We start from the raw sequence: 288358 nt of genomic DNA on the forward strand, positions 1-288358 counted from the left end.
ATGTTGATAATAACAATCCCAAACCCACAAATCCTCCAATTCATGTCCTGCCAGTTTCCAGGGACAGACAGCAAGCTCTCGTGTCTCTGTTCACACCAGAGCTCTCGGGCTGTGGAGCAGCAGCAGAGAGGAAAGCTCAGCTGTGTTGTACACATCTCTGTGAATCCTCCCTTCTCTCTCTCAGAAAACTGGGCCAAGGTTTCACTTGCTCTCGTCACATTACCAACACTTTGCCATCATGCAGCCGAGCTGCCTAATTATCATCCCTTGTGCTTTCTCATCTGCTAATTCTCTTCTCCTATCTACAGGCTTCTGTGTTTCTCAGGCATTCCTCTTCCAGACTAACTTGCTCTCCCTTCCTCCCCCCACCTTTTGCTCACCCTAATTTTGCAGATTTCAGAGAAGTGAGAAAAGCTGTCACTGTTAAAGGGAGCTCTAATAGAGCAAGAGAACAGTATGAGCCAGGTTGTTTCTCCATGAGATGTCAAAAGGAGAAAGATTAGTGAGAAGCATTTTCTCTTTGGCTCCCAGGTGGCTGCTTTCTCCTGCAGGTATCAACCTCCTCCCCATTCCCTGTTATCCAGTGATAGCCCCTGGACCACACCTGTGGGGATGTCCCAAACCAGCTCCATCACCCAACCCTGGGAGCAGAGGAGAGGTATTCAGGTATCATGCTCAGTGCTCCCACCTCTCACCCCCGTGAAACCTTGGAGTGATGAGTTGTGCAAGGGATCAATCTCCAAAACAGCTGCTGGATCATCCTCTGCTACAAATATTCTCCCCAAAGAAAAAGTAGTCTGTGATATATGGGCTGAGAAGGGTTGTTTGGTTCATAGAATCATAGAATGGGCTGGGTTGGAAGGGACCTCAGAGATCATCAAGTCCAACCCTTGATCCACTCCCCCCGTGGTTCCCAGCCCATGGCACTCAGTGCCACATCCAGGCTCTTTGGAAAGATCTCCAGACACGGAGAATCCACTCCTTCCCTGGGCAGCCCATTCCAATGCCTGATCACCCTCTCCAGAAAGAAATTCTTTCTCATCTCCAACCTAAACCTCCCCTGGCACAACTTGAGACCCTGCCCTCTTGTCTTGCTGAGAGTTGCCTGGGAGCAGAGCCCGACCCCCCCCTGGCTCCAACCTCCTTTCAGGGAGTTGCAGAGAGTGATGAGGTCTCCCCTGAGCCTCCTCTTCTCCAGCCTCAACACCCCCAGCTCCCTCAGCCCTTCCTCACAGCAATTCTGCTGGATCCCTTCACAGCCTCCTTGCTCTTCTCTGGACCTGCTCCAGCACCTCAAGCTCCTTCCTGAGCTGAGGGGCCCAGAACTGGACACAGGACTCAAGCTGTGGCCTCCCCAGAGCTGAGCACAGGGGCAGAATCCCTTCCCTGGACCTGCTGGTTCAAGAGTCTCTCCCTGCTCTTTGTCACCACTACAATTTTCCTGGAACAGAGGGACCAACCTGGTTGGGTCATTGGGCTCATTTCCACCCACAGCTGTCTTCTTTTCAATTACTGCCTACCCCAGGTCAAAAAAACCTTAACCCCTTTCACCCAGCAAGAACATATTTGGCTTTGGTCTGTGGCAGATCAACAAATCCTTCAGCACAGATTAACAGCACAGGGAGAGCTTTCACTGCAAAGTCCCGTGAAAGTCTTGCAAGAGGTTAAGCAAAGCCAAGGAGGTTTTAAGCCATAAACCCCCCAGGTCTCTAGGGGCAGATGGCAGTGATGGCAACCCCAATGCATTGAAGTAGATTTTAAAGAAAAGGTGTGATGCCACCTTTTGGTTGCTGAAACTGCACCATAAGCAGCTAATGAGGGTACTGAGGCAGGTTTGAGTGCAATGACAACGTACTGACAGCTGACTTTTGGCCCCAGTAAGTCAACTAAACTCATGGTGCTGGCAAAGAGAAGCAAATCTAGGGACGGAAAAGAGTTTACAACATTGGTCCTATGAATTTTAGGAGATGAGCAAATTGCACATCTCTCTTTGCAGGGGAATAAATCAACGATATTAATAGAAGAAAACACAAGTGATTGAAAATGGAAAGTCTGTGCCAGTATGATGATCATCTCCAGTGACACCTCCAGGACAGTGTCCACACAGATGAGGACACTGCCTGATCTGTGTCCTGAGCACAGGCAGGACAGCTCAGCACCCACCCAGCCAGGATGCTCCCTGCTGCAGCAGCACCTCAGGACTTGCTGAGTGCTGAGCACCAAGAGTCAGGCTGCAAACCCCGGCTGGGCTCCAGCTTCTCCTGCCTGTTGCTGTAGCTCTGTGCAGTGGGACACACTTGTCCTCTGCTCCCCAGCTGCCCTCCAAGGTTTGTGCAGCTGATTTTTTTTGCCCAGTTCACGGGGAGGGGGACTTTTCACGAGCACTTGTGTTCGTCTCTGTCTTTCAGGATGAATCATTGGTGGTGTAAGCACACAGCAAAGATTTATGCAGTAATAGATGTGGGGAATAGCTGTGGCTCCGAGGTCTCAGAACAATAATACATAATTCAGAAATTAATACAGGGGAGCAAAGACAATGGGATTTGAAACGAGCATTATCGGCCAAAGCAAGGAAAACTCCACAGGCTCATCATGTGCAGATGCTTCCACTATCCACACACCCAATTATAACTTTAGCTCTTACAAAGGGAACTGACTTAAACCATTAAATCTTTATTATTTTTTTCCCCGTGGTGGGAGGGGGAGTGGGAGTGCAGATTCCTTAAAGATAGAGAGTTTAAATTAAGCTTTAAAACTGTGACTGAGCAAGATTTAATACTGACAATTAGCCTGGACAAACAGTTAATCGTCCTGCAGGCATAATTTATATATTCTCTGTGCAACAGGGAGAGAATGTCAGCACATCGCACTGCAAATTAGTGCAATAAAAGAATCTCATAACCTCTAACAGCTCAGCTGTCTGACAAAGAGAGATCATTCCTCTGCTCCCCATGTTGTTGCCTAGCCACAGTCCCAGCACCCTGGGCTGCTGCTCTCCCCTCTTAGACTTCATTTCCCAGCCGTGCCCTGCTGCCAGGACCCCTCTGCCAGCCACCCCACTGGGGGGAGTTTTGCCACACTCCCTGGAATGAGACAGGTTGGAGGTTTAGTGAGGAAAAGCTAAAAAAATCCACAAGCATCCCTCCAGGAGCTGGTGATGGTTCAGGTCCTAAAGCAGCAGAGCAACAGAACACAAACCTAAGGGTGAGACTGATGGGGCTGAGTGGCAGCTTGGGACTTGGCTGAGCAAGGGCAGGGGAAGCTGTGCTCAGGAGCTGGGTGCAGACAAGCTCAGGGGAGAGGTGGGTGCTGGTAAGGGGGATTGTGTTCTTCCTAGTCAGTTGCTGCAGGGAAAACATGCAGTCAAGGCCAATGAAGAACTACAAGTTTTCTGGGATTTATCTGAAGAACTCGCCACTGCTCACTTGTCTAGGCCAAAATCTGGGATAAGAAACAAGAACTATTTACATGGGTGGTTTTAATTGGACACATGGACTGGAGCACTTTTTAGCAGACCACTGCTATATCTTAAATATTTTCTTATATTAAATCCCCTCTACAGAAAGATGCACACTCATTTTTCCACATAGGTCCAGTGGCTATTGCTTCAAACCAGGTGTCGTAATGCAGCATAAAGAAAGCAGGAAATCCTAATGAAGAAGAAAAGCAAAAAAACCCCAAACCTTTAGCAATGTAGCCCATACCCAATATTATTATTCCAGAAGTATTATTTCATTGGAAGCTCTCATAATGACTTATTGACCTCAACTATTAAACACCAGCACTGTGTCTACAGTGGAACAGATGAAGTACTCCAAAAATAGCTGCAATTCAGTGATACACATATGAGACACTCTGCAAATGTGTTGAGGAACTTTTGTAAGATGGCTGTAGAAAATTTAATTAATTATTAATAAAAATCAGCAATATCTTTTCCCTTCATCCCCTACTAATACCACACAGGTGGCTTGTGCTGCTCTTTTCTTCTATACAATATTCTTTTCCCTGCTAAAACGCTTTGCCTTTCTGTGCTAAAGAAGGCTGTGGGAGGCTGCTGTATGCAAAGAATTTGTTTTAAGGCTGGCAAAATGTCAGATCCCTCAAAATTAGTTACTAACCAGTGGGAGACACTGAGATATTGGCAAAAAAAAAATTCTGTCTTATTCAAGTATATCCTTATTCCCTGTGAAATTAAATTTGCATTTCTTTTGGGGTAGGAGAAAAAGGAAGTGGGGAATTAAAGTCCAGAGAAAGCGAGTGCAGGGATAAAATATAAAACTCTACTGGGACTTCCAGCTCTTAGGCACAGCAGGAAACTCAATACAGATTTACTTAAAATAGGTTAACAAGGCAGTTTGCCATCATCTTCTTTTAGCACTAGAGGACTCTGCTTTCGAAGGACACAATTAAAGGGAAGAAGGAAGAATCAGAACTCAGCGGCGCATTTCCAGTGCCAGCATTCCCTTCCGTAGCACTGGGAGCAAACAGCATCTTTCTGCCTCATTTCAGCTATCAAAAAAAATTGAGATAAAGGGCTAAGTGGAGCCACCAGGCACGGGCTTGTGCTCCACACTCACTGAAGATCTGGTCCAGTCTCTACCTGCCTCCTAAACGTTCTTATGTGGGAACCACCCGATCCTCTCCCAGAAAACTGCAATCCAAACCTCAACAGCCTTCCAGCCCAGGCTGATTTCACAGCCCTCTACTCCCTTTGAGTATACTCACACCAACACTGAGCAGCTATAGAAACACAACACCACCAGTTAAACTCCAGTGTGCTCCTGGAGAAAGCTTTCAGAGATGGAAATGGCTCAGACTAATTGCCTGGTATCAGGATGCACTAGAAGAAGCCACAAACACACTGGTTTCCTGAGGTTTTGTGCTCTCTGACATGCTGCTGCCTGCAGGACAGTGTGTTTGCATCAAGTGCTGGAAAAACAACAGGTTTCCAATGCCACTTCTTTGAAGACAGCAACAGCTCACCCCAAACATGCACACACAAAACTAAATGCAGGGACTTCCATGCTGTGTTCAGCTGTGTTACAGAATAAAGCCTCCTGCAGCAGACATCTGCCAGCCTGCCATGGCATGGAGTAAACCAGGGAGGTGTGGGAGATCTATAATAACAGCATGAGGCAATCGAGATGAATATCCAGAATTCCAAAATTTCATTTTGAAATTGAAACAGATTTCTCAGAATAGAAGTTTTTTTTTGTGGACTTCTGGGAAAAAAAGAAAAAAAAAAAGTTTTCCGTGAATACATAAGTGAGCAAACAGAGGTACATTTGGAAGTAATTCCATTTCTAGTGAGACAGTCATAGCTTGAAAGTTAGCTGAATTTTATCTTCTCATCATAAAGACAATCTTCTCTCACAGTAGTTTTGAAATGGTGACTGTCACTTCTCCTGGCAAAGACCAGGGCCAGCATCACACAGTTAAAAGTACTTGATTATCACCTGCCAACCAGCAAATTGAAGGCCTGGCAAGGACCAGCTCCTACCAGGATGGATGTGATGTTGCTAATTAAGTCCAGAAGCACAGCCTGGATGTGCAAAGTGGCTTGTGCAGAGGAAGTGTCTTTCACACCTAGTCACTGTGCATTACAAATTTGTTCCAACAAAATTATCCCTTAATCATCCATTTTGTTGAACAAGGTTTCACATTAGTAATCCCCAAAACAGAAGTCAGCGAATTGGTCTTTATCCAATTAACAAGGGTGGTAATCACTTTACTCCAACTGGTCCAATCCCCATACACACTTCATAGCACTAAAAGGATCCTTCTAACTTCCTGTGTTGAGTTAACAAGCTCCAGAAAAAGCAAATCACTTTTTAGTGTTGGATAGACTGGGCTGTTCTCACCATCTTTGTTTTTCTCATGGCTTATTCCTGCTTTTCACAATTTCAAATTAAAACCTGTGGAACAAACCCACTTTGTGTCCTCAGTGCCTGCTGCTGGTTTGCTGCTCAGTGTTTCACACAACTGGAGATGATGCTCTTCAATTGTCTCAAACCCCAACACCACAGAGTATGCAGACCTTGGGAAGCAGCTGCCCTCACCTTCATGTTCCTCTACAGCCAGTTTTTTTGTTAGTAAATCAAATACATTATGAAAGGTTTCTATATGGCTGTGACACAGCATTTGGACATGGTTTAGGGCAGGTGCTTTAATTTGCTCACAAAACTATTGATCTTTCAGAGGGGATGGAGAGATGAGAGTATACACAGATTAATGACAGAATGTGAAAGGAGATGCAACAGAGGAGGGGGGTACAGGTCACGTTTTTTGGTTTACTCACATTAAAGGTGCCCCTCTAAGGAGGCAGTGTTAATGAGCCAGCAAATTATTGCAATGGAGACAAAACTGGGCTTCTGGTTCTGCAGATCCAGAGAACCAATCTGAAAGTGCCCAAGTGGAAAATGATGTGGTTGGTGGAGGTCAGCATTTCAGGGCAGTGTCTGGGAGGGCTGCCTGTGACTGCCAGGACTGCCCACAAATACATCACAGCTGAAATCACTCACAGAAAGCCTGGATGACCTTTGGAAAGATCCTGGAGCAGCTGTAATTGCTTGGAAATGGGCTGGGAAAGGCAGTGGATTTTGTCCAGGGCTCTGTCAGCATGGCAGGGTCTTTCCACCAAATATTAACCTGGATAATAGGCTCAAAGGGGAGTGGACATGGTCCATCCTGAACAGTTGTTACCCCCACAGGTAAGCCAGAAAATAAAAAGGGAAAGGGGAAAAAATCAGATCTTGTGTGAAGGGGCTTTTTCTCAATGAGCATTTCCAAGGGGGGAGTTGCTCAAATAAAGGCTCTGGAGGCAGCATTGCTTTGCAAGGTCCAGTCTGGTTTGCTTCTCATTAGAGCACGTACGTCTCGGTGTTTTTACTCATTAGTGTTTTACACCCCTCTGAATATCCATATTTTGTGCTGGCTGTTTCACTATTTAGTCTCTTATGTTTCCCAGCTTGAGTTTTCTGCCCGTTTCCCATCTTGTTAATTCTCTTCTCTATTCTCCCATCTGCCCTGGCTTATGAATCACCTCCGAATTTAGCAAAACCTGCCAGGAGAGTGGCTGGAAGAAGCAGGACAGCAGTTAACAGAAAGGCAACCCAAGGAATGGCATGGGAAAAGCAATGATTTCCTTCATCTCAGCTGCAGGATCAATGCCTGTGAATTGAGACCTTCTGCAATAGGGACAGGAGCAGCTCTCCAGGATCTGCCCAACACACACTTCCTAATTCCCTCCAAAAAAGAAGAGCAAGGAGGAACTCCTCCTTTCCCAGGCACAGGAGGCCACTAAACATTTGCATTATTTCTCATAACAAGCGAGGGGGGGAAGTTACAGTGGAATCTGAGATACAATTAATTACCTGTTAACTGAAAATGAAAGACCTTCTGCTCCCAGTATCTAACCTAGTTTAATTATAGGTGTCTGGAGCCAGGGAGACTGCACGTTCACGTGTGAGGTAGGAGGTGGTAATAGGCAGCTTGCTCCCCCCGCTCCAATCTTGCCTCCAACCTCTCCCGGTACCTGTTCCTGATATGTGCAATAAGCATGAAGAAGGGCTTTGGATTACAAAGAGAGACCTCCCCCCCACCTTGTAATTACCAAATTAACACATTCTAATGGGTGAAGTACTCCAGCAGCAGACTATGATTAATGCACAAGTCCAATTAGCTGCAGATTCTTTCCCTCTAATTTTAGCCCACTTAAATAGCATGAGACAATCTGTAATGTCTCTGGGGTGAACCTCCCCTCTACACAAGCTCCCTCCTCTGCCATTTAATGAAATCTCTGGTGCTTAATGTGAGAGGCAGCTCAACTCTGCCACTCTGCTGGAAACCTCAGCCTGGCACAGCAACAGCATTGCTGAGGCACAGGCAGGGGAAGCTGCCTCCATTAGAGACAAAAAGAATACCCAGCTCCAAAAACATCAGCTGGGAGCAGCTTCTCTGCTGTCACACCAGATGGAGAGGTGTGGGTAGCTCTAGAAAGACCGTATTTAGGTCCCTAAGAACGCTGCTGGTGTCCCCAAACCTTACACCCATGTGCAGCCTCCCTGGCAGCAACCTGGATATTTCTGAAAATGACTCCTCAGTCACAAGGATTCCCAATCTGACCACTATTTAAACACAAGTCCCTTACTCTAACAGCACCATAGATACACCAACTGTTAAAGGACTCATTTCTTTGACAGAAATAAACCAAAACAACTTGGTTTATCTCAAAAGAAAAGCAAGAAAAATTCCTCAAAAACATCCTCTGTTGAGCCCCGTTTTCAGTGTAAAAGGAGCTGCCAGTCAGCCCCATGGTGAATTCAGGGGTTTAATACTGGATGAACCCCAGGGACCAAGGAAGATACAGCAAATCAACAAGAAGCTCAAAATCCTGAGAGTGGCCTGACAGCCTGAGAGCCTGACAGCTCCTCCTTCCCTTTGGTGTCCCCTTGGACAGCCTAGCACTGAAGTGATACCTCATCCCACAGAAGTACTGGGGCTTCCTTTGTCCTCCTGTGGGTTTTACAGGTCCTGCCCAGGCCTGGTTCAGTTCTACTGACCAGCAAAGCTACTGCAGCAATTCTTCATGCAGACTGAGCTGGCTCTGACTCCCACAAGCACACTGCCTGCTCGCCTGCCTCTCATCACTCATGTTAATGAGACAGAAATCAGTAGTGTTCAGGCTGGGATAGCTGGCTCACAGCTAGGGACCCCTTTCTCTTGATGTTCAGCCTACCTGGGATCCCACTGCTCTGGACAAAACAGGAGATGCCTCTCACAAGCAGATTCCCAGCACAACCCAGTGTCCCCCAGCAAAAAGCTGCTACAAGCTACAGGCACATCATCAGCCCATGTGGGCACTCAACACCACACAGGGCTTAGGGATGAACTGGGTACTCCTCCCAAGCCCTTCTCTGACAAAGCAGATGCCCAAAGCCCAGGAGCTGTGCACTGAGCAGTGGCACAAAGTTTCAGAGCCCTCAGCAGATCTCTCACATTCTCATATTCACTCTCCCGACACATCCACCTTGCAAGGTTATTAATTGGCAAATGAACAGGCTGTTAAAAGGGTGACTGGCTGCCATACAGCTCAGCTTCACATTGCTTGTGTTGGGGCTTGGTTGGGGCTTTTGCACAGTTCTCCAACAACAAAACTTCAGTGGGGAAACAGCAAGAAGTTCCCACCAGCTCTGATGGGCACTTAGACACGTGCAGGGCCTCTGACCTGGGGGATCCATAACATCTGAAGGTGGTTTGTGAGCTTTCTCCCACTGTCAAGGAAAGGAGGAGAGTGTTTCTGCAGAAGGAAAACATGAGCTCAGGCTGGGGATGTGTGACAAGGTCACCCAGCAAAGTCTGGGGCAGGGAGAAGAGTTCTCACAACTGCACTGCTGATGCCCTCTGCACCCAGCCGTGGGCAACACTATCTTACCCCCATGAACAGACACATCAGTATCTCCTGCATCAGCCTCATCTTTTTTAAAAATAGCATAACTTTACATTTTTATTAATAAAATATGCTAAAGTAGCAGCAGCAGCTTCTTTACCAAGCCACTCCCAGAACTGTTCTTTTTTGCTGTCGCTTGCTTTTCTTAAGATGGAAAGAAATCTAGTGAAGCTTTCTAAGCAGATGATGTTGTGTACAAAATATTAATGCTGCTTATCCCTAAATTGATATTTCTTTGAAGACTTCTAATAAAGCCCAGTTCCTCCAGAGCCTTAACCATGACAAATGTCAATAAATATTATGAGTCCCTGAGGCTGAATTTTAAAGGAGCATTAAAGATTAAAGAATGCACAGGTCAATTACTGAAACAAGCAAATGACTTTAGGAGTAATTACATATAATTTTGCCTTGTTTATTTTGCATTAGTTATAAGTGTCCATAATCCCATGTCCCCCCCCAGGGTCTCTTACGATTTGGGTTGAAAAATTCCTTCATCTCTCATTTGATTTTAAGTGCAGTTGCTGGGGCCAAAAAGTGGTTTTAAAGGCAGTTTTCTGGTGCCTTTACACAGCCCCCCCCCCTCTATCTCCTCTCTCCAGTGGGCACGTGCCTGTCTGCCCAGTGTCCTCTGGAGCTGTGTCCCTACACCCCCACTGGCACAGCCCATTGGCAGCACAGCAAATAGGGTTTAATTTCAGTACATGTATGAAGCACTGGTACCTCCAGGTGAAATGAGAATGCTGAACCAGAACAAAGAGCCTGAGCTGCTCTTCCATCCCTGAGCATTTCGTATCCTCCACCACCATTCCTGGGCATTTCATATCCTCCATCAGCTCCTGGCTCTATGTTCACACACATCACTCTGGTTTAACATTAGCTTAAGTTTTAGTGCACTGTATCCCATGGCTCAGAAGGAAAACATTGACCTGTCCATGCTAGAGGTGGCCATTATGTCCATCAATACTTTTTCAAGTATCAACAGTTGGCCAAACTACAGCTACTTCAATCTCAGGTCTGGCAGGAATGGTCCCCTGAAGACAGAGTGATGCCAGAAGGGGCAGGTGCTGTGGGAAGGAGAGAAGTGCTTGCACAGGGCTTTCACCCACTTTTCTTTTCTTTTGTGCTCTCAGATCACACTAGATTAGCAGACTATTTACATAGCCCTTATGAAGTACATTTGATGTTCAGGGCAGACTCAGCATCTCTCATGTGGCTGTTCTGCCTCTAATGTCATTTTATAGTGTGCCTGCTTATAACAAGGGTAATAAAATAAATTTGTGGGGGGAGACTGACAAACACATTATGCAAGAGTCTGGACCTCTCTGCAGCCAGCAGGAAGAAGCAGCTCAGTAATGGACATGTCATAATCTTTCTGTGCCAGTTAATTTAAGTCCAGTGTTACACTGATGTTTTATTGCACTCCACACGTTCAGCAGAAGCCCATTTCTTTTAAGTGGTTTTGATAAGCTGATTGATGCAGTCCCTGTTTTTCTCATATGTGTGTGTTTGTAAGAACCTGTCTGCCTGATGCCATGGGCTTCTATCTAATAAAGGACCCATAACGTACTTATTTTCCTCGACCATGACTTTCCTCCACTTTCCCCTCCAATTTACTACTTTAGAGAAATTTAATCTGCTGCTGAAATGCACTGTGTTATTAATGGAGTCAGTGCACAGGCTGTAATTAAACCACGTACCAAGAAAAAAAACTCTCAACCACCCCATGTTCAAACAGCATCAAGGGTTTCACTGGAACTATTTGGAGCCAAGAAATGTGAAGCCAGGCAGAAGAGCTTTCTCCATTACTGAGCTGTTTGCTGGGTATTGCAGAGCTGAGATGCTATGCAGATTTCTTACCTTCACAGCTTCCAGGGGACTAAATAAAACTCCCTCCCTGCAAGTGTCACACGAGCAAATTCTGGGCTGAGAGGGAGACAGGCTCCCTTGTTCTCATTAACAAAACACCTCAGCCCTTGGTACAGAATAAGTTTTGGAAAACACTTCCACGGGAGGCTGCGTAGAGCAGAGGAGCATCAATGGACAAATTCACATTGTAGAAATTTACTGGGGGCTTGGATGATCCTGATGCAACCAGGAGGATGTCTTAAGCTTCTGGCAGAGCAGCCAAGGACTGCTTGGAGAGAAGCACTGTGCCATGGTGGGAAGAGCACCTCCAGACACAGGACATGTACAGGTGGCTGCAGTGACTCCCAGAATTACTTCCCCAGGTTTTCTCTTAGCCCGAGACCAGGAATAATATTCATTGCCTCTGTGCAGAGATGCTGAGGCTCAGGAGTTCAACCCACCATAACAGCCAGGCACAAACCATCCCTTTGGTAAGCAGAGACAGACTGTCCCTTGGACTCCAACCTGACCCATGGCAGCACTTCACCTCTATCTCAGCTTTCTGTGCAGCACAGGGCAACACTGAGTCAAAATGATGCCAAACTGCACCAGACCAGAGAAGCTGAGGGTAGCTCAGATCTCAGCAAATTAAAGTCTTGCAATAAAGCTCTCCAGCTGGCTGGTCTGGTGCCTGGGGGTGTAACATGGGGGCAGCTCATCTGTGTGACAGGCAGGTTTGCTGTCAGGTGCAGGGTGTCAGGTCACAAACTGCAGCCACAGAGAGCAGAAGAAGCTTCACTTCTGATCTTGACACATGAGCTGCTGCTAGGATAAAACAATTCAGATTATGGCACATTGTCACCAGGACTGTGGTGGGATTCAGCAGCCACAGAAAGTCACCAGACCAAGTGATGACCCAGAAGATGACCAGACATTTGAAGCAGTCAAGAAAACAGCCCACGTATTTTACATATACATATATATACATATTATTTTGAGTGAGCTTCTTTTCATTTGTCAAACCTCCATATCAGGATTAAGCTATAAAGACAGCAGTTGGCATGAGACAGGCAGAAGCAAGAGAGGTAGGGACTGCAGTTCTTGGGAAGAATGGCAATGGTGTGGAATGCAGAAGGAAAACAGTGCAGTGTTATCTCTGCTCCTTTGATTGGGCCTAGGCTGGCTTTTTCTCTTTGGACTCCTGCTTAACCCACCTGTGAAAACACCAGCAGGGCAGCCAAGAGTTTGTGTTTGCAATGAATGTGCTGCTGGGAAGGGCTGACCAAGAGCAAACAAAAGAAAGGAGGGAAAGAAATGGTAGTTTTTAAATGCCTTGCTAAGCAGTTTACGTGCAACATAAGTCTAAAATTAGAAGGGTAAAAATACAAGGACTCACGTAACACCAGACTCAGCTTATCACTGATACATGCTCCTGAATACTCAGAGCATCCCAAAACTGTTTAAGATATGACACAAAGCTCCAGACTGTTTGATAAGGACAAAATCTTCACTGATTCCACCTGTTCAGTGGTAAGTGTGCAAAATCCATTAATTTTAAGCTATAAAATCTTCCATTACAAGTAGGTTTCTTAAGGGGGAGGAAGAGACACATCCTTAGCAGAAGGGTCACCCCTCCCTTGGCAAGGCTTGGGGCTCCACTGCATGATGTGGAGAAACAGGAGTTTTTCAGGGACACTGAACACAACAATATTCTGTCATTTTTAATGGGCAGAAAAAAGATGTCCCCTTCCCAGCTCTCCTGAAAGGTAGTTTAGTTGAACCATTTTGCCCCAAACTAAGCCAAGCCTATACATCAGATAAGAACCTTTACATTGCAGCCCAAGATGCTGCACTCAAAACAGGGAACTGTTAGACAGCCTCAACAATAGATTGCTCTTACCAGGCTTGCCCATAGCAGCCCCGTGCATGCAGAGGCTAAACACTAAGGACAAAGTATTTTGCAGATACTATTTCCAGCAGAAACCTCACCAATGCAGTCACCTTGAAAATGTGGATCTAGGCAATGGCAGTGGACACGCACCCCAGGAAATACCTGAAGAGTCTGTCCTTACTGAAAGATTTTCTATTCCTTATCTGGAAGAAGGTAAAAGCTGAAAGCAGAAATATATATATATATACATAATATATAAAAATTTTAAAAAGCCTCATTTGTCTAACCTAGGGTTGAAAAGAGAAGGAAATCTCGTGACTGACTGCAGGTGTTTGACTTTGCAGTGCAGCTCCCTGTTGATATTTATTTGCCAGGCACCAGTCCCTACTCTTCCTTCACTCATTGGGAAGATTTTGTAGAGTGTATTTGTGAAGGATGATTGACTACAGGGAGTCTTTGTTGTACTATCTGCTGTAATTATTTTAATTCAAACACATTCCCTTATAGGACTGACATCATAAACGCTGTTTTCTATAACAAATAGCTGTCAGGGCTGTCAAGCAGATCTGCTTACTGTTTTATATCATTACAATATTTAATTTCAACTCTGCTTTCTTTGTCAAATGTTCTCAAGATTTCCTTTCCCTGGTAGCAGAGCAGACAGATGCCTTCAGTTTCAAACAGATCATTCTTTAGGGTGAGGTCAGAAAAAACAGACAGAGGGAATTTGCAGGGAGATGCTCGGGGCCCAGTGGGAACTCGTGGCCAGTTTTAACTTTCCTACAGCACATTACTCTACAGATGGGTGTTATTAACTGCCAAGCTGGTTGGGGTTTCTGACATGCTCAGACTCAAACCTTCTTAGTAATAAGATCACAGAGAAGCCTTTTTATTATCAGGCTTTAAACAGGACCAGGAGCTGATAGAAACAGTCAGAACTTAATTCCCAGCTTCTTTCTGCATTTCTCATTTATCTAACTCTCAGCCTTCCTTGTTAATGAAAACCTCTGGTTCAAAACCCAGCACTTCATAGTCCTCAAATGAGACAGACTGTGGCGTGGTCCAGAGCCACTGTCACTCAACAGAATTTGGAGGCTGTGTGTTAGGACACAGCATTTTTTTGCTCTGAAAAAAGCAAGTTTCTGTGTTGGTTGCTCTCCTGAGCTGGGCTGCCCTGACCTACAAACTGATCAGCCCAACACCTGCGTTATTTGAGCCACCTTTGAGCTTGTTCCTGCAATTCAAAGAATTCTCCTCTGTTTGTTGCTGACTTCTCAAACAACTTGATGAGAAGTCCCAAGGGCCCCGAACAGTCTGGTTTTACCATGGTCACCGAAATGCAAATCATTTGTCAAAACACAAAGGAGGGAGCTGCTGTTTCAGGAGAGTTTTGGAGCCCTGTGCCCTCTCCCACACGTGTCTTTTGACAATGGCAAATGTTGCTGATACCTCTGTTCATTTGCCAGGGAAAGCACTCAGTGTTTTACCCTGCTCACCCACGGCTGGATAGGAGATGCTCCACGGAAATGTAGTGAGTGCAAAGCTAATCCAACCTCCCTGGAGCTGCAGACAGACACATTAAACTCAATTTCTGTGGGCTGCAATGTGACATCTGAAACTGGCATTAGATCTTGCACATTCTGCCAAGTCATTTTCATGGCTTCTGGAGATGATGCCCAGTAGGAAGTTTCCAAAAGTCACCTTGGTATCTCACTGGCCTTTACATGGGGGGGTCCATCCAGAGGGTGTCACAAATGTTCATCCATCTGCTCCTACCTTTTCAGACCAAGGGAAGAATAAAGCAGAAGAGTCCCTGGTGTGCAGACCTAGCCCAGAGGGAAGAAATATGCCTGCAGAGAGGACTGAGCAGAGCCCACCCTACCCACAGCAGGCTGCAGGGACACCAGAGACCTCAAGACTCTCCCAGCTGCTCTCAGCCCCACTGGGAAAAGTCCCTACATGTCCAGAGTGCTCCCAGTTCCCCAGGGCAGGAGTCATCTTCATGCTAAATATTCCTACCACACCTGGTACAATGCAACCTTTATTCTGGGCTACTGACAGACAGCTAATGAGAAGCAAGAGGCAGGCATGGAGTGGCTGCTCTTTGCACAGCAGAATCTGATTTCCCTGCACAAACAGCAGTGCACACACTCATAAGCACAGCACAGCCCCCCAGCTCCCTCTGAAGGAAAAAGCATCAGCACAGCAAACCTTTGGTTCACTCAACTGCTAAGCCAGGGGCTGCAGCTTGTCTTGCCCATGCCCTGCACCTGCTCTGCTATTTGGAGTTTACAATCTAATTAAAAATAACACACAGGTTTGGGGGATGAAGCCAGCAATGCACACCAAGCTACTGCCCTTTCCTGTCCCTCTCTAGTCCTTCCTGCCTGCCACGTGTAGGTCTGTGATACCCTCACCTCGCTTCCTGACACCAAAGTGCTATAAACCATCCATAAATTTTACTGACTTTCCAGTGACCTTCACAAGGACTGGAAGAGCCACATCTCATACCAAAGATGGAGCTGTAAATATTTTATCTGTGCAGTAAACTCCATGCCTGCAGCAGCAACTCACTCATATCCCCCAGTACTGCTCTGTGAGCATCGCTGCTGCCCTGAGATGGAGATTCATCTGCTGCTTCAAGAAGAATTTGGGCACAAAGGGATAGAGAAAGCAATCTCATCCCCAGCAGTTTTGTGTCCCCATGGCTGTTGCCTCATTACAGAGCAATTCCCTGGCTCCACAAGGAAGGCATGGAACAGGAGCCAGGCTGGCAGGAAAGCAGAGGTGCTAACTGCTCCTTCAGCAAGGTCTTGAGCCAGCAAAGCACTGAAATGTGTTTGAGCTTGACAATAAGAGAGGTCCTCTGGCTGCTACAGGGTTTATGGCACCTGGGGCTTGTTCTTTTTGCAGACTCCAGGGTTAAGGCTTGGCAGGAGGGCTCCAAGACCACTAATTCCCATTTCCCTCAGCCATACAGCTCTCTCACAAATTCAAGATGATCCATGCCCAACCAGATCTCTCCTTATTATAAGTAAGCACAAGCTGCCCCATTACAGACAGGCAAACAGACTGTCCTTACCCTCCTTTGGATGCATCCTGGATGTACAATACCTGCAGCCTGCACCACTGACATCCATAACCCAAATCAGCTGCTCCCAGGCTCGTTCAGCCAGGACTGATGATGCTGCCATGTGGCACAGTCACTGTCCCAGCACTGTGTCCCCCCAGACCCCCCCCCAGCCACTCTGCCATGTTGTTTGGTATAGATCAACCTCTTCAGTGCCTACAGTGGAGAAATGGAGCCCCAGGGTCCCCGGAGCTCTTGCTGCTGGTGGTTGCTCTCTGGAAGAAGGTGGCCAAGATTCATTCAGCTCTGAGGATGACAGCAGCTATAGCCACTCACTTGCAATGAGGGCTGCCCCATAGAGACCAGTTTGTCTTACCAGGGATTTCCAGTAAGGAAACAAAAAGAAATCTCTTTTCTGCTAAGCCCAAAGGCTGTGGAAAGCAAGGAAGAGAAGGGCAGTGAGCCTTTTACCAAAGAATCTCCCTGGCAAGGTTGAAGAGCACTTCACACTGGATATAAAATTGTTCTTCCTCCACACTCTAATTCTGTTGCATGAAATGGTCTGTTGTGCCCAATATTAAATACTTTATGCCCCAAAGGACATACTCCTTGAAGGCCTTACCACTTCTCGTGATTCCCAGAGGACAAGTGATTTGGCAACACTCAGGGCTCCCCTTCAAAAAGTCCAAAGCCCCTCAGTATCTTTGTTTTTCCTCCTCACCATGTGCCTTTGGAGCCTTTGCACACACATCCATCCATCCTCTTGCATGCAATCTGGAGTGGACACTCACACTAACCTGGATGTGCTGCTGCTCAGCTGGACTTCTTAAGGCAAAACCACATCTCCAAGACAATCCCCAAGGATTTCTCTCTTTGTTTTCCAGCATGTGCAGCCAGGAGACACAGCTGTGAGATGCCTGCTGCTATCATTGCACCAAGAACAAGCAAGCCTCCCAGGGTTTAGGTGACAGTCCCCATGCTTGCTTCCCCACCTCCAGCACTCCTGCTGATGGCAAGGGCTGGGACTACTGGGAAACCTGCCAGAGGGATATGGGGGTAAAATGGGCCACTGGCTTGGCTCTCATCTCTTGCGTATGCACTCAGATGTCCTTCCTTATCCTGCTGGCAGCATCTGGTCCTAAATCTTCAGCTTTCTCCACAAGTTAAATAGCCCAGCTTGCCCTGGCATGGCCTGCTGCTTTAGATCCTCCTCCCTTCCTCCCTGTGGAAGCATCCCAAATCTCCCTCCCGCTAAGTACAGTCTCACTCCAGCTCCTCCAGTAGCTTCAGAGGACAGGGACAGCCCAAGCAGCCATGCCTTGGCAAGAGGGAGCATCCTCCTTGGGGACACTGACCCACCCTGAGATCCCCAGGAATGCCTGCACAGGGACAGGGTGTTCCCAGGCTGCTGTTCCTACAGGGTTAGCTCCTGAGAGTAAAGGGTTAGTTTTGTCTGGCAAAGGCTCCCAAGCACCCCCCTGCCCCCCCTCCCCTCCCGATTTATTTCTGCAATTGTAATTAAGGCCCTGACAAAGTGGTTTAGCTGCCTGAGTCTTTTGTTCAATTTATTGATTAGCTATTTCTCAGAAGTTCATTACCATCCAGAGGCTGGGAATTGGGAATTGGGTCTATGTGGTTTTTCAAGGCTTCATCTCTGCTTCAGATGATTAAATGCAGCCACAACACATCCATCCTGCATTGAACAGCTCTGCCCAAGGTCAAACATTCATGCAAAACAGGAGTGCATATCTGCATGTCTAAATATCATCTGCATGAATTTCCAAGAGGATGTTTTTAAAGCTTCCCCAGCAAGTAGGAAAAAAAAGAATATTTATGGAGGTAAGGCAGGTCATATCTTAATGCTCTCAATACAATATCCTTTAATTATAAACTAATATATATATATAAAAATCTATCACAAGACCAACTCTCTCAAAGTAGGAATGCGGGAGGTGTGAAATTGCAATTGCCACAAATTGGCAACTTCTGCTCAGGAGCAGAGAGCTGAACGACAGGGTGGCCAATTCTGCAAGACAGAAACATGGAGGAAATCCTGGCTACCCCCATCCATCTTTTACTGGGGGAAACAAAGGACTCCAGTACACAATGCTGTCCATCAGCAATCTTCATTAAGTTCAATATTTAATCACAAGGACAACGTACCACACCCCCACCTCTTTTTAAGAAGCACAACCTGCTTGTCTTTCCTTGAAAGATTTTCGAGGCAAATGAGATGCAGCAGGTTTCAGCCAGATTTCCATAGAGCATTTGTCATTAGCTACGCTTGGGAAGACAGGATTTAGTAGAAGCTGTGACATGGGTGAGCATCTCAACAGAAAGCTGAAGGGCATAGCAATGGAAGGAAAGAAATTCTTGATAGAGACACCCAGTAACTCATCTTATTTCAGTGCTTCTTTGAGGGTATTTACCACAGCATAAGAAAAAGACACACCAAGGAAACATGCAAAGAAGCACCAGGGCAGGTGCCAGGGCAGCAGAGGGCTGGAAGCAGCACAGAGCAAGCAAGGAGAGCCAAGGGCTACAGTCAGAGCTGGCCATGTGCCCAGGTGACCCAGTAGAATCCTGGTTTATATCAGAAATAATGTGGGCAGCAGGACCAGGGCAGTGCCCATCACCCTGCACTGGGCAGGCTGCACCCTGAGCAGTGTGTTCAGTTCTGGGCTCCTTGCTCTGAGAAGGACATTGAGGGGCTGGAGTGTGTCCAGAGAAGGGCAAGAAAGCTGGTGGAGTGTCTGGAGCACAGGTCTTATGAGGAGCAGCTGAGGGAACTGGAGGCATCCAGGATGGAAAAAGGAAGATCCAGGAAAACCCTATTGGTCTGTATAATCACCTGTAAGGAGGCTGAAGTAATATGGGGCTGGTCTCTACTCCCAAGTATGCAATGATAGAAATTACCTCAAGTTGTTTCAAAACCTAAAGAAATCTATGATTCCAAGGCTTCTCAGCAGATGAGCCCCAGTTCTGCTGCCCAGGGGATCTTAGGAAGGATTTGATGGGCTGTGGCTGCAAGCAACACTCTCTTTGATCTCACCTCACACTTTGGTGAAGGTCTCTTCCCTCACTCCCTGCACCCTTCCCAGTTCAAGACTGTGCTACCCTTTCCTGACCTTATCTCCAAGGGATACAACCTCCCTCTCCCCCCTGCCACTTGTCCTCACCATTTCTATTCAGAGCAGACCATTTCCTGCTCCTATCAGCACCTCTGTCTGTAGTACCACAGTTATTTCCACAGTAACACACTTGTGATCTTGGTTGCAGCCTGTGCTGGCTCGGATGCCAGCTGGACCACTGAGAAGCTCAGCAGACATTAATGTAAGGCCAGAGTTCTGCTTATTGGTAACAAGTAAGAAGAAAAAGGGGAGGGGAGGGGAGGGGAGGGGATGCTTTTCCCCCTTTTTGAAGATTTTGTCTCCGATTTTCTCCCTTTGTCTTGGGGTCCCTTTCTAGGGATGTAATTGATAGAGTCTCTGAAAAGAATGGAATTTATAGCCCGGTCTCAGCACTATAAATCCAGCTATTACATTCCTGATGGGAAAATGAAGACCAAAATTAATTGAGACAGAATATTTGTCTTAATAATTGTCTCTTTTCTATGCTACATGTGCTTAATACATCTACGTGTAGCTATGCATGAATATACACACAACATACCATAACTATATTGAACAAGGGGGCTTGGCTTGGCTTTTTTTTCCCTTTTGGTTTGTATTTTGGTCAGGTTTGTGGGTTTATTTGTTTGGGTTTTTTTCTTTTTCCTGAAAGGACCACATCAGCACAAACCCATGGCCAGGCAAGCACATGTTTAGAATCCATCTGTAACAGAGCAACAAGGTGAATTTGCCCTACTAGAGCTCTTTGGTGGGGAAAGAGCCAAACTTTGCTCCCTGGTGCACAAAGCACACGCAGCTTCTCCTGCAGACATTTGGCTCTTTTTCAGATTTAGTTCATTTTTAACCAGAAAAGGAAGAGCTGAGCCAGCACTTCTCTGGCTCAGTCATTGCTCCAAGACTCTGATAAAGTTTCCTACTTCCCTCTTCCAAACACTGCTCTGACTTCTGCCCTTTCAGCCTGGGCCAGCCCAACACCATCTCCATCCCACTGCAAACACAGCACCAAAAAAAAAGAAAAAAAAAAGTGCATGTCCAGGCTGTGATCATTTGTCATTTAGATAGAGTCTATGATATGAACCATGGCAAACACTGTAATGACTAATTTCAAACATTTATTACAACACTTGAGAGACTTGAAAGCTCTCCCTGCTCTTGATTTTAATAAATGCAGTCTTGAAGCAGCCGCTTATCAAAGTGACACAAATTGTGTGGTAAATAGATTATGGCACAGCTGAAATACTGGAAAATGAGATCAGAAATGCTACTATCTTCCATTTAGGGCTTTGTAAGATGCTCTGATCAAGCGGATTCCAGAAAAGTGGCCCAGGAAGAACTGGTGGAAGTGGGAAGATGCCAAAATGCCAGGGGATCAATGCAGGGCCAGCCAGCTGCTGATCATCCACCTATTTGCATATGGACAATTCCTTGCACATTAAGGAGTTTGTACAGCAAGGGGTTGGGGAAGAGATACCAACAGTCCTTGAAGTCATCATTTCAGTGCCAAACTGAGAGCCAAGACTGGCTTCATCTAGAAAGGAATTATCACACCAGCAGCAAGACTTCCTCATGCTGTTCTCTGCAAAGAGAACAGTTTGCAAAGAGACTTAAACACAAGAGACAGCAAAATTAGCTTGGAAATAAGAGAACCATTTCACCAAAACGGGATTGGTCTTTAGAGTCATCTAAATCTGATTGTTTTTAAGGTACAAAGAGGAAAAAAGTCTCAGGTATTTAGTATTCCAGATGAATACTAGTTGGAATCAGCATTCCTACTGAATACATCATGGTTCAGATTATGCCCATATTTCTAGGTTTCTTTTCCTACTAAAGCAATCAGGAGAAATTCACATGGGAAGGAAATGCACCCAGTTTCACTTAAATGGGAACTACTGGGATTTGGGGGTTTGGCTCAGCTGAAGGGCAAGTTATCTCTGAGGTCACCCAAACCAGCCTAACACTGTACTAACACTCATGTCCACAGCAGTGCCTGGGCTCCAGATTTAGGTATCTAATTTGGATGATTTAGATTTGATGGCAAGAATGCCCCCCACTGTGCTAATTTTGGAGGATCTCTGCCTAAATCCCCCGGGCAAGGCTTCTTTGCCTCTCTGTGGTCCATTCCTTTAAAAAGATGCTGCCTAAGAATAAGGCTGCAAGTTTTGAATATGCAAAGCAGGAATATTCCCCATCAAATAGTCTTTGCTTTATTCATATGACTGAAACTCTTGCTATGGTTCTTGCAAATCCAAGGAAATGTGTTTACAGTCTCATCAACTGAAAAGAATTGGATTCCCACGTTGCAGCTCAGGGGATTTTCTGGGGTTTCTATTAAACATGGCAGCTCTAGCAGTAGAAGGATACGTCAATAAGTGCCTATATTGCAGTTTAATATTAGAATACACAATTAAAACCAGAAGAGCAAAAAATACACATGCTTTCAGTCCCCCTTCAGGAGAAACTCCAGAAATCTGGGGAGTAGGGGAAAACAGATTCCTCCCCACTGCCCTGTTCTCTCCTGTATTTTTTTTGCCCTCGATGCTGGAGAACTTTCATCCCCAACCCTGAGAAAACCTCTCTGGTTACACCAAGGCATGGGAGAGGCTGGCAGATGAGATGGGAGCTCTGCAGCACTGCCTCTTCACTGCAACCTCAATCACTGCTTATACTGAGAGAGAAGCAGAAAGGGGAGAGGAGGAACCTCTTGCTCTGCAGGCCCTTTGACCAGTGTTACAGACACCTTCCTGGGGATATTCTGAATGTACAGAGCAGCTGCTTGGAGCACACAGGTTCCTCACCCAAAGCATTTCCCCTCCTGCTGCAGAACGAGGTAGGAAAAACCACAGAGGACTGGGAGGTGCCAGTCATAGAATAGAATCCTAGAATGGGCTGGGTTGGAAGGGACCTCAGAGATCATCAAGTCCAACCCTTGATCCACTCCCCCCGTGGTTCCCAGCCCATGGCACTCAGTGCCACATCCAGGCTCTTTGGAAAGATCTCCAGACACGGAGAATCCACTACTTCCCTGGGCAGCCCATTCCAATGCCTGATCACCCTCTCCAGAAAGAAATTCTTTCTCATCTCCAACCTAAACCTCCCCTGGCACAACTTGAGACCCTGCCCTCTTGTCTTGCTGAGAGTTGCCTGGGAAAAGAGCCCAACCCCCCCCTGGCTCCAACCTCCTTTCAGGGAGTTGCAGAGAGTGATGAGGTCTCCCCTGAGCCTCCTCTTCTCCAGGTCTGTGCAGGGCACAAGCCAGCAGCTTCCTCCATAATTGTGAGCAGTTGTCTTACAAACCACAGCCAGCTGATGGCATCCAACAGGGATGCACTACATGTGGCACAGGACTGGGCAGCAGCTGAGCCCATTTAACACATTCAACCTGCTGGCAAAGCCTCCCCTTCCCCAGTGACCAGGAACAATGAGCCCTGGACTCAGTGCACTGAAGCTATGCCAGAAAGATCCAGGCATTGTTTGCCTGGGCATGCACTACAGATCACACACAACTTACTTACATGACACAGTTCAAAACGTGGCTAGTGGAATCTGGCTTGGGACTACCCAATTTTGCCTCTGTGCACAATTCCTTTGGCCTACAAATCTCCTTACCTCATTCCCCAGGCAAAATAATACTTGTTCAGTGGGGATGGCTGGGAGAAAATAAGAGCCCTGGAACTAAATAGGGACCAACTTGGCACTATAAATATCCTGCAAGGATGCAGAGTTTTGCTTCCAGTTGCCTTACAGCAGAGTACTGTGAGCCCCACACCCTCATCCCAGCCCAGCACTGGGAACTCTCATTATTCCCAGCCAAAAACCTACTTGGGCTTTTCAGCTCCCACATCTGTGATGTGGTTCCCATGGCTTTATTCAAGATTTTCATGCTCAGTCAGGAAATGTAGATACCCCAACCCCATTACACATCACTGCTCTGGGAGCTTTCCTCTCTTTCAGAGGAATCAGATCAGGCTTTTTGTGTGCGACACAAAGCCACAGCTATTGTGGAGCTGCTCTCAGAACAAGTGTAACTCGGCCTCAAATGCAGTTTCAGTGGCTTTCATCTAGAAATCATGAGCTATGAGCTAGGTGGCAGGTGACTGTCACCCCCTGGATGCAGGGGACTGCAGCACAGGTTGATGCTTGAATCCCCTGTCAGAAGGGAAGAGCTGGAGCTCAGGTTTCTCAGCACTCTGGGCAAGCAGCTCCTATTTGCTCTTCACTTTCTCCCTTCCCAAATCAGAAACAGAGGGAGGGAGCATTTCTGACAAGTGCTTCAAGCTCTTGTAGAGTCTGCTTTTTCCATTTAAAGAATCAGTGGCAACAATTCACCCACCTCTAATTCCACTGAGAAGCTTATTTGCTACCCACTGCCTCCCCCAGCCCAACACTGCCCAGGACAGGGTGGGCTTCTGAGCACAGGCAGTGACCCTGGCAGAAGAAACAGGGTTGGGATAAGGAGATGCTCACAGTGAGATGTAGCCATGGCAACGTGCTTTTGCAGCACATGAGGCATATCTGCCAAGACTCAGAGATTTGCCATTTGATCGCATGGATTTCCATGCTCTGGATGCGATCACATCACACAAAATCCGGGTCAGGCTTGCTGCCTTGAATAATTCTTTACCCTCAGGGGCAGAGAACTGATGTAGGAAGCTGTCTCTCGTGGAAGATATGGTAGGATTAAACAGATTTTTTTTTTTTTTTTTTTTTTTTTTTTTTGGCCAAAAATAAAGGTGAGCTGTGCTAATGAAGTGACACCCAGTTCTGGTTTTATTGCACAGGAGGCAGGGGGGAAGCAGCAGAACCTCAGAACTGTGCATGGAGATCTGCATTTCCCAGGGATGAGATAAAGCAAAAGTCTCCGGAGCCTTGGTATGACCCTCCTAACTAAAAATCCCATCCCATCTTCCTCTTCACCTTGTTACTGTTAACCAAAGATAACCACACGGTCACACTCAAAACACAGCATCAATTTCTAGTTTTTCACCCAGGACCTCCTCGGAATCACCCATCTGGGCTGGACAGGCTCCCAGGAGGCATTTGTCAAACCACTGCTGGAAGCCTTTCCCTGGCCCCATCATCACCAGCAGCAATGCTCCTGCTCTGGGGAGCAGCCAACATCCTCACCCTGCACAGAGCTCCTCCTGCAGCCCTCCACAAACCCAGGGACCAGCAAAAGAGCAGAGTTATGATGTGCCAGAGGAACAGCCTGCACCAGCACGTGGTGGGATGGCAAGGAAAAAAAAAGAAGCCCTAAAAGGCAAAAGCGAGACAGAAGAGAGAGAGATCACAAACTCTCCAGGGCTTCAGGAGATCTGTGGCAAAGCTTGTAATGAAAATATTCTCTTGTGAGAACCAGATCAGCAGATTGGCAAGGGCTGGATTTGCTCTGGTATGTGCCTGTGCAAGCCATGAAATCCAGGTCAGAAGCTCAGAAGCAACAGGCAGCTGGAGTCCAAAGAGCACAGACCAAGCAAAAGATGTGCCAAGGATTTTGATTCCAGCAAGTTTGTCAGAACTGCTGTGACATCCACACCCCTCTTTGGGCTGGGGGAGAGAGAGGCGGCTCCTAGAGCCAGAACTCAGCATGGCATTGCTCAGCCTTCTTTGCTCTGATGTAGTCTCCATCACCTGAGCCCAGGACAGGACACTGACAGCAGAAACCAGAGCTTTGCATAGTGGTTTTCTGCTGGCTGTGACTGTGTGTGCCCTCAGCCCCATGTAGTGAGGAAGCAGGGTCCTCAGAAAAATGCCAAACTCTGGAGACAAGAGGAGTCTCATCTGAGTCAGAACCACAAAAACCTACCACCCAACAAAACCCCAAAGGCTTATTTCATATTTAGGATGTGTTTCTCTTTTATGCTAGCAAACCTGAAAGCTAGAAATCTAGCAAAGAGCGTGCCCTTCCCTCAGTAGCTCTAGGCTTTAACCTTTTGAAAACAACAGGTATCAAGACCTTGAAAGGAAAAGCCAGCAAGCCAGAGATCATCCTCTATTAGAGCAGGAGCAGGCAGAGAGGGGAGATCTATCCCAATGATCTGAGTCTTTTGGAGGTGTTTAATTCACTCAAGTCCTTTCCTTCCTGCCCTCCCCACCCCCAGCTCCCTCTGAACCAGTCTTCCCATCCCTTGCTTTTCACCTCTGAAGGTTTGAGCAGGAGATAAACATGCCCTAATTATTTTCCTCTTGCACAGCTGAGCCCTGCAGCCCTTCATTTCCTTACCTGAATGCTCTCACTTGGAGTGGGTTATGTCTGACAAAGCCTTTCCAGTGTATTTTTTGTCTGGCAGAACCCAGGTGCCACACCAGAATCTCCAACCCCTCTTTTTCCCAGCACAGACCAATAAGGGCCATGAATTACTCAGACTTCTTAAAGCCCAGAGGACCAAAATGGAAGAAATAGGGGCACAGAGCCTCTTGCCTTCAGCCAACCAGCACGGGTACCTCTCTGGTGGATGAGGGATTAAAACTTGCCTTCGGTTTTGTGCTCAGTTTTGCAGAAGGAGATTAAGAGCTCGGTTGCATCGCAACTGCCTTAACAGAACCATAACATCCCCCAGCTCAGCAGGCACCTTGTTGGCAGCTTTGCAAAGAGCAGGGAGCAGTGGGAACAGTCCCTGCACCAGCTGCTCCACAGGGTGACCCTGGAAGAGACTGAGTGCTCTGAGCCAAGGCACAGCTCTATAGCAGGCAGCGCAAGGGAAGCTGCTGCTTTTGCTGCATTTCTACACCATCCTCAGCACACTCTTACAAGTGAGGAGATGCAAAGTCTCTCATCCTGACTCTAGCAAGACCAGTCCAGCAGCACCAAGCTCCACCAGGCAGACACCGTCCCTGCTTTCACACACAACTACACCAAGAGTGGTAAAGGGATCGAGGCACTGAAGGTCAGCAGAGTTCCAAACCTTTGCTTTATGGAAGCAAAGAGGGAAAAAAACATCACCTAGAGTATCCATGTGAATATAGGTCTCTGAACTGCTTCTATATCAGTATTAGGAACAGAGCACAAAAACACAGGATGCATTGGTTAGCAGAACATAACCTCTTCCCAAATTTTCAGACCCTCAGGAGCCCTCAATACCAGGGAACTGTCTCACCTGCTTCCATCACATAAAACCACACAAACCTTTCCCAGTGCTCCCCCAAGTCCTTCCTTTCATTGCAGAGTCATATTTCAAGCTGATTTCTTCATGAGGTTAAGAAAGAAAACCCCAAAAAGCACACAGGCTGCAGAAGTCCTGAGTGAGTGATGCTAATATCAAATAATAGAGATATCACACCAGGGATTAACAGGTTCATTCTTTGACACAGACTGAATGACAGAGGCCACCACTACTTCTGGCCACCAGGTAGCTCAGCCACAACTGAGGGATGGGGCCACATTTTGCTGGCATGAGGGCTGTGGGACAATGTAAGTCCCCTCTGGAGGAGGGAGACAGTGAACAGAGACAGCACAAACCTGCTGGCAGCTGTGTCCTACAGCCCAGCCAGACTTTCAGCTGCTCCCACTCCAGTAATCCAGCAGCATGCAATTGTGGCTCCATCCATCCATCCATCCATCCATCCATCCATCCATCTTCCAGAGCTCCTTTCCCTGTTTCTCCCAAGTCCGTACAGGTTTTGCAGTGTGGCTTGTAAGATCAAAAAGGTTGGCTGGACTTCAACCCAGCCCCTCATTCTGCTTTGAACTTCTAATTATTTTGCTAATTCTAAGCCTAGCATTAAGATGCTCTGAGCACACCTAAAGCATTCCCCAGAAAAATCAAGCTGCAAAATGTCTCCCTGGATCTAATCCCCAGTGAGAAAGACTCTAACCTTTCCCAGTGATCAAGAGCAGAGCTTGTCCAGTCATTTGCAATTACGTTCCTGAGCTAATGAAGCTGCTTAAAAAAAAAAAAAAAAAAAAAAAAAAAAAGAGAAAGAAAAGAAAAAAGAAAAGACAATTAAAAAAACCAACAACCTCAGGTCAGTCTAATTAAGAAATGTTTTACCTTGCAGTCCCAGTATATCTTGTGGCAAACAGCTGTGCATGCTTTCAGCTTTGACAGCAGAAAAGGTGTGATTATTTATTTATTACATGAATGTGGAGAAGCTTCAGGAGTACAAGATGCCTATGCTGCAAGGGAGCTTCAAGGATAGAGAAAAGAAATGACATTCAGCTGGAACCTGTAATTATAAGAGGGGATGATGACCATATAAAATGCAATTTTGTAATGAACACTTAAGCATTAGCTTTCCTTCGAGATTAAAGGTATAAAACAGAAGCAGGGCCAAAAGGGGAGCTTGCCCTCAAGGAAAGACAGTTTGGAAGACAAATGTGATTATGCCATTTGCAATTTGCAGTGTTACTGAGAGCATCTGATCAAACTTCATGAAAAAAAGTTTGAGAAAAAAAAAACTATCAGAAAAAAATGTTTGCTCTTGGTTTGAGTCTCTCTTCCCTCATCTCGGGCAGGGAGCTTTGCTGCTGGCTACAGGCTCACATAAACAGGACCTTGCCAGAAAGCATCTGCTCTAGATGTGCTTTACCTGTCTTAGATCAGCAAGCAACCATCTTCATCCTGCTTTTTCTTTTGATTGAACAATGTTCATCATGCAAGAACTAGAGCTGGTCTGCAAGAGGAAAAAATTAATCAAGTGCCTCCCCAGAAGAAAACCCTCATTTTAGGAACTGGTCCACTGTGCTCTTTTATCTCCTCGCTTTGCCCCATCCCTCTGCCTGTGTCTCTGCACTGCATTAGCCTGCAGCCCTTCAGGGCTCTGCCTTCTTGTACAGAGCTCTGGGCATCAGGATCCCAAACTTCCCAAGCATCCATCAAGCCATTGGTATGTGTCACCAGTGCCTGAAACACTCTTTCCCTGAGCTTGCTGCTCCGTACTCAACAAGCAAGGAATGACAAGGTGTTAAGCAACAGAAGTTGTATTTAAGCCTTTCTTTTTTAGCCAATTAGATCAATTTTACAACCTGCAGAAGACACCAGGGTTAGAGGGGAGCTGCCAGCACTGCTTGGGCACAGCTCATCTTGATCGGTTATTAAAATTCTGCTTGTTAGCTGGTGAGAAGAGATGCATCCAAAATGACCTTGTGCTGTCAAGAAACTCACTGATTCATCCCCACAGCTGAACGGAGCATTTGTACAGACTGTCCTCACCAAAAAAACTGCCCACAGAACTACCAAAAGCCCCCCCAAAATCCAAACAGCCCAGCAAAACCCCCAAATCTTTTCTGGATTATGCTACAAATGATCTATGGCACCGTTGGCTTCACAGCCACAGCTTTCCAGGAGCAAATGGCTCAGTTTGCAGCAATTCATCACTGCCTGGTTGAGCAAGGGCTTCCCTGCAGCACGTGCAGTGCCTGGCTCAAATAAGCCTCCACAGAACAGCCTGAACACAACAACCTGCCAACAACACCACCACAAGTGCAGGGTACATACACTGGATACAACCCACACCAATGGCAACCCCCCAATGCTGCACTCAGATGGGAAAATGCCCCATAGCACCCCTCTGGTCATTATAACAATCCTAGAATGGTTTGGGTTGGAAGGGACCTTAAAGATCATCGACTCTGAGCTGTTCTGCAGCCCAAGAGCTCAGCAGAAGCCCCCAAATTACCAATCAGCCAGGATGCACAAAGGGACTTGAGGGGGAGGGAAGGGAAGAATTGCAGGAAGAAGACGTCTACCCAAACCAGCACAGGAGGGTTGAGGGATGAAGGAGAAAAATAGAATTGTGAGAGAAGAGAAGCAACTAAATGTGGGAAAAAGGAAGAGGGGGGGAGGAAGATCTCAAGAGCATCCACTTAAAGCTTTGAATTGCCTGGCTTTGTCTCTGCTCCACACAATGGAAACTTACAGTGGCAACAGACAGATGCTGAGAGCTGGTTTGCTTCTCATCTGCAATTCCAAACACCCTGTCAGGAACAAATATTTGAAAAGACATCTATCCAACCATTAATGTATCTAGTGGAGAAAATTTTTTTTTTTTAAATAAAAATTCTGCATTCATCACAAAGATGATCATGCACTGAGATGCCAACAGAAGCACCAGAGGGATAAGCAAAGTTTCAGGTCTTTAGGGCTGCAGACAGCTCACTGTCGAGCTGAGAAGGTGCAGCTGGTTAAGTATTTGCTGTACAGGGGGAAAAAAATATCAGACAGCTGTATTTTTAACTGATCATGTGCTTGCTTCTGTTTCATAAGATTTATTCCCTCATTAATCACTGCCCTCCCTTCATTCATGTTAAATATAAAAATGATTAGGAAAGATCCTCATCATGGTTAAAAAAATAATTAGCTGCTACATCATGTTGCACACATTCAGACAGAAAGGGGTGATTAAATTAGGAATATTAAAACCCCATTAATCTGTGCTCAACTTAAGCTCTGCTTGTTCATCTCACTGTGGCACTTATTATTTCTGACACTGAAAGATATTTGAATTACTAGCTGAAACAAGGTCACTATCAGAAAGATGTCAGGTCAGCAATTAGTCAAAGGTGGGAGAAGCTACCAGAACTGAGCTGTGCTTGACATGCCACGAATGTCTCAAGAAGTCTTCCCTGCCCAGCATCACATGGAGGAGCAGCTTTGTGCTGGGACCCCACTGGCACATTAGGTTTGGGTCAGCCCTGCTACTGCCTCCCTGCTCATGCCAGGGCTGCCAAACAGCTGAACTCCTAAGGTTGCCCCACATCCCTGTGCTGGGACAAGGGTACAACTGGAATCTCACAGCTGGAGATGTGTGCATTGTTCCCTGGGCTCCAGGCAGGCCAACACCAGCCCCCAGCACTCCGGGTGCCTCTGGGGCAGCCCAGCAGCAGCTGCTGGCAGCAGGAGCTGGGGTGGGAAGGGCAGGGTCAATGCAAGGAGAATGGAGCTTTAAATCTAAGCCAATAGCATTGATTTCAATATAATTAACTAGCTTGTTCACCACTTGCACTAATGCCTGTAGGCAGGAGCACTTATGCTCACTTAACAAAGCACTTGGAGATGTTTTCTCTCTTTCAAGAAGCTAATAGCCTCACTTCTGGTTTGGCTCACAAGGCAGAAGCAGCAAGCCTGGCATGAGAGAGCTGGGGACAGATGCAACAGAAAGACCCAGAAAAAATTTCCTCTGGGGGAATGCACAAAAGCACCCAGGCATTTGATGGCAACAAGATAGGCACACATCTGTGTGCTTCATGGGCTTGTATTTAAAGAGTGTTTTGGAGGGAAGGTGACTGCACAGACTTGGTCACTCACCACGTCATGTTCACCATTTGCCCATTGGTGCTGCTGAGTCTGGATGGTGACACGAGCAAGGCCTCAGCTGGGCAGCTGGCACTGGCCCCATGGTGAAGGTCTCCAGTGCTTCCAGTTCCTTATTCAAAGAGCAAAGAGCAGTGTTTGCTCAGGGCCCAGGACACAGCAATCCAGATCTGTCACAGAGCTGTAATGGTAAATTTTACCTCCAAACTCAAGAACGAAAAAAAGTCTCTATTTTTTTTAATGGAACTACTGGCTAAACTCTCCAGAGATCCCCAGCAATGTTGTGTGGGAACCTTCAGACACCAACAGGAGGTCTTTGTCATTGCTGCAGGTCCTGCTCACTATTTCCACCATGCTGAGCAAACCCCTTGGAGATTTGTTGTTACTGTGAGCCAGGTGTTGCCTGCCCCACACACAGATAAAGGAAGATGGAAGCACAGGAAGACAAAAAGAAAGATGACAAGTCAGTCACATCTTACAGATGAGTTTCTAGGCTGCTTTTCCAGCCACAGGTGGACTCAGGTACTTGGTAGGTGATACCTTTGGTTTATTTGCTATTCTTGCTCTCACTGGGAGGGGGAAGCACACAAACAGAAACTTTCATTCCCAAGTCTTCCTGAGCACAATATTCCCATATACAAATTATTTACTGTATAGCTTCATCCAGCACTGACAAAACCAACTCTGAGCCTTTATAAAAAGGCAACAGATAATAAACCAGCTAACAAGCCTGCACTCTAATTGACAATGCAGAAAAGGAGGAAAGATGCTGTATCTATTTGCAACTGGAGGAAGAACTTTAGGGAAGCAGTATATAATTAATCGAGTTGGGATTTCACTAAGATCCCCTGGTTTTATGAAAAATGCCATAAAGCATTTAATGACCACAGGTAAGGACAATCTTGGATTTACATCTCATTTGGAACTGAGCACACAGAATATAAAGCTCTGGAACACCAGCCCCAAACCCCACACAAATTACTCTTTCCACTTTTCAGTTTGCCTTTGGACAACCCCCAGAGCTCCCTCCACAAGCTGGGGGACTTTTCTGAATGGGAGGAACTAAACTGCACCCTGTGACCAGTCCAGTAACTACTCAAGGGAAAAACGAGCTGAATGTGAATCTCTACCATTTTTCTTCTACTTCCTTTTCGAAGAATGCAGCTGGGCTTGGGAGGGGTGGAAGAGGCTGTAAAACCATCTTTGCTAAAATATTTCTTTACTATTACTTCAGGATGTGTTTTTATTTAGGCAACAGCCACAACACCAGCAAGAGGCCCAGACTTTCCCCACAAGGGGTGGGATTTTCAGCTTGAACACAATAGCAGCTTATTGTTAGCCTGAAGGCAAGCAGAGGTTTGCCATTGACTTCACCAAGAAAAGAACTGAAGGAGCAAAGCTCTTTAAAAAAAATCCTCCCTTCTAATAGCACAGGCACCACAGGGCAGCAGAGGTTTTAACAAGCAGGATCTGCTGTATCTTTTACTTCAATTGACTTGACTTTGAGGCTCACCTACATGAAAAAAAAATAATGTGGCTACTATAGACCCATAGCAATCCCTAATCACGAGCATCAGGGAGCTTTATTGAAGAACTAAGGAAAATCAGGAGCAAACCCTGGCAACTCCCACTGAAATCCAGTGGCTGGGAAGCTGGGTGGCCAGCAGGAGCAGGGAATGGCTTTGCAGCTGAACTTACTGTGCCAGGGTGTCCTACAGCCAGTGCAGGCTTGGTGACAGCCCCAGCTAAAAAAAGTGTAAATAAAAGTGTAATAAAAGTGTATTTTCATCCTCGCCACTGTTTGGAGGTGAAGGAGCAGAACAGAGTGAATCTGTGGCTTTAGGTGCCCCTTCATATGGGAACCTGCATTTGTAATTTTGGCACTGTGTTTGGTGCACATCACTGCTCCTGTCACATGATTGTTCTGGGCTTTTTAGGGGGTTTGGTTTTAAATTCAAATATAATGTCCTAAACACTAGTAACTGTCAAGACTAAGAACATGTCCAAATAATGGGAGTTATTTCAGCCACCAAGAAGTGAGCAAGCACTCCCCTGCCCCAAGTACTGTGAGATTAAGACACTCATAAATCCTTGCCCAGCAAGCTCTGGAGAAATCAAAGAGGCTTTAAACATAATCCAGCCAACCACTTCATCTAGCAAGGGGAGCAGCAGATCTGAAGGGAAGCAGAGATCAGCAGAGGAAAGGACAAACATAATTGCAGCAGTCTAACAGAAAATTGCAGGCAAACACAAGCTAGGTATTGGACTCCAAGAACCTCCCCAAAGCCTTAGGTGGCCCCCTGGTTGCCACCCAGCTTGCTGCAGAGGGAAGGGGGGGGATTTTTGCCATGGAGGTCAAGCAGAGCTGTAAAAGGCATCACTAACTGGACACTAGGTTGTTAATCAGAGCCATGCCACTGAGACTCCAGGCTGGATCAGCTTTTATACAGCTTTGACACTTCCAAATGGTGTTAGGAATGCAGAGTTTGCCAGCTCTTTAGGCATTCATTATGCCAGCACAATGAATGGCATTTGTGGTACCCCTTCCAGCTTGCTGGCACAACATTTGGCCACACGTTCACACGTGCATCCTGGGGCAGAATAGGCTCAAAAATCACAGACCTGGCAGGGAGGAAACTGGACAGACCTGGACTCAAAAGAAAAAATATTGCAAAAATAAATACATCGATAGCTGAACCACCACAACTCATCCTTTTGCTCCACAGTCCAGGTCTGTACCCACAGTGGTTGTTCCTTTTGCTTTTGAGCAGTATTTGCTGTCTCAGCAGCTCAGAGCAGGTGTTCCAGGGTAGGGAAGGGCAAGTCAAGAGCAGTTGCCCCCCAAGAACCTTGGGTTGCCAGGGAAATAGCTCCCTTTGTGATGGAAGCATCATTCTGCTTTATTGTTTTGGTTTTGGTTTGTTTTTTTTTTCACCTCATTGGTTTTGTATCCCCATAGTATCAGGTAACTTCATCAAGCCCCAGTGAGCAGAGCACCAGCCACAGGATACAGAGCAACAGGCAGCAAACCAGCAGAGCCCAGCACAGAGCAAGCAAAAAGGCAAGAGGTGAGCAAGGTTTCCTCCCTGCTACATGAAGAGCTGCCCTAATATTGCAATGAAATGAATCCTCGTTAAGCAACAGATAAAACCAGGCTGTGTCTGCAATGACCAAGACACCAACTTCCAAATCCAGCTCCCTACAACCAAGTAATGCCCACAGCCTCTTCTTCTGCCAAGCCACCACTCCTGAAAGAAGACCCTTCAGGACACTTCCCAGTATCTCTTGGTTCCTCTTGCCCCACACTAACAGTGTGCATGTGATCAAGCAGTGACCCTCAAATAAAAGAATTAAAAATGTCTTAGAGGACAAAAGACCAGCTAAAATTCACCAATGCTTTCTAACACCTTCCTTGGGGGAGAACATTTCCCAGTTAATATGATGGACACCAAAAGGAAAGCTGATCCCATCAAGGATCCCTCCAAAAGGCAACTCCAGACACAATGAGATGTGCTGCCAGCCCCCAGTCCCAGTGCAGGGACCAACAGGGGAGGCTGATGCAATCAGAAACTTCCAATATTAATGATTCTGAAAGTGTCAGTCTGGGGCTTGTTTCATCTGCAGTTATTTTTCATGGCTGTCAAAACTGGGGGGATTTCCAGAGGGTTTCAGTTGAGGCTCCTCTAATCAAGCAGAAGATGGAAAGTTTCACATGTTTCTCTTGTCACTCCTACACACAGAGACAGAAAATCCTTGGCCACAGTGGTACTTGGCCCAGTTTAGGCCCAAGGTCCCCTGTCTCCATTCCCTTCAGTGAGGGACCTGGTTGTGACTCGAAGCAGCCAAAGGGTGGCAGAGCTGGGTGTCTGCATGGTGACACCAAGGCTGGATTAGCCCCCAGCTGTTTTCTGGTCACCAAATGGCTCTAGTTTGCTTGAAGAGAGAAGGAGACAGACAGGGATGGAAGAGAAGGTTTTGAGCTTTCTTGCTGCCTTCAGGTTATGTACAATAATTTCTCCTGGCTGATCTCAATGCAGTCAGCTCCTGGTGAAGTGGTTCAAACCACGAGGAGCCCCACTACAGTCCTTCCTCTGCTTTTGGGGCCGCTCAGGAGCTTGAGATTACAGCAGTAACAAAGCTTTGGTGTTTCTACCCCCCCCCAGGGCACACCACAAAAAGCTCACTGCAGGGGCCCCCCGGGAAGGAGCTGCTTTTCAGGGTGACCACATCCTGGGGTGCAGAGCCCAGGTGCCAGCAGCATTGCTCAGAGCTGAACAACACGAAGGGAACGGGGTCAAGCACCCAAGTAACCCCCAGCACCACGGGGTGGGGCAAGGGGAGGATGGAGAACAAGAGTTCTTTAGCCTTTCTGGGTCCTTTCAACCCCAACACAGGGCAAATTTCACCAGCAGGCACCAACTCCATTCCTTCATGCAATCAAACATGCAAAACTGCACAGCTGATGGGGCTCAAGTCCTCTCCCCAGACTCCCAAACTGCAAATCTCCCCTGCCACAACAGGAAAGTAATTTCTCCTCTCCAATGTGTTTTATTACCCAACAGAAGGAAACCCATGTTTTTGGAAATTGAATTACACTTTCTTGAATATTAAGAGAAAAAAAACCTCCCCTGGCCGAGCTGCATCAATAACATCCTTGGTTTACAGCTCACAGGGAAGGAACAAACTACATTTTCTTGTGGTGTTTTCTTTGTGGTGTCTTGTTATATTTTCTTTTCTTTCAGTTCTCAAGCTGAGGCCCAGAGTGTTGACCTGCTGCTCCCAGAGCCTGCCAGATGCTCAAGGGGGAGATAGATGTAAAACACCCAGAGAGGAGGCACTTGGAAAATGCCAGATAAAATGCCAGATATTTAGAGGAAAAACAGAAACTGGAGAACATCTTTTCAGCAAGTGACATCAGGAAGCTTGTACCCAATGACTGGTGAAGTATTCAACTTTTTTTTTTTAAAAAAAAAGGGAAACAGAAAGAAATCCACCTCATCTTCAGTTTTGAGTTTTAACCAAGAGAAAAGGACCTTGGTCTTTACTTGTTACAAGAACTTTTGCCAGGCAAACAGGTAGTGTAAAAAGGACATTTCTTTCAACAAGGACCAACCACCCCCCAACATTTATATTTGACTGAAGCATCCAAAACTAAATCATCTTTCAGAACTTCAGCTTGATTTCAAAGCTGAAACATCTTGCCATCTGCCAGAGGAGGCAACTTATCACCTCTAATCAAGTAAATTGGACCTTAAGACAGAGGTCTTTATTTTCTTTTTTCTTTTTTTCTTTTTCTCAAGGCCTGAATTCCTTAAATCATGACTTTTATTAAACCCCAGCATGGTGCAGATCACAGCCATAATTCTTTTTCCCCCACCTTCCCACCACAAATCCATTCAAAGTGAGTGACATTTGCAAAGTGTATTTTCACGGCCCTCCGTAATCCCTTCAGAATATTAAGACTGCATTACTTTGTCTTTGGTTACATTAACTTCAATTTTCCTTATGAGTAAGTATTTGGCTAAAAATTAATATAGTGAAGTTGAAAAGAATCTTATGATAGGAAAAAGACTAATTTCATCTCTGGCTGCTCAGATACCAGAGTACACTGGGGTTAATGTAATTAACTTACAATTTTAGCCTAGGTTGTGTACATACACTGAATCTCCCTGCTGGAAACAAGATTAGATTTTATTACACTATATATCCTGGTTATCTTCACCATGCCTCCAATATTACTTCCCTCAATGACTTCAAGGCTCTCTGCTGCAATGAAAATGCAGAACCATCTGGTATTGAGCCCATGCAGTTTATTTAAGGATTTAATTAAATGCTCTAAATGGAGAGCTTCTTTGAATTAACATTTTAAATGTGACTTATTGCAGGTTTAATATTGTCTTAATGCCAACCTGGGAAACTCCATAGCCAAGTTGTTGACGTTTAAATTGAATTCATTTGGGTGGCTCCAGGGGGACTCATTAATTAATCTAAACAACTAATGGGGATTGGTTCTGACTTTTGATGAAGATTATTTACAGAGACAATTTGCAGTGAATAAAGAGTCACAGTAGGCAAATGTTTAATTGAATTTAAAAAAAAAAAAAAAAAAAAAGGACATCTCATTGTGTTCAATATCAAGGATGCATCTTGCGAGTAAGCTTTGAAATACCAAGAAAGGGACAAGAGGATTGCTTGAAGCTTCCTGGCTGCACACTAATAACAAAGAGAATGGGTAATTACATTTGCTTGTGTAATTTGCCATTTGTAAGAGGACAACAGGTCTGTCTGGCTTACAGTACACATAAAAAGACTCCAGCAGGAAGAAGATCGAGTTGCCCTACTCACTTCCACTCACACACCAGAAAACAGCATTTTCCAACCAATCATCTGGAAAACCAGAGCCAATTCCTCTCACATTTGCAAAAACCCCACAACTGCACTGAGCTCAGCAGAGCTGCTTTAATTTACAACAACTTAACCTATGTCATCCAATTTTCTTTTATACTTTGATTACATCAACTTTGGAATCAGTTGTTTTCACCTCCAAGCACACCACGAGCCCTGCAAGCATCCACATCCCGTTACCTGCTTAGCTTCCAGCAAGCCACAGCAACAAAACAGAACCTGCTTCTCTGGGCATCTGCTCTCATTAAAGCAAATCATCCCTCAGAATTTTTCCACTGTTTTCTATCATTATCCCATCTCATCTTGAAGCTTCCAGTAACACCAGAGGCTGCCACTAAAGCAAGAAAATGCGTAGCTGATGCTGTGCCAACTTGCATTCCCAGGGAAACACAGCTCCTGCCTTGCAACCCAGGCTCTTCAGGGCACAAACACCTTTAAATACCTGTGAATTCAAGCATGAAGACTTGAAGAGCAGTTGTGTGTTTAACACAAAGCAGGAGTGTTCCTGAGGAGCATCCTAAGACATGGGGTAAAGGTGTCAGCAGCAGGATGGGGCTCTGGTGCCTGGGGCACCCTCTCTCTCCTGTAGGATTTCTGCTTTTGCTTGCTGTGCACTGCCCTTAATCTAGAGCCAAAGCAATTTTAAATTTAAAAGCACAGCATTGAAGGGCAGGAGAGGTGAAAGACAGAAGAAAAAAGGACATTGAACAGAAAAAAAAAAACATATGCCCCAAATGCTACACTTCTGTAGTGTGCCCATAAACCATGCAGAGAATTTTGATGGAGAAATCATCCAGCATCTTCAATACTCCCATAACTGGGAAACACATCAGCTATCAAGGATGGGGACTGTTGCTGGGGGATGCAAAACCATTGTGCTTCACCTCATGCTTAAGGCAAGGCTGAGCCCAAGCTGGGCTCATGGTTCTGAGCAGGTCTGGATGAGGCAGAGCCATCCTCTGCCCTGGTCTACATCATCCGAGCTTGGCCAGAGCCCAAAGCTGAGCCCACACTCTCCTCTGTTCTCTTGCTGGCAGATTTGCATTTTATTTCCAATGAAACAGCAACCTGTCTTGTCTGAATCAATGAGGTTCCAAACTTCTCTGCTTTCCAAAGCTGGACACAACCTGCATGCTAATTTAGGAGGCAATCGAGGGGGAGGGTACATTAAGGAATTGCACACAGCCATTAAGCCAGGGAGACCAAAGCATCCTGCCTGGCTCAGCACTGCTGGATACTGTCTAGAGCCTCGCCAGCTGCTCTCAGATACCTATAGTGGAGCTCTTTTATGCAAACACCTCCAGTAACAGCTTTTGTGGATCTGACAGACAGAGTGGTTAAAAATTAGGCATTCAGTGGGCATCCAGTGGAGAGACATTGTACAGCACATTTGAAGAGGGGAGTCACACTCGGAGAGGAAATTCTGAATTGTCTGCAGGGGAAAGGCTGCTCAGGCAGGCGGGACGGATCCCAGTGGCAGATCAAGCTGAGCTGGGAGCATGGCCCATACCCTCCCCCCATCTTCCCAGGGATTCCAGCCCCCAGGGAGGCAGATTCACAGAGAGTCACATCCTAGAAGAAGAAGGAATCCAGGCAGATATTCACTGCAAATGGAAAGATGGGGGATGACAGTGTTTTCCCCATCAACTCTAAAAATGTACTACAGAAACCCTATTTTTTTTTTTTTTTAATCACCAACTCATTCAGGGCTCCCTCAAGGTAGTGTAGCTGTTGAATGTATTTTATTTTCCCCCTTATTGCTCACTCTCAGTGTGAGAAGTGTCAGTTATTTTGGGAAACCTGAAATGAAGTGGGCGAGTGAAAGAATAATTCATGAGGACACCTCAGGAGAGAGGTTACCTCCTTCACCCTGACAGGAGGCTGAGAGCTCAGCCAGCGTTTCAGCCTCCAAATGAAGAGGCAGAAGTTTCTGCCCCCTTGAACCTGGAAAAGGCACAGGGGAGGAAATTAGAAGGAAAGCCACAGCTGGTCCATCAGCAGAGCAGTGAGGGGAGCTCTGGCAACTCTTGAGGCTCTTTTGAGCCTTGTGCATCAAAGTTTAGTAAAGCTTAAGCTGATGTTGTAATATCCATTAGGTTTGAGTACCCACAAAGCAAGCTGGGGCTTGCTTAGTCTGCAGGGCTGTGTCCTGCTCTCCCTTCCCTGACCAAGCCCCCTCCAATTTCACCCCTGGGAACTGAGGTTATCTTCATACTGATGAGATGTAGAAATGTGGTTTAAAATAATTGTCATCTAAAGCTTCTCTTATATGTAAAACCATTTTTTTTATACCTGAAGCAACCAACTTATCTGTGCCTGCCCATGAAAATGGAACACATTGCAGAAAACCTTCTCAAGAAATAATGCTCAGTTTGACAGGCACAGGGCAGGCACAAGAGCCTCTCCTTCCAAGGCCTTTCAGAAAAGAGTCCTTTAGCAGCACCAGCTCATCTCAGCTCTTTTCATACACAAAGCCTACACTAATAACCATCAAACCATCATTTCTGCCTTGAAGCACTGACAGACCAGAGGGTTTGGCTCTGTGTATGAAGGGTCAGTGAATGGCAGAGAAGACATCAACCCAGTGGGGACTGCTGGCTGCAGAAGGGTCACTGAAGTGAGCAAAACATCATCTGAGAAAAAAAGGTTTAGCCTTTCTTTTCCTGTTTTTTTTTGGGTTTTTTATTTTAAAAAACCAACCAAATCCTGGAGCTTCAAGGGCAGCCCTTACCTCAGCAATTATTTCTCAGATTCCCCAAGTTTTCTTTTGAAACAGCTTGTTGTTGTTGAGAAGAGCACAGTACTTATCCTGCCATTGCCTAATGACAGCCTTCAGATATTTTGATTTTTCTACTTCTTTTATCATCAACCCAAAATATCCTATCCAAACTTCCATGGACTCCTATGGGCTTTGGTACTAAAGTATCTCTGAAAGCATCTGCTGAGGGGTGGCCACACTGTTCCTGCCCTGGGCAGGAACCATCTCACCAGGAGGGAGAGCTGACAGATTTAAGAATGCCACTGAGGTTAAATCACAAGATGTATCTGTCCTGGTTTGGGCCAGGATAAAGGGGATTTTCTGTCTTGTATTTTTGCTTTCAGCTCAGTCTCTTGTAAGTAGCTGCACTTGCTGAAATCAACAGCAAGTTTCTCAGTCAGTGTCTGCTGCTGGGACTGATAACTCCATGGTTATAGTTCCAGCCAGAGCCTGGTGTGCAGAGCCAAGGACACTGCTCAGCTCTGAGGAACATTTTACCCTCCAGAAGGAATAAAGAGGTCCCACCTGCAGCCTCCTTTGGGGAGGAAGGGACAAGAGAGATGCCAGAACTGACCAAACAGAGGATTCCATCCCATACACCTCAGACTCAGGAGAAATTTGAGGCATCACAAGGGCCAAGCCAGATTTCCTGCTTCCAGCTTCCAGCTCCTGCCCTTCCTGCTTCCTTCACCCAGCATCCTGGGAGGATTCCATCCCTTCCTCTGCCTGTGCTCCTGATCCATCCCAGCCTGAATCTCTGTGTTCTGCCTCCAGCTCCCAACTGCTGCTGACCCCAGGATTCCAGCCTGGGCTTTCCCAGGGCTGCCCTGCAGCCTCGGTGGGGATGGGAGAGTTATTGGGGGAAAAGAGGGGAAGGAACATGGGATCCATTTTCCTGGATATTTGTACATATTTGGTAATCTTTCCTATTTATCATTCCTGTTTCATTAAAGCTATGTAGTTTAGTTCCCAACCCATCAGTCTCTCTCCCTTATTCTCTCTCCTTTATCAAGGAGGAGAGAGAGATTAATAGAGAGCATCAGGTACTCGGTTTAATTGCCAGGCCAGTGCTAAACCATGACAGTATCTAACATATATTTTATATAAAAGATGTATCTACATGTATTTCATTTACTATATCAGGTATGTATACATACACACATGCACATAAACTTCTTAAAAAACCTAAAATCACCCCCTGATGCTGTGCAAACTCTCATATGCAGCCTGTTTTAATTGCAGGCTGGTCAGACCCAAATGCATGTGTAGAAACAAACTTTGGCAGAACAGCTAAAGGGCCTTCTAGGGTAGCAGAGCTGATTAAAACCAGCAAGGTAAGTTTGGACATGAGGTGATAGAAAATGCATTTTCATGTCCCTGTTTCTTTCTTATTCTTATTTACATTCCTCTGTTATAAATAAGGCTGTTCTGAGGAGAAAAAAAATAAAAATAAAAAAAAAAGTTGTGTTGAAATGTTGGATAGCAAAGCCATCACCTTTGTCACTGCTTGGGTTAAGATGCATCTTTCCATATCCCACATGTAAATTGAATATAAACAGTAAAACCAAAACATTTAAACAACTGCAAGGGGAGTTTGTTCATTTTTAAATATTTGTCCTGCTCCAGACAAAATCCACAGACCACAGAGTGTCACAAAACACCATTTCTTTGCTCCCCTACAGAACAGGAGCCAGAACATGCAGATCACTAAACCCAGAGCCTGATCCTGAGTTTCAAGTAAAGTTGAACCTGGGTTTCACATCTGGGATCCATGTCACAAACATCACCTCAGCCTGGCTACCTCTGTCAGAGTTCATCTCAGCAATGATAAAGATGAATTTTTGACAACCAGGGTGCATATCTTTCTTTTGTAAAACATCAGAAGTCAACACAACAGTATTAAGACATATGATTTAGTTTTGAATTAAACAAAGCTAAAAGACTGACCTGTCACCGAGATCTTGATAGTCTTTGGTATTAAATTCACAGGCTGAAGCTTCCATGTCCTGGAGAGAAAAAAAAAAAGAAGAAAACTGACTTTTAATTGACTTTTTGGACTTTTTGTAACTCCCAAATTGTATACCCATGTTTGTTTCAACAGTATTCATACACTGCACACCACACACAAAGATAACTTCAACTTTGTGTTCAGTGTTTCTGGTAGCTCAAGTACAGGAGAGACCAGGAAGGCAGATATAAAATGTTCCAGTTTCTCAGCACTGATGTGGATGTGTAGCCAAGGGCAGCCAACCCATTCCTGGGACACACACAGAAAATCCTTAGAGAAGAAAACCTTTTCCTGTCTAAACCTTCTCATCAAAGAACAAACTGGAAAAAATCAGATATCTGCCACCTTCTGTTGCAAGAAGTGGGACATTTTTTTTCTAAAAACTTTTAAAATCTGACATTGGATCAAAACCTAAGCCAGTAACAGCTAAGGATGCTTTGCAGTCCTGCAGTCTATATTACTCCTAATGCTTCCTCCTCACCCTACCCACTGCCCTTTTGGTGTCAACATCTCTCTTTTAGAGAAATCCAAACACAAACAGAGACCTTTTGTCCAGACACCCTCAGTAGGTAACAGCAGATTTGAGAGCAGAGCTTGGAGCTGCAGAAAAGCTGCCCCATCTCTGCTGCAAAACCCTGGAAAGCTCTGAGGAAAAACCAGAGGTGACAAAAGGAAGGCTCCAGAAAAGGCAGGGGAACCAAGCCTGCTGTACCAACAATATCTCTGTGAATTGTCCTCCCACTGAAAAGCCAGGATGGTGATAAAAACCAGAGAGTTTTCCACTGTTACCTAGAGCATGAAATAACGTCCCCGTTGAGGGCTGGAGGCTCATAAAGCAGAACAGAAAGTCATGAAGGGGATTTCCAAAGGTACCTGAATGCTTTTCAATAGGGCTGAACTTCTAAATTATTGAGGCACTGGAGAAAAATCCCACTTCACAGAAGTAAATCCACAAGTTAGCAGTATCCCCATCAGTCCTCATGGACTTTGTGGTTAGGGAATAAACACCTTAACAAAACACCAGCTGGTAAATTATTGTGTGATTGCTGAGGCCTGGGGATAATGTCAGGGTGGTGGCCAGGCTCTCCTCACCTCATTCTTCATTTTGCCTTTGAAATACCAGCAAGCTGCTCTGGTGTCAGCTTTGCTTCCCCAGAATTTGTGTAATGTTGGTATTTGTTGGACATACTCCTTGGGCAGAAGAAAGAAAACTCCCAGGAGAACACAAGGCAGGCTTGCTAAAGTAAATCTGGTAAAAACAGTGTTTCTCCAGCATGCAGGTATTTTCCTTCACTGGGCATGTGGCTGGATGTGTTTGGTAGGCACAGAGCACAGCAGGAGGCACTCACACACATTCAGGGCTTGTGCAGAGGATTTCCCCTTGATCCCCTGACAAATAAAGTTTAATATGATAGAAGATAGCCATTGACTGTTTGAATCTAGAGCATCTAACAGAGAGAATGTTTGGCATCTAGGAAGATACCAAGGAAAATACTTTAAATACCAAATTGACACACAGGCATCAAAACCTTGTTGTAAAAGTCAGGGCTGGCTCAGCTCTGCCTTGGCCAAAAGGCAGAAAATCCAATCCAGGCCAGAAAGTCCTGTTTCACACACACAGGAACTGGTAAAATCAGCTCTGTGCTTATGTTGTCTCATAACTGAATTATCACCCACTGCCCCTTTCAGCCTCCTGTGCTGAACTACCCGGGAGAGCAGATGAAAAGAAAAGGAACACACCAAGTGGAAAGGCATCAGCATTTGTTTCTGGAGAAGTGAAAGATGGAAAGGCAGCACTAGAAAGATGCAGTTCCAAGAAACAAAGCATACCAAGACAAATGCCCATTACCCAGCACAGTGTTCTACTACTTTCTTAGCAACACACGTCACTTGGATTAATTTTCTGAAAGAAAACAGTCTGTCTCAACAGCAGCCTGATGGGCTCAGCAATTCACTTTACAATTACTCACTAAACTACCTTGATTTAATTATTCAAGAATCTCACTGCCACTGATAACTACTTAATTAAAAACACAACTTTAGAGCAGTAAGAGAGTCACATTATATTGCATTTGAAATAGATTTCTTGCTGAAAACATGTGCAGTTCATTTTAACCAGCTTAATGTGCCAATATATTTAGAGTCCTAAGGATTTTAAGAAGGGCTCAAGCAACAGTGATCATCCAGAGGCTGCAAACAACACTCATAAGCTTCTTCTCTTTCCCAGCAATTCCAGTAAAATCAAATTAGGAAAAGCATTACTACAACAGAGCTAATCTAGAGAATAAGCAAACTTTACATTCAGGGAAGTCAGAAGCCAAGTGATCGGAAGCTCTTACCCTGCTCACCATCCTCCTCTCCTGAGCTCTGCCTGCCTCCTGCCCTTCCTGCTGCTGTCAGACACCCACAGCTGAAGGTAAGAAACCCAAATTGGGGCTGTTCTTTCCATGCCCATCACCTGCCAGCAGAGCAGGATACACCCTGGCCCCAGCTGGGGCAGATAAAGGTGATTTCACCCTCTTGCCTCCTGCTGTCACCTGCCTTTCTCTCTGCTATTTCTCTCTTCAGGTCAAAAATGGGAAACTGGTGCTCCCTTGGCCCTGAAATTCTTCATTATTACCTTCAGTAATAGTGAAGGTGGCATTGCAAAGCCACAAACATCCAATGCCCAGAGTGGCTCCCACACCTGCACCTCAGTCTTGAAAGTCCCCAGCATCTCCCCCAGCAGGATTTTCTGCCTGTCCCAGTCTGTGCTGGGGGGATAACCACCCCTTTTCTCCCTGCCCCCCATGTCAGGCTGGTGGGAGCAGCTCCAATCCTGCAGGCTGAAGATCTTTCACTGAGGGCAACGTCCTTAAAGCAAGTCCCATTTTTTTTATGACTCTCAGCATTTTGTGGGTACCAAGTCTGGGCAGCGTTTGATCCTCGCAAGACTCAAGAGCAGCCTTTGATAATTTGGGGTTTTTTAACCTGTGACAGAAGAGGTGGTGAATTGATTGATTTGATGGCTGCTGTGTTGGGGATGGAGACAGCCTGTGGGGGAAAAACCTGCTGGATGCTTCTGGGGAAAAAAAGCAAGTATGGGGAACTGCAGCCACCAGCACAGCTCATGCAGAGCTTCCTGAGAGCACTGGTGAGATTGCAGCCTGTGCCAAGGGAAGTAGGAAAGCCTCCCAAATTACTACCATGCCATTTCCTATTTAGTTATTTAAAACATCTTCCCCTTAACTAGCAGATATTGACTCCTCTGGTTTTAGATACGTTTCCAGTACAGCTGAAACTATATATGTATTTATATGGGAAAAAATTAAATTACTGACTTTTTGAATATTATCTTCCCAGTTTATTGTGTGCCCTCTCTCCCCCTTCTCTTCCCGGAGAGACCAACCATCACATGAAAATGCTTTTCATCATCTGCAAAATTTGATGCCCAAAATAGCCCCACGGTTGCCCTGGCAACTAGCATTTATTCCCCCTTCCCCCAGCATCCCCCCCTTTGCATATTGCTGCATATTTCTATCATCTCTTTCCAGGCACAGTTCATAAACACGGCTGCATAATAAAGAATGTTATCACCAATGACTTACAGCCCAGCTGCTGCAAATAAGATATGAAGTGGCAGGGAAATACAATTTCATGCAGCTAGAACAACAGATTGATTGGGTGCCCTTCAAATTTGATGCCACTTCTTTAAGTCTGTCCAAAAAAAAAAAAAAAAAAAAAAAAAAAAAGTTAGTTTCCCCACCTCCCCATCTTTCTATGGTAGCAACAGACAATAAAAGTGGTAGATAATTCACAAGGACTAGACATTATGTCTGCAGCAACCTTGCCCTGAGAGACTGACAGCTGAAAGGGATGTGCTGCTTTTCCCTCCCAGCTTCTCTACTTTTTCCCCAGCTGCCCTTCATCAGAAGTCTCACTCTTACAGTTTAGTTGCCTGTTTAATTTGAAAGAGAAGATAATTAAATTATTATTTCTGTTCAGACTACTAGCCAGAAGGTTGTTGGAGATAGAGCCAAGCAAACCTCTTAATTTCATTACCACCATCACAAAATTTTCATCCATATTTTTATTTAGCTTTGGTAGAACAATGCCTCCTGCCATAGCACTTCTGTCAAAGAACAGCCCAGCAAGAAGAAGGGGTTTGCTTTCCAGTTCTTCTTCTCCCATATTTCCTGATGGATTGACTTTCAAGGGTATGGAGCTCTGCTTTGGAGGCTGATCTAAACGTGTGTACCCTGTGGTCCCCAGGTGCAATACAGGAGGGTAAGGCCCAGCTGGGCTGTGCTGATGCACAAAGGCTGCTCCTGCTCCCAGAACATTTTTAGGTGCAGGCAGAGACAAACCCTGCACACAGCTGCACTCTAAGGTTTGCCTTCCATCTCCTCCTCTCCTTTTGGGTCCCTTCCTCCTCTTTCCCTTCAGTGGTTTACTGAATTCTTCTTCTGCAGCCTTGTGTGTTGCCCAAGGCAAACTCCTGGTGCTGTCTTGTTGAGACACTGTTCCTTCCTCCCTCTTGGGTGCAAACTGCCTTACCCAGGGCATCCCAAGTGGGATCCTTTGTACAGAAAGGATGCTTGGAGCAGTGCTGGCAGGGATGGGAGTCATTCTGTGATGGGGATCTTGGCACTGACTTTAGACACAGCAACTCTCAGGGAAGGAGCAAGATGCAGGACATGTAAGGGGTGAAGAGAGACCCCACTGCTTGGAAATTTGCAGCAAAGAAAAACTTGATTTATTCTCATTTAACAAAGCAGAGGGAGAGCCCTCATACTTGGCGTGCAGCCTCTGGCTCCAAATCCTTTCTGGAATTACTTGACACTGATCAATCAAAATCAGCCCAACCAACCACAGAGGGAGGAAACTGCTCCTTGCAGAAGCTCTTCTCTCAGTGCTCCATGGCAGCAACACCATCAAAATTCTCTCAATTCTCCAAACCACCAAAATTCTGCCAAGGAGAGCTCCAGTTTTTCACTGCCAGACTGACCTGCAGCCAGAGCCTGCCCAAGAGCCTGAAGCCACGGGGATGGGCTGCTCCTTCATCTCACCAGATCCCCTTGCACCTCAGTTCCTCCTTTCCCATCAGCACATTGAAATAGGAATCTAAAAAGGTTTCAAAGACAAACAGCTTTGATTTGTGCCACCAATTGGACTGGAATTCTGGCAGTTTGCACTCACTGGTCCTGAAGTGTTGAGCTACTGAAACACAGAAGACATATGCCAGCTTTTCAGATGGAAAACATGGAAGCAGTTCAGAATAGCAGTTCAGAATAATAATAATAATAATATTATGAGTATTAAAATGAGATAAGATTTTAAACCCAAAACTGCAGATTAGGAAAGTTAAAAGTGTTTTCTATCTTGAAATATGTTCAGTGATAGAAAACTGAAGTCAATATTAAAGCAGCATTCAGAGGTCACGTAGTCTCTGTTTAGAAGCAGTAGTAGAACCACAGCAAACTTGGTGGGTTTTTTGGTTTTGTGGGTTTTTGGTTGGTTTTTCAGTTGGGCTTGGGGTTTTTTTCCTTTTTTTGTTTTTGAGGGTTTTTTTGGTGGCACTTTTAGCAGGAAAAATAAGCAGAGATGAGAAGGAGCAGAAAACATGTATCACAAGAAAGATTTTTACAAACTAATTTCTACCATCCCCCTGGAGGCATGAGCAGCTCTTTAATCTAAGGGTCACATCTGTGCCATTTTTCTGCCCTATGTGGAGACAAAGTTCAGGAGGGCTGTGTTTCTTTTCGTTTCCTTTAGATAGACTTGGATACAGAATCCCATTTATCTTTCTTGACTCAAGTAAATAAATGAAAAAAAAAAATCCCCCAACTTTGTATACCTCATAATATACAGGATCCAACATAACTTTTTTTTTTTTTTTTGTACCTAAAACCTTAAACCCTGCTGACACCATAAAACACCAGCATTCCCCATCCCATGATTGTTTCCCTTAATCTAGGAGAACATTAAGGAGAAAAATTGGGCTGAAAAATGACATCTATTTCCTTCTTCCCTACCACCACTCCGTGGTTTTGTCATCACAGGTCAGGCAGTTGCTCCTCACATTATAATCTGTGGGAGAAAGAAATGCTGGGAGGTGGCTGTGGTCACTTGGTGTCAAACTGGGAACCAGCACATTTGCCATTCTTTGTCCTGCCAACAAGGCCAGAAAAGGAGAGGAAAAGAGAAAAAAGAAAGGGAAAAAAAAAAAAAAAAGAAGAAGAAGAAGAGACATTTTTTTTTCTTTTTTTCTCTCCCCTCTTCTTTGTCCATGGAGGGAAGAGCTACCCCAGATTCTATGCAAACCCCCATGAGAGAGAGGGGATGCTGCAACTGGGAGCACTCTTACAATCCCTTATAAGACTGGGGCATAAGGAGGATAATTTCCATCATCTGGGATCTCCTGGATTCGCCCATGACCTCCACGGGGCTGTGGTTATATTTAACATGGCAAGACAGATGGGCAGTGAGCTAAATTACAACATAACCTGGCAAAGCCCAATTTAATCATTGTTGCACCAGCAACAGGCAGCCCCTGATTGATTGACTTCTGCTGCTGCCAGGCTCTATCATGTCCTCATTTAGCAGACCTTGGGCCACCCTGGGAGAGTTGAACAGGTCAAAGAAGCAGAGTTCTGTTTGGCTTTTCCCTGCTCTGTCACTGCAGCCTGTGACAGTATCCTGCTTCCAAAGGAGCAACCCTTGTGAACGCATGGAGTGTTCCCTCCAGAACACACACAGCTTTGGTATTCTGCATTTTCTGCTCTTCCCACAGACCTTCAGCTCTTCTTTTGCTTTCTCTTGGTGACCACTGAAACCTGGGCTGCTCCACACGGGCCCCATCCTGCACATCCCTAGTCCTTATATCCTGCCTCCACACAAGGAGTGTTTCACAGGCACATCTGCAGGTCCTTGGGGAGGGAATACCTGCAGGCACTGTCCAGAAACCAGGTGGCTTTTTTCCCTGCTCTCCAACACACTCCATACACCTACTCTTCAAACATCAAAGCCTTCATACCTTCTCTATTCAACCACATCAGGACAATGGGAGGGCCACAGAAAGGCTCAAAGCACAGAAACCAGATTCCCATGTGCAGCTGAAGCCCCTGCATGATGCTGTTCTTTTTAATCTATGCTGTGTCCACCCCAGCCCCTGGGGCAGAGCCTGCTGCAACCCACTTCCAGAAGCCCTCATCCCAGTGTCTGCAGTTCCAAGAGTCACTCCAGCACTCCCTGAGATGGGAGAACACAACCCAGGAACCAGTTTTCAAGTCATCAATTCTGCTGTGGCTCCACAGTGTAAGTATTCATAAATATTTATATACACATCCCCCCCCTTTGTTCTGCTTTTGTGCAACACAGAGGGGAATTTTGGCTCTGTTCTTTCTCCCTCACCTGGATTTGCTCTGCCCTTTCTGCTGGATACAAGGGATTTGATTGAATTAACTTAATTGGCAAATGTATTGTTCAGACAGCTGTGACAGAAATGACTCCGTGTATTAGTCAGGAGGTTAAGTAGCTCACGGCAGCTCCCAACACCTTTTTTGCTGCCAGACACCTCCACGCTGAATCTGAATTGTTTTGAAGCAGGTTTTAGGGGGCAGATCTGCTGTGTTGTACATCACGTTTGGGTGCAGAGAGGCAGCATGGTCAGAAACACTCAGTCCCTGGCTCCTTGCCACATCAGATGCAATGGAAAGTTTACACCAGCATGGCAGCTTTCTGAAGAGGGCAACTGTGCATCTGGAAACCCTTCATGCAAGCCAAAGTTTCTGCCTTCTCTTTATTTCCCATGTTATGGGTGAACCTTAGCCTGTCTTGCAGAGCTCTCAGCCTTGCAGGGAGGCTGTGCATGCCCGGGCAGCTCGAGTTCCTCCCATGTGCTTTGTTTTTAGGGTAGCCACAGCTGCTCAGGGCTCCCTGCACACAAAACAGAGCAAGAAACATCTCCAGGCAGGATGCCTTGTCCTTGGGCAGACCTTCCTCTCTCCCCTCTGACTCTCCAGGAGCTCAGCTGATGAGGCTCATAACTTCCTTGCCACAGCTAAGTGCCTAAAATGGGCCGGTTGTCAGCAGTCCTTCCCCTTCTCCCTTGAACTATTGTCTGTTATTCATTGCATTTTGCACAAACCACATAATTTTACAGCTTGGAAACCCATTATATGCATGTCATCTTCTACGACAGTGTCAATATTTTGGCCTCCTTTGGATTACCATAACTAGAAAAAAGCCAAGAGGAGGGACGTCAGCTGCACAGGGAAGCAGAAGGGGAACCCGGTGGCCATCGATGCTGTGGGACAGGCTGGGACATAAAAGAAGAGAGATCCTTTTCCCTTCCCACTGCTAGCACTCAGACAAGACCAAAGTGTCCCCTCATGCATGGAGGAGGTCACCTCTAGATGAGCAGCAAGGCAAGGCTTGGCAGAAGGTCAGATTTACCCCTGCTTTGCACCCTGAGCATCCTCTGGACACAGAGCAGTCCATCACTCACTGCTCCACTCCACTGTCCTGCCAGCCCTTCCCCACCCAGCCCTTCCCCACCAACTTGAAACACACATCTAAATCTTATTTTCTGCATCTACAGGCATAGAGAGAATGGCAAATTTTCATAACCATTTTGATTTCCACTAACTGAAGCCTGTATAAATCTTTTTTTTTTTATGAATCTCACATTTTGTGCCTGACTCGTGGATAAAACTTCCCCAGATTTCCACAAGCTAACTCCATAAGTCATCCCCTTCCCAATCAGGCCCTATATCTTGATGACCTTTTAAGAAACCAATGACTTCATTCGTGTTGTTATCCATAATTGGAAAAGCACTGGAGACAAGAAGATTTATAGCAACAAGTGATCTACCTGCAAGAGACAATGAAGAACTCTGGGGGGTGAAGGTCCAGGAGGAAGAATCCCACAGAGGGAGATGAGCAGGGGCACACACAGACCTCAATCTGAACTTTCCATGTTTTTATGAAATCTCTCAACTCCTCTCCTTGAACCCCTGACCATGCAGCCTCCCCTCTGCAGGACAGCTACAGACCTGGCAAAGATTTGCTGGGATTTCAGTAGTTTTGGAATTTACTTGCAAATCTTTTGGTTAGCAGTGAAAGAAGAACACCACACAGGAACCCCACAAAGCAAATATTCCCAACATAGCCCTCTAGGAAAGCAAACCAAGGCTGCAATGTTTATTCTGCTCTAGGAGAAGGGAAGGGGCAGGAGAGAGCTCAGTGCTCAGCACACATGCAGAGCAGGTTGGTGTTAATCACCTCTCCAGCCCTCCCAGGGATCCCTGCCAGCAGGAATCATTCCACATGATTCCCAGAACTGCTCCTGGACACCAAAAGATCCATTCCCAGGCTGAATATTGTTTAGTTTTGAAACAAAAGCAGAAGGTCATGTGCTGCCACATCCCTTCTCTGGGACTGACCCAACAGACTGGGATGCCACCTCTGTCTTTGGATATGGCAGGACTCAAGAAGGGAAAGAGTTCCAGTCACATTTACTTTCAAATCAGAAAAACTCATGGCATTCTTGTCTGTAGGAACCATGAAGGTGTTAAAAGGAAAAGAAAAGGAGTATTTCCTAATCCAGGGGTAAGAAAACACACCCCAGCTGTATTAATAAGGTTGAGTGTGGAGGGGATGCTTGAGGTTCACAGAGCAGAGGGATGAAAAGCCACATGGAAATAATTCTTCCAGCCTTCCAGTAAAAGTTGATTTCAACCTTTCTGCAAGAGCTGGAGGCTTCCAGGAGAGCCAGGCAGGATTCAGGAGCACTGCAGGGGACAAAAGCAGGGACACAGGCAAGTAACCTTCAGGGAATTTTACCCAGCCCTTTCTAGTCTGGATGTCTTCTGCTGAAAAGTGGCAATAAAGGGACAACACTCAGGTCCCACTGTGTGAACATTCCCAGATAGCTGGGAAAGAGCTGCTAATGTAGTAAAAAAACAAACAAACAAACAAAAAACAAAACAAGAAAAGGAAAAAAGGAAAAAAAAAGGGAAAAGGAAAAAGGAAAAAGAGAAAAAAGAAAAAAAAAAAGAAGAAAAAAAAAGGAAAAAAGAAAAAAAAAAAAAAAGAAAAAAAAAAAAAGAAGTGGCTTTCAGAACAGCTCCTCTAGCTTGAGACAGAGCTGTAAGCAATCTGCACCCACTCCAGCCACTGTACAAATGTTTTTACACCTTTCTGTGCCTGCCCTGGCTGGAAGTGGATCCCAGCCATGGGTCCATACCTTAGCTCAGCTTTCTAACTTGCAGGCAGAAAGATTATGCAGAACTATCTGTAATAATTAACTCCCAAGAGAGAAGTTAAAGTAGAAGCAGTAAGAGCTGCCCAGAGCCAGCAAAAAAAAAACCCCAGCTGACAAATTCCTGGCAGGGGCTGGGATGAAGAAAAGCCCAGAGGAAGGAGAGGTTGTCATTGAGGAAACCCTGGCAGCCCTCTGCTACCTGCACTCAGCCCTTGCAAATAAACATCTCTGCTGCTTCAGCAAAGCTTGCTGGGTTTTGTGAACAGGGAAAGGCTGCTCCAGATGAACCCAATTCACAGCTTTAACTGGCTGCTCTGCTAAGCCAAGGCTATTTTATTGGGAAATGAGGTGGTGGCACATCAGCTCAGGGCTGAAGTCTTTTCCAGCCACCCTCCTATGGGTTTGCTGAATTCAGGTCTGTGCTGGGGACCTCTCTCTCTCAGACATCTGTATTTTCAGATTATTCATTAGGAATTGATTAGTTCATCCCACAGCCACCCTGATCATATTCTTCCTATGTACTAACATCTCAGTGAATGAGCAGTCAAGTAGAAAATGAATGCATTAGTGCCTGATTGTATTACTGAGCTCTTGTACATGCTCACAAATGCAGCAGTGTTTAATTCAGCCAAGTAACAAACAGGTAGTTAGAGAGTTAAACAGCATAAGTGCCCAAACAAGAGGAAAACATCAAAAAACCCTCAATATCTTTGGGGTCTAGCATTCAAATTACCTTTGATCACGAGTGTTTGTTTGAAAATACTGTTGTCTGGGTACAGAGACATCTTCCTCCCAGTATTTCCATAGCATTTCATGATGACACTACAGCCACTTTCGCCTCAGCCACCATGGTATTGATTACAAACCAACCAGTTAATTAAAACACCACCTTACATCCAGACCTGCTTTTTGGCAGGAACTAAGCTCAGCAAATTATTTTTTGTAACTCCATTGGAACTGCTGTTTGCAATTCAATAGGTAAGATCAAGTTCTCTGCTGGGAACAGAGGAATACAACTTTTTTCTTTTCCTTTTTAAAAAAATAACAAAGCTCCATACATTATGTGAGGTAATCTCCTATTTCTACTCACAAGCAACTACAATACTATAATTCTACGTATTGAAGGAAATTTGGGGTTAAAAGAGAGCTTGCAGTCTATGGAAAAAGGGCTGGCTACTCAGGAAGAGTTTAGGAATATAGTTTGGTCATGTAGAGAGAAAATTAGAGAGACAAAGGCATGATCTGAACTCAGTCTTGCCACTGCCATTAAGGATAACAAAAAGTCTTTCTACAGATACATCAAAGCAAAAGGAGGGGCAGGGAAAACCTCCCTTCTTTGTTGGACATGGGGGGGGGGAAACAGAGTTACCAAAGGTGAGGAAAAGGCTGAGGTATTTAGCAGTTTCTTTACCTCAGTTTTCAACAGTAAGACAGGGTGTCCTGAGGACAGCTGCTTCTGCAGAGAGAAATAGGAAGCTGAGTAGTTCCCCTGTAATCCTGGAGGGAACAGTTTGTGACCTGCTGAGCCACTTGGACCCTCACAAGTCTATGGGAATGGATGGGATCCACCCCAGGGTGATGAGGGAGCTGGGGAAGAGCTCCCCAAGCCTCTCGCCATCATTTACCAACAGTCCTGGCTCACTGGGGACATCCCAGATGATTGGAAGTTGGGGGATGTCACAGGAATCCACAAAAAGGGACGAAAGGAGGACCCAGGGAACTCCAGACCTGTCAGCCTGACCTCAGTGCCTGGCAGGGTTCTGGAGCATCCTGGGGGCAATCACACAGCTCCTCCAGGAGGGACAGGGGATCAGACCCAGCCAGCACGGGGTTAGGAAGGGCAGGTCCTGTCTGACCAACCTGAGCTCCTTTTATCAGCAGGTGACTGCCTGGGGGATGAGGGGAAGGCTGGGGATGGAGTCTGCCTGGACTTCAGCAAGGCCTTTCCCACAATCTCCCATAGGATTCTCCTGGCAAAGCTGTCAGCCCAGGGCTCAGCCAGGAGCACTCCGTGCTGGGTTAGGAACTGCTGGAGGCCAACAGAGAGTGCATGATACAGCATGATACAGAGAACAGCACAATTTCCTCATCAAAGCTTTATGAACAACGGATAAAAAAATTCCAGAAAATTTCCACCCAGCCCAAGGCTCAGGTTTGATTCCCTTGTTTAAACCACACCAGGACACTTGTGCAGACACCTGAAGCTCTGTAGCCTGAGCACAGCCACTGCTGCTGCCTCCAGTGAGCACAGAGACCTCCCCACACTGCTCACACTTCTAAAGGGATTTTTCCAGAGAGCTTTCCATAAGGATTGCCACACAGGCTCAGATTGGGCAGGCAACCAACAACCTAACAGCTCCACATTATACCTCAGGTCAGCCAGCTGCCATGAAAGCAAAATAGGAGCAGTATTTAAAAATACAACATCCTTCCTTCTTCCCAAGGAAAGGATCAGCTACAGCACCAGGGCCCTGTGGCAGCTCTCAGTGCAAGGCCTGGGGAGTGTTTCCCACCACCACAATTTGGGCACTGACCCTCTAGAGCCCATAAAAGTGGCAACTAAAGATAGCAATGGATACAGCAATGTCACTCAGCTGGGAGGCTGCATTTCTCAGCCAGCCTTGCTGGCTCATTGGCTTGCACAAAGAAATCCCTCCTGGATTTTACCCCTCTTGACATTTTTCCTAAAAAAGGGAAAGCAGAGGCAGGAAGGTTGCAAGCAGGGCCCTGGGCAGCACCAGCTGTCCTGCTACGTGGGTTTGGGTCACTGCAAAAAACCCCATCTGCAAACCCAAAGCTGGCAGTGATGCTGGATGGCTGAGCCATGGTACCATGGACTGAAGCTGGGCCAGCAACCAGCCCTGCAGAACCAGCCCTCCTGGACACCCCCCCTGCTCCTTGCACAAGCAGCCAAGCATGGCACAAGCCACACGAGCATGATGTTTGTTACTGACCCAATGCCAAATCCCTTTGGCATCTAACAAGGGATTTGGCTGCTCCTTGGGCAGCCCTCCCAGAGGTTGTCTGAGGGAGAGTTCAATTTCCAGTCTCTGCTAAGCCTCTCCTGGGCTGGGTTTGCCTTGACTGTGTAAAGACACCAAGACCTTAGGGCCAATGACCTGCTCTTGCATGAACAGTAGGATGTTGTGGAACCAAGAGCTCAAACCTGCTAGGAAGAGACTAAATTAGGGCCTGGAAGAGGTACCCATAACAACCTGAGAGGAGAAGACTGACTCATCCCCTTGTTTTTCCTGAGCACAGACTGGATCTGTTTGGCAATAGACAGAGGAAAATGACAGTATAAACTGCCACATCCCAGCAAATCTCTTCTTTTGCTGTCTCTCTTTTTCATTTCCAAGAGACAGAATTGGTTTTGTTGCTATTCCATACAGCAAGCCTCATTCTCAGCTCTAAATTTGGCTCCCCCATCATCTTAATAGGCAAAGTGAAAACCTGGTCTTGTACAGCATTGTAAGAGCTCTCGGAGGGTCAGACAGTCCTGTCTGAAGTCTCCTCAAGGAAGGCAAACAGGCTTTGCATCACTCTGCTGGTGAGTGCAGCTGGGGTCAGTGTGGTTCTGGGGTAAGGTTACCCTCACACCACACAGGAGCCTCTCTGCCTGCACTTGGCTTTTGGGGAAGGTTTCCCACTTGAAGGACTTTGCAGGTGAGAGCCCTGACAGAGGCCCCAGAGGCAAAAGACTGTCAGAAACACTGGATTCAGCAGCCTTTCCATATTCATGGAAGAGATGTGCAGGTTTTATTTAAAAAATAAATGGTAACATCCTGACTTAGGTGCAGATGAAAGCTGATGGAGCAGCTGCAGTGCAGACCCCACACCCCATGGATTTCCAGAACTAAAACTGGAAGGATCCCCCCAGGAAAGGGCTGCAGAGCTGCTGTCTGTGCCAGGGGCAGAACTAGTCCTAAAAGCAGGTCAGCAGAAGAGTCAGAAACCCCCCCTTGTTCTCTGCAGCACATTAGTCCTGACTTGAGGCCAGCAAAAATCTTGGCTTTGCAATTTGGGCATTTTTCCACTAAGAACCACAGTGAGACCATTCACTCTATTTGTACAGTTCACCAAAGAGCCATTTAGTGATAATAACCAAACTTGGTTTCATTTTGAAAACCTTTAGTGGACTCCTGTATATTATTGAGGTTTTAATAGAGAAAACAGCAATAGAAAAACAGGAACAGTTACACACACAATATGAAATAGCTGGGGTTTGGTTTCTATATTCAGAACAAAACCACAATTTTGAACTTTTCCCAGATATTTTCTACACTTCTCATACTCACCCACTCAAAGAAATTTGTATTTATTATTTCAGATTTTCCATCATGCCTTCTCTTTTCCTTTTTTTGCCCTCTTCTTGCTATAGCCATAGAAAAAAAAAAAAAAGAAAAAGAAAAAAAGGAAAAAAAAAAGAGTGGTGATGACCCCATCATGACTGACTATTCCCCACAAGTTTATCCTCATCCTCTTTCACTGGCATGGGCAAAGAGGCAGCTGTGTGATAAGTAAGTGGCAGCTTTGATGGGACACTGATGGAAAGGGTCATCTGGTCTTTCCAAAGTGACAATTAGAAGCTGGAAACAAAACTGCTCTCCAGGACTCTCTGAGCACCACCAGAGCAAAGCAAAGGAAAGGATGGGGCCCTCCAAGTGCCCCTCAGCACCAGGAGGTTTGGGCAGCACCAGCAGTTCAGCCACCTTAGAAATATTTTGCTTGCACAGAGACAAACAACTGCTCCTACCTGGTAACTCTATAGTCCCAAGCCTTGACCTGTACAAACAGGATAAGCCTCTCCATAGAAATTATCTTCTTGACATTAGATCGGTGTTTCTGAGCCAGAAGAACTCCCTCAAGAATCATGATAAGACTGCTCCAAATGCCAGGAACAGCAACGTTATCAATGTTTCTGGCAATCCAAAGAGAAGGTGATTATATTCAGCCCCAATGGGGCTAACATGAATAGCAGGCAAAATGGGCACAAGTACTCCTGACTAGGAGCTGCTGGATTACTAAAACCAGTTGGTTATAAACAGAGGCAAATGAAACTTGGACCTCTGTTCCCAAACACAACTCCAGTGGCTGAATTTGATCTAAGCACTGGACTAAGCAGGTATCAAAGCAAAACTGCTTCAGACAGAGGCACAGTTTGGACAAACATGTCTGACAAACACATGGTTTACTCAACACCTGCAGTCAAGTAGATCTCCAGTTTTGCCCCATGCCTCCCATGGAAAGGAGAAGCAATAAGTTCTTACTTCTTGCAAGTGTAACTCGAAGTTTCAGAGGCAAACTGCCTGGGAGGAAAGCCTTACAGTGATTAGAAGCAAGGTTTTATCTGACATGAGGCAGCAGTGAGCTAGGACTGTTTAGAACATAAGGAAATATTCCTTCACTAGGGAGCTAGGGATGTGGGCAAGATAAATTGCAAAATCTGCAGGAATTGTCCAAACAGTTTAAAAAAGGATCACAGGGCTGGTCAAAGTCAGATTAGCAGGCCTGCAGAGAGATGCTTTGTATTACTGGATTAAAAAACAAGCAAACATAAACCCACCCCCCAAAATAAACCAAAACAAAAACCAACCCACAAACAAACCCCAACCTTTTCTAGTGAAAAGGTCTCAAGTCCTGCAAAGGCAGCACAAAGATCCCATAAGAATGGCCATGACAACAGAGAAGCCCAAAAAGAATCATCACAAGGTAGAATAAAATCATTTATTTTGAGAAAGAGCCTTAAGATTGAGTCCAACCATTAACCCAACACTGCCAAGTTCACCACTAAACCATGTCCCTAAGTGCCCCATCCACACATCCCCTAAGTACCTCCAGGGACAGTGACTCAACCACTTCATCCTGTTCCAGTGCTTGACAACTCTTTTGCTGATGACATTTTTCCTAATACCAAATCTATACTTCTGGCAGGAAAAAAAAAAAAAGTGCCAGATGCTTATGCCATATCTGTGGCAGTGGGGGACACAACAGGGTGATCTTGCTACTGGCTTTATCTGCACCAAAATAAAGACCTGAGGCAGTTCAGGTGCCATCAAACTCCCTGCACCATGGTGCTTTTAACACACAGCCAAGCCACCTGGCTGGCCAGAGAAGAAACAGAGGAACCAGCCCAACATTCAGCCAGGACCACGTCCCCAGCTCCTGCAGGAGCCATTTTCCAGCTTGTCCTCCAGCTTGAACCAAGTGTGACAGCAGGCAGCCTTCAAGGTACAGTGCTTTCTGCTCCTCCCTCTGCAAGGACATGTCCAGACAGCCTGCAAAAACACAGCCTGGGAGCCTGGGGCCATCACTTTAGGGTGGGAGGAAGGAGGAAGAGGCAGCTTGTTGGGGTTCTTTTTCGGGTTTGGGTTGGGTTGCTTTTGAGGAGCTGTGATGTCATCTGATTTCCTGGCACTGCAGGCTGCTGGCAGGATGACTTGGTTGCCAGGGAAACTGCTGGGAAGGTGCACAGGGCTGCTGCCCGCATCCAGGCACCAGAAAAGCTGCCAGCACAGGGCAGAAACCCATCCCCAGGGCCAGGCTGTCCCCCAGCCTCTCCAAGCACCTACTGCCACCATGCCAGGCCATGGGGGACAGGAACAGAACCAGCAGTGAGCCAAGCCTCTGATCCCACACTGCCTGGATTAGGGGTTAGTCCAGGGCTCTGGAGCAGTGCAGAACCCCCCACAGGGGCTGTGCTGCACCCCCAGCCCTCACCCTGCACCAGGGAGGTGTTAGCTCGGTGCCTAATAGAGGCTCTGTTTTAGTTCTTTTTTTTTATTATTATTTTTAAATCACTGCCATTAGGAGAATTGTTATAGTTGGCAATTTGCAATAATCAATTTGAAATCACAGTTTGATTAGTTAATGCACTTTCTGCTGCTCTCTTCTACTAATTTGATTGGGAGGAGAGAGAGGGGGATTTTCTGGTTTGTGACCACGTTACAGCTCTCATGGTTTATGCACACAGCAAACACATCCCTGCTCTTCCCCCATCCCCATGCATGGATGTTGTGTGCCCCGTTATGTCCCAGGCAGGTACAGCCAGGTTGTCCCCTGCCCTCTCCAGGCACCCAGAAGGTCACTGTCCCTCCCTGCAGACCCCAAGGGGTAAGGCAGTGCTCTCCAGCTTGACACAAAGGGTTGTGGGCAGGTGAGTGATCAAGTGGGCTTTGGAGCACAAACTGAAACCCAGCATCAGCTTTGGAAATACCTGTAATATACAATAGCATCCAAAAAAACCCCCAAACCTCTGGGCAGGCACTGATCTTCACACTTGTGTGTGATCTATGACTATCCTGAAGGTTCTCACTTCAGTGCCTACACCTTATTCCCAACAGCCACCAACAGCAGACAGAGCAACAAAGCTGGAGGAGCACTTACAGGAAGCAAAAGAAGGAAATGCCTTTTTCTCTCTCCTTCAGGCTCTAAATATCACTTTATCATCCATATTTTCCCATGAAACATGCCTGAGCTGCTAAAGCAATGCAGGAATCAGCCCTGTTAGAGGATTGATGGCTCAGTTCCAGCAGACTGAGAGTGATGACACAGCTGTGTCCATGCTAACATCCAATTCCTTTTCTGGGTACCCCAAGGCCTTCCTGGTTTTCCACATCAAGTTGTACCTTAGGTTGGCTCCACAGCTCAGGTCTCAGCACAAACCCTAAGTACCAGCAGGATGCTGCTTATGCTGAATATCTTCCAGCCACCACCCAACCTCAGGAAAGGGCAAATCTGGAGCTGTAAAGTGCTCAAGAGCTGTGACTCAAAGAGAGAAGAGAGATCCCAGAGGAAATCTGAAAGAGCTCCTAGGACCAGGGCAGTTTTAATCCTCCCAGCCTCAGGAAGAATTGCAATAGCCTCTTTGAAAAGGACTTCCACCTTAAATATGACACCAGCCTGGCACTTGGTATCTTCCCACCCCCTCCAAAACAAGTCATCTCTGCTTCCAGTTTTAGAAGAAAGGGTGCAAACCAACCTCTTCCAGACTGTCATGCCCAGAACTGGAGAGAGGGACCCTAGAATGGGAATGCATGGGAAGCTGCCAGTGCTACCAACATGTAAGAGATGCTGAACTGTTCCTGTGGTTGGCAGCATGATAAACCCAAAATCAGAGTGGAAAACAGAGCACTTAACAGAGAACCAGAGGGGAATATTTCAATCCATTACCCTTGACTACCCCACCAAAGTGACTGAGGCACTGCCAGAGCCCAGAGGATCCCAAATTCTTCCTCTTCATAGCAAATGCTGTAACTTCTAAGAAGTCAGCTGAGGCCACCCTGCTCAGTGCTATTTTTCTCTCCCTGTCACTCACACTCTCACTTTTAGCTCTTTTTTCCTGCTCCTTCCTTTCCCTTCTTGCTCACACTATTCCCATACCAGACAGCCTCCTCCACCCACCTCTCCCCATCCCCAAATCTCTGCATTTAATGCTCTGTTCCCATCTCCTTAGTTATTCTAAGCACCATGTACCAAAGATAAACCAGGCAGAAAGGCTGTGACATTCTTCTCAACTGCCCTAAGTGAGCAAGCTCAGATACGTTGCATTAAAGGGAAAAGCAAAAACCAACAAATCCATCTTTTAAATGCCTTTATACATCCCACCTGCTTGCAGAGCATCCTTGGGAGAACTCTGGCTTGATGAGATTGACATTACCTGGTGCAGTAATTAGAAGCTGTATTTACAGCCTTGCTACCATTTCAATGCTGTTTTGCATCTGTTGTACTTTCACTTAGAGAGTAAATGTAGTGGGGAACATCTGTTTGCCAGTGCCAGCTCAGGTGCCATTCCCTGGCCAGTGATTTCCCCCCTATTACAGTGGGCTGTAATTATTTCAATTACCATTGCAGGGACATCTCCCTGGCAGCAACAAGTACCAGTCCTGGCCCAGCTTTTTGATCAGACTGGAGGTCTGAGGTGACCTCCAGAGGAGCTTAAAGCACCCTCACAACCCCTCTCACATCAGGGCTTGCTTGCTCTCCATACCCAACCATCAGTCCATTGCTTGATGCATTGGTCATGGAACAAACAGGGATAAAGATAAAACACAAATATTCAAGTTGTTCTGCAGCTGTGTCTTTAACACCAGTGATGTACCTTGGGGTGCCTGAAGCCCCACATTAGAGGGGAACAGCTGGGGAGTGATGAGATCCCATCCAACTCTGAATTTGTTCAGGGTTTGCTACAGCACCTGAATGAATGGAAGCCTCTGGAGGTTGATGGGATTCATCCCAGGATCCTGGAGGAGTTGGGGGGTGTTCCCATGTGAGACCTCTCACAGTTCTCTGTCAATGGTCCCAGGAACCTGGAGGTTTCCCACTCAATTGGAAGCCAGCAAATGCTATTCCACTTTTCAAGAAGGGCAAGAAAGAAAACCCTGGTAATTATAGACCTGTCAGTCTCACACCAGTGCCTGGCAAAATTATGGAGACGATTATCCTAGGAGTTATTGAAAATCACTTGAAAGAGAACACAGACATTGGACAAAGCCAACATCTGCTCATGAGGAGACAGTCATGCCTTACACTACCTTGATATCCTTTTAGAAATAAAACCTGCCTGCCTAGCAGACAAAGGGAAGGCAGTGGCTGGAGGTTTTTTAGGATTTTAGCAAAGCTTTGGATACCATGCCTCACAGTAACCTCTGGATAAAAACTGCATACAGCTAGACAGGGACTCAGTACAACTGGCTGGAGGGTTTGGCTCAGAGTTGCAGCATGTGGGGTAACATCCAGCTCGTGACCAGGCAAGAGTCTGAGCATTCTACAAAGCTCAATTTTAGAGTCCCTGCTCTTCAGGCTTTTTATCAATGACCTCGGCACAGGGGTTGCAAAGGACCCACAAGGATCATCATGATTCCCTTCTCCCACCCAGCATTGGCAATTCCTCACCAGTATGTGACTTCCCTCAAAGAAGAAATGCCATTTGCTGTTATTGCACTGCACTAAAAAGAGCACTTCTGAAAGAGCAAATCACTGTAGAATGGCTGATTTCTGGACACACAGCTGTACCTCTTCAGATTAAAAAAAAATAAAAATAATTATTTCTTCTGACCCAAACCAAGATGCTGCCGAGATGCCGGGCACCTTCAGGAGTTGCCACATGAGGGCTCCCACCAGCAGAGCTCCCGGCAGCAGCCCCCTGATCTTCTAAATGTCTAAAATTAGAAGTTTTGCTATAAAAACCCAAGCAACCCCCCAGCCATGCTTCTTAAACGTCATACCCAAATATGTCTGTGTTCTGAATCTAAATCTGACCTCATTTTATTGTCTCATTCTGGGTACCTTCCCTCTCCCCCCCCTGGAATACATCTCACAAACCCCATGTAAAACAGGGCAATTCCATGCACAGATCTAGCACAAAGCGAGCAGCCTATCACCAGAACTTTTTCACAAGAGGAAAACTGCAGCAAAGTGAAAGGAAGTGGCTAACCCCTGTCTGACCAAGCTGATATAATGGGATTCCAGCAGATTGAGAGCTGAAACCAACATCTCCCATCCCTGTCTGGTGCCCAAAGCCCAGCACTGCAGCCAGTGCTTTCCAAGGAGCTGAGCTGGAGGCTAACCCTGTGTCCTTCATCTTCTCATCTCCCCTCTTGACAGAAAAGCATCACACAGCCTAGCCCAGGGACTTGCCTGGATTAGAAAAATAGCATGGAAGCAGCCAGCAAGCATTTTAAATCACTGCCCTGATACAGGTAGGGACACAGCCCTCCTCATTCTGGATTGCATTATTTTAACCAGCACTGGATCTGAACGGGCAGGAGGGTAAGTGCTTGCCCAGGATAACTGGAGTTGTGTAGCAGCACCAGGAGTGATTTTCTGGGAAGCAGAGCTCAGAGAGCACACCCAGGAGAGACCTGGGGAGAGCTGGGCAGCAGCTGGGGCCGAGAAGAGCAGTAGAGGTGGCAGTCTGAGCTTGCAGTCCCAGCAGGGAGATGGTATCCCTGCCAGGAGGTTAGCATGGATCTTAAGGGTCAAGCTTCAGCTGTATTTGCAAAACCAGCTGCTTTTCCAGCTCCTGCCCCAGCCAGCAATGGGTCTTTCCCATCCAAGGCATCCCTCACTCCTGTGACAGCTCAGCCTGAAGCTGCCTTTGTCAGTTCTGCAACCAAACTGGAGTGAAGAAAACTGGCTGAGAAGGGCTCAGCTCTGTGAGCACCTCAAGCATCAAAGCAGACACGAAGAAACCTTCCTGCAGCCCTAGGGCTTAGCTCTCTACCCAGCCCTGTGGGTTTGTAGCCAGACCCTTTCCTGATTTCCATTCACTTTCTTTCCCAGTCAGACTGAGCTGCTCCAGGTTGGTGCTGCCTTCCCAGCTCTGCACATCAGTGCTGATCACAGGGCTCTTTAGACAACACCATGCCAAAAATAACTGCTGGTAAACAGCAGCAGCCTGAGAATGCCCCATGAAACCCATGGTGCTCTGTGGTGTGTTTAAGGAGGAGAGCTGGGGTTATGCAGGGGTTTTTTACCATAAAGCCAATAGAATGCTCTTAGTTTATTTAGGTCAATTAACTTCTGCTTTCACATTAACTTCTCGTTTCATTTTATAGGCAAGCTGGAAGCAAAGCATAAAAAGAAAAGGGTCAGCTGAGGAGAGAACAGCCCAGGATTTCTAGACTGTTAAGTAATTTAAACCCAAAGGGTAGAAACAAAATTGAGATGAGGAGAGCACACAGCCCATCTAACAACATCTGCTGCTTTGCACGCTGCTGTCTCCTTTTTCTCTGCACCAAACTTCCAGGCTAGAAAAAAAAGGAAAAAAAAAAAAAAGCCAATATAAAAATCTGTGCAAAGGAAGCCATTTGTGGCACACACCACCACATTTAGTGGTCTCACACACCCAGGAAGGACGCTCCATATTCTTGAGTGCCATCTACTGGCACTTTTCTCTCTCTATATATATTAAAGCCAAGCCCAGTGTTAGCAGAGCAGTCAGGTTGCAGTCAGGCACTTAAAAAATGCCTGAATTTGAAGTGCACACAACCCAAGCCCAGTCTCCTGACACACACAGATGCATTGCGACACATGTTGTAATAATACGATTGTGGACCACTTTTTCTGCAGGAAAAAAAAAAAAAAAAAAAAGCCCTTTCTTGCACAGCAGATGGATAGTGCTCTCTTAATGAGCATCTATTCAATATTTTTCTTGATCATCATCATTCAATATGTAGCCCTGTGTCCTGTGTATGGCATGCTATTGAAGCCCTAGTCTAAATAATGAGCTATTAATTTTCTCCTGGGCTTTCACAGCCTTTATTATCATAGTATCTGAGTGGTTTGCAAACATTAATTTGCCTTACAGCAGCCCTGCGAGGAAGGGTGGAATTATTCTTGTACAGATGGGGAACTGAGTCCCACCCAAATTAAAATCAGAAGGGTGCCATGCGTTTGGGTGCTCGATTTGAGATGCAAAAAAGGACTCGTTCCTCAGAGCTTTGCAAGTCAAAGATTTCAGTGGTTAGAGCACTACTCCAACAGTTCCCACATCCAGCTAATAATCCATCATCTCTCCCAGTGGTGCCCAGTCCTGTCTGCCACAGCACCCAGGACCTGGCCTAAATTCAAAATGAAATTTCTCTGCATTTAGCATCTTAACCAAAAACTGCTGCAGGCACCCAGGCTGCCTCCCTGGCTTCCAAGACACAGCCCTCCAGGATTCTATGACATCTCCAGCCTACATGGATAGATATCTGCTTTATTGGCACAAGTTTGGGGCAGCTAAAAATCACATTTACTGTGGGATATCATAAAGATAATTTCTCTCATAACACAGCCAGCCACAAAACACTTCCTCACACACCTGTGGTGAGCTAAAGACTTAGATTAGAAGACCATAAAACACGGTCAAAACTTCCAAAGGAAGAGAGAGCAAGAGCATCATATAAAATCTCTATTGATTCAAAGAATCCCACAGATACAACAAAATTCCTATCCATATTCCCTACCCAAATGGTACAGGAAAAAAAAACCCAAACAACAAACAACTCTCCTATCCCCAAATCCCACAGGCAGCAAGGCCTGACCTGCATGACAGTGACATCAATGTCACACCAGGACACACAAATGAGTGTCACAACAGCTCTGAGACTTCAGAAAGGAAGCAGAGCCAGGACACAATCAGAAAGCCTTGGATGAGGACAGGGGAAAGGGTAAAATGCTTCTGACACCTCCTGCTCTCTGTGCAGCCCTGACACCAGGCTGGAGTGTCCCCAGCCACGCAGGACAACAAGAGCTCAGAGTCAGCAGCTGCCCAGGAGTGAAGCTCGGAATGAGCTGCTCCACATCCCCAGGGCCCTTTGGGCTGAGCCAGGGCTTCAGTTTCCCCCCTCCAGGGATGGTGCAGAGTCAGCCCTGTGCTCTGCAAAACTGGCCATTCATCCTCTCCCGACAGAAAATCTCTGAAAGGAGACTTCCCAGACCCTGATCCCTATTTTCCTTCTGCTCTGTGCACCCAGCAGAATTGCAAGACCATTTTGGAGGGCAGAAATCACTATGTTGCATTGTATTCAGAGAAGGAAGCTCTACTCACTCGTTTCATGACAAGATTGTATTTCCTTATTACTTCCCATCCTTCCCCATACCCCACACCTCTTAAGATCTTATTTGCATTTTTTATCAGACACATACATCGAGGAGATGCCCTCAGGGAGCTGGCTGTAACAGTGCCCAGGTCTTTTCCTGGGCTCAATCGATTAATTTACACCTCTGGGAATAAAATGAATTTTTTCCTCCAATGTGTACAATTACTCCCTGCCTCCACTGGTAAGGGAGAGGGAAAATGAGACTTTGAAATGCAAAGTCATACGTGCAAATCATCATCCCCAGCAGCAAAAGCTTTACCCACGTGGTATGATCTCAGGTAAGGCAGCACCTTACCTGGGGCAGGAGATCATAGAATCATAGAATGGGCTGGGTTGGAAGGGAGCTCAGAGCTCATCAAGTCCAACCCTTGATCCACTCCCCCCGTGGTTCCCAGCCCATGGCACTCAGTGCCACATCCAGGCTCTTTGGAAATATCTCCAGACACGGAGAATCCACTACTTCCCTGGGCAGCCCATTCCAATGCCTGATCACCCTCTCCAGAAAGAAATTCTTTCTCATCTCCAACCTAAACCTCCCCTGGCACAACTTGAGACCCTGCCCTCTTGTCTTGCTGAGAGTTGCCTGGGAAAAGAGCCCAACCCCCCCCTGGCTCCAACCTCCTTTCAGGGAGTTGTAGAGAGTGATGAGGTCTCCCCTGAGCCTCCTCTTCTCCAGCCTCAACACCCCCAGCTCCCTCAGCCCTTCCTCACAGGAATTCTGCTGGATCCCTTCACAGCCTCCTTGCTCTTCTCTGGACCTGCTCCAGCACCTCAATCTCCTTCCTGAGCTGAGGGGCCCAGAACTGGACACAGGACTCAAGCTGTGGCCTCACCAGAGCTGAGTACATCTGCCTCTTCTGCAACCCCCTGCCTGCACCAAGCCACCCGGGTTCCTCCTCAGCCCAGGTCCCTGGTGCTCAGCAATGGCCCTACCAAGGAGATGCATGGGATGGTTTAATAAGAACCCAAATTACCCTCTGTTCTCCCAAAGCACAGCAGCATCCCCTGACCCCCTGCAAGGCTCTCTCCAATCAGCCCCACAGCTCTGCCTATCTCTGGTTTTAAACCTCCCCCTCAGAGCTCAAGCCTGCAAGGTTCCTCACCACATCCCCAGCACAGAGCAGAGCACCAGGAAAGCCTCACCTGGGGACTGGCTGTGGGGCTTTTCAATCTAGTTTGCTGATTTGAGGTTTCTCAGCCCAACTTCCTCCTGTTTTTTGACTTCTTTCTTGCTATTTCAATAGGTATCATTTCTACCTCTACACCACTTTCCCTGTTTTCCTGACTCTTACAGCAGAGTCACAGAAGGTTCTGAAGGCTTCTTCGTGTTTCCTGCCCATGCTTCTCATCCCTCCCTGGGCTCATTTCCCAACGTTATCCCTTCACAGACACCCCACCACCTTCCTGCTCTTTCCTGGGCACCATGCACACCCAGCTGGAGCCAGCAGGGAAGAGCTGCCCAAGGCAAGGGCCACTGAGAAGCATTAACAAAAAGGTCACCAAATTGGCTAGAGAGAATCCTATCAGCTTTGTCAACTTCATTTCTCAACTGCTGCCACTCACTAGGGTTTGGCCAGTAGCAAAGAGATCTCAGAAAAAGCACATCCTGCAAAAATATTGAGCAGAGCTCAGACAACTCTGGCTGACAAACTTTGGGGTTCTCTGATGTAGCCAAAGCTGAGCAAACCCCCAGGAGCTTCCCTTCCACTCCTGCTTCAAGAAGTTTTTCATGATTGCTGCAATTCACAGCAGAGGATTTTTCCTGTGCCAAGGAAGCCACTGGCACTGTCCTGCCCAGGGGCTGTAGAAGAGCTGGGAGGTGAGGGCTGCAGCACTGCATGCCTCAGTTTCCCTCTCTCAAGATGTATGAATGATCACAGCCATCCCCTTCTGTGGACTACCACATCTCAGGGTCCAGAGCATCTTTCTCCACACTCCAGGCTCCAACCTCGAGTGGGACAAGTTACAAATCAACTTCTCCTTGGACAAACTCCCTGGGCAATGCCTAGGACGAACTCTGTAGAAAATAGTTAATTAATCTCTCTTGCTGCTGCCTAATTCTCTTTTCAACATGTGGCTGTCACTTCCCTGTCATCACAGCTGATTTACAATGGGGTTTAATTAAATCCTCTGTACATTATTCAGCATTCTCTGAAGACAACACCAAAGCAGCCAAGGGTATTTAAAATGTCACCTGCTGAGACGTATCATCTCCTCCTAAATAAATATGACAGTGATCAAACTTTGGCTAATTACAGTGACTTCATTATTTGTTTGTATGTTTTAATATTTAATTGCTTTCGTGTTCATCCAATTACAAAGCAACAGCAAATAGAAATTAACTTTTTATCAGCATGTTCCCAGCCCAGCTAATCAGCACTTCAAAGGCCAGACACAATAGGAGGCCATCCAACCTGAGAGAGCTTTACAATATATTCTCTGCTGAATGGACTGTTCTATTAAATTAAGGGAGAATTGTGTTTGTCATTGTATTCCCAGCTCCCACCCAGATTCCCTTTATGTGGCCATTTATGGGCCTTGGAGCATCCTTGCAGCAGCACTGTAAATTGTTGCTGTTGCTTTGCCCTGCTGCTGCCTCTGCTCTGCAGCTGCCCCAGGCCACAGTGGGTTGCTTCACCTCAGAAAAACAAACCAAAAACTAAAAAATCCTGGAAAACCCCTGCCTTGTGGTTGCTCACACTTTGCTGCTGAGCAGTGGGAACCCACCCATGTCCTGCTCCTTGCACGTGGGGAGCAAAGGCAGCATGACAAAGTGTCCTGGAGGATGCCTTCCCTAAGCTTAAACGAGTCCTGAGGTTCAACCTGACATTTTTCCCCTCAAATCTGATGCTGCCAATGCTGTCAGCACCACTGCAGCTGCAGCAGAACTGCAATAACCTTGTTTTACACCCTGGATCACCAGTGCCTGCTGAGCTTTGCAATGGGAGCAGTTGCAGACTCCCACCCTTGCTGACTGTCAGGGAGATCTGCACCCATTTTAGTAACTACCAGGGGGAAACAGCAAGAAAAAGCTTGAGGATAAACAGGGTGATCTTTGCCAATGCAACAATCTTACCGGTGACCAGAAAACTATTTCTATTGTCAGAAATACGATGGAGAAAAGGAAAGGTTAAGTGTAGATGCTTTCCCTCCACAAATCTCCCAGCAGAAGTGGAAGCTGGGCCCAAACAAAGTGATTTAGGGGCATAGAAAACAGATAAATAGTGCATATGCCAAAGAGAGGAGAAATACCACCAGACTATCACATGCATAAATGACCCACATCAGAGGGTCATCACACTGATCTTGTGCTTGTCTTTGATTGCATTGCCCCATTATTATGGCTCCAAAAAGCCAAGTATTTTCTTGCCACAGCAGAAGTCCAGACAAGAGACCATGTATCGTGCTGCAAACAAATGGGATTTGGGGAAACACAGCTACAGAATAATGAGAATCAAGCCCAACCACCCCATTTTAATATTCAAGCAAACCTATGCATATGTCAAGCCAGGCAGGGGGGCTTTCCCAGGGAAGCACACACAGATTCTGATGGTACATCCCAACCTTGTTGCCTGCCAGGGTTCCTAAGGAGTCTCCCTATGGATGCACAGAGAACAAAGGGAAACACCTGTACAGCTGAAGCCTGGAGAAACTCTTCTGTAAAGGAGTTCTAGTCAGCCCTCCAAAGAGGAGGTGAAAAACCTCAGAGAGCCAAGTGCCCCCACAGCTCCTCCAGAGGTGCTGGGGGTGCCAAAGTTTCTTTCACACCTCGGTTTTACCTGTGTCCCAAGATCTATTACAGCAAAATCATCCAATAAGGAAAAGATGATAATGTAGAAGAGCTATTTCTCCACACCACTGCAGCAGCCAGAGCTCATCTCTGTCCCTGGGGCATCAGGAGATCCAGTTCCCAGAGAGGCAACATCTCTCTGAAAAGGCTGCAACACTCAACATTATCCAGATATTCTCAGAGAGTGAGGAAAATTTTATTCTGAGAAAAAAAAAGTACTTTTATCAGATTGATTTCTTGCTTTAGAAAATACAAAATAATCTCTGCTTTTTCCCCCACTGAGAAAAAACTTGTTTCACTTCAGGCTTATGCCATAAAATATTAAATTAACAAAGAAATAAATTTGAAATGCTTTGATTTTATTGAAATTAAATATTTAATTTGACCCAAAACACTTTCAGATTTTTTTTTTAAATCTTTGAGGCTAGTTTCATTTGAGAAATCGAGTTAGGGATTTTTCACTGCAAACAGGAGATGCAATTTCTGTTAACTTCAGTAAGGACTCATTCACCATTCTGATTTACTATAGCTTTGGTTGTCTTAATATTTCTCTGCCAATATTACATGGTTCATTAAAAAGATACAAGAAATTCTGGGCTGACACCAAGAATAAAGCTGAAGTAACTTTGGTGGGATCCTTTGAAACAGCTGAGCTATCGATGCAGCAGTTGTATGGGAGAGGCTTGGGGTTGGGAGGAAGAGAAGTGAGGAAAAAATTATGAAATATGCATATTAAGAAAACCAGACACTTTCCTTTTATGAAAAATCTGGGCATTTTTGCAAACAAAAAACCAAAAAAACAAAAAACCCAAAAACAAACCCAAAAAAAAACCCCTGGAGAAAGTCCTGAAGTCATTATTATATCACCTTCCAACATGAAATTTATTTTCCTCTTCCGTAGTGAATTTGTATCCTCATGCTCAAGCTAAATGCTTTTGTACAGCTCCAACCCAAACACAAAACCCCAAGCTCAGCTACCCAAACCAGCTTGGACCAAACCAGAGGTCTCAGCTGGCACAGCCTCTTTGCTTTGCAACTCTCTGGAATTTGGATTTAGGATTTACCATCCTCATCCAAACCAAGAATGGTCCTGATATTATTATTGTTACTCTACCTAACTCTTGAATGCTTTCAAAGGTGGAAATGATGTATCTCACTCAGTTTTACTGCTCAGTTTCTATGTTTTTCAGCTCTGTGATATATGGGGTGACTGAGGCCAGGACATATATTCAGATTTCTAAAGTTGTCTTGTCATCAAAACTCCAGAAATGACTCCATGCTGGGGACAGCATGAGAAAACCAGACCTCCTCCTCCTCCTCAGCTTCCCATTTCTCCAGGCCTGAATTCTTCACAGGGAGCTGTTAAGTTTTATATGGAGTATTTCATATAAAAAAATCCCAGAGTTTGAAAGTTACTGGAGATTCTGAACTTTCATTAGCTAAGAATCAGCCTTTACAGCTGCAGGGGAATATTTTAAAAGGCAACACTGAAGGCTGCAAAATGGGGGAGGGAGAAAAAAACCAAAACAAAGCAAGAAAACAAAAACATGGTGAAAAAATAAATTGATGGAAACTCTATAAATAAAATGCCAGAAGCTGCTTTGGTTCAGCATTGAAGTGTTCAGTATGGGTGTTCCTGGGAGATGACACCAGGACACTTGGGATGAGCACTGGGGGGGATCACTCAGCCACCAGCAGGGAGGAGCAGCCTAATGCAGGATGGCTGGGGCAGGGTAAGATGGGCTGTGGGGCAAACCTGCCCAGTGGTGGCCTCCTCTCTCACACAGTGGTGTCAACATAGCAACTAAACTCAGACTTGCTACTTCCATCCTTTTAATCCCACTGAAATAACACAGCAAGGTGTAGAAACCTGCTGTGTCCAGCTGCCTAGGGAAATTTCTCAGGTCCTTTCAGCCTTACAGGTTTGTGTCTTTCTGCTATACACATTCAGCTGCCCAGAACTTGCTGCCCTGGCCTCATCCTTGACTTATCCTCTGCTTCCCTCCACCTCTCAGCAGGGTCAAAGCTGTTCCAGCATCCAGATCCATCACATCTCCCAGGACACACCAAGTTAGGGGATGAAGACAACAGGTGTGTGCTGGATCACTGTAAAAAAAAAATAAACTATTGAGAGGCCCATGACCTGGGAGACATGGCACAAAGATCCTGGGAGATGGTAAGGAACCTCAACAGCAACCACACACAAGCTCAGGTTCAAAGGAGATCAGAAAGCCCTGGGCAGCTCCAGGCAGCCAGCAGCACCCTCCAGCATCAGGCTCTGATCCTGTCCTGTGCCCCACCAAGGCTTTTCCAGAAGCAAATTGTCCCAGAACACCAAAGACCAAGACACAGAAAGGAACAGTTCAGCTTCCAACACACACAAAATATATCTTTTAAAAAAATTTCAAGGCAAGCATCTTGCATTGCATTTGCAATTCTGATTCTCTAATAGGAAATGGCTCCCAGCTGGGGGAGGGGCAGACAGGAAATATTACAGCAATGTTATTTTGTTACACTAATTACCAGTAATGGCACATACTAGGCTACCAACCACAGTCAATTCATTTTGAAAGCTATATAATAATGTTTAGGATAAGGAATTAATTTTTATAGCCACTGAAGCAGATTTACTTGTACTGTAATGCAGATTTATTACAAATTAAATTTTCTAACTCCAGAGGTTGACTTGGAGAGGTTTGGCAGGACTCAAGGACAGACACAGCCTGGTGTAAGGCAGGCATTTCAGCAGTGTCAAGGCTCATGCCTTCAGGACAGAGAATGCCCAGACCAATATTGTCCCTCTAGCACTCACGTTTGGGTATAATCACCCTCATGGGCAAATCCAAGCTCAGAGGGTGAGCACGGGACCCAGCAGGTCACTTTCATGGAGTCAACTGATTTTGAAAGGTTGGATTTTTTTGGTCCTTACTGTATGGGTTTGAAAGGTAAAATTTTGGTGCTAGTGGTTTGGGTTTTTTCCCAGCGCAAAGACAACTCCATAAAAGATTCATGAAGTGAAAACTTTGAAGTGTAGTTGAGAAGATGCACTCGTTAATTTACAGAAACATCTCTGCTGTCAATCATCAACTACAAAACAATGAAGAATGTCTCTTCCACTCCTAAGCAAGAGCATTGGAAGCCAAAAGCAGCACTGAACCCCGACAGGAGAACCCACCCTCTGCAGGACTTCAGACACTTCAGGGCCTGAACTTCTTCATTTCTAATTCAAGCAAATACTCAAGCTTGAGTCGAACTGCATTGCTGGTTATTAAATGATGGGGTTATTTGCACACTCCTCATCCTCTCTTGCTCATCAGCATCCATAACTAGTGCCATCCCCACCAGGATGGGAGACCAAGACCTCCTCCTGTCTGTGCACAAGCTGGGCTGAGCTTGAAAGTCTCCCCCCAAAAGTCTGAGAACCCAGAGGTCTGGCTGGCTGCAGGTTGGGGACAAGGACATGAAGTGAGGGGACAGCCAGACTGAGCCCAGCCTGCTCTGAAGGGAAGGAACCCCCACTGTGTACCCGAGGGCTGGGGGACCCTCAGAGCAAGCACAAAATGGGTACAGAGACTTTTGGGATCTTTTGGCTGCACAGGAAATTTTTTTTTGATCTTTCAAGTTTCAGCAGAAAGCTTCAGAGCTGGGACAGAGCTCACTTATGCAGCCAGATAAGGAGACACAGACATCAACATACACCAAGGGACTTCTGATGGGAACCTGGGATGAGACCTTCATCCCAATGGGAAATGTTTCTGATCTCTAACCATCTCTTAGAAATTTTTAAACAACCAGCCACCGATGAGCACTCACCAAGATGGCTTTCCATGGACTGGAAAAGGACTCGGCTAGTCCTAATCTTCAGGTTGGAAAAGGGGTCCCAGACTGCCAATCCAAACCCTGGCATTGCTTGTCCCTTAAAAAAAAACAAAACCAAAAAACCAAAAAAAACCACCCAACCTAACCCACTTTCTCAGCTTAAGTTTTTCAGTAGTTTCAGTGACAACTGGCAGTCCAGCACAACAGCCAAGGCAGGCAGGAGTGGCCTGCTGTGGTTTAAAACATGGTCTTTGCAGCATCTGATCAATGTAGGCACCAAACAAAAGCCTACTCAGATTCCTTGGAAGAAAGAACAACTGAGCTGGAGCTGCTCCAAATCCTCTCCTGGCTCAAAATGCCTCTTGGCCCCATCTCCATGGGCCTCACATGCAGACATGCACATGCAACTCTGCAAAGAGAAATTGACTGATTCTGTTTTCATGTTGGTTTTTAATGACACTGCTACAGATCCCACGGCATTAAGTTTCATCTTGGGAGGGATATGAAGAGGGAGGAGAGTCATTAGTTTATCCCTAGCCTGGTGAGGAGGAGGAGGAGGAGGAGGAGGGAGGTGTTTCCTATGCTAATTTTCTACAGGCTGATCTCCCACCGATGCTTTCCAATGCTCCAGGATAAATGAGACTTGCCTAATTCTTTCCCCACTGCAAATAAACAGACAGGGAGCCTGCACCATGCGGCTTGCACTGCCCTATTCATCACAGCATCCCAACTGTGGGTAGCAGTGATTACATCTAATTACTGGCAATTACCACTGCTGAGCTGGTAGGTGTATTTCCCCAATAATTTTCAGCAGCTCCAAAGATTTTTGAGAGCTTCTCCATGCAGAAAGGCTGAAGAATATCACTCGCTCTCTGCCCAGCAGTCAGATCCTCCTTTGAAAAGCCATAGCCATAAGGCACTGAAATTCACCAAAAGAACCAAACCCATCCCCAACCCCACGAGCCTGCAGCATCAGTGGCGCACCAGCTCTGCCCCTTGGCACGGCTGGTTGAAGGGGAACATCTCTGCTTGGAACGACTCCTGTTTCTCCTTTTTGCTTCTCACAAAGCTTATTCCTGTGATCAAGCCTGCATCTCCCTGCCCCTCCTCCAAACACATAATTCAATTCATACAAAAAAAAAAAATCCCCGACGCACCCGAGAAGCGGCTGTACCGTGGGTGCTGTTCCCGCATATAAAGTACCACAGCAGAGGGCTGAGGGATGGACCCTTGGAGAAATTTGTATGCCAGCCTTCCCACTATAGTAATTTCATTCTGTCTTTGTAATTGTCTGATATTACATTGTTCCCTGCCGGAAGATTAATTAGCTAGTCTTACCCTCCAACATACCATCCCTCTGCAACCCTTAAGGAAGCTGGAGTGGTGCCAAGTCACAGGGATTTGCTATTCTGGCTGGCAGCTGCTACTGGTGCTGGAGAGAGAAGAAAAAAAAAAAAAAAGAAAAAAAAAAGCCTCCTTTTGTCCCCAAACAGCAGTTGCTGTGCCAACTGACCCCGTGTCCCCAGTCCTCCCGAAGTCTCCATCATGGAGGTGGCCAAGTTTTAATGCCACGGGCTGGGCAAGGGGGGGGAAAGGGAAGAGAAATGAAAATTATAAACAAACAAAAAAATGAAAGGGACAAAAAAAAAATAAATTAAAAATAAAAATAATCAAATCCCACACACCCAACCCCAAGCAGTCCCCATAGACCCCAACCCTCTGCCTGGTTTCATTACTCACACTCACTGAGCATGGCTGCAGCGTGTGCGTGGCAGGCGGGACCGCGCACGGCGGGGCTGCCGGGGTCTCGTGTGGCGGTGGGGATGGGGGAGATGGCATCCAGCACCCCAGCCCAGGACTACTTGCACACCCCGGCCCACCAGAACCTGCACTGGGGAGGAGAGGGCAAAGGCAGGAGGGAGCATCACCAGCCATGTCTGCCAGGGGGGAACCACCACCCCAACCAGGGCTGCCTGCTGCAGCTGCGCTTGGCAAGGAGCCCAGCCCAGCACTGCAGTGGATCTGCTGCTTCTGTTCCCCCTTCATCTTCCCCCTCTCCCTTTCCCTCCTTATAAACATGCTCTGGATGTCTCCATCTTATCTTAAAGGCAGTGCTGGGGTAGGTGGGATTTGCAGGGGCAAAAGTACCCACCACCACCCCATGAGAAATGAACACATGGGGTTTCCTTCTCCTTGGGGTTTTTGTCACAAAGAGTTCAAAGATGGGGAGAGAAACTTAAAAAACAAAGGCACCCAGTGAAACCCCAACACATGCCAGAAGATTGATGCTGATAAGTGAATCAGCTTTCCCCCCAGACAGCTCTCAAGAATACATATTCTCCTAAAAGCACCACAACAGTTAATATTTGTTGGTTGTTTGGTTGTTTTGCCCCAGCATTGCTGCCCTGACTCTCCAGCCCCGGTCCCCATCAGGGCCGGGGCAGTGGGTAGTACAGAGGATTTCAGAGGGGACACCACAAGGGTCAACAGGTTGTGTCTAAGGTAAACAAAAGGAAAGGAGACAGGATCACTGCAACACTGACAGCAACAGCTACAAGCAGAGAAAGGTGTGCCAGACCCTTTACAGCTCAACATGGAACAGTCCCAGCATCCAACCTGGCTGTTCTCAGCATCAAGACCTCCAGGACAGACCAAACCCAGCAGCTCTGTCTCCTGGCCCTCACAGAGCTAAAAACCAAAACAAAACAAACCCCACCATCAATTCCTGATTTTTTAAATGTTTTTGAAATTCCAGCAGCTGCTGCAGCAGATCACCTTTCCCCTCCAGCACACACAACCCAGCTGGCACCGGCACCAGCACAGGGACATGGGGGCTGCTTGTGCTGGGCAGAAGATGCCAGTTTGGAGCCACCCATCACAGGTCTGCAGGAAATGATCCCATATTATGATCCCATATTGTCACAGGGGCTAATTAAGCTCCTCCACTAAGCCAGCAGATCTGGACTGCACCAGCACCCGCCTTTGCCAGCAGCCCCCCCTCCTCGGGTGCTACGGAAACAGGAATTAAGCAGTGATGAATGCAGTATTAATTAAGAGAAGACACATACGAAAGGGGTGGGAGGCAGGAGGTCTTTGCACCGTGGAAAAACTACCCAAGGAGAGGCTCCTGTAAATTTGTTTCTTATTGTTTTTGCTCGCCAGAAGGCACCGGGAGGGATCTGGGTTCCCAGGAGGTGAGCCTGGCACCTGCTGGCACCTGGTGTTCCATCACAACACAAGGTAAGACAACCTCTCTCTTAAGAAAAAAAAAAAAAAAAGGATGATGGAAAGGACGAGGTGCCCGTGGCTCCGTGCCGCCATTTTCTTCCACTGTGGTGGTCGAATAGGAAATCAATTTTGCACACTCTGAAATGGCTGTTCAGGAAGGTTCTTGGCTCTGGAGAGGTTAATGGGGAAACTGAAAGCAGCTGACACCAGGGGGGATGCTACTTTTTGGCTTGCATATCAAGGTTGTTTACCCACATGATTAGCTAATATATTAATCTCCTTAAACAAACACAAACAAAAAAAGGTGCAAAGCACATTGTTCAGCTTTGGTTTATATCCCATCCCTGCAGCCTCCTTCACTGTACACCCCTCAGAGGAAGGACTTGGACACCCTGATAGGCAGCTGGGTCTTGAAGAAGTGAAACAGCTTGTTAAAAACACATCCATGACTGTGTCACCCAGTACAAGTTGGCACACTGAGCCTCCCCATGGGGCTGGTATGTCAGAGAAAAGCTACAACCCCCATCATCCAAACCCCTGGGGTAGCTCAGCCTGTTCCAAGATGAATTTTTTGGGGGGTACAGGTCCTGATCATGGCACCTCCATGGGAAAACCCTTTTGCCAAGCCTGGCTTGACCAGCAGCAGCAGGGCATGGGGTGAGCTGCAGGCAGCAGAGCCCATGTGCAATGAGAAGTGCTCAGCAATTCCTTCACTCAGCTTCCTCTCTCTCACCCTGGGTGTGTTATTTAAATAACATCTTTTAACATTGACTTTTTCAACACATTTTTTGCTTTAATTACTCATGTTTAAAATAAAAATGCCAACCTATGCGAGTTAGTGTCCTTATTACAGCTCCAGTCCTCCAACTAATTAGTATCTGTTAGCTTTGGCTTATACACCAGGATACCTAAATCCAAAATACACAAGACTGCCACGTTACTTTGCAAGCAGAAATGCTTGCCTTGATGAACAAACAACATTATCCAACTTGCTTCTATGCAATCTTACCATCAGCCTTTCTTTGAGGGTCTTTGACTGCAGAGAACAAAAGCTTGTCCAGCTCAAAAGAGATTACTGGAAAAAAAAAAAACAACCAAACAAAAAAAGGAAACCCAGAAGCAAGGACAGAAAATAAGGAGAGCGTTTTCAAAAAAAACCAAAAAAAAAACCTTAACCCAAACAAAAAAAGCAAACCATAAAAATACAACAGAAAACCACTATCAAGTACAAGGAATGCTTTCTAACACTCAGACTCAGTATTTCCTATGTGGCCTTTAAGAAAAAGACCTCCCAGCAGCTCCAAGCAGGTTTTCCTCCAGAAAAGAGAAGGAAAGTGAGCTGACTGCACCTCAAACACACCAGTAAACTCCTTCCATCCTGGTGTTACATCACCCTAATGCACATCTGAGAAGCCCATACAGGAAAAAAAATAAAGCAGGAATGCTCAGAATTTCTTATTTAGCAAGATGACAAATAAAGGAGACATAGCAAGGTGTACAAGAGAACTGGAGGGGTAGGAAGGTGGTACAGTACTCCTGTAACCCCCCTGACAGCACTCGATGTGCAGTCAGCACATCTGAAAGCAGCAGGGTTAGCACTGATTAAAAAGTGACAAGCCTTATGTAAACTTAATGCATAATTAACCTGAGAAATGCACTTGCAAAAGACATTATTGAGGTCATGAGAGCATTAGAGCCAACAACCCAACTCCATCAGTATATGAAGGATGAGAACACACACTGTTAAATTATTTGAAAACTCATCTAATACAAAAGGATAAAACCTGCTGTATCATAACTGGGACAAGACTCCCTTCCAGGTAGATTAGAGGAGGTTTCTTACATCTTCCTCCAAAACATTTGATTCCAATGGCCAGAGAAGGGACCCCAGGCTGGGCAAGCCCTTCTCTCAGATCAGATCTCTAGCAGGAATTAGAGGAAAGACTTTACTGCTCTGTTGTGGGCATCTCAGTGGGACACTGAGGTCTGCAGGAGTTACTCTCATGCTGACTCTGCACTTAGAAGAGAAAAGAGCCTTCACAGGGTTTATTATCTCACCCCCAGTGCAACTGGGTGAATTGCTCTCATAGTCTCAGTGTTATTCAGCATCATGAGTTGCCCCACGCAGTATGTGTGAATGGGAAAGGTCACTCCAACCTCACACCAAGCTGTTTTGCTAAGTGCCCCCTTAAAGCCAGTGTGCTGTAGGGCTCTAGGGGTTTTTAAGCCTTTACAAGCCTGAGATAGGATGTGTAGAAGTCTCCTTCTCCTTTTTCACCATTTCCTCCCACATCCCTCTCAAAGTACCACAGTTTTCTTCGTCCCTTCCCAGACTTAAAGCTAATATCTCAGCACAGAGGCACCTTTCAGACCCACCCATGGTATTTGGGATTCAAAGGTCTCAAAGACATTCCTAGAAGGAAAAGACAGACAGACAAGCAGGAAAAGACAGACAAGCAGGAAAAGACAGACAAGCAGGAAAAGACAGACAAGCAGGAAAAGACAGACAAGCAGGAAAAGAAAGCCTCCTGGCTGCCAAGGTCTGTAAGAAAAACGCCCACAGGCCTTGCCCTCTTCTCCATCCCTGGCCTGCTTACAACCACAACAGCTGTTTCACATTTCCCACTTCTAGAAAGCTCATGTTAAATAAAGGTCTCTTGCCAAAATCCAGCAAGTCCATGCAACATATCAGAAAGACCAAGAGCAGCCTTGCCCCAGGCTGCCCCTCTCTCAGCAGACCATGATTTAAGTACTTGAAGCTCCCTTTGGAGAAAGCAACCACCAGCAGCAGCTCATGGCCAGCTGGCTGAGCATGGCTTTGCACAGCCAGTTTTGCTGTCCTTGCACCAAAATGTCCCTCCCCACACACACAGCTCTTCTTGGGGTCCTTATTACAGCATCCTGGAGGGTTTTGTTGCAATGGACTCATCCAGGACAAGCCTTGTGTCCTTGCCTTCTTCCACCACCTCTCTGGGCAACCTGTTCCACTGTCTCAATGACCTCACGGTGAAAAACTTCCTAATATCTCACCTAAATCTCCCCTCCTCTTGTTTGAATCCATTCCCCCATGTCCTATCACTACGTGACATCCTAAGAAGCCCTTTCCCAGATTTCCTGTAGCCCCTTTCAGATACTGGAAGGCCACAATAAGGTCTCCTCAGAGCCTTCTCCTCTCCAGACTGAATAACCCCAACTCTCTCACTCTGTCCTTATACCCCTGTGGTTTTTTACCCCTCTGGGTGTCCTGGTTTAGGCCCAGACAGCAACAAAGAACCATGAGGCAGCTCACTCATCCTCCTCCTGTTGACAGGATGAGGAGGAGAAGACAAAAAAATATCAGGAGCAAGGATAAGAGAGGGATCACTCAGCAATTGTGCTCCTGAACAAAACACTTGAGTTAATTTCTCACCAAATCTGGTGAGCTGGAAAAATGAGAAACAAAACAAACATCTTAAAGCCACCATCCCTCACCTCCAAGCCCCTTTGCTCCCCATTTCCCTGCCTTCCCTCACCTCAGTGCAGGATGTGGGAACATGGTCAGTGCCTCACACCTTGTCTCTGCCACTCCTTCCTCCTCTCCTCATCTTGGTGAAGTTTCCTTTTCCCCTTCCTTACCATGGCAGTTGCAGGGGGGTTCCCACTTCACTGATAGGCTGGGCCAGAAGTGGGCCCAGTTTTGGTCTCCATTTTGGGTCCTGGGGAGCTCCCACAGCTCCTGACAGGAGCCACCCCTGAGAGCCCTCCTGGCCACCAAAGCCCTCATACACAGACCCAGTGCCAGGCTCTGTCTGCCTGTTCAGAGCCATCCAAAACAAATAAATAGAATTTCCAATGAGTTAATTCTACAACTAATTCCGTATTATTTTGATATCATGAGCTTAAGTCTCCTTGTACTCACAGAAAGCATCTGAGGGCTGTAGTGGAACAAAGCAATCAGACGCCTCTGATTACCGAGAAGTGGGTGTGAGCCGGTATCAAATCCACCTGTGCCCAATTAGGGCAGGCCCCCTATTGAGCATGTGCAAGACCAGGGGGCCAATAAAAGGTGAAACTCACAGCCACAGACTAGCTCACTCTCAAGCACTGTATTACCTTTTTAGTGCTCATCACCTCCAAGGTGAGGCTCTCTGTGGAGTCTCGAACCTGGGGCTTTTGGCATTGCAGTACTGGGTCTTAACCAGCTGCACCACGAGAGCCTCACCTTGGAGGCGATGAGCGCTAGTGGCGCAATAAAGGTGATACAGTGCTCGGGAGTGAGCTAGTCTGTGGCTGTGAGTTTCACCTTTCATTGGCCCCCTGGTCTTGCACATGCTCAATAGGGGGCCTGCCCTAATTGGGCACAGGTGGATTTGATACCGGCTCACACCCACTTCTCGGTAATCAGAGGCGTCTGATTGCTTTGTTCCACTACAGAGGGCACTCCCTGCCTCTCGAGGGGCTGGAGAGGCTGACTGGGGAAGAAGAGAGGCTACCAGACCACCAAACACCAGGAGGAATTAAATTCCTGCTGGCACAGGGCTCCTGGGCAGTACAGCAGTGATGCAGAACATGCTCAGAGCCATGAAAACTGAGATGAAAACTAAAGCCTGATCCCAGGTCAGGTTTGCACTGAGGTGACACCACAGCAAGTCACAGCCCTGTCTGCTGCAGCAGGACGAGTTAAGGGACTCCCCTGCTATCCCCAAGGGCCTCAAGAAGGGGATTATTCCATCTATGAAGTGCATTTAACACCCATCCCCATGAGCAGGGTCAGTGTACAGACAGGGTGCCAGCCACCCTACAGCTGTGGGACCTGGCAGGAAGGGTCACTTGGTCAGTGAAAGCCCAGGGACCCCCTGGATCTGGAGTGGTTATGGCAGTCAGGGAATATCCTTAAAAGCCTCCAGGGATGCTGGGTTTCCCCCTGTTGCTATTAACAGCTGGGAGTCTGCACTTTCAGGGCAGGAAAAACTGGAACAATCTGGCCCTACAGCATGGCAAGTGTGCCAAGTGCTGCAGAAGCAGGACACTCAATATCCATTTCAGCAGGGTTTTCTTCACCTTCTCCTACACACCAACTCCTGTTACTTTTAAAGAGGGGTTCTGGGGTAGCTGTCACCCAAATATTCATTGCAGAACCCCAAGCACAACACCTGATGTCCTCTCTATTTTATTAAAGGGGAAAACTGCTGCTGGCAGCCCACAAGCTCTCCAAGGTGCAGTTCTACCACCTATCAAAGAACAAGAAAAAACCAAGCCTTCCCCAGCTGTAACTCACACATGACACAGCACATTCCTTGGCAACCCCTGGACAACCATTAGCACTGGAGGGGATGCAAGGCCACACTCTGCACTCAGAGTTACTGCCACCACATCACTCCACATGCAAGACAGAAAAAAATTAACTTTCACTTGCAGTATGTTGCTTTTGCAAAAACTTCTTATGACAGGGGCCACATTGTCATCAGGTCACCGTGAAGATCTGACTCCCTAGAGGGACATTTTTTTCAAAAAAAAAAAAGAAAAAAAAAAAAAAGGTAAAATCAAAAACACCTGGAGAAGTTTTCTTCATTCACATGGAGAAAAAACCTGCAGTCTCAGGTTTGTTGCATGACACAGAAGTGTCATTCCTCTTTAGAACTTGGATATAAGACAGGGAAAAAGAAAAATTTCACATTTCTAGCTCAATCTGGTCTTGTACAGAAGGACTGATTTTCCAGACACAGGCATTTCAAGTGTTTTACCTTATCTGCTCATGGGTAAACCTGAGCCCTAATAAGACCCCACGAGAGGATGTTACCCAGTCCTTGCCAAGCCCTCACCTTACTGCTTCAGGGTGGTTTCAGCATTTGAAGCCTCTTTGGGCCTTCAGTCCTTTCTCTGGTTTCAGCCCTGCTGGTGTATTCCCTTAGTGGAGATCTACACCCTCCTCTCACAGATCTTTTAATCTGCACAACATTCCTGATGAGACTGCTGATGCCCCTAAGCACCTCCTTGGGAAAAGCTTATCCCTCCCCGGGACTCAGGTCCTGCAAGCACCCTGGATGGCAAGCTTGTTTCCACAGGGATGTGCAATTGCCAAAGCAAAGCAACATCCCAGCTTTGGAGAGTTTCCAGAAAACAGCAGCTCCTGACTTGAGCAAATGCAAGAAGCACAGAAATCTCACCCAAATAACAAATCCCCATTTTTCTGGCTCAGTGTAAGCACCCCAGCCTGCTCCCCAGGTTTAGATCACCTACCTTTAAACATCTCTGCCATTCTCCCATCTCCCCCCCCCCCCCCCCCTTTTTCCTTTCTTTTTTTTTTTTTTTTTTGGCATATGGAGTTTACCCCTCTTTTGGGGATAGTTTCCATTGGACCTATTGGTTCCTCAGCCATCACACGTACATTTAACTCATCCAGGTTGCAGCCAAGACCTAGTGCCAGTGACTGTGATGATGGCAGATAACTTCTGTTCCAGTAACCCCGTGCTGTTGGCCCTAAACTAAATTTTCTCCCAGTGTCAGTTCAGCACAGAAGACAGAACTGAACATCCCAAACAGCTGCTGGGTGACAGGTGCAGGCGAGAAGTCCTGCAAGATGACAGGGAATCAATAAACACAGCACTTATTCTCCAGAGCATAAGGCTTTTACAAACTAAGGGTCAGGTTGTCCTAGCTCAGGGCCATGCTGCTGCTCTTCTTTCAGAAGCATTTTACACCTCCAGCTTTGGTAAAACCCCTGCTTGCTGCATCATCTTGGTGCTGTGCCTGTCAGCTGCCCGCACAGCAGAGCATCCAGCTATCAAATTGGACCCTGACGATCCACAGGGTCCTTGGTCCTTCATCAGAGGGTCTGAAACTCAGAGGGCCCTCTCATTGCTTCTTCCTGAAAGGCAGGAGGAAGCTCCACATACACTATGAGCACTTTGGAGAAAAAACAATACAGCACTAAAGTCACTTTAAATGATTTAGATACAAACTTCCCTGTAATAAGACATCTATTTTGGTTAATCTCTTAGTTGCAAATCTTGAAACTCTTGAACCTGCCTCAGGCTACTGTCAGCAGCACTTCATTTAGCACTGCTTATTGGGAATATCTGCCATTTCCCACTGTAACCTCCAAACCTCTTAAAGTCTCTCTTATTGCTTTGCCCAAATATACTTGCCTTGAGGACACAGAAGGGTTTTTTCCTGCTAAGAACTGTGAAGATGATTTGAACAAGCTGAATCAGAAGAGACTGCTTCCCAGGCAAAGCAGCCAAGGCTGAAAATACTTTCCCTGTGATATTTAGGGAGTGATTCTCTTCTGAGCTTTTACTTGGGTTATGAAATTGAGTGGCTGCACTTTGATCACTGCTGAGGAGCAAAGGAGTTGACGGGTGTGTGTGTGTGTGTGTGTGTGTTTGTTCCTCATCCCAGAGCATCACTTGGGGACAACCTCCCCTGTCTGCACCTGGGGAAAGGTTCCACCTCCCCTGCCATCCCTGGGGATGCAGAGACCATCCCAGCTCTGCTATGTCTACATTCTAAGCCCTCTGCAGAGCTTGGTGTGGGGTTTAGCACCACCAAAGCAACACTCATGTTCTAAGCTCAAGTTTTAAGGGGACACTGCTCTGCACAGTGCCCAGGCACTGCACCAGCCCAGCAGCCCTAGTGCCCACCCCCTCACCCCAGCTGTTCCACTTAACAGGAGTAATTTAAACACAACTATTTTCACATTGCAGACAGTTGGACCTCAGACACACAAAGCAATGACTGAACTGATGGACTGTTACACCTCCAACCCCAATAACTGAGGGGAAACAGTTACCCTGAAGCAAGGGTGGTGACCACCCCTCCCAGATGACAAAGGGATGGAGCCTTAAGCTCCAGCACATGTTCCAAATCAGCTGCCAAGTGTCACAGGTCAGAGGAGCCACAACAACACAAACAGAGGTACAGGAGCTCTCCAAGCACATCTTTTCAATATGGCACTTTTAATTTTAAAATGTTTTTTTTTCCTGTCCCTACACCTGGGACAACCAGGCATCTCTGCAGGTCTGCAGTACAACTTCAGTTATCTTTCAGCTCAGTGGAAAAGATCTGGCCACTGGGTAGTTTGGATCCATGTGGTGCAGGACACAGAGAAATGGGGGACCATGACCCCAAAGGAAGGGGAACAACCTCACAGTGCCTCAGAAAATGCACAGACCTGACTTGGGATCAGCTTCTGTTCCCACCAGCATGCCTGAGAAAGTGCTCCACTAAGGGACCACAGCTTGCAGGGGTTTAGAGAAAACTCTCCCAGCCATCTCTACCAGGTTTTACAAAAAAGCTTTAACATAGTTTTTGAATATGAAATGTGTATATATAAGGGGTGCTGAAATAAAAGGGTGGTTGTGGGAGCTCTGCTTGCTACACATACATCCTAGGGCAGTAGGAATGAAACCCACTAATAAATCCAGTGTCTGCCAAACTATAACCAGCAAAGCAAGATTCAGTGTGCTGCCTGCAAAGCTAAGTTGGTATCAAACTCTGAGCACTCAGCTTTAGCCCCTGTTTTGTCCTTAGAAAGCAGCAGAGGACTAAACTGTGCCACTCCAACCAGTGCTCAAAGCCTCTTTATTGCTCTGTCTGCCCACTTCCCATACCAGCTCTGGAACTAACCTTTAGTTCAAGCTCAGGTTGCAGGGAAGAAATATTACCATAGATATAAAACAAACACCTCCTTTCCCTTTCCTCCTAAATATTCCTCTTTGCATAATCAAAACCAAACACTCAAAACCTGCTTCATCCTGCTCAAGGCAATGCACATGCAGCAAAGTGCCTGCAGAGCCCTGGGCTTTTGGAAAAAGCTGCCCCACAGTGCAAAAAAAAGACATTTACACTTAAAACAGAATTAAACAAACAAACAAAAAAACCACTGAACCTACTTCTTCAGGCAGGGTGTCACTTGACCACAGCTCCAGCTTTCGAAGAAGTTGCCAGCAAGGCAGAACCCCCCACAAGTCCTGGCTCAGAGCAAAGCTTCTCAGACCCAACACTGCTGATACCAAAGAGCTGCTGCTTTTAATGCCCCCAAGATTTTAGGCAGGGAGCACCTGGAGCAGCAGCTGACAGCAAATTCTGCTCTTCAATTAAGCTAATTTGGCATAAGGAGGGGAGACAACTGTGCAACCCCTCACTCAGTGCCCAGCCAACCCTCCCCATGCCTGGGGTGGGAGCAGGGATGCACAAGAGACCCTACAAGCCCAGGAAGCTGATGGGAGGAGTGCCTGGGCACCTGTACCATAGCACAATTATTATTTTTGAGCTTTCTCTCCAGCAAACCTTGCAGGGCCCAGGGTGCACCGTGGCAGTGCAGCAGCATTTCCTTTCTTGTCCTACAAAAGCTGATGTTTTATGGACTCCAAAGCTGACATTTATGACCTAGCACACCAGCCTGGCTGACAATAGCAAGAACCCCCACCTGTTTAAAACAGCTTTCCCCTGTAGCAAGGAGCACTAAGAGTGTGGTGTGCTCTGCTAAAAATAAAGCTGTCAGGTTGAGGTAGGGCTAGAGGGCAAGACCAGAGCTTACAGACCAGTGGGAAGTGTCCCAGCTATGTCTGCCAGCATGGCCTCAAACACGGCCATTCCTCCTCCATACCAGACTGCAGACTCAGAAAAGGATCACACCAAATATCTGCTCTGTGTGTCTCCTTCCATGAGGCTGAAAATGCTCTGAGTGTCTCTGTCTGGATGTGCTGGTGGAGCAAAGCATTGCAGTCATTCCCAGGGGAGGAACAGAGGGACACAGCAGGTGCCAGGGGGAGGGAAGCTTTAGTTTGGGTGCAAAAGGCACCTCCAAGGTGCCACCCCCAGTCTTATCTTCACCCATGGATGGGTCCTTCAGAGGCAGCTCCTCAGCATCCATAAATCTTCATAGCAGGACAGATGGTTATTAGAGATGCTCGTTCAGCCTCTTTCTAAATGCTTTGTATCTTCATCCATCAGCTGGTGTTCTCCTCTGCTGGAAAAGCTTCCTTCCATTTTGGAGCATTTCAGAAGTCATTTGCAGATGTCTCAGCTTGCTCCTTATGATTTTGTTCCTTGTTAAATATTGCTAATGATAGGGTTTTAGACTCTCAGCCATACATCCACTTTCTGTTCTAGTATAAATTTTCATCTATCTTTCCTCTTCCTTCTATTCAAGTCCTTAAAAAAAAAAAAATCACTTGGATAAAAAGGAAAGCACCAAATAATTGAAAGGAGCAGCTAAAAACAGAGAGGAAGGAAAGCTGAAAAAACGTTATGATTGAAAAGTTCAATAAAACTGAAGAAGGAACAATTCCCACTTTTAAGAAAACCAATGATGAAAAAGGGTTTTTTTCAGCTATTTTTAATATGAAAAATGTCAAGAGGCTGCAATTGTGATTCAGGCCTATTGCACTATCATGGGCTGTTTCCCATTTGTACAGATGAATCAGGCTGGCAGCTCTGCCTAGCTAAGTGCTTTGCAATAAAAATCCCAGTCAAAATTCCCCCTGTGTGCCAGGGCTGTGCCATCACACCACACTGATGCCTTTATAGGTTGTTCAGATCCCATTGGTGAGAGCTGGTTCCCCACCCCAGATCAGGCTCCCAGTTATGTGGGCTGTCCCAAAACCATCACCCCTTCTACTTTCCTTGGTTTCACTGGCTGGGGTAGCATCTTCTCCTGTCCCTTCATCAGCTAAATCTTTTCAGCTGATGTATTTGAAGCCTAATAATGCCAAAACCAATAAAATGGTGGTAAAAAGTTTTCTAAAAAAAAAAGAGCATAAAAGATGATGGTTTACAGAGAGCTACAGGCAGAAAACGGGAGGGTAGCACTGAAATGTTGAAGCAAAGCTCTAACAGTCTGTTCTCCCCACAAGAATGAGCACATCCATGATTAATGAAAATCGTTATCCTCATAACCCACTGCAGCAAGTTAATAAATCCACATGAAAGCCCTGATTCCTCACCTACCTCCTGAACTCTGCCAACTGACCTGGGATTTTGCTCTTTGGGGCAGATCTAAGAACCATGCTGGGTTTTTTCTGGCTTTCTGCGTAAGTACCACACCTTTTGATCCCATAACTGCTGCCACTTGGGACCTACAAGGTTTCTTAGATAATCCCAGAGAGCCCATGTTTTGTAGCTCCCCTCACTTTGATATTCAAGGCAAAGCTGGACAGCCCACACATGAAAAGCCAGCCTTGTCTTTCTTCCCAGGCTTAATTTCATCTGCAAATTAAACATATCGAGACATATATTTACAGAGGAATGCCCTGATCCTCCTGGGAGGGCTGTGGAGTCCTCAATGTGTAATTTTGCTTTAGGAATATGATTTTAATCTTGCCTTTCTGAGGAGGTTGGTGGCAAAGGGGAGAAGAACAGGGAAGGGGATTGCTGCTGGCAATGCTCACCAAGGGCTCCTCAGCTCCCTCACCAGTTCAAGCTGAGAGCAAACATGCTATAATGCAGTTTGGCTGCACAGAAAGGGGATCAGTTTCTTTCTGCTTCACAGTCATTGTCTTCTGCAAAGCTATTTCAGGCCCCACTGGACCTCTGCAGCCGCTGTAAATCCTTGGGAGCCTCATCTCCTGGCAGGAGGCAGAGCACAGCACATCCTCACAGGACCACCTGCAGCTCACCAAGAGATGGGCAGAGCCCCAGGAAGCACTGAGGGCAAAAGCCACAAACTCCTTTACACCACAGCTGCTTTCCTCTTCTCCAACTAAATATTTTCTCCTGTTTACCTCTTGATAAAGGGGGATTTAAGGCTGCTCTTCTTTTGCACAATATCACTTGCTTAAGGAGTGCATTTCACACACACGTAACAATAAACACGTTTTACACACACATACAATAAATTTGGTTGCTGGGAACCCCACTAAGAGGCTCTGGGTTGAAGTATCAGTTTGTTAGTGCAGGGTTGGTTGCAATAACCAAACTCTTGTCTACTGCTGCTGTTTTTAAGGGCTTGGTTGGGGTGCCCAGGCCCATCACTGCCAACCCCTGGGCAGGGCTGGGCAAGCAGTGCTGTCCTTGCAGGGTTATTCATGATGGGGGTAGTTCAGGGGAGGGAAGCTTACAGGAAAAATGGTTTCAGTAGTAAAAAGAAGAGAGACTTTGGTACATTACCACATGCTATGAGGTATGTCTTTAAGCTTCAGTAAACTTTTGGAGTTCCTAGGAAGCTGGTAACCAAGCATGACTTATGAATGGCAGGTTTTAGCTGGGTAATGCTAATGAGAAAATATCCTGGGCTGAGGGTGGAAGTCTCCTGAATCCCATAAATTAGAAATAAATAATTCTGGTTTTGTAAATGAAGCAATGCAGTGCAATATTGCTCCTAAATCAGCCTGATGGTGAGAATTACTTACTCATTTCTATATGACCAGACAGCAGCTCCACCAGATAAATACAAACTAAACTGTAGCAAAGAATTACAAACCTCAGCTTCCCGTGGATGTGTAAAAGTTTTTGCTGTGGTTTTGAGAAGGAGCAGGCAGGCAGCACCCATGAAGGTGGCACAGGGGAGGAGATGGAGGGACAGTGCTGCTGGAGCTACAGAAAAATGATGAAAAAAAAAACAACCAACAACCAAAGCTCAGGCTTTCAACTGCAGTGCAGCAGCTTCAGAGTAATTAAAGGCTGAGCTCCCCAGCTCTGCCTGCTGCAGCCCAGCTTGTTTCAGTGAAACAGTGATGTTTCCCCTGAGGACAGGACCCACGTCACCAGCTGCAGGTTTTGACGCACACGACGGGCTGGGTGTGCAAGTGATGAGCCAGAAACATCCTTAAGAGCAGCTCATCCTAAGCAGGTGGTGAAACCTCCCCGTCGGGTACCCCAGGCTCCCGGGGCCTCAGTGTTACCCTGCTCTTTGGGGAGCAGAGGCACCCAAAGGGACCATCCCAGGAGAAGCTCCATCCCAGCAAGCCCCCAGCTCTGAGGGCTCAGGCTCTGCAGGCACCAGGCAGCCCCAGCATCCCCTCCTGCTGGCACCTGGCCTCCTACCCGGGGAGGATTTATTCCTCCCTGAACAGGTCTCCTGTGACGTTATTAATCAGGGAGATGGACGAGCACAACACAGTTTATTATGCAGTGTGGATGAGTGATAAGTCTGGGTGCTGATGCCTGGGACAGAAATCAGGAGAGGGTGAGGGAAAGGAAGAGCAGAGCAGCATTGTGGGTAAATACGTGCACTTCTGGTGGTGATTATCCTCCAAGTAATTAGTTTTTAAATCAGGCAGACGTTTCAGGATCTACTCACTATGAGCTGCTTTAATTATTTATACTCTCTTTTATTCTTATTATTTATAGTCGTTCTCTTTGGACAGTGATGCTCGCTGGGTCAGGCTGATCAGGCAGAACCAGAACCCACCTCCAGCCCAGCCTGACCAAGCAGCTGCCTCCTCCACCTCACCAGGCACCTCAACAGCCTGTGCTGGGGGGTCCTTTCCTTCCAACAGCCAGGAGAAGGGGAGGGAGCACTGATGCTGCTGTGGAAAGCCCTGCTCGGATCAGTAATTAAACTCTCACTCATCTTCATTTCCCTCATTTGTTAAAAGTGAGGCCACTCAATAAGCCATTAGTGCAAAGCCCTTTCTGTCAGCTCCAGCACTGTTGAGAAAATTTCTCTTCCAGACAGCTTGGGAGGGCACTGGTAGGAGGTGAGGAGGTGCAAGCACTCACCTGCCTCTTCCTCTGCCCAAACCTTCTCCTTCCATCCCCCTCTGGGGATGTCTCTGCCCTTCAGCCAAGGGGGGTATTTTGCAATCCCAAGCCCTTCTCCACGCTGGGGTTTTCCTGCAGCACCACACAAACTCCTGCTCCACCGGCCCATCTGGCGTTGCTGCTCCCCCTTCCCCAGCCCCACCTCTCTGGAGCTTGGGAACATCTGGAAGCCATTCCCCACACCATTCCCAGGAATGGACCTCCAACCCGCTGAGCTCCTCCTCTGGGCTAAACAAAAGCTTCCCTTATTGCTGAGCTCAGGAATTTCGCCTGCTTTCCCCTAAGCCCAGCCACAAACTGTTTCTCAATCTGTCACCAGGAGAGCATCTGCTAGGAGAGCACAGGTCCATGGGATGGTCAGACACTGACATTGAGGAAAGCTGTAAAAGAACCACCCAGACACCACCACCAGATGAATCATAGAATCACAGAATGGGCTGGGTTGGAAGGGACCTCAGAGCTCATCAAGTCCAACCCTTGATCCACTCCCCCCGTGGTTCCCAGCCCATGGCACTCAGTGCCACATCCAGGCTCTTTGGAAAGATCTCCAGACACGGAGAATCCACTACTTCCCTGGGCAGCCCATTCCAATGCCTGATCACCCTCTCTGCAAAGAATCCTTTCCTAATATCCAACCTAAACCTCCCCTGGCAGAGCTTCAGCTCTGCCAGGGGAGGTTTAGGTTGGATATTAGGAAAAAATTCTTTAGTCCGTGCCCTCTTATCCCACTGATACCTCCCTGACCCCCCCTGGCTCCAACCTCCTTTCAGGGAGTTGGAGAGAGTGATGAGGTCTCCCCTGAGCCTCCTCTTCTCCAGCCTCAACACCCCCAGCTCCCTCAGCCTCTCCTCATAGGGTCTGTGCTCCAGTCCCACACCAAAGCTGAAAGCACCACAAGGGCAAAAGCCACAGTCCCACAGAAACCCAACTCAACCCCAGTTCTGCCCTACTGGTTTGCTTCTCATACAGTACCAGAACAGAATCCCAGAGGGGCTGAGGTTGGAAAGGAAATCTGAAGGTCATTGGGTCCAACCCCCTGCTCAGGCAAGGTCAGCTAGAGCTGGTTGCTCAGGTCCATGTCCAGATGGCTTTTGAGTTCAACTGACTTGGGGGGAAAACTACAATAAATTTGTAAGATGCAGATTAAAACACAGCCTGGATAATGTCTCCTTTAGTAAGGAGAAATGTCGTTTTGGGGGAGCTCAGTCCTTAAGGTGAAGCCAACTTCAAGGGCATCCCAAAGCCAACCCTGCAGACACAAAAGGTTTTGAGGACCATCTGTGTGACAGGAAAGCTCCTGTCTGGCCTTCAACTTGTGCAACCCACTTCTTAAGGAAAACAGGAGCAACTGCAGTGGAAACAACTTCACCATGAAAGTAGAGGAGGGGACCCACCTGCCTCCCTCAGGACTTAGAAGGCCAGAGGTTGGGCTGGCTCAGCATTTTATAGAGTGCCTGAGGTAGGAAGAGCTAAGAATAAATAATAAATAAATAAAGAATAAATAAAATATTCACCTAAATCTGAGCAGAAAACCACACTGCTGGAGCTGGACTGTCCCCATCACCTGCAACTCCACAGGGCCCATGCAGCACCAGTCACACCATGGCTGGGAACAGACATTTCCAAACAAGCCTCCTTCTATTTGCATTTGAAACATTTATTTTGGGAAATACATATTAAACACTATTATTTATACAAAAATGGACTAAATTTGTCATAATGCTTATAACCCCCAAAAGGCCATTTTAATAGATCTGGATGAAGGGCTTTTTAAAAATTGTATTATTTTCTTTATTTTTTTTCTTCTGAGGAAAAAAATCAGGTTACAAAGGAGAAAGCAACACGTCTTGCTTAGCCCAGCTTGAGATATCCACAAGAGGAAAAGAAAAAGTTTAAGATGACATTTGCAGAAGTGCCTCACACAAGAGCTTTTCTCCCCTTTCATAGTATTTGTTTTTTTACACGTGAAATATATATTTTTTTCAGTTAATACACTTGTTTTTTGCTAAAATATAGCAAGTCAGCAAGTAGATAATTGTTCTTCCCCAACAGTCGTGCTGTTGCAGGGGGGGGTAAACATGAGCTAAGGGGGAGAATGGGTTTTCCTTGTGATACACTCCCCACACACACCCTTAGGGCTGCTGGGGTGAGGGGGGGGACATGTGGGGAGCCCCTGCAAACCCCCCACAGAGCAACATTACCTGGGCATCCCCACCAGGATGAGAGCAACCCCCTTCCTCCCAGTCACCTGTGCTGAAGAAGGTGGCTCTGCCTCTGTGGAGACCACTGGATGGGCTCTGGATGTGCCTCCCAGGATGTGACATGCTGCCCTTTTGGGATGTAACCCCCCCCCCAAAAAAAAAAAGGTTGATTTGCAGAAAGTTTTATCCCTTAGGATATGGAGACTGATGAAAAAGACAAGGGAGGCAAGCGGGGTGAGGGCAGGACTGCAGAGCTCTGCTCCAGGACCTCCTGTGCCATGGCATTATTTCACCAACCTTGCAGGATCCTTTTCAACCTCCTTGCAGGATCTGACTCAAGGAAGGAGGAGGTGTGGGGGCACCCACTGGGTGGGTGCAGCACCCACAGCCACCACCCCAGCCCTCCTGACAGCTGCAGGGCTGGGTCTGCACAGGCACAATCCCTTTGCACAAGGACAAGCAAAGCAGAGGAGAATGTTACATATACACGTCACACAGGGGATTAAAAAAAAATAATTAAAAAAAAAAATTAAAAAATACCTAACAGCCTCCTCTGACGTAGGGAAAAGCCCAAGAATCACAAGGATCAGATGGGACAACCCTCTTCCTCCCATCACTGCTTGCAGAGACCTTCCACCCCCAGCCCCCTTTGGACAAACACACTCTGAGCCTTCAGTGGAAGGAAGAACCCACCCGGCTGAATGAAAAATAAATACACAAATCTTCCCAGGACATCAGCCACATCTGTGCTCCAAGGGAGAGGGAAAAGGAGTTTCTACAAAGTGTCACGGGCCTTTCACAGGCTGCAAAGACAGACAAGGGGAGCCCTCCCTCCCCTCTCCCCCTCTATTGCAAGGTAACAGTCTGAAAAGGCACTTCTCCCACAGCCTGGCCGGGGGTTGGTGACAGGCGAGGTGACACCCAAACACTCCCAGTTTATTGCATGTAGGCAGGGTAGAGAGATGGGGTTAAGGGGGCTGGCAGGTCCCAGAGGGCTGCAGAGGGCTTGAAGGAGGTGGTAGGAGACAAGGATGGCACCATCTTGCACTCTTCATACCAGTACCTTGCTTCTGAAGGCTACATTCACCTGGAGAAACCCCTGCCTGCCTGCGACGGACGGAGAAGAGCCTTGGCACGGGGGGCAGGCAGGGCTCCTGGGGACACCCCAACCCCACCAGCCTCATGGATCTGCTCCCCTGAGCTCAGCTGTCAGACCAGCACTGGGAACCACTGGAATGGTCCCCAGCCCCGGGGTGCTGGGCTGGGGGGTGAGAGGGAAACCCGTGCCAGAAAGCGGGGGGAACGGGCGGCCACCCCGCTCGGCACGACAGAGACAGCGTCTGGTTATTTGGTCAGTTTACATTGACAGGGGGTTGGGGGTGGGAAGAGGGACAGTGGCAGAGGATTTATATAAAAATAAAGGGAGAAGAGGGAAGAAATAGCGAGCGTGAGCGAGCAAGGTCCTGGCTACAGAGCGAGACGGGTTACATTTCGTTAGCCACCAGCTCTTTGTCAGCCACGCCGTTGGAGAGAGAGCTCTGGCCCTCATTCAGCCTCTTGACCCTGTAGGCTTCAAAGTGGATGTTGCTGGTAATATCCTTGATGTTCTGCATGTGTGTCCTGCAGGAAAGGGAGACAGGGGTGATGGCACCTTGCTGGGTGCAGGTTCACCCAGCCCAGCCTCTGCCATCCCAACCCTCGCACCCCCAAACTCTGTTTTCAACCCCTCTCCCCCTCCCTGTCCAGCTTTGCTGTTTAACAACATCTTAAGGGCACAGGAGGGAAGCAAAGGCAGTTATGGGCAGGCAAGATGAGAACCCTTCACTGGGACCAACACTCTGTGCTTGCGTACGTGGATCCCTGGCTGTGCAACACCCATCAGGGAAGCCCTTGGTTCTGCAGCTCCGTGGGTTTTGTGCCAGCAACAGTTCCTGTCTGCAATTTATCTTGCAGCCACAATTAGAAAGAGCCCAATGCCCCCTCCAGCAAGCCCAGGGGGCTCAGCCTCCCATTCCCCTCCAGCAAGGACCCCTCTTCCAAGAGCAACTGGGAGTTCCCAGATGCCCAGTGGCACAACTCAGGGGTGCAGAAGGGTGATGTCTCTGGACTGGAGGTAGAACCTGAGGCTGGTGAGGGAACACTAAGGGAAAAAGGCTTCTCAGCTGCTTCCTGGCAATCTGGAGCCACACTGCACACTGCCAGCTATCCTGATCTATCCACTGCCCCTCTCCTCCGTTAACTCAGCACTGTAACTGAGAAAAGCTCCCCCAGGGCCAGCACCATTCCCACTTGCAGAAAGCTGGGAAGGGAGGGAGGGATGGATGGAGGGATGGATGGATGGATGAGCAGAGTAAAGAGACTGCTGCTTCAAGCTGGGCTGGGCATCTCCCCTTTCTCTAGATTTCACCTGGTGACCAAAGACCACAGGGACAAGGCACAGCTCTACTGACCTGATGAGGAGGTCCCTCAGGTAGGCGAACTCACAGTGTGTTGTATTCTCCACTGGTAGGAAGAGGAAGAGAAAGAAAACCATCAGTGTGCACCCACAGCATGACTATGGCAACCACTGAGGGTAAGGAGGACCCTTCAGGGCTTCACTAGCATGTGGAGGGCTGAGAAAGGGACTTACCTTCAGGGCTACAGGGTGCAGCACTCAGTCCTTTCTGCTGCTGGGACGCCAGTGATTTCCCCAGGTACCAGTCCCTTCCCACCATCTCCCACCAAATGAGGGAGCTCACAGCAGCATCTCCCACCCTGAACCCCATCAGGATCAGCACAAGCTTAAGGGGCTCCCAAACAAGGGATGGAAAGGGATGGGGTGAGCTCTGCAGTGAGTACCAGACACAGCTCCATGCAGGTGTTTCATCTATAGCTTCACAACAAGCCTCCTGCAACATCCCAGGCACACAGTGACAAGGGGTGTTGCTCTAGCACAATTAGTCTGATAGTTTGCAGTTTATCAGGTATTTCAATTTAAAGGACTGACTCCCTTTTTAAAATTTTTTCCACCCTAACAGGCTTGACTATAATGCAGAAATGGCAAAACAGCAACTAAGACTCTTCTGCAAAAGCTGCCTGTGGCCACAGCCCTGTCCTGGGTCCGTGCTGAAGGCAGATGCCACATGCAGAAGGGGAGTGTTTAGAGCCCCACTGAACTCAGAGCTTCCAGGGACAGAGCACAAGAGGGCAGCAGAGCTTTAAAATGTGCTGATTTTCCTGGCATCTTTGTTAAGCCAACCCTCAACACAGGATCCCAATTAGGAAGACTCATAAATGAAAGAAACTTATTAAATGAAGGGGAGGAAGATAACTTGGGTGGCACTGGAGACGTGGCAGTCGGCTGTCAGGGACAGGGATATGTGTAGATCCACTGAAGCCAGAAGCCTTCACCTAACCTTTAAATCTTGACTTTAAATGGGGAATAAAAGAGGACAAAGTCGATGGGATGAAGATGGAATAAGGAAGAGATCCCACAAGGGTACAATCCACATGCAGGGTGGAGGGTGCAGAGACCTACAGGTGCCAAGGAAAAGGCTCTAATCTGACACAGAGATGTCAGAACTGCCTCAAGTCAGGCATTTAACTGTGCAACCAGCAGAAGCCAGGCCACGGGAAACCCAGAAGTGTCCCCTCCAACACTCAGCAGCCCCTTGAGCCACCCAAAGGCCCAGGAACTTGGTGCAGAAGCACTGGCCAAGGTGTTCTCAGTGCCCAAACACAAGGCAAGTGGGGTTTTTTGGAGGGGTGGGGAAGCACTTTATACACCTCGACTTCTACTGCTGATTATGGACCTCATGACCTTCTGTCAGAGCAGGGAGATGGGCTCAGGAGGTAGGGAAACAAGGCCAATGTACCTTCAATGGTGCCCCACTTGGTCTTCCTTCCAAGGATTCTTCTTCCATTAACCTGGTACTCCTGGTCACTACCCACCACTGCAAACGGGATCATTTCCTGAGGAAAGAGAAAAAAAAGGTTACATTTTCCTCCAGAAAACAGGTCAGGAAACCAAGCTGGTGAGCGAAGACCTACATAAAGATGTTTTCAGGAGAGAGTTTTGTGGGATCTGTCCCTAATGCTCCAAGGACTGCAGGCAGCCCGTGACCAGGGCGACAACACCTCTTGCACACATGCCCAGTGCAAAACCAGTCTAAAACCAGTCCCAAACCAGACCCCCAGGACAGCAGCACAGCAGCTTTGGAACAGAAATTGAGACCCCCCCCCAGGACACCATCAGCCCCCAGAGCTGCAGGGCCCATCCAGACTCATCCAACCCACACCACCACACACTAACCCTGAATTTCTCATTCACGAGCCGATCTTCTGAGTCTTCATCAAACTCCTTCTGAGGATACACATCAATCCCATTGGCAAGAAGATCTGCCATTATCTGGGAGAGAAGAACAGAGGAACACGTGAAGGAGACAGGGGCAGACAAGCTGCAGTCCCACCATGGTGGCAGCTCCCAGCCAACCCAACCCATGAACAATTCCCAGCAGCAACATTTTCCCTCTCCATCCTGAACACTGCCCTCCCTGGAGAGAGAGACCTCAGTTTAACTGCTACACACCTCCAGGCACTTGCCCTGGAATCTCTGCAAGAACCTGGTGCCAAGACATGGTTCAGGCTGAGGGTGAGATGGAAGTTATATGAGCTGGGTGTTGCTTTGGGATTAAGTAAGACAATGAGACAATTCAAGCTGCACCAAGCAATGGGGAATGTAGCTGCCAGGCACGTAGCCCAGTGCTGAGAAGCTGCTTTCTGGTGTCTGCTTACACAGCAGCTCCTGATCTTGGGACAGGGACACTGACAGCCTGGAAGAGTGGCCTCTAAGGACATTGCCTCTCTGCAAGGGGCAGAGATGCTGCAATCTAAATCCTGGGTGGAGGCTCAGCTCACAGGGAGCACAGAGGATCAGCGTGCTCCAGCAAGGCTGTAAACCCAAATCCAGTCTGCCTGCCTGCTCCCATCACTTCCTATGGACCCCTCCCTCTCATTCCTACATTGCAGGCTGGCAAATGAAGCAGATCCAGCCCAGAGAAACCCCCTTGCTGGCATTCCAGCCCCCAGCCAAATGCCCGGGCTATCTTTAGGGGATCAACTCAACAAACCCAACTATCAACCTCCATAGTCTGCATCCAGGCCGATGCTTCACCACCACCTACTCAGCCCAATCCACACCCAAAAACCTCTCTCCTCTCCAAACCATCTGCCCAAAATGTCTTTTGGAAGTATGCACACAGGCATGATGCTAGGGCAAAGGGAAAAGGTCCCAGCCTGGGTTCAAGTCCTGCCTCTCATTTGCAACAGTGAGCCTGGAGCAGCGAGCATAAGGAGGGCAAAGCCCTTGCAGAAGTGGCACTTCTGTACACACTGTGTGGTTATGTGTTCTCCCTCCACCTGGAACAATTTGGGGAGGTCTGGTAACAATCAGGAAGGTAATTAAGAGATAGTGTGGGAGCTCATCCTGCACTGAGGCAGTGCAGAGCTGGTGAGCCAGGTGCTGTCCCCATGGTCTTTCATTACATATTTATCAGCAGCAGAGATTGCACAGGTGACATTTTAGGGCTGACTTTGTAGTCCCAGAGTCACCTGCAGACACCCGGAGAAGTGAACTCCTAACCTCTGAACTGAGTCAGATGCCTTCACAAGCCACTGCAGAGAGCAGATGTGGCAGCATGGACTCACATGCCCATCCTCCTGCACCAGCTCCTCACAGATGTCCATGCAAGCAGCCTGGCACATCAGTCAAGCCCAGCCTGGATGATCTCTTGGCTCCATTTCCAGCCACCCTTTAGTCTGCTGCAAAGGGAACTGCTCCCAGAGTTTGGATGTGGCCCCAAAACCAGAGTGGATATTTCAGTGCCTGATCCCGCACAAGTACTGGGAAGACATTGGTGTGGGAAGGGGTGGCTCATCCTCTTCTGCACGGAGGCATCAAAAAAGCCCTGCCTAATGTGCCATCCTTTTCATAACCAGTGGAGTGGCCCCTAAAACTGCCCTTTTGGCAAAACCCCCTTCACTTCCCTGCAGTTCAGAATGTGATTTCCAGCCTCTATGCGCAGCACCCTCTACCTCCTAAAACACCTGAAACCAGCCAGAAAATACCAACAACAATAACAACGGAGGTAGGAAAACAGACCCCAAGACTTCGAGCTCAAAATTTATCCTGCCCTGACAAAGATCCAAAAGAAACACAAGGAACACGAGGAGCTCAGACCTTGCCCCAGGAATGCGCTGGGCTTCTGGCCAGGCACTCGCCTTTCCAGCCCTGCCAGGGAGGGGAAAGGGGCAGGAAGGGATGGGGAACAAGAGATGGGAGCCAGGAGAAGAGCCAGCAGCCCCTTACCCTCTGTTTGAAGTAGTCCCTCTCCTCCAGCGTCAGCGTGTCCGCTTTGGCGATCACCGGGACGATGTTCACCACTTTGCTCAAGCGCTTCATGAACTCGATGTCCAGCGGTCGGAGCCTGAAAAACACAGCAGAGAAATCGAGAGGATTTGTGCCCTGATAGCAAAGTGGGGGCTGATGCAATTACCCAGCAGAAAGAGTAGACACAAGCCTTTTTTTCAGGCAGGAAAAATGAGGTGTTCTCCTACAAGCACCACATCAGGGGCCATCTCGGAGGCACTTGGTAGACACAACGTTTCCCTTTCCAAGTGCCCTGATATCCCCAAACCCTCACAGACCCCACCAAGTGGGAGAGGGCTTTGATCTCTGCCAGATCCTGCGTGGATGCTCAGCCACCAAGGACTGAAGAACTTGCCCAAAGCTACACCCAGCCTTGGTGAAGCTGGGATGAGAGCACAGGGATTCATATGTGCTTGGCTTGAAGAAATTAAGCTGGGAGTAGACCACGGTGTGAAACCTCCTCCAGCCATATCCAAGCTGTCACCTGCTGTCACCAATCACTCAGGGACAGCACGACATGGAACTGGCCACAGGTCACTCTTCCTGCTCACACTGCCTCCTGTACCGAGGACCAGCCTGTTGCTGTGCACAAGTGAAGATTGCATCTTGCATCCATTGGTTGGGATTAAAAAAGGCTCCACTGAGTGGAAAATCTCCTAAGAAATTCCTCTGTGGTCTCACACAGCATAGAAGAGAAATGGCTTGTTCCAGAGAGCAAAAATGTCTGAAAATCTCTACAATGAAAGCCTCAGCAGAGGAAAGCAGCTGAGATTTTGTAACTCCAGTGATCAGCCCCTCGGGAAATCCCTCCCTGCTAAATGCTTCTGCTGACAGCACGGATGTGACCTCCAGTGCCACCTTGGTCTGTGTTCAAGGGCTCTGGTCCAGCTGCAGATGGTGATGAAGGCCCCTGGTCATGACCCTCCCTCTCTCTGAAGTCCTCTCTCAAGGAGTTTTTACTGCTGGGGGTGTTCCCAAGCCAGCCAGGGCAAAGCCCTCCTTGGGACACCTCCACCTGCTGAAGGTCTCCCTTGGTGGCTCTGGAGGTGATGGGGACACAGGCCTAGGCAGGACACTTGAGTAGATGTTGCCCTGGGAAAGGAAACATGGAGGTCCCAGAGGAGACCAAAGAACACTTTTGGGGTGCTCAGACTCAGGACCCTGTTTGGAAAGGAGCCCACACTGAAAGCATGCAGGGAAGGGGCAGAAAGGTCAGCACCAGAGCCCCAGAAGCAAAGGGACATGTCTGCCACTTGTACATCCCTAGTGTCCTCATCCTGTGAAGCCACCCCTGCCAGGTTCCAGCCCCAAGGGAGGGACATCCAGCCCCAGAGAAACCCAAACAGCTCCAGCTGATCCATAAACAGAGGCTTGAGGCTGTTCCAGCACAGCCAGCACCAGTGACCCAGCCAAGCCCTTCCTTGGTCAAACCCTCTCTTGTCCCAGGGATTGGGCTGGACTGTGCCAGGTGGACCTTCTCCCCACACACTGACATCCCACACAGCCCTGAGCACATTGTTAGGATGTGGACAAACGAGTGCCTAACACAAACTGAGGAGTCACAGATCACCCTGGGCCCCAGGAAAGAAAGAGCTTGGATATTAAAATAAGAAAAGAAAAGAATAGAATAGAAAAAAACAAGGCAACCCCCATGGACACATCTAAGCAGATTTGCTGCTGGCAAACATTGTTTGGAGCTCTGCATAATGCATTTCCCAGACCTCCAAGGAAGTAATGCAGTTATGCTCCTCTCCCAGCAGATTTCTTTCCCCTCCTCTCTCTTTGCTATTTTTCCCCTCTACAAGCCTCTTCCCTACTGAGATTACGTTCCTGCCTCTTTCATCATTTTTTTTTTTTTTTTTGTTTAAAGAGTGAAGACCAGGATGCAGATGTAGCTGATGAAGACGAGTTCACAATCAGCCAGACATGAGTTTCAGCCCTCAGCCACACCTGGAGGATGTCAGCAGCAATCCAGAGAGCAGGAGGCAGAGAACCAGCCCGTACCCACCAGCACCCACCCAGGCACAGTGACCATGTCCCACACAGGTCTGCACCCAAATCCAGAAGACACCAAGGCACCTTCAACACAACTTTCTGCTCCCATCACCTTCTGCAAGTGCCTCATCCATGGGTACCTCCCTGCAGCATCCTGGAGAACAGGAAGGGAATCAAGGGACTCCCTAGAAGACTGTTTTAGGGTACCTTTGCAAGTTTCTAGATATTCTACCAATTCCTGCTGGCTACATCCCCCCTGAAATTTAAGTATTTAAAAGAAAGAGTTCTTTTCCCTAAGAACGAGACATGTTGGTAGACACCACATTCATGTGAATACTTCAAAGAAGAACAACTGGCTTAAGGCAATCATGAGCGCAAAGAGCCTAATCTGCACTAATAGCCCTGTGCAGACCCAGGCAGACCCAGTAAAGGTCATGATGGAGCAAGATCAGACCTAATTTCTCTTAAATCCTGCTGTGAGGGCACAGCCCAGGACAGCAGGGACTTCTGCTGGGATCTGCAGGGACCAGTTTAGGTGTTTAACCACCACCATCCCCTGGCAGGCTGCAGGCACAGCAGTGCTGTTCCCTGCTGGGTAGCTGAACTTGGCTCATCTGCACAGAACATTGGTGCCTGGACCTTGCGAGGATCAGCAGTGAAACCCTGAATTATACAAATACACAGAAGGGCAAGAGAAAATCAGTTATTTCATTTCAGCTCCACACAAACTGCTCCAGGTAGATCAGAAAGAAGATGGAGCTCACAAAGAAAAACCAACTGTTCTCTTCCAAATGGTTCTCAGTATTGTAAACTTTCAGACAGGCACAAGCACACTTTGGGCTTTGCTGGGAGGGGTTGGAAGGGCTCTAAGAGGAGTGGATGGGCTGGAGGAAAAGGTCCAGCCCACCCCAGCCAGTGCTGCTTGCCCCTCCATTCCCTCTTACTCTGGGGCTGGAGAAACCAGAGCCACTGGTTATCACGGCTGGACGTGTTATCATGGATGGGCACATGTTCTTTCTGCATTGCCCACAGCCACCATGCCTGGACAGGATCTGTTCCCTTGAAATACCATTACAGGAACCCAAATTCACAGCGAGCTGCAGTTATTTCCTTTTGGTTGTGTCCCAGATCAAACTGGCAGCAAGAATTTGAGGTGTGCATTAGGCAAATGCCGGAGAGCACCCAGCAGCCACCCCAGCCCCATCCACCAGGACCCAGCAGCCACCCCAGCCCCATCCACCAGGACCCAGCAGCCTGCTCAAGGGACCCAGTGGGTACCCAGAGGGGCAGCTAGTGGGGAAAGCAGCAGTGGGTGGCAGCCCATCAGCCAACAGCTCTGGCAGAGGCCGAAGAGGGGCTGCTGAGGCTGGGCAGTGTTTCAGAGCTTCGCAGGGGTCAGAGCTGAGATATTTATTGAGTGGCAGAGCAGTGCTCATGCAGCTGCAGCCAAAGCCCTGCCAGCACGTTACTTAGCCCTCACAAACATGGTTTTACTGGAGTGTTACAAGAAGGACAGGGTGAGTGTGAACTAGACGGGTTACAAAGCCTGTTCTGAAATCCCTGCAAAGGGACAGAGCAGCGGAAACCTCCCTTCCCATTAACCCTTGAGCTGCCCAGGCAGGAAGGGCAGACTGAAAGGGAGCTGAGCAGCCCTTCACTCCCACCTCTGAAGCTGTGCACTTAGTTAACTTTGCTTTTTCCCCATCTCTCCTTCCCTTTTTATTTATGAAGGAAGCAAGCCCTCACCCAATGACCCATCAGGCTTAGCCCCAGCTGCCTGCAGCAGCCACATGGCAGGGAAAGGACGCAAGTCCTGTGCTGTGCCTGACTCATGGGGGGGGGACAGAGGGACAGGAGTCACCCCTGCTTTGGGTGTATCCCACAGTGAAGGCAGCAGCTCCCCAAAGACAATGAAAACCAGCCCAGTGCAATCCCTGTCCAAGGACAGATGGCATCAAGTATCCTGGGACAGCAAGTGGCATGGGAAGCACACGGATGGTGCCACGTGGGCATGGCAGGGTCCTCCCCAGCTGGCTGTGGCTGTCCCTAGGGCAGGTCCCCACATGGATATGAGCCACTGCCCTTGCCAGCCATGCTCCCCACTGCCTCCTGGTGAAGCCAGAAATACCAAAGCAAGGACCCTGATGCCTTTTCCCATACCTTTCCACATTGGACCACAGGCCACCTGCCTCAGAGAAGGCACAAACCTGCTGATTCAACATGGTGTGACCGCCTCCCAAACCCTTCTCTTCCAAAATGAGCACAAACCTCTGCTACCAGCAGCTCCACCCCACAGGAGAAGTGGCTGCACCATCCATTTGTGTCCATGGACCATGGGGAAAGCCTATCCATGGGGATCAGAAATCTGACTCGGGCTTCCTAAGGGGGCAGAAAGGAAACTCAGTACCTGTGCAAAACCTCCCACTGACTTCTCCTTCCTCGTGGGGTTTGTCTTGTCCCCCTTCACTCATTCCTCAGCTCACCTCCATCCCATGGCAGGAGGGGACATTAGTGCCAGTGGCAAGCTGTGACCTGGGGGCAGGGAAGTACAGACCCCCCCCCATCCCCCCCAGCCAGGGCTGGGAGCAAGCGCTGGCCCCAGCCGGGCTGTCAGGGAAGGAGGAATCAGCACAGAGCTCGGCACCAATGGCCTCCAGCTGCTGGGCTCACTGAGCTATTGGAAACACATGTTGGTTGGAGAGAAATAAAAAAAGCAGCTGAACTTCCAGGCAACGGCTGTTAGCTGGGGGGTGAGAGAAACCAGAGCCAGGGCTGGAGGGGCTCTGGTGGGGGATGAGGCTCCACAGCACTGCCTGCACAGCCCTGGGGACAGCAGCCTCTGTGCAGGTCAAGCATCTGCAGGATGTAACACTGGACACACTTGTAAGGGTTAAAAACCCAAAGCAATTAAAGTTGGAGCACAGCTAATGCTGCAACACCCTGACCTGCCAAGGCAGGGGCTGCAGATTGGGGTGGAGATAAGCAGGACCAACACGCTCCACTGGCCTGAAAACGTCACCTCCTTTTGAACTGTTTTCTGCTTTATCATATTAAACCATAAACGTTTCGTTGGGCCTCTCTGCTCCAAATCAGGGGCTGGTTACACAAGAGGAGCATAACTGGCCCATGCAGTCATTTGATTCCAGTGAAGGAGGCATTTTTGGTCTACCCACTGACAGAAGCAAAACAAAGGCTTTTCTATTGGAATAAATCTCTACATGGGGAAGAGGGAAAGGATGATCCCAAACAACAACAAAAAAAGCCCCTAAGCAGACAGAGCCAGAAGTGGAAGGAATCAACACAAATCAAAAGGAAACTAAGGTCGTCTTTTATGTTGTGATACTTTAAAGTCTCAGGATGCTTTAAGTGCCCCAGATTCTCACTGCAGGCTGCATGCCTAGGAAAAAAGAATAATAAAAATAAATAAAAAATAGGGCGAGATCTGGGCCTTTGATGCTGTTGCTTGAGAAGTGCCAGATCCAGGAGAGCTCTGCTCTGAATAAACTGCATGCCACTTGCAGACTAGTCAAACAACTTACAGAATAGTCTTAAAGGGTGAAAAGGAAAACCAGCTTCTCCCCTTACAAAGGCAGGGGCATAGCAAAGAAAATTAATGTTTTGTTTGCAAAGGCTGCCTTTCAGTCCAATCTCAGTGACTGGTATCCACCCTAACCCAAGCAAGCAAGGTGACCAAAACAAAGCAAGCAGCTAACCAGAGCTCAGGAAGGCTCTGATGGCCCCTTGGAAGGGGAAACTCAATATTTTTCTGGAGCACTGAAGTTCTGCTCTGGCCCTACGAGGGCTCCAGATGCTCCAGCCCTGGGAAGGACAGCTTCACACTGTCCTCATGTTCCTCAGAAACACCAGGGAAATCCCCAAGGAAGATCCCAATGGCTGAGCTGCCCGAGCCCAGAGGTAGGAGAGGGAAGGCCCAAGGGTCTGAGTGAGGGTGGAGGGTACATACGAGTGGCCCGTGGCTGGGATGAAGTAAATGCAGCAGTGCACCCGCGTGTCGGGGATCCGCTTCTTCCGGTTGATGTTGATTTCCTCCTGCAGGTACTTCTCGTACTGGTCATTGATGAACTTCATGATGGGCTGCCAACTGCAAGGAGAAAAGAACATGACCACCTTGAGCCTCCCACCTGGTCTGGCTGCACAAAGCAGAGCCCATCAAGGTGGGGATGCTCTGTGTCATACAGAATCCCCTAAGACACACAGACAACCCCAAAACACTCACACAGGGAACGTGTGAGTTCCTGTCAGCTCCCTCTGGGCAGCAGGGAAATCCCAAACCTCGAGCATTCCCCACTTGGCAACTCCCCACAACATGGTGGGAGGGGATTTCACTGGGTGCTGCATATAAGTACCTGGTACATCCTCCCTTCTCTCCCCCAGGACCTGGCTGCTGAGCAGGGCAGGACCAGGAGCATCCCTTTGCTCCTTGTCCCATGTTGTGGCACAGGAGCAAGATTAGCATTAAACCCCCCAAAGCCCAGCCCAGCTTGTGGTGAAGAGAAAGCACCTGCCACCAGCTGGGCAGAGCAGCCCTGCCTTATCCCAGGGGGCCCATCCTGCACAGCCAGCCACTGTCCCAGGGCCTCTGGCAGAATTCAGCCTTCAGAGCCACGAGTGATGTCTGGGGACCGACCACGCTGGCACAGCTGCTCCTGGCTGCAAACAAAGGTTGTCTCATGCTGGGAACAGCAGGATGTTTGTGGGCTCTCACAGGGTCCAGGATCAGCCCCAGGGAGCATGACACCATGCTGCCACCCAAACAACCTTCTCCCCTGATCCCCGGAGAGCAGGGATGACACAGGACCAGGCTACAGCCTCCAGCACCAGGTCAGGATGTCCTGGGGCTCAGCTGCCTTCCCTCTGTTCTAGTCCCCAGCTCACCAGTTCTCATTGTTGATGTGGTCTCCAAAGCCTGGGGTGTCAATGACTGTCAGCTTCATGCGAACCCCCTTCTCTTCAATCTCTGAAACGGAGAAGAAAGCTGGGGATGAGGCAAGAGAGATGGGTGCTCTGGCCAAGCCTGCCTCCCCAATTCAGCTGGAGAGCTGCCCCTAAGGGAGAAACACACCTACACAGCTAATAACAGGCACAAATCAGCACTCCAAAAGGATGCAGCCACATCTGCCCTGAAGTGTTATCCCCCATGGCCACCTCACTTGTTCCTTTCCACCACAGTTAAGTCACTGCTGGTGGATAAAGAGAAAATAGATTTTTTTTTCTCAGCCCTGCAAGCACCTCTGGGTGGTCAAAGCCCCTTCATGCAGCAGGGAATGAAGGTTTAGTGGAGGTCCACAACTCTGGCAAGCCTCTGGAAACACAAGAGCAGGACCAAAAGCCAAAGCACCAGGTGGGATAGACAGAGCCTCACCATGAGTGATGGATTTGATTTCAATGGTCTTGGGGATCCGCTCTTCAGAAGTCGGCTGTACAGATTTCCGGCTGATTTTGGATTTGAAGAGGGTGTTGATTAACGTGGATTTCCCCAAGCCACTCTGACCTGGAAAAAAACAGGACAAACCACACTCAGCACTCCCTTGTTTCCGGGTTATTTTTTCAGGGACCAGGGGATGGGGATGCTGATGGACTCAGCCTGCACTGGGTCTGCAGGAGGGAGGGAAGAGGAGCAGCTGCTCTCTTGCAGCCTCCCCAGCTCAAGGAGCTTGAGTTCATCCTGGACAGGAGGATGCTGTGGGCAGCAAGTCCCTCTCCTGCCTCAGAAACAGCTGGCTTGCTGGGAGCCAGCAGGGAAGAGCCAACTCTTTGCATCCAGCCAAAATCCCCCAGGACAGGCAGACACCATCAGCATTGTTTTGAGGTCTATGGTGACACCCTGAAGTCCTGAAGAAGGACACACAGACCAGGGAATGAGGGCTTTTACCCTCCTGCAGCCTCACCCCTCCAGCTCTACACAGAAGACTGAGGAGCAGCTTGGCAAGTCCTTAGGCTGGAGAGGATTAACAGAAGCCACTGCCTGTGAAACCTCAGCCCTGCAGCATCCACGGCTGCTTCCCAGCCCGACCCACTTTTGCAACTGGACCAGCTGGCTGCAAGGACCCTTTCAGGCAGGTCCAAGCCAGGAGCTTCTCTGAATCCCATAAACAACTACCAGGAAGCACATCAGATTCCACAACAAAAAACCAGCTTTTACAGAGAAGTGTTCCTGTGTTTTATATCCTGAAGCTGAGGTCAGTCCATGCAGAAAGGAGACCAGTAGCTCTCAAGACTCCAGACCAGTTGTCCCACAAGCTCAAAGAATAATTTTTCCAGAGCAAAGTAACCAGAGCAACCCCTTAAGCCCCAGGGAGCAGACACTTAGCTCCTGTGCCCCCCACACATCTCCTGTGCACACCATGCCCAGTCCTGCTCCCTGATCAACTGAACAGCAACTGGGAGCTGAGCTGGCAACACTTCCCATGGCACGTTGCAATCCAGAGCTGGAAAACCCTGCTCACCAGCCACTGTCACAGCTGGGCTGCAGAAGAAATACATGGAGCAGGCTGGAGGCTAGTGTTCCTAAACCCTCTGCTTCCTGAAAACCCATGAGACCAATGCAAACAGGTCTGGAGTGGTGAATGCAGAGAGCCAAAGCCAAGCTCTCCTTGCACTGTGCTGATCATTAAATGGAGCCCCTGGGGAGAGGGGGTAGGGTGGAGAAATGCTGCTCCTGGCAGTCCATCCCTGCCTTCCTGCCTGTCCAAGCTGCTGGAACAGGACTGCCTGGAAAAGGACCAGGGCAAGAACAGCAAGCAGGGACAGATATGACTGTCCCTACTGAATTGTGGCCACATGCTGACCCTGCCAAGTGATGGATGTGGCTGCACCCTGGGGACCCGCTGGCTGAGCACAGGGCAGTCCTGCTCCCACCTCCTCTGGTTTGTAGCCCAGCACGTTTGCAGGAGCTGAAATCAGGCAGAGAAAGAGCAGCTGAGCCTCACTCTGCTGGGGCAGCTCTGCTCTCCTCTCCTTCCAGCTGTTCTGCAATAACTGAACACAGAGAAGATGGTCTATGCTTAAAAAAAAAACCAAAACTCAAAGCACTTTTTTTCTTCCTCATCTCCACAGCCTTGAACAACACAAGGCTAATCTGACCTCAGCCTGATGCCTCCAGAGCTTTGGTTAGGCTGGTAAATCCTTTTGAACAGGGACCCTGGTACACAGGATATTCAAAACACCTCATCTCAAGGCTGAGGTGCAGGCAGTGATGCTCAATTCCCATCACCAGCAATGTTCCATTCCCACCTCCCTCCTCGCACCTCTCTGTGAAAAAGCAACTGCAACAACTTCAATGTAAGAACTTGCAGCGTAGACTGGAGAGGAGTAAAGGAGATAAACTAATCCCTAGAAGCTCAACTGTCCCCTGGAGAACTGCAGTGGGGTGAGGGGTGGCTGCTGCCTCCCAGTCCCAGCAGAGCATCCCCGAGGTGCTGTTCCTCCCGCATCCCCCCCTGCATCTTCTGGGAGGGCCAGAGCTTGACTTGTTTATGCTGCCACAAATTTCCCAGCCTGTAAACAGTCAGCCCAGAGCCTGCCAAGGCAAGAACAATGTTTTCCAGCCTTACTGAAGCACAGGCTTTCATACCACACACAGTGCTGCCAAGGCAAAGCTGGGCCCTTTCCTGAACATCCCTCCACATCTGCAAAGCAGAAAGCTGAGTGCGTGGCTGTGGCACAACCTTCTCACAGAAGGACGAGTGCCTCTTCTGGCAGACAAATGGGGGCTCAGCTCCTGCAATCTCACAGACTCTCAGGATCAGTGATGCACAATCCCTCCACCCCTGGAGTGCTGCTCCACTGGTAACAAAAAGCTGGCTTTGTTAAAATACCTTGCAAAAACTGGCTCTGCAGTGACCAGGCTGGAAGCGATCTCCCAGCCTGAGGAGCCCTCCCCATACATCAATTGGTACAGGAAAATATCGAAATAGGAAAGGCAGAGCATCAGCACAGCTCACTGAGAAGCCACAGCACACTAATGCCTTGTACAGAATTAGCAAACTATGGAGCAGACCCTCTTGTGACTCCAGGAAGCCCCCTGAGGGCTCTTACCCCACAGGCATCCCCACGCAAACCCACAACCCTACAGACCTCCTTGCAGCAGGAAGAAGGCTGGTGAGACCCCACCATCACAATATCTCCCCTGGGGAGAGACCCTGGCACTGGGACCCCAGGGGCTGCAGGAGCACTGAACCCCACAGCAGGAGCTGCAGCCAGAGCAGCAGTGATGTAGCCAAGTGGCCTCAAGCTGAAATAAAGCTCCTTCATCCCATCCACCCCACAGCCTTGGAAAGGTAATGAACAGGGTTTAAGATTTGGATGCACAAGCTTCCAGTCCTCCCCACATGTGGACACCCTTTGGGACACTCTCATCTCCCCCGATGTCACACTGCAGGTCTGCAAAGGAGACACAAGTAGCAGAAGCAGTTCAAGCCAAAAAATCCAACTATGCAAAACTCTCTTCCTGGCCTTTATTCCCACCAGCAAACCACATATGGCATTTCTCCCCTGGCAGCATGGCTGCCTCTGCTCTCTAAGCTGCTCAGCACAGTCTCCTAAATACAAGAATGCCAAAACTCACATTCCAAATTTTAGCTAACTTGCTGGAAATACTAGCAAAGACCAAGGCTCTACTACCCCAACAGTGCAGCCCCTTGAGCCCCAAGGAACCAACAGCTTCAACCAGCAAAGGGCTCCCAGGAGAGCAGGCAAGGAGATGCTGCAGCTCTCTGCAAGGTGATGGTGATCTCTGACAATGCCCTCCAGGACATGCCTATGGGTAACGTGCCCCAGGATGCTGGGAGGAGCAGGGGACCATTGGCTGCATTCCATCAGTTTTAACAACAGCTGAATCCAAGCCATCTCCCTGGGAACAGGAACTGCAGACTCCTAAGGCAAAGACCCCAGTGCTGAGCCCGAGGCTGCTGCTCCCATGGAGGCTCCAGACAGGACAAACATTTTCCCAGAAGAACAAAACAACTGGCTGAGCATCTGGCATGGGGATAGAACTCACCCACAACCATGATGTTGAACTCGAACCCCTGCTTCATGGCTTTCCTTCTCATCTGCTCCAGGATGGCATCAATCCCCACGTAGCCAAAGTCTGCACTTGGCCTCTCCGGTCGCGTCGGCGCCGCCTGCTTGGGGCCGGCATCCCGGGGAGCGTCCGTCATTCCGGGTGCCTGGCTGGGAACTGCCTCTGGACCTGTGGAGGCAACAAGAGGGTGGTGAGGGGTGGCAGGCAGTGCTGAGCACGCTGGAATGCTGCCCCTGGCAGGGAATGAAAGGAGCTGCCTGTTGCATCTGAAGCAGGAATAAAGCATGGGTAGGAACTCCGGAAGGCACGTGGGATTTTCCTTCACCCGTCATGACGTTAAATTTGAGATTTCCCTCTGAACTTACTGGATTCCCCTTGATCTCTGCCCTCATCACCAAGTCTGCTGCAGCAAAGAGATGCTGCTACATGGGGAGCAGCTACACCAGGTCCATAAGCAACAGATCAGAGGAGAGAGACCTGGTACCAAGCAAGAACTCGGCACAAGTCCAGGAGTTTATGTAGTGAGTGACAAAGGCTCCGAGCCCAGGCACTGCTGGTAAAGTCCTGCAGACCTGCCTGCCTGCTGCTCCCAACCACTGTCATTACAGCACTGTGCAGAAGGCTGGGGAATGCCTTGTGGCCACATTTCAGGATGAACTTTGCAAAGAAAAATCCTTAATGTCTACCAACATTGCCTGCCCTCCTCCAGCTCCAGCTGACATGGCACAGAGGCTGCTGGCCTTGATTTGCTTCTTAAAAAACCAGAAACCAGTGCTTCTGCATTGATTAAGGTTTGGACTTGATGACCTCAGAGGTCCTTTCCAACCTGGCTGATTCTGTGTATGAAAAGGATTGCTCCAGATAACACCAAGAAAGCCACGAAGCTTCCACAATGCTCCCTTGTTCTGCCAATATCCAACCAAGGAGCCCAAACTCTTCGGTTTGCTGCTGTGTCACAGCACTCATCTCCCCTGTGTGACAGCTCCAGATGAGAAGAACCAAACGTGCACTTACTGCCTTATTTAACACCTTCACAACACAAACTGGGGAACCATCCACTCCTCCAGGCACCAGGCTGGGGCATCTGCCACCAGGAAGCCCTGCCCCACATTGCCTGCAGTGGATATAGCAGATAACCTGAAGGCAAAGCATGCACAAGGTCAGCCTGGTTCTTGCAAGAGCTCCTGGAAGTCTCAACTGTGCAGGACAAACCCCTCAAATGCAGGCAGGGAGAGGCAGATTTTAGGAAACTTCTGAGAGCCCTCCCTCTCCCAGGCTGTTGCTGATTGATGCTGAAGCCCCTACAACCACCAGCCTAAGCAAGCATTTTATTTTCCATAAGCTTTTTGCAGTGCTTCTAAAAAACATTGTTTACTATATTATTACTATTAAAACCATTATTATTTGCCAAGCCAAGTCCTGATCCTCATTCCTTCAGACAAGGATATGGTGCTCAGCTCACCTCCTCACCCCACTGTCATTTCTGGCCTTTGAGGAGGTGCTGCCTGTTTTTTATTCCCTCCCACCAAAGGGATTTGTCCATAGGAATGTGGCTGGTCCAAATGGACTCCTCTGAGCACAAGCTCACCATCATTTTTCCTCCAGTGAGGGGCAGGTACAGTATCAGACAGAACCTGCTGGGATCTGCAAGGCAGAAGTGCTCCTTTCCTGCGAGCACAGCACACTTCCACATGCTCAAATACTGACCAAGCAGGAAAAAAAATACATAGAAATAATAAAAAGCAAAGCCAAAAGACTATTGGGCCATTTTGAACACTTTTTTCCAACTCTCAGTCCAGGCTGTGCATAGCAGCATTACTCACAGAGCTGCCAGAGAGCAAACCCACTGCAGCAGTCACACAGGGCAGCAGCTGCCTCCTCTCCAGTGGATTTGGGCTCTTGCACAGCTGGTAACACCCTGCCATGCTGCTCCTTACAGAGCTGACCAGCCCAGCACGCCTGCAGATCCTGAATGAGCCCCATTCCAAAACAGCAAAGCCAAGAAATGGAAAAAAAAATCCCTACATACTACTCAAAAACCACCTAAGTCATGTGGAAAATACACTGCCAGCAGCAGGGCTGGGTTGTGCAAGGGTTTTAACTCCTGCAGGGCGAAGTGGCACAGGTAAGGTCCAGTAGCATGCACAGAAAAATTAAAAATTAAACAAATGGACTAGAAAGCCCCCCCTCTGCTTGTGATAAAGGCCAGGAGCATCTCCAGCACCTCCTCACTGTTGCTCATCTCTTTATCTCCCATAACCAGCAGCGTGCAGAAGGAGCTGATCCCTCCCTGGGCAGGGGGATGTGAAGGAAAACCTGGCAGATGCTCCGTGCTGCTCTGACACGTGGCCTTCAGTGCAAGAAGGGTTCAAGACTCCCCAGCCCCCAAGACAAAAGCCACAGGAAGCACAGAAGGATGTCAGGTGGCAGTTTGTCACAGTGTGTCACCGCAGTTTGTCACCCGGGATGTGCTCAGCCAGCAGAGCCCGTGCTGCTTCCCACCAAGGAAAAAGTGATTCTAAGGACAGTTTCTTCTAGAACCTGGCTCCTTTTTGGGAAAACATAAAATAAAAATTAATCTATTTGAGCTAGGAGAGGCAAGCAGGGATGCAAGGACACGAATGCCTTGGTGGCACCAGCAGACTCCCAGAGGAAATGCTGCAACCCAGATCACCACTTTTCCTTTGAGCTTCCCAGCACCAAACTGGTATTTTCCTACAAGGACTCCAGCATCCCACTTGACTCCAAGAGGTTTTAGCCAGCAGAGGCAAGATGTGGCTGAGCTGAAGGACCACAGTGTGGCACAGGGGGAAGCTGTGCCAGGTGCCATGGATCACTCCTGGCAGACACTTGTTTGAAAGAGAAAGATCCTAAAAGTAAATTGGAACAGAAGCAGTGGCTGCCCAGGACACGGTACAGGCAGGTCCTGTTCTTGTTTGACCCACACTCTCTGCAGGGACACTGTCAGTGCCAGCACCACCAAGGTGACCCCTCCAGAACACTGCCAAGAAGGTTAATAAACACCCAATACTGTAATTCCTTGGCAAGAACAGGATGGAATCTCACACACCATTGCTCCACCAGTGCCACTGTAACATGACCTCATGTCCCTCCTATGGGCAGGGAGGCTGGGGAAGAGCCCAGGCTGATGGGGACAGAGAGCCCAGGGCCTGCAGCTCCCTCTGGCTCACCAGTTCCTGGATAAACAGGGAGCACATGGGAACACAGGCTTGGGCCATATTTAGACCTCTGCCAAGGAAACCCTCTCCACGTGAGCATCAGAGATGGTGAGACTATCAGGGTAGCCAGCAGCCTGGGTGCCAGGCTGACTCAGGACAGCTGCTCCAAAGTTGGTTTTGCCAAAGTCTCTGGGTTGTTGTGCTGTAACTGATGCATGTCAGGCATGAGCCAAACCCAACATCTGTGAATCAGGAGATGAAAGGCACCCTGAGGGGAGGGGAGCCCTGAGGAGCCCCTGGGGACCCCCCCACTCCTCCAGGCAGCTGGAGGCTGTGCATGGGCAGCTGTGGGATGGACTTGAAGAGCTAGAAGCACCCAGAGGAGAAGGATGCTGCAGTGGGGATAACCCCCCTTCCCTCCATACAGCAGAGACTAGAAACACCAAAGGCTTCCAGATTTGTTGGATGGGTTCACAGAAACACAAAGAGAAGATTCACGGCAGCAAAGAGCAGTGCAGGGTGTGAAAACACAACAGCTTCCCAGGCAGCTGAACATCAGCAGATGCTTTTGGGGAAGCAGTGCAGACCACCTAACCTTTCACTTTTGAAGGACAGTTGTCTTAAAAAATTGCATCTGCAGAGTGTAATAAAGATGTATTCAGAACCAAAGATTAAATTCGTAGTTCCTGGTTAACTCCAGCTGGCCAGCAGGACTGCAACATGCACAGCCTTGGGGGCCTCTCCCCTTTGCACACCAAGCTGGTAACCACAAGCCATGGAAACGGATCCAACAGGCAGAGGAGGTGGCAAAGCCACAGCTTTCCCTTCCAAGGGGACAGAAGGAGTTGGGAGGGAGCAAACCCAGTGTGGCTCAGACACTGCTGCTTTCTTCAGCTGCCCAGTCAGAGCGCCTGTGGGATGCCCGATGCTGAATGGGGCAGATCCCTGATGCTGGTCCCAAGGGAGGGCCCAGCCTGGCACACAGAGCCACCACCGCACCCCTGCAGCACTGGGGTGCAACTAAGGGACATTTGTTATTCAGTTGCAATCATCTGTCCCTGGCTGGCAGAGCCGGGCCAGAGCTGGAACCTGTCCCTCACATCCCTGGGCACCAGACGATGGCTTCAGGCTGGCAGCCAGCCCAGGTCTGCCTACCAACCAGTTACATTTCCTTCTCAGCTTTTATTTCCAACCAGGTGCTAGTAGGCACGACCCAGAAATAGCAGAGGATGCTTAACTACACTTTGTCAGACCAAATCCACCCACGAGCTTTCAGAGGGGTGGCCAGATGCCTCCTGAGCATCCAAGATGCTCCAGGCTTGAAGCCTTTCACTCACGCTGGGGGATAAACCCATTTTCAGAGATCAAAACAGGAGTCAGTGACTCCTGCTCTGGAGAGAGTGCTTCAGTAAAGTGACCAGGCAGGGCCACAACACTGAGCCATGAGCATGCACGACACACAGCTGCAGAGGTTGAGCAGTCCCTGTTCCTGCTGTCCCCACTCACCATGTCTGCTTCTGTCCCCACTGCACACTTCTCCCTCCCCATGCTGGAAGCCATCCTCTACAGCTCACCCCTCTGAAGACACAGATTCTCCAGATCTCCCCATCTCTGCTTCCCTTCCCAGCTTAACCCTCTGCCTTCCTCAGGCCCTACTTGAGGGTGTTGCTGGGCTGGGATGCAGCAAGCTCACCCCAGAGGTCAAACCATGGTGCCAGCTCCACCTGGACACAACCTGGAAGGCTCACAAACTGCTGCCTGCAAGCTCATGCACAAGCCCCCGACCTCTCCTGCCTTGATGCACCCCAGGTAGGGCATGAAGATGACCACCACCCTGTCTGGCCCAGACATGTGCCAGCCCTGGCAGCCCAGCCAGCAGCCCCACATCCTCCTTACTCCAACCACGTGAGGCAGCAGCTCTGAGCACTTAGCAGACCTGCAGGAGCTATCGGGCAGTTCTCCTGTTTGCCCAGAGATCACAAACAACACAAAGTCCTGCTTGCTCTCCAGTCTTGCAAACCGAGCCTCGGGGGTCTCCGGCCACGCAGCCCCAGGAGCTCCCTCCAGTCAGCAGCTTCCCAGGGAGGTGCAGTGAGAGCTGGGGACAATCCCATGGCAGGGCAACTCTCTTGCCAGCAGAAGTTGCTCCACCAACCAGCCTCACACAGCAAAACGCCAGCAGCCAGCCCAGCTCCCGCTCCCCACAGAGGCTCTGCGTGCCCGTGGGTCCAAATTCCACAAAGCCAATTCCCCGGTGGACCCCCTCCCAATCCCCTATCCACCTTGGGAAACGTGTTCAGCACAGGAGAGACCTGGAGACTCTTCCCAGCCCCTGGGCAAGAGGAAGCACCTCTCACCCCTGTCACGGCTTCTCAGAGCTCTGTGCTTTGAAAACAAAGAGGCCGGCAGCGCTCCCAGAGCTCAGCCTGCCCAAAAAAGCGCTGCAGGGGGAGCGGGTCCCAGGGCAGACCCAGCAAGGGCACCTGGGCACAGCCCCTGGCACTGCTGCATGTGCCCAGGGCCACCCAGCTTCCCACCCGGGTCACCTCCCACGCCTGGAGAGGCGCTGGTTGCTGCAGCTACAAAAAACAGACCCAACAAGCAAACCAGAGCTGCCAGCACCCCCAGGTACCGGAGCACCCAGTGCTCAAGGAGGGATTTACATCCTGGGGTTCCAGTTAAGCTTATTATTATTATTATTGTTTTTTACTTATAATTTGGGGGGGCGAGGGGTTGTTTTGTTTTCTTTAGGGGGGTAAGGTTTTCGGTGGGTGGGTTGGTTTCTTTGTTTTTGTTTTTTGTTTTTTTATAACGCAGGGCAACTGCACCCCAGACTCACCGAAACCCCGTTGCTGGCAGGAGGGGCGGTGAGGACCCCGCAGGAGATGCCCCCCCGCACCCCCTGCGCACAGCCGCTATTCATCCCCGGACAATGCCGGCATCGCGGCCCGGCTGCCGCCAAACAACAGCCCCACTTGTGGGGTGAGAGGGGCCGCGGGGGACTGCGGGTCGAGTCCCCTCACCAGCGCCCAGGTCCCCCCGCCCCGGCACCCCCCCCACCGGGCTCGGGTGCCCATGCCCGGGGCTCTCCATGGGAACCGGCGGGACCCCTCGCGCTCTCACACCCCTCTCGCCCCCGAATTATTCAACCCCCCCCCCCCAAAAAAAAAAAAGCACTTCGCCCCCATCAGCCCCCCACTTTCGCTGCCCCCCGCCTCCGCGGAGCCCCCGCCCCCGGGCACCGGCGACTCACCCGCGGCGGCGGCGGCTCCGGCAGCCGGCGGCTCCCCGCCTCCTCCCGCGCTGCCCTCCGCCTCCTCCCCCAGCGCCCTTCCTCCTCCTCCTCCTCCTCCCCCATCACTCTGCCTTCTCCTCCCCCACTGCCCTCCTCCCCCTCCAGCCCGGCCCGGGGGGATGGAACCTCTTCCCGGGAAGTTTGTTTCGCCCCAGGGCTCTTTCCATCCCCCAGCCGCTACGAGCCCGGGGGAGGTGTCGGGGGGGAAGGGTCGGGGCTCGGGGGCTTCCACGGGAAAAGCGTGACTGGGACAAACCGGCAGCCCCAACCAGAGCAGGCTCTGGGTCCATCCCATTGCTCCAGGGACAAAGGGACTGGGGCACATACTGAGCACAGCCCTTTGGCACTCCGCGATAAGATTTGCCTTTTGCTTTCAAACATCCCAAAATTCTCCCAGCAGAGATCGAATCCAGCCCCCAGTGGGTGTTCAGGCCACTGACCAGGGGCTCACTTTGCTCTTGGGCTGCTTCTCGCATCCACCCGGGATGAGACAGCAGCCTACACCCACCAGCCTGGCTGCTTCTAAAAATCACATCAATTAAGCTGAATAAAGATATTATCTGTCTCAAAAAGCCCTTCCTGCCTTACATCTTGATTACCAGAGCTTCACCACCTCCTCTCTACCAGCAGTGGAAAGAAGGGTCCCGGCCACAGGAGGGGCAACCACCGTGCAAAGCCAACTCGCCTCTTTTGGCCTCTGGGTTCTGACATGGGGCCGTGACCTATCCCAGGATGTCAGGGGAGTTTTTCCCCCGGCTCCCTGCAGTTCTTAGATCTGCGTCCCCAGAGAAAGTCCCGCAGGGGACAAAAGGGTTAAGAGGGATTTGCACATTTGCAGCCCTCGATACCCGAAGGACTCCATTTCCCATGCACAGCCCACAAGCCAGGGGTTGGTACTTGCCCATCCCCTTTGAGCAGTTATCAGCCTCACCAGCTGCTCTCAGACTCCGGATTCAGAGACAACTCTGACACCGCAGCCTCACCACTCATGACTCTCCCGTGGCTGTCACCTTTCTTCTCCCCTTCCGGACCGCCGGCAGCAGTGACTCTTCCTCCAGCCAGCACAGGCACCGTGCCCCAGGCTGGCAGCATCCCCTCCCCAGATACCCGGTGGAGAAGATGGGTTCTCAAAGGGCTGAGGCTCACATCCCCCTGCCACCAACAGCAATTTCTGAGAAACCACCACGCCAGCACCCAGGCAGGAAACCCAGCCTCAATCTGCTTACTCTGCAGCTATGCATAATTTTCTGCTGGATTACACCACTTTTTATGACTTAATAAAGCTTTAACCCCTATCAATAGGCATTAGTGTTCTAATCTTCCTAATCTCCACAAAAATCCAACCCTAAATACCAAAGTGGGCTGTTTGCAAGTCACTCCAGCCTCTTGTTAGCTGGGAAAAGGCAGGAGGAGTTGGAATGTGGCTCAGCCTGGCTCTCCAAAGCTCCACCGTGCTCACTCTGGTGCTTTCATTGGATGAGGAATACGTGTGGGACATCAGGTGCAGGTGAGCTGCATGAAGATCCACTCCTCATGTCCCTGCCCATAAATTAACCACATCTGTAACACTGTGCAGGTGTTAGGCATCCAGCACAGGGCTCACTTGCCCAAACCAAGACCAGCAGCAGAGGGTTGACCACGACCAGTGCCTCCCTTATTGGTGCTATTTTTCTCCATTGAAACCATAGACATACACTAGTCTTGCCTGTGAAGGAAATAAAAAAACCCAAAGCCTATAGGAAAGCTTCCCCTTTGGTTACTGAAGATCTACAAAGTCATCTGTAGTATGCTGGGAATTCACACTGTCTGCAAGTTGTTTCTCAGATTAATTTATAGAAAATACTTTTTTCAACTCGGATCTCATCCTCCCCAGAAACCACCCCAGGTGGGAAAGCAAGGAGATCAGAAGGACAATAAAGTGGCATCCATGGCCTTAAAGCAAATAAGTCTCTTGGGCTTTGCTAACAGTGCTTGCTCACCTGAAGGCTCTCAGGATGGCTTGGGGGCTGTTTGCATGGAGAAGGCACTTGCAGAGTTAGAGCATCTCAGCAAGGAGAGCAGAGCCCTGCTGGACTTAATCTCCCACTGCATGTTTCCTTACCCCTACAGAAAACTTACAACTGAGCCAAGAACTGGATCCAAATCCCCCAATTCAGAGTTTTAAAGATCACAAAGTCATTGTTCTTCTCTTTAAAAAGAATAATACTCGGAGTTAGAAGCAATTCTAGCACGGCTGTCTGGCTGTTGTAAATTATACCAAGGGATTTGAACTAACCACAGATGCAGTTCTTGTGCTTACAGCTTACCCAAAATAACAAGGAAGATTCCTGCCTGCTTTTCACTCATGCCATCCTACCTATACTCACTTTATCTGATACCTTTGGAGGTTCCCATGCCACAGCCACACTGCACAGGGCAGTGGGGATGAGCCCCCACATTAGCACAGGACTAGCAGGGCTCAGTGGAGAAGGTGGCCCAGAGGGGGTCCAGCCCTCATGGTCAGGAAAGGCTGGGAGACAGCAGGAGGACCAGATCCCCAGATTTCCATAGTACTTGAGCTTAGGGGAAAAGCCTAACCATTGTCCTTTCTCCAGCACTAGAAAACTGCCCCACAGCGGGGCTGTTCCCCAGCTGTTCCCCTAGCCCAGGCAATGCTCTGCTCTTGGCCAACACCTGCTCCAGCTCCAGGCACAGGTCTCCAGCTTAGAGGAACAACCAAGACCTGTGAATGAAGGCAGCTTCACCAGGACCACCAGCCTGTAAGGGAGAGAGAGGTGTGGGGCTGCCAACTAAAATGTTTCACCCCATGCTGCTAAGGAAACATCAAAGCCCTTGAACATGGGGAGCACGAGCAGGACATCTTTTCTCACAGGAGTGCTGAAGAGACATTTCCAATCTGTACTCCACCAATCCCCAGTTAAAAGTACACTGTTAGAGCTTAGTAGATAATTTTTATTGTTTTAATAGTGCAGCAATGCTGACCACCTGCAAGGCCCCAGTGACTTTGGTGGAAGCTGGAAATCCTGCCAGCTACATTTATAATCTGAGATCAATAGCAGAACAAAAAGGACATCCAGAGACCTTAGTAAAGCACCAGCATGCTCAGTGAAAGGCAACGTGACTGAGGAAAGGATTTGGCCTTGAAGGTCACATGACAAAAATTAAATTTTTTAAACACTGTAAGAGACCCCATCACTTCTATCAGGAGCAGAAAGGAACCAGTAACTCCTAAAACAAACCCCAACACTTCCCTAAGAGGCTGGCTGCAGGTCTGCAGGTGATACCACCTGAGAAGGGCTCTGGCAGGTAGACACCATGGTCCCTTCTGAGAGTGTAGGGTAAATATCCAGAAAGTCTGAAATGCTTATTACCTACAAAGCAACATCATTTCCTCACTTATGGCTGTACTGCACTCCCAAGTCTAGATGATGCTGGCTTTTATCTTTCAAGCTACCTGGCTTTTGGCAGCGAGCAGCTTCTCTGAGCAGCCTTTGTCAGAAGACATTGGTGCAGGTAGCACACCAGTTTCTTCATAAAAAGACTTATTTGGTGGCTTATATTTCCCTAAACAGAAAAAGCAGTGGAGCAGCAAGTACCACAGGGTGCAAGTTCTGCCAGGAGCATCTTGGGACCCTGTGGGCTCCATCCTATAGAGCAGGGACATCCTGAGCCAGCACAGGGAGCAACTACCATCAACCCCCTCCATGGCTTGGCCAGACACAGGCAGCAGAGCTTGAACCATGGCTATTTGTTGAGCTTGTGTTACACCCAGTGCCAGGACCACTCCTGCTCCCACTGCACAAAGAACCAGGGGCTCCTCCAGCCTGACACCTCCACCCCACTCCCATTCCCTGGGAGGGAAGGAAGGAAGGAATTACTTCACACACACAGAGCTGGTGTCCTTGGAGTGAGTCATCTGCTCCCTGGGGAGGCCATGCCTCACTTCCCAGTGTCACATCCCAGCAGTGCCCCTGCAGCACTGTCCCTTCCTCCAGAACATTTCTTCTGCAGTGGATCTGCAGTGTCTGCTCCCTTGAGCAGGGAGGACAAGAGGTTCCTCACCATGCTTGAGCAATCCATCATCTTCCAGAAGGGAACGGGCTTTGCTAGGAAGCCACTCCGAGGTCACAAATATTTGGAAAAGCAAGGAAAAAAAACACTCCCCTCAACATCCTCCCCCTCACAGGGGGCACCAGTGGGGCACTGGTTTGGCCACCGACAAGGTGGCTTGGGCAGACACGAAGCCCACTCAGCATCCTCCAGGCAACTTCCTCACACCACAGGTTTTTGTCAACAGGGGACCAGGCTCTGCTTTGGCACCAAAACACTGCAGCTCCAGAGCCACCAGGACAGCTCAGCAGATGGCACAGCTTAGATCCACCAAAGGAAATGCATTTGTCCTTTGACTGCTGCCTGTTCTTCAGAAGCAACCCTCATCCCTTCTCCTCAGGAGCAGAATCTACTCCCCTGACACCCCTAGATGGACTATCAAAAAGGAAGAGTTACCTTCAAAAGGGTAAAGCAAAATCCTCTGCACATCACTCTGACAGCTTGCCAGAGCCCCACTCCACCAAATGAGGGGTGCAGATGGATCCTCTGCAGGTCTAGCACGCCAAGAGGCTCCAGTGCTCCTGTGTTTCTCTCACCACCAGCAGCACCATCAAAACAGAATCAGCAGCAGGGGGAGAGGATGAGTTCAGTAAAAAAGAAATCACCTTTGCAAGAGGGAATGGTATGGAGTGAAAAATTCATCTGCCTGGGTCACACCACAGCCCAAGCAAACGTGCTCACATATCTCAAACTCTATTTCTCTCCAGAGTGGCAACCTCTCTCTAGATGGGGAGCTGCCCAGGCAGTGACATCCCTAGGGGTTCACAGCATCCTCCTGGTACAGATACAGCTGCAAAGGGGGTGCTGTGGTGTCCTAGGGGTCCCTGCAGACCTTCTGCACACACATGGTCATCATCAGTGGTGCAATGGAAGAGGCCTTTCCCTGTGCCTTGTGAGCTTCACCTTTTAAACCCATAAATTCTCTTTGGAGGTAAAAAAGAAAGAATTCAGGACACCCTAACTTTGACATGAAGGAAAACTCTTTTGCTGCAGCCCCATTCAAGCTGTGCAGCTGTCTCCTGCAGCTTAATTAATAACAACCCATCCCGAGAAGCTGCTTGCAGTGCCAGCTGTCTCCTCTGTTGGAGGTGCTTCTCTAGGAATAATAGTGCTTTGTGTTTTGATGGGGAAAGGTCAGGAGGACAAGGGGGAGGAGGAAAATACATTGGTGACGCCGGGAATGAGTCCCTCTGGGTCCCCCATCTGCTCCTGGGGTCAAACCCGGGAGATGGGGCACCCGTCCATCAACCCTGGGGAGATCACAACCTAACACCCATCAGCACAGAGGGGCATGGGGAGAATTCAGAGCTGTGCTCTGCCATCCCATCACTGCCTGGAGACCTGGTGAGCTTCCCCCGGAGCCAGCTTGATGCTGTCCAGGACCCCCACAGGGAAATCCCTGCTCTGTCCTTATCAGAAGTTGCCCTGATAACAGCACAGGCTCCACACCACAGGGAGCCAGCCCCAGGGGCCCCTGGCAGCTCTGCTGGGCCACCAGAAAGGGATGGGTCCTGTATCGACTTGGCTTTTGCATAAAGAAGTAAGCCAAGAGGAGGCTGAGAGAAACACAGATGAATGCAGCACACTGGAAGGAAAAAGTAAAAAGGGCTCAGTCCCTGGGTGTGTGGCATAAGATGCTGAAGGCCACCAGTCCCCATTGCCAGGCAATGGCAGTGAGACCACCTCCACTTCTGCTGGGCTATGGAAGATTAGAGCCAAACACCAGACAAATCCCCCTCCACACACCCCAGGTAAAGCAGCCAGGTTTCCAGTTTCTGCCCATAATCACCCTGCTGCAGTAATGAAGTCCTCCAGCTCTCCTGACATGAGGATGCTCCTGTCCCAGCACCAGCCCCAGATGGGCACCGAGCACCTGGGAGCACCCCTGACACCCTATTTGCTCTCCCAGGAGCACACCAGCAGCTCTCCTGCTCTCACCAGCTTGCCTGGCTTCTGTGATCCTTGTGACTTTCATCCCCTGTCCCACTCATCCCTCTCTGTGCCATCCTGTGGCCTGGAGCTGCCTTAGAGAGGGGTAAGTCCTGTCTCAGGGTGCAGGACTCAGGAGTACCTCCCCTTCCACCAGTCTGGGGGAATAAACAGAGAGAAAAATGCCTAAGAAAAGCAGTGTTAGAGCAGGTCTCTATCCCACACACATGCCAACACTGCCTCCTACCCATTATTAAGGTAGGTATTAAGGCTTTGCCACTTCAGTGGCAAAGGCTGTGCAGGGGCAGGACACAGCCCAGAATGCCCCTGCTTCCACCTACAGCTGGCAGAGAAGAAGGTTCCTGTTGCTGAGCAAAGGGCCATTCACCACCAAAATTGTGTGGGATAAGAAAGGGTTAAATCTCTGCAGCTGGGCCAGAAATACTGTCCAGGACAAAGGGAGCCTTCATGTCACCTGCATCCGCCCAGAGCAGAAGAATGGGCCTTAATCCCATTTCCAAAGAAAATGTGGCTTTTACAGCCCAGCTTGGCCAGCCCCTCCAGCAAGTTTTGCATACACAGCAAGTGTTAAACCAGTCTGGGAGGGGACCAGAAAACGGGAAGAGAAATCTCTTTTCTGCAAGTTTGTGAGCAGGGAGAGCTGGGTGGAGACAGCTGGATCCAGGCAGAATCCCTGCAGCAGGACATGGGGACATCTTAGTCTGGCAAGGTCTGATGCTCCCTAGCACCCCAGAGTGACCTGATCTTGGCATCAGTTCTTGTGTGATTTATCAGAGACTGGAGAACCCTGCTCAGCCACAACTGCCACCAGTGGCAATGAGGGCACACAGGGAGGGACCCACAAGCATCCCTACATTGCCTGGCATTTTGGGGACCACATCTTAGGATGATGAGGGTGAGCCAGCATGAGCCAGAGCACTTCAGGGTGGTAGAGTTCTGCCTTTTCCCATGACCAGGACAGGGACTCCAGGGAGCAAAGCCAGGCATCCTGCTGGGAAGCAGGCAGTGCTCACACATGCTATGGATATGGACAATCTTTGCCACTGTCACCCAGCACACACCCCATGGCACTGTGTCCATTCTCCCACTACATTCCTGTAGCGGGAGGAGCCCTTCTTGCTCCTAGGGCTGATCCTGAGGCCTCGGGGTTTAGCCCATTCCTGGATGATGTCCTAGGGCTGTTCCTGAGGCCTCGGGATCTACCCCTTCTTGCCTGCTCCTGGGGCTCCTCGAGCTGTGGGCTTCTCCATCCTCACTGAAGAGTGAGAGGCCTCTCCGTGGGTCTCAGCTGCTCTCTTATTGGCCCCCTGCTCCTGCACATGCTCAGGAGGGAGGCCAGACACAGGTGAACCCACACCCACTCATCAATAACTCAGGGCACCTGGTCCTGTCTCACTACATTTCCCCCTTTTTTTTTTTTTTTTTTTTTTACACAGACATTTACATAGACATTTACATATTTACATCTTTTTACATATACATCTTTAAGGGGAATTAAACATCACACAATTTACATATATTTTTAGGGAGAATTCTCAACCCTTACACATATTTTGGGGAGAATTCTCAACCTTCTTTCTTTCAACCTTCTTTCTTTAAGGGGAATTAAGCATACCCATATATTCGCTCAATGTCAGCCCCTTCCTGGCAAAGTCTCTGCAAGTTGTCTGAGCACTCTTCACAAAGTCTCTGCAAATTGTCCCAGGCACTTGCCCTCTGTTCCGGGGTTTCTTTCCTCATGGGCCTCGGGATTTAACCCTTCCTCATGGGATTTCCCTCCGCTCAAGGGCTTAGCCTAGGCATATTTCACAAAGTCTCTGCAAGTTGCACCAGGCACTTTTCACAGAGTCTCTGCAAGTTGTTCTTCTAGTTATTATTCTCCCTCCTGTATCTGCTCTTCTGGCTTGGTTTCCCTCTGTTCCGGGGTTTCTTTCCTCATGGGCCTCGGGATTTAACCCTTCCTCATGGGATTTTCCCCTCTGCTCTGGGGTTTCCTGTCCAGAGAGCTTGTTGATCATACCTTACAGGGAGGATGTTCTTGCAGTTTCTGTGCCAGCTAGGTTTTCTGCAGGCTGCCCGCATTCTCCACCAGATGTAGCGGGAGGAGCCCTTCTTGCTCCTAGGGCTGATCCTGAGGCCTCGGGGTTTAGCCCATTCCTGGACGATGTCCTAGGGCTGTTCCTGAGGCCTCGGGATCTACCCCTTCTTGCCTGCTCCTGGGGCTCCTCGAGCTATGGGCTTCTCCATCCTCACTGAAGAGTGAGAGCCCCCTCCGTGGGTGTCAGCTGCTCTCTTATTGACCCCCTGCTCCTGCACATGCTCAGGAGGGAGGCCAGACACAGGTGAACCCACACCCACTCATCAATAACTCAGGGCACCTGGTCCTGTCTCACTACACATTCCTGCAGCAAATGAGGTTTGCCAGGCCCTCTGCCACAGCTCTTCCCCATCTCCTCAGCCCCATGCTTTCTCGTGACACTGAAACACCATGTGCCCACTCCCCACAGGATTTTTGGGGAAGCACTCCAGGATGCTGAGCTGTATGGCCAACACTAACTCCTTCAGACCAGTTTTTATGTTTTAACAAACAAGCTGGCTGGACCCACGCAGCCTCTGCAAAGCACCTTCCAAACTGCAGAGATAAATAAAACAGCTGAATTCAGACATAAAGTCACAGCACCCAGCAGGTGTCATGCTCAGGAGAGCTGTCCTTCCCTTTCCCACGTACCAAAGCTCAGCCATGTCCCACTGAGGGATCCACATCCCCAGCATGGGTTTCTCTCAGCCCCCGCACAGCTTTCACAGGGCTGAACGTGGCGACACAGCCATACGGAAATCACAGAATTTAAAACCACAGGCTATAAAAATTTCACTGTGCTTGGAGAGGGGAAGTCTGGATTCCCCATGGAGAGGTGTCCAGGAACTGCTGCTGCCGAGTTATTAACTACCACACCATGAGACCCCGCCATATCTGCATACCTCGAGCTATGGCCAGTGGATGCTAATGAGAATATCCTTGCTTGATGGCTGTAAGGTCACATACATTCAATATACCACCATCGAGTCACCCAGGAGCCCCACAACTATGCTGCTCTTGACATGGAAAATAAAGGACTGCAACTGCAAAAGAATTGAAGGTGTTGCAGCTGCCAGAGCTACTGCATGCCCTCCATTCACTCCCGACAGCTTTTTCCTATCCTGACACGTTCTTAATGCACTCAGGATGCCCTGATAGCAGGGCTGGAAGTGGGGCACACACTCTGCACAGCTGCACTCCTCCTAGATGCTGTATCTTACAATCTGCAGTCACATCAGGACAGGACAAAAGCAATTCTTGCTTTTTGTTTCCAAGGGTGGAACCTGAGCTGCCACTGCTCTCAAAACCAAAGCTCAATGGAGCATTGCTGGCACACACAAATCTCTCATCACCTGCCTCAGGCCCAGGGGGAATTCAGTCAAACCAACCAAGGGTCATTAGCATGAAGGAACCCAAGACCCTCAGCTCCAACAGCAGCATAAAATGTCTTCCCACCCTAAACCTACACCACCAGTCCTGGCTCTGTCTGCTAAACCCACCATCCGCAGCAGGAGGAATTCAATAAAATGAAGCAATTTACATAACACAAGGGATATTTAACCCAAAACTTGCCTGGTGCTGCAGTAAGATGTTCCTCTGCTCCTCTGGTCCATGCAAGCTCACCCTTGAAAGTGGCAAGAGCGAGCCCCGTGCTCCATGCAGGGCACACAGCCACTCAGCTCTCAGAGGACTGGATGTCCATGGCTCCAAAGAAGAATTTGGGGGCAAGATGTAATGACCTGTGATTTATGGAAGGGCAGACAGAGCGCTCTGTGAGTGCCCTCTGGCCCTAAACTATGAAATCTCTGAGAGACCCAACACAGATAGCTCAGTGTCTGCTGAAAGCCAAAGCATGTGGCAGCAATAACAGTCCCCTCTTGGAGCCCAGCTGCCCCCCCTGATCCCCTCAAAGAACTGGAGAGAGCCTCAGCCCAGATCCACCCCGGAATGAAGTATGGTCACACCAGGGATGGGTATAAAAAGCACGGGCCAAAATCCTCTGGCACAAAGCCTTTTCCTGCACAGAGGCTGCTTGCAGGAAGGACCAGTTCTCTCAGCACAGGCAGGAGCAGAAACCTCCCTGACTGCCTCCCAGAAGTGTAAAGTTGCTGGGTGCCAAGGGGTGCCAGGGGAAAAGAGGGATTCCTGTCGGCACAGACAGCACAGAGCCTGGGCTGGCTCTGCCCAGCACCTCCAGACTGCTGCACTAGGGCATGAGGAACAAACCAGGCACTTAGCACTTAGTCCCAGTGTGTCACTTAAACAGAGGTGCATTGGTGTTCCCAATCTTCAGTGATCAGTTCACACACAGCCCTGACAAGCAGGGAGAGAAGAATAAGGCGGTGCCACTAAATTAAAAAAAGAAAAAGGGGGGTGGGAAAGAAGAATAAGAAAAAAAGAAAAGAAAAAGGAAAATAGGAGAGTGGGAGAAGCGAGTTCCGGGCTGCACTGGTTCGCATCTCTGCAGCGGCTCCGCCAGAGCACGGACAGAACCCGAACCCGCTCCCGCTCCTTCCCGAGCCCCGGAACCCCCAGGCTTCTCCCCGTCCCGCCACGGGGCCGTGGCCGGACCTGGGCCCTGTCTTGTCCCGTCCCGTTGTCCCCGCACCCGGGACCCCCCGGCCCCGCACTCACCCGAGCGGCTGCCGCTCCCGCTTGGGGCCGGAGGCAGCGGGGGGCGGGAGGGGGTTGGACGGGGCTGGTTCAAAAGAGCCAATTAAAGGGAAAAGCCCGTGGGGGGTGGACGCTCCCGGGGCGGGGGCAGGCGAGTCCCGCTCCTCGTGAGCTGTCCCACGCGTGGAGACCCGCGGCGGCCGACACCGCGTCCCCTACCCCCGGGGCAGGATGGGGGAGAGCAAGAGGTTGCTTTTGGGGAGTGCTTTCCACCTGGGCACCGAAAGCTCCAGAGAAGGGCCGAGGAGAGGAAGATTCCCTCGTTTGCCGGTGCCCTGCACCCCCCAGCAGCGCTCAGAGGGCTGCTCTGCAGAGGGGGTTTCCCCAGGGCTCATCGGGACCTTCAAGGGCCCATCCAACACCAGGAGGTTCTTTCCCCATTAGTTCACAAACAGCTTCAGGGCAGAAACGAAGGAAAGAGACAACGGTGTCTCTGAAAGGCTCTCAGTCCTTCCTTGCATCACTGGACGCGCTTCCCACGATGCTACGGAAACGTTTTCCAGGGAAAACAATGCCAAAGCCAATCCAGCAAAGCCGACACAGCCACACGTTTGCCAGGCAGGGGAGGCTGCAGCCCCATCCCACTTTCTGCACAGATGCAACCAACCACACCTGGGCCTTCTGCCTGGGGCAGGGCTCCTAAATTCATCCCGGAGCCTTTCACAGACAACACACTCTTCCTCGCTTTGAATCACTAGCACAGGAAGTCCCTTTTCACTGCAGGGCTGTGGGAGCAGGGTGAGGGCAGCCTGCCTGCAATGGGGTCCCACTGACATCTCAGGGAGCCACTCCCCAGGTTCGCTGCTGCCCCATTTCACCTCCACGACCCAGCAGCATCCCTTGTCCTGCTCTGTCAGCTCCAGCCCAGCACATCCCCATCCATGGGGAACCCAAGCAGGAGGCACAGCCAGCTCTGCCTCCTCCCTTAGCACAGGCCTGACAGAGAGTTCTACACCCATGTCTGCATCACACCCCTGGTACTTCCCTCTTGCTAAGCCCCTGCTCTGTTTTTCCCCTCCTTGACCTTCAGCCTCCCCTGCACTCATGGCATGGCCAGGGCTCCAGCTTGCCTTCTCCATGTTTCTTCCCTGGAAGGCTGCAGAGATCCCAGCATTGTCCCAGCCACAGCTTTTTAATTCCCTGAGGCTGGGGAGAGCTCAGGCAGAGGCTTACTCCTCAAGGATTTGGAGGAGGATGATGCACACAGCCCAGTGCCTGCAAGAGCCAAGGATGCTTCAGCACCTATTCCACCAGCCACCCCAGAGAGTCTCCCCCAGCTTCTGAGAAGTTTTGCTCAGTTCCCTTTGTAAAGGTCTCACAAAGCAAACCCCCCCTGGCTCTCTGCCTGCTTCACCACCAGACATGAAAAGCACTCGAGTTTCTCCTCGGGTAACATGGGCAAAAAACCTCCAACATCAAAGGCACCACACAAGAGTTATCCCCCCTCCTCATCCCTCCCATGCAGCAGTGCTGGGGCAGCCTCCCTTGAAAGCACTGTACCCGAGACACAGTTTAAAACTTTTTTTTATGTCTTTGTTTTTTCTTGTTGTTTTGTTTTGTTTTATAAAACATACCCGCAGCCACGATCTGGGGAAACTTAGGGCAAATCTGAGCCACACTTCCCTTTGAGGGACAACAGGAACAGGACGGTGCTGCTGGGGCTTTGCTCACTGTCTGCCTTGTGGTCACTCAAGGAAAAGGGGAATAAAAATTTTCCCTGTGCCAGTCCTTCCTGCTTGTTGCCCAACACTAAAGGAAGCCACTAAGTGTCCTGTAGCACAAACAGGAGCACCCTCCAAGTGAGCATATTCACATGAGTTTCTCAGCAGCCTCTGCAACTTCATTCCTCCATCTGCAAACCAGAAACAACATCTCTCCCCCACTGTGAAGCACTTGGGGATCTCTAGAGCAAAGCAGGGCGAGGGAGGGCTGTTTACCTTCCCAAAACCAGGGAGCAGCATTTACACCCAAACCAACATCAGCCTCAGCACGAAATACCAGGAGAGAGGGAGCAGCAGCAGATGCAGCAGGAACAGCCATGGATTCAGAAGACAAGGACTAGAAAATAGCTCCAAACACCGCAGGGATTTCAAAAAGTCAGAAGAGCACATGGTTTCTTGGCCTGTTTAAGAGTGTTCTTCATCCCTTCATCCCACACAGCAGTTGTTCCTGCCAGATCACTGCCTGCCCGGGCTGCTAGGTTAATTTTATTGCTGGAACACTGAAACAACCTTCATTTGCAGGGGGGAGGTGGGAGGGCTCTGCCGTTTAACACTTGGCTGCTTTCATGCTGTGATTAATATCACCCCATGTGCAGATACCAGATGTTCTCAGGGCAGGCTGGAGCATATCCTAAATTGCACCAAGATGGAATTTTTGGGCAATTTTCAGGGAGTGTTGAGTGCAGGCACTAATGGGAGAGTAGAGATTTACACAGATAGGCCAAAAAGAAAAAAAGCCTGTGGGGTTATGGCACTGGTCATAACCCCTGGGCTGTCTGCAGTGGCATGGGCTGCGCTTCTTACAACCAACAGCTTGTCATTTTTTAGTGCAATTACTCCAAATCCTGTTCTCCAGTGGGTCACAAGCCTCTGATTTCCATCTGCTCACAGGAAGAAAAGACTTCAATTTTGGCCCTGCCTCTGCTTCAGCTTGAGGAGGGAGTTGCTGGTACTGGAACACCAGATCTTTAAGATTCCACCTCTCCCTGCTGCTTCCCCAGGGTCCCACTATGAGCCCACTCCAAAGCAAACCCCCCACACACCAAGTGCCTGACTCCATCAGCATCTCCTCCCCACCCCAAAGGGACTGCCTGCTGAGAGGAGCACCCCAGGCTCACCTACACTGATGTCTGTTTAATTAGAACCAAATCCTATCTCATTTCAGCTTTTTGGAGGCCCTGACACCAACCAGGATGATGTCTCCTGGGTCACTACTGGGTACCAGATGATGGGGCACATCTACTGGTGGGGAGTGGACCTGAGACTGGTGGCCTCTCCACCTCCAGTGTAAGACAACTTGGTGTTTGCTCTAAGAGGAGGAGCCCCTTGCTGTGCTCAGTGCTCACAGGGAAGCAGCTGAAGTGAACTCCCTGCAGCTCTGCTAGAACACAGGGGTCAACCAGGAAACACCAAGGTCCATGTCAGGATGGGATTTGCTGGAGCATTTTCAGTATTCAGAACTACGTGGTGCCCCAAAACCTCACCATGGGAGTTTAGAGACTTTTCTCCTCATGTGGTTTCTTCCTGCTCTGCACCCTTCTTGCTGCTCCCACTCGTGTCCTCAGAAAAGGAATCCAGGCAGTCACAGGACCTCCTGGTTTGCTCTGTCTTCGCCTGGGTTTGGGAGCTTGGAGCTGAGGTTTGGGTCATTCTCAGGTTCCCCAAGCCAGGTCACTCCCATCCTGAAGCACACAGAAGTGGCCAGGCTGTGGTTCACACACACTGGGTGCTGGTGACAACCACCTGCACGGGTGTCACCAGGGCTCATACTACAGGAGACAAAATCGAGAACAAAAAGAGAGTCCAGGCCACAAAAAAACAGTGCTAGCTGTGCCTTCTTGCAGAAGTGTGAAAAGAAGCAACCAAAAAGAGCATTTCCCCTCCCTGCTGCTGGACTCGGACACACTTGCTGCCTTCAGGGAAAGTGTGGGAATGTGTCTGTGTGTCCACGCAGGACATGCAGGGAGACCGTGGGCATGAGAAATCCCACACCCCACGGGGCTGCCTTTTTGTTTCTACTGAGCTGGTAAAGTCTGGCTAAGACCTAAAGGCTGGTTTGGGGGGGTTCATTAGAGCAGGAAGGAAGGGGCAGTTCTCCACAGGCACCCAAGTGAAGTCTCTCTCTGCCTCTCCAGCTTTTCCCACCACAGAACTGTGTTGTGCATACAAAACCATCACTGCATTGTGAATTTACACCCAGAAACCAAAAGCAAAAGATGTCCATTATTCACTTCTTTGAGCAAAGGTTAAATCCAACAAAATACATCAGCTTTCACGGACAGGACAAGCACTTGGCAGCCAGAGGGAAGGAACAGGAACGTGGGAATTCCTCCTACGACTTGGCAAGGAGCTCTTTCCCCAGCACGGGAGCACTCTGGGGTCTGCTCAGCCTCTACCCCTCATTCAAGAGCTCAGTAATCTCACAGGACATTCTGGAGTTCAAGGAGGAGTTTGGATGGATTCAAGCTGCCTAATTGTTGGGGAGAGAACTAGGAGAAAGGCAGGGTGTTAAACCTGGAACTGAGATGTCCTAACCTGCTGTTTGGAGAAACATCTCTCGTTCTACTGAACACAGAAAATGTCTACAGCAAACCAGCTACCAAGTCAGTGATGCCAAACCATAACATGAGGTCTGCCTGTGATCAGCTCCAGGAAAGAAGCAGCGTTAATATTTCCAAGTCCCTCCTTTTATACCTTGAGGCATTAAAAAGCAGCAGCCCAGGAGGATGAGCACGTGGTGGCTCACACGTGGATGGTTTTTTCCTGGAAAAGGCTCTCCCCAGTGGGTGGTTCTGCCCACGCACACTCAGCAAGGGGATGGGCCAGGCCCAGCCCCTACAAGCTCCTGGCACCAGCAGGACTCAGGCAAGCTGTGGCAAGCCAAGTTCTGCTGAAGGACAGATAGGCTGTGGGTGCAGCCACCAATGATGCTGGATGTGCAACGCAAGCTTCTGCCCCAGGTCCAAAACATTCCTGCTGGGTATCTTCATCCCCAGCACCAAGACGGGCCCTGGAGCTCTCTTAAGACCAATAATGCAACTGAACCCCATCCAGCATCCAGCCCCTTCCTCCCTCCCCTCAGCTGCTCCAGGCATCCCACTCCCCAGTGCAGGGCACATCTTGGGTTTTGATGCTCTTCAAGCATCAGGGTAATGGGGCAGCACTGTATTCAGAGATACAGAAGAGCCAAGACATACATACACCCTAAAAGGTACCTAGGCACCTCATTCCATTTTAGCTGTAACACCCTAGACTGGGATCAGCACTCAGGACCAAAACTGTGGTGTCCACATAGCTGTGACAGAGACCAGGAGGCAGATGGTTGCATTTGCTGGGGAAGTGGAGACACCCAAATTAGTAACTGCTACTGAATAGGCTCTCAATGGATCACCAGGAACCATCCCAGGAGCTTCAGAGACAGTCACCTCTAAGAAATCAGAGCTTGGTTTTAGGTACAAATAAAAGAAACATTTCTTCAGACCAACCATGCACTCTTGGGATGTGTTTTGATTCTGGGGTTCATTTGTACCTAATTGTCTCTGTTACACCAAATCCCTGGCTTTAGAGCACCCATAGACCTAACATCATAACAGCACATCACACTTTCTGTCCACCAGATCTTCTCACAGGACATATTCAGAGCAACTGAGCAACTTTCCTGGACACAAACTTGCAGGACAACAAGGGTCATCCCCCCGGCCTTGTCTCCATTTCCTACAAGGACTGGAAAATGTGGCCAGAGGATGCTCCAGACTGGAAGCTCCCCAGGGTCCCAGGAGTGCCCAAAGAGGGGAGACAGCCCCTGCTGGCTCTCAGTACCTGTGTCCTGGCTCTGATGCCCTGGGTGCTGTGCTCCCACTCAGCTTCCCAAACCCTCCTCACAACCTGGCCAGAACCAAGTGGCCACCGAGCTGAGCCCCATCACCCCAGTAAACCAGCACAGCCCAGTAAGGCCACACCAGCTGCTCAGAGCCACTCTCCTCCCCAGGCTGTCAGCTGCAGACACAAGCAGTGGCTTTGCTGTGGCTTTGCTCCGTGATGCTCAGAACCTCCTGAAGGTCACAACCTGTTACAGTCTGAGGTTTTCAGTTCTGCAGGATACTACAGCTCTTGTTTCTGGTATCCTCTTGTAACTGAGAACAGAAAGTGCTGCTGTCTAGCATGTCCCTGGGGGACAGGTCCCCACAGTGTCCCCCAGCCCCCCACATTTTGCTTGGAAAAGACCTTTAAGATCATCAGGTCCCAGCAGACTCTTCCTAGAGCTCCAGCACATAGGACCCAGAGCTTCTGGAAAGCATCCTTCAAATAAATATTTTAACAGCCCTCTGGGTTGCCAGGACCAGGAAAAAGCCAAGCCTGAGGCACGAGAAACAGGAATGCAAAGTTAAGGCATGAAAATATCTGTTTCTTTTCATCTCACAGGTTTTGTGTTTGAGGAACAAGGAGCTGCAACTTCTGACAGCATAGCCAGGCCAGGCTCTCTGGTCTTCTCCCTTTCAGGGGCAAAGGCTGGGGGCTGGCTTTAGCCCTCAGGGGCCACAGACAGATCCAGCACAGCCCCACTCTATCCCATCCCATCCCATCTCACCCCATCCCATCCCACTGCAGGGGGACACACACAACATCTGGGCAAGGCAGTCTCCCAGAGTCTTGCTAAAACTCCCTCCCTGAGCCCCAAATTGCCCATTTATTTCAGATTTCAGATTTCAGATAAGCTGAGTGATCAACTTTAGCTTCCCTATGGGACCTGGGGACCAGCAGGACGAGTGCTGCCTCTGACCCACACGGAGCCTCTCAATGAGGCATTTCCAAACCTCTTCCCAAACCTTTCCCTCCCTCTCCCACTGCTGCAGCTCCAGGGCTCTGTGTCCCTCTGTGGGAGCCGTGGGAAGGAGGGCACATCCCACGTGGGGATGCTCTGGCCCACAGTTGCACAGAGGGAAGGGCTGGGAGGGGGCCCCAGGGTCAGCCAACAAGAAGAAGAAAAATAAATCAAGCACACAGTGATTTACACAGCAGCATTCACTCCTTCCTGTAGACCCACGTTTTCACCACAGCTGCTCAGCAGAAGTTTGGGATGCTGAGCTGCCTGAAGGGTTCCAGGACATTTCCTTTTCCAGTGAATTTGTCCCCCATACACCCTCCCTAAGGGCACCCACAGCCCCATAGAGCTGAGGATGCTGCACAGATACCTGCTTCACCATCTCCATCCCCAAGGTTTGGCTGCAAGATGGGGTGAGCAGAGCAGCAGTGAGCTTTGACCCAGCACCACATGGAACAGCAAAGCCTTTTCATTCCCCCTGTTGTGTGTGATCACCCTCCTGGGCCCTGCACAGTGTTGCAGACATTTAGAGAAATGGGGACCCAAACTGGTCACACCATCTGCTCCTCCAGTCCCACAGTCCCAGTACAGCCCCCCCCAGCCCCCCCCTGCTTCTGTCACCAGGAACCCACGCCAGGACCAGGGCTGCCTCACACTCCCTGAGCTTTAACCAGCCCCAGCACATTGTGCAAGAGCAGTGGGCACCACTGATTTGTTACAGGCCTGCATGCACAGCTTTCAGCCAGCTGTAACTACTTTGGGGATTTAAATCATCAGCTTCATCTTCCCCTCCTCCAAGTTTTCCAGCCAAAGCTTTCCCGGGAGAAAACACTCGGGGAAAAAAACCTGGGAAAACAAACAGGGTGTGCCTAGCCAAATCCATAGCCCAGGGGCTGCTCTGCTTGGGGTTTGGTGTGGTCATGTATGTGCCTTGATGAAAGCTGAGCACCAGCAATCTGCATCACCCAGCACTGAGGGTGGTACTTACCCTCCTCAGCCCTGCTCCTGCCAGGGCTCCCACTGCCCCATGTGAAACGTGGCAGGAACAGAAGGGCTCAAAGAGGCCAGCCAGGGAGGAGGATGCTTGGAGCACAGCAAAACATTCCACTCATGGTAAACCCACCCAAGATGGCACCCACGTGCTCAGCTCCTGCTCCTGGAGCCAGAACAACACCTCCCAAAGTGACCCAGGTCCAGGCATGGGTGTAAAGAAGTCTGATTTTTCTTCCATTATGAGCAATTTTATGATTCTTGGTGACTGTTAAGTGCAAGTCAGTGTGAGTGAGCTCAGACCAGCCCAAGGTGCTGCAGAGAAAAGCTCTGAACTGTACCCCACCTACAGCTCCCACCTCATTCCTCCACTACAACTGTGGGCTCACAGCCACATGGCATAAGCATTTTTAAGCCAACTGACAAAATTTTGAATAAAATCACCTAAATCTCTATGCTCCAGCCAACAAACTGGGGTCTGGAGAAGCTTTACATAGTGGGGCAGTAATCCCCAGCTAGCTGAATTACATCTGAAGATGCAAGACCCATCAGAGAGCGTTAAGAGGGACCACCCTGCCCTCCCAACCTCCTGCCTGCCCTTCCCCACTCTCTCTGCACACAAACACTCTGATTTCTCTTTTACCCTTGTGCATCTCTGTCCTGAATGGACAGCCAGCCAGCTGCTGTTCCCTGCCTGGCCAGGTAGATGGGGCTCATCCAGCACGAAGTGGGAAATTATCTGGGCTGGGTAAGAATTAAGTTGCCTGTGACTGAACCAATAATTCAACGCGGTTTCTGTTGGCGGATGTGGAAGGCTCTGCTCCTGCTCCAAACAAAACAGCACCAACCCACACCCTGATCATCTGTTTCAGACTTTCATCTTCCACGTTGGGCTGGAAGGTGGCAGATAAAGCAGCAGCAACCATTTCATTAAACCCTGTGCTTTCCCACCTCTCCTTCTCTGCCTGCAATCCACTCCGCTGACAATTTGTCCCCCCCCTCCTTTGACCGGTTTTCTCCACACATTTCCCACAAAACCAAAACACAGCAAAACCCAATGGAGCAGGAAACAATTTGCCTATTTTTTCCCCCCTCCAAAGTCAGGGGTGTTGGGGGGCCCCTCATCCTGTCGGAAGCTGCCAGGCACAGGCAGTGGGGGGCAAGAGCTTTCCATCCCATCACCCCAGGGTCACTCTCCTCTGCCCTGCCGGATGTAGGATGTCTGATATTTCTCCAGTTCTGTTTTAACACTCACACCATCTTGGGAGCAGGAAGCTTGAGCCATTTCCTGCAAGGCATCGCTCTGCCCTTCAAATATTTTCAGACTCGGTGCAAGCTGCTTTAAAACCGATCCTGGCAGCTGGAAGTGCAAAAGCAGAGGAGGGGCTTGTCAAAGGGAAAAGTCAGTTTGTGAAACTTAGCCAGTCCCTGCTGCTGCAGAGCAGTAAAATAAATATTGCCTCAGGTAATAAAACAGAAAAAAAATTTTTGCGTGTCTGAAAATGAGAAGGAAAAGCAGAAACTCAAAACAATGTTCTCTGTGTCCCTCCCAAGGGACACAGCACTGCCCCCCAGCAGAAAGCCACAGCCATGTCCCCCCTTGTTTCTGCAGCCAGGGTTTGAGGTTTTCCCAGCTTTGCTCTTTCAGCAGAGCCCAAAGGATGGCTTTGGTTTGCTCACTCTTTAAACGCCCACCTCATAGACTGTCTGACCCACAAATGGGAAGAAATAACCCCAAAGAGACCCTTTTCTGCTGCTCTGAGCCGGAGAAAGAAGCCAAATGTTCATTCCCTGAAGCTCCCACAAAGCAATTTTGGGCCGTGCCTGGCAGACCCAGCTGGGGGGGAGCTGATCCCCAGTCCCACATCACCCTCAGCCAGAAGCAGGCACTGCTCAGCCCTGCCAGAGATTGTGCATGAAGAGGAAGGGTCCAGCCCAGTGCAACATCCCAGAGAGGACCCCGACTGCACTGCTCAGGGGTGTTTGGACAGAGCAGGACCAAGACTGAAGACTTTTGGACGGAGTCTGTGCTGAGCAGGAGCAGCCAGGAAGAGGAGGGAGCCCACACTCCCCTTTCTGCTTGCCCTGAAGCTAAGGGCAGACACAACCAAGAGCACAAACCCACAGATCCCCCCTGCTATCCCTGCAGCTTTGCAGAGGAGATGGATGCAGTGTGAACCAGGCTGGGAGCCATGGGGCCAGGGGGGCAGCAGAGCCAGGTTTTCCTCTCACTTCTTTTTCCTCTGCTCCTCTCCTTTATAACCCATGCTCCTCACTGCTTTCCTCTCAATGGAGAATTAAATAAAGAGCTGGTTTTAATGCACTGTCTGAAGTTTAGAGATGTGCCCAGGTGTCTCTGGGGAGGGGAGACCAGGGAGGTGGCAGATGGTGATGCAGTGCCCTGGGACAGGAAGAGCAGGGTACATCACTGCTGGTGACACCAGGACTGGCTTCAGCCCAACACAAGGAAACAAATAACACAAGAAAACAAATTTCCAAAGGTCCAGTGCAAACATGGGCTCTGGGGAGATGCTGGTGACCAAGAGGGGAGGCAGACAGATGGCAGCCCATCACCTGCTGCTGTCTCTGGCTCTTCCAGCCCAGTTGTCACACCTGAGCAATGGTTACCTCCTCCCAGCTCTTCTCCAAGAAACATGCATGGACATGTGGCCTTGGTACAGGGAAACAAAGCCAAGCCCCAGGACCCATGCAAAGTCCTCTGCTTCACAGAGCTCCCACCCACATTGCTTATCCTGTGGCAAGACTTTTCTGCCCATGAATCAAAGCCATGAAGTAGAGGAAACCCCAAAGCTCCTTCAGGGCTGCACAGGAACCCTTCACCTCCCAACCTTAGGCCATGTGTTCCTGGGCTGTAAATAAACTTTTAATTACTACACAGAAAGTAGGGCAAGGAGGATCATTTCCCTAAGGAATAGGGGGGAGGAACATCAGTATTATAGCAGGATCTCAGGTTTCATCTGACTCCACAATGCAACTCCTGGAGACCTCAGTATGAGCCACACAGGGCATGACAACATCTCTCCTGTGGTCACATCCCACCCAAGTCCAGCTTGTTGTCGTAGTTTCCAGTCCAAACAGGAATCTCTGTAGGGCACAGCTCTGTCCAGCCACCGTAGACCCAGGACCACCAGGTCTGGAGAGAGCATGGCTGGAGCAAGGTCACCTCCCACATCCCATAGAACCACATGGAGCTGAGGTCCAGCCTCTGCAGATGGTGGATCTGCCCTCCAGGACCACCCATGTCTCCCTGCTCCCAGCAGTGATGTGCTGTGTTACCAAGGTCTCCTCCACATTTCAGGGCATTGAACTACCTAAAGCCTGGGAATCAACCTCAGTGCTCAACTGTGTCCTCTCATCTTCTCCAAGGCCACCAAAATGGGTGGGCAGGGTATGCTGAGGGGGGCATGACACTAGGGAGGGCCTCAGCAGCTTGTGAACTTGGCCTCCCACTTTCACCCTCTTTATCTGCCTGTTGGGCTGCAGGAGGAAGCAAGTTCAGCCAGAGTTTGTCTAAACAATGATGTTTTATCAGAAAAGCTGCTCAGATCTACTCCTTTTTTTCCCAGGACAAATCTGGACAATTCCAAGGTAATCTCCATTCTCCTTCCTATCATCACAAGATGGAAGCAGAGCAGGAGGACATCAGGCAAAGAGCATCCACATATTCCACCAGTGCCTGCTCCATCTCCCTCAGCGTCAGCAGTTTCCATCACTCATAAATCAGGAGGCAGCATCCATGCCCACATCTGTTCCCCACACATCCAAAGCTTGCTTTCCAAACCCTTTTTCCCCTCCAAACCACAGGTTTTTCAAATTTAGGAGAAATCGGACTGAAGAGCAGAGTAGACTGGAGAGGTTTTTAGACAGAACCCATCTGATACCCTCCCTCTCCTCTTGGACAGCTGAGGATCCATCTCTCTGCAGAGCCACCAAGCTGGGCAGAGCAGTTTCTCCCATCCTGCACAACCCCACTGCAACTTTGCAACTGGGACCAGCAATTTCCCTATCACCAGCTACAGCTCCAAGAAGAAAGGAACAAAACTGATGCATCTTGCCAGAATTGCCAGCTCCTTGGTACCAAAGCAGAAATGAAGACAATGAGCAAACAAAGAGCAAAGGCAGGATCCTGACCAAGGGGACAACCTTCTTGTCCCTGAACTTATTTCCACTACAGATGAGAGTTATCAATGCCCCAAGTCCATCACATCACACGTGGAGGAGAAGCCTCTACTATGTAGGAGCAGGAGCCTGCACGTTTGTAGAGACTATAACCATGAACTTGTCCTGTGTTTTCATGTCCCAGAGCTCCAGAGAAGGGTTCAGAGGACACCACCACTTTGGTGCATCAGCAGAAAGCAGCACAGCCTCCCACACTAGAGAGAAGAACAAGCAGAGTAAACAAAAATTCCCAGCGAGAATGATACCATGCAGGGGAAGCAAACACAGGCAGGGGCTCCAGCCCATCTGTGATGTCCCTCCAGCTCTGCCCATCACACATGAAACATACCCCAGGTGCATTCATGCTGCCGTTGAAAGAAATGCCCTACAATTTAGGAGCTGTAAGTTACCACACAGCTGTAACTGAGAAAGCTCCTTCCAAGAGCTTATGTGTCATTAACTCTTATCACTGCCCTCTCCTCCTAGCACCATACCCTTTTGGATTCCCATCTAATCTTCTCTGGCTGAGATCTCCCCAAACTGAACTTTCCTTTGAGAGAGCAAAGGAACATCTGTCCCACTCCCTGCACAGCCAGAGGAGGAGAGGAGAGAAGACAGAGCCACCATAAAAAGTTAAAGTCCTATGGATAAGCATCAAAGCCAGTCTGACCCATTCATCTAAGTAAATGATTGTTCATGGAGACCTCTTTGCAGAATGACCTGACACAAGGGGACTGGGTTTGCCACTGTTGATAACAAGGGATTAACAGCTGGGACAGTTCTGTCCTGCTCCAAGCTCCTTTTTCATCTCCTATCTCTTTGACTCTGGGAATAATACACAAAAGTTGTCTCACCCAGAGACATCTCCAACTGAACTGATTGCACAGGCTCTTCTTACACTCAGCAAAGAAAACCAAACCCTTTGAGGACACAACTTACACCAGCCCAAGGGAAGCACCCAGGTGATTAACTCAAGTGTGGCCACCTCAAGTGAAACAGGGTGGGCACCAGGCACTATGGATGCTGGATCCAAGGCATCCCTCAAGAGCATTCCCCACACAGGTCTTAGATGGACAGAGGCTGAATTCATAAAGAGACAAAAGGAGGCAGGCGCTCAGCTCCTACTACACATTTTTGGACCTCATGGAAACACCAGCCAGGGACCACACTAAAAGTACTCCATGGAAAGCTCCTCCAGACCCAGAATTTGGAGAACCCCCAGGGACTGGTAAAACCCCCCAGCTCACACACAACCTGGACACTGTCTCTCGGGTGGAAAAGCTAAAGATAAGTGCAAGCTTATGCTTGTGTTTGCTAGAGCATCAACAGTCTTTGAACTTCAAGGTGCTGAAAGATGCTTTGTTTCAGTCACTCTTCATCCCTGGTGTACAAATTGTCTTCACTATGCAAACACCATCCCACTGCTTCTACACCCAAAAAACTGCAGACAATACAAGTCAAGGAGTCAAGCAACCAAAAAGCCCCATGCTGTCACTCCTCAGCTGGCACAGCAACCTTAGATGGCTTCCTAAAATTATCTGTTTTTCATAAATGAATAAACATCTGCAAACTTTTGTTGTTTTACAAAATGTTTAGGACCAGACCCTTTGGTCCAGCTTTGTCTCTCAGTATGTTTGGTGCTATCTTCACACCAAGATAAAATAATTCAAATGAAAGAAATATTTATGTGTGTGACCCTACAGAAATCCAGGGAATATCTATGTAAAGGCCTGTTCAGAAAAGCAACACAATGAATGGCTCAAATTCACTATCCCAAAGAAAAGCATCCTTCTCCCCAAGTCCCTCCTTTAAAACCTGTAATAGATGTAAGAAAAATTTGGTCCAAAGAAGTCTGAGCACAGGCTGCAGTCCAAGTCTGGCTGCTGCTTCCATTTATAGGCACATTCACTTCAGCTTCATCGCAGCATTTTGGAAAATACAAAAGTGTCTGTCTGCCTGTTTGTTTGCTGGAAGAGTAAAGAACACAAATGGCTTGCTGTCAAGTTATCTTTTTTTGCTCACAACAACATTTGATCTTCTCCAAACAAAGTTATCTCTCCATAATCTCAATTCAGTTCCTCAAGTCCTCTTACACAGTTTATGGAGCTGGCACTGTACCCAGCCTATGGTGTCCCTTCAACCACTGGCCAACAGAAACATCTCAGGCAGGGACAGAGGCCTAGAAATAGTTTAGAAGAAAATTATTTCTTAACTACAGAAGGTTCATCACCATTGCCATCGCTTCCCTCCCCCCACCAGATAGCAGAGAAGCCACAAAATGAGTGGCCTTACTGCAGGAGATCAAAGCAAGCTCTTTGTTTTATCTCTGTCAAGATAATGGATTTTATTTGCCTTATCAGCCTGTAGGATGATTAACCTAAATGTGAGAAAGCTTGTAGATGCCAAAGGAGTAGATGGGTGGGGAGCATGTTCCCCAGCACCACTGCCATGGGCTCCAGACAAGCAGATCCTACAAGATAAACAGAAACTCTTGGGTCTGGTTTGTACATTGCACCCTCAGCCAGGACTGCATCTCCCACCACCTTCCAGTGTCCCACACACAAAACCAGGGCAGTCAGGAGCACTCAGCCACATCTCCCAGGGCAGTAAGGGCACCTCTTGGCCCAGGGGCTGTCCAAAGGCAGTGGCTGCCCCAGTTTGCATGCCTGGAGGAGCAGAGCCAGAAGGGTCCTGCAGCTGCACAGGACTGACATCCCAACACCATGAGCACAGAGCTTCTGCCTGGACCAGGAGGTTTCATCTCTACACAAGGCATCTTAAGCCTTGGATGTTTCTGCAAGGTTCAATGAGGTTGCTGCACAACCCAGCCTGCAGACCCAACCTAGCAATGGAACAGACCTGCCAGGTCTTCAAGCCCAGGGCGAGGAGGACTCTGCAGCTCAGCATCCACGGGTTCACCCTCTCCTGGTCTCCACTGATGAGAGGAAGGAAGTGGGAACCACAACATTTCCTATGGGAAACTAACCTTTTGCATAATGATTCTCCACTGGGAAGATCACAGCTTTTCCAACAGGGCCCCAGGGACTTCTAACAGGGCAAACAAATTCTCCATGTAATTGCCCCTGGCTCTGGCTGCCTGTGCTGGGGACTGGGACAGAACTCCTTGCCTGGGGTGCTGGAGCACCCACACAGGATCATGATGGCATCCACAGAACTTTTTGCACACACAGACACAAAGAAGGGGACACGTGAATGCCAACATGACTGGAGCTGACCACAATCAGAATGAGCACACTTTGGAAGGAGTGTTCCTGGGGGGCAAGGACATGCAGCAGAAACACCATCACTTGGCCTCCTTCCTGACATCCTCAGGATGCCCAAAATAGACCTCAAAAGGAACCGGGGTGGTCTGGCTGCTGCCTGCACAGCCCCAAACAAGGCACAGGGTGGGAGAGGAAAGCAGAGAGCACCCAGCCCTCCCGCTGGCATCCCTGCACAGGCAGGAGGCCCTGCACGTGGCATCCTGGATCAGGCAGCATCTCCATGATGGGATGAAATCATCACACACGCTCCTGCTCTTTCCTTCCAAGTCACTGGCGCTGTAGGTCTCCATTTTTCCAGATTATCTCATTTTTGGCACCTGAATTCACAAACTGGGGCTCGCTTCCCACTCAGCCCCTCCATTTGGGATCTGAGGCTCTAGGCACTTTCCTGTTAAAAATAATAACAACAACAAAAAGAAAAGACTACCCGGAATCCAGCCCAAATGTGTCAGCTGGTTTTAAGGAAATGTTTCCCTACAGAGCTTTAATCTTTTTGCTCAGTGAAATTGCAGTGCAGCTCGGGGAGCTGGAAATGATTACTCACTGTTTCTCCACTCAGCCCTGGCCTCTTCATTGCAGGGAGTGATGCTGTGTTAACAGTCCTCCAAATTCCTCCAAGCCCAGCTCCAGAAATGCAGCTCAGCCCTTGCAGGACAGCACAGCAGAAAAGTCACCCCAAAGGCTTGGGTGGCTTTGCCTCTCCATCCCTGGGGTCCACAGAGGTAGGACAGAGGGTGGAGGAAGGCTAGGGGGGGCTCTGGGCTGCAGCCCCCACTGTGGTTTCCCCTTCACAGAGCAAGGGGTCCCTGGTTTTTGGATTCAGCCTTTGCAAGGAGCTCAGTGGATCTGAAAGGTGTTTTTTTTTCCTGTTGTTTTTGTATTCTTTTCATCTTAGCTCAACTCTAAGGTACCCTCTGAAATAGAAAAAGCTTTCCACAGAGGTCCAAGGCTGGAAAAAAAGAATTCAAATGTTGAATTGTTTCACCCTTGTGATGTCATCCTGCTTGTTCTGCACCAAAACAGAAGGAGGGACCCTGCTGCCTTTTAAGAGGAGCTTGGCACCCTGCATGGCTGCCCCACCTGAGGGCATCAGCCAACAAAGGAACCAAGACTCCAAAAAAGATGAAAGCTCAGAGATGGTTCAGACCATTTTGCACCTCACCATGGTGGGTCACAGCTACTGCAGAGGAAGCTCAAGCCTCTGTTTTAAATGATTGTTCCCATAATTCATTGTATCTACCTTGATTTACCTAAACAAGCTCCAGAGCATCCTTGCAAGAAGGGACCATGAGGGAGGAAAACCGTGGCACCTCCTACCCTCCTCCCAACTTGAGAATCCCAACTCCAGAGCAGGCTCAGCCCACACCACTGTTTGGGCTGCCCTAATGAAGTTCAGTGCTATAATTACTCTTTTCCTTTGTGGTTTGCTGTGAACTGCCAAGCTCCATGCCACTGCCTTTCTCTGAGCAGCCTCTTCCTGCACAACATGCTCTCCTGCATCCCTTCAGCAGCAGGACCAGGGAGTAAGGAGAAGGCAGCTGAGCCCCAGCAGCTGGGAGAAGGCAAGTCCCAGGGCTGAGGGCAGCTGGAGGCAGCTGCCTGCAACTGAGCTCTTTGCTCTGGAGAGCCACCAAGCCACAGGAGCATCTCCCTCAGGTGCCCCAAACCCTGGGAAGCAGTGAGAGGAAGCAGGGCTTCACACCACGCCTTGTCTTTTCTGCAGAGCTCAGAGAGCCAAAGTTCTCACTTGGGGGGGTGTGGTGGGGCCAGAGCTGCAGCAGAGCTGGGAAGCATTGGCAACAAAGCTGCACCCATCAGCTGAGCTCCATAAGGGTCCCTGCAAAGCCTCTCCATGGGCTTGCACCAGTCACAAGGGGACATGCCATCCACCAGCTCAGCATCACCCCAGGGTAAGCGTTGTGGATCAAGGAGAGGAGTGCCCTGAAATGGGGTCCTGGGCAACAATAGCCCAGGGCAACCTCAGGTCATGGAGATGGAGGAGATTGGAGACAATCAGGAAGAGGACACGGGCTCTGGCAGCAACTCTTGTCTGTATGTTGGTGCTGACACAGAGGGATAAAGACCCAGAGCCCTCTCTGCCCCTACAACTTTGTCTCCTGGCTCTTGGAGGCGTTTAGACTGAAAGCCCCTTTTGTACCAGGACCAGGGGCTGGCTTGCTATGCAAGACAGACCCCAGACAGCTGGGCTCTGAGGTAAAACTCATCCCCAGCAGCTGTTCCTGGCCTCTAGAGTCCTTTATGATGCAGAGAGCCCTCCCCCTCCTGTCCTGGCAGCTGCAGGATTCAGCAACTTAGATGTTCTTCTGCTCTTAAAGTGCCCAGCCATCCAAGGCTCAGAGAAGCCCAAACCCAATAGTAAAAGACTGAGCCCCCTCCCCCAGGAGCTGTGCCTGGGACAGGGAGTCTGTGAGGGAGGTCCAGGCTGAGCAGCATCATTAAGCTGTGCCTTAGAGCTCAGCCATGCCCAGCTGGAGATGAACCAACCTGTTACCTGCTACCTATCCACTCTTGAAAACTCAGCTTGGAAAAGTCACACCTAAGCCACAGACACTGGGAGAAACATACTCAAGCCTTACAGGTTGAGTATCAACTGTACTGACTCCTGATTTGATTTTAGGCTGTGCACACCCACCAAAACCCAACCTGTCCTCAGCCCTGTGCCCAGAGAGAGGAGATGCAGCTGAGAACCATCCCATGGTGGAGCAAGAGAAGGGCAAATGGCCCAGCTCTGATGCCAGGCAAGGACCTCCCAGGTCCTGGCTCAGCCACTACATGCAATCCCACAGCCCCCAGGAACAGAACACAGGGTGGGCAGAGATTGCCCTCCAACTGACTGCTGCATCCATCACTGGAGAGAGCTCATGGGTGCTGGGGATCAGAAAAATAATGAACAGGCTAGAAGAGGGGGAAAAAAAAAGCAAAAAAACCCACATCCAAAACATTAGGGAGAAAAACTGCCAGCAGGGAGGGGAGGGAAGCTGGCTGCTCCACAGGATTCATTGAAAACAAGATAGAGCTAATCCAAGCCAGGACTCCAGTTTAATAGTGGCTCTGGTCCATGATGTTATTAGACTTTGGCTCTAAGGCCAAAAAAAGCCTGACTCCTGCTAATGAAGAGGCAGTTTCTGCCTCACAGCAACAACACTAAACAAGAAGCCATCACAACACTTCCACAACCACCATCTCCCCAGCACATCAGAGGCTTCCTGAGATGCTGCACAGGTGGATGCATCCACACATGGAGCCTGAGTTGGCAGAATTGTTGTTTTCTGCAAGCACTGAAGCTTTTGGCATTTTCTTTTTTTATTTCCTTTTAGGCTTGATAGGATTTTTAATTCACACCGACATCTCTTTCAGCCAGGATAAACCCAAGGATAACAGCCATGTATGTAGACACATCTGAGCACAGATCCAAGACCAGCCTTGAAAGGCATCACCACTGAAGCTGAAACACCAGCACTACCCCACCACGCAGCATCCCAGACTGGACCCATCAGGATCCCAGACTGGAGCACAGCCAGCATCTCACCCAAGCAGCTTCCCAGAGCTGGACTCACCTTCTTCTCTCTTTGGTGGGCTCTCCATCAGCACTGGTTGTGGCTTTGGCTCTGCCTGGGGAGGCTGGGTGGGCAGGGGAGGCTCTGAGCTCTCCACTTGCCGTGCCAGTGGAGCTGGGACTTCAGCAGCCTTTGCTACCTGAATTTCCACCCTCTTGGTGGCCACGTCGAGTGCAGGAGCAGTGGTTGTCTCAGCTCTTCTCTGGGGCATCTCAGGGATCTTGGATGGTGGTGCCTCCACCCTCCGGAGCCCCGGCTCCTGGGGTTTGCTGAGGGTGATCTCAGTCCTCCTGGGGCTGGGTTCTGGGGGTTTGTGCCCCAGCACATCTGCTCTTTTGAGGCCAAACCTCGAGAGCCCTGGGGTGGAGTTCTCCACCTGCTTGGATGATATGTCAATGGAGATTTCTGTTCTTCTGGACACTGGCTCAGGCAGTTTGGGTCCAGAGAGCTCCACTCTCCTCAGAGGAGGCTTGGGTGATCTTTGGGCTGTGGGGTCCACATGTCGGGTGGGTGGTTCCGAATTTCTGGCACCGAATTCCTGAAACTTCTGTGTGGAGCTGGACACGGTGGACCTGAGGAGGGTGTTTGGGGTCCGTCTTTGTGGGGTGGAGGAATTTGAAGACTGATCTACCTCCTCGACCTCAAAAGACCTTTTCAGAGCTAGAAAACACAAGAAAGATTTCAGAACTGAGTTACTATCCGCCTGAGTATTTTAAGAAACATTTATAGACACTGCCTGAGGCTCAAAACCCCATTTCTGCTCCTTCACCTAAGGTCTCATAAACCCATTTAAAGCTGGTGAGCACTGAGGGCCAGGCTCTGCCTCTTCAGCCAAGTTACAAACCCAGTTATAAAACTAGAACCAGAGCCAAGAAATTCAGCTCCAGAACAGTAACTGTGCCCACACTGCTCTCCATCCCATTCACACCCCACATGCAGAGGGGAGCAGAGGGCCCCATGGAGTGGAACAGGGCACAGGACTGGGGGTGGTCAGCAGTCCAGCTCCCAAAACCACCCTCTCCCATGCACATCCAAAGGATGCACAGATAAACACAGGCTTCCCTGTGAGTGGTGCCAGCAAAATCCAAGTTGGAAACAGGAAAACAGTCCCAGGAGAGCACCTAATCCCTAAAAATGCAGCATGAAAGCCAAAGGTGGCAGCCACAGAAGCTCAGATCCTTAAAAACAAATCTAGAGATCACTTGAGCCAAAGAGTAACATGCTTTGAAAACGCTGACATGAGACCCTGATACAAAGAAGGGGCCCAGTGGGAGGCATTAGGAAGATCCTAACATTTGGATCCCACCCAAACACCACAGGCTGCCCATTCCCCCTGTGGACTGCAACACCCGGACAGGCACAGGGTCAGGGTAGGATGGGGCACAGCCCTGGGGTCCCAAAGGAGCTCCCCCGAGGTGAGGCTGAGGCAGCACGGTGACAGCCTCAGCCTGATGCTGACCATGCTGCTGACAACCACCACAACCATCAGGAATGAGTCCACCCATCTTTTACAGCAGCAGGATAATATCAATGAGATTCAGCCTCTAAAAACAGGGCCTGAGATCACACATGACACAGGAGCTGAGGTGAGAAACTGGAGCACAGCCTGGGATGTCCACCCAGCCCTTGCCATGCCTGGGGTGGGGCTGGAGAAGAATCCCCATGCAGAAAACATCTCCTCTGCTCCATGGGACTGCTACAACCCCCCAGGCCAGAGCCAGGGGACCTGGGGACTCTCATACACATCCATTTGGTGGAGAGGAGCCATCTGGCTGGGCTGGATGAAGGGACTGTCCATGTGGCAGCTGTCCCAGCTCTGCTCCCAGCAGATTGCCAGCACCTACCCCAGCTCCGGGCAGGGCCAGCAGCAGCTGGGGACAGGGATGGCCTCATGCATGGCAGCAGCTCCAAAGGATCCCAAAGGAGATGTGAGGAAAGAGAGACCCTCAGAGCTGGGGCGCACGTCTTGGACAAGACACAGGGAGGCACCCAAGGGTGAACGTTTCCCTTTTTTGGGAGAAATACCCCAAAACTGTTCAATCTGAACACCAGGCTGCCAAAGCAGGCAGAAGAGGCAGAGGGCAGACTGGGATTGAGACCCTTCCTGAGATGTTCCTTATTAGTGACCCAGCAAAAGCCCCTCTTTGGGAGTCCCTGCATGCTCAGGGACAGACAGACCCCCACACCCTCCAGCTGTGGGTCAGACCCCCATGCAGCTTCTGCTGGGAAGGGAGCGGGATGGGGTTGGATGCACAGGTGATCCACCCTGGCTGGAAACTGGATGGAAACAGCAGCACAGACACTGCATGACCACGAAGAGAGGAAAGCACTGAAGCATGACACACAACATCCACCGTGGAAAAACCAGGAAGAGCCCCATGAAAAGCATTTAATGACAAAATGGGCTGTTCAGCATCTCAAAATAGTTAGGCATCAGCAGAGGGGGAGAGGGAGGCAGGAAACAAAAAGAGAGATATTTTTCTTCCATTTTACCTCAGAGGATTTCTGAATCCTGCCAAGCCCTCCCAGCCATGTCACTGCTCGCTTGCAGAAGCAGGATGCTCTCTCTGGCAATGTCTGACCCATGGTCTATGCCTGGCACATCTCCTACACTGCAGCTCTGCCTCCAAGTCCCAAGAACAATTAATTAGAAAAAGCCCCACACTTGAGAGCTGCTCCAACATGTCCATTAGTCTCAGGTCTCCATAAATGAGCTGGAGCTCAGACTCACCAGCACAAACCTGGCTTTCATTTTCCTTCTACATCACACCCTTAATCCAGAAAATAACATTTTAGCAACTTTTCCCCCCCACAAGTTTAAAACAATGCACCAGTCAAGCCCAGTTGCATTTTTCAGGAGACAAAGGGAGCAGAAGAGACAACCCAATGGGGAGCCCTTCCCCAGCCTTGAGCAGAGCCAGGCAGGAGAGAGCAGTGGAGGACACAGCCTGGCCAGGTCTCCCTGCTGGATGGGATCTCAGTTTTGTCCAGATCAGGTTTTTAAAAGCTGCTCATCACTCCTTCAACCAGCTCAGCCTCATTTGATTCCCTCAATAGAGCAGCCTAATAACTTCATGACAGATATGGCTGGAAGAGGAGTTTGAAAGTAAAGGCTCTCACCTGATAGCAAAGGAAATGCTGGTGAGCATCTGTCCTTAGTGAACATTGCCCTGGAAATTTCTCAGTGCCAAGGGATTTCCCTCTGACTTGATCATGAGTTTTGGATAGGAACAGCCCTGCTCCTGACCTCCAGGCTTCATGTCAGCTCTCTTAAGGCAAAAAAAAGGTCAAGGCCCAGACACAAAGGGGTTCAAATAGCTCAAGGAAGACTTGCAAAACTATGATTACAGCCCCAAGAGGCTCAAGCCATCCAAATAAGGCTCCCCATGCTAGTGCTGTGGCCACTACAGACAATTAACAGGGTGCCAGGGGGCTGGGCAAGGAACCACGGCCCCGGAGAGGGTTGGAAATGTGCTCAGCAGTTTCTGACAGCAAAATTACAGACTCCCAAGTGGCATTCCCTCCTCAGTGGTGTCACTGACTTGCCTGGGGACAACCCAAGAGCTTTCCCACCTGTGGCTCTCTGCAGAACAGGATTTACATCTCATGCTTCTGGTTGCATGAGAATTCTGGTACTCAGCTTGTCCTGCCAGCATCTGGTCACCGCCCTGAGTCCTGCCCAGCCTGGAGAAAGTCAAACATCTCCTGTGCAAAAAGGGAGGAGGACTGTGATCCATAGGGTTTGTCTTTCCACCTTCAAGGCAAACATCCACTGCCATGAGCATGATCCTCAGGGATGCCACCTCCAGTGACTGCTGGCCCTCATCCAGCTCCCCTCCTCAGCATCAGCTCTCTCCTGCTCCTTGCACAAAGGAGAGAAAAGGACATCAGGAAGCAAAAAAACTCTCAAAAAAAAAAAAGAGAAAAAGCTTAAAAATAGCTTGTCCTGCCCAGAGCCAAGAAAGGAAAGTAAACAGCCTCTGCTCCAGATGATCCTCCTCCTGGCTTCCTGCAGGGAAGCTGCAGGCTGGGCAGTGATGTAGGGAGGGCCCTGCACACCACCCCCACCACACCAGCAGTCATGGATAACGCTCCAGGTCCCTGGGAAGCCTTGGGTCCATACATCCCCAAAACCCCAGGTCCAGGTGTCCCTGTCCTGAGCAGGGTCTGGGATGCTGCAGGGTTATCCTCACTCGTTTTCCAGCAGATTTTCAGCACTAGAAGGGCCTCCTCATCCCACAACCAGCATCTGATCCCCTGGCCTGTATCCGAGGCAGCTGGCAGGGAAAGAGCTGAAGGTGCTGAGCATTTCCCTTCCTCCTCTTTCCCTCCAGATGCCTGCACCACGGGCTCTGAGCACAAACTGCTGCTGCCACTGACATGCACTTCCTTTTAAACAACTCCAAACCAATTTGGTTGGCTCCAGCTTAATCTGCCATCACTGGAGGCACCAGCTCCCCTCCCACAGCAAGGAAACCTCAAAATCCCCTAAAAGGAGATATCCAAGTGCTTTTCTTTTGGAGAAAACTGCCACCTGCCTCTGCCTGCAACCATTGTCCCTAGGAACCAGAATCCCCAGGGTCCCTTGGAGATCAGAACTTTGCAAGCTCTTGAGGTAGCATTTTTTTTTTTTGCTCAGCATCTCCAAGCTGTGGCACCATTCCACAGGGTCAACCGGACAAGCCCAGCTTAACAAAACACCATTAATCCTGGCAGATGAGGAAGGCACAAACTTCCCAAGCCAGACCTGCTGCAGGCAGCTCCACACAACAGCAGCAGTTCCTGCAAACCTGCAGTCTTCACCCAAATGTGGTCCCAGCCAACCACATTCTTTGGGCTTCACCCCCAGCTCAAATGCTTCTCGAGCAAGAAGAGGGCTGAGAAGTAGTAAAATATTTCTCTCTCTTTCTATTTGGTGCTGGGGATGTCTGGTCTGAGTGGCTGCTGTGTCCTCCCAGTCACTGCCCAGCCAGCCCTGAGCAGCTCACATGCCAGTAGCTGGAGATGCTCTTTAGGAACTTTGCAAATTGGGAAGAGGGGGGGAGGGAGGGGGCAGAGGTCTGGGTCAAATCCCAGTAGCTCATACAACAGCCAAGATTTTTATGGAGAAATCACAAGCAAGCAGCATGGCCAGGGCCTTGTACCTACACATTTCTCTCTCTATAGCTAAGTATTTCCTTGGGGGTCCCAGTTAAGTCAAGGGCACCCAAATGTCACCAAGTGCTGTGTCTCCTGCCCAAGGGCTCTGCAGCTTCCAGTGGGAAGCACTGGGGTTACACAACATGCTGCTCAGCTCACCATGGCTCATCCCACCCCACAGCCCTTCTCTGGGGACCCCACAAGACCCAGGAGAGGTCAATAAGGGAACATCTGCTCCTCCTTTTGCTCATTTTTCAGCAGAATACCCAACTTCCAGCCAAGGGACTGCTTCATACAAGGAAGCCACTATGCACAGAGCTCTGGAGGAGACCAAAATAAACAGCAAGGGATGCTGGTTCCTCTGGGACCTGCTTCACAACTGGAGCCTCCGGCTCCTCGGGGCTGCAGTGCTTCCCATTAAACATCCTTTGCCCCTCATGTGGTCTCTGTAACCCCAGGGTTACGTTTGCTTGCTTGCTTAAGCATGGAAAAGCTTTCCTTGGGTTTTTCAACACATAAGAGCCTTATGGGAGCAGGGCAGGCAGGCGCCCTGTTATTTCACACGATACAATGGCACCGTTTGAGAGCTCTGACTTTCTTTAAACTGCTACCAGATGGTCACCTCCTGTTCCCGGGAAGGAAAGAGGGGGAAGCTGCAGGTCTCATCTTTCAAGGAGCCCTTAGAAACCCAGCACAGCATTAACCACTCGCAGGCCTTAACTTAAAGCTTCCCAGACCCCTGTCACCAGGCAGCAGGATGCTCACGGTGGTTTTCTGGCCCAACTTGAGTGCAGAGAGTCACATTACTGAGGGACCTCCTGGGTCTGCCTTATCCAAACCCACCATCCACGATGCTGCTGAAAAGCTGCTGCCATCCATACCAGAGGTGGATGAATTTTAGTGAACTAAAGGCTTTGTTACAGTAGGATGCAGGCTCTGAACAAGCCGGATGTTCTTCCCACATCTACAGGGTGTACATGCATTGTACATTAAACCTAAAGGTCCCACAGCAGAAGAGGGAGGGAACTGCAACACTGCTGCCAGATCAGGGTATCTTTATCCCATCCTCCACAATAAGGAGCTCCCAACTGCACCATGGGGTCAAAAGCAGAGGGCTGAGATGGGAAATGCACTGACAGCACAAGCAGCAAGCAATGCTACCCATGTTGTTAGGGCTTTGTGAGTGTACTAACAGCTTCAAAACAACCTGAGAAATTCAGATCCCCTCTTACATCTGGGAAAATGAAGGCAGGAAACTTTAAAATCACCTCTTCCAAAGCTACAAGTCATTCAACGTAAGACAGAAATCAGGTTGCTGGATTCCCTCTATGTGCTTGTGCCAGGTTTCACACCTTTCCTTTACCCATAAATCAAACTTGTTGCAATACATACATAAAAGCACATATATAAAAATATATATATAACAATCTGCTGTTTCAACACAACTCTCACACTCTCCTGGGTCCAGTTATGAATGGTTTATGTACAAATAAAACCTTTTCCTGATTTTACAAGCAGCATTCAAAACAAGTTGCGATAGGTTGCATGGTCTGACACAAATCCTGTGTAGAAGACAATGCTGGCAATGTGCTGTCAACATGCAGTGTCCCTTCCTGAACTGTGCAAATGGTACCCAGAGCTGAGTTACAGAGGAAAATTGCAGATAAATGAAAGTTTAGGGCTCTGACTTGAAGCAAAGCTTTTCAAGCAGTATTTCACTTGCACATAGTAAGCTACAAAACAACCAGAGAGCAATGCAGCAAACCCCTCACTTACCAGAAATGAACATGCTGAAGTAAAGTTGGGACTAAGAACAGAAAAAAAATTAAAAGCATGATCAGATTAATTCAAAATTCCAGCTTTCCAGTACTTATAATACAGTTTCAGGAAGGTTTTAGCTTTGCTTCTCCATTCCACTTTGCTTTATATAACCATTAACCCTCAGCAAAATGCTTCCAGATCAGACCAGTATATTTTACATCCCTTATATTCATTTCATACTTGTACAGAAAATCACATAAAGTTCAGGGCCTCCAGCCCAGCAGATTGCATTACTGGCTCTGCCACAGGCTCTCTGCAGTGTTTGCCTCTGGTCTGTGCTCCAGTTTCCTTCCATAAGGGGAGGAGGAAGGACAGAAGAAAATCTCTGTACCTCCCAGGGGACCACAGATTTGGTTTCTGAAATGCCTTAAAATGATTACTCAGAAGGCAAAAGTATGAGGCAGCTTTGCAGCCTCCAGATCACCCTGTGCTCCCAGCTTCACCACTGGTAGCACACTGGGTGTAGGAAGCTTTAAGCACCCAGACACCATCCCCATGGGACACAGGTCCCAACACACATGCAAGGGACATCAGAAATTACTCTGGAGGGCAACCAGCCCTGGTGATGGAGTCTGGGTGATTAAATCATTAAGAGATTGAGTTTCCACTGCAGAAGGTGTGCTGATGGGTGGTGTTGCAACATGCTGGTTAAAAAGCTACAGGAAAGAGTAAATTAGTAAAAAGGAGGAGCCCTTGAGGGCAGCAGCCCTGCCTGCTGATTGCTGGGGTCCCAACAGCCAGCTCTGGGGGTTCTGGGTTCCTTCTGTGCTGGAAGGAACAGCCAGCACCACAATGACAGCAGTTGTCCAAATGTCCTGAAAGCTGGCAGGGAGCAGATCACTTCTTTCTTCTCTCTAGTAAACTACACAAGCTTAAAAAATAATAATTTTTAAATCTTCATCCTTTTCACATTTCCCCATATTTGCACTTCCAACGATCACACAAAGGAAAGACTCAAGTCCCATCCCCAGTCCTCACCATACTCTTTCCCTCCCCAGCCAGTCCAGGTGGCCAGTGCCCCAGTGCCACCAGTGCTGATGCCCTCACTGCTAACCCTGCTGAGACTCCCAGTCTGGGGAACACCCAACTCACCAGGAGCTAGAGGCCATGGAATTTTGTGATGCTCACTCAGACTGCCCCCTCTGCTGCAGGGAGGATGGGGAACGGAGCAGTGTGGTCCCAACATCCCCTGATGCTGGTGGTACCTACACCCAGGCCTGCACATCCCCCCAGAGCTATCCAAGGAGCACCATGTGGGAATGTCCTCAGCATGAGCATTTTGAAGGCAGCAATTAAATACTGTTCTCCTCATACAGCAAACATATTTAAGACAGCGATATGGCGACAGACTAAGGTTACATTAAGCATTAAAATTTACATGACTTGCACACCACTGCTGTCTCAAGCTTTTGTAGGTAGACGTTCTGTAGAACCCAATGTTTCTCAGTATTGTAGTATTGCCAAGTAATACTTTTTCAGATTGCCTGAAAACCTTAACAATTGAAGCTAAAAATCACCTAGAGAATAACACAGGTATCACAAAAGTGGGGCAGCACCACTACTGGCACTAGTTTTGGGGCTGGGACTGGTACACAACTGCAGTATTCTGGCAGTACTTCCACTTGTATTCTTTAGAAAAGTGAATCAATATATCCATGTAAGCACACCACAAGTTTAACACCTTCCACTCCTATTTAATCACCACATCCATTTGTATGCAGAGAGTCAGACCACCACCCCTGAGGTCTCACCTTTCTGCATGCAAACCCAGAGCTAGCCTGGACAGATCCTCTATCTGGGTCACCACTCTGAAGGTGTCCCCAAGAACTCCAAGTGCTGAGCTCCATCCAGCAGCAATCACAGTATGTGGCTGTGCCTGAGTCACAGCCATCAGGAGATAAGAGCTCTCATCAATCTGGGGGTAGCCCTTCAGAATAAATCAGGCTGAACAACAAACCCCTCATTGCCCAAGGGCTACTGCTCCTCACCAGCACCATTTGTGCAGCAGGGAAGGGGGATGGAGGGGGCTCTCCCCACCAGCACAGCAGGGAGATGCAAACTGCTGGTGCCTCCATGAAAAAAGCAGAGAGGTGCCAGGATCAAATGATACCCTGAGGATATGATGTGAGAGGTGCTGAAGAGCATGACAGCCTATCACTGTTCCACAGGGAGTTCCCTTGATGCACCCTGACCCCCAGGTCAGGCACATCCTTACCAGGAACTGGACTCAGACCCATCGACTCATTTTACAGGCTTCTAACAGTTTAAACCAGGATTTAGGGTCACTTGGCTTGCTGCTTCTTTGTCCCACCTCTGAAGACCAAGAAGGTGCCAGGGACAGGGAAAGAGCCTGCTTAATGATCCTACAGAAGGACATTGCCTTAAATATCAAATATCAGAATCAGAAAAACAAGTAACTGGACTGATCATGGGTCTGAAGTCTCCATTATTTGGATTTATGGCAAGTCATAGTCCAGGCTTTTACAGTTGCTGCCTGGGTCCTGACTCCTGGGAAAATGGGCTGAGCAGCTCCCTGCACGGAAGGGCCACAAAGCAGAAAATAAACCAGGACCCAGGTTGTGTGGCCACAGGACACCCAGAGGTGCCAGGACTCTCATGTAACATCAGGTTTGCTGTCATTTATTGGCCAAGAGATGTAGACATGGTCACTCAAACACTTTAGGCATGACCCATTGGTTTCTAGAGGTGCTTCCTCCTCATTCTAGTGCCATAAGCCCCCAACAGGCAATGAGAAAGAAGCTGGAGAATTATTGTATTTTAGGTAAGCTTCTTACTAAGGGCAAGATGTTAAGATTCTAGAGACTGGCAAGACCTTGGATGACACAGGATGGTTTCCACACACCAAAACCTTGACTTACCTCCAGGCACCAGCAGCCCACACAAAGTAGATGCCCTGGACCCACTGTAAATATTCATCCCCCTCTTCATCCCTTCCCATCCAGCCACTTTTGAAAGATTTATTTATGATAAGCACAACACTTTGCCCAAAACTGATCGCAAATGGACAGCAAGAGATTGTCTGTACCAGCCAACACTGGAAAGCCTCCATGCTGACACAGAGCCAAGGACACTCTGCTCCATGCTGCAGTGGTTGCCTGTCCCCAAGGAGATGCAGCCCAGCTCTCCTTGCATAAAATTACTATAAACAACAACCTTTGGGTGATCCTGCATCTTAACTGAGGCCAGTGGCTATCCCTAGAGCCCAGCTCATGTGGCCTGAGAGAGATACATGTCCTGTTCTTCCCTTTCCCACTCCCTCATAACCTTTTTATTCCCAAGGAACTAAATATACATTGGAAAAAACCTAACTCACAACTGCAGATCTCCACTACTGTAACCAGGCATAGGCGATTTTTTCCACTCTGCACTTGAAAGGACAACTCTGCTGGGGATGATACAACTTCTGCTGGGGAAGACACAATTCCTGCCTTCCCACAGGCACCTTCCCCCAGCTCCTGCCTCTCTCACCACACAGTCATTTGGCAGTAAACTCCCTTTCACTTTACCTTTTTATCTCAGATTAAGAAACACAGACAGGAAGAGTGGAAAAAGAGATAAAACTCTCTGAAGCACCTGTAAAGCTCATCTTTGAGGATATCAGAGGTGACTTGCTGAGTCTGAGCACCATCAGCTTGGAGACAGGCACTGGTTCTGCCCACGCTGGGCTGGTGACAAAGAGTACCAGAAGAGATTAATTGCAGGATAGTTTGGGGGGGACAGACCAGGAAATCCAACAATTGGTGTTCAGAAGCTTTACTTCACTATCAGAGTTGAGAAGATCTGAGCTATAATCTGAAAGATCTTTCTGCATTTCCTTTTCCAGGCATTGAACCTCTGCACACGTGGGACGAGCTATCACAGCCCCAGACTCCCAGCCCAGTCCCCTGAATCCATGTGAGATGTTTATACAAACACATCCCCTCTCTGGGGCTTTTCACCACATTGAATTTGAGCCACATCACCCACATAACATTGTGACCATCCCTCTGGAGCATTCCTCCTAATATTAGCAGCAGGGCTGTGTCCCTGCACCCACAGCAGGCGGGGAGCAGCTGCTCCCCAGGCAGCAGCCGTGCCAGCCCCGAGCAGCCCGGGGGATGCACTGCAGCCACGTGTTCCACAGACATCCTGGGCATTTGCTCAAATACATTTTAAGGATGAGCCCAAGGGATTCATGCGTATAGAGAAGCCTGTTTCTAATATGGTCCCCTCCTGAAAACAACCTGGCTTGTACCTTTATTGTCTTTAGTGACCCTTAAAACCACAAGGTAACTTAGCACGAATCAGTACCTCACTGAGACAGTCTTTGGTTGAAATGCTACAAATACCATGTGTCAGGCAGTGCAAGATGTGTGTGTAAGGAAAGTATCTAATAGTGAGGAAGAAAAAAATATTTAAAATAAAATAACAAGAGAAGGCTTCCTACCAGCACTGAGGTGTCCTGGCAGGGCTGGAGGCTCCCTGACCTCAGTGCACAATCACTCAGCCCATGCAGAGCACACAATCCTGGAGAGAGATGGGCTATGGGGAATGGGTAAAACCAGGATTAACAATCACCAGTGGTGGCTGTCTCGTGGGTTCTGCCAGAGTGAAGCTGCAAGCTTCTGTCATGCCCGGACATCATCTTGAACCCCACCTCACTGCCCAGTCCCCTTCGTGCACTTCCAGCTCTGCTCAGCACTGACCATCACTGGCAGCTTGCAGTCACTGTGACATTGGGTGTTTCAGCATTATGAGGAAAGGAACATGGTGCTGACTGACAGCACTGGCAAAGGCAAAGAGTGCTGAGCATCATCACTAACTCCTACCAGTGACTGCCAGCAAAAATGCACCTCATTTACCCCTGGGACTTTGCTCAGCCATATCCCACCAGGATAAGGGGACAGAGCAGATTTCTTCTGTGCCAGTACCAGGCAGCAGATTAACATGCACAGGGCTTTAAACCCTTAGCAGGAAGAGGAGTACCATGCTGCAGTTATCTTTGGGCATCATCACAACCAGCCAAGCTGTGAGCAGGAACATCCACAGTCAAACATTCTTGACACTCCTGTATCCCCCAGTCTCAACAAGACCCGGGTGGTTTGGGGTTTACACAACATTAACACACTGCACAACCACCCCACCACCCAGGTTAATTTACTGCTACACATTCACCCCCTTGCCCCTCGGGTCTTCATCTGAGGCTGTCAGGAGCTGAGTGACCTGCAGCCCCTTCCAAGGCAGAGGTGAGCTTGGGAAGTGCTACAACAACCATGGCTCGGGCAGCCACACTTCTGAAGACTTGCCAAAATCTATAAACCCACAGGCAGAACTATTATGTTCTGTAAATCCTGGCACACCACAGAACTAATAGAGCATTTCCCCTGTGAGCCATGAGGAAGCTCTTGTTAGTCAAATAAGCAGGACTAGTGCCCTCCCCACAGGATCTGCTGGCTCAGAGTGAGGTGGACACACACACAGTGCTGCCAGGATGCGAGCATCCCCACCACATCATGGGGCATAAGGAAGAATGCACTGTGCTGTGATTCTCCCTCACATGTTGCTTTGATTTGGAAACTAAGCTGAAATTGAGTATCTCATACACTTTTCCCCACCCAAAGGGCCTTTGTATCCTCCTTGGGCCCACAGAGCTTGGCAGCTCCCACACCAGCAGCAACTCCCTGCCTCCTGGAACCCAGCAGGTACAAGAAAACTGTCAGTCCTTTACTGGGGAAGGATGCTACCAGGGAAGCAGGCAGGAACAACCAGGGTGATTCAGGAGGGCAGACAGCGTGTGACTGGTAAGAACAAAGAGGGCTCTGGCTGCCGGGTGATCTGGTGCTTCTGGTCCATGGCATTTTTGGCTGATCTTTGCTGCTTGGCCACAGGCTGCCTGGGGATGAGATACCCACTCAGCCCACATGAACACCGCCTCTCCTGCCCTACAGTCTAGAAATTAATTGTCTTGTTCTTGTGGAAACTGCCATGCAACCCAGAGAACTAATTAAATTGTGAAAGAGTAACCCGGCTGCTCCCTGCTCAAGGGCAAGGCCAGACCTTCTTGGCTGCAGATGTACAAAGCTTTCCCCGGCCATTCCCTCTGCACAGCCAGGAACTATAAAGCTCTCCACAGACTGAAAAAAAAATCGCATTGCGGAGCGGCTCGGTGCCACGGAGGAGCACACACAGCCCCAACAAGCAGCCCCGAGGCTCACAGCAGAGCCTTTATCATATCCAAGTAGGGAATTACTCATTCTTCAGAGATTTAAATGCAATTGGGGCAGGCTGTAATTACATCAGCACTCGGGAGCCCTGCGGTGGGGAAGCTCATGAGTCCCCAAAGGAGAGTTACAAAGGCTCTGTTGAACCCCAAGTGCCACACTGATGGTGACTTCGGGTCACTCTCTCCCAACTCTCATTTATTCCAAGTCTTCCTGTGGGATGTAACTTCCCTCAGCTTTCTGCTAATCCCCAGCTTTGCCTGGAGAAAGGCCCAGCGGCTGGAAAAAGAGGACATGGCTGTAGCCAAACCTTGCCAGGGGGGCTGCAGAGACCCCAGCTCTGCCACCCGTTTCCTGCTTGACCTGGAAGAGGAACCTCAATGCTCTCGGCTTCCTCAGCTACCCAGCAGGAAAACATTGCTGCCTTCCCTCCCGAGGGCAAGGCTGGATTCATCAGGAGGCAGTTGTCTCAGCCTATAGCTACACATGGGGCCCCTGGATAAGCTTTCAGCAGGCCCCCAGATCTCCGTTATTTCTTGGTGTTGGCTTTTTTTGTTTGTTTGCTTGCTTGGTTGGTTGGTTTTTCTTCTTCTAGAAACCGCTGCAAAAAGCTCAGTTTGGTTCACTGCCAGGATGGGAGAGTGCGTAGGGACGGAGCTGCTCCTCTAAACCTCTGCTCAGGAAGATGAGCTCCCCCGAGCCATCTTCTCAACGCCTGCCCAGCCCCTCCGATCCCCCCCCCGGCTCTTCTGCCCGTCTTTAACTCCCATACCCATCTGGCAGCAGCACATTTCTCCGATAGCTCAATTTTCCTGCCTGAAAAACCCAAAGTCCTGGGCAGGAGCCACAGGCAGCCGGGGAGAAGGCTTCCCCGTCCGCACGCCAAGGGGACTGCAAGGAGAGACCCCACGGGAGAGCAAGGCAAAGCTGTGGGGCAGCTGGAGCTCTGCCATGGGACAACAGCAAAGCTTTCGAGGGCGGGCAGCTCCCGCTATAGACGTGTTGGAAACTTGGGTTCATTACCCTCCTCCCAGCTACTCTAAGGGCTGTGTTTGCATCCAAAATCTGGGAGTCAACAGAAGGACCGGTGCCTAGGGTTTCTTTTAGTCGTGTCAGGCGTGTGCTTTCAGCCAAAAAATCTACATAAAGCAACTCGGGAAAAGCAGAAAAGGAAAAAAACATCCCGTAAGACCTTGCCTGAGCAGATAACACTGGGGCGCAACCCTGCTCCGAACAAAAGACACCGCAGCCCGGCACCCACTGCCAGGGGGTGCGGACTGGCCGCCCTCGGGTTCCCCGCTCCTCCCAGCCCGACCCGCGGTGGGGCCCCAGCAGAGGCCGGATCCCCCCCGGGCACCGCCGGGAGAAGAAGCCGGACCCTCGGGGAAGGAGCCAGTCCCCTGGCTGGGGGAGCAGCCGGAGGTGCGGAGGGGGACGGACAGCCCCGCTCTACCGCAGCCCACCCCTAATCCGGTGCGGCGCCTGCGAGGGGCGCGGGTGGCCCCGAGCTGCCCAGCTCGGCAGCAACTTCTCCCGTTTTTGCCTCAGATTACCCCCCCAAAAAACCATCCCCCTCCTCTCCTCCCGGCTTTAAACTCCTATCCCTGGGGTCACCCACCTTCGAAATCGGAGATGATGCCCTCCAGGTGGGCGTTGACGGCCGGGTCGGCCATGGCGGGGCGCGGGGCGCTGCCCCCCGGCTCTGCGGGGCGCGGGCGGTCGGGTGCGCGCAGCCGCCGCCGCCTCCGGCCGAATGAATGGGGGAGGGCGAGAGGCTGCCGCGGCCCCCCGCCCCGGCGGGCAGCCTGCCATGCCGCCCGGCCCGGCCCAGCGCGGCCCAGCCCAGCCCGACCCGGCCCGGCCCGGCCCCCTCGCCGCGCACTGGCTGCTCCCCACGCCCGTCACGCCGCGGCCCCCCCTCTCCCCGCACCGCCCCGGCTCCGGGGGTGCAAGGACTCTCGGAGCCCCAGGCAGGAGCCGGGCACTGCCCGCCCCGGGGCTGACAGCATCCGCAAGACTCGAGGTTGTCCTGCATCGCCCCATCCCAGGGGCGAGAAGAGCTGAAACCCCCTGCTCAATGAGGAGCTGCCGGGAGAAGGGAACAACCCTGGGTAACAACCCCAGGATGCCCCACCAGGATGGCACCAGCCTAAAGGGCTGGGTTAATTGTAACCCACCCGCTTTTCAGTTCTGCCCTTGTTTGGAAAGAAGCAGCTCAGTCAACCTCTTCTATTTTGACAATTTCTCAAAATCGAACAAGAGCACGAACTAGCAGTGCTACCCCTTCGCTACCAAATCCAAGCCGGGTCTGCAGCCAGCTCTGCAGAACCCCCACCAAAGCCCCAGAAGAGACTGCACAGCCTGCCCCAAACAGCTCGCTCCTCTCCAGCCAGAGCCAGGGAGGGAACCACCAGCTCCGAGGCATCCACACCAGCCCCCTCCACACCCCTGCTGCCTTTCCTCCACCTCTCACATCCTCTCGGTTTGCGCATCCCTTCGCTCCTTATCTGATGTTTTCCCCTTCCCTTGTTGATTCAGATCCTGCCCTCCTGACCCTCTTTTTACCCTCCCCGCCCTGTGTTTTATTAGCACCGCTTGAAAGTGATGATACCCACTGAAATGTGTCCAGGCACATCAACAGGAAAAGAAGAATTAATGGGCTGGGTTTTTAAGGCCATTTGGGTGAACCATAGAGAACAATTATGCAAAACTTTAGTACAGTTACCCTCTGTTACTGCAGAAAGTACATGCTTTATTACTGATGTCACACTTACAATTTAACACCTCCAAAGTCTGCAAACACCACAGACTCCCCAAGAGTGGATGTGAACTAGAAAATGAAACCAACAGCACCAATTTCCCAGGCTCAAGAAAGAAGTTCCGGGTTACCCATTCTGTTAATAGCTTGAGGTTTGAATCCAAGGAAAGGCATGATTACAAAACACAACTGCTTAGCCTTGAGAACACACCCTTAAAATAGAAGTATGGTGTTTTAAGCTAGATACAGTGGGTTTCCTTCCCTTTTGCAGACAGCAGAGCTCAGCTTTTTCATTTCTTGGGACTCGTAGAGATAACAGAAACCAACAGATGACAGCAGTGCAGAGAGGACCAGGTTGTGTTATCTCTGTGCAATCACAGGACGGAAATGTAGATGCAGCTGTGCCACTTGGTCCATAAAGCCACCAGTGCCCATCTCCCCAGCAGCCCCACTGCCTGAACACCACTACCTGCTCCCGAGGCCTTGGAGGAGAAAAGGACCCAAGGTGGACCTGCAGATCCTGTGCCACTGGGCTCAGCACCTGCATGTTGGGTCCCTGCTGTCCTTACATCCCCACACACTCTGCAGGGAGTGGTGGCAACTGCCAGGTCACTCAGCATCCCACACTGGTGGCATTGATTTGGGAAACAAGTGGCTTTATTTTTCTCAAGTTCCCCTATGCAGGTCACATCCGCAATCCGTTTACATCAGGTAAAAATGTAGCTGTCAATATTTAACCTTAATTACTGAGAAAGAAAAAAGCTGCTTTGTTAAAATCCACCTCTGGCTCCTTTGCTGGAGGAGCAGAACATAGATCAGCCTTTGACAAAGGCTGCTGAGCATCAGCTCCCTAGCACACTCACTGCAAGGCTGTAGAATGCTTTTAAAGTGGGGTGGGGAATGAGCTAAACAAGACCAACTAAAAATGAATACATTAAATAAGATTTAGAAAAGCAATCAAAAAGGACCAAGCACATTTGTTGATGTTCTCCTCCCTGTTGCAGACCCCCTAAGGCACAGTGTCAGACCCATCACTTGGAGTTTGGTGGCACTCTCTGAGCCAGGTCACACAGTGCAGTATGGTGATGGGACTCTTTTTGAGGTCAGCTGGAGGCAAGAAGTAAACCACTGGGAAGAAAAACAAATGCAGGACTATTTTTTGATGGTTTGTAAGCAGTGAGTGTCAGGATGGTGCCCACCAGTCTCATGAAGGTAATGAAGAACTTCATAGCTCTTCAGCAGAAGAGTTTGATGCAGTTTGGTTTAGCCCCAGTTCCATGGTTACTCTATTTCCTAAGCAAAGATGATGTTTCCATCCTGGATCTAATAAAGGTTTAGCAAATCAACAGGCCTAGAAGAGAGCCCCAAGAAGTGTGAAATAAAATACCTGGCCTGTAAGCAGGAGTTCATTTTCATTAAAACCAGCTGGTTAATATTGCACCCACATGCATCTAAGGCACTGGGAAGAGGAAAGGAAAATGGAAAATTACAGCAACTAAGGAATAAAAAGAATATCCAGACCTCTAATAGTAACTATTTAAAACAGGAAGGTATGTAAACAGCTCACCCCATAGCACATAACCCGTGTGCCTTCTAATAAGGAGGCAAGCAAGCTTTCCTCTAGGAGAGAGTTAAGTCCATCCTTTCCTCTCCTGGAGAGTTTCTTGCACTTTTATCTTATTTATCCATGGTCAGAGGCATGGCTTTACACTAGAGTAAGACCAAAAAAAAATCATTTGTGTGTCCAGTCTGCACATAACAACTATCCACTAGTTCATCTGGTTTTCTACCTGCCACCTGAACCCAAGAGCTAAACACTTGTTGAAGAAAGGCAGAGAACTCTGGGAAGCTCAGGCCCTGCTGCAGAGGGATGGAGAATCTACCACCTCCCCTGGAATTTGTTGCTGGGGCTCCCACTCAGCACAGGACAAGTGTGCATCCTACTGCTCTTTCACACCCAGTTTCAGCACCGGCCCAGCTTTATCCTTGTCTGGTAGATCAAGGAGATGAAGGACCCTGAGTCTTCTGCTGATGAAAGATCTCTCACACTGATCACATCACCCACATTCCCTTTGATAAACTAATCAGATTCTGCACCTTCTGTATTCAGGTATTTTCTTCACTCCTTTATCTGGCTTTCCTGTTCCTTTCTCCCAACATTTCACAAGCATTTAACACTGGATTTTTATTTTAATAAGTAGAGAAAACTCACTTTTCAAAAGGAAGAGAGTAGATCACATTTCTTCTGTTGTCTGCTGCTTTCCTTGCTCATAAAACCCAGGGTCTCACTGGATTTGTGGTTTTGGTTGTTTTTTTTAATATCAGAGGACTCACTTTAAGCTCCTGGTCAGGTGAAACCTTCAGACAGCAACTGCTGTCCCAGACACAATCCATGCTTTGCAAACCACTGACTGCAGGAGAATTGTAAGTAAATGACTTCTCTGGCTGTATTACATTACAATGGAAATATTTCTTGTTTCACCACTAACCCAGGCCACTGAGGGCACTGACTGCTCAGCCCTTTTTCCTTAAGCATCATTCTGCTCTTCAGATGAGCAATGAACTTCCTGCAAAATTGTTTTCTTGGCCTAGAAGTGACTTCCTGCCCTCAAAAAAAAAAAAAAAAAAAAAAAAAAAAAAAAAAAAAAAAAAAACCCAGAGCAGCCTGTAAAATCTGATGATCACTTTGTTATAGATACCAAGCTAAAACTAGCTTGGTGTCATGATAGCTGGAAGATGCAAGAAACCTCCACTCTTGTCCCCCTGGGTACCCTGTCCCTGGGTTCTCCTGCCCTCCAGGCAAGGATTTACCCTGAGGACTTCATCAGATCACAGCACAACCTCCTCCAGAAAGAGTCAGTGCTGGCCACTGCCTCTGCCCTGACCTAGACACAGAGGGACCACACTGCAGAGCAGACCAAGGAAGTCACTTCAAGTAGAAGAAAAAAAAAAAAAGAGAGAGAAAAAAAAACCAACAAGGAGATGGTTGGTATCAGCATCAGAAGATTCCTTATCAAGACAGGCTAAGACCTGTGTGTTTTAAACAGCACTGTACAGTTTCCTTGCAGTCTGCTAAGAATGCAGTTTTTAAGGCATACTTCCTCCCACAAGTCAAGGTTTCTCTAAACCTGGGCAGCTCTTGTCAGTCTCATCATCTGCTGCACTCGTGGGTGTCGGGCTCAGTGGCGTGAGTCATTGTGGCTACCTGAAACTTCAAGTTTCTCCTACACAAAAGCAGGTAATTAATCCACAGCATCTTTCCTTTCCTCCTCCTATTTTAATTAGAAAACAAAGCTCTTTATTATTTCTGGCCTTTTCAATAAAATGCTTTGAGACCAAAAGTACTATGTAGGAACAACTAAGTATTAGTATTATTATTATTATTAACCACCTAATGCTACTATTGCAAGAGGAAGTATATTTTCTTGCTGCTGATTACAGATAAAACTGTGAAAATGAAATAATTTTTAGCCTTTCCAGGTAGGTGAAGGCTCTTGCAGCATGGGACACCAACTCCCACTCCCCTGGTGGTCCAGCATCCCCGTGGTGTCACTTCAAGGTGAAGGCCAGGGCAGCACCAGCTGCATCCCCCACTCAGCTCAGGTCAGATGGGAAGCACCAACGCAGGGCAGCAGAGAAACAGAGGTACAGCAACCCAGGCAAGGCAGGTTGTGAAGGTGAAGGAAAAGCAAGTCATCTCTCCTCTTTCTCAGCCAAAAAAATGCTGTTGCAATTACCTTCCCTTCTGCTCCTCTGCACCTTCTGAATTCCTGTGCTTCTGCTCAAAAAAAACCAATTTCTGCTTCCACAGCCAGCAGGAAGTGGTGCGATGGTCCTCATGTTACAGGTGGGGAAACTGAGGCACGTGCCAGCCATCACTTAGAAATGGGGAGCTGGTAAATAATAAGGCCAGACCTGGATGCAGTGGTGCCAAGCCCAGTCCCCAGCTCCTTGGGAAGTGCTGGTGGCACTGCCTGGGGACAGGGGTGACCCTGGAAGGAAAAGCAGAGACACAATTCCCATCTCCTCCGCCCATATTTGCGTGCAGGTGACAGCACGGATCCAGCCCTGCTGATTACACAGGAGCTGTCATGACAAAAGGCTCTTTCCCAAGGCTTCAGGCTCTTCCTGCTTCCAAAGGAGTAGGAAATCCAGTGAGGATGGCTGTGCTTCAGTGCTAGTCACGCTGCCCTTCCTTTGGAAGGAAACAAAGATCGTGGGAAAAGTTGAAAAATTTTAAAATAGGTTTGCTGGTTAGAGAGCCCTGATAATTAACCAGGATTCTTCATAAAGGAAATGTGGCCAGACCTCAGCCCTTAGTGCCACAGATCTACATGGCCCCTGTTATGAACACAGGTCAGGTAACTTTGAAGACACAAATAGTATGAAATCTGGAAGAATGATGGGAGGTCAGCATCCAAAGGGCTTTTAATAAAGTCTTTGGTCATGGAAAGTACACCAGGGTGAAGGACTTCACTGCACTGGTGGGTCCCAGCATGGCCACAAGTCACCAATGCCATGCAGTTAATGTGAAGACACTCCTAAAATGTAGTAAATGAGAGACTTTCAGCAGCAAAACAAATCAGTAGGCTTGGTGGAGTCCTCCTGGCTACCCCAGCATCAGTGAAAGCTAACAGAGATGAAAGTGGTGAGGGATGGGGCTGCAGATATGGCCCAGGGGAAAGCTGCTGCAGGCAAAGATCACTGTTGCCAAAGGAACAAAGAAAACCCCAATCCAAGCCCAAGCACGGCTGTGATATAAACAGGTCAATAAGAGCTGGAAATGAGAAGAGGATTTTAACAGCTAGTGACAGGAGATATAAAAGAACTGCTGTGAAATCAAGGGGGCAAAAAGCCAGACAGGTTTCAAGGTGGGGTACAGCTGCTCATAGGAAATACAATGTGACATGGCAAGGAGACAGTCCCTGAGCCCACAGCTTCTCAGATATTCAGTGCACAAACAGGGAAAACAGTGAACTTAGTGTTCTGGGACAACCCTGGAGCCGAGAGGCCTTTTCAGGGCTGAGCTGGTGGAAGGATAACCACAGACACAGGTCTGCAGCCTCTTCTCTCCCACTCTCAGCAGGGACTCATCTGTGAAGAACAAGGCTTAACTTGATCTTACATTTAACTCCATTAAGTCAGGGTGCAGAGTAGCCTTGTTCTCAAACAGGACAAGGGAATTCATCACACGTTGTCACACTGAGCAAGGCAAGTGGAGGACCAGCATCCATCCTCTCACCCTGCTTATTCAAAAACAGAGATGAGACTTTCCTGCACCCCATGTAGGCACATTCTTGATGGTGCCCAACAACTCCCCTGCCTCCCTGGGGACCGACAAAATCACTCTGGGTTTACACCAGCTCTGAAATAGGATTCAAACCAGACACCCAGTCCCAGTGCCTGCCCAGTTCCAGTTCCTGCCCAGTGCCTGTGGGTGCCAGGATGCCCAGGACCCAGAAGCACATGGCTGGGCTGGGAGGACACAGCTCTGCTCCACACAGACCCCTCCTGTGTGCTCAGAGCCCCATCAACTCCACCAAGCAGTTTGCTCATTCCCACAGTGATGTGTATGAATGGGACAAGCTTGATGCTTCCAGAGCCTGGAAAGGGAAACCCCATCCCAAGCCCAGCACATCAGCCCAGCCCCATCCCTCCTGGTGTTCCCAGGAGGACAGAGGTCCAAGGACATCCCACCACACTGGCAGAGTGAAACGGTAGCCAGGGTTCCTGGAAAGGAAAACACAGCTCCCTGGTGTTGGTTAAGCAGCAAGGGATGCTTGCAGGGGAAAGAAATGGAAAGAGGGTTTGAAACTGCATCTGCTTGAACCTCACACAGTTAAAACGAACTCAGATTTGTGCCATGGTTCTTCTCATTTAATTTCAGGTCAGACTTCCCTAAGAAACCAGGAGGTGTAGTTAGGGCCAAAGCAGAAATCAGACTTAATTATTTTAATTATTAAAAAAACCACATAAATTATTAATGACTACATTTTAGTATTAAGACCAAAACAGGCTGAAACCCCAGAACTGCAGTGCACCACAGATATTTTGAGAGAAACAAGAGGCTTCAGAAACCTTGCTCATCCTCTAATGAGTTTAACACAGACAGCACAGCACACTGCAAAGCTTTCCCACGTGGCTGAGGGTACATCTGACTCCAGAAGAAACTTCACTGCCTGCTCCTCGAGGTAGGGAAGACTTTGCCCCAGTTCCACTGCCTGCATACTATGGTAGTTGCAGGGGAAAAGAAAAAGGGGAGATGAGGGTCAGCCAGAATACTGAACCCCTTAGAAGGAAGCCATTCCCATTGCTGCAAACTTCCCAGCACTCCACAGTCAGGGAGAATTTGCAGGAATAAATAAGCTGGCAGTGCTGCTCTCTGCTTCCAGATGTGCATGTCTCATTTTCACGTGGTGTCCAAGGCAGGGCTGGAAAGTTCATCCCTGCACACCAAAAGGAGCAGCAGGCACACTGGGGCTCCCACTCCCTGCAGCTCCACAGCTGCCAATCCCACTGCATCCCCCCCCCCCCCCAGATGCCCCGGGCACCAACCCTCACCCCTCCTGTGCTGACCATCCCTGTCCCATCACACAGGGACACTGTGTCCCCACGAGACCCTCTCAGCCCTGCTGCAGAGCAGGTGTGAGCCAGGAAAGCAGCTTTAACAGCCACTGCTTCTGCTGCTCTCCCAGCTGCCTGCTCTCAACCTTTTCGACCCCAAAATTTCCAGTCATAAATATACCAGATCATGGCAGGAAACTTGCTTTTCTTATACTTCTACTTTGCTTCTCAGAGAGCCCTTTCCAACAGCTTGCACTCTCTGGGCCAGCCCCAGTCTTTTCTCCCTGCTCCTCAGAGATATTTCAGGTGTGCAACAGCACAAGGACCCTAAAACACCCTATAAAGTCTTGGGAAGCTCCACACAAGCTGCAGGTCAGGCCTTGGGAGCAGTTTTACCTCCCCATCTCCCTGCTGACCATGAAAGGTTTTATTAGTATTATTCTTTTTTGACACAAACCAGTCTGATAAGAACAATTCCCAGATGGAGCTGCAGCCCCACACCCACTCAGCTTCCTCTGGGCAGCACAGGAGCTCACCACACAGAAGGAGAAGGACACAAGGGCAGATTGAAAGGAAGGAGAGGAAGAATGAACACAATTTTCTTTTCCTTTCAAAAGCTTTCATAAATGCCAGTGAAGCTGCCAGCAGCAATGCCAGGGTGTGGTGGTTGGTGTCCATGCAGCACTGGCAGCTTCCCCTGTGCTCCAGCTCCACCACGTTGGGATGGGAAGGGTGCACAAGTGGACAGGCACAGCTGCCTAAATCCAGGGGATGTGCACTCCTGTATCCATGTGGATGGGAATTTGGGTGCCCCTGGTATCACCCTGTGATGGTCTGGCCATGGGACCGTGCCTTCAGCTCCACTGCAGGCATCTGGCAGGTTCAACACAGGCAGATAAATAAAAACAGGCAAAATCGGTGCTGTTAAAAAACTCCTGGAATTGGGGAGTCTAAATGGGAAAGAGATGGGGCAGCCTGGACCCAAGGACGGACCCTTTGCTTACAGCAAGGGCAGGGGCTGCTTTGGGGGTTAAGTATCATTAAATTGTCCTCTCAGAAACTTTACTACAACTCACTCAGGTGCACACAAAACACGCAACCAAGGTAATCCCCACTAACCAGATCCCAGTATAACCCCACTGGCTCCAGAGTGCCAAGTAGCTGAGCTGTGCTGGGCAGCCCTAAACCAGCAACCCTGAACTCTGCGTCCAAAGGATCTACCCCAGATCCAGGAGGAAGCCTGGGAGTCACCTCTCCTGCTGGAAAAACAGGTCAGGGCAGAAAGGAGCCCCAAAGCCCCCCCTGACCTGGGCACCCACCATCTCCCAGCACACCAGCAGCTCAGCACCCACATCATCTACAGATGCAGAAGTTGCACAGTTGATCTAAAAAACTGGATTTAAAATGAAAACAAACAAACAAAAAACTCAAAAAAACCCAAAACAAACAAACAAAAACAGATAAAACCAACAAAACAACAAGTCACCCCTGATTCAACATGCAAGCTTTTAGGGGGCTTTCCTTTGAATCTCCCTTCCATGTGTTCAGTCACCTCTGCTTGCCCCAGCTCTTGCCCATCCACATCCCCCTGTGGGCTCTCTGCTGCAGGGCACTTGTTCCTCCTGAGATGAAACCATTGCTGCTGGAGGAACCTGATGTCCCCTCAGACTCTGCCACCACCCTCAGACTCACTCTGCCTTCTAGAAAAGGCTGTCAAGACCCAGACTCATCCAGGACAGGACAACACTCAGGCTTCCCCCATCCCTGTCTGCCCCAGCACAAGCTTTCCAAGAGCCACCTCTCCCCAGGAGCTGCAGCCAGCACATGTGGCTGGGGGACACTGGGGAATTCAGCCTCTGGAAACAACAGATGATAAAAAATAAACAAACAAAAGTCAGATGTGCTGCAAGCAGATGGAAAGCAGGGGACATCCAGAGTTTGCCCTAAATGGGAAAGGGGCCTGCGAGTGTAGAGGGGGCAGAGCACCAGCCCCCTGAGAGGTGGAACCAAGCCAGGCAGGAGAGGAGATTTCCAGCAAGCAGTATGAGGGGGACAGAATCTCCCCCACTAGAAATCCTCTCTACAAGTACAGACAGTAAAACCCTGGAGATGGGGTTTGAGGGTCCTGGAACAGGGAGAAACTCAGGGACACTTCAGAAGCATCCTCATTGCCATCAGTGTGGGACGCGGCCCTCCTCTGCCAGGCAATCAGCTCTGCCCCTTCTGGGTTTAAACGAGGGCTGCAGAGTCCAAATATCCAGAAAGAGCAGAGCTAGATCTGCTCCCTGACAGTGTCAGAAAGGGCTGTGTCACCTCCACCCACACACAGCCTCTCCTCTCTTTGCACCCAGAACCTCTGTAGCCAAGCCCAAATTCCCCTTCTCATGAGATGCAGCCACTGCTGCTCTGAGCTGAGCCACAATCAGAATTTCACGAGGTGCTCCCTCCTCTTTACCCCCCCAGACTCCGGGCAGGCTCTCTCTGCTCACTCAGCCTCACCACGCTGACTTTTTGTTAATAATTCATCTTAAATTGCAGGGCTGGTGCCCGTAATAACCACACCGGGTCAGGCAACGTTGGACTTGACGTTCCACTGACAGAATTAAACTGCTCTTGTTTAGGAAAAGTTAAAATAAGGTAGAAACAGAATCTGAAATGTTTTTTCCTTATAAAGGAATGGCAGGAGGAAAGTGCTGCATGCATGAGGCACCAGCCTTTCTTGTTCAGCAGGGCCTGGCAGTGTCTGTAAACTCAGAGATACTGTTATTCCCAGGCAAGTTATCCTGGGCAGACCAACACAGCTCCATTTATGCTAACACAAAGGAATAAACCTGAGCTCTGTCCTTGCATCCCTTCCTTCCCCCCAACCCTCCGGAAAAGTTCCCTTACATCACATTGTCCCCAGTTTGGTTGATTCAATGACCTGACACCATTCCTGAGGCAAATAAAACAGCCCTGCTGCCTCGACCCAGCACCCAGACTCCTGGGGATCTCTCCTCTGCAGAGACACGTGTCTTGACACACCACCACCACCTTCCCACAAGAAGAAGGAGCACTCAGTCACTCTGCAGATGGACACCATTGCCACCAGTTGCAAGTCTGCACATCCCCTGCCAGGGACATCTCTAGAGGTAGTTTCCAAACCAGGTTTCCCCACAACACTTTATTGTAACCTGGGAGAGAGTTGCCTGCCAGGTGGAGGACAGAGTGAAGTGCTAAGAGCCCAAGGTGCAAGCTCAGAGGCATGGATGGTGACCCAATGCAGAAGCAGGGCTGGGCTGTCCCCATCCTCACCGTCCCCTGCATGGGCTGAAGCCCAGCAAGGTTTGCAGGCAGGAGAGGCAGAGACATCCTCACATGCAGCTCTGCTGAGCCAGGCACAGGGGAAGCAGCTCAAGGCTGATTTGCACATATGCAGTCAATTACTTGGAGAAAGAGGTGCCCACTTGGTCTCTGGCCAGACTGCAGGCAGATTTAAGACACATGGGACTTGAACCTCCAATCCAGATTTCACTGTGGCCAAACAGGCCACCTCCTTCTCTGGCCTCTGGGAGAGCCCCTGGCAGCACAATCAAAGGAGTATTTAGCAAAGCTACAGACTTGTTTGAAAAAACTTGAGGGTGATGAGCCATTTTGCAGCCAAGCTTCACATAAACATATTGATAATGATGTGAGCATCAGAGCTGGAGATGAATAAGGCTGCACAGCAACAGGAGGGCTCTCTGTCTGCCTCAAGAAAGCCCCTTTCTTACAACACACATGTTTAATCCATGATCTGTGTCCACTGCCAGCCACATTCATACCAAAACCCGCTCACCTCATCTATCTTCTCTATATCCACCCATTTAGGTGAGGCAGAGTGCAGGCAGAATTGCAGGGCTTGCTTGCAAACTCCACTCTGTTCTGTGCTGTCCTTCGGTTAAAGCTCCCTCCTGGCTTCACTGAACACCTTGGTCAGTTTAACACACAGGTGGGGCCAGCAGTGCCATCCAGCTACAGCACCCTCATGGCAGACATGGCTAAAAGCTCCAGGGTTTCACAGCTTTGATGAGACCCATCTGAAACTACCTCTCAGACATGAAGATCCATTTCTTCACCCTATCCAGGGGACATATCTATCCCCTGTTGTCTCTCAGGGCAGGGAGACTGGGGGACATTCTAACACCAGAAGCCAACATCAGCTTTTGCTCATAGAAACCCTCCTGAACACCACATCCCCTCCACACCTCTTGGAGAAGGGCTGTCCCAGCTCTGCTCTGGGGACAAGGAACAGCCTCACCAGCCACACCAAGTTGCTCATTAGCAACAAAATCAGATTGCCCTTGGTTTTCTGAGGATAGCATTAGGTTTGGGACACCTGGATTTCCTTTTAGTCACGTTGGTGTAGTCCCAGAATAAAGCCTGCAGGCTCATCTCCAGCTGATCAGTCTTGACTTGGCTGTCACTTCAATTTGCATCGTTCAGCAGCTTTGCTGATTGCTTGAGAAAAATGCAGGTTTGTGTAGCTCCTGGTCTCTGAGCTCAGTCAACCTTGCATTGACTCCAGTCAGCTTCACAGCCACACAAGAACACAGACACACACACAACCTGGCAGAGAAGATGACAATGTCAGCAGTCAAGCTCCTGTAAGTGCACTTGTGGAGACACTCTGCTCAGTTCCAAGGAACAACTCTTCCTCCTCAGTTACTGCTACCACCCTACACCATTTACACATGCTGAGCAGCTACAACCTGCCATGATTTTCACGGTCATTCCTGTGAAATAACAAACATTTTATTAAAACCATGGATCCAGCACTCCACAGCACAATGAATATTCATGCTGCCTTCCACAGTGATGAACTGAGATCCCTGCACAGTACAAGGTTGGCAAACTCTTCCCTTGCAAGACACAGAAGCGTGGGAGTTGAACAAGGATCCGCATTATCCACTAAACCACAGGATGAGCTTGGCGGAACTGGCAGCCTGGATTGCTTCCAGTCACTAAAGAAGGCAAATAGTCCAGCCCAGTTCTCCCCTGCCAGATATGTTGAGCATCTGCAAACTCGAGAATGCAAAGCCAACCCATCCCCATCCTGAGAACCAGGCAGTCTCCCTCCACACACCCTTAGCAGAATGTGTTACTCAGAGGCAGAGTGGTTCTCTCAAACAATTCTCTTTCATTTCCTAAATTAGGCATTAAAAAGGCATTTTGAATGCAGAATTTCCTTCTAGCAATCTTCTAGCTAACAAAGAGAAGAGCGGGAAAAACTCAAGAAAGAAAAAAAAGGCTGACAAAGGAATAAAATGAAACAAAAACCTCATCTTGTAAGGAAACAGCAACAAGAAGCAGTCACAGCAGCTCCACACTAAGGCACAGCCTGGGTTTTGCCTGGAAAGGTCTGATGGGAGGTGGGAAGGACACAGTGGTCAGTTTGTTGGGTTATGCAGCAGAAGGATAGTTAGCAGGGAATGGTCTGGGCATCTTTCAGGGAGAAACATCCCAGGCCAGACACAGTTCTACATGTTCTACACTGTCTGGGCCTTCCTGAGAAGTTTCCCATCCCAAAGACAAGGAACCCTTTGCATCTCATTCCCTCTCCTGATTTTTCACTTGATGATAACTCTATCTTTCAGACACATCCAGAGACAAGCTGTCTATCTAGATAGCTTTCTTTTATCACAAGGGCTCCTGAGCCCACACCAGTCACCCAACAATGGATTTCCAGCCCCAGCAGTTAGACCTGTCAGGCATTTGCAGGATGGGCTTGGCCTGAGTTTCCTGTAGGTTCTTCTCCTGAAAGCCAATGCAGCTCTCCTGGAGCTGCAGCATTAGAAGGTTCCATAACAGCAGCCCCAGCATCACCCTTCAAGCTTCCTAAAGCTCAGCTTTAAGGACAACAAAATCTCTCAGTCTGGCAATGAAGGAGCCCCACAACATATTATCTGTGCTTCTTCCTTTCCCCTCTGACCTTCACACCCAGAGCTGGAAGCTCCTTGCAGCCAAGCTCACTTGGTGTGAGCCCTTTCTCAGCTTGAGAGCCAAGAAAAGTCCCAGTGGATTACAGGCTTTTGCTGTATTTGTTGTCAGAATAGCACAGCATGTCAAAAATCACTGGAAGGGCAATGGACTGGTATTCATGACACAGATTTATTGCTACTTTCCTCCCCCAGGGCCCCTGAAAATCCCTAAGTGTCCTGGATTCAAGGCAAACCCATGAAACTCAGCTCCTTGAAGCCCACATCCTGCTTCTCCACTTTTCCACTCCACCCAGCCCCCAGAAGCTCCCAGAGGTGTGGCATCCTCCTTTGCCTGCCAGCACACAGATAAACCTCCACTCCTACGCCTGCCTAGAGAGAAAAACCTGCTCGTGGGGCTGAAGCTGTGCAGCTCCATCTCTTGCAGCATCCCCAACCGATGGGAAATCCCATCCACAGCAGCAGTTCAGGAAAGCACAAGGAGATGAGAGCCAAGCAAGCAAGTCACAGCCCTTGAGGATGACCTTTGCTGCACAGGTACTCCAGCACTGCTGGCTCCAGCCTCTTTTCTGTGTCTCAATCAGCTCCCAACCAACTCAGCAGCAGGCACTGGGCAGACCTGGAACCACAGCACACACCCCACAGCAGGACCCTGATGGCTTTGCTCTGCCCAAGGTGGCTCCCACCACTCCTCCTCCTCCCCCAATCCCAAGAGGCTGCCAAAGCTTCTGGTGCAGCTCTGCATCTTGCAAGGGACTGTCAGCAATTTGCAGATAGCATGTCCTGGCCCCATCCATAAACCAGGGATGTTTATATAACTCTAGAAAAACGCCAAGCACAGCAGGATTGCAAAGGAATATGCGTTCAGCTGCTGGAACTGGAGGATCTCTGACAGCTCACATGAGTCAAGAGTCTGCCCTTAACTCTTCATGCTAAAAGGGCAGTTTCCTATTTAATGGAAAACAGCAAAGTCCTTACAATGTAAGATGTTCCTGTTCAGGACAGATAGAGCTGATCAGCAAGGTATTAAATCCAAACGACCACTTCCAGTGCTTCCTGAGAGAGAGCAGCTCCCTGCAGAACAAATGCTGCACCTCTGCTGGAATACACCAGGTTTCTTGGGGTTTTTTTTAAAGCAGTTTCTTTTCCAGACCAGGAAAAGGACTGAAAGCCAGCCTGGTTTTATAAAGTTGATGCCATATGAACAAGAGGGCTACGAAGGGGATATTTTTGACAGGTTATTTTGATGATGGATCTTGACATATCTGCTTAAAAAAAATCAACTCACTCACTTGTGAGCAACAGTTGGTCTCGGAGTGGCTTTGCAGATAGTGGCAGCCCTTGATATTAATTTGCTTTCCTCAAGACAAGAAAGAGACCTAGACCACTCAAGAGGCACTGAAGAGGCAAGTGAGGAACCTGAGAGCAAAGACCTAAAGCACTCAGAGGGACACATGTGACAGTCCCTGGGAGCTAAGGACCTCAGCCAGGCAGAGGTGGGAACGTGGGCTTCTAGTGGAGGTGATGCCTCCAAAACTCATGCACCATCTTTGCCATCCTCAAACACGCTGCCATACTCTGCCCATCCCACAGGCACTGCTGACCTACAGGGCTTCATGCAACTCCTAATGACTGCTTAAAGAGAGAAGGAAGCATGACAGCCAGTCCAGCTAACTCAGAAGGCTCCTCCCAGATGGCCAGAGGCCGTTAGGGAGCAGTCCTGCTTCTCTTGGATCTTTTGGCCACAAGGGACTGTGCATCAGCTCCTGAAGGGATGCAGGTATCATAGCTGGGAGAAGCAGCAACCTGAATTTCAACTCCAAACATAACATGAACTTCTGGTAAAGTTCAGACAACTTCTGCCCCCTAAAGCTATCCTTGATTCGAAGCTAGCAGCAGTGAAATTTCATGGTAAAAGCTTGTGCTCTGGATCCATTTGTATGTCAACAGCTGGCACTTTTTATTTCATGGGAAAATCTGTCAGCAGAACGTCCTGAGTGCAACCAAGGTGCCTTTGAACAGTACGTGGGATTTCCCATGACTGATGCTGTGCAATGCTTGCTGCTGGCTGCTGCCAGGGCACAGAGGTGCTCTGGCCAGAAACAGGGTGCTGGCAGCCACCAAGAGAACGTGTGGCCTTGTACAAGAGGGGGTTTATCAAAGAAAAATAAATAAATGGCTCCGTTTTGGTGGCTACTTAGTGCTGTATGATGAACACGCAGAAAAACGAGGCTCCCGCTGTCTGCCCATTGTTTGGATTCACAGAGGGATCTGCGCTGCTCTGAGGGTAACCAGCAGCAAAACAAACCTCCTCGTGCTATGCAGGAGCAAAGCTTGGGCAAGCAGGCAAGGGAGAGCTTTACCAGAGATGGAGCCGAGTCTGGGTTTCTGGGGGCCTGCAAGAGGAAACGCCGTGCATAGGGAGAGGAGGGGGAGGAAGGCATCAGGCCAAGAAAAGGAGAGCTCAGACTGAGTCCCCACCCCTGCTGCTGCACAGCCCTCCAGATACCCTCCCTCTGCCTCTCAGGCACTTTCCTCCAAAATACTCCACCTTTTCTGGGGTCTGCAATGTTCCTGTCCTGGCAGTTTCCTCTCAGCTCTTCAGCCCCGATGACCAAAGTGCCTCTGGCTCTCCTGCTGCTGCACACCTCCTTCCTCCAGCCTTCCATCCCCCACGCACTCACTGTCCCCTTCTTGCCTCTGTACAGAGCAAGGTTCCGTTTCCTCCTCAGCTGCAGCAGAAGGGCCACACCTCAGAGCAGCCTCGAGATGACAAGGGGGCTGCAGAGCATCCACAGAAGGCAGCAGAGGACACCAGGGGATTTGGGGATCAGCTCTGAGAGAAGAGGCCAGTTTTAGCAACCAGCCTCAGTACAGCCTGTGTGAGCCAAACAAAGACACCCCCCCCAACACACCATTTGCCCCGTATTTGCCCCGTAGCTCAGGCAGTGCTGAGGGGATTACTCCAGGCTCAGCAACATCCCCCGGGTTCTCACAGCACGAAGAGGGAATAGCTCAAGTGCAGAGCCCAGCACTACCAGTAACACCGGTCTGATGGAAAAAAACTGATGACTAAAGGGGAGAAAGCCCTGAAGCACAACACACACTCAAACAGACAACTCCAGTGCTTGTCCCAAGGGGTGAAAAGGCATGAGAAGGAGAACCAGGAACACCCTTTCAGTGCTCCTGCTGCCTGGGGAGGAAAGGGTTTCCTGGTTCATGGCCAGCACTGCTGTTCCTCTTACAGAGGATATGCCTTCCCCAGGGTGTGTTTCAACAGAGAGCACAAGTCACACCATTTCCATAGTTCACTTTCCCTCTCCACCCATTGGGAATTTTTCACGTTTTCTGGAAAAAAAAAAAAAAAAATAAAAACACCACCCCAAAACACAACTAACCAACTGCTCAAAAACAGTGGCAGTTTCCAACAGGTTCCCCCTTCCCTGGAGAGCAGCTGTCAATACAGATGCCAATCAGCCCTTTTCAGGCAGCTGAAGTTGGGTTTGACCAGTTCTCCACTTGGATGGAGAGAAGACCATGAAAGAGAAAAGACATGGCAAGTAATTCAGGTGCTGAAGACCACCCCTTCCTGGACTCTGCTCTTAAGGCTCCCTGCTTTGCCTGTAACCTGATCCATCAGTGAACACTTAAAACCTGAGCCCTCCTGGTCAGCATTTCTAGAGTGGCAGCTTCATCCTGGTTTAAAGAATTCAGCTGGAGATCACTAGCAGAAGACAAAAGGAGAGGACAAACAGGATTTGTGCCCTTCCATCTGCTGGTGGATGGAGAAGAGTGAGATGGCTTTTGCTGATGTGTGGCACAGAGACATGGAGCTGGTGTTTGGTAGTGCTCTAGCTGTGAACATGGCACTGGCAAGTGGTTTTACACCACTCAGCACCGGAGTCCCTTCAGAAGGAGCTCTGCCTGCACTTGCCATGCTCGTGGTGACAGAGGAACAGACATCACAATCTGGGAATAAATCCCATATTCTTGTTCTTTGGCCCATAATCCCCAGCAGATATGGATCCAGTGAGAATGATTTGTGTCTGCAGTCTGATGTTCAGCTATCCCCAGCCCCGCATCTCAGATTAGAGGCAGCTATTGCCTCCACCCCGTAGCGAGCCTCATCCCAGCCCTGCACGGGAGTGCCGGCAGCTCAGAGGGGTCAAATTCCCAGCTTTATCATGACAAATCCCTTGCAGCTGTCTAGCAGAGGATCCTGAAGTGCCTATGAAAAGCGGAAAGCATCTACCTCATTTTCCATATAGGAAGTTAGAGCACACGTGTTAAAAGATTTACACAAGGATACAGAGTGATTCAGTGGAAGAGCAGGAAAAGGACTCGGGCAGCCCCGCTTCTATTTGCCACGAGATGGTTCCCTCCCGGTGCAGATAAAATCCTGACCCCCCCCGATAGATAAAAGCTGTGCCAAAAAGCCCATCTGTTTAGGAGAGGGGCACTCGGGTATTTTTACACACTGAGAAACACCTATGATCGCTGAATAAAACCCCTAGGTACACGCACATGTTGGAATTCACCAAGCCCCGGCACTCCCCTGCCTTTGTACAGCCCGACACAACCGCGGCCCCCCCGCCTGTTTTCAGGGGGTCTCAAGCGGATTCCTGGAGGGCATGGGAGCCCCGGGGGACCGGGAAGCGCCGGAGCAGGGGATGAGCTGTACGACCGCGGGCAGAGATTTGGGGCAGTCGGCAGCTCCCTGTCCCCACCACCCCGGCCCCCAGGTTCGGCTCCATCGCGGCCGGGAAGGGGACACCGCCACCCAGCGGTACCGGCACCCCCGAGGCTGGGGGTTGGCAGAGACACAGGCAGCACCCAGCCCACCCCCGGCCCTTCCTGCCCACCGTGGGCACCCACTTCTCCTGGGAATCTCAGCGTCGCCGCTTCCTGAGGCTGAGCATCCCTGAGCTGTCCTTGGGACTGGGGGTCAGCCATGCCCATGGGCACCCCTGGAATGGGAATGAGCCACTGGGACCTCAAGACTCCAGAGTCAAGAGAGATGTAAGGCTGAAGTCTCTGGGGATGGTGATATCCAGTCTTTCTCCCACTGGAAACCAGTGATGGAGATTGTTGGGGTGCAGCTGCTGATAACCTCACCTGAAATGCAGGCTGATCCCCACTGGGGTCTTGCCAAGTCAGTCCAAAGACTTCAGTCACCTGGCACCAGCAGGGACCTACTGCTTAGAGGCATTCAGGTATCTGGGGGAAGCCAACTAGGATGCTCCTTATGCAAGGATCTCATCCCCCCTCCAATGGTTAACAAAGCAGCAAGGAACTTCTGGAGCACTCATAGATCAGGCCAAGGTAAATAAATAAATGAATAAATAAATCTATCTTAATTTTGATACAAGAGAGAGAATCAGTCACTGGAACAACCTGACCAATGGACATGCTGAAGGTTTTCAAGATGCAACTGGACATCGTGCTAGGTAACCTCATCTGGGATCCCTTTCCTACAGATGGCTGGACCAGGTGATCTTTTAAGGTCCCTTCCAACCTGGGCCATTCTACAACTTCATGAAAAAATCCAATTTCAAGTTTATCACTTGATTATTGCTTGTAAAACGTATGCATTTTACTCACCTGTAAAATCATGCCTGCTCTCCCCCAAGCCACAAAACAGAGTCATTTGTATTTCTTTAACACCACTCTTGGCATCAGCACCCCCTCACTCTTCTGCACGTTTCACTTCACCTGCCACTCAAACAGCAGCTCCATCCCCCAGCGAGGGCTCACAGCCTCCCCGTGCTGGAGGTGCAGCTGCTAGCACAGGACAGAGAAATATAAAAACAATCTGAAGTGCTAGAGGAGAGCCAGAGCAGAGACAACCACAGGGAAATGAATTTTCAGTGCTCGTGCATAGGAAGGAAGCTGCCCTTGCATAGAGAAGCCATTAGGAAGAAGCAGTAGGCATTAACCAAAAAAAAAAAAAAAAAAAAAAAAAAAAAAAAAATCACTGTAGAGGGGTTGTTTTCCACTGGTTAGACATGTAGGCAAATGATGCTGTCTCCATCAGCTTTTCAGAGTAGTTTGGGTAGAACAGCTTCAGATCTCCCCCCAACCCATTCAGACACAGCTGCTTTTGTTGCAGCCTCAGAACAGCTCCAAGCTTCCAGCTGCACTTGGGAGCCCCCTTTTCCCAGGCAGACACTGCTGCAACCCCCTCTTTGCCTCCAGAGAGCTTCACCTCAGAGACCTGAGCACTGATCCTGGCCCCAAATCAAAGGGTAGTGGGACCACAAATGCCTTTTCCCAAGGACTTACAGAAAATCTGTAAATTTGAGAAAGAAAGAAATTTCACCTCAGTTTTCTCAGGTATAAGACTGCTCCTACCACGAGACACAGAGCCTGTCAGGCCCTTCCTTTCTGTCTGTGGGATGTTGGGGTCCAGCCTCAGAGCCTCGGCCTGCCTGCAGTGTTTACAGAATGAGACATTGCTGCTCTCTAACAAATTACTCTGTCCATTAGTTACAGCTGCAAGCACTGCCTGGAGAAGCCAACAGGACATAGATCCTGTGCTTCTGAGATCATTAAGGCAACAGAAGACATGTGTTGACCCAGACATACTTCCCCAGCTACGTACTTGCTCCTACTCAGCATTATGGTATGCTGGACCTTGGAAGCACCCTGACTTGCATGAGAAACGTCCTCCCTCACCCCAGCAGCATGGGAATCACTCTGCTGGGAGGCTCCAACTCATCCAGCAAAGCACCAAGCAGGAGGGCAGGCAGCACTGGAGCTCCTGGGCGGAACAGAGCCGTGTCAGGAAGGGTTTACCCGTGCTGTCAGATGAGAGATGAGTTGTGCCTCACAACGGGATTGGATTTAACAGAGAAGAGCAGGAATTCCAGCAGATTTAAGAGCAGACATCAGGAAATGGATAATGCTTCATACCTTGACATGCCTCAGACAACTGGGGGAATGCATCCACTGGCCAGGCAGGAGGAAAAGGCCAAGAGCAGGCTGGGAGCAGCATGGAGCACACTGCAAACACAAATGTCTGCAGAGCCTCCCGAAACGCAAACCCTTCCCTGGGACAGTGCCTGCACCTACTATTACATGAGCCAAAACCTGCAATTTCAAAGGTTACTACAGAACATCTGGGATTAAGGTATATGCTTGAACAAGAAACATGGGTGAAAAAAGTTGCAGGTAGTTTTTACAGAGCGTGGCATTCAAGCCAGTCCCACAGAGCAGCAAAGCATGGGGCTCAGCATCATGAGCAGTGGGAGACTGAGAGCAGAAGGGAGGGCTAAGGACAGCCCAGCAGCCACCAGTGAAGGCAGGACAGACAGTGTGGAGTGGAAGGGCTAGATGAATACACTGGGATTTAACAGGAGGTAGAACTACCCAGACGGTAAAAGCCAAATCTGGTGCCCCACGTGCAAGATGTGCTGCAAGCCAGAGGGAAAAGAAAAATGCCTGGTGAAAGGAAGAAGGGATATGGCTGCTAGAAGCAGGTTTTTATCTGCCATTGCCTAGGACTAATAGGGACACCAAGAAAACAGACAGAAAAGCTAGCTAGAGTAAACAGAGGTAACCCCAACCCCTCACATTTTAAAACTTAACATTGATTTTTTAAAAAAGGAAGAAACAAGCACATTCCCTCCCAGCAACCTTTTGCACCTCCAGCACTCACATACAGGGTTGCTACTTTCTTTCCTGCTGCTCAGTCCAGGAACATGGTACTTTGCAGGTAGCTCTGAGGCTCCTGAGGATACCCTATCTTGCTGTATTTAATCTGAGAGCTGCTGTCTGCAGAGGCACTGCGAGCTACAAACGGGGCTGACTCCTTGCTGTTCAGACAACTTAGGTGTATAGTATGATGTGAAAACTATGTTAAACTATGAATATGCACATACCAACATATCCAGAGTGGATAGATAACTGGCAAATTAAGAATGATCATCAATGGCTTAATGAACAGTTCTTCCTTCTTTCTGGAGCTCGGCAGCTCGCAAGCATCTCCAGCACTCCCAGTTGCTGGGCCCTGCCTAACACAGGCACTCACTGCACTCAGGTGTTACAATCATCATCATTTCTTAACTCCTAAACTGAATTTTCTCAGTGCAGTTTCCAAGGTGAGGTTCATAATTTACCTGGGAGATCAGACCTTCTCTCCCATCACTGTCGAACCCATCCAACATTGCAGTAACCAAAATCCTTCAGCCAAGGGTGCTTCAGGCCCTTCCTTTTTATTTCAGGAGACATAAGAGACCCCAGTGCATTAACAACTATGGCTTTGTAGAAAGATCTGGACTAATCAAAAGAGCCTTCTGCTAGGGAAAGTCAGGAGAGCCATCTCCAGGCCACTGCCACCAGAACAATCTGGCGAGGCAGAGAGAAGGGGCAGATGAGAGGAATGCAGCAGACCCAAAGCACAGCTCCCTGGCCCCAAAACCATCAGAGAAGGATGCCTGGAAACAGATTAATTAAGAACTAGGGCTTTTCATGCAGTATTAGCTTGCAGAAATGCGTGACAGATGATTTAACCAGATTAAAAGGGACTGGCAAGCTTTACAAGGTTGTTTCGTATACCAGTACCCAAAGCCACCACCTGAGACTGGTACCTTGTTACAGAGACTGAGGAGAACCCTTCCTGCCCCTGAGCTGGCACTGAACCACGAGCAGACCTACAGCATCACCTCACACCTTCAATGCCTTCCCCTGAAGCGCAAGGTGCTTGTGATCCCAGAGACAGGACCCTGGATAGGAGGTGTCTATGTGTGCAAGAAAACCTGAGCAATCCCTGGGCAGAGGAGACCCTGAGGAACCTGCCAAGGTCCAGAAGCTGTGGGAAAGCAGCCCTCAAAGAAGAGGTCAGGCCCCATTCCCACCCACCCTGGGGTGCCCTTGCCCCATCCAGCAGCCCCACACTCAGGACTCAGCTATTCCCACCCACAGCAGAGTATTAATTAAAAGCATATTTGGGGCCAGAGCAGTGACTGGGATATGGCCCTCAGCACTGCACAGATCTGCTTTCATCTGAGTCATCTTTCAGTCAGCCACTAAAGCCCTGGCTGTCCTGCTGTCTGTATGGCCACAGGAGGGGGAAGCCCAGGACAGGCTGAGCTCCTCCCCACCAGTGTGGTGGGGCCAGAGCATGAGACCCTTGGAGCACATCAGCTGGGTGTGAGCCCAGGAGGACCAGAGTGAGCCAAATGGTTCATCCCTCAGGGACAAACAGCATCATGGACCTGGAAGCCAGCACTGTGACCTGGTGACAGTATCACTTTTGTGCACAGATCTCCTTGAGCACAGTTTCCTTCTGTAATCACTCCTGTACTAGGTTAATAGATGGAACTGATGAACTTAAAGGTCTTCCCCAACCAACACCATTCAATGGGGTTTGCATTCCCTCTGTCACTGTCCCAGCTGAGCAGATTTTCCTGCCTCCAAGCAAGGACCTGCAGAGAAGACCTGGGATGTGCTCTTCAGCCCATCTATTTCCCCATTCCATATTTCATGCAAGAGCCATGTATCAGAAACACTACTGAGACATCCCGTGGGGCTGCAGGGTCCTACACAGCCCTCCTGCTCTAGCCACGTTCATCACCCCACACCAGGTTCCCAGACACAGACATCTGGGATGAAGGCACACACCATGCTGATCTATGGCTGGGCCCAAGGCATCCCCCTGTGTCCTTCCTGCTGCCTGCCTGCCCCTGGGTGCTACACACTCTGTGTGTGTGTGTGTGTGTGTGTGTGTGTCTGTGTCTGTGTGTCTGTGTGTGACAGCCCAGATATGAGGGCTCAGTGCTCCTTGCACAATGTGCAGCTCAAGGGTTGAGAAAAGCCCACCTCTGATACTCTTTTGAAACAAAGAGCCCCAGATCACATCACTAGGGGATCCCCTTTCTCACCAGCAACCCTTTACAGAGCCCTTTGCCATCTCTGCTCAGACAGAAGGGGACCCCGTGCTGGGTAATGTAACAGGAGATGTGAAAGGCCAAACCATGGTGGGACCAACCCAGCACAAAGCTCTGTGCTGCTGAAACACCCACCAGGCTCTCAGTTACTTGCAGCTCTCAGGAATGCTTTGAAGTGGCTCAAACCAGAGGATAAAGCATGAGCAAGAGGGATGGAGAGAGAGGGATGAGAAGTTGCCATCTGCACTCTCCAGAGGCCCTGGGGAGCAGAGGATGCTCCTGCAGATAAGTTCTCTGAGGGCACTGGGTGCTCTTGGCACATCCCCAGATGGGTCCCAGCAGGTCTGGTATGGGCTAGCAATGAAAGCAGTTTTCTCCGGCCACAGTTTCGCTCCACCCTGGCTTGAGTGTTTCCTCTCATCTCTGCGGTTTCCCTCCCAGGGCCGATGCCCGGCAGCCGGCTGGGAACGCCCAGGAGGAGCACCCTGGTGCCTCCGGGCAAGCTGTGCCCTGCCATGGGGGCAGGAGGAGGAACACCCCCTGGGACTGCAGCACACCGGCTCTGCTCATTTGGGCACAGACAGCCCCTCCCTTGCTTTCCCTCTTTGATCCTGGCTGTCCTGCTCACGCAGAGAGAGAGAGAGAGCCCCGAGGGTTACAGCAGCCTCCCTGTCCCTGTCCCTGCTGCCAGCAACAGCCATGGCCACCCCAGAACTGCAACACCGCTCCCCAACAGCTCCGTGTACCTGGGAACCCCTCAAACACAAACCATTAAGTGGGATTTACAAGGAAGCTGGGGAAGTAAAATGAATTATTAATTCCTGTGGTCACACCCCACCCCCCCCATCCTCCCCCCCACCTAAAGCACACGCCGGGTCCTCAGACACCTCCAGCTCCAGCACTGGGCAAGGAAAGGCTGCAGGACAGCCAGGTCCTGCCCAGCCCGGCAGGATGGGAGGGCAAAAGCCGAGGGAAGATACTTTGGCAAGCAGGGAAAGCTCAACCACACCACACACACAAACTCAGGAGCCAACCTTCAGAGCAGAAACGCGTCTCCATGCCAAGAGCTGGGCTATTTTCCTCCCTCTTCCCGACTCGCAGCTCTGAGCTAACAGGCTCAGCATTCATCCCCCCGTGCCGTGCAGCACATGGGAGCAGAGGAGGGGGGAGAGAGAGACTCAAATGAAATCCAGACCTAGAGAGCAGTTTCTTTTCCTCCCCCTGCTTCCCCCTTCGTCCCTCCACCCTCCACCCTCCCCCCCCGCCTCCTCTGCCCCCCGGCTTCTGCTGCAACCACCTTCTGTCCTCCAGGGCTCAGGAGGATGGGGAAAAAAAAAAAAAAGAAGGAACCAGCTGAAATCCACCCGGAATGTGGGTGTTTCTCTTCTGAAAGTGTAGACGCTGCTGGAAAGGTAGGATGGCAGAGGCAGAACACAACACAATAGAAGATCAATAGCCTACCTGAAATCCGGTCCCTCTCCATTCCTAAGGGATATATTTAGCATCCGCGTGTCACTGCCGTCCCTTTTTTCGGTGGCGCCCCCTTCTTTCCCCCACTCTCCCTCCCTCCTTGTCTTGCTTCCTCCTCCTCCTCTTCCAAAAAAAGCTCTTTGTCTGGTCTAATTTCTTCAATCTGTTGTAATCATGAATGCATCCAAATTACCACATTTCCATGTGCTGATCATATGTTTGTGCTCCAAACTGAAGTAGCTTTGTCTCTTTGAAATGAAGAGAGGAAGAGAAAGAAGGGAGAAAAAATAAAAAGGGGGTGCATGACCCAAAAAATCCCGAAACTCCCTGTAATACTCCACCAGGCACAGGAACACTGGAAATCCCAAGTCCTCTGTAAAGCAGTCTTAAAGCTACAGCATGAGTGTGTCCAGGGGAACTCTTCAGCCTCCACAGCTCCCTCTTAACATCCACCACAAGATGCTTGGGGAACTTGCCTCCTCGCAATAACAGAGCAAACAACTCATCCAGTTTCTCCAATCTCTCCCTGCTTCCCCAGCCTTATTTTCCTGCCGTTTCCTCTATCCCCTCCTCCTTCCTTGGTTCCAGCATTTTAAAAAGCACGCAGATCCTGCTTCTTCCCCCACCCTGCCAGGTCTGAAGTTTCGATTCATGCATAAACTATTCAGCTGATGAAGGCTGACTTCATTCCAAGCACAGCATCACGGGCTGCTGCTGCTACTGCTCCCAGGCAGGACCCGAGCACCACACATGTTCACCCGCCCCTGGAGAGCCTCGGCTGCCGGCCCCGGCCCCGGCTTCACCTTCCCCCCCACCGCAAAGGACGGAGAAGGGGAGGATTTCTGTCTGCAGCCAGCCCAAAAGCGATACTCAAAGTTTCCGTCCTGGAGAGAAGCTCCTGGTCTTCTCCTTGGTCCCACAGTGGAGCAGAGGTGGGATTTGAGATCACTTTTCCTTTGCTGTGCTGCCTGGGCAGGGCACAAGGGGTAACAGAGGCAGCGGAGCAGCCCACAGAGCCTGTTGCCAAATCCTCCTTTCCCTGGCTGGGACAGAGGGATATAGGGCTGCAGGGATGGGCTGGCCCCACGTGGAAACTTCCACTTGGCCAGTGGCCAGGGCTGGCAGCAGGGACATCACGTTAGCACCTCTGCTGAGACAGTGCCTGCAGGCACAGCACTGCCCAAACCACCCCACGAAGCCCTCCCGTGTCATCCAGCACCAATTCCTATTGATGTGCAGAGCCTGAGTCACCCAGACAGATGTGAGGGCACAGGCTCTGTCCCCAGAGCTGGCAAACAAGCCCAGCTGTGGCCCTGCAGCCCAGACAGGGATGGCAGATGCCAGCAGGGAGGGCAGGGTTGTTACACAGGCCAGGGGTGCTGGCAGGACCCTCCTCTATCCTGCACCTGACACGGGATGTGTTTTGCCCCCAAATACTCAGAGTGCGTGTGGAAAAAATGACAAGTGTGGTAACTGGGACAGAGCCTGGCACTACCCCCATAGCAGGGGCAGAAGGATAAATAGCTTGTTGGCTGGATGAATAAAATGCCAAGCAAAGACTGGAGGTGTCACAGGGACTGCTGGGACAGTCAGGACCTACCCTGCATTGCTTTTCAATACCTTTCAATCAACAGATTGCCCAAGCTGCTGGGAGGCAGCCTCAGGACAGTCCATTCCTTAGGGAAGTTTCTCTCAAATCCCCAGTGGGTTATTCCCTTGGCAGGGAGGTTTAGAATCCTTCCCAAATTCCTGTTTGCTATTAAATCTCTACATATTCTTGCTGCCAGTGCCTAAGGCACCAGAGAGGGGACAATGAGCAATATTTTCCCATGAACAGTATGAAACTGTGTTTCCTGTCTGAGACCTCCAAGGTGCTGAACACAAAGCAGGGACCCAGGGGAGCTGCACAGCCCCGTGCAGCACAAAATCCACTGCACTGCCACCACTGAGCAGCCTGCATTGCCGAGATCCTTCTGATGGAGAGGAAGGAAAAACCTAAGGGGAAGTATCAAGAAAGGAAGAAGGTAAATGCAAAGGAAGAAGGGATGAGGGCAGCACAAGCCTTTCAGTCTGTGCACTTTAACCCTTAGGTGACCAAGGGAGGGACAAAGCAAAGGCATCATTTCTTGGAGGGCAGAGAGGCACTCAGGGAAGTGAATCCAAATGATGATTAATGCACTTGAACTTTAAATTCATAAAACCTTCAGGTCAATGCTTTCATTCAAACTCCAAGTCCTCGAGCAAATTTTAATGGAATCTCTCTGAAGGTGCAGTTGTGTGTCTCCATTTGAAGCTGTGCTCCCAAAGCTCTCCTGTCACTGCCACAGGCAGCAGTGGATGGGGGGTGCTGAGCCATGCCATGCACAGAACTGGGGCATTGGAGTGTGCTCCCCAGCAACCTGCACTTTACGGGGCTGGAGGTCCCCACCCTCCTTGGGTTTTGAGAAGCTCTCACATGATGATTTCAATGGGTATTTGGTGGTCTGTGACTTGTGCAAGTCTGTATAAACATAATATATATTGTATTTCCTAATGCTATCCTTAAAAGGGTTGGGAAATCAAGCACACCAAGAGTTTGGAGAGGGAAGAAATAAGATCCTCCCCTGTCTGGGTATGTCTTGTGGGGGCTTCCAGGCCCCCTAAGGCTGTCTTCTGGCAAAGCCATGAGTACAGGGAAGAGGTGGGAGCAACTTTAAGGAAGCCTCTGCTATCTGCCATAAAGATAAACCCAATTTCCATTCACAAGCAAGAAGCTAAAATAAAGCTGGAGCCTTGCTCTGCTGCAGCCCTGCACTTGCTGAGGTTGGTACAAGGGTGCTCACTTTCCCTTGCCCCACACCTCACAGGTTTAAACATTACCATGGGTGTCAGCCAGCAGGAAGCACTGCCAGGTACAGAGAAAGCTAGGAAGGAAATCACATGAAAGAAAGTAAACCAAAGCTCCAGGCTCAGTTGGAATTTTCTCTCTCTCACACACCTCTCCTAGGCTAGCCCAGAAACACCCAAGCCTTTTGCTAAGCAATACACTTCTTGCTGTGCATCAACATGCAGAGGGGTCAGGGAAGGTGCTGGGAAGACACCACAAGGTCACCTCCAACCACAGACTTGCCCCAGAGCCCAGAACATCAGTGAGCAGCCAGGAGGGGATTTAGGACTAGTGACACTGTCACCAGCCAGAGCAAGCAGCAGCCACCATGGTACAGACACCTGCCAGGAATCCAGATAGAACCTATTTGCAATTCCTCATCTGCCTCTCAAGGTTTATGCTGTGATTATGATCCTGTGGCATTCCATCTGACCAAAGAGTTCTTTTTTTTCTACCTAGTTCACACATGGTCACAGCCAGTCACTTCTTCCAGGCTTTTGGCAAACCTGCCAGGTATCACCTCCTAACCCCAGCCATGCTGCTGAGCCAGCTGGGAAGGACGAACACTGCAAGTCTGTGCAGGGATCAGAGGTTCCAGCTGCATTGACAAAGGTGCCGGGAAGCAGCCAGAGCAGCCAAAGACCTGCAGGGCCTTCCCCAAAGACCTGCAGGAAAAATGGAGATTCAGTTGGTGGTTTCACAAGCTCAGCTGTCTATATAACCAGCAAGCTGGGAGGAGAGTACAGAGGGGGAGGGCTGTGTGGCAGAGCAGAGCAAACCTAAATTAAATTATGTCCAGTGAAATATTTTCACATGAGGAAATACAGGTCCAGACTCAAACAGTTCAATCAAGTATTACTCCATTATACTCTCTCTATGCCATTTAACCCCAGGCTGGACCCAGCAAGTAAATGACAGTACCTGAGCCTCTGCTGGCTGTGTGCTCCAAGAACCTTTCATTTACATTTATATGAGCCTTGAGGATGGGGAAGAAAGAAAACAAAGGCTAAAAATGTCCTCACAAAAACAACTCACAAAAGAAAAAAACAAGGACATCCCCTTCTTCCCAAGATACCCTCTGAATGCTGCTGCCTTACTCTTTGCCAGTTTTTGTTTCTTTATCCTCCTCTCCCAGCTGGGCAGACATGGAGCTGCCCTGATCTGGATGGCAGCTCTTGGCTGCTTTGCAGTTGTTGCCAGCCACTGCTTTGACCTTTCCTGATTATTTCTGTACTTGTTCAACACAGGGAGACCCTCCTGAGTTACTGCTTTTCCTGAGACAAAGACCACGTGTGGGACATAGGAGTCATCACCACCCAGAATCATGTATGAGAGCTGTAGCAGGACTGCTGAAACTGCACCAGTCCATCTCTGCTCCTGCCCTGAGCCCTTGAGATGATGCCTACATGAGTCTGTTCTGTTCCATCCCATCCTGTGGAGAGATCTGTCTTTAAAGAAAGCTCCTGGCTCTCAATCTTTTTGCCTGAAAGCCTCAAACTGCTGAAAATCCCTTGCATATCCTCCCCAGGCTCTCCACTCGTGCTTTAACACTCATGTGCTGAAATATTAACAGCAGCTGGCAGTGCAGAGCCAGAGGCAGGAGGTGAGGCAGGAGGACTGGACACCCACACTCCCAGCAGACTGCATGGAGTCTCAGATAAATGTTAACTTTCTCACAATCCTCCACTTACATTTTCCTCCCACGACTCCTCCCTCCCAGCCATCTTGCCCTCACAACACTTTGCTCTTCCCCGGCTTCCTACTTGAGTCCCTAAGACAGGGGAGTTACTCCATGCCTCATTCCTCACTGAGCTGGAGGAAAGCTGGGTTCCCACTGGCATTATTCATTATTGTATTTTCTCTCTTGAACACCAGCCATTTGCTCTACACCCTCCTGTTCCTGGGCAGGTCACTACAACAACTCCTACCTGGCAGAAGGATCCATTAAGGACCAAAGTTTCCAAGACCCACCTGGATCTCAGAAGCAGATAGTTTAAAGGAATCATAGAATCATAGAATCCTAGGGGTTAGAAGGGACCTCGAAAGATCATCTAGTCCAAACCCCCTGCCAGAGCAGGGCCACCTAGAGTACCTTGCATAGGAACGTGTCCAGGCGGGTTTTGAATGTCTCCAGTGAAGGAGACTCCACGACCCCCCTGGGCAGCCTGTTCCAGGGCTCTGTCACCCTTACAGGAAAAAAATTTTTCCGGATATTCAACTTGAACCTCCTGTGCTCCAATTTACACCCATTACCCCTTGTCCTATCACTGGTCACCACTGAGAAGAGCCTAACTCCATCTCCCTGACACTCACCCCTTACATATTTGAAAACATTGATGAGGCCACCCCTCAGTCTCCTTTTCTCCAAACTAAAGAGACCCAGCTCCCTCAGCCTTTCCTCATAAGGGAGATGTTCCACTCCCTTCATCATCTTAGTAGCTCTGCGCTGGACTCTTTCAAGCACTTCCCTGTCCTTCTTGAACTGAGGGGCCCAGAACTGGACACAATACTCCAGGTGTGGCCTCACCAATGCAGAATAGAGGGGGAGGAGAACCTCTCTTGACCTACTAACCACACCCTTTCTAATGCACCCCAGGATGCCATTGGCCTTCTTGGCCACAAGGGCACATTGCTGGCTCATGGTCATCCTCTTGTCTACCAGGACCCCCAGGTCTCTTTCACCTACACTGCTCTCCAGCAGGTCAGCCCCCAACCTATACTTGGACATTGTGTTGTTCTTCCCCAAATGCAAAACTCTACACTTCCCCTTGTTGAACTTCATCATGTTTCTCCCTGCCCAACTCTCCAGCCTGTCTAAGTCTCTCTGAATGGCAGCACGGCCTTCCGGTGTGTCAGCCACTCCTCCTAGCTTAGTGGATTTTACTGCATTGCTGTAGTGCCACCCAGCAGAGAGGTCCTGGCTTGGGGTGGTGCAGCCAGAGGACACCCCCAGAGGCTTGCCTTGCTTTAAGTCCCTATTGCTGAAGAAGGGCCAATCCATTGAGGGAGTGAAGATAATCCAGAACTGGGCAGATGACCCTATTTTGATTTAGTGGCAGAATCATCCAGGCCTGACACTTCTCTGAACATCATAACATGCTTTCAACCAGAAATTTCATAATAAAATTTATACTTCTAGAAATAAAAAATTTACCCCAAGGAAAGGCTGCTTTATCAGGTCAGTCAGGAATGCCTCTTGCTTCTGCTGCTTTGCTTGGACCACACATTGCTTTTTTTTCACCAAAATCTGACAGAGAGACTGCATGACCTGCAGGCCATCCCTGAACATCCCCAGAGCTTTATCCACTAGCCCAGCTGCACAGTAGCCTCAAAGGCAAATCATCTCTGCAACCAAGGGCATGAAAGGCTGCACTCACATCTCTTTTGCAGTCATAGACACAAGACAAATATAGCAAGGAGTAAATTGGTGCTCTCTGCCTAAGGTACAATTAGGGGGTTTTGGTAAACACAAGGCATTGCTGGATGTGCTGGACTTGGAGGCTCAGAAGATGCCTGTGGTGGGCAGCCAGGGCTCAGGAATTTGCCTCTGCCCACGTGATGAGGGACACCAGATTTTGAGGGGAAGAGGGAAAGTTGAGCAGCCACAGTCTGCTCTGCCAACATGCCCGAGAACAATTTGCAAACTGACATTTCAGCAACAAAAAATGAAGAAAATAAACACCAGGGAGAGATGCACATATTCAGCTGAGAGAACTGTGGCCACACACAACTGCTTAGGTGAGCAGCCCTGGGTGAGCTGGCACATCCTTACCAGGCTTGGACACACCAGCCCTCCTTTCTCCTTTGGTTTCTTTATCCCTTTCCTAAGGGGACAGGTACAGCACACACACATTTCCATAGCTGTCCTGTTGACACCTTGCCTGCTGAAGTGTGTCCTTTCATTCTCCAACCCCAGGAGGGCTCCTTTCCTCAGGGGAACCCTGCAGAACTCATCACCTCTCAGCAACAAATCACATTCCAGTGAGGAACAGGACTATCTAAAAACATGATCAGGAGCCAAAATCTCCAAACATTACAGAGCATTAAATCCTTTGTCATTCCTGAAATACTGATTTATATTTCACTGCCTCTGGTTTCTTTTTTTATTTTTTTTTCTGCTTATTGGGACCAAAAGAGACTATACATGAGACTGGAAATGAATCATGGGTATTCTACAGAAACAGGACAAGCCAGTGCTCAGTGCATCCCCTCGGGAGCTAACAGGCCCATGGCACCTATCATTATTCCTTAATTTTCTAGCTGTGCTCACAAGTGCCTCTCTCACTATAAGTACTGCACATTTCCTCCTGAAGCACGTGGGAGCCCCACAAGACCTTCCCAGGCAGCTTGGAGCCCACGTGTCTGTGTTATACAAGCACCATCCTCATGTGTCTGTGCAGGAACCCAAGCATCTGAATGAAGAGCAGTCAGTTCATGTCAGCTTCTTGCTACCTGGAGTTGGGATTTCCTGCAGAGCTGCAGCCATGGACTTGTTGGGATGCTGCAGAAGGGACTCTCCAGGCTGCCTGGTGACCAAGCTTCACCCCAGTGACCAAGCTTCACCCTTTGCTACTTTGCCCTTGTGATGAGAAAGACAATGAGATGAGAACGACGAGAAAGACCCAGAGGAGATGTCAAATGAGGGTTTGTCAGGAGGGAGCCCCAGGAGACTGAGCAGGGCATGTGCCTGAGGATGCTGTTTGGCACGGAGATCCCTGCAGCTGGAGTGGCCAGTGTGGAGCTTGGAACAAAGGGGAACAGAGGCTGCTCAAAGCCATTCATGACCTCATCTAAGGATACATCCAAAGCAATGAGGCTGCAACCACAGGTCTCTTGTTAACCCTTCTGCTGCCCCACCAAAGTGAAAGGCACAGTTTGGGCTGTAACACCACACTGCAAAGAGCTGATGTACAGCTTCCAGCTGGCCCAAAGTGCTGAACTCCCACCCTGCACCCCAGTTTGGCAACAGGAAGCTAAAACAAGATGAAGTAAAGGTTAGGGCAATCTGAAGGTCTGGACAAAAGTTCCCAAACTCAGTTTGCTCAGGCAGCATGACTGTGCTGTGTGTGTGGTGGGTAGCTGTGTCTGAGCTGCAGTAGATGTGCAACAGTTCTGGCAGCACGGCCCTGGGGGAAAAACTTGAAGACCTAATATTTTTTTACAGTGGTCTGAATTAGCTTATGTAATGGTAATCATGTGCTCTCAACTAGGGAGCCCCAGGCTCTTTTGGTTATTTTTATCTCTTTTGTTTATTTCCACTGTTCTGATTAACCTGCAGTCTCACATAAAGCAATGTCTGAAGTTTTACTCCTGCAGACTCCAGGTGTAAAGGGAAAAGATGGTCCTCAGGGCAAGTTACTAACTCAAGAGATGGAAACACTAAGATCTATTGCCATTATCTACTTTTAACTCGCTGAATGAATGTGGAGCATCCCAAATTAGTGAACCCTGCTGAAATCAGATGCTGCAGTATGATGCCAATTTAAGCCATGCCCACAGCTGTGTTTCAGCTTTTGCACCCACCCAGCCACACATCTTTCCATTTCAGTGCCTATGGGGAAGAATCCTTGGATTCATGGGCAATGCAAAAAGCACAGCTTTCACCTTCCCTGCTGCTCTATTTACCTCTATGATGAGATGGGAATATTAATAACTATTAAAGGGAAAATGCAAGGCTTAATTAGGGATAAGGAAAATAAAACAAGAACTTATCTGTACATGTCTTGTCAAAATTTTAACTTAGGACTATATTCTCTCCACTTCTATTAAATCCCAGCTACCAGCTCCTGCAGAGACATCCTGGGTGTGCTGGGCAGCATGGCAGGGCAGTGTCATCCTGGTCAATGAGGTCCTAGAGTTCATACCCTAATCAAAAGCTCACAGGCTCACACTACAACCAACACCTTGGACCCATCTTACTTGTCCTACGTCTCCAGCCCACACCTGTCCACCTGCTGGGATTTCTGGGCTCCTCTGTCTGCCCCCATCAGCCTAAAGGGTGGACAAGGGGCTGTAGCTGGCACAAACACCAAACAGCCTGGCACGGGCCTCTCTCTGCTTTATACCCAAGAGAAATATTTACACAGCGTGAGACAAACTGCCCTGACAAGGATTTGATGACATCAGTGAGTGCTCCTTTCTAATGCAACCCAGACCACTGGTCTTGAGCTCCATGTCTCTCAAAATTATGCCCTAGGCTTCCAAAAAGCACCGAGACAAGTTGTGGTTGACCCTCAGCCAAGTGCTGATGGTGCAGAAGTGGGGCCGCTCGCGCCCTGTCTTTTTTGGATGGAAAAGCTGTGCCTGCCCTGGACTGCAGCTGGCCCTGGCAGCCTGCCCCTGCTCCAGGCAGCCCTGCAGCCAGACAAAAGCTGAAACAGGAAAGCTGAGGCACCTGCTCCCCACCCAACCCCTTTGGGACCCCTCAGGAACAAAGCACCTGACCCACAGATAGCACCAATGCAGGAGCAGTTCTGCATCCTCCCCACTGCTTTCACCTCCACAGAAAAAACCCTGCAGTTTTAGCTAAACCAGGACACTCTACCTTTTTCTGGACCCTCCTACCTTACCCCTGCCCGGGAAGTTCCTTCCTCTTAGCAAAAACTGAATTGTAGGTTGGAAAGAAATCAAAGTGCAGAGCACAGCTGGCTGCCTGAGATGAATATGAAGCTGATTTCTTCCAGTCCAACTGCTCTGGGGCTGTTTTCTGGCTGGCTGGGGAACACATCTCTGCTCCAGATGGCAAATGTCAGCAAATATTTCTCACTTTTAAATTCATCAGGTACAGCTGAAGGAAAATGAAGTGGGAATAAACTTCCCTGACGTGCAGAGTTCTTAAGTCTGCAAAAATATTACCCTAAGCTGCTCACACCAAGCAAGGGTGGCACCTTAGGGGCCAAAATTCTGAATTCTGGTTCTTCCCACTCATCTCTAACTACATCTTGAATAGACTGTCCAAACCACTCACAAAACTCAACCTTATGGGCATGGTCCCATGTTCTAATTGATGGGGGACAGTGCCAAGCCCTGGTCATCTTCCTTGCTTACCTGGAACTATGCAACAGGCCTCACAAAACAAAATCCTGCAGCTCCAAAGCCCTGGAATTGCTGCTCACTGAGCAATGCTGAATGCCAGTGCTGTACAAACACTTCAAGGGGACAAGAAAAATTATGAGCCACAGATTAAGGTTTCCAAGAGAGGTCAATATCAAATCTCCAGGTTCATGCCATCACTGCATGCCCCAAGGCAATAGGTGGGGTGCAAATGACTGTAGCTATCTAGATCCTAGGAGCTGGTGGCTACAGAACTCCATGTCATCTCCTGCTCCATATTCTGGGTGGCAAAAAACCCAAAGAAACCCCCTCCCTTCAATGCATCACTTAGAACCACTGTTCAGTCATCCCAACACCAATTCATCTTCTGCAGGGATAAAAGCTTCTGGATACAAGGCCAGATGTGCAGAGAGGAAAAACTGGACCCAAAACAAGGGGAAATTGAGCTGCAGTTATATGGAGTCATAAATATTTACTGCAATGTAAACTGGAGCACTGAGCTGCTCGTTTGGTTTTCACTTGAAAAAAAAATTACAATTTAAAAGGTTTCTCACCAGAAAAGTGGAAAGTATATAATTAGAGTCTAAAGAAAACAAGATTGAACAAATGCACTGTGTCTTTCAATTTAGATGTAGTTACCTTTGGAGCTCTACCAATTCCCCTTTCTGTCTTCCGAGGTACTGTATGGAAAGAAGCACTGCCAGGGCTGAGACTGCAACTTTGTTTTTGCACATACAGAAGATAAACATCCACTTCAGCTCCGAAACTGCAGCTGCTGTGCTGGTGGCCGACTTCTGAACCATCAGCTTGAAAAGGTTGCTCAGGACTGAGCAGTCACTGCTGCAAACCTTTAGCAGCCAGATCAAAACTGGGACTTAACCACTCAACACATTTTTCCTACCATTAGACATCAATTTGGGGTGCAGGGGCCCACGCTGACCCTGTTTACATCCTCCCAGCCACACATCACAGCATTAGGGTTGGAGATGGTGACACTGCATGGCTGTGAAGCTCCAGAGTCACCAGGACAGCATCACTGGGTAACTACATCCCCTGGCACCCTGGTCCATGAGGTGAATACCTGTCCCTCTGCTTGTCACTGGTGGGTGGGGATGGCCAAGCAGGCAGCTCCCAGCTCCCAGGGCATTTAAGCAGATGCTGAAGAGGATGTTTGTGACTCAATCCCCTTTCCACATCTGCTGATGCCTTGATACAGCAAAATGCTGAAGTCACCACTCCAGGAAGGCATCCCGAGGGTGGCTTTCTCTTCCCACCCACGCAGAGGGAAAAGCTGAAATCAACTGTTTTGATAAATCCATCTGGGAGCTGAGACAGGATATGAGGGCTGAGAAGATGAATTGAAAGAGCAAATTGAGCCCCAAGGGAGCAACTGTGAGTGACAGAGAGACCAAGAGGATGGGAGTAAATGACAGCCCTGAATCAAGTGTAGCAAGAGCAGGGTGTCGAGGAAGCCAGGAGGGTTCTGGCAGGGACAGGCTGACTGCAGCAGGGACAACTCTTAACATCCTGGAGAAAAGAAGGAGGCAATGCCAAAGGGAGGTTGCACATCTCAGAGAAACAAATGTGACAGAAGATTTCAGTTGCAACAAAGCACCTGCTAAGTTGAACTTCTGATATATAAGGACCTGATGCCTCCCACAGGGGTCTGGACCTTTGGAGCAGGACAGGGGGGCAGACAGGCCCAGCAGAAAGGGCATGCAAAAGGAAAAGACCAGAACTGGGCTGCCTTTGTGGAATCTTCTGCTTGCAGGGGATAATTTGGTTGATGCAGTTAAGCACCAGACTTGTTTCTATCCCTGGCCAGTCCCAACCAGTGCCACACACACACACGTGTGGAACACACAGACTCAGACACTTGCAAACACCAGGGCTTCTGTTACTGCTTTCCTGAAGCTGGAAAACAACTTTTTCAAGAAAGAAACCCTCCCACCTGCTTCCTTCTGAATCAGAAACAGCTTCCAAAACAGTAAGCTGCAATTAGGAGTGCAAATTTAGTCGCAAGCATATATAATCCATAAATCTCCATATCCAATAAAAAATAATAGCTAAGGAGAGTACCAAAGAGCTGCTAATTACTAAAGCTATATTTCAACCTCAGGCCATTCCTGCTTTCTGTTACGCTGTGTCAGACCCCTTGAATTGAGATGAGGCTTTCTAATTATTCTCACTGGCTCCATTATTCAGTAAGTAATTAATCTTTTCTTTTATATTGCTCTCTCTTTTCACTTTTTTTGATATATATATATATATACACTGCTTTTTTAAATAGACTGCTCTCTGCAGTGATCAGCAGTCAGCTTGGCCTTCCAAACCATGGCCAGCGAACAGCAGGCAAGAGATGCAACTTCCAAGAGTTACCTCTTACATTCTCTCCTTTTATTTTATTTTTTTTTATTGGATGAGGAAGTTACAAAGTGAGAAATTCATGCAGCTTACTTGGACTTATCTGGTCACTGGGTCTCCGAAGTCTCCCACTGGAGGTCTGTGTGATTCCTAAAGCAAGAAGAAGGTTTGAATGGGCCAAGGGAGTTGATGGGAATAAAATCTACATATTCAGAGCAATCTGATTCACATGTGCTGCATTGGAGAAAGAAACAAGGACAACTCAAGCCCCTCTACACCATAAATGATTTTGAAAGACAAAACCCTAACACACCCATCTCCTTCATTCCCACACAGTGTCAGAAAGTAATCAGTAACTCCCAGGCCCCTGCCCACCTCTGAGCTCAGACTCCAGGCAGGACAGAACCTTCTGGCTGTGGCAGCATTTCTAATCCATCCATTTAGCTCCTCTGTCATCCTACCTGCTGCCTACTTGTAAAGTGGTGACTGCCACAACACTCATTTCCCAGGCATGCTGAACAACCCAAAAGTCACCATACCAAATCCTTGGTTAAAACCCAGCCATATGCAGAAACCATATGCTGACGAGTGCCTCAGTTTCTCTTTTCTTGGCACAAAAAAAGTGGACTCAATAAATGCATTGAACCACCTCCTGTGGGATCCTATGCTCTGAAGCTACCCCAAATGTTGTGATTTCCCAATAAAGGGATTCCTGGAGGCTCTGGCATCTCAGTCTCTGGTGGGTCCTGGTGAAGAGCAGCAGTTTCACGATGGTGTCCCCCCCCTCAGATACCAAATGCTGGAGCCATCAAGCTCTAGAACAGAGCCCCAGGAGCTCCTCAGCTCAATACAAACCTTGCCTGAGCACACCAAACTTTTGAATCAGGATTTCTGCCCTGCAAATAGGTAAGAAGCTCCCCAGTTTTTCTAGTGATGTTTTTTTAATTCTATTTCTTAAACTATCTTCTCCCTATCTACCAGATTTGTTGTAAAATAAGCACAGGGGTTAAAACAGCATAAATGTGATCTGTGACATTGCCACAACCTTAGAAAGCCTTGTCAGCTGGAAAAGTGCAGGCTATTAAAGAAAAAAGAAAAAAAATGTATAAATTGCAGGAAAACTTTTATACCACTGAGCCTTGGGATGGAAGGAGAGGCAAAAAAAAAAAACAAAACTGCCTGGAAAAGCAACATGGAAAAAGTATGTCACTCTCAGAAGCCTCAGCTTTTATATATATATATATATATGCGCATATGTATGTGCACTTTCTCTCTCCCTTTCCTTTTCTAACATAAAAAGCCTCTGTGCCTTCCACCTTCCGTGGCTGAACCACAGGGCCAGGCCCTGGGCAGCAGCACAAGGAGAGCCCCTGCCCAGCACCACCCGGAGCCATCCCCGGCCAGTGCCATCCCCAGGAGCACTGCCAGCCCAGGGCCCAAAATAGAGCTGGGACTGTCCACCCCCACACAGGAGCACCCAAAGCTGTCCTCTTGGGAGCTTTGTCTGCATTGCAACAAGGCAGGGCACAGAACACACAGCACTCAGCCTGAATTTTCTATCCCTGACAGAGAGAGAAGGGAGGAAGTGTCCAGGAGCTTGTGCCCTAGAACCAGCACGGTCCATTTTAAAACATTCTTTCTTCTGTTAAACCCAATCCCTGATTTTTTTTGCTGAATTCTTTTTTCTTCCCTTCTAAATGTCTATTTTCTTCTTTGGATGCTACCGAGAATAAAAAGGCAAATTTCCTCTGCTCAGCTGAGTTTTAAATGGAATTTTTTTTCAGGAGAGCTGCAGGAGCACTCGAGCCCTGGCTCTGCTCCTGGCAGAGAACCCACACCTCTGCCTGGGCTGCGTGGGGGCAAGGTGCAGGGTGGAAATGTGGCTTTCATAATTGCTCAAAAAACAGAGAAGAATGTCCCGTTATGGGTGGCACCCTGAAGAACAGATATGCAGCCATGCTGAGCTGGTTAAACACAGCCTTTTATGTTCAAAGCTTTCATTCAGTCTGCGGCAAAGCAGGACGGAAGCAGAGCAAGGAGCTTACAAGCTTGGACAGGATTGCACTTAGGAAACAGGCTTTATCCCCTTTAGCAACCACTCCAGTGGAAAAATACACACAGGGCTCTGAGCATACAACATGGCAGAGCCATCAGAGCATCCAGGCTCTGGCTGAGCTTCTACCTTTTATGCAACGTTTCTGAGAATTTGCTTTACTGCCCTGTCTCCTAGGTTTTCTCTGGGGATCTGTAATTACTATTCACACCCTTTTTAAAAATCACTAAATCCAAAGCTGGACAAGTTGAATCGATTTGCTCTGTACTGCAGACAGCTTTAGAAGGAAGTATTTCTGACAGCTTTTGCTTCAGCCCCTGTTAACAACATTAATAATACATAATTACACTGTTAATCCCCTGTCAACAGAAGGGAAAATAAGGAGCAAACACGGAATTTCTACAGGCTCGCCAACACCTTTACAGTGAACCTGGAAAGAGGGGGCAGCTCTACAGATTCAGAACAGAACCCAAGCCAGACTTGCTCTTGGTGATGCCCACTGCCCCTCCATCAAGAGATGATCCTGTCCTGGAAAGCAAATAAACAGCAGGGAAAGCTGCCAGCCTGGCAAGAGAGAAGATGCATTAAAATAATTTTTTAAAAAAGTAATAAGAGAAAGCAACAACTAAAAATATTGTGTTCTGAGCAGACTGCCAGGGAGCCAGCAACATGAGCAGGACCAGAGAGCATCAGCGTGCTGAGCACCATTGGGGGTTACCTCTATTTATAGCATGGAAGCAGCAGGCTGAGTCCCCGGGTGGGGCTGCAAAATAAAAATCAAAGGTTTACCCCAGCCACAGCATCCATAAGTCTTCCCTCTTAACATAGTTCAAACGCCCTCAGGCCACGCCATACATTTATTGTAGCACACTGGAATAAGAAGCAGAAGGAAGTGCACTTTATTGAGCTGAAATGAGGAATGCTTCCCCACGTCCCCAGCAGAATTACTTCAAAATGGAAGAATCCAACAGTTAAAAATCAGTCAATCCAAGAACAGTTCATCCAACCCAGCGGATGTGCCGCAGCAGGACAAACTTACGACATTTGCAGAGCTTGGCCTCACCTTGGCTCACTGGCTGAGCAATATTTTTTCATGTTTTATAATCAACGACTAATTCTCTCCAGATCCCCAGGCTGGGACCATATGGCACAGCAGAAAGGCAGCAGCAGCACCAAAGGACATTGGGCTTCACCAGGGTCTCCGGGGCTGCTGGAGCCAAGAATCACTCCAGCTGGGTTGGGTTAGTGTGAGCAAGACCTCAGTCAGGCTCGTGTTTAAATCACTCCCTCCAGACAACATTGGACCAAAAGTTCTACTATTTCGTGCTTCTTGCAGCTGCTGATGCAACACACCATGGATGGGAAGAGTTCCAGGAATGAAACAGAAGCATTCTCTAGATACTTGCCCCAGTACAGAGGATGGTGCAGGGCAGCAGGGAGATGGAATCCAGAGTGTCTGGAGAACCCATCTTTTCTATGGTGTGGCTTTTCAAGTTCTCTTTGGCAAATCTGAATCTAGTGGCCCCAGGGAACCACTGGAGGTGTTCAATGCAGTCAACATGTATGTTCTCCAAAAGGGAGAGACACCCCAAACTTTGGGTATGCACACAGCAATAAGCCAGGCCACTTCAGATTTATCTTCTCCCCCCAGCAAGTGATCCATGCCACTGCATTCATACCATGTACAAATCAAAGGAAGAAATGAGCAATTTCCATTACCATGAGAAACCACAGGGTAAAGACAAACAATGGAAGATGTAACCCAGGAACTTGCTTTCTCTACACAGTCCAGTAAAAACAAAAAACAAACAAACAAAAGAACGCAAACCAAACAAAGGTCCTGTTAGAAAGGGATGGGCCAAACCCATCAGGAGACATCCCACACTGTGCTGGAGTCAGCAAAGCAGCATCAGCTCAGCTGAGCACTGAGTGTGACCCTTGCTTCTGTTAAATGTTTTTTCCAGTGGGTCAGAGCTCAGTTTCCTTCTTCACCCAGCATGAAGGCAGCAGGGTGTGTAGACAGCACTGGAGACTGGATGTCTTCATCCAAGATCAGTTTCCTCCTATGGACATATCCATATTCCTGGCTCCTCAGAGCTATCTCCTGGGGTGCTCAGGTCTGGGCCAGGCCATAGAGCCTTCCCTGGACTCTACCAGCTTTGGCACTGGGGTGGTAGGAGAAATTCCAGCAGAATGACACTCCAGAGGTGTCAACAGCTCCTACAGAACACCAGTGTTTTTAGAGCTGGCTTCCTCAGGGGCAGGATCTGCACCAGCCTGCATATTATAGAGGTCTCTACTTTGCTTCCCTGATCCATCCTGCCCTTTGCCACCTCCCCAGGCCATCCCTGCTCTCTGCAAGGGAGGATGCATGATGACAGCAAGGACAGCACCTCATTTGTCCTGGAGCAGCTGCAGGGCTGCAGAGGTAACAGTGCAGACTGCTGGGACACTTTTCCACTCCGTGTCAGGGTGTGTATACCCATCACAGTTAGGACCATCTGCTCAGGACCATACAGGGTGTGACATTTCTCTCCTTTTACCTATTTCACAGGTATTATATGGACAGTGAGCAAGAGAATTCCCTTCAGCAGTTGGATTTCATCCTGCATCACATAGAGAAGTTCTAAAATCTCCTTAGATGAAATGGCTGGAGGAGACTTCATCAGTAACAAGGCCTGGAGCCACAGGGTACATCCACCACCTCAGTGGCTTCTCCAGCATCCCAGGACAGCTGCTGGACACTGAGCTGCAAAGTTTTAATGCTGCCCTTAGAGGTGGAGTCCTGCACACAGAGCTGTGGGTGACAGCTGGGGACAGGGGAGCTGAGGACTGCAAGGGAGAAATGTGTTTGCAGAGTAGCAAAGGAAGAAGAATCTGTTGCTTCAAGCAGGAGCACAATGAAAAACACAATTACAACTTCACTTCCATTAACTTAAAATCCACTTGCAACATTAACCTCAAAAGGAATATGCTTTTTTTTTTTTTTTTTTTTTTTAAGAGGGAAAAATTCATGTTCATTTTCAGCGCTAATCAGAACCATGCACTGAATAATAAAAGCCACTTTTCCAGATTCTGGGTAATAGAGACTCTTTACAAAGAAGCTGAGCACAGCTAGAAAAAAACCCTCAGCCCATGTGCATGGTTTCATTTTGGATCAAATATCTCTGGCAGGAAACTGAGCTTTCACTGGGATGGAGGGATGCCAATGGAACGGAGGGGCAGAGTTCCAAAGGGGCAGTGATTGCTGCCTCGGGAGGGGAGCACAACCTTCTCCAACAAATGTCCACCACATGGGTGCACCAACAAGCTGCATGTGTGTAGGTCAAAGCCTAAGTGCAGACCCTAGAGCCTGCAACACCACAAATCTTTTCAGCATCAGGCTGGGTCCTGACAACACTGCTCATCAGCACAGTACCAGTAACTCAAGTGGAGCCAGGAGTTCAGACACAGAAAGAACCCAGCCTGAGGTTGAATTACAGATAACCCTCAAGAAAACCACAGGAAAACTGGCATTAGGGAGGTGCAAATATTCCTACCACAATGTTTTACTTCTGGCAAGTGCCAAACACATTCTGACACTAAAAATATATCCCAAAAGCTTGTGCTAACAATAAGAGGCAACAATAATTAAGCCTCAATTTTTCCAACATTAAAAAGGTTTCCTCCAGCCCAGCATTGCCCTGCCCAGAGCTCCTGGCCACAGCAAAAGGCAAGGTTAGATAGAAAGATCAACCTTGAACGTGGTGGTAGAAGACAACAAGGAACCCAGCACTTTAATATTGGCTCTAAATTCAGGCTCTGATTCAAGCTTTTAACTCAAATTAAACTGCAGTAGTTCTCAGGAAATCACTTCATGCATCCATAGAGCTCAAAGACAGAAAATTGCCTCGACTGACCTGCAAAACCCACACCACAAATTTTTACCCAGTCATCCTGAATTCAAGCTTGTGCTTAAACCAAGCCTTGGCTTTTCAGATACATTCAACCTCGGTGTCAAGATTAAAACATTACAGTGACCCCAAGTGCTTTGCCAAGAGGCTCAGTAGCAAAAATGCCCTTCAACCAGCACAGAGCTGGTGGCTTCTCCCCATGCTTTTATTCTGAGGTGAGCAAACTCAATCCTTAGATTTCCACTTGATCGAAACAGCAAGATCATTTCACCACTTTGTGTGATCTCCTGTTCTTTACTGCCCACAAATCCCTCGCAGCTGATAGTCATTCATAGATACACTGGACAAGCATGAAAGCACAAAACAAAATTAGCAGAAGCAGTTTTTCATATGAGAAGGCATCTTAGTCATCATCTGCAATCCTTCTGCTGAGAGGGTTTCAGTCATCTGGCCAGGCAGCAGAGGGGATGCCCCAGCAGCACACTGCCACACCAGATGACTTCTACAAATGCATATTTATAATGCAAGTATCCACACAGATTGGAAGGGATTGGAAAAACAGGCCCTTTGTCCATGCTGTCAGTTTAGGTGGTTTATGTGTTTCTTTTACTTAGCAGCAGGAGGGAAGGGAAAAGTATTTATAAAGGAAAATTGTTCTTGTGAAACTCTACTGATTGGAAATGGGGCTGATAGCTACTGTCAGGTCTAAAATCACTTGCAGTTGACTGCTGAAGCTGATGGGACAAGAGAGATCTTGTCTTTCTAGGTTTACCCTGTCTTCACCACATATCATCATTTGCTCACAATTCTTGGCTTCTGAAATCCAAGGGAGAAGCAGCAGCAGGACCTGCAATCTACAAATACAAATCTACATCTCAAAGCTTTTTCACTAACTGAGGGGTTTTGCAAGGGTCCATCACAGAGCTCATGATACCATCATGACAGCAGCTTGGAGCTGGGCCTCTGTGTTTCTGCAGATTTGTCACATCCCAGCAGAGGTAGGAAGGAGGGAAGGTGTCTGATGAACACTTCTAAGCTGCAGCCTTGGTCAAAGAAGGAAATCACCAAACTTGTACATTAACCAACTGCCCCAAGGGCTTCAGCAAGGCAGACATGTGCTAGGTAATGATTAACATTAATAGCACAAGAGTCCTCAAGAGCCTAAATGGACAAGGGACAAGGCTTAGCAGGCAGGGTACTGTGCACACAAAGAGCAAAAACCCATCAGTGCTCATCATTTGCCTTGCCAAAACACCAGTTAACAGCACCCAGACTTCCCAGTATACCCGACTTGCTGAGGTTCATCTGGCAATGGCCATGGCTTAGTTGGAGAAAACCAGTCAGATTTGAAGGAGAGGAAAGGAATTTTAAAACTGCAGTGTGGTATTTCCACATGGATCAAACACTCCCAAGACACCCTGCAGCTCTCCTCCCTACAGCCCTGTAATGCTCTGGCTCTGACCACACAGGAGAACTCCTGGTGCAAATTTCCCATCCCAGCATCTGGTTCTTTGCTGCACTCTGACACCCTGCACAGCTTCAGCACACTGAGCAGCAATGTGTTACTTCTGAGAAAAAAATAAAATCTTCCTTGCTTAGATTTTAAATCAATTTCTTGCCTTCCTGTAACCTCAATGCAGTCCAAATTTTATTTTTCAGCCACGGCATTTCCTCACTGACTGCTCACTGCTTGTGTTTCAGACACACAGAACTCCCAGAATTTGTTTCAGAGAACTCCCCCCACAGCAAACATCTCTGGATTTATCATCGGAGCCCTGCAAGCCTGGGGCTGCCATCAGGATGTAATACAGACCCCTTCTGTTTGCCAGGCTCTGAAAGGCAAATGTTGATTTTTCCCAGAGAGGGATGGGGGTGTATAAAGGAGGAAAGCCAAGATCAAAGAGGCAGTGGCTCACTAGCCAAAGGGCTGCCAGTGACAAAGGGCAAAGATTGGGGGTTCTCCTGAGCCTGGGTAACCCACAGGGATGACCCAAGCCACCAGGCTGCTTGGCCAAGGTCTGGCAGTGTCTGCAGCTAACAGGACATCCAAAGCAAACCTGGCCACCTTGTCCTCCCCAGCCTCAGGGAGCAGCACCTCCTGCACAGCTGGAAGAGATAAGGGGCAGCCTTTGGTTTTCAGTCCAAAGACCTTTGGTGTTGAAGACATCACAAAGGGAAAAGCTCAGCCAGGGCCTTTACTTAAATGCAAACATAAAGGCTCATTCCAGACTCACAGCAAAATACTCTTTACCTCCATGCATCGGGAGAACTGCTCCAGCACAGGCATCTAACAGCTGGATGAAGGACCCAGCAATGGGTGAAAGAGCAGCCAAGGGACCACAGTCCCTAAATCCCATTCCCCTATGAGGGGTCAGCAGTCAACACCAACATTACATTTCCTATGATCTCCCTCTCTCCCCTCCAGTCTCTCTCATATGAAGCATTTAAAGACATTCAAAGGAGGACCAGGTTCTCAAAAGTAATGATTATCCATGCTGAGCCCAAGCCTGCTGTACATCAGCATAATAAGGAACCTAACACAGAACACTAAATCATTCTGCATTTCAAAACAAGATGCAGAATCAGTACTTAAGTGTTAGTTTCTTATCAGCTTATCCTTTTAAATCTATATAAGGGACAAAACAAGTCTAGACCCAACACCTACCTGTCTGCCAAGCCATGCTCTCCAACAGCTTTACAGAAGGGAAACAGGAAAATTAAGACTAGGTACATTTAAATAAGCCTCAGCTGTAGGAACCACCTCTACTTGATGCTACTCCATGACTGCACACTTCTCTGCCCAGATACCAAACCATCCCAATGCAACTCATTCCTCTAATGGGTTTCTGCAGCTTCCAGCAAGGGAAAGACAAAGGGAAAGCACCTGGTACCACCAAACAGCTCAGCCCTGGCACAAGGCAGAGTGAAATCCCTGCTGGCACAGGTGAAGAGCATCTGAAGTCATGGAGCAGTGCCTGCAGCCTCTGAGGAAGCATTTCTCTCTTAAAAGAGGGCTCACACAAGGAGAGACAAAGCCTGGTCTGTAGGTCTGGCTGAAAGGCAGCATTGTGCACTGCATGGAGGGTGCCATGGGCCACAGAGCTGGGCAGCACCAGGTCCAATCCACAGCCCCTCCCTCGAGTAACTCACCCCAACCATGGAAATGCTCAGCCTCCACTATGAAAATAATTGCAACAAAAAAGGGAGTTGCTATTTCTGAAACAAATACACAGGTATGCACAGGACTGGGATCAGCTTTGTGCTGATGTGGATTCTCCCAGGAAAGCTCAGCCTGCACCTACTGAGCAACCCAAACATCTGTGCAGGCTCCAGCACTGTCCAAACCCTGCACTGTGCTAAGCAGCAGCAGGAGAGAAGATTCCCAGCATGGAGAAGCTTCAAGATTTGCACCTTATGCCATACATAACAGAGCAGGCTCTGTGTGACCTGCCCTGGTGCATGCTCAGCAAAGCTGAAAGATTTTTCTCTGGAGGATCAAGTGACTTCTGATGACCTCTACACCACCACCAGAGTTTCTCAGGCATGTGACATCTTTGTAATCAGAGGACTCCAAGACCTCCTGTCAAGAGGGGATCTTTGACACTGTCATGTCCCTCCAGTCCATGCATGTCCCAACCCTTTGTTTCCCCACCAAGAACATTGCCCAGGCAGGAGCCATCCCCCCCTTCCCCTGTCCAGAGCTGAGGGATCAATGAGGGCCCAAGGGAGGATGCTCTGGAAGGGGTGTTAGAAATTCCATCCTTATCTCCAGAGGCTGAGATCATGAGTAGAAAATACTTCTGTGTTGTCTCAGCAAGCTTCCTGCTGGCACCCCTCTTCCTTTCTGGGAAAGCATCTCTTTGGGAACAGTGTTGGAGCCAGAGGAGAATGTTCACTGGTACTACCTCAGTAAATGTAGTTACCACTTCTGAGACATCAGCCCTGTAATGGTGCCTGTCTGTAGCATGAGGAGCTGCAGGTCAGGGGAAACAGCCCCAGCTGCCACTTCTGAAACAAAGCAGTCACTGTCTGTACCACTGCTCACTGGTGGCCACGTGCTTTAGTGTCTGCCAAGAAAGGATGTCCCCTGCTTAGGGTGATAACCAGAGGTCTCCAAAGGCCTGGATTTAACTCCTTGCTCTGCCACAGATACCTGTGAGCCTTGAGGGCAACACCTGCCTGAACATTTGCACATTAAACCTCTACACAGGAGCCCCGGATACCCTCAGCAGTCAATAGAGCAGCCAGGCACTGCAGCCAGTGAGTCACTTCCACCCCAAAATGGAAATGAAAGAGAGATTCATCTGAGAGCCCCTGGCTGGAGAGAGGCTGCAGGGAGCAGCTCTGACTCAGAGGCCTGCTTTTAGATGACTCAACTCTGACAAAATTGAATTCCAATTTTTTTCTTTTTTTCCAGGCCTCAGTCCTCTGTGATATGGGATATTATCTCTCCCTGAGCTTGAAGATCAATGTCAGGAAGATTGAAGACACAGGAATAGGAAGCACTTGGGTTATCTGCACAGTCACCAGACAAGGAGCAGGAGTCAGGATATCCAATCATGCCCCAACCTGGCCACACCAACTGAATTAAACAGCTTGTTTCCTCAGCAAGAAAATGGAATGAGTGTTTCTTTTCACAGAGAGTTTCATTTGGGAAGGCACAGAAGACAAGACAGCTTTTATTCACACTGTGCATCCCCTGGAGGAGCCCAAAGCCCCTCTCTGTAGGACTTGGTGACACCAACAGAGAGCAAGGGCACTGGCCAGGTAGCCCCATGCTCCAGGAGAAGCTGAGAAACAGCCCCATCCCTCTCTGGAGGGAATGGTCACCACTTCTGTCCTAGGTTTCCCATGTGTAAACAAAGCATTAACCTTCAGGGCTCTTGGGCATCTGTCACCATCAGTTTATTTCATAAGAAAATTAAATTAAAAAGCAACCCACAGCTGAAACAGTGTTTGACCTTGCAAAGATTACAGTTACATGATTTGAAAAGCAAAGGGCCCCCAAAGCAGAGATTTCTACTTAGTTTATAGTCTTATTTTGCCCATAATCTATAGGGAACAGGGCTTGGATGCTTCCAGGATGTTCTGAGAAACTATGCCAAGACAGTTTTTAATCCAAAGCCTGATATCCCAGCTGTGTTTTGAGCTAAGGATAGATCATTCATTAACCATCAGAAATGGAGAATGAAGTTTTAAAAGATGAGGATGATCTCAAGTGGAGATGAAATGCCAGTATGTTAGAGAATATTACAATTCAAATTAATCCTGGCACACTAGAAATGGGCAACAAGCAGAAAACTTAAAGATGCAATGTGATTCAGCAAGGACCAGTGCAAAAGACTAATCCATCCACAAGATTTCCTCAAGTTCAGGGTTGCAGGAGGTTCTTCTGAAAGATTCATATCCTACATGGGCTGAATCACCAGATTTTGTCATCACTGGCCACAGAAACAGTGGTGATAAGTACTCCAGGCAAGTTCTTGCAGGAGGGTGGGATGGAGCTGATGGCAAATGGAAGTGTGGAAGGGCTGTCAGAGCCCTGTAAAGCAGACAGCTGACATCAGCCAAGCTCAGCCCTGGGAGGATAAGTTCACCTTGTACAAGATCAGAATGAGACCATTTGCAAACCATTATCTCTGTGCACTGGATCGTCAGGGAGAAACCCAGCAGGTGCCAGGCAGAGCATCTCTGCTTCCAGAGCCCATCTGCACTTTGCCAGCCTGTCTGCCTCTGGCCCTGCCATGCCCTTAGGATTCCCTCCTGTGCAAGCCAGGACAGACCTACCTGAGGAGAGCCAGATAACCTGAGCAGGCATGGCCAGCCTTGCAGGGAGCAAGCAGGCTGTTCCCATCAGACCTGCAGGGCTGACTGCTTCCCCAGCCTGCCCCCAGCCCTGCAAGCACAGAAGTTGTGCCAGAACCTTGTGGAAACCCTCAGAGATTCCCCCACTCCTCAAGGTTAGCAGGAGGTCCTCCAGGCTGTGTTAATAAGTCCTGAAACTGAAGGTTCCTTGGAACAGGACAAAGTGCTGTACAACACCAGCTCCAGGTGACAGCCAGGTGTTTGCTTAGAGAGACACAAACAAACCCACCCTGGAGGGCCTTGTCCTCTCCTAAAAATTCCAACAAGGTCACCTCCAGATGGACAGCAGGAGGGCATTTTCATGTAAAGCATCTTGCCCCTGTGCCTGCCCTGGCAGCTCACAGCCTGTGGAGAGGACAACGCAAGAAAGGAAAAAAGCCACAACTCCTGGCAAGTACCTGAGCAGCCTCCTCTTCACAGACAGGCAGAGGTTCATTGCCATACTGAGCACAAGGTGAGTGGTTTTAGCACCTTATCTCCTCCTTTTCTGACCCACTGTTCTCCACACAGTGACACCTTTTGCAACAAGCCATGTATATTTTAAAAGAATTTGCAATTTCTGGTCCAGAATGCTCCTGACCCAAGAACCCAGTGTGGGTTTTTTTTCCTGTGGTTGTCATTGCTGGTGTCCAGTTGAGAAGAGTTAAAACCTCACACATAATAAGGGCTGCTATAGAAGGGACATTGCCACGTGTAGGGGGCTGGGATGTGTCTGAGAAGTTGCAAGGGATCCCCCTGCCCTCTACCTGTGCTGTGATTATACAAGGGAACACTGAAAACAAGGCTACCAAGTGCTCATGGCACCTGTGCTATATTCATGTGAAAAGTGGGACCCTATGCAGATGCCCAGCCTTGCTGTGAAGTGGTCACAGAGCAGAAATCATCACTAAAAAAAAATTCTTTCTGCACTTAAGAGAACTCACACTACCTCACTGAACTATTTACAGCAGGAAAATTCAACTGTAAAATCATTCAGCTGTTACTTTTTACAGCTCTTACTTTCTCAGAGGCTATCACAGCTCTTCTCCTGCTTCCCATCCGCTACACCCCAACACAACTTCTGCCTATTGCAATTTGTTCTAGCACATAAGTCTTTGAATAAATTGTTTGTCTTGATGGTTTTCCTTCCATCCTTACACGATTTGATGCTTTCTGTTCTTTCTTCACTACAGTGAGCTATCTTTGGCTCAGAAGCACAGAATCTGCTTCACCTCCTCTCCCTGTCTTGCCCACCTTCAAGTGCATTTCTGCAGCTTCTACACTGAAGAAATCTCTAATAGATCTCCCCATTCAGACCCCAGGGTAAAGCCCAGCAGGGCCTGGCTCAAACCCTGCCCCTGGGATGTCTGATGATGCACAGTTCATCAATGAAGTTGCTTCCTTCAGAACATCTCTGCTCCCTCTCCAAGCCCAGCAGCACTATGTGCTGGCTCTGCATCCTTTTCTCATGCCCTTCCAGGCCCAGCCCTGCCTCCTGCCTTTCCACATTCCCCCATCCTTCTCCACCAGAACTCTCCCAGCAAAGCTTCTGTTTTTCCATTCACCCACCCAAGCTCCTGAGTACACTTAACCTCCAGGAAACACTTCTCACCCCTGCAATGCCTCTCAGTAGCCATCTATCCACCAGCCAGAGAGGCTTTGGGCATAGAATTATCTCCATAGGGTCAAGAATTGGGAAAAGCTTTATTTTTATCCAGGACTAAAGTCAGGTTTTCCTCCCAGCTATGATTATGTCCCAGTCTAACCTCCTAGCTCCTTGCTTCCCAGTGTCTGGAGCCACTAACCCTTCTCCTGTGTTACAAATTCTGCCAACAGCAGCCAGCAAACTGCCCACCAAGGAACAGGAGCAGTTTATAAAAGGTTCTAATGCAGACACCTGCAATAATAAGCACCTCACCCATTAACACAAGAGGCTTTTCTGGCCTTTACCCATTGCCAGGAGCTCCCATACTTATATTCCAGGCCCAAAGGACATAAAAGGCTCAGTAAGATCTGAGCATTAATCCAGATACATTTGTGAAACAACTTTTTACTATTCCCTCTCTGCTCAGGCTCAGCCTCAGGGCTCTTTGTTTTTCTCGCGATGCTTAAAGACTTTGTGAAGCCAAACAAGAAAAAAAACAAAAAACCTTTCACCCACAACCTTTCTCCTCTCCCCACCACACAGACACTGTCTGACAACCCTGATGTGTATCTTAAAATATAGGTACCTGATGCTGATTTCCTAGGGAGCAGCTGGGATGTGAAGGAGCACATGGAGCAGCACATGCTGCAGAGACACATTTGAAGCTTCCTCAGATGGCTAAAACTCAGAAGGATAGAGCTTAATTTTCCTGAAATTAATCCATCACTCCCAACAGTAACTTCAGAAATCAGCTGTCAGAGTGTTTCACATCACTGTTGGAAGTTTTATCTGACAAAAACCCACTCCAAGAAATAAATGGCAGCCTTGCACTGCAGCTGCCAAGTGGGACAGGAGAGACCACCCAAGCCCTGACAGCCCCCAGCACTGACATCCTTCCCATGCTCAGAGATGGGGCTCACCAACTGAAGCATCTCACTTGTCAGTGCAGCCATTTAGGAAGGTGTTTACAGATGCAGATGAACGACAATTAATATTGAAGGGCAATTAGCTATGTTAATGTTAGTCCTCCAGGCTGCCCAAGTCTGAACTGTTCAGTAAACACTCAACAGCTGAGTCAATATATCTGCTCGAAAATCTACTTGAAAAAGAGGAATTTCAAAGCCCATGGCAAGGTGTGGTGCTTTGGTACAGCTTTGGCACAACTCAGGCTCACATTTCTCTGCCCAATTTGATAAAATTTGCTTTCAAACATGTGAAGACAGGACACCAACAAGAGAAAAAACCTTTACACAACAGACAGGGCTGTAGAAGCACATAATAAAAAGGCTGAATTTAAGGAATTCCTGGTGCTTCTAGCAATTGAGTTTAAGTAAAAGCAATAGAGCACCTGTAACTACTTGGAACACTGAAACCCAGCAAGGTCAGAAACCTCCCCAAAAGGAAACCAGAGGATGAGGAAGATTACTGCATGTCAGGATTAGACTGGCAACATCAACTTTTAATACTTCAAATTAAATTCTACAGAGGAAGCAAATTGTTTCATCCTCATCCCTACTGATTAAAAACAAGTATTTCTGCTTTTAGTTAAAAAAAATAAATAAATTGAAAGACATCTTGGAAGGAACATGAAAACTGAATACTGAATAGCAAAGCAATTACAGAGTGCTAATGGCTGACAGCCCCTGCTCACAGAGATGGGTGGGTTGGGAGGTCCCTACCAGCTGAGTCAGTAAGGCAAATGTGGTATCTGTAGCCCAGAGCTGAACCTTTCCTGCAAGCAAACCAAAGCCTCCAGCCTCAACTCAGGGCTTTTCATCATCTTTAAACTCACTTGAACAAACTCCTGACACCTCCCATGGTCTATCACGTGTAAATCCTTTGTCCTGACTTGCAACACACCAAGTTCTGTTATTCATCTCAGCATCTTTTATTTGTACATGCCCAGGCACTTACAGCTCAGCCACTGAGTCACTCAAAAGCAGCTCTTGGCAGTAATAGCTGAGGGCATCTTGTCCTCATTTCCTTTGTTTATTCTGTTCATTACATGGAGCTATAGGCAAAACCCATTTCCCTTGATAACATCAGAACGAAAGCACAAACTTGCACCCAGGGGCTGCTCTTGAGGACCAGGACTCCCAGTTCCTCAGCCTGCAAAGGGAGGTGAGTGCTGGTGAGCTGAAGGAATGACTGGTGCCTGGGAGACTCTGCCCCTGCAGCTGCTTTGGGTTCAGCCCCTGAGGCCCCCTGGGATCTTCCCAAAGGGAGCTGGTTCCTCTGCTTCTTGTCCCTTAGCAAGTACTCTCTCTGCCCCTGGGAACCAGAGCCTGAGCTCCTTTAGTCCCTCAGTCCCCAGAATAGCAATACTCCCACACCAGGAAATCACAGACTTGCCTGAGCGTTACCATGACCTTTGGATCCATTATGCCATCAGCTGTCTTCTCCCTCTACACTCCTCTAAACAAATCTCAGAGCTGCACAAAGTGTTTCCTGAAAACAATACTCATCTGGCATGGACAAAGGAAAAAAAAAAAAAAGGAAAAAGGAAAAAAACCTCTTTTTCTGCTTGTTGCAACTTGCAGTCATCCCTCCAGTTTAACTTCCACCTGCTTTACCTGGGAGCCTTGAAGGCAACATGATGTTTGAAATAAAAGGAGGGGACAGCATTGAGACCCTTTCTGCCCAGTACAGCCATCTGCTTTCACAAAGACAAAACTTTTCCTTGCCTGTTCCTCCCTCTGTCATCCCCCACTGATGCTCTAGGGGTGTCTGAATCACACTGAGCTCTGGGGTGCCCCATCTCCCAGCAGCTGGAAGAAAAGCCTGTGCCAGCACCCAAATGATGAGTTACTCAGAAAGCAGCAGCTTTCCAGGCAGCAGTGACCTTCCCTTTTCAAGACAAACCCTTTAAAGGGTGATTGAAGCCACCCTTTACTGGGAAGTCACTGCAGACCAGTGTAGGAATGGACTGACTCACTGTGCCTCCTCTCTCCCACCACACTGCAACGTGGCAAGAGACCCCTCCAGGGAATAGCAGCTGCTCAGCCAGGGCTGCACAGGCAAGGTTGCTCCTCCTGAGGACACTGGAACTGGGCAGAAAGGAAAATTCCTTGGTGTGTTGCTAAACACACTGGTCCAGCCAGTTCTCAAGACCCCTTGGGACAGGTGGATCCTGTGTGCCACCCATGAGCTTACAAAAAGCAAGCAGGGACTTTGCATGTCTAAGCAACAGGTTAAATCTTCACAAATTGCTGTGATGCAAAGTTCTCTCTTCTCCTGACTTTGCCCTGGACTTGGATCCCAACTTATGCTTCAAAATCCCTACTTCTTGCTCAAGAGGGGACAGGTTAGCCTCATGCAAAAAGCTCCAACAACCTGCACCTGCTTTGGGGAGGGATTTCCCTGCCTCTGTGGCAACATCTCCCCATTCCAAGTGTCACTGCATCTTCTGACTCACCCTGGGTGGGCACAGCAAGATCATCAGTGCTTTGGGGAGGTGGATAAATCACCCCATTGGGCCCCACATGGCTTTTTATTCTCTTCTGCATGTCTGCACGTTGTGGGGTTTTTTTGGCTTTCTCCACAGGCTGGATTCCCTTGCTTCTCTCCAAACTATTTCCTAACACATGTTTGGATGTTTTGCTACCTGAAGCAAAGCTCTAACACTGTCTACACATGCCAGCCAAATCTGGCAACAGCAGAGAACCCAACCACAGCCATCACACTGATCCTGCCACCCCAGCACAGCACTGTTACAGGAGAATTTTTCTGTAACAAGATTACATCAATCATCACGAGCCATCAGATTCTGTTGACATTTATGGCAATATGTTCTGTCAGCATGCAAGTAAAATATAACAATCCCACTTTTTGATTGGACATCCCATGATCCCACCTCAATTTTTTGCAGGAAGGAAGCAGAGAGGTGAGCCTGCCAGGACTGATGCCAGCTGCCATCAACAACTCTTGATATCTGCTAAGCAACAAAAACAGCCTGCAAGGCCTTGAGGGCAGCTGAGAACAATCTGTTCAAGGATGAGGACACTTTCATCCATAGGACACTCCAACAATTGGTAGCACTACAGGAAAATTACAGGCTTTACTACCACAAGAGAAGACAGGAATATTAGAAACCTAATTCTCTAAAGCATACCTTTTTCATTGTAAAAGTAATCAAAATAATTGCTAAAGGCTTTTAGCCATTAACCACACAACACAAGCCCAGGCAATGCTGCCTCTTGGCCATGGCATCATCCAGGGAGCAGAGTCAGGGACACTGCCCTGCTCACGAGACTATAGCAACACAAGAACAGCACAGAAAACGTTGCCTCCAATAAACCAGACACAGGCAGATAACCAGCATGCTGGGATCTGCTGGAAGCTGCCCCACACCTGTGGCCCCACCTCTGTCCCACTAAGGCCATGGGATGAAACAGAAATGCCAACACTTCTGGGTGCAGCAGATTTTTTCTGCTCCTGTTCTGCAGATGCCTTCCTGCAGACCACTGGGATCCTTCCTACCCAAGCTGTTTGCACAGACACTGCACAGCCCTGCCACCAGCTTCTTCATTAACAAGTTTGTAACCCCAGGACTGCCAGGGACTGGGGTCTTGATCAACAGCAGCCAAAAAATCACAAAGGAGACACCATGGATCTGCTTGGGCACATCAGGCACAGGCAGGGCTGTTTCAGGCACAGATAACAGGCAGAGATGGGGTAACAGGACAGTTCACACATCTGAGCTGGTGGAAGCATTGCTTGCATTGAAATCAGGCTTTAAGCAGACAGAAGATGAAGATCCAGCTTCTTGGGGTTGGCTGCAAAACCTCAGATTTTTATTTTTTTCATGTTAATTTACTGGCCCAACAATGCAGGTTTGGGGGAGTAAAAGGTAGATGTGAGTTTAAACCAGAGGAAAATGGCTTTTATTTTTACATAATTCAAAACATTGAGTTCCAGTGCAAAATGACAATCTAAAATTAAGTGTTTTTGTTGGATCCAAGCAATGTGTCTTCCTTGATACTCTCATTTTACCAGTGAGATAAATAATTAAAAAATTAAATAAAAAGCCCAAACAACTCTGTTTATTTTTCATGGCTTAGACAAACACAGTGCCAGCTCACTGCCAAGAGAGAGAGTTCAGTTCAGAAGAGAACAATGGGGCTTTGCCCCAGCCAGCAGCTCTTCCAGCAGTGAGGTTAAAAGCCATGGAGGGAACTGCAGTGAAGCCTCTTGCATGCTGCATCAGCCTGAAAAAGATCCAACCTCAGTTTTTCCAGACCATCTCAGAAGATCAACTCCAGCCAGAGATGTACTGGGGCCTCTCTCAACACGCAGCACTTATCCAGACACAGCCCTGGATGCTTTATTTTTTGGGGAGGGGGGTGTGTGCAAGTCTCCCCACTTCTTTGTACTTTGACAAACTCCTTCATTTTCTGCCAGATGAGCACTTGCTGCAGTTCCTGTCCCTCTGCTATCACAGTTGCACACCACAGCTCTTGTTTCTCCCCAGTAAGAGCTCTCTGGTTTTTATGGACTGGCTGCAGGTAGCAGAGCAGAAGCAGGGAGCTTTTGGGCAGGGTACCAACCCAGTAGCCCCCTTCTGCCTTGTGTAACCTGCATCAGAGCTGGAGCTGCTCAGCATCTGCAGGAGGCACCAAGGATGGGTCTGGAGCAGGAGGGGATCCTGAGACACCACAAACCCACCCATCAGAGGACAGAGCTCTTTCCCCAGAGCTTCCCAGTTCAGATAATGCCAACAGCTCCAATCTGACTGATAGTCTATTGCAGATGTTTTAGAGGGAATCATTTTGCAGGTCATGATACAGCAAATAAAAACTGTTCCCACATCCTAATGGGAGGATCAGATCACAATTTTCTGTTTCTTGTGTATTTGCTCCTACAGCCTTAGCTCATATATCAGCAGTTATTCTGCTCTACATGCCTGAGCAATAAATTAGAAGTCCATAGTTCAGGTAAGGGTAGGTCACACATAACCACTGTAGATCATTTTGGAGGTACAGTAATTAGAGCAATCCTTATTTCAGTGCATGCCAACACCTTACATAAACCTGAAATTGCAAGTAATCTTTGGCCTAAGCAATTTACACCATCCTTGAAAATACCTATAACTCATTATGTCATCATGAATCCTGTCCATTGCTGCTTTGGAGATGCAATTGTGCTTGAGAAATGGAAAATGAGAATTAAAAAATCCTTCAAAAACAGTTATTCCAGGACAAGTAAAACATCTCAGGAAAAACCTCTCCTTTCCTTAGGCGTCTGAAAAAATAGACACCCCTAAAGTAAACACATTAAAGCTGGCTTCTAGAGCTGTTATTGCTCATTTTTAACCTGTCATGCAAAATACTTTTTATATTCTCCTCTCCCCTCCTCTTACCACTGCTGCCAGGAAGTTCCAGGGGAAAAAAAAGCAGCACCGGGCTGAGCTACACATGCCTGGGGCTATGGCACAAAGGTCTGAGCCTCTCTCTGCTGGTAAGAGGTAAAGCATTCAAAGGAACTCTTTATCCCAACCACACCTACATGGCATGTGCTCAGAAGTCATAGCAGGGGGGTAAAGATTTTCCCTGAAGTATTTTAGAAAAGGTAACTCTAGCCTGGGGTGCAGCCTGTTAGCAGGAGAGCACTACCACAGCCTGGTTGTTGTGTTCCCAGAGGATGGGGCTGGAACTTCAGCTCAGGGAAGTCGAGTGAGATCCTCCAGGGAAGTTCAGCAGGATGCAGTCTATAAAACAGACCCAGAATATACTGGAAAGGAGCAAACAAGGCCAGTGAGGGATGCTCTCTAACCTGAAAAAGTGTTAAGAAGATGCTTATTGTTTCCTTTTTTCATCATTTTGGGGAGATTCTCAGCCAAGCATTGCTTTTTCAGCCTTTCAGGTGTTGCCAGCATCATGCTTGTGAATGCAGTCCTTGCAGCCAAGAAGCCACACTGTCACATCACCCGTTTCTCTGGCAGTAGAAAGCTCAGAAGCTCTGCAATTCTCATGCCTCAGAGAAGCACTCAGGCTTCCCAGTAAAATTCCCCAAAGCAAGCCAGCACTGCTGTTCCCAGTTTGCAAAACCAACCAACAGGTTTATAGGAGGGAGGGCTGGCACTGACCCACACAGAAGTGGCAGCTCCCCAAAGCACCCTCTCCAGGGTGGGGGTAATTCAGGAACCTTTCTGCCCAGGGAATAAGCAAGGTAAGGCTCCAGCACAGCACTGCCAGGAGCTACAACAGGCAGAGCAGACTTGGCAACATGCAAACAAGAGCTGCTCCGAAGAGCTGCCTGTGCTTTTTGTAAGATGTGAGGTGGCCACAGAGCAGTTATTCAGTGCTTCAGTGTAGTGTATCCTGGCTAGTGAAATTCTTCTGTTTTTTCCTTCAAGAGCTGCAGGGTACCAAAGGAAATCTCGAAGGAAACACAGCTGCAGTCCCTGGGGAATTACAGGTACTGAGCAGATGTCAACCATCCTCAGTTGCTACACCCAGCCATGGTGGGTTCAGACACTGACTAGAGACATCAGGGGGGTTGCAGTGCCACAGCTTCACTCCAGCACGATCAGCCCAACACAAGCAAAGCAGTTAAGGACCACCTGGCCTCATCTGCAAGAAGTCATAATATCTGGTCACTCAACAGTGACAGCTTTTTCTCGACAGCCAGCTAACTTCAGACATGTTCTGGTACTGCTTCCCTCTGCTCCAGGGCATCTTTAGCCATCATCTTCACCTCAGGAGGACTTAACAAACAACAGTTTTTTTCTACACACGACCATCAACACCCACTTCCACCCATTACAACAGGCCACATATCCTACTTAGGCTTTCTCAGGTTAACAGCACACAGCTGGTACAAAACCTCCCTGGCAGTCCATTTAGGGACACTAACAAGAGAAGAGAAATGTGCAAGAGGGAAACATGACTAATTAATTTTAACAGCAAACAGGTAGTGGTATCATTCAGGGAATTTTCCAAGTCAAGACAACCCCCCAGCTCCTGTGGCTTATGAGCTCAGGCAGAGCCCAGCTGGCCATGATGTGGCTCACAGTGTGGTAGCTGCCCCAAACAGCCCTGAGGTGACTCAGGACATCAGAAAGGGGCCAGCACGGTGACATTGCATCCCTACAGCAGCCAGGGTGAAGCTTGCACAGCATGGGGTCATGGAGCTGAGCAAGAATAAACTGCAGAGCAAAGCCCTGTAGCCAGAGAAACTGCCCAAAGCATCTGAGCCTTATGGAGTTAGCAGTGAACCTTTTGTAAGAAACGTGGCAGCTCAGTCATACGCCAGCCACTTCCCAGGACTGCTGGCAGGATTTCACAGAGGCTCCGAGAAATTATATCAGTCACAGTTGCTTGGTCCCTTGAGAGCTCAGGGAGCAAGGAGCCTGAGAGAGCAGAGGGAGCAGAGCCCTCAGCTTGCAGGGGAAGGCCGGGAAAGCTGGAATGAGAAGCAGGGAGAGTCCACAGCATTAGGGAATCCCAGCTCTTCCACACCCAATTTGGAATCTCCCAGCCCCGAGGGCAGCCCATGTCGCACACAGTGCCATTGTCTTGTTTTAATTTCAAGCTGCCTGGCGGTACTGGAGCTCAGCCCGTACTGACACGGGTGCTGGGTGCCAGGAACACCGAGGTTCGCCTGAAACAAGCTGCCTCCCTCGAACCGTTTTGCTTTTTAAGCCTTACACTGATCATAAGGATTGCTCATATGCAGACACTCACTCCCCTACTGCTACAAAGCCACTGGGAGGAAAAAGAGTTTGTACAAGTCATGCTTTGGGGGATCTGTTTAACTCTTTTTCCCGGTGCAGAAACAAAGGGAGGGAGGCAGCGGGGCGGCCACTTGCTCACCTGAATACGAGGATTTCTTCATGCCGTCTCTTCCAGCTGTGACATGGGAGCGGGGCCAGCTGGGCAAGGCGTAGCGGTGCTGGGTCCCTGGGGTGCTGGGTCCCTGGGGTGCTGTGCCGCGGGCAGGATCCTTTTGTTGGCAGGGGCAGGGCCGGGGAGGGGACGCGCTCTCTGCCACCGCATCCACGCGAGGGGCAGCCCAGCACTCCCATTAATTAGCACACACCTTTCCTAATCTCCCACACAGCTATGGGCTGTTCCAACTCCCCTGGCATCCGCAGGGGTAGAGCAGGGATCGGTCTTCCCAGCAGCTGCATGTTATCCCCTGGGAAAACAAAGAGTCCCCAGGGAATACTCCTGCCATCTCCCAGCTCTAGAATTCCTCATGTATCGAGCTGGTGCAGCAAAAGCAGGAGAGGGAATTTTGATGCCTCCAACCCGGCGCACCCCATGGCTTTGATACAGCCCTTTGCTGCCGGAGAGACTCAGGTCAGCCCTGCTCTCAAATCAGGCACTTGGGAGTCCAAAGTGCGTTATTGCTGGCCCGGCAGCGGTGCAAACACCTTTTACTCTTCCAACCCACACGTAAAAGGACTCGTTCGAGGCTGTAAATTGAGCAAAGTGCTTGTGAGGTCTTAGAACATGGAGAGAGCCACGTGTGAATGGTTCCTTACTGTTCTGGGGGATGCAGAGAGCCACCTACCCCATAACTCCATAAAAAACCTGGGGTCTGGCAGCTCCCCCAGGTCCCTGGGGAAGGGAAGGCTCCGTGTTGCTATTCCTCATGTGCCTCAGCACCCCGAGAGCTGCCACGCTCCTGGTCGCTGCCTGGTGAAACACGGGCTGGAAAATCAGCTCCATAAACGCAATGAGAGCCGGGGGCAACATGAACACAGAGAGGAAGAAACAACAAATGAAGACAAGCTAAAGGCACAGGGAAGTGCAGGAGCCTGAACTGCTGGAAGGACTGAGCTGATCCTTGGAGACATTACCACAGCCTGCCTGGAAGGGTGAGTCACCCACACAAAGGTGGAGTCCACGAGTGCAGTCCACGTGAGAAAATTCCACCAGTTCAAAGGCACAATTTCAGTAGGAAGGGTTTCTCTTTGGGTTTAGACTATTCTGCAGTAGACAAAATACTGTTCTGGCCCCCAGCCTTGGCATTGTACAGGGATAAAGCAAACAGATGATACAGGTGAAGGTGGTACAGTGCCATCAATATTTGGTACCATTTCTCAGCCGTATGTTATCACCTATAACAGGTATTTTTAAAAGTATTGTCTGAGCCTTTCAGGCATTTAGTGCAAAATTAGGAGCACTACAAAAGATCTCTGCTGTTAGAATTCAGTGCTAAGCAGCCAGATGGCTGCACCAAAACCTCACACCAATACCTCCACCCACTGCTGCATGACTCCAGGGAGATAGTGTTATGCTGTGGTCAGCAAAGAGATGTTGGCAAAAAGGCTGGGCATCAAGAAAACCTCTGAACCACCAAAGCTTTGTTGATTGAGTAAACGTGCTTCTAAGCCCAGAGGAACAATACATTACTCTTTCCACAGGTGCTTTGGAAATCATTAGTCACAATTATAGAAGAGAAACAATGGCACCATGACCTGCCCCACCTCATACACCAAGTAAGGGCAAAGACAGAAGCAGAACCTCCTCCTGAATGCTAATCCCCCTCACACTGTTCTTGCCTGCATCCTTCTGATGGACGTGACTACTTTAATACTCACAGGGATGCACTGTACAGAGATCAAAAGACAACTTTGTTCTCCTCTATGGGTACATGTGTGCCTGAATAAGTGGGTGATTATGTGTGCTGTTAAGTGCATGGTTCCACATGTGTGCCTGGTCATGCGTGGGAAGTGTGGCTGTGACTTTGCAGGGCTGCTGGTAAGCAGCATTTTGGAGCTGTGGCTGGGGTGCAGCTTGACTGCCCAAACACAAACAGCAAATTGGGGAACTGGCATTCTACCACAGAGCCAAACAAACATGATGAGGAAAAAAAAATGGCTGAAGGGGTTATTTTTCTGAAATACTGTAAGACAAAGAAACCTTTTCTTTGGCTACTCAGCCTCAGGATTACCAAGAGAATCAGTCACATGGCTAAGAAGTACAGGTTAATGTTTAATACAATGCAGAGCCCACAAGTTTAAGATATGCAAGTCATTTCTATTTTTTTTTTTCTCCCCTTCTTTCAGAAGATTAATGAGGGAATCAGACTGCAGGTCTCAGCTCAGCAGCCACAGCACAGAGAGCCTCAGCCCTGCCAGAACAGCCAGGATCTGACCTGCCATACACACCCACCCTACACCAGCCCTGGACACCTCTGCCAAGTGTATCCACCCTGGCACTCTGACACCAGTGCTGGCAGAGGGGCAGAGCTGGCCTCTCAAGAGGGCACCCTGACCTCCCCTGTCTCCATCTCCCAGTGCTGAACTCCACACACACAGGGATGTTTCTCAAGGGGTGAACGTGGTCAGGCTCCTCTGAGCCAGCACCAACTGCACCCCCTGAGGCTGCAGATCACAGAATTACCTTAGCTGGAAAAGAGCTCCAGGATCATCACATGCTGCTCCTTCTACAGCAGCTGCTAAGTCTGACCCAGCAGCTTGTTCTGCACGGCTTAGTCTGCAACCCGTGATGGTTTCATAGCAGACATGAAAGGCATTTTTTACCAGTGGGATGTGCTGTCTCTCCCCCAGCAGCACACTCCCCAGTATGTGAAGGTGCTACACATCTCCCAAACTAAACATCACCCAGTGATCAGAGCAGGTAGAGAGACTCACACCATCAGTTCCATCTGGTGGCTGGGGCCCCAAAAAGTAGCAAGGTGAGAGAGAGACTGGGGTAAGGGATAGCACCAAGTAATGCATCCTGCAACAAGGAGGGAAGGATGGAAACAAGGGAAAAATGCAAACCCCTGAACCCTGATGGACCAGCACAAAACTAGACATCACTGTGTGATTGCATTTCTCCATCTGACTCATTCAACCTCTCAGACCAAGTTTCTCATCTTGCAAAAGTGAAGGAAATCTGAGTTTTCCCAGGGAGAGGTGTGGGGAGGCTGTGCATTACTCAGTACTGCCCTGGGGCTCCGAGACATTGCCTGGTAGGCAAAAGTTGCTATTATGGCAGAGAGCAAAGCTCCCCAGGGAACCAGCAAAAAGGATAAGCAGGAATAAATGCTGCAAAGGCCAGCAGCAGAGCAGGCCTGAGACTCCTCTTTGGGGAACAGCTTTTCTTTGACTGATTTAGAGGTGGAAACTCAGGCATTAGGACTATAAACCACCCACATCTCCCTCTCCAGCTCTGGTTGTTTTACATATGACCTCCAAGGTCCTTTTTCCTGACTAATTGCTTTTCTGTGGCTGTAATGCTGGAGAAAAGATGCAGATTTCTTCCTTGCTCTGCACTCATCCTGCTCAGCACAGGGAGGCAGACTGGGCAGGAGGCTACAAAAACCTGAAAAAAGGGGTGCCCAAACTGGAATAGAAATTCAGGGCTAACTTGTTACTGCGTACCTTCAAAGCTGCAGGAATATTTGGCCTGTCAGCTCTGAGCTCAGTGGAGTCAGTCTCCTATTAAAAAAACCCAAAAACATACCTGCCCAGATCTTGAAGAGGAAGATAGAAATCAGTCTGATGATCAAAGTTTTATTCATGAATAATGCAGGCTTTGCAGAGCACAGCATGCAGTGGTCTGGAGGACTGATCAGCAGTGACCTGGAACTGCTTCCCACAGCACATAATTCAACAGAATTCACATCCAAGGAGCCTTCAACTCCTGACTTTGTCAACAGGCACACATAAATCCTGCAACTGCTCCAATTAAGCAGCCCGGTGATCATGCTTGCAGTAAAGGAAAGGTTTATTGGGTGTGTTTGGGGTGCCTTATTTCTCATGAGAATGGAAAACCATGGAATCATGGAGATGGGGCAGCCAGAGGAGTATGAGAAGAGCTCAGTTCCACGTAGATGGAGAGTATCCCACTTAAAAATTATGACAGAGGTCTCAGTTAAGTCCATGTAGCTGGATGGGTGAACAAGACCCATTTACCTGTGAACAGTGTGGTCACCAAAGACTCAGTGTGTACCCCAGTGCATGTGTGAACCTGCTTGCCAAACCCAGTAAAACTAAATGCAAAGAAAGGCAGTGATGTAAGCCATCACCTGGAACCACAGATAAGATCTGTCATACTCTTGTTCTGAGCCACTTTCTTATTTACAGTAACCAGAACTTAATGCAGCTCATTCCTTCCTTGCTCCACAGTATGAGAACACTGATGTTCAGCCTCTCAGCATCCATTCTCTGTTCTCAGATACAGGAGACAAGGCAGTTGTGTTGATCTAAGGCTTCATGTGTTAGTTCCCTGCTCTTTTCCAAGGACTGATTGACTTGGTTAGGATGCAGCCCAGCTAGCAACAGCCAGACTCATTCTGTGGTCTTAAGGGCATGTGGTTAAAAATGAAATCATTTAGCTGTGTGTTTCCTAACTCCTTCCTCTGCAATTTCATCTGACAACAAAGCACTAAAGACCCACAGCATTTCAGCATTGTCATATATAGTCTGATGTTCATCCTCTTTGGGCTGATGGTTATGGTGAGGAAGCAAATAACTTAATGAAGCAATTACTCAAATCAGCAGGTTTTGTTCTTTTCTCCTGCCTTAATTATGAGGAACCAGGAAGAATGTCCAATTATTCAGTACTGAATTTCATTACCAAGCAAGATAATGTGCTCAATCACAAGGTACATCAGATGTCTGTTTTCTTAGAACAGCCTCTCCCATGGTTAGGGAAGGAAAAACACTTCAGTGTGAAATTCAAGCTGAGGAGTGCATTAACACTCAATTATTAACAGACAATATAATAAATATTATAGTCAATGCCTATTCAGTAGGAGGAAAATACCTGAATGTAAGGGAAATCTGAACAAAAGGTCAGAAGTGTTTTCTATTTTGAATAGCCCCAGTCTCTGAAAACAAAGCTGGACAAGGTGCTTCACAAAGCTGAGCCACATGAATACCTCCCCCTTCAGAACAGGAAAATCCCTGGGCTGCTTTCAAAAATGCCAGCCCAGCACTTTTGGAACTTGCTGGAAGTCCAAAAACCAAAAAGTTTGAGTTAAACTCTCAAACCCCTCAAAACCTAATCCATTTCTTTTGCAAATAGACAACCCTGTTTTATTGCCTTTATGGTCCAAGTTTTAGTTGAAACTACAGGAGCAAAGCAACAGCTTCATGCTTTGCATGAATCACAGCCTTCCAAAGTCATGCAGAAAAGATCTGGATCTCACTTGCCGCCCAGCAGGAACATCACTGTTTGTTATCTAAGCACCATGCATAACCCAGGACAGGGTTTGACCCCAGTCCCTGCCCTTGGTCAAGCTGGATTATCAGGTACCTTTTCACAAGTGCAATTTAGAGAAGTGAACATACATCCCTGAGGAGGGAGAAAAGGTAGAATGGAGGCAGAGTGCCAGAGCTCTGAAAAAACAGGTTTTCTGGGCCTGCTACAGTAGGGAAGCACAGAGAAAGTACAGAAAGTGAGAGATTAAACTGCTGGAGAGAAGAGGGACCTGCACACCACCTCTTTAAACCCCCTCCATCAGCAGTAGCAACCAGTCTAGCTGCAGACTTGAACATGTGCCAAGCAAACCACCAGGCTTTTTTTTTTTTCTGCTGTTTTAACTGCTTATGTTTAGAGACATCCACGGGTACTTAGGGAACAGCACAATCATGCTTAAAGCTATGCTTTACTTGCCTGCCATGATTCCTAAATCCAGCCCTGAATGCAACTACCAGTCCTGCAAGTGTGATTCAGAGCACATTCTTAAATGCATGAACTTACATGTTTGCTTTCATATTTGTAAGGGTGTAAGAGGCACAAGGTGCCCCTTCCCCCCCCCCCCGACAGCTCTTAATGGGAAGGCAGATCAGATGCAGAGGGGGCTCTGCCTGTTGCTTGGAGAGAAGACACTGGGCTGGAGCCATGGGGCCTGCTAGAACTGGAAAAGGGGAGCAAGGAACTGGAAGAAAGAATAAGCAACAATAAAACAGCCCACAGAAAATGTGGATAAAGGAAAACCACAGAAGGATCAACGAGAGTCTGACTATAATCACTACCAAAGCAATTACAGAATTAGGGAAGATTTATAACAGACTGAAGAGCTGGATACTTGGCATGTGAAATGGAAAAGCTGTAAGGAGGGAATTCTGTATGCTGGCATCAGGCTCAAGAGCCACAAGTGATGCAGCCTCAGCAGTTCTGTCCTCTGCTGAGCAAACTGAGCAGCAGTTTGGATGTCTTTACTTATACATCTCAGCTTCCAGCTATAATTTGGTCCAGCCATCAATTCCAAGTTTTAAAAACCAAAACAAACACCAATTATTTATGCAGAATGTTGAAAAAATATGAGGCGTGATTAATAATAGCCACTGTTTCCCTAATGCTCTAACCCAGGGCAGCTCCAAGCCAGCACTGGCAGCCCTGCTGGGAGGAAATGACTATTATCCAACTTTACAGGTGGGGAAACCGAGACAAAAAGGCTACAGAAGGCAGATGGTTTAACCCAGGTCTAGAATTATAGCTGTGGATTATTATTACACTTATAACTAAGTATTCCTGGAAACTGATGGAGGTTTTTCTGTGATACATTATCACTCAGCTTTAGCTATGACTTACACTCCTGCCTTGCTTGCTAGGGGCATAATTCCACTGCTATTTTCTCTTTTCTTTACACTGACACAGTTTTTTCCCTTATTATCGATGTACATAATTTGCACCAAAATTTAAAAGGATTATTTTGCCTTTAACTAGCAGCAAAAAAAAAACCAACAACAACAAAAACAAACAACAAACCTGCACATAACTTAGGCCAGCAGACAGACCAGCTTCTCATCCAATCAATTTATTTATGAACAAACCCTAAGCCTGGATGTCTAAGATTTCCAAATTTTTTTGGTATAAATACCTTTGAAAAGCTTCAGAAGGGCCCAGGGAATATTCCCATTGACAGCAAAAGGAATAAATCTAACAAGCAGGGGAGATGCAACAGGCAGTGCATTTAAAAGGTGAAAATCAGCTTCACCTCAAGCTTAGCAGTGCCAGTAATGAGGCAGCCAGGGCTGCCTTCACACCCAGCTCAAGGCTGATCAATCAAAATGAATCATCACTTGAGAGACAAGCAAAGAGGCAGTTTAAACACTGAAACAAGCCTGCTGCTGTTCAGCAGGTAGCAGCATGACTGAGCTGACATACCCACCTCAAAGAGGGACTTTGAAACTGGCTTGGGAGGAAGGGTGGAGGGAGCAGGTCTGAGAGACATGTAACCAAAGCAAGAGGTTTGTCTGAGCCAGATCTGCCAAGTCCCCCCAATGGACAGTCCCAGTCTTGCTGCTGGGGGAGCACCTTAGAGCCTGAATAGGTATCTTCACAATTCTTTAAAATACCATAAGTTTTGCAAACCGTGGCAGTTTTTTAGCACTGACACTCTCTCTTTGCAGGCAACGCCTGCAATGGCAGCACTGGTGATAAATTGAGTAAATTTGTGCTGTGCAAAGCTGCCTTCCTTCTTACTGCAGAAGGGGCAAGGATGGCATTAAGGGCAACTATGAGATCAGAAATGGAGTTGGATTCCAGTTCTGTGTGAAATGACAGGAAGAGAAAAATTGCACTGGGAAACTCCTGCCTGAGAACAACAGAGGACTCAGGTCTTGTTGCATCCCAGACCCGCAGCCCTGCCAAGACAAGCCAGGCAGCAGCAGAGGCTCTTGCTGTCAGCTTTTTAGTGGCTTTGGGGGGCTTTAAAGAGTCAGCTAGGGCTCAGGCTAGAGCATGAATCGTTTCCTAATAGAAGTGAGTTCAGAGTCTGGAGTGGTTTCAGGAGGAGCTTGCTGAGCTGGCTGGTGCCAGGAACTACGTGAATGTAGCAGCAAGGAATGTTTCCTCCATCCTTTCCTCCTTCCTTCCCTCCCTCCTCATCCCCCGGTGCCTCTCGGCTGCTCCTGAGCTGAGGCTGCGCCGAACGAATGGGAAAGAGTCAGTTGTCATCCAGAAACCCCAGGGGGGATCTGGCCGCCATTTCTGCACAGGCTGTGAAAGGAAACTCTGCGGAGAAGCAGGAGAAATGGTCACCTGCTGGCAGGGTCACAGCAGGAGCAAACCCTCATCTCACCCATAGCCAAAGGAAAACAACCCCGCTCCAAAGAGGAGGAAAAACCAGGGACTATAAAAGGAATATTGTATGAGCCCTAGTGCAAAAGCCTTCCTGCTGTTGTTACATTTTAATAACTCATATTTCCAAGAGGAGCAGGGCTGAGTGCTGCCTGCTGTGACTGGGAGCGATGGCTCCGGCCAGACCCAGGTTTCTCATTCCGGGCTGTCCCTCCCAGGCTCTGCGGGCTGGCACAGCGGCCGCCTTCATCCGATTCTTTCCCTGTCTGACGGATTCATTTCCCCCCAGGTTTTTGTTACTGCCTTGCCCTCTCCTGGCAGTCCCATCCATCAGACCCTTCCCACACCGCGGTCACTGCCTTCAGCAGGGCAGGAGCTTTCAGGACCGGCAGTGCCGAGGCTGCTCCTCCTCTACGGGGCATCCTCTCTGTATCCAAGTCAACCACGAGTGTTACTTACGTGGCTTTTCTTCCCCTGTTCAGATAAAAGATAGAGAAGGTAACTAGAGAGGAGTTCAGCTTGCAGTGGCCTTCAGCCATCACATTTCCAAAGAAAATATTAACTGAATCCTGAGGCTGAACACTTCCTTGGTGTGGAGAAAAGGAGTGGGAAGGAACAATTTCACAGAGCTGCTCAGATGTGCAGCTTCAGGATAGCTCAACATTTCAACATAGACTCACTGAAATGAGCCCCATTGGATTCAATTTTCTTTCACTCTCTTTCAGAACATTCACAAGGGAAAAAAAAAACAACAACTAAAAAACAAACAAAACACACACAAAAAAAAACCAAACCCAAAAAACCCACAATAAAACAAACACCACAAAAAACCGTTGGGTATATTATTCCTTTTGAAACGTTCATTAAATTCTGATCTCACCAGGAAATACCTACAGCCGTCTGCTGTAGCAAACACTACTTGTAATTCTTGATCTTTGTGGCCTCATGAGTTTTCCCAAGGAGTCGGACCCAAGATTGTGCATTCTGACTCAAAATACAGGTCGACATGCAAAATATTTAGCACCCACCAGATGGAGCTATTCCTAATAATATTTGAATTTCTATAGGCACTTAAATAATGAAGAAATATGGAAAAGTAGGCTAGCAGTGTGCTGCCTGTCTTTACAGACCCTGAGCATAAATCAGTCTGATCACTGTCTACAAGTCTCTGAACAGGGTAATTCTCAAGCCTCTGCTTCCAGGCTATACACAAGCAAAAGAATACATGGTGTAAAAATATTGCTTCTTCAGTGAAAGGTAAAGGATTTTTTAATTAATTTTTTTAAGAATTACTACTAGCAGCAGGTGCCCAGTGCCTCTTAGCTCACCATCCTGAATCAAGTATGAGAAGCCACCAATACCCATGTACTTTCAGCAACATGCTGCTAATCCATCCCTCTGGCTTTTCAAGGAGAAAAATGTGTCTCACGGCTGAGCCATGCCCATTTTGTTGACACTTCAACTTATCTAACACAAAAGTAACTCAGCCAATGACAAATTGCACTGTTTATACAACTAATATTTCTGGAAGAGCATCTCTCCCAAGAAACCATAAGCACTTGCAAACCTGTCTTCTTACAGAGAGGAAGAAAGCCAATGCAAAAGCGGTGCATGAGGCTGCCAGTTATAATTGAAATCATTTTAATAATTCATGCCTCATTACCTTGCCACATGGCAGTTCAAAGACTGTCTCCTAATCCTTTAACCCTTTCCTCCTGTGTCCTTTGGTTTGGTTTCTTAGTTTAATCAGTGAAGAAACAAAATGGGGAATGCTCATCAGCACTTGCCCACAGGAACAAAACCCAAGGGGTGGCTGGGGAGCCTAAGATCTTAATCTGCTTTCTCCTGCCCTCCTAGGTTGCCTGATTTAATCCATCACTGTCAGCTGAAACAGCAAAGAAACCAGTAAACTACCTATTATATACCCAAAACCATTTGCCGAAACTGGAAATGCTTTATGGGGTGCCTAGGTACAGTACCACCAAGGGCAAGGGGGACTCCTGTCATTTCTCAGCTTTATGCAGATTTCATGTTGTGTCTTTTATTCTGGGAAAGCTCTTACATTTTTTCCAGTTCTGAAATGTCCTCTGGGTAGTCAGTCCCATGGCTGTGCCTTTTCTTATTAGGAAGAATTAATTTTTTTAAATCATAGGTACAGATCATTATGGTTTTAATAGTTTTAAAGACTTATTGTTGCCCTCCAAACCATTTAGGGAGATAACACCTGATATCTATTTACTATTTCTATCCTGCTCGGCAAGTCTGCAAACAAGAAAGTAAGCCTTAAAATTATGGCTGCAAGTATAGTCCTGTTCACGTATGAAAAGGAAATAACCTTGTAAAAACACATATTTTAAGCACATTGTATATTTACACACAGGAGGTGTCCCTCCTTTGGAGGGTTTACACATATGAGGGAAACCAAACTATGTGTGTGCAAACGTGCATCAACATGTGCAAAATAATAGCACCAGCATAAGATTTCAACACTAGAAATGCCAACAGCAGCAAATTTTATCATTTATAACCAGTTACTCATTATGTTCCAGCAAGCAGATCTGTAGAGCTCTAGATGAACTGATAGCCTGATGAAAGCTGCAACACAGGGAACATTGCAAGCTCTGTGCTATTTCCACCTCACCTACAGCACCCTTTACCCAGCCTACTCCAGGTTTCCTGCTTGCTGAGCCAGGTGCCTCCCAGCACAGTAGGAACTCTGCCTCATTAGCAGCTAACCAGCAGGTTCCTCTGTGCCCCAGGTCCTCTCTGCATCTCTGCAAAGGTGCAGGGAAGGCTTTGAAAAACCTGGTGGCACAAAAGGTGACAGTGCCCTCAAACTCCAGCAGAAGGAAGTTTATATTCCTCCTGATGTTAAGATAGCATCATCTCCTGAGAAACAAATTTTGGTGAGCTGGCAGCAGAGCCAGAGCAGGGTCACCTTAGGGAACTTTTCAAATGAACACAGAACTGGAGCCTCAGGTGATGAAAACCTGCACAGTTCTACTCAAGTCAGAAGAGATGATTTTTTTCCAGCTGATCCACAGTGTTTTAAGCTTATCACTGAGGTCTGTTTAGCCTACACAGCTGTTCCCATGTCCTTGCTGCACTGGGTAGAGGGTGACTGACCTGCCCACTGCCTCTTCATAGAAAATGCTCACCAGAGGAGCTCCTGTGCCTGGGCATGGTCAGGATTTCAGTGGCTGGGGTGTCCTCCATGCCCTTTCCCAGGGTGGATGAATGCCTAGCAAACAAAGTGGTGTTCATGGAGTATTTATTAGGCAGCCTGACCTACTCTGGAAGCTGCATGTTACCTTTGAAGCCCTAAACTAAGATCTATTGATGTATCAATATCACTCTACCTGCAGGGTGAGGACAAAGGTGATGGAACACAGTGCGTCAGCTCAAAGCATATTTGTGAAAAAAGCCTCTCTCCTCTGAACAGGTAGGAGATGAGTACAACCAGTGTGAGTCACAGAAGAGGTGCTTTGGAAATGTGCTGCCCTCAGGCAGGCTGCTCAGATGAAGAGGCCATTTCTTTAGACTCCATCAACACGTTATTCTTCTCAAATGTTGCAGAACCAAAGTGCTCAGGTGGGTATTTGACTTTCAAATGCTAACAAGAACTGTCAATTTCCCTTTTTATCATGACTCAAAACAATAAGCAATGCACAATGACAATATATATGTATATATATTTAAACACCATCAGATTGGATTTCCAGTATGAGCACATACTGGAGTACAAGAGCAAAAGTAAAGGTGACAGTCATCATTACAACTGTGTCTCTATTTGAAGAAAAGTTTATTATAGGAGAGTTTGGCCCCACTTCTAATCAGCATTCAGTACTGGAGAGCATGGGGCTTTTCTGCTCTGGGCAAAGGGCCAGAAAGTGACTCTAAATGGAAAAAATAAGCAAAGTCCAATTTAATTGCACTGGGCAAACCAGGTGAAATACAAAAATCAGCCAGTTAAAACAAAAAGCTCCAGTTCTGTTTTGTAGCATTTGTCCACTGTAACAACATCAGCAATTAGTTACAGTAAAACAGGGTAGACAACTGCTCTTTATTTTAATTGTGATCTTTTAAGAAGGATACAACTGTTGCCTCAAAGAAACTGTTGCCAATATGTAGCATAACTCCTACAAAGGATCAAAAAGAAGCTGTGGGATGATGGAACTGATGGCAGAAGCAGGACTTCTCCTGATTCACAGGAAGGTGCCAAGGTCCTGTTATGAGCTGCTGTGAAGGATTATCTGCTCCCAAATTCATCCTCTCTCAAAGCTGGCTGATGATCTCTTCTCACAAGTCCCAGGCACATTACACCCTTCATCCTTCATCCAGCTTTCTGTAGCTGAATCTCCTCCAGCCCTTCCCCTCCAAAAGCATGGTAAAGTCTTTTAAAGGACCCTAAACATGAGCCAGTTCAGCATGAACAGAGAAAGCCGACCATTTCTCCCCTCCCTCCCTGGCTACGCCAGGCAGCTACACTGCCAGCTTCCAACACATCCTGGCCATGCATTTAGTCTGCAGTAATTTGCTTTAGATTGTCTCATGCGGGTTCCAAATGCAGGGATTACATATCCACTGAGGCATCCAGCACTCGGTAAAAGCCTGGAATTTTGGAGATTTGACTCATCATGCTGCTGCTGCTGCCAGAGGTTGAGGGACAGCCTGGTCCAGGACACCACTATGAGTCAGAAGAGCTCAGTGGCAACTCAGAGAGACAGCCCCAAATCCACATCTCTGTGCTGGCAGAGAATGCCCTGGACAGGGCACAGTCATGGGTGCTTTATAACATAGGAAACAAGATGGGTCAGTTATCACAGAGTCCTTAAAACATAAAAAAAGAAGAAGAAGGAAAATAACGATATGATACACTTCCAACTCAAATTCTCCTTTAGTTTAGTTTATATTAAAGGCAAATTCTGCCTTTAGTTTATAAGGAAAGATTCGGTTGGGGGCAAAAGGCTGTCACTGATGCCAAACACCTTTCCCTAAGGAATCCAACCCTTCTCATTTGTTCATCTGTACAGGAGCCACTGTTTGTACCTGGACATGACAGCAGTTCCCAGAAGACTCTCAGAATCATAGAATTGGCTGGATTGAAAGGGACCTCAGAGATCATTAACTCCAACCCTTGATCCACTCCCCCCGTGGTTCCCAGCCCATGGCACTCAGTGCCACATCCAGGCTCTTTGGAAATATCTCCAGACACAGAGAATCCACTACTTCCCTGGGCAGCCCATTCCAATGCCTGATCACCCTCTCCAGAAAGAAATTCTTTCTAATCTCCAACCTAAACCTCCCCTGGCACAACTTGAGACCCTGCCCTCTTGTCTTGCTGAGAGTTGCCTGGGAAAAGAGCCCAACCCCCCCCTGGCTCCAACCTCCTTTCAGGGAGTTGGAGAGAGTGATGAGGTCCCCTAATCTCTTACTCTGCTTGTGGGCCAAGCTATGTCTCCAATCTAAGCATGGAGATAAACTTGTGAGACCAAAGCTGTCCTCAACAATCACCTGCAGTGGCCCAGCACTGAGTAGGTGTGCACCAAAGCTTGAGAGCTGGCCAGGGAGATGTGGCAGGATGGCAGACCAGGGTGGTGTTGGAGAAGCAGTGTCTGGCACTCCCTTCCTGGACACTTTGTGGCAGTGGACAGGACTTAAAAAACACCTCCAGAGCTGAGCAGAAGTCATTTCCCCAGAAGCTGCTCTTTAGGGGCTGTTTAGACTGATCTGTTTCCTCTCTCCAGATACAAGTGGAATGGAAATCAGAAGCAGAGCTCCTGACACTTCAGATTTACAGCCCTGAACCAGCACACTGCAAGCAAGACTGGCTTGGGGAAAGCAAGATCTGATGTGTAGAAACAGGATGTGCTTATCCTGAAGATAGCTCTTCTCTCACCACTGCTCCATACACTATCAGGAATCAATCCCTGCCTGGGGAAGAACGAGTTTCATTTGCTCTATGCTTGTCAAGCATCAGAAAGCAGTGCAGTCAGCAATGGGAGTTCAGGCATTTGTGCCTCATGTAAAAGATGTGTATGCTTCAGAAATGGCTTGGGCCAAGAGACCTGGCACTTCTGAAAATCTCTAATGGGTCTTGGTCATGTGAGGAAACCCTGGAATAATTGCTGTTGGTCAGATAAATGGTTCTGCAGTTTCACAGGCAGAAGTTCTGCTCAGAGAAGAATCCAGAGTAGCTCAAAGGAGCATGTCCTGGTGTCCAGCCAAATCCCGGGCACCCTCCAGCACTCCACCCCAATATCAAGCAGAAGCAAAGCTTACCCTGCCATGCCAGAAGTAAAAACATGGGCATTTCTTCTCTAGAACACTTCCCGTTACAAATCCCTTCTTCCTACAGGCCCCTGGTGGGCAAATTCCTGAGGAAATATCACCCTCTTGTGTCCAGGTTGAACAAAACAAGAAATGCTTCCAAAACCGGAGAAATAAAGCAAATCCTCCACTTTGCAAAAGCTGCAGGGTGGCCATTTGGGTTGTTTTCATGAATGTAGAGAAGTGGTCTCCAGCCTGTGGGCAAGAGTCTTAGAGGGGAGGGTTAAAGAACCTCTTCTGCCCTCCAGAGCATCTGAAAAAGCTAGCAAAGGAATGGACACTCCTCTTACAGGTTTAAATTCTATAATTAAGCATCTCAGCCTCATTTGAAACTGTTTAGGGGTTCACAAGTTTTTAAAAGATGAAAAGCACTGACTTCACAAAACCACAAGGAAAATAACATGGAAATTGATTAACCTTGTATACTTTTTTCTTTTCTTTTTTCAGCCAGGTTGGAAAGCACCTCTGAGATCATTAACTCCAACCCTTGATCCACTCCCCCCGTGGTTCCCAGCCCATGGCACTCAGTGCCACATCCAGGCTCTTTGGAAAGATCTCCAGACACGGAGAATCCACTACTTCCCTGGGCAGCCCATTCCAATGCCTGATCACCCTCTCCAGAAAGAAATTCTTTCTCATCTCCAACCTAAACCTCCCCTGGCACAACTTGAGACCCTGCCCTCTTGTCTTGCTGAGAGTTGCCTGGGAAAAGAGCCCAACCCCCCCCTGGCTCCAACCTCCTTTCAGGGAGTTGGAGAGAGTGATGAGGTCTCCCCTGAGCCTCCTCTTCTCCAGCCTCAACACCCCCAGCTCCCTCAGCCCTTCCTCACAGCAATTCTGCTGGATCCCTTCACAGCCTCCTTGCTCTTCTCTGGACCTGCTCCAGCACCTCAATCTCCTTCCTGAGCTGAGGGGCCCAGAACTGGACACAGGACTCAAGCTGTGGCCTCCCCAGAGCTGAGCACAGGGGCAGAATCCCTTCCCTGGACCTGCTGGCCACGCTGTTCTGGATACAGGCCAGGATGCCATTGGCCTTCTTGGCCACCTGGGCACACTGCTGGCTCATGTTCAGCTTCCTGGCAATCCAGACTCCCAGGTCCCTTTCTGCCACTCTGTGCCCAGCCTGGAGCTCCCCATGGGGTTGCTGTGGCCAAAGCGCAGGACCCGGCACTGAAATGTTGAACCTCATCCCATTGGGATCATCCCAACTCTCCAGTCTGTCCAGGTCCCTCTGCAGATCCCTCCTGCCTTCCAGCTGATCCACACTCCCCCCAGCTTGGTGTCATCTCTGAATTTCCTAATTGTGGACTCAATCCCTTCATCTAAATCACCAATGAAGACATTAAACAGAACTGGGCCCAGCACTGATCCCTGGGGGACACCAATCGGATCAGCACCATTCAGCACAACTCTCTGTTGGCCTCCAGCAGTTCCTAACCCAGCACGGAGTGTTCCTGGCTGAGCCCTGGCCTGACAGCTTTTCCAAGAGAATTCTGTGGGAGATGGTGTCCAAGGCTTTGCTGAAGTCCAGGCAGACTCCATCCCCAGCCTTCCCCTCATCCCCCAGGCAGTCACCTGCTGATAAAAGGAGCTCAGGTTGGTCAGACAGGACCTGCCCTTCCTAACCCCGTGCTGGCTGGGTCTGATCCCCTGTCCCTCCTGGAGGAGCTGTGTGATTGCCCCCAGGATGCTCCAGAACCCTGCCAGGCACTGAGGTCAGGCTGACAGGTCTGGAGTTCCCTGGGTCCTCCTTTTGTCCTACTAGCCAGCACAAAAAAATTGAGATTGAGACTTGCTCCTGCCATCAGGCTGCCCAGCATTGCAGGAAGGGATCAGTGCAGAGAATTAAGAACCAACTGCTCTGCTGTTACCAGTACTCTACAAACAATTCAACTTTCACCAAAACCTACCAGAGCTTGTTGCATTTGTGCTCTGTTTCCACAAACACAAGACATTCTCTGTGCTCCCAGCACTGTTTGTGACAGCTTCTGCACAAGGTACTCTTGTGATGGGGGATTTGCCATGGTGCAGTCCTGGGACCTATCCTTGGTTTAAATTGTGTTTTCACTTTTGGTCAGGATGTTCATCTGCCACTCAGCTGTCATTTAAGATATGAGCCACCATTGCTAACCACAATTTCCGTTGCATTTTTACTCCATCCTTAACAAAACACTATCTGAAGCATGACTTGAGTAGGGCAAACCCCTTTTCCCTTGAGGAAGTGTTTCCCCGTCAAGCCCAGGGCTGGTTCTCACAGCCCTTGCCAGGGGGTGACCTCTCTCTCCAGCAACAACCTCGTGCTGCTGCTTAGCTCAGACTGGCTGGCACTGCTCACCCACATCTCACACTGTCAGAGACTTCCACATGTGGGTTTTGGGGTTTTTTTGTTTGTTTGTTTGGAGTTCCTTATTTTCTTTTTGTCCATGGGTATTTTTATATGCTTGTTGTAGCACATGTAGTCTGACAGTAATTCAGGGAGAGTTACTGCATCTTCCCACGTGCTTCATTTGGCTTAATCCATTAGCATAAAAATATTTTCTGCTGTGCCATCCAGGAAAACTTGGCTCATTCCAGGAACGCAGAAGATGCCATCTCCATTTCACTTCTCCTTGGCCTCTTTCTGTCCGTCTCCTACAATTACCCCCAAAGCAACAAACACTCAAGCAATTTAGCCGAGAAAAAAATAATCATAAATAGCAAAAAAATATCCTGCTGCAGTAGTGAGATCTGCAACGTGTATGTAATTTAGATTTAATCAGAATGTTAATATGCATTAAATGGTATTTGAGAATTTCAGATGTATTTAATACAAGGGGATTTGCATATCTACCACTGAGTTTTTTAGTCCTTGATAAATGTGTAGAATAATCAATTATTCAATGAACATACAAGAGTTCACTGATTAAATCTCAATTATAAAGGCAATTTTTACCCACTCTATTTATTATGACTATTCTCCTAGCATTGCCTAATTAAGCTGTATTTGATTATGGGGTGAAAAACATTTACTGCAGATATTGTGGCTCTGTAATTGATGCATATCTGTGGCCTGACTGTTAAGCCCTAATAAATACATTTTAAACAGCTAATTATTTAATTAACAACAGTCTCTTCCAATCTCAGTGTAAAGCACACTGAAGTCCTTTCATGAATGCCCTAATAGAAATTAAACTGCTGGAAGCTGCTTCGTTGTTTTCACCTTTCCCACGTGCCTGTGCTGCTGGGATGCTCCCAGCTCCTTTAAAAAGAGATTCCACTGCTTGGGCTGGGATCCACCACTCCAGACTGTTTCTTGCAGTGCTGCATCCACGTCTGAACTGATTGTCTGTCACAGTCCCTGGGGAGGAGCAGACTGAAGCAGGAGGTGCTGCATTTTCTCTTACAGGAGACACCCAACTCCTCAGGCTCTTGCTGCAAGCATCCTGCGGACTCTAAAGCAGCCTTAGAATCATAGAACTATCTGGGTTGGAAGGGACCTCAGAGCTCATCAAGTCCAACCCTTGATCCACTCCCCCCGTGGTTCCCAGCCCATGGCACTCAGTGCCACATCCAGGCTCTTTGGAAAGATCTCCAGACACGGAGAATCCACTACTTCCCTGGGCAGCCCATTCCAATGCCTGATCACCCTCTCCAGAAAGAAATTCTTTCTAATCTCCAACCTAAACCTCCCCTGGCACAACTTGAGACCTTTTGTGCCCTCTTGTCTTAGATACACACTTCTCCACTGTGGAGAACTGGAGGGCAGCAAGATAAAGCCTACCTAAAGTATATTTATGTAATTTGTTTAATCCCAGTTTTTGATGTCTGTAATTTTTCACTTAATTTTCAAACTCTTGGCAAAAATTTCTGGGGTCAAGCTATTTCTAGTCACTAATTGGCCCATGTTGTATGAGCCAGCTGCATGCTGTTCCTCCAGCTACCATAGACTGAGACAAACCAAAGCCCTTTGGTAGCTCTTCCAGGGCAGAAACCTCTTTGCATGTGGAAGCTTTCACAGCTTTTGGACATCACTACATCACATTCCTTTAGATTAGTTTTAGCTCTCAGTACACCAACACAAAATGTGGCTCAAAACCAAAGACCTCTGTGGTGTGCCAAAGATTGGTTTTCCTCCAACTCGGAGAATTTAATCTTCAGCCTTGTACCAGAAAAAAAATACAGCAGTTACGGAAAATGGAAAGAAAAGAATGTGGACAAACGCTCCCTACATATACCCCCAACATCAGCTCCCAGATAAATATATCCATAGGGTAGGCACATTATAAGGAGAGATTTAATGACAGCAGCTCTGACTCTGGTGGATATCTGCAAGATTTGGAGTTTAGCCTGCTAAGCTGCTGCCTTTTACCTCTCATTTAAAGTAAACTCCAATAGCTTTCATATTCTTCAGGCCATTCAACCTACCTCTACTACCCAGTGTTAAAAACAATTTCATGTCCTTTTAGTGCATTTGAAGCAAGATTTGCAAATTCAACTGAAGCAAGATTTGCAAATGCAAAACCAGTGGGTCACAGCTACAGCAGACTCCAGCATAAGCAGATAAATTCAAAATTTTCTTCCTAGGAACTAAGGAAACAACCCCAGAGCTCCTCAGTGCAGTCTGCAAAGCAAGTCTGCCTGCCTTTCCCAAGGGGGCTCCTCATAGCAAGTGATTTTTGAAAATACATTAATTTAATTAACTATCCGCTTCCAATCAGACAACTTTGTACTTCAGGTTTTTTCCCCTTAGAAGTCAGAAATTGTGAATATTTGGAAAAATAAAATCTGAAAAGGAGGATGGTCAAGCACCATCCTCAGCCCCATCCAAAGCTTGTCTGTGTCTGCTGGAACCAGCCTGCACTCAGCCCAGAGGCTGTCTCTTCCGTTTGGTATTTTAAATAACAAGAACTGGCAAACCTAATGTTACAGCATCTTAATCAACCAGAGGAAGCTGTGCACAAGTCTGTGCATCACCCACCCAAAGATGCTGTTCTGACCACACCAGGCCACAAAAGAGAGCACAAGAGAGGTAAAAATATGAGCTGCTCATAGATATATATGGATGTTATGGCTGCTTCTCTTCACATCCACCATCCCAGTGGGTTTGTTAATGAGTAATCAAGTGCAATAGCAAGTTAACCTCTTCAGGAACCACCATGTTCCTTTATGAAGTGCCAAAGCTATCAGTATCATCAAGTTATCAATTAACTTGGGGATGTCTGTTGTTTGCATCTAAATCCAAATGTTGTGGTAATTTTATGTTTTCTTAACAACTCACCTGGCATTCAGAAAATGGGAGCATCCTGAAACTTTGGGAAGCACCTGCTTTGTCACTTAAAATTTCTGAGAAATCTGACCAAAATTTTGTGTGTAAAAACAAATACTGAAAACTAATAGTCTAAATCTCTGTTCAAATGGGCTCAATATTATATTTTTTCACAACATTTCAAAAATAATTACACTCAAAGGTAAATACACTCCTTTTTACCCTGGGGGAGAATGTGGGAGCAGCAGCCATCTATTACACAATGGAGTTAAATGCAGGCCCTTTGGAGGAAGGCAAATGCTGAAAAGCAGCACAGCTCCATACATTACCCATCCATGGCCCATGGTCAAATTGCAAAGATTTCTCTAGAGTAGGTTCATCTCTTTTCAGTTGCAAGCTTATTTTTCCTGAGAGGAAGACTCCAACTTAAAAATCTATCATTAAGACTAATCTTCAAAAGAATTTTAATGAAGCATAATTCCTAAATGTAGAAAACTAAAGAGGCTTCTGTTTTATCCATGGTATCTAAATCCTGTAGGCAACATGAAAGTGACTGAAACACTTCTGAGCCTGAATAATGCAAGACGTACAGATGAAAATCTTCTTCTGATGAATATTTGATAGGAAGAGGCTCAGGATGGAAGGTGGAGAACACTGCTTCAGTCCCACAGATCTCTGTCTGTACACATGGAAAGCTCTAGAGATTTAGAAAATGCCATTGATGGGCAAGAGCACAAGTGTCAGCTTCTCTTTTCACTGCCCAGCCAGGCAGTGCATCCTCCTCCTCACCACAGTGCTCACTGCCAGTCCCTGGGGCCTGTTTGCTTCCCAGGCCCCTCCTGCACCCTCTGCACAGCATTAGGAAAAATGTTTACTTACCAAGTGCAAGCTGCACATCAGTAATATCTCCCATAATAACCAGGAGCCCACAAGGTTTGTTTTGAGTCTCTCCTCAGGCAGCAGGAGGGCAAATTAAGCTCCAGCACTTGGTCGGAACAAGGTGCTGCACATCCCTGTGTCTCCAGCCAGCATGGCTCTGGTCACACACTGTGTTTACTAGGGAAGTGGTCTCACCCAAACCAGCAAGCAAATGGGGTGACTTTATGAACTTCCACAGCTCTCCTGGGTCTCCATTCCTGTCTTAGATGCAGGAACTTGCATCTTGCATACCAGCTTCTATCCCCCCATCCAGTCCTGTCTCTCTGACTCCCCTTTCTCTAAGATATCTTGTTCCAGCCAACTGTGCTCTGCCTTCCTCAGAGCAGGATGGCACCATCATTCCCTGCCCTTTCCAAACACTCCCAGGACTGCAGCAGTCAACTTCTCTTGCTCTTTCCAGGATGCCTTGGCACTAACAATTAGCACAACTACTTCACCCCCAAAAATTCACTGTATACCTGCCCACACAAGCTCAGATTTCTCATGTAGAACACAGTAGCCTAGCACACTGAGCTAAGCTGCTTTTCTGATACCAAACTTCTGCTGGAATACTTCATGCACTCCTCTAACCAGGTTCTTCCCCATAACCACTACCACCTGCCCAAGGAAACAAGAATAGTCAGCTATTGACTATCATTTTGTCTAACCTAGAGCTATAGGAGCCATGTTTGCTAGAAAGCCATGCAAAACAAAAGAAGGAAAGATAGAGCAGTACTATAGGACATTTTTCTATAATACAGCTTTAGAATCAACAAGAATAATATAGCACTTACATGAAAACCATAGCTGAGAACTCAGACAAACCCTCTTCCTCTCCTCTGCTCCTCTGGTTTATGCTGTGAATCCCTTTGCTCTCAAGGAAGCCTCAGCTGTATCTCTTTACTCATCTATTTGAATTGCAAGGAACCTTAAATCGGGAATTACTTTCCTTCCTCCTGCTTATCTGAAATGGCCTCTGTACCTAGCTGTGAAATGCAAAAAAGTTAGAGTCACTTAATGGGGTTTAACTGAGTGAATTTCAAATGTATTATGAAAAACTTATTTCAAACAACAAAGAATCTTCCAGCACTGGTAATAATACTGCCCAAGCAAATCAAGGTAATCTGCAGGTTGGGCCAGAGATGACTCAGGGTGAAAAGCATTCCAAGAACTTCTTTCATATTAACATATTAATATGAACCAGCTGGGCCACCAAACAGCTGAGAGAATTCCTCAGCAGATACTGAGTCTCACAGCTCAGAGTGACTGGATACGCTCTGGTGTCAAAAGAAGTCCAGGGCTGACAGGCAGAAAGCACAACAGATCAATACACAAGTGTAGTTGTGAAAAGTATTAGCAGAGCTTTCAACTGAACTGAGTATTGGATAACATTTTCCATCTCAAATTATTGATCTATTGAATCTTGGGCTCATACTTGAAAGTGTTCATGTCTGCAATGAATATCATCACTTTCCCTAAAATCCTTCAAAAATAATTACTGAATATCTTTGAACCTACCTATATAAGTAGGAGCATGATTTTTCACCTTCATCAGTCACTAAGATAGCTCTGCTTAAATTAAAAGCAAACCAAAACAATTCAACAAAACAAACAAAAACTAAACAAAAGCAAACAAATAAAACCCAGAAAACAAACAAACAAACAAACCATAACCACCTGTGGGAAAACAATCTGCGGAGGCTTAAGGATTCCATGTACGCATCAATATGATTGCAGGAAAATCGTTTATTAGCAACTTGCACTCACTTTATATAGAGAAGCCTTGTTTACATCATCTTATCATGCAGGTGGCCTTGTACTCCAACCACACATACCATTCTCACGGGACCTTCTTCCCACATAATTATTTTCCTCCTCTGTTGCTGATTAAGTTATCTCTTTCCCAGTAGCTCATTCTCAGAAAGCCTCTAACTAGGCCTCAATAAGTATTAACCCAATGTAGCCTAAGTTGAAGTAAGTCAGGATTGCTCACAACCTGTATATTTCTGAACTGTTTCCCCAACAACCACCAACAGAAAATTCTTGTTTAGCTCTGTCTTTTAAGCAGTTTCTTTGTTAATATTCCGGGCTGTGCTGGTTCCTCCTTCACACTTTGGTTCTGTGTAACTGGGAGCTCAGGGTTCTACCTCGTGCAGGGTGCACAACACAGCACTTGAGATACATGGCTTGAAATCAGGGAGCTCAGGCAACACCAGAGCTGGAGCTCAGGGCATTCCAGATGCCAATGGATTTGTTCAGGATCTATAGAAATGCCAAGGCCTGTGAAAGGCAGTGGTGTTGCATCAGTAGTTGAGCACGGGTAGTTGGTGTGGGACCCCCAGGTACCCTGCCATGCCCAGACAAACCCAACAGTCAATTGCAAGTGCAAGTGGGGGGGAAGAATCTAAGCCCAGAAGGGAGCTGGGGCTGCAAAAGCCAGACTGCTGCTTGTGTCTGAGCTAGAGGAGAGTTGTACCAGTACAATGCAGAAATGCCCAAATAAAGTGATGCAGTGTGAGCTGAAAGGCACGCAGCCTCCTGACAGGATATGCAAGGGGTCATAAATATCGTAGGGCAAATTGCCACTCTGATGTCAGTGGTGTTACCTGAGATAAATAAACCCCAGCAAGAGACAATCTCACATGGTATCATTAGTGACTTGCAGAGCAAGGTAACCACCTGATGGTCCAGCCACCAGCCACAGACTCCAGCCACTTAAAATGTGGCACTGACACATACCAAAAGTTCTGCTGAAAAAAAAAATGCAGGCATGGTATGAAACCAGGAGGTGCTTTCTCTTAGGGCTTTGTGCTTGGATGTAGACGAGACCAAGGATTTAAAAGCAATCCCTTTAAATGTAAAGCAATGAAGTTGATGCCAGCTCCTAGCTGAGCAGTTTTGTCATGTTACCTTCCTCTAATTCATTCCATGTAATAACAGAATAGATATAAGAAGGACGTGTTTGTGTTGATAGGTTTGCACAATATTCAGGAATAAAAAGGTTTTTACTGCCTTATTCAACCTCTCACTTGCTGCATGGTCTTGGTCCAGTGGCATCAGCCAGCTAGTGCCTCAGCTCCTCTTCTGTAAAATGGAAAAAGCAGATGGAGTTAATTAGTGAACACATAGTGCCTCAAGCAGATGAAGCCCTATTCAAATACTGCCCATTGCCAGTTGGACTGCAGCTCTGCCCAAACTGCAGGAGCCAGCAGAGCTGAAGGTGGCTGTGGTGAGGCATGTTCACGTGTTCAGGCTGTTCTTTGTTATGATCTGAACCCTGTGCTTGGACATATGCTTGTTAGTGAACAAAGAGAACACTGCCAACAGAAGCTGCTCAAGAAACTGCAGTGACATGGCCACAGTCAGCTGTGCTGCAGAGCATAAGGTGACAGTGAGGGACCACAGGCCAGGTCACTTGCTGATGAGGGTCAGAGAAGGACTCGGGGAGGGAGATGTGTTCAGGGAGCTTATGCACCTGAGTTTTTCTGCACAAGCAGAGCAAGAGCCCTTCCCAGCACACAGGAACCACAATCTTCTGCCCTTTCTCAGCATGGTGAGAAGTCAGACCACTGAGAAGCCCACTCTAGCAGTGCTAGTGACAGATAGAAACAACACCTCAAGCACCCCTGCAAGCAGCCAGACTTCTGTATCCCTACCGCAAAGACCACAATTTTTTTCTTGAGGCCTCTGCAAATGAGGGGCACACAGTTCTCTGCAGAATGTTTGGTTTAATTTTAGCCTTGACAGTCGTTAGGAGCTGCATTGTCTTCACCTGCAGTGTGAGACACAGTTTCTTGTTAATTTCTTTTTTGAAACTTCAGTCTGGATTTCTCTTTTGAAAGGGTTTTGAGCCCACAGCTGGTGAGGCCACACCCTGAGTTCTGTGTCCAGTTCTGGGCTCCTCAGTTTAGGAAGGATATCGAGGTCCTGGAGCAGGTCCAAAGGAGGCAACTGGGATGGGGAAGGGACTCGAGCACAGACCCTATGAGGAGAGGCTGAGGGAGCTGGGGGTGTTGAGGCTGGAGAAGAGGAGGCTCAGGGGAGACCTCATCACTCTCTGCAACTCCCTGAAAGGAGGTTGGAGCCAGGGGGGGGTTGGGCTCTTTTCCCAGGCAACTCTCAGCAAGACAAGAGGGCAGGGTCTCAAGTTGTGCCAGGGGAGGTTTAGGTTGGAGATGAGAAAGAATTTCTTTCTGGAGAGGGTGATCAGGCATTGGAATGGGCTGCCCAGGGAAGTAGTGGATTCTCCGTGTCTGGAGATCTTTCCAAAGAGCCTGGATGTGGCACTGAGTGCCATGGGCTGGGAACCACGGGGGGAATGGATCAAGGGTTGGACTTGATGATCTCTGAGGTCCCTTCCAACCCAGCCCATTCTATGATTCCATGATCTACTGACTGCCACCACTTTCAGGAGACTCTAGAATAAACCTTGCACAGCAGCACTGTGTGAGAATGAGACTAGCAGAGAAGCCCACAGATTATTTCCTAGAAATCAGGGATATTTGGCCAAAATGTTATCTGACCAGTCACCCTTAAAAAACCAAAACAGAACCAATGAGAACATAACCACATGCCTTAAATGTAATTCACCTGCAAGCTTGCTCTCAATTATTTAATGCAAGTGGAAAGCATGCTCAGTAGACTGGCTGTCATGGTTTCTCTGAAAGCTTGTCTAAAAGTTGCAGGCAAAATGTGTAGCGAATGGGTGCTCTGAGAAACAAAACCCCTTTTTTCTGCCATGTTGGATGAAAGTAATAAATTCTGCTGAGGAGTAATGTATTGCTCCTGTTGATAGAGCATTACTTCTACAAGGAGCCTCAGAGTTTGTTTTTACAGCTTGTATGAATGCTTCTGCATGTGAGGATATGTGAGAGTTAAGATCAGTAATGGACTGACAGTGACTGACCAAAAAGTAAGTTCAAACCTGTTGAGATTTCAAGTGGAATTTGGAAGATTTTCTTGTGTACTACACAGAGCCAGTACTCAGTCATTACTGAAGCATTCTGAATATTTTTATACATGACAACACAAATACTCTTAAAATTAGATGTTAAGCAGTAGAATTCATCAAATAAAGATGTTAGATTTTGAAAATTACCCCAACAAGGCATTTCAGCACGAGATCTCTAAACCATGAGAAAACCAAATCTGTGAAATGCCAGGAAAGACCAGCATGGTTTCAACTTGACTGTAAGCTGACTGCTCATACATGACTGCAAACATAAATGTTACAAAACATTCAAAAAGAAACTAAATGCCTTGAAAAAAGAAGCGCTCACAGAAGATTGTAGGCACTGAATGGAAATATTTTTTCTTCACTAACACAGGGACCTTAAGAAATCACCCAGTTATCAGTTTGTCTTTCACCAAAACAGTGTAACCTGGACATATTTTGGCCATATCCTCCAAATAATAACAGAAAGTCTCCCACATGAGTTACTGCTTGTTGATCACAAACAGCAACCAGTGACAGATGGGTGGAAGAAACTAACCACAGGCAACTCTGCCTGCATGGGCATTAGAAATATGTCACGTAGCATTTAAAACTGCTAGAAGCATATAGACATTTGTTTGCAGGATAATCACTGGAAATAATTCAGTGTCCTACAATAGATCACAAGTTACACCAAGAGAAGAACCTGCTTTTATCTACAGATAGTCCTGAAAAACATTCTGTGGCTCTACTCAGCTTATCAACCTTGTTGACATCTGAGTTCAAGCATATCAGACCTGCCTTAGTCACAGGGTTAAAATGCTTCCTTCAGTTAATTTTTACAGAGTCTGTGGGCTCCACCAGTGGTAATCTACATGTGCTGGCTGGTCTCTCCAGTTCTGCAAAAAACAGCAGAGCTGCAGTTCTGCTTCCTGACCCAAGGCTGCTTCGCTCCCAGATGGAGTTTCTGTGATGAATCCCTCGAACCTGGGCAGGGGATCTTGCTGGTCCCTGACCCTTCTCATTGCTGTGGGTCCTGGCCTGGCCTCAGAGCCTTAGGCTGTATTTCCCACCTTTCCTTGAAAATTGTGTCCCTCCCCAGGGCAGTGACAGCAGACAGAAAAACAGAAAAAGCAACAGCATAAGCCCAGAGCAATCCTGATTTTGACCCTGGAAATGAAAAATACAGTTTCCTTTCCTTCCAGGGAAGCTCTGTGACCAAGCTGCACCTTAGGACCTCCCTGACCCTCTTAAACAGCCCTTCCTCTGACATTCTTAAGGTAATTTCCTCAGCAGTTCTTGTGAAGCAATTCATTCACCACTGCTAAGTAATTTTCTTCAGCTAGGTTTTGACTTTTCTTTTTTTTTTTTCTTTTTTTTTTTAAATTTACATGAAGCAAAAAAATCCACCTCCACTACTGTTTTCCCTTCACAGCTTGTTTTTTTCACAACTGTGGTCATGTTTTCACAGCAGCATTGCTACAGAAAGCCGACATCAAGCACAAGTTTGCCCATCTCAGACCTCTCTCTGTTGTCTCTCTGGGGAGCTTGCCCTTTTCTACCGCCTCCTCTCAAAACCAAAATATGGTGACAAGTGGTTGAGTACAGTTGTTTGGTCCCTAGATCAGCACCTAATTTGTTAGATCATCTTCCCTGGCTCTGCAGCCACTCCTAAGCTGGACGAAGACAGAAATGGCTGTGGGGAACATTCAGCCGCCATCTGCATGAAGTCCCCGCACTGCACGGAGCAGCTGCGCTGCCTTGCCCTGGCAGGGAGATCCATGGCCTCGCTGCCACCCAGGGCTGTCCCAGCAGGAGGGTGACAACACTGCTGACATCATGGCAGCAGGCAGGTGACATGAAGCGTGAAGCACGGCCCCCGATTGCTGTGCACAATCAGAATCAGTTTTATTGTGTGGCTCGCAAGACTTATTTACTATCCCGATATCTATTGACTGATCTACAATACACACCTCAAAGTGCACTTTCTACTAACATAACACCTTATCTACCTGTTCCCACAGGAGACACCTGGTACCAGCACATACCATCATCCAGATGGCAAATTCCTGAAGTTATTTGCACCTCTTTGTTCTTCTTTAGGGTCAGTGAGTGCCAGGGAGTTCACAGCACTCCTCTATCCCACAGGCTGCTCCTGCCGGACTCTTTTTGCCAGGGGTCAGCACAGCCCTCAGCATCCAGACACTGCTGGAAGGGTCTCCCTGTTTCACCCTGTGAGGAAAGCTGCTCCTCCCCACACAGTGACCCTGGGAGGACACTGACAGTGCTGTGGGATCAAGCAGGAGAGGGTGCTGAGGTGTCACCAAGGGCCTCCATCCTCCCCCAGGGCACTGAGTGACCCCAGCCGAGCCTGCAGGCTGCCAGCCCTCAGCGAGAGGGGGAGAGGGCACAGCCCCATGGCTGCCACAGGGCTGCCCCTTACCACAGCAATGGGGCCTGCGGCTGTGCTGAGGGGATGCGCCCACCCAGGAGAGAATATGGGAGCCCACTGAGGGGATTTTGGAGGCCAAGATTAGAACACAGGCATTGACTTTATCCCAGAGGAGTTCACTCGGGACTGCACATGTTCCTGAGGAGATGGAACAGGGGGAGCAGGGTCAGGCCCCATGTACAGCTCCAGCTGCAGTGACCCCTGCAGCCCCTCACAAGTTGGTGCTGGTTGCTGCTCCAAGGATGGGCCAAGGCCCCCCCCCTCCATGCTGTTCTTGACTCCTCTCCCTTTGACATTTTTAGCTCTTTGGGAACATTACCTTGGCCAATATGAAAGGATTGTGTGAATATAAATAATCTGAGGTGTTCTTTGGTATTTTCTTCAGTGATTACTTTTAATATGAAAACAAACAAACAAGCAAATCCAACCCTCACATAGATTATGTAAACAAGGTGGAAAGTAGTTATTGAGGTGCTATGAAGAGCAAGGTATACTGCATTTTGCAAGAAGCCTTTGAATCACTCTATTAAAAAAAATTACAAATTAAATGAAGCAGTCCATTCATATAAGTAACTCTACAAAGCCCTGATCACAAACGATTTTATTCGGGTACAGCCATGAGAAGATCTCTGGGTCTGTAATCAGCACCCAGGACCCCTCCATCCCTCCAGCAGCCCCCCCATGGAGCAGGCTTCTCCCTCCCTCAGGGATTTTTGGCAGGGAAGGGGCTCTCCCCCAGCTGCCGGGCGGGAGGATCCCCGCTCCCTGGCCCTGCTCCAGCTACACACTCTGTCACTAGCAACCCCTAATCCCTCAAAAACGAATTAAACACATCCATAAAGAAAAAGCCTGGTCTCAGCCTCTTGCCGGACACTGCAAGCCAAGCCTGCCTTGAAACAGGGAGATTTGGTACCCTCTGTGCAGACAAAATTCTTGACTTTCCACAGCAGGCTCAGCTCTGCAGAGCCAAAACATCCTTGGAGGAAGCTGCATCCTTCCTTAGCTGGAGGAAATTGCTCACAGCAACCTGTTCTAAGCCATTACAGTGAAACAGATGTAGTTTCTACTTGACTGATGTGAGTTTTTGACAAACTCCCTAGTTAAGAGTGACTTTGGAGGCTCAAATTAGAACACAGGCATCAGCTTTACCCCAGAGGAGTTCACTGGGGACTGCACAGAGTGGTTGCTGACCTGGATGGATGCTTTTTGCTAAATATTTCTCAGACAGTTGGGGTTTGACACAACACCAGCTCATCACAAACATTTCTGCTGACCCACGGAGCCATCGTGCCTCAGGCTCAGGCATTTTGCACATTAAGACCCAATCATGCCAGCATCTCTGACAAAAGGCAGGAATTTCAAAAGTAGACTCAATGGCATTTTCGTGGGACCTCTGTGCAGATAAGACCCCAAAACCAAGCACTTCAATCATAATTCACTCTGCTATGTGTCTGAAGTCTCTTCAGAATGTATTTCTTTGCTGTACCTCTTGAGTAGTTCTATCTACCTGACCTCTTGGCCAGTCGCACAAAGATTCATAAGAGAACTGGAATCCACACATACCTGGATCCACTGCATATTATCAAACAGGCCTGTTGTGGTCTTTCTGAGGACTTACCAAAGCTCAGAGCTGGACCTCTCCACCAATCCCACCCCTATCTTCCATGGAAGGGTTATTTATCAATCAAAGAAACGAGCCCATATGTTGAATCCAGCCAAATGTATAGGCCAAAAATACTGCTTTACATACTCAATTACAAACACACTTGCAGGGTACCTGCATCTCTCTAAATTTTCTATACATCCAAAAAAAAACCCAAAACCAAAAAACAAACTTGGTCAAAAAATGCAAAAACAACCTTAGCAGGTTTTTCTTTCCACTGAAAAAAGTAGTTGATAGAATTTTTCAGTTCAGCTACTGCATCAGGCTGATTTCAGAGAGACAGGTAAAGGAATGGTTGATCCATGCAAAGTCCCAGCTGGCAAAAGCTTAATTGTAAATGTAATTGTTGGTTCTGACCAAGGTGTTACGTCTAGAACTGTAAGACATATCTTCATATACTGCATTTCTGGAGGGCTTTTTAAAATATTTTTTCACCTGAAAAACAAAGCAAACAGCCCTTCAGAACAAAACTTGAAAAGACCCCAGCCAAAGAATTGATTTATGTCTTAAGAGCCCATCTGTCTGAAGTGAAAATTTCATAAGCCAATGAGGTATTAGAGGATTAGGTCAAAATTGTCAACTTATTTATTTTAGATTGCCAGTCTGATGTAATTTCACTAGAAGTTACTTCAAGAGTTGGATGGAACTGTGGCCTCAACATAAATAATGCTTATCCTTAGTTACTGATAAAACAGGAGACCAGTTCCCACAGGGCTGCTTGGGAATTTGCCAGAATGGGTATTTTACTGGTTTTAGCAGTACTGGAAACATACAAGGAGGCACGAGATAGGATCCTGGCCTGCAAACCATATTCTGTTGATTTGGAGTAATTTTTATGAAGCAGAAGGATCTATCAGAGACAAATAATTTCTGGGTTTTTTTCTGCAGAATATGAATGCAAGTAATCCCAGAAAAGGAAAAAAATCTGTGTTGCCTTTTTTCTGGGACAGGCCAGAACTGTTCTCCCACAGCTGATTTCACACAACGGGCTATTTTATGACTTTTTGTTGTTCTTGTTCCACCCTCCCCCCCCAAACATTTTCTTACATCTATTACAAGACTGGTATTCTACAGCTCCATTTCCAACTGACAAAGGAAAAAAAAAAAACAAACCTGGAAAAAAAGAAGCAAAACAGAAGACTGAGGTGGTAGTTTTGCTGTCTGCAAGACTCACTTGAGATTTGTTATCAAAATGCAAATAATATCTCACTAAGAGTTACAGAACTGTAAGAAGGCAAAGTTTTTACTGCCAAGAGTTCCCAGCTGGGAGACATTAAACAAGAGCAAATAAGAGACAATGGAAAGCCATGATTCCTCAGGTTTATTAAGTGTTTTCCTATCAAAGGCACCTTTTCTCTTAACCCAGATGCAGTTCTGCTCTGGCCTGGTAACAGAGTACTTACATCCACATGGTACAGGGTGCAGCATATCAGCACAAAAAACAGCAGTGCCACCATGAAGGCAAGACCATAGATGCCCCAGCAACTGTTACTGCAGTTTGTCTGCTCCACTCCTGCATGCAAAATTATATTACTGTTATAAATAGGTAGAATTCTATTTTTACTATGAAAAAAAAATATTTACTGGACAGCAAGAGACTGGGTATCTTCAATGTGCTACACAGTGACACTTGTGAGCTCATCACTATTCTCACTGGCATTCTCTCTGACCTTCTTCCAGGCTGGTGATATCAGAAGGTGGCTTGTGAAGGGTCAGTAAGGAGCACTTTACAGAGGTGATGCTTCCACAAGACTAATGAGAAGTAGGACCAGATACACACACGGGAAACAGAAAATGTTTTACTGTAATGCTACAGCAGCACCTGAGGACTTGGCCAGCAGCATACAGGGAGGTACCACAGCTGGGTTTGCAGGCACAGCCAGAAGGCGCAGACCTCTGTGATCTGAAGTGCACCCATCAGTGCTAGAGAGTTAGTGGAAAGGACTACAGTTCTCTAAATCCTTAATTCATATCTGAATGCCATCAAAATCTGGCAATGACCCCACTACTTTGATGTACAGCTGTCATTTTCCACAGCCCATGTTACTGAGTTGTTGCACCAGTTATGGTTAGTGGCAGAGAAGAAGACCACAGTCCTTTTTGCAGACTGCAGAGAGATCATTTGCAACTGGTAGTTGTAGTGTAACGAGGCAACCAGGTGCCACTAATTGCCAGGGAGTGAGCATGAGCTTGTCAAGCCCACCTGTGCCTAATTAGGGTGGGCCCCCACTGCACATGAGCAGGACCAGGGGGCCAATAAAAGGTGAGTCCTGAGCACGCTTTGCAGAGAGGTCAGTTGCTCTTGGAGCACTGTATTACCTGCATTGCACTACTAGTGCTCGTTGCCCTCAGGGTGAGGCTCTGAGGAGTCTCAAACCCGAGGCCTCAGCATTGCAGTACTGTGTCTTAGCCAGCTGCACCACCAGAGCCTCACCCTGAGGCCTTTTATTGGCCCCCTGGTCCTGCTCATGTGCAGTGGGGGCCCACCCTTATTAGGCACAGGTGGGCTTGACACAAGCTCATGCTCACTCCCTGGCAATTAGTGGCACCTGGTTGCCTTGATACACTACAGGTAGTTACTATGTAAACCTTATTTTAATTAGTCAAAGGTATCATCAAAGGCCAATGACCCAGGTGAAATTGCACCAGTAAGATCAAAATCAAGGACTATATTTATCTTAGCATTATATATAGTTGTATTATATGTATTTATCTTAGCAAATGGTTACAACATCATCCTTCAGAAAAAGAGAAAAAAAACTGTCTTTGGAACTAATGCTCACAGTGTGCTCAGTGTATAATAAAGATGTGTGAGGTCATGTCTGCTGTTACCTTTGGAAATTTAAGTAAATGCCTGAGGACTTGTTCTGTACTCCCTAGCATGACCCATTTTTAAAAGCAAAGACTTTCTATGGGGAATGGTTTCTAAAACACATTTATGTCATCTTAAGCTCAAAGAACTGAAGCTAGAAATACTGAATCATTTCCTAAAACCTGGCAGATTATTCACAGATGCATTGAAGCACCTGTTGCCTGATTTTGGCCTTTTTTTAAAAAACAAAACAAAAAAATAATAAAACCAACCAAACCAAAAAACCAAAAAAACCCAACACAACAGGATTAAAGCAAGTTTTCCATGTATAAATCCCCTTTGGTTGCACAAGGCAGGTAGAAACACAATGCCCATTTCTGTGTCCACCAGCAGGGTGCAGGGCAGTCCAAGCACTGTCTCCAAACTTTCCCAGGTACTGGAAAAGGCTCATGGAGTAGTGCTTCACCTGGCCTGACCACAGCTCTGCAAGCCTCCGGTTCATCTTTTGAATTACAACCCACCTACAGTTACTTATAATTAATTGAGCAAAGAGAAAGTACCTTTAATCAGCACCATGGTGCCCCTTCTATTCACTGAGAGGAACGAGGAGCCATTCAACACCCCAGCACACACATATATATCACTGTCATTTTCCTGGAGGTTGTGTAGAGTTATCACAATTTTCTGTTCTTCCTTTGAATACTCCAAACGATTGGCAAAAGGAGGGAAAACAGTTGAAGAAGCATTCTGGCTGGAAACATAGAGCACCCTTTCACGTTGTGTGTGAGTCTTGAGCAAGTACATCCCTTTCTCTTCGTGGAAGTTGTTCAGTGCACAGGTAATGCTGATGGATTTGCCTTGCTGAGGGTTGGCATAGAGTGGTGACTGTTCAACAACTCCACTGGTGTAACCTAAAAACAAGAGAGATCAATGGCTATCACCTATTTACACAGTGCATTGGATGAGTGAGCAAATGCAGAGGTCAAAGACAAAAAGAGCTGGCCACGGAAATTGAGATAATAAACTAATTTTTTAAGGTTACTTCTACACAGGCCTGAGAAGAATGATGTATTTCAGTACATGCTGGCATGTTTTTGTGCCCCAGAATCTGCAAGTAGGGCCAAACAGGTTTACCTGGTTGTAAAGGGCCTCCACCTATCTAAAAAATACATATACTGAGCTCTTCTAGAGCAATACAGCTTCATCATCATTGCTAGAAAGCAATTCATGTCTCGCCCCTGAGACATGATTTGTTGCCTACTTTCTCAAGTGAGATTAAGCCATAAAAAGATCTGGAGGCTATTGATCTGGATGAAAACATAGAATGTGAGTGCCATCAATGTTGAAAACAGTTTTCCAAAAGTAGATATTAATGACTTGCTATCCAGCTGAGAAGATATTTCAGTGAGTTCCTCTGAGGACAAGCCCTGTTTATTTTGACATTATCATTAATGTGGATGAGGGAATAAAGACAATTTATCACCTTTGTACAGAAGATAATTATGGGAAGGTTGGGGGCATCTTAGAGAAGAGGTTCAGAATCAAAGAGGTGTAAGGTAATTTAATTTGGGGAAATAGTACATAAGTAACAAGATGGGATTTCTCTGAGAAAACACAGGCAAGAATTTTGAAACGAGAGCTTAAGGAAGGATATGATGAGTCTACATAGATATTAATGATTATTACTGACCCAGCAATCAATTAGGTTTTGTGTGCCATGGGGACAGGAAAGGAAGAAATACCTGTAATTTTTGGTAAAGGTGTTCCAGGATAAATAGTTCCATCAGAAGGACAGATACATAAAAGAATAAGTGTCAAAGAGCAGGGTGGACTTAACCCTTTTCTAATAAAAAAAAAAAAAGACGACAGAAGAATTCTTCCTCTAACCAGAAATAAGTGCCACTTGCACCCATCCATCAGCTGCTTGTTAAGAGAATAATAAACAATGATAATAAACTCGCATCCCTATATCCGTTGACACCCAACTTATTAATTTACCATTTAAGATGAAACTATAAAAACAAAAACACTACCCAAAAAACCCAACCCCCCCCAAAAATAAAAAAACCCCAAAAAAAACCCCAAGGCTTGTTGTTTTCTAGTTGGTCATAAAGTTTAAAAAAAGAGCTTTGCGTTTTCACTGTTTCTAAACTTCTGCAGCAATGACTATGACTCATGAGATTAAGATTAAATTAGTCATGAATTGGTGCTCTAGGGGTACTCTTGGTACTGCTCTATCTAATGTGCCTTTTTTACTATCTGCTCAGGGAACAGACCCATGCTTTCCTTCAGATCAGTACCTGAGAGATGGGTAAGGTTACGTCAGACTTTCCCTCCCACTCTGCTTTCTCCCAATTCTTGATTTAAAATACTTAAGTATTAGGTAGTTATTAACTCATGAGTAAAAAGTGGAACTGCAATACCTTTCACCACTACTATGGTTGTCTTCCCATTCAGCTTTTTGTGACGACCTCTGATTTTAATGAACTTAATGCATTGGTAGATATTGGAATCAGATTCCTGTGCATTGTGCAGAGTTATCCTAAGATCCCTTCCTTCTTTTGAACACTCAGCACGATCAGCCAGAGCAGGGAGGACACTTGAATTACTCTGCTTGTAAGTACAAACAATGACTGACTGTATGCCAGTTGTCAACAGCGTTGTCACTTCACTGTCTGAAGCTTTCATTGAGCAAGTTATGGTGATGGAGTCTCCTTCCCAAACACTGAGAATGTCTGTTGACTGTTGATGCTCTTCACCTAAAAATAAGAAATTCAATTGAAATTATAATATTGGAGTTCTTCCCAATCCATTGGCAAAGTAGTTTTCAAAAGAACTGTCAAGAGAACAGCTGGGTAAGACTGGAACTTGGTCTTGCTATCCTATGTCTATCATCTCTTGGCTGACCTGAAAGTCAGTGCCTTTCATTGCTGCTGACCCATGCAGTTCAGTATTTCCCTAAAGCTTAGAAGGCCTTGACAATTAAAAAAAAAAAAAAAAAGAAAAATTAAAAAACAAAAAGGCTTCTGTCACTGAGGCAAAAATTTTAGTCTGCCCTAGAGATCCGCAGTATGATCCTGTTAGTTCTCAAAATAAGATATTGACTGAACTCAGCCCAAGAGTTGGAGTTGGTTGATGATCCAAATCCAGAATTCAAAGGGGTCAAAAATGGAAGAAAATTACAGAATTTTTAATTTTTTTTTTTAAGAGCACGTAACAACATCAGGAAACTGGATAATGTAGTCTCTTAGGAGGAGAACTGCAGAAAGTGTTAGTTACTATACTAAGAAACAAAGGTATAAAATATATTATTAGACCCTGGGAATTCACTAACAATCTCATTATCAAAAGCAGTGGAACATTAAGCACTTATGCAAGGAATAAAGGGATCAAATGAGAAATAATTAAAAGGAATTACATTACAAGCAAGAGAAGAGAACAGAGTAGTGCCTAGCTAGGACAAATAGAGTAGAGAAAGGATAGACTTATTCAGTGCTGACAAACAAATTAGAATCCTACATACTTAAAAGAATGTCTTTTAATAAGGGAAGAAACACAGAAAGACTTGATAGTGGGAATTTGGTTACAGGAGGTCAACCCAAGCTGACCAGACTCAAGGACATTCCTCCTACAGCACCTAGAGAAGGAATGAAGGCAGGGGAGAAGGAATGGTGATGGAGCAGGCTGGAGGGAGAATGGTGATGGAGCAGCCTTTACAAGCAGAGAAGGAACACCCAGTCCAGCAGCCTGAGGTCAGTACTTCTGAGCTGACCCACACCTACATCATAAGGCCCCAGGCAGCTCAGGACAAGCAGGCACAGCTCCTCAATTGTTTTCTCCCAAAGATCAGGGCTGTGAGAGCTAAATTACATTTTTAGAAATCAGTCTTGACTCCTCAACCCAACTAAAGAACAGCAAAACCACTCAAAATAAATATTTCCAACAGTTTCATTGCATCTGCCTTTCAGGTGTGCTCATTTATGGATAATATTTTTTTCACAAGTCACCATCCTTTCCACTTATTGTCAGTTGTAATGGTGGGGGAGAGGAGCTGACTCTTTGGACATATTTTTCCTCAGCCTGTTCTCCTTAGAGATTCAGAGTACTCCTCAAGTGTGCCTCTAGCTTATACTCTCAATAGCTACAGCAATATTTACAATGGATATTTTAAAGTATGTTTTATTATACCATTAATAATTATGTTCCTAGTAAATATCACTGTTTATCCAGTAGTGGGCTCCCCCTCTTTAACCATATAAATACCATATACTTAACCATACCTTAACCATATAAATACAGTTCATATTGAATTACTGGGAAAACCACTTCCACTCCTTCTACAGAGAATAATTTCTGTGTAGAAAAGTTATGGCCACAATATTTTTTTTCCTAAAAATTCAGCCTATAATTTCAGAGGATATTTTTCAGACTTCCACGTGGTTTTGCTAATGGTGAATTTGCCAGGAACCTGTTTGAGAGAACAGACTAAATGAGAGAGAAATTAAAAAAGGAAAGAAAATATTGAAACCTGGGAAATGTAAGAACATCTGTGTTGTACTTACTGTTCTGACCAGGGAAGCACAGGAGAAGCAGAAGGAGAGATGCAGCTGGAAGACTTGATATCCATGGCATCTTCAAAGGTCTTCTTAGTTCTTCTCTATTTACCTGTTCGATGGGTTAAAGACCAGAAGAAAGTTTGTTTGCAACAAGTTTTGATTTTTTTTTTTTTTAATTCCAGCTACATCAGCTGTCTACTAAAAGAAGGAAGCAAGGTGCTCCTCTTGCCTTACTGTCACAAGTGTGACAGATGGGGGGAAGAGACTTCTCTCTAGAGGTGGGTTTGAGTTCACACCTACAACACCCACAGTTTCCTGCTGCTGAACCCCTGCCAGCCACTGCACTGAGCACCTACCTGCCCTTTACAGGCAGCTGAGGAAAACCAGGCTCCAAGTTGCTCCGCACAGTGCCAGAGTCAGGCAGATATCTCCCTGTTGTGACTTTATGGTAAGATGGAGGTTCTTGGTACAATCAATTCAGTCTGTCAGGTGCAGCCAGGCTGCCTGGCTGGTGGCTGCAAATGCAGAGGTCTTGGCTTTGGAAGGAGCAAGGGTATGAGAGATGCTCTGTTACTCCAGGGAAACCCTCAACAATTAGGGAAACCTGCTCCCTCCCTTCCCTGATATCATCAGAAGCTCTTCTTGCAGCCACTGTTCTCTGGGATAAGGCAAAAGGAAAGGGGATGTTCCCAAAGAGGTGAAAAATTTCTCAAATGCTTGGAAGCTTAGAAATTTCATCAGTCACTTAAAAAAAAACCAAACAGGATAACCAATGAATAGCCAGGTTTTAAGCTGATATTTTATTGTGATCAGTATAACAACAAACACATAACCATTATAAACAGAAACTAGGCAAATAATGAAATCACAGTTACCAAATTATGGCGTAATTTTAAAATTTCTTTAACCAATATTTGTCTGCAGTTGTGTATTGCAAAACAACACAGTGCAGTTGCTTAGAACAAACACTGTAGATCTTTAAAGCTATTTATAACAGGGTGATTTGTGTCCAACACAACACAACCCAGGTGTGGAAAAGTGAAACAGTTGGTAATGATGCAACTGAGTATCACAAACTGCATAAGCATCAGTTGAAAGAAGAGATATAAAGGCAAGTGTGCTTGAGCAAGCCCCAGAGATCAGTCTGACTTGTGTCTTGGTGAGCAACTGTCACCAGGAGTGTCCACATTACCTTTTTTCTTAAAACATCTCCATCTCTCTGGCCCCAAGTGGTGTTTAATACAATGTGAGCTCTCAATTATCCCTCTGTCCCATTTCCAAAGAACTCAAAACCTGAATTTATACCAAAACCACAGTGTTAGCCATCAATTTGCACAGCATACACATATTTTTCCCCTTTTGTTTTTCTCATTAAAAAAAATCACAGAAAAGAAGGGCCACAGCCTTCAATTTTAGGAAAAAAATGCACAGATCATGGGAAATCCCCAGCAGCACAGACACAGCTTGACTGCATGAGCTGGAACACCTGGCACTTCTCAAAGGCATCTACAGCAATAAATTTACAGCAGAGGGAAACAAACCCAAAAACAACACCCATGACAGCTGAAAGTGGGATGAAAACTCCCCTCTTGAAAGCTTCAAACACTCCTGTTCTAGGAAAGAAAACCCAAGAAGAACAATTTGCTAAGGTGCTGCATAAAGAGAAGTTTTATTTTCCTTCTGTCTCCAACTCTTTGCACAGTCCAGAGCCTTTACAGGTAAAGAGTCATTCATCATGATGGAAATGAGTTTACAACAAAATAAGCTGAAATAACACACTCAAGAAATACCTAAAAGCCTTTGAATAGCTGAGGATTGTCATCTCTTCAGGAAATTTTGACTGCATTCCAACCCATCAAAACTGAAAAGACAAAAATAATAATAAAAAAAAGCTGAGAGCCAAGTTAAAAGGGTATCTTAGATCAGCATGGCCATGAAGCCCCCAGTGGGGAGGGAGGGGAGAAAAAAACCCAAAAAAACATAATAAAAATATTACAGCACTAATCTCCTGTGCAAAACAAGAGTCATATTTAAGCCTAGGGGCTTGTCTGTGTTTCTAAACATAATTACTAACATAATTTTGCCTGTCTTTCATTAATCACTTTTCCCTTTAGATTTGATGGTAGCAAATTTCAGGAGTCACATGACATCCTGCATCCTTTGAGATTTCCTGCTGGAAGTTTCAGCTCCAGGTTCATGGGTAATTAAACCATGCAAAAATGATTCAGCAAGTACTCAGACTGCTTCATGGATCTGCTTTCCTACTTGTACTGCTCTTGATTTTTGCACAGAAGCATGACACTAGAGTAGGTCTAACACAAGCTACTTCTGAGGATTTATTTAAATCAAGGATGACTGAAGAATCCTTCGAAGATGACACACTGCCTGTGACCCATAGACAGGGATCTCTGGAGCACAGGATCCACCACACTGCCTGCAGGCTGCATACCCAGACCTGTGTCAGATACACAAATACTGCAGCTTTCCTGATACAGAAACAGAGCAGGTGCCTCAGTCTGCTTTCCTATCCACTGAAGGTGCCCTACACTAAAATTGTCAGTGTTGTGACCTAATTTGCCAGGGAGATTGGTCCCATACTTCTGTTCAGCCTGAGAAAGGGCTCTGATGGCTCCCATGACCCAGAGCTGTTTCTGAGGGAGCTGGATGTAACCCCCCCACCCACTCTTGCACAGGAACAAGCTGAGATGTCCTCAGCCTGAAGGTGGCAGCAAAATCAAATCTGTGTTTAAACGGCCAAAATCTCTGTCACTTAACACACCAGTCACATGTACAAAATGCTTTTTAGGACTTAGAGACCACGGGGGAGAGAAAAAAATTAAGACCTATGGATGTGCTCTCACGTTATGAAGTGGAAGCACGCAGAGAGCATCTGCTTTGGGGTTCAACACATCCTTCCTGAGCACAGGCACAGTTCAGATGAACTTACAGCCCTAGAAAGCATTGAGAAAATTCAGGTGGTCTAAACCCATGCTGCTGAGCCAGCCATGCATTTTGTGATGACTGCTGTCCTCAGAGGTTGGCAGATCCAAGGAGATTCTTGTGTTGCTCAAGAAGGCCTGGAAGAAGACAACTGTGGCAACCAGAGTCCTTGGTGAATGCACAGACTTGGTGAAGGTACATTTGTGAAAACTGAGCATCTTGTACAAATGAGCGTCTGTTTCTTCAGCGGAACACTGTGCATCATTATTGAGGATTTTGCTGCTGGTTTTCTTACTTCTAGATGTTTTTTGAATAAGTGCAAGGGGGTTTTTTTTGCATCAAGAGACCCTTTGATTTTTTTTAACAACTGCAGAATTGAAGGAAAATATCTCTGAGCACACCAAACTTTGGCTTCAGTGAGAATTGTAACCCAATTGCCTGTATTTGGGCTTGGAAATCTGCAGTGTGAAGTCCCTAGGGCAGCCACCCTGTCTCTTCTGCTATGGGACCATTCCTTGCCCTGAAAGGTGAAAAAATCACAGTTTTATTACCCAGCAAGTTCATGCTGAAACCCTGCTCTGGTTGCTGTGGCCCCTCAGCCTTCGCCTTACAGGGACTCTAGGACAGACCTGAAACATCACCGAGTGTTACACCCCAAGACAGGACTTCAGGAGAGAGAGACCTTCACAAGGTAATTATTTTGTCTCACCTCAGAACCATTTCAAGGCGAGGTGAACCATCTTCTCAACACAGCTATTTCTCTCTATTCACTAGAAAGGGAGCACTACATAAAAAAAACCAACTTACACTTGAAATAAATTCTAACCAACAAGTTAACCTTAAATTAAATCAGACCTAGAAATTTAATTTTTCAACTCTCTGAAAGAAACAAACAATATTTGTTGCATGGACTAGCTCAGGAACTGAGAGGAATGGCATTACAAGAGGTCCCATAAATCCTGGAGAAAAGTTGGTTACAAGATACAGGGGAGAAGCTGCATGTCAGGGTCAAGGGGTATTGTAGAAGTTCTAAAACAGCTGTAAAGTCCTTTAGTGGCTGAGACCTATTGACACAGACCTGATGCAGGGAGGAAATGAGCTACTACTGAACATATTGGAAAACACAATTAGTCTGCCCTCTGGCCATTGCAGTAATGTCATTTCATCATTACCTGTATTTAAACCCCAGAAAGTCAATCCTTACCATTAAGAATCTGATGGAATACTACAATAGGTCCTGGGAAAACAACAGCAAAAAAATACTAGCATTAGTAAGGGTTTACTTAGAGAATTAAAACTATCAGACTTGCAGTTACAATTAAAACTATCAGACTTGCAGTTTTTTCCCCAATTTATATTTATCTGAAATTCCTCAGCAACTCACTGATATCCATGTGAAAGCAAAGCACAGGCCTTGTGTCTACAAATCCCCCCCCCGAGATGTGACAGATGTGACACTTGGCCATCTGACAGAACAGTTGCATCCCAAGTTCTATATTCTACTGTAGCACAACTGCTTCAAGAGGTTTGTTCATTTTATCTCACTTTAGGAGTACTGCAGCCTCTGTTTTGTGAAGGAGAAGGGAAGACTAGAGAGTGATGGGGAGAGAAGCAGATATTTCCAGAAGATTTCAGTCACATTACTCCCAACTGACTCCATCAAGCCTATCCTGGACCTTTCCATGCACCTTAATTTGCAAAACAAATTTCACCCCTGGACCTATTTAGGAAAATATATTAAATTGGCTTTTTAGCAGGCAGAGCTGAGAGTCAGAACCATTTACCTCAAGGATTTTCAGCAGTCTCTCAATCATTTACCCAGCTCATAAACAGTGTTATGGAAACAGCAACCAGAAGAAATCCCTAGAGGCTTTTTCCACTACCTGCACAGCCTGTAAGGCCTCTTACCCACAGGAACCCAAACCTGTCAGCCATACTTTGGTTGTTGTGGTGCTGTAGAAAGCACTACAGTGTCCCTGCTGCTGCACAGCCCACAAGAACTGGGACTAGGATGCTGATCATGCCAATGCTGCTCATCTCTTCACTGTCTGCAAACTGAAGATTCCCTGGAGAGGAGAAGAAAATAAAGAGTCAAAGTGAATCCTACAGGTGTGCCAAAACATCAGCCTGCCTCAGAAGCATCAGCCAGGATGCAGTAAAGATCCAGAATGGACAATTCATTCAGCCAGGTAACATATCCTTAATGTTCAAAGGCAAAAGGAAATACATTTTGCCCATTTTTTGAAGACCTCATGCACAGTAACTTTAACACATAAATATGTAGGAAGGTTATTTTAATACTTGCCTAATTTGGAAGAGGAATAATAGAATCACCCAGCATTTCCACACATTTAAAAACTACCAAAGAAAAGCCCCAAACAAAAAACAAAAACAACAAAAAAACCCCAAAAACAACAACAAAAAAATCCAAATAACACAGCAAGGAGCACATAGCCATATCCCTACCAAGGATTCTCCCCAGAAAAAGGATAAATAGTGTTTACTTGTCTCAAGCAAAGATGTCCTGTTTGTCCTCAACCTAAAGAAGGCAACAGGGATCACTAGAGTGAAAGAAATTAGGATAGAAAAGTAACTGTGTGTAGCACATTTCCTCTTCACATTTACTTGGGCAGGACTTTCTCAAAGCAAAGGACCAAGAAACACTGAAAATACTTAACCTGGATTTCCCTCATCAGTGATGTCACTTGTTGAAGCTCTGATTTCCTCATCTAACACTTGAGGGTAGCACTCCAGAGGGCTGTGGAGCACTGAGGTGTCTGTCTCTGCTTTACAGCAAATTTTAGCAATGTCACTCCTCACTAATCTGAAGGAAGCTGGAAGATAAAAGAAGTTTCAATTACAAGATCAGATGATTTATGAGCTCTTAAATCAAGGGTTTAAAAGGTTAGAGAGGTTAATAGGTTAAAAAAGTCATTTTTGTAAATGACTTAATGACTCTTTTTACAAAAGAAACCAATTTTGTCAAGCTAGACTCATTAACCCCACTGTAAATATGTATGTAAATATTTAAAGGTTCAGTTTCATAACCAGAAATACATTTCCCACATGCCAGGACCCAAGCAGAACATACCTCCAGAATTTGGAATGCCACATGCGTATCCCAGTTGCATGTCCTTCTCCCAGAAGATGGCATAAACCTCATGAAGAAATGTATTTTTTTGCCAAAAGCACATAATGATGTGTGTTTCATTGGTCTGCAGCTGAATTATTTCATTTGAAAATTTAGTATTTTGTGTTTCACCAATTATGTCACAGGTTTCAAAACTGGATAAATCACATACATTGATCTCACAGTGGTAGACTGTCACCTTTGTGTTGGGAGAGTCCTGCAGCCCCTCAGCAGTGTTGTCACTGTGCATGGCAACATCTAAATAAGAAAACAAAGAAAAAATATTTTAAACCATTTTTTTCACAAAAAACTTTGTATTAGACAATAGGATGAGTTTTGGGTGGACAAATCCAGTCGTGGCTTAGGAAACACCATCTGCCATTGGTCAATTTTTGTATGGAATTGGGCCCAGTCTCCAAAACAATTTTTTAGCATACAAAAATACAACATAATTCCCCACTGCTGCCACTAGGATTTTAACTAGGAAGCTGGCAGCCTGGAAAATGGAATGAGGTGTATGGTTTCAAGCTGAAAGAGGGGAGATTTAGATGAGAAATTAGGAAGAAATTCCTTCCTGTGAGGGTGCTGAGACAGTGGCACAGGTTTCCCAGAGAAGCTGCAGCTGCCCTCTCCCTGGAAATGTTCAGAGCCACGTTGGATGGGGTTTGGAGCAAACTGGTTTAGTGGGTGGCATCCCTGCTCATATGGGGGGGGGGGGTTGGAACAAGATGATCTTTAAAGTCCCTTCCAACCCAAACCACTCTAGGATTCTAGGATTTTCTCTCATTCCAACCCCCTCAGCACAATCCTAACAGGTATTATGTCCAGCATCCATCCAGATCCCAGGACATAGGAATTTAACAGCTGAGTTGCCAGACTGCATCCAGCTGGATGCAGGGTCCCACTGCCACGGCTTTGGTTCAGTGTTCCTGCAAGGAACAGTTTTACTGCCAAGGCAAAAAGCAGCAGCAGCTTGGCTGAAGTGCTGGAATGTGCTGGGGCTGGGTGCTGAGAGCTGACAAAGGGGCTGTGCTTGTGCAGACTGAGCAAGGAGTCACCTCACCTGAGGTCAGATACATCCCAACACAAGTAACTGCAGCAGCTCCAAATGAATCAACCTTCACCTTCTTTATCTTGTTTCTCACCTTAATGGTTTTGTGGTTTTAACTGGCCACAACTGAGCTTTCTGGTAACAATTCAAAAGCCTTTAGCTACTATCATGCAGTGAAAACCAATAAGATCAAAGAAGGATCAAACTCACTTGGACAGGGAGCTACAGTGGTCAGAAGCAGGAAACATAACCACACAAAGTGGGGAGAATCCACCAGGTTGCCCTGGGTGCTCATCTCCAGCAGTGCTTGATGCTCTCCTAGATCCTCCACCAACCCACAGCAGGCTCACCAGGCTCCTCCCTCAGTCATCTCCCTGATTGGACATTAACTATGTGTTAGTGTAACACTTAAATAAAAAAGAAAACAAGTTCCAGGACAAACCCATAAATTTTCCTCTATCCAAGATTGCTGGAAGGCAAAGAAACACTCAAGCTGTCCTGCTCTTACTCACTCTGTGACAGCTTTTCCAACTGCCAGGCTTGCATGCACCCATTTCCATCTCTGGGTCAATCATGGTAGCAGGAGGCTACCAGATTTTTCTGCAGGGCAAGGGAAATTCCCCTGAGCTTCTGGGCCAGGAGGCTCCATGCCCACCCAGCTCCTCCAAGGCTGCCAGGACAGTGGCCACGCACACATCACTCAGCAGGACGTACAGCAAACAAAGTCTTTACTTGCTGTCAGGTCCAAAGCACACAAAACAGTATAGGAGGAAGATGTTTTATGCAGAATGAGTGTTTATTTGACTTAAGATTAAATATTGATTGTCAAACTCAACTTTGTTTTTATTTTAGACTAGCTGATGGAAAATGTCTGTTCAAATTGCATGAAGAAAGACAAGTGTGCTTCTTTTCTAAAAGAATATCTTTGGTCAGAAAGTCATTGTCAAGCATTATGATGAAACTGGCATGAATCTGTGAAATACAATCCACTAAACACAAGTTTTGCAAACTGACAGACATAAAAAGTCTGGAAAAGTTCCACAAGTTTGCACACTCTTGAGCCTGCTTTGCTTCTAGGAGCTTTTCACTAAAAGCTTTCAGTAAAACTTCTTTTGGTTTGTGACTACCTGAGAAGTGCCTTGAGGAAATTTCCAAATTAAATATGCATTTGTTCCCAATTACACATGAATTATTCAATAGAAGCGAGTAATTATTTGTTTTTCATGATCTGTGTTGGCTTAGATCTGTGGATCTGCTGAGAGTTGCCCATCAATTTCCTGGAATAGGTAAGACAGGAGGAACACAACTGCAAAACAAGCCCTTTCCACCTACTGACAGGTACAGGAGGCATCTTTGAGACTTTATGCAGAATTTCCTGTGGAAAAATTTCCTGCTGAAAGCCAAAAGCTTTCAACAACCCCCTGCAGGGTCCAAGCCCTGCTCCCCAGGCATCCACAGAGCTGTGATTCATCCACTTCACACCACAAAGCAACAAACTCTTCCATTTATGCACAGTGCTCCTCACCTATGCAACCTTGCAAGAATGTCATCTTGCCCCATCAAGTATTAACACCCCGCAGAGCACCAAAAGAGCTCAGCATCTTTTGTCGTCCTCTTTCCATACATTTAAAAATAGTTCTAGTTCTTTTGATTTTGGACTGTGGTTTTTTTTTTTTTCAAAACCAGATCCATCTGCACCATTTCACACATTATTCACTTTGTCCTACTCCTTACTTTTCAAAGCACCAGCTAGCAACCCCTATCAACCCACCATGGGGGAGCAGAGCACCAAGGGACTGTCATCTTAAAATCATTTAATCACAGAATCAACTGGGTTGGAAAAGACCTTGAAGACCATCAAGTCCAGCTGTTAACCTGACACTGCCAAGTCCATGACCAAACCATGTCCCCAAGTGTTGTAGAATGTTGGAATCATAGAATCCTAGAATTGGCTGGGTTGGAAGGGACCTCAGAGATCATCAAGTCCAACCCTTGATCCACTCCCCCCGTGGTTCCCAGCCCATGGCACTCAGTGCCACATCCAGGCTCTTTGGAAAGATCTCCAGACACGGAGAATCCACTACTTCCCTGGGCAGCCCATTCCAATGCCTGATCACCCTCTCCAGAAAGAAATTCTTTCTCATCTCCAACCTAAACCTGCCCTGGCACAACTTGAGACCCTGCCCTCTTGTCTTGCTGAGAGTTGCCTGGGAAAAGAGCCCAACCCCCCCCTGGCTCCAACCTCCTTTCAGGGAGTTGGAGAGAGTGATGAGGTCTCCCCTGAGCCTCCTCTTCTCCAGCCTCAACACCCCCAGCTCCCTCAGCCTCTCCTCATAGGATCTGTGCTCGAGTCGCTTTCCCAGCCCAGTTGCCTCCTTTGGACCTGCTCCAGCACCTCAATCTTTTTCCTAAACTGAGGGGCCCAGAACTGGACACAGGACTCGAGGTAAGACAGGTTGGAGAATGTTCCCGAATGCTCCTGAAAAGGAAGGGGGTGTGACCCCTTTGCCGTGCCCAACCCCATGTTTGAGGGGCCAATGAGATCAGCCCACGATCCTGTGCTACCTGCACCAGGGATTTGCTGTGCTACAGGTAAACACACTGGGTGTCCAATAAAAGGTCACGTTGGTGTGTGGTGGCAGGGCAGTGGTCACAGAAACACTATATAAGTAAAAGTTACTGCGCAATAAAGTTGAAGCTTGTTTATCAGCCATATTGGTTGGTTTAGTTTTCCCTTGCCGTTTTCTGACACCCAAGCACCACGCCTACCCATCTGTTCAGTACTTACAGAATATTATTCACCTTTGTTCACAAACACTGCACCTCCTGCCCCTCTGCCTTTGTTCAGCCACATGAACCTGAGGGTTAGCAGTTTTGGGAATCTTTGAGGATATGGATTTTAAGGTCAGGCAGAACTGTCTTGGTGGAGTAATGGGACAGACTTTCAGGTTAAAATTTATCTAGACCTTTAAGTATCCCATGGAAACGACTTCCATTTCAGTTTGAAAAAAATTAAACTATTGAAGGAAGAGAACAACAAAATAAAATACAAATAACCTCAGAAAAGACTACAGATTTTATATTCCACTCTAAGGTCTCTACTGGGAAAGGAGCAAAGTTTACATAAGAGCTAATTGTTATATTACTTTCAGTACCACTTTCACATTTTTGATCTGCTGAATACTGAACAAGCTCTCACAATTAAAAAAACCAAAAGACAACAAAAGCACAAATAAAAGAGCTGTTACCAGAACAAGTGTATAAATGCAGTCTGTTTCCACAGTTCCAACAAGCCAGTAGAGTAAGTGACCACCAAGACATTGCCATTTGAGCTGAGAAATATCCACAAAAATCCAAAGTACACAGCTTCCCAGAAACTGCTCTTAAAACATTTTCTCACAGTAACGATTAGAAAACACTACTCATATTTTATCTTCTGCCTGCAGTATATTAGCAAGCAGAACAGTTTCACTGATTTAAGTTCTTACACACTGACACTTTGTGTGTTGTTTTGAACTTTGTTGTTGCTGCTTTGTTTTGAACTCTTGAGTCACCAGGAGCCACAGGGTAAAAAATGCACAACCAGCACCAGCTTGGGCAACAGCTTCACCTTGACAGGAAACAGCTACAAAGATTTCTACTGCAACCCTCCTGGTAAGTTATTCTTTATTTGCAAATAGGACAGGATGGTAATTTTGAAAAAGGAGGTATAAGCAAAATATGCTAAGGAGTTACAAGAAGGCTAATTGGATGTAGGAAAGATTATTTGGGAATTACATGAAGATGCAAATGCTCTAATAAAATTGTTCAGTAAGTTTTGTGGTCACTCACTCATAGAAGTGCAGAATGTAATGAAGCTGTTGGTTTTTCTAGTCACACAAGCAATGTGAAAGCATACAAGCTGGCAGTCAGGACTGCAAAAAGCAGTGTTACTTATTTAGCAAGATCACACACACAAGTAATGCATCTTCTTTCCATATGGAAAAAGTGTTAACCATAGTAATCATTCACCCTCTTAATGCTCTAGACTTCTAAGTGCCTGTTTCCTTAAAGAGGAAACAACAATTTGTAAATGATTGGCTGCAAGACAGGACCCCCTAGAGAAAAAGACCTTGTGATTACCTCTGAAGTTGATGCCTTTATGCTCTTCCCTTCTCCATCCATCTGAGCACCCTTTCCAGCTCTCAGTTCATAAACACCTCCACCAGAGCACTGCTCAAGAAATGCAGAAGCCACTTAGAAACCGAAGGAAAAGCCACACAACCAGCTTCTGCCTTCTAAAAAAGAAAACTGGATTTTCACTTTCAGTTCTTACGGGTGTGCAGTGCCAACACTGGGACTGAGCAGTGCAAACAAGAAAAACCCACAGCACTCTGCAGCTGGAGGAAAAAAATACAGATCACAACCCCTGGAGAACCTCCTAGGAATCTGCAGTGGGGTCATAACTCTCTCTCTGTGTATTGCAGCAGGGATGTGAAAGGACTGGATTTGACATCTGCTCCTGGGTCTGCTACTAACTTGCCAGAAAAGCCCCCAGCACTGGGGAGGCTGCTCCTTGGCAGCCGGCAGCTTTGGAAGATTCCCTGCCAAAACCTTCCTGCTGCAGCAGCATTTCTGTTTGCTTCAACTTGTGCCCATCCTACAACCTGGCAGGAGCACTTTGGGACAAGACAGAGAGGCTCTTCAATGTGGCAAATCAGTTACTGTCTCAAAAATGTGAGGGAAAGTCAAAAGTGGTGTGAGGTTCAGGGTTTGCAGCAAGGACAGGGCAGGAGGAGAGCTGTTTGGGAACTCAGAGCCAAAACCTACTTCTGGGCCAGTGTGGATGTTGAGATGAAAAAGCTGCACAGTTCCCAAGAGTAAAGATCACCTCAGTAGATAAGAAAATTGTGGGGAGCCTCATCTCAGAACCAGGGAAGAGTCAGGAGACACACCAAAGCCCTGCTGCTTAGGAGTACCTGCACTGAGATTTGTTACAGGGTCTTGGTTCAACACCCACATGAACAGACCTGACCAAAAGGATGAAATGTTTTATAGTCCATTTTAACAATGAACAATCCTATCATCACTTCCATGTTCTTTCTAAGTCTGGACTGGAGACAAGTGCTTTCATTTCTGCACTTGTTTGGAAACATTTCCTGTTCAGCTTCTGAGAAAGTGACATCCATGGTGAGAAAGGGGCTGGAGCACAGCTCACTGCAAAGCCTTGGCAGGGCTGCTCTGCTTCCAGCAGGGCCAAGCATCTCAATCCAAGGCCAGAACACAGCTGATATGAGAATGGCTCTGAAATTTACCACTGGTGGGATTTCAGGTGCATGTATTAGTGGGGATGGTGAGGGCAGGAGGTGTCTCTGGCACTCCCTGGCTGCTGCTGGCAGGTTGAGTTGCTAAGCTCACCTTGAGCTGACCCCATCACACATGGAACTGTTTTCCTCCACCTGAAACCACCTCAGTTCCTTACCAAAAAATAACTTTCCACTCCAGAAGAACAGGTCTGACAGTTCAAAAAGGAAAGTAAAAGCAAGCCTGTACACAGTGTTTACACTGAGTGCATGGTACTACATGTACTCTGACAAGACAATGATGGAGGAAACACCTTAACATCCTGTTGACTCAACACCTCTGTTTGGGAATGGGCAGAACTCTGCAACTGGAGTCTGAGATGCTGCTTTTGCCACATGCAGCATCTCCATTAGGAGACAACAGCCCTTTTGCCCCCATGAATCCATAGCAATCCTCAGTCTCTGGTCTATTATCTCCTGACCCCATTCCTAGGTTGCAAGAGGTCTGAAAGAACAGCCAGAAGAAGAGAAGGAGAAATACACTGCAGCTCCCTACTTCCAAACTCAATCCCCTTACATTTCAAGAACAAGTTTGCAGCCATGTGCACTACTGAACTCCACTGCTCAGCTCAGGTGGGACCTTCAGAAAACTGGGAGACAAGTGCATGTGTCCCTACAGCACTTCAAGGCTTTCTGCATCCTTTGGCTGCTCCAAGCAAGAGCAGCCCCTCAGCATCCCTCATCTGCAAGGCACTCAGGATGAGCACTTGAACACACTAGACAAGAGTCTAAAAAAAAAAAAAAAAAAAAATTTTAAAAAGAAGGGAAACATTAATGGCTATTTCCAAACTTCTCATCTTTGTCAAATGGGCCACTGAGAAAAATAGTTGGTCCACACTGTTTCACAGCATTGTTTAATGTGTGACACAAATAGCACAAGGGAGGAAGTTACAGTCAAGGAACATAGCAGCAAAGATGTGAATTGAGGGGTTTTGTACCTCCGGAGGATCGAATGGTTTGAGGAATTGCTACCAGGACCAAACTCTACACTCAGATCCAGCCTGCCCCAATAGCAGCTGTGTTCAAGTTCCAATGCAATCTATCCAGTGCAAAAACTACCAATATTCTGAGAATCTGACTCAAAATTTTAGTTTTCTTTTTGCCTTGATTCATTTTTCACAGGAAAATCAGTTTCCAAGCACAAAAATTTGCTAACTCCCAGCCACATCAGATTAGCCTCTTCCTAAGGGCCATGACACTGACTTCCCCTGGCCTTGGTTTCATGTGGTTTTGCATTTCCATTTCCATTTTTGTCTTTCCAGTGGGTAATACCCAATTCCTCAAACACCTGCCTTCTAAGAACAGGCAGAGAACTCGAGTATCCAAGAACTGTTTCGAGATTATTTTATATTATATTTAGCAAGCCTACACTGCATCCTTTGACTATAAACTAAGTATGATAAGCAGAAAAAAAAATTATTTATGTATGCCTTCACTGAGGAATTTCCCCTTCCCTTACCTACCAGAAATATGCTTTAGGAATTTCTTTGTGGGCTGCAGAACTTTATTGTCTTGCATTAGATGACAAGAGACCTGGAAATAAGATAATAAATAAGAAATAAGAAATAATAACAATGCCATGTAGCCTGCTAAACCATTTGTAAAACCTCCTGAATACCTGCAGCACCTGACCATCAGCCCACTCCTGCATATGCATTGCTTTCTTTTTAAGGCAAAATTTTCAATTTCCACAATTTTGTCCTCACAGCCAAACCAATTCGCAGGCAACCTTCCTGATGGGTGAAGGACAGGCAGTTGTATTCTGGTTTATTTATGTCATCACCATCAGGGTCCTCATTAGGCTGCATCAATAGCACAATAAACATAGAAACTCTGCTCCTAAATCAAGTGTCACTGACTTCCAAGGAAGATAACCTCCAGCAAGAACTTGCTCATATGGGTGAAGAATCTTCTACTTTGATCCACCCTGTTAATGATCTACTGTTAATCCAGAAATACCAAGCCAGAATATTAACATTAACTTTAGCCAGAATTATATCCAGGAACTCAACATGAGAAATGAGCCAGAAGACATGAGATGAAAATGATAGAGTATAATAAACAGAAAAACCTAGAGTTTTTCTTTGGCATATGCACGACTATGTTTTGGGCTTCTATTCCATTTTGCTTCAGAGAGCTACTGTTTCTTTAGAATCTCTTCCTCCATGTTGTGATAAAACTGAGTAAAGATAAAGCCCAGGGACTGTTCCCAAGTCCCAGCATTAACAGACATTGTTCCCAGGATCTCATCAGTCTCAGGGTGCTTTTCTACTGGTTTTGGTTTCCAAATCTTACACAGCCTCCACATTCATGAATGCAAGGAATTTCCCAGCTTATCTGGCATGTTAAGAAAACAGCACATGAAGTCACTTATGGCTGAAACATGAATTACCTTGTCTGGTCCCTCCCCATTGCCAGGCAATGCAGCAGCAGCCTGTGCAGTGCCAGCTCCATGCCACTCAAGCCCTGCCTGTACCTCAGTAGAACAAGGCCTCCTCCCAGTCCACAGTCCATTCTTTTGCTCAAACCATTGTGGTTTTTTGTCCTTTGCTCTGTTTTCATCATCTGACCCACAGACCAAAAGGTCCAGACAAATTGATTGCATTTGCAAATTGTGTTTAGAGAAGGAAGCAGTGTTTCCAGGAGGATTTTTGTGCTTGGCCTTCCCAGAGCCAGAGCACCACACACTGTGCCCTAATAATTAGTTGGATTTTTATAAGTTATCTTGCTCAATCGTTGTATTCTGAACTGTACAGATAAGGTTTAATTCAGTGGATGTGTTGCTGTCTTTGCTTTATGACTGCCCCACAGCTGGGTGTGATGTGCAGAGCCAAAATAAAGTTGAATCTCAGCTAATGAACACAAAGAGGGATCCAAACACAAATGTACTGCTGTCACAAGCTGTATAGCTCAGAGGAACTGCTGACATGGTGAGGACATACAAAAGAAGCTGAGAGAGAATTTTTTACTCTCTGGGAAAGCTGGACTCCTGCATTTTGGACGATAACTGAAAGCACTTCCAGCACCAGTCACCACCAGTCTGCAGGAGAAAGGGACTATTACTAAGGAATGAGAAAATTATTTCAGTTCCCCAAAACAGAGGTTTACACAGCACAAGACAGGATGAGGGCCACAGGAGAAAGCAGCTGCTAATGACCAGTCCCTCCATTTCAGTTTTATTTGGTTACTTTTTAAAAATCACCTCAGCTGGTATCCACGGGAGACCGGGTACCTCCAACAGATCTGAGCAAGCAGTTGGTGCAGACCTTTTGACAGCAGCACAAGAGGATTCATTCACCTGCTCCCAGCTAAAAATTGGATGCAGATATTAAAATTTGTTTTTCCACAGAACCTTTCCCAAAAAAGGAAAGGTCAGGGAAATAATTTCAGAGCAAAACACCACCCTCTGCTGTGCTTAATGGATCCATAATCCACCCAGGAAGAAATACTGCTTTTTTTCCACCACTCTGAAACTAAAAATGCAGTTACTCACTCAGTCCTTCTTCTGCTTGCAGAAGCAAATGGGCTTATAAAGAACTGGAGGGATGCATGGTGGGCCCAAGCCCTGCCTTCAGCTGATCAGGAAACAATTCCTTTACACTTGCTGAGACCAAATTTAGAGATGAGAGACAGAAACTGGAGCACTTATGGCTCCAAAGAATTAAAGCCCACAGGTTGGAAAGCACTTCACCAGACCATTTCCCAGGCCACCACTTCTCAATTGGGTTATGTGTGAATACAACTACCCACACAACTATTTTGCAATACTCAGTTAGGGATCTACAACATCCTGCTAACATTGCTTCCTGAGGGCAACCCCTGCAAGAGCAGGAAACTCATAATACTTAGAGGACAATGTGGTCCAGACCTGCCAGAGGTATGAAAAACAAGAAGTGTCTATAAAGCAAGAGATAAATATCATTGTATTCTTTTTCTGAAAGACTTCCATCATTACTGGGTTCAGGAAGAGAGAAGGAAAAAACACACCCCAAAAAATTCCAACTAAAACCAAGGATCAAGCTTTGTCAACACACACTCCCCCAGGAAAACTCCCTCCAGAGGAAGCTGACTGAGTTGTGGTTCTAGATGTGAAACGAAAATCCTGCCACAGCAGAGGTGCTGCCAGGGGAGAGCACTCTGCACAAACCAGACCCGAGCTGAGGAGTGGGTCCATGGGGCAGTCTGCAGGCTGAGCTCAGCATCACCAACACAGCTCACTGCCTGGTCCAGTTTCAAATCATACAAATGGAAACAAAACAAACCCTGCAATATGAAATAGTAAGAAAACAGTTTTTGATGTGACCAGCTCACCAAAATCACAGAGGAGAAGGTGACTTGCTGAATCTCCACCACAGGGGAACATCCTCCTGAGGCTTTCATGCTCACAGAACCATTATTTCATCTAACAATTCTCTGCTTTAAGTAACACAGTGATTCTTATCAGCTTTTTCTCTTCCTAAATAGTGGCTTCAGAGCTCAAACATCACAGCCTACAACTCAGTGTTTCTCCCCTGACGGGAAATAACACTTTTTTGGAGAACCAATTAGCACCAAAAGGCATCATTAGCCCCCAGGTGGAGCAGACACTCCTTTCACAGGGCTCCAGCAGCTCTGCAGATGCTCTGTCTGCAGACCCTTGTCCCAAGCCAGAGAGCAGGAGTGTGACACTCACCAGACAGGGGGACAAGTCTAGTTTGCCCTGGTGACCAGGTAAGAATACATAAATGAGTGGAAAGGCAGAGATTACACCATATAGGAGAAAAACAGGGATTACATTTACCTGTTACTGTTTCTTAGAATTGTTTTTTTTTTAAACTAGAGCAACATTAGGTACATCTATTTCCTGCAGAGCAAGGTAATATGATTTACAAAAACAAATAAACACGAACTTTCCAGAAGAGCCTAGGGTGTCTCTACAAGGCCTGACATTCACAGAAAGAGCCTCTCAACTGATTGCTTTGGAGAAGGGTAATGCAAAGCTTGGTCTCCAGCATCCAGATCATGGCTCCAGAGAGGCATTGAAGCAGGGCTGGGCAAGGTGTAAGAGCATTTAGAGATGAAACCACCTAGGACACAAGATGGTTTTTATTCCTTTTTCACAAATAAGCTTGCAAGGGATTAATTTATTTATCCTTTTATTTCAAAATGGTCCAAATTGTGAAAAAGAGGATTGGGGTAAAATGGTTCTTGCACACAGGCATCTGGAAGAAAGCTCCTTCCTTGTCTCTGTTGCAGTCCCGCTCCTGGCACAGGATCACATTACATTGAGAATTATGCAATTAGAAAGCACTTTGCCCAGTCTTTTGTTTCTATATTTAGTAACACTGAAGTCACTACAATTTATTTTAAACAAAACAAAAGCAGTCAGAAGGAACATCATTATCATCCAAACTTCAAATGAAGAACCAATCCTAACAGAGCCAGAAACAATACAAGATTCTTAGAAGCTCTGAAGTTTTCTCTCAGAAGCTCCCTGAGGAGCTCATACATTTCACAGATAGGCCAAATATTCATGAGAAAATGTATGTAAGGTACAAATACAACAGAATCACTAAGGCTGTTTGTTGAGGCTTCTACCCTGAACCATGCATGGCCCAGCACAACCTTTACCTGGCACTTGTGCAGCTGGGGTGCTCTGCTGCATTCCCAGTGAATGAAAAAAAACCCCACAAACAGATACATGGGCTAATTTGAGGATTTTTTTGACCAAGTTTCTCTTCAGTCACAAGAACCTGCTACAAAATCACCTGGAGGCTTTCCCCTTTGATCATCCTCCTACCTCACAGTCTCACCACTGTCCCTGGAATCCATCTGTGCCCAATTCAGTACCCTCAGCTGCCCTTGTAAGATATAATTCTAAATTTATTCTAATTAATGTTTGTTTATTTGAATGTTTAGCCTTTATGATGTTTATATATCTATGTTTGTCAGTATAGGGAAACCATGCCCACCAGAGCGTGTCCTGAAGTGCCTCATCTACACAGTTTCTAAATACCTCCAGGGATGGTGACTCCACCACCTCCCTGGGCAGCCTGTTCCAAAGCCCAGCTACTCTCTCCTTAAAGAAATTATTCCTAGTATCGAGTTGCTGGGACAAAAGTGCAGGACCCAGCCCTTGGCCTTGTCAGACCTCCTTTTAGTGGCCAACCTATTGGGTGCCAACCCTCTTCCCCAGCCTCTCCAGGTCCCTCTGCAGAACCTTCCTACCCCTGAGCAGACCAAAACTCCCTCCCAACTCGATGTTGTCTGCAAAATGCTTGTCCACTTTTACCACAGCACACACACACATGAGGTTTGGGGTTGTTTTTTTCACACCACTACTGATCTGGTGCCTTAAGAGAGGGAAAAAATCCCCTTGGCCCAAGGCTGGTGGGGAGGAGTGGCACGGAGAGCCAGGGCGGGAGGGCAGTGTGAGGCCCTGGTGGAGGAAACTGGGCATGGGCTGGGGCTTCCTGGCTTCTTATGAGGTCCCCAGGTTCTGTGGCTTATGAAGTCACCAGGTTCTGTTTCTGGGCATGGCTCTTAGAACGGGTGCAGGGCTGCTGGCGAGCCAGAACGCCATTAGGTGCCAGGGAATGACCATGGCCATGGCACGTGAAGGCTGCAGTCAGGCTGCAGGCAGTGGTGGGTCAGGAGCTGCTGGAGGGGGGGCCATGACCCCCTCCCAGCTCCGCCAGGTTTTAGCAGGAGCCCCTCCTTTAGCAGGTCAGCACCTCCTGTTGGCACCAGGGGTTCCTGTGATGGGGAGGAGCTGCTGTGCCAATGTCACAGCATGGGGGGGCTGCCCAGGCAGGGCCGGCTGACTGCCCCTTCCCTGCCCCTTCCCTGCCACCGACGGCTGTCCCATCTCTGGTCCCTCTAGCAGACAGAGAGTGTCCCAAGGGTGGCACAACCAGGGAGGGTCCTGAGAGTGCCTGGGGAGGCTTGCCAGGAGCAGAGGAGCCAAGAGCTGAGCTGAGCAGCTCCATCCAGCAGCTTCAGCAGGAGCCAAAGGCTTCTCAGCCCCAGGTGAGCAGTGCTGACCCTGCTGCCACTCCAGGCATCTCACCAGGGCTGGGGACAGCACGAGGCCTCAGGGGAGTCCAGTCCTGCTGCAGAGGCACTGGTCCCATTGCCACCACTCCCCACAGCAGCCACAGCTCCTCCTGCCATCACTGCAGCACCAGGTGCCAGCAGGATCAGAGGCTTGCGTGGGCTGGTGGGCTGGTGGGGTGCTCAGAGGGTGGTGTGGGCTGGCAGGGAGCTCTGAGCCCACCACTCACTCTCACTCTCACTCCATTGATGCTCTCTGACCAAAACCTGGACAGGTTCTGGCCTCCATCCAGGCCCTGCAGCTGGCTCTGGACACCTGCAAGAGGACCAGCAGCGAGCAGCTGTCCCACCTGCAGCAGAGGGAACGTGTGGTGGAGCAGGAGCAGCACCACCTGCTCTTTCTGCTGCAGCAGCTCCAGGCACTGGTGGGCAAGGTATGCCCACAGCCCACCACTCCTCCCAAACTAGCTGGTTCTCCAGAGCCAGCTCCTCCACAGCAGGGCCATAGAGCAACCCACGGGGGCCCCACACCACCACGCTGGGTCCCCACGGGCCTGAGATGCACCTCTCCACAGAAGCAGAAGGATGAGGAGGTGCAGACAGAGGTCACCTACATGGCCACTCAGAGCCCTTCCTGCAGCAGCTGCAGCTCCCTGGAAGAGCGGGACCGCCCGGAGATGCTCGAGCAGATCAGGGCTGGGGTGAGCAAGGAGGGGTCACCCCGGGCTGGGGGGAGCAGGGCTCTAGCCCACAGGCAGTGCCCTGGGGCTACAGGTCCTGGGGGCTCCAGTGGGGAGCCCTGGCCCTGCCAGAGCTGGATGGAGCCCGAGGGCAGCCAGCAGCAGCAAGGAGGCACATGGCACCGGGAGTGCACCTGTGGCTGGAGGATGAAGCGGGAAATCAGCCCAGGGAGAGGGCCAGGCCCGCTGTGGCGACAGCAGCACTGCCTCAGCTCTGGCATTGCTTCCTCTGCAGCTGGGGACACAGGAGCAGCAGAGCCAGGGACAGGGGCACAACCTGGCATGGCTGCAGAAGGAGCTGAGAGCCAGCTGGGCCCGGGAGCAGCGCAGTCTGCATCAGCTCTGCAGAGCCCAGGAGGCCATCCAGGAGCTGCAGCAACAAGTGGCCTCCAACGGAAAGCACCTGGCAGAGCTGCGGAGGCAGGTGAGGGCAGGGACAGGGCAGCCCCAACCAAGATGCACCCCCCAGCCACTTCATCAAGTGCCAGAGCACCAAAGTGCTGCAGAGCCCGGGGCAGCCCCAGCCTGCCCACAGCTTGGCCAAACATCCTTCCAACCCACAACTTTCCATGCAAGGCACAGGACATGGCCACCCTGCAGGCAGAGCTGGCCCAAGCCAGGCAAGAGAAAGCCAGACAGGAGGAGCTGGTTGCAGCCTACCAGAAGGAGCAGCAACATCTCCTCTGGGAGCTGAGGAAGCTGTGGGGCTACCAGAAGCAGAGCATGGCTGTAAGTGTGCTCCAAGCCTTCCCCAGGGCACCGGGGCTCTGTGCTCAGCCTCACTGCCTCCTGGTGCTGCCCGCAGGCCCAAGCCCTCCAAGAAAGGCTGCAGGAGCTGAGCAGCCAAGCCCAGCATTGGCAGGAGGAACACCACAACATCCAGCAAGCTCTGTCTGAGAAAGAAGAGGAGCTGGTGGTCTGCAAGGTGGAGCTGGCTTTCCTGCAGGAAAAGCTCAGTGAGGCCAGAGAGCAGCTCAACAGCCAAGCCCAGCAATGCCAGCAGAGACACCAGAACATCCAGAAAGCTCTGGCAGAGAAAGAAGAAGAGTTGGTTGTCTGCAAGGTGGAGCTGGCTTTCCTGCAGGAAAAGCTCAGCAAGGCCAGGGAGCAGCTCACCAGCCAAGCCCGGCATTGCCAGAAAGAACATCACAACATCCAGAAAGCTCTGGCAGAGAAAGAAGAGGAGCTGGTGGTCTGCAAGGTAGAGCTGGCTTTCCTGCAGGAAGAGCTCAGCAAGGCCAGGGAGCAGCTGCGGGACAGAAAGAGACAGTGCCACGGGGCTAGAGGCTGGGCCCTGAGCTCCGAGGAATGAGGGATCCTGGCCCACAGCCCAGGTGGATTTGGAAGTGACAGCTCTGGAGGGTTTTCAGGCAAGTCTCTTAATTCTAAATACCAGAGTTTGACAACAGCCCCAGCAACTCTTAGAATTCAAATTAGGAATGAGGTTCAGCCTTTTAGAGTGCCCTGTCACCCTCACAGTGAAAAAGCCTTTCCTTATGTTGACACTGAACCTCCTCTGCTCCACCTTGCACCCATGACCCCTTGTCCTCCCACTGGACATCACTGAGAATAGTCAGGAGGCTCCTGACACTCAGCCTTTAGGTACTTATTAAATTGTGTGAACACCCAGGCAATTACATTTGGACTAAAGGTGCTGTACCCCTAGCCTGTCACTGTTTCAAAGGCATTTGGACAATGGTCTTTAATAAAAATGCTTGAACTTTCACAGCTGAATTGTAGAACAGCAGAGGAGCAGCTGCGTGGGATAGAGGAGTGCTGCAAATTCCCTGGCACTCACTGACCCTGAAGAAGAACAAAAAGCTGTACAGAACTTCAGGAATTCGCTCTCTGGCCCATGTTATGTCCTGGTGCCCGTGTGCCTCCAGTGGGAATGGGTAGATAAGGTTTTATGATTGTAGATATATAGATAGATAATCAGTAGCTGTGGGGATAAGTCTTGTGAGCCACACAATAAAGGATTCTGGGTTTGTTATGAATTATATACAATGTTTGTTCATTTAAACCTTAAGCAAGGTATATTTCTGAAAAGGAAATTGTTATGAATTGTATATAAGGTTTGTTATGAGGTGTATATATTGTTTGCAAGGTATATTCCTTTGTAATTTTACTAAAGATAGAAGCAGTAAAAATGTTATGTTTATGTTTTATAAAACGGACCACAAAATGTCCCCGGGAAAACGGGGTGCTACGTGACTAAGACTGTGTAGCCACTTCTCAAGAAACCCATCTATAGGGTGATAAAGAAGGACCCGGACCCTTAGCAACAACGCCCACATGTGCAGAGCTGCACGCGGCACCCGGGTACAAGGGACGATATAACGAAAGGAGCCGAAGCCGCGGTGCGCGATCTTGGTTGAGCGGAGACTCTCGAGCACCCAGCGCTGTTTTACTTGCTGTCGCTTGCTAATAAATTCTAACTGGTTTTTAATTGGCGTGTCCTGGTCAATTTTTAGGACCAAATTTATAACAAATTAATCACTAACGCTGTTTGTTGAGGCTTCTACCCTGAACCATGCATGGCCCAGCACAACCTTTACCTGGCACTTGTGCAGCTGGGGTGCTCTGCTGCATTCCCAGTGAATGAAAAAAAAAAAAACCCACAAAAAGATACTTGGGCTAATTTGAGGGTTTTTTTGACCAAGTTTCTCTTCAGTCACAAGCACCTGCTACAAAATCACCTGGAGGCTTTCCCCTTTGATCATCCTCCTACCTCACAGTCTCACCACTGTCCCTGGAACCCATCTGTGCCCAATTCAGCACCCTCAGCTGCTGCCCTTGTGAGATATAATTGTGAATTTAGTCTAATTCATGTTTGTTTATTTGAATGTTTAGCCTTTATGATGTTTATATATCGACGTTTGGCAATCTGGGGAAACTGTTTGGTATAAGGAACATGCAATTGCGCCTGCGTGGAGGGATCGGTGAGGGGAACTTCCCGCCCTCTCCTCAGGACTGCCAGAGGGAAGGAAACGGAGCCCCCGGCAACAGGGAGTCTGCGCAGGAGAAACCAGCGACGAGACAGAACGAGGAGCTCCTGAATGTATGGAAGTTTGTTGAGATCTGTGAAAAGGTGCGAGCCGCTGGCAGAGCGCAGACTGCCCGGCCGCCCAGCGCTGTTTCGCTTATTGTAATGTCGCTAAATTAAATCAGATTAAGTGGCTTCAAAGGATATTGAGTTTCGGTCACTTATTACACCCCGGCACTTCTGCCTTTCATTGCAGGACTGGAGTGGGATTTTGACATCATCTCCTGCAGCAGTTTGGGATTGATTAACAACAACAAAAAAAAGCTCCTGTGCTAGCCCCAGCATCAGCCACGCATTTGGTAGCCATCCTGCTTCACCAGAGAGCAGCACTGAGGCACTGAGGCCAGAGCCAGGGCTGGGGGCTGCAGGGTCCCTCAAGCAAGGGGACCCCAAACACTCTGAGCAGGGCTCAGCATTTCTCTGCTGTGCCCCCCTCACAGCATCACAGATTTCCCACCTGTGGAAAATCCGTGGAGGCTTAAGGACAACATGTGGTCACCAATATGGTTAAAGTGAAGAAGTCTAGTAATGTAGTGAAATGAGGCAACCAGGTGCCACTAATTGCCAGGGAGTGGGCATGAGCTTGTGTTAAGCCCACCTGTGCCTGATTAAGGCGGGCCCCAACTGCCCATGAGAAGGATTAGGGGGCCAATAAAAGGTAAGGCCCGCGACACAGGCTTGGCTCACTCCTGAGCATGCCTGCAGAGAGATCAGCTTCTTCTCTCAGCACCACACTACCTTTGTTGCGCCACTAGAGCTCATCACCGTTAGGGTGAGGCTTGAGAGGTGCAGCCGATTAACACACAGTTATACAGACAAACCCAAGCAATGCTGAGGCCAGGGGTTCGAGACTCACCTCTAAGATAATCACCATGTTCAATCCTCAACTTCCCCCACCCCAGTAAAACAAATAAAATATATTGATCTCTATCTGTATTATCGATATCACCATGCCCACCAGAGCGTGTCCTGAAGTGCCTCATCTACACAGTTTCTAAATACCTCCAGGGATGGTGACTCCACCACCTCCCTGGGCAGCCTGTTCCAAAGCCCAGCTACTCTCTCCTTAAAGAAATTATTCCTAGTATCGAGTTGCTGGGACAAAAGTGCAGGACCCAGCCCTTGGCCTTGTCAGACCTCCTTTTAGTGGCCAACCTATTGGGTGCCAACCCTCTTCCCCAGCCTCTCCAGGTCCCTCTGCAGAACCTTCCTACCCCTGAGCAGACCAAAACTCCCTCCCAACTCGATGTTGTCTGCAAAATGCTTGTCCACTTTTACCACAGCACACACACACATGAGGTTTGGGGTTGTTTTTTTCACACCACTACTGATCTGGTGCCTTAAGAGAGGGAAAAAATCCCCTTGGCCCAAGGCTGGTGGGGAGGAGTGGCACGGAGAGCCAGGGCGGGAGGGCAGTGTGAGGCCCTGGTGGAGGAAACTGGGCATGGGCTGGGGCTTCCTGGCTTCTTATGAGGTCCCCAGGTTCTGTGGCTTATGAAGTCACCAGGTTCTGTTTCTGGGCATGGCTCTTAGAACGGGTGCAGGGCTGCTGGCGAGCCAGAACGCCATTAGGTGCCAGGGAATGACCATGGCCATGGCACGTGAAGGCTGCAGTCAGGCTGCAGGCAGTGGTGGGTCAGGAGCTGCTGGAGGGGGGGCCATGACCCCCTCCCAGCTCCGCCAGGTTTTAGCAGGAGCCCCTCCTTTAGCAGGTCAGCACCTCCTGTTGGCACCAGGGGTTCCTGTGATGGGGAGGAGCTGCTGTGCCAATGTCACAGCATGGGGGGGCTGCCCAGGCAGGGCCGGCTGACTGCCCCTTCCCTGCCCCTTCCCTGCCACCGACGGCTGTCCCATCTCTGGTCCCTCTAGCAGACAGAGAGTGTCCCAAGGGTGGCACAACCAGGGAGGGTCCTGAGAGTGCCTGGGGAGGCTTGCCAGGAGCAGAGGAGCCAAGAGCTGAGCTGAGCAGCTCCATCCAGCAGCTTCAGCAGGAGCCAAAGGCTTCTCAGCCCCAGGTGAGCAGTGCTGACCCTGCTGCCACTCCAGGCATCTCACCAGGGCTGGGGACAGCACGAGGCCTCAGGGGAGTCCAGTCCTGCTGCAGAGGCACTGGTCCCATTGCCACCACTCCCCACAGCAGCCACAGCTCCTCCTGCCATCACTGCAGCACCAGGTGCCAGCAGGATCAGAGGCTTGCGTGGGCTGGTGGGCTGGTGGGGTGCTCAGAGGGTGGTGTGGGCTGGCAGGGAGCTCTGAGCCCACCACTCACTCTCACTCTCACTCCATTGATGCTCTCTGACCAAAACCTGGACAGGTTCTGGCCTCCATCCAGGCCCTGCAGCTGGCTCTGGACACCTGCAAGAGGACCAGCAGCGAGCAGCTGTCCCACCTGCAGCAGAGGGAACGTGTGGTGGAGCAGGAGCAGCACCACCTGCTCTTTCTGCTGCAGCAGCTCCAGGCACTGGTGGGCAAGGTATGCCCACAGCTCACCACTCCTCCCAAACTAGCTGGTTCTCCAGAGCCAGCTCCTCCACAGCAGGGCCATAGAGCAACCCACGGGGGCCCCACACCACCACGCTGGGTCCCCACGGGCCTGAGATGCACCTCTCCACAGAAGCAGAAGGATGAGGAGGTGCAGACAGAGGTCACCTACATGGCCACTCAGAGGCCTTCCTGCAGCAGCTGCAGCTCCCTGGAAGAGCGGGACCGCCCGGAGATGCTCGAGCAGATCAGGGCTGGGGTGAGCAAGGAGGGGTCACCCCGGGCTGGGGGGAGCAGGGCTCTAGCCCACAGGCAGTGCCCTGGGGCTACAGGTCCTGGGGGCTCCAGTGGGGAGCCCTGGCCCTGCCAGAGCTGGATGGAGCCCGAGGGCAGCCAGCAGCAGCAAGGAGGCACATGGCACCGGGAGTGCACCTGTGGCTGGAGGATGAAGCGGGAAATCAGCCCAGGGAGAGGGCCAGGCCCGCTGTGGCGACAGCAGCACTGCCTCAGCTCTGGCATTGCTTCCTCTGCAGCTGGGGACACAGGAGCAGCAGAGCCAGGGACAGGGGCACAACCTGGCATGGCTGCAGAAGGAGCTGAGAGCCAGCTGGGCCCGGGAGCAGCGCAGTCTGCATCAGCTCTGCAGAGCCCAGGAGGCCATCCAGGAGCTGCAGCAACAAGTGGCCTCCAACGGAAAGCACCTGGCAGAGCTGCGGAGGCAGGTGAGGGCAGGGACAGGGCAGCCCCAACCAAGATGCACCCCCCAGCCACTTCATCAAGTGCCAGAGCACCAAAGTGCTGCAGAGCCCGGGGCAGCCCCAGCCTGCCCACAGCTTGGCCAAACATCCTTCCAACCCACAACTTTCCATGCAAGGCACAGGACATGGCCACCCTGCAGGCAGAGCTGGCCCAAGCCAGGCAAGAGAAAGCCAGACAGGAGGAGCTGGTTGCAGCCTACCAGAAGGAGCAGCAACATCTCCTCTGGGAGCTGAGGAAGCTGTGGGGCTACCAGAAGCAGAGCATGGCTGTAAGTGTGCTCCAAGCCTTCCCCAGGGCACCGGGGCTCTGTGCTCAGCCTCACTGCCTCCTGGTGCTGCCCGCAGGCCCAAGCCCTCCAGGAAAGGCTGCAGGAGCTGAGCAGCCAAGCCCAGCATTGGCAGGAGGAACACCACAACATCCAGCAAGCTCTGTCTGAGAAAGAAGAGGAGCTGGTGGTCTGCAAGGTGGAGCTGGCTTTCCTGCAGGAAAAGCTCAGTGAGGCCAGAGAGCAGCTCAACAGCCAAGCCCAGCAATGCCAGCAGAGACACCAGAACATCCAGAAAGCTCTGGCAGAGAAAGAAGAAGAGTTGGTTGTCTGCAAGGTGGAGCTGGCTTTCCTGCAGGAAAAGCTCAGCAAGGCCAGGGAGCAGCTCACCAGCCAAGCCCGGCATTGCCAGAAAGAACATCACAACATCCAGAAAGCTCTGGCAGAGAAAGAAGAGGAGCTGGTGGTCTGCAAGGTAGAGCTGGCTTTCCTGCAGGAAGAGCTCAGCAAGGCCAGGGAGCAGCTGCGGGACAGAAAGAGACAGTGCCACGGGGCTAGAGGCTGGGCCCTGAGCTCCGAGGAATGAGGGATCCTGGCCCACAGCCCAGGTGGATTTGGAAGTGACAGCTCTGGAGGGTTTTCAGGCAAGTCTCTTAATTCTAAATACCAGAGTTTGACAACAGCCCCAGCAACTCTTAGAATTCAAATTAGGAATGAGGTTCAGCCTTTTAGAGTGCCCTGTCACCCTCACAGTGAAAAAGCCTTTCCTTATGTTGACACTGAACCTCCTCTGCTCCACCTTGCACCCATGACCCCTTGTCCTCCCACTGGACATCACTGAGAATAGTCAGGAGGCTCCTGACACTCAGCCTTTAGGTACTTATTAAATTGTGTGAACACCCAGGCAATTACATTTGGACTAAAGGTGCTGTACCCCTAGCCTGTCACTGTTTCAAAGGCATTTGGACAATGGTCTTTAATAAAAATGCTTGAACTTTCACAGCTGAATTGTAGAACAGCAGAGGAGCAGCTGCGTGGGATAGAGGAGTGCTGCAAATTCCCTGGCACTCACTGACCCTGAAGAAGAACAAAAAGCTGTACAGAACTTCAGGAATTCGCTCTCTGGCCCATGTTATGTCCTGGTGCCCGTGTGCCTCCAGTGGGAATGGGTAGATAAGGTTTTATGATTGTAGATATATAGATAGATAATCAGTAGCTGTGGGGATAAGTCTTGTGAGCCACACAATAAAGGATTCTGGGTTTGTTATGAATTATATACAATGTTTGTTCATTTAAACCTTAAGCAAGGTATATTTCTGAAAAGGAAATTGTTATGAATTGTATATAAGGTTTGTTATGAGGTGTATATATTGTTTGCAAGGTATATTCCTTTGTAATTTTACTAAAGATAGAAGCAGTAAAAATGTTATGTTTATGTTTTATAAAACGGACCACAAAATGTCCCCGGGAAAACGGGGTGCTACGTGACTAAGACTGTGTAGCCACTTCTCAAGAAACCCATCTATAGGGTGATAAAGAAGGACCCGGACCCTTAGCAACAACGCCCACATGTGCAGAGCTGCACGCGGCACCCGGGTACAAGGGACGATATAACGAAAGGAGCCGAAGCCACGGTGCGCGATCTTGGTTGAGCGGAGACTCTCGAGCACCCAGCGCTGTTTTACTTGCTGTCGCTTGCTAATAAATTCTAACTGGTTTTTAATTGGCGTGTCCTGGTCAATTTTTAGGACCAAATTTATAACAAATTAATCACTAACGCTGTTTGTTGAGGCTTCTACCCTGAACCATGCATGGCCCAGCACAACCTTTACCTGGCACTTGTGCAGCTGGGGTGCTCTGCTGCATTCCCAGTGAATGAAAAAAAAAAAACCCCACAAAAAGATACTTGGGCTAATTTGAGGGTTTTTTTGACCAAGTTTCTCTTCAGTCACAAGCACCTGCTACAAAATCACCTGGAGGCTTTCCCCTTTGATCATCCTCCTACCTCACAGTCTCACCACTGTCCCTGGAACCCATCTGTGCCCAATTCAGCACCCTCAGCTGCTGCCCTTGTGAGATATAATTGTGAATTTAGTCTAATTCATGTTTGTTTATTTGAATGTTTAGCCTTTATGATGTTTATATATCGACGTTTGGCAATCTGGGGAAACTGTTTGGTATAAGGAACATGCAATTGCGCCTGCGTGGAGGGATCGGTGAGGGGAACTTCCCGCCCTCTCCTCAGGACTGCCAGAGGGAAGGAAACGGAGCCCCCGGCAACAGGGAGTCTGCGCAGGAGAAACCAGCGACGAGACGGAACGAGGAGCTCCCGAATGTATGGAAGTTTGTTGAGATCTGTGAAAAGGTGCGAGCCGCTGGCAGAGCGCAGACTGCCCGGCCGCCCAGCGCTGTTTCGCTTATTGTAATGTCGCTAAATTAAATCAGATTAAGTGGCTTCAAAGGATATTGAGTTTCGGTCACTTATTACACCCCGACACTTCTGCCTTTCATTGCAGGACTGGAGTGGGATTTTGACATCATCTCCTGCAGCAGTTTGGGATTGATTAACAACAACAAAAAAAAGCTCCTGTGCTAGCCCCAGCATCAGCCACGCATTTGGTAGCCATCCTGCTTCACCAGAGAGCAGCACTGAGGCACTGAGGCCAGAGCCAGGGCTGGGGGCTGCAGGGTCCCTCAAGCAAGGGGACCCCAAACACTCTGAGCAGGGCTCAGCATTTCTCTGCTGTGCCCCCCTCACAGCATCACAGATTTCCCACCTGTGGAAAATCCGTGAAGGCTTAAGGACAACATGTGGTCACCAATATGGTTAAAGTGAAGAAGTCTATTAATGTAGTGAAATGAGGCAACCAGGTGCCACTAATTGCCAGGGAGTGGGCATGAGCTTGTGTTAAGCCCACCTGTGCCTGATTAAGGCGGGCCCCAACTGCCCATGAGAAGGATTAGGGGGCCAATAAAAGGTAAGGCCCGCGACACAGGCTTGGCTCACTCCTGAGCATGCCTGCAGAGAGATCAGCTTCTTCTCTCAGCACCACACTACCTTTGTTGCGCCACTAGAGCTCATCACCGTTAGGGTGAGGCTTGAGAGGTGCAGCCGATTAACACACAGTTATACAGACAAACCCAAGCAATGCTGAGGCCAGGGGTTCGAGACTCACCTCTAAGATAATCACCATGTTCAATCCTCAACTTCCCCCACCCCAGTAAAACAAATAAAATATATTGATCTCTATCTGTATTATCGATATCACCATGCCCACCAGAGCGTGTCCTGAAGTGCCTCATCTACACAGTTTCTAAATACCTCCAGGGATGGTGACTCCACCACCTCCCTGGGCAGCCTGTTCCAAAGCCCAGCTACTCTCTCCTTAAAGAAATTATTCCTAGTATCGAGTTGCTGGGACAAAAGTGCAGGACCCAGCCCTTGGCCTTGTCAGACCTCCTTTTAGTGGCCAACCTATTGGGTGCCAACCCTCTTCCCCAGCCTCTCCAGGTCCCTCTGCAGAACCTTCCTACCCCTGAGCAGACCAAAACTCCCTCCCAACTCGATGTTGTCTGCAAAATGCTTGTCCACTTTTACCACAGCACACACACACATGAGGTTTGGGGTTGTTTTTTTCACACCACTACTGATCTGGTGCCTTAAGAGAGGGAAAAAATCCCCTTGGCCCAAGGCTGGTGGGGAGGAGTGGCACGGAGAGCCAGGGCGGGAGGGCAGTGTGAGGCCCTGGTGGAGGAAACTGGGCATGGGCTGGGGCTTCCTGGCTTCTTATGAGGTCCCCAGGTTCTGTGGCTTATGAAGTCACCAGGTTCTGTTTCTGGGCATGGCTCTTAGAACGGGTGCAGGGCTGCTGGCGAGCCAGAACGCCATTAGGTGCCAGGGAATGACCATGGCCATGGCACGTGAAGGCTGCAGTCAGGCTGCAGGCAGTGGTGGGTCAGGAGCTGCTGGAGGGGGGGCCATGACCCCCTCCCAGCTCCGCCAGGTTTTAGCAGGAGCCCCTCCTTTAGCAGGTCAGCACCTCCTGTTGGCACCAGGGGTTCCTGTGATGGGGAGGAGCTGCTGTGCCAATGTCACAGCATGGGGGGGCTGCCCAGGCAGGGCCGGCTGACTGCCCCTTCCCTGCCCCTTCCCTGCCACCGACGGCTGTCCCATCTCTGGTCCCTCTAGCAGACAGAGAGTGTCCCAAGGGTGGCACAACCAGGGAGGGTCCTGAGAGTGCCTGGGGAGGCTTGCCAGGAGCAGAGGAGCCAAGAGCTGAGCTGAGCAGCTCCATCCAGCAGCTTCAGCAGGAGCCAAAGGCTTCTCAGCCCCAGGTGAGCAGTGCTGACCCTGCTGCCACTCCAGGCATCTCACCAGGGCTGGGGACAGCACGAGGCCTCAGGGGAGTCCAGTCCTGCTGCAGAGGCACTGGTCCCATTGCCACCACTCCCCACAGCAGCCACAGCTCCT

General features: G+C 48.3%; 2 protein-coding genes and 1 long non-coding RNA gene across 8 annotated transcripts; all 3 read right to left on the reverse strand.

Moving 5' to 3' along the window:
* Positions 1-92602: 92602 nt before the first annotated feature.
* On the reverse strand, positions 92603-220225 carry SEPTIN9 (septin 9). Of its 6 annotated transcripts, XM_030461706.1 has the most exons (12): positions 220015-220224; positions 197860-197916; positions 145667-146326; positions 109785-109976; positions 106149-106277; positions 105662-105743; positions 104730-104867; positions 98711-98828; positions 96656-96751; positions 96219-96315; positions 94815-94866; positions 92603-93984 (listed from the first exon to the last, which is right to left on the reverse strand). In XM_030461706.1, exons 1-12 carry the CDS (start codon positions 220034-220036, stop codon positions 93849-93851), a joined length of 1779 nt encoding a protein of 592 aa, XP_030317566.1. In that variant the 5' UTR covers positions 220037-220224; the 3' UTR covers positions 92603-93848. The 6 variants fall into 6 exon arrangements, with proteins under 6 accessions (XP_030317566.1, XP_030317568.1, XP_030317567.1 ...); XM_030461708.1 differs by lacking the exon at positions 145667-146326 and having other exon boundaries at positions 220015-220225; XM_030461707.1 differs by lacking the exon at positions 197860-197916.
* A 32241-nt stretch (positions 220226-252466) lies between these two features.
* LOC115599334 lies at positions 252467-255487 on the reverse strand. The gene is made up of 4 exons (XM_030462126.1): positions 255484-255487; positions 254969-255304; positions 253106-253456; positions 252467-252471 (listed from the first exon to the last, which is right to left on the reverse strand). Exons 1-4 carry the CDS (start codon positions 255485-255487, stop codon positions 252467-252469), a joined length of 696 nt encoding a protein of 231 aa, XP_030317986.1.
* Positions 255488-260315: 4828 nt separating this feature from the next.
* LOC115599323 lies at positions 260316-268530 on the reverse strand. Its single transcript, XR_003988319.1, has 7 exons — positions 268345-268530; positions 264433-264596; positions 263133-263429; positions 262720-262875; positions 261979-262107; positions 261246-261278; positions 260316-260561 (listed from the first exon to the last, which is right to left on the reverse strand). It is a non-coding gene; the product is annotated as an uncharacterized LOC115599323 (long non-coding RNA).
* Positions 268531-288358: the final 19828 nt, after the last annotated feature.

Source organism: Calypte anna, chromosome 18, assembly GCF_003957555.1.
Source record: "Calypte anna isolate BGI_N300 chromosome 18, bCalAnn1_v1.p, whole genome shotgun sequence".
Lineage (NCBI taxonomy): Eukaryota > Metazoa > Chordata > Aves > Apodiformes > Trochilidae > Calypte > Calypte anna.

Excerpts from the sequence above, each read along its gene's own strand:
- LOC115599334 (XM_030462126.1), bottom strand. Across the intron at positions 253,457-254,968 it reads AACCATAGTAGTGGTGAAAG|GTTACACCAGTGGAGTTGTT; the intron begins GTATTGCAGTTC and ends TCTTGTTTTTAG.
- SEPTIN9 (XM_030461706.1), bottom strand. The coding sequence starts at position 220,036 with ATGAAGAAATCCTCGTATTCAG. Across the intron at positions 104,868-105,661 it reads CACATCAACAATGAGAACTG|TTGGCAGCCCATCATGAAGT; the intron begins GTGAGCTGGGGA and ends TTCTCCTTGCAG. Across the intron at positions 96,752-98,710 it reads GGGACTACTTCAAACAGAGG|ATAATGGCAGATCTTCTTGC; the intron begins GTAAGGGGCTGC and ends CTTCTCTCCCAG.